At 41.6% G+C, this 251,056-nt stretch overlaps 5 protein-coding genes and 1 pseudogene across 9 annotated transcripts; 5 read left to right on the top strand and 1 right to left on the bottom strand.

Moving 5' to 3' along the window:
• Positions 1 to 14,063: 14,063 nt before the first annotated feature.
• Positions 14,064 to 22,401, top strand: LOC134626524 (SKI family transcriptional corepressor 1 homolog-B-like). Of its 5 annotated transcripts, none has more exons than XM_063472447.1 (9): positions 14,064 to 14,317; positions 15,301 to 17,074; positions 17,645 to 17,735; positions 17,821 to 17,892; positions 18,055 to 18,117; positions 18,968 to 19,042; positions 19,279 to 19,353; positions 20,040 to 20,105; positions 21,247 to 22,401. In XM_063472447.1, the coding sequence occupies exons 2-9, from the start codon at positions 15,311 to 15,313 to the stop codon at positions 21,339 to 21,341; spliced, it is 2,301 nt and encodes a 766-aa protein (XP_063328517.1). In that variant the 5' UTR covers positions 14,064 to 14,317; positions 15,301 to 15,310; the 3' UTR covers positions 21,342 to 22,401. The 5 variants fall into 5 exon arrangements, with proteins under 5 accessions (XP_063328517.1, XP_063328500.1, XP_063328536.1 ...); XM_063472430.1 differs by having other exon boundaries at positions 21,244 to 22,401; XM_063472438.1 differs by lacking the exon at positions 14,064 to 14,317 and adding an exon at positions 14,837 to 14,940 and having other exon boundaries at positions 21,244 to 22,401.
• Positions 22,402 to 35,792: 13,391 nt separating this feature from the next.
• LOC134637530 (uncharacterized) lies at positions 35,793 to 41,857 on the bottom strand (annotated as a pseudogene).
• A 524-nt stretch (positions 41,858 to 42,381) lies between these two features.
• Positions 42,382 to 100,724, top strand: LOC134626515 (E3 SUMO-protein ligase PIAS1-like). The gene is made up of 13 exons (XM_063472419.1): positions 42,382 to 42,420; positions 68,267 to 68,762; positions 86,344 to 86,428; positions 86,542 to 86,680; positions 86,765 to 86,899; positions 88,174 to 88,279; positions 88,601 to 88,674; positions 88,958 to 89,118; positions 90,038 to 90,174; positions 90,362 to 90,593; positions 91,178 to 91,317; positions 92,775 to 92,815; positions 95,328 to 100,724. The coding sequence occupies exons 1-13, from the start codon at positions 42,397 to 42,399 to the stop codon at positions 95,688 to 95,690; spliced, it is 2,133 nt and encodes a 710-aa protein (XP_063328489.1). The 5' UTR covers positions 42,382 to 42,396; the 3' UTR covers positions 95,691 to 100,724.
• Positions 100,725 to 102,343: 1,619 nt separating this feature from the next.
• On the top strand, positions 102,344 to 104,914 carry rxfp3.3a1 (relaxin family peptide receptor 3.3a1). The gene has a single exon (XM_063484106.1). It carries the CDS (start codon positions 102,629 to 102,631, stop codon positions 103,613 to 103,615), a length of 987 nt encoding a protein of 328 aa, XP_063340176.1. The 5' UTR covers positions 102,344 to 102,628; the 3' UTR covers positions 103,616 to 104,914.
• A 7,713-nt stretch (positions 104,915 to 112,627) lies between these two features.
• LOC134626509 (mortality factor 4-like protein 1) lies at positions 112,628 to 123,229 on the top strand. The gene is made up of 12 exons (XM_063472406.1): positions 112,628 to 112,815; positions 113,169 to 113,215; positions 113,310 to 113,377; positions 113,495 to 113,581; positions 114,967 to 115,047; positions 115,242 to 115,267; positions 115,485 to 115,573; positions 115,896 to 115,997; positions 116,442 to 116,530; positions 117,290 to 117,462; positions 120,120 to 120,204; positions 122,643 to 123,229. Exons 1-12 carry the CDS (start codon positions 112,776 to 112,778, stop codon positions 122,725 to 122,727), a joined length of 972 nt encoding a protein of 323 aa, XP_063328476.1. The 5' UTR covers positions 112,628 to 112,775; the 3' UTR covers positions 122,728 to 123,229.
• A 5,038-nt stretch (positions 123,230 to 128,267) lies between these two features.
• Positions 128,268 to 173,714, top strand: uacab (uveal autoantigen with coiled-coil domains and ankyrin repeats b). The gene is made up of 19 exons (XM_063472393.1): positions 128,268 to 128,450; positions 153,350 to 153,480; positions 157,261 to 157,349; positions 158,154 to 158,218; positions 159,436 to 159,493; positions 162,381 to 162,451; positions 162,712 to 162,818; positions 163,363 to 163,544; positions 164,091 to 164,128; positions 164,513 to 164,569; positions 164,745 to 164,852; positions 165,316 to 165,348; positions 166,216 to 166,308; positions 166,498 to 166,528; positions 166,644 to 166,690; positions 166,888 to 169,578; positions 169,850 to 170,002; positions 170,976 to 171,041; positions 171,212 to 173,714. Exons 1-19 carry the CDS (start codon positions 128,403 to 128,405, stop codon positions 171,281 to 171,283), a joined length of 4,140 nt encoding a protein of 1,379 aa, XP_063328463.1. The 5' UTR covers positions 128,268 to 128,402; the 3' UTR covers positions 171,284 to 173,714.
• Positions 173,715 to 251,056: the final 77,342 nt, after the last annotated feature.

Below are 251,056 nucleotides of genomic sequence, written 5' to 3'. Positions count from 1 at the left end.
CTATGAAATATGAAAGAACAAGCTGATCATAAAGTTAATTTGTGCAGCTAAAAAGCTACAGCGGTGGTCCATCTTCATGATGTGTGAAACATTAATTAAACTGAGTGTCTCTTGTTGAATTTAAGCAAACATCTCAACACATACCTTTACAAAGGCTGCAAGACTGTTTCATCATGCTACCGTCACCTGGTTGGACAACATGGCACAACGAAAATGAGTGCGACTGCATGCAATGAGCATCTCAGGGACTAGGCCTACAATCACTCGCAGTCTGTTGTTGTCTACAAAGCAGATTTGGTGCTTTGGTGCAGGATGCACAAAGTTCAGAAACCTTGCTTTTATATGAGAATAGAATCAGAAGAGACATGTAGCAGTTGTGCTTATTATTACAATTATTTGCAAATCTGTCCCAGAGTGACTGCAGTCACTCCGAGTTGGACCACAGCTGTTTGGAGACAGGTTGCCTCCCACCAGGCAAACTATGCAATGCAACTCCACCTCTGAGCAACCGGCCGTTCACCGCAACTACATGCAAGAAAAAAAAATTCAATGCAATGCAAAGACCCGGTCATCGCATTATTACTCTAGTGTGTTCAAGCCATTAGACAGCACTGGTTCTAGCCTGACGTCCCTAATAAACTGTCAACAGATGATAAAGCATAACCGGCCTGATTGTGTTTTTTATTCCAATTATAATACCTAGACATTAAAAGTCTTTAGGACGCGGCCCAAACTCTTCACGCGGTGTAAAGTATGTAAGAAAATGAGGCTTTCTTCATTAGGAGTTTGACATTTACACGTCTTGCCATAGAATGACCCAAACCTGAAAGCACCCATCTCTCCTAAGTTCATTTATAATTTGCATTTCATAATTAATCTCAGTCAACCTTTAATTAACATCTGCTTTATTCTTGGTTATTAATTTGTGCCATAGCCAGGGAAAAAAGGCTCAGCACGGACAAACGCAATCCCACAGAATGACTGTATTTAGATAACGTTTTATTTTTCCTCTTAAAGCATCAAGGACATCCTCGACTTTCCTTTTCCTCAACTTAAAAAACCCCACACATTCACGAAGGAGACCTTTGGATAACCCGGCACGCCTTCTGCTTCTGATGTTAAACTTCATTACCTCCAAAACAAAAAGTTCTTATCTCTGCTGTAAGCCCTTTGTAGTTTATTAGATAAGGAAAAGTAAAAACATGGATGTTTGCCGACAGAAGTCAAGACTTCCAACTGATCCTAGTGTTTTCCCCATGAGCTTCTGAATGTGATAGAACGATGTTATGAATTAATTCATAATGTTTTCATAAAGCACACCAGTAAAAACAAAAGTCGGGAAATTTCTATGGTACAGTGCATTCATAAATACATCGCTGCTGCCTTATAATGATACAAATGCTTAGATGTGAAGACTCTGGATCTGAAGGTTGTGGTCATGAAAGAATATCACAGAATTTAAAATATACTAATGCAACCCGGAGCTCAGATAAATGCAATGCCGGTGGCGTTAGTGTGTTTTATTTCTGTTGTATGTCGTCTTTATGTAGTGACTGAACGAAGAGCAGTCTTCACTTAGACAAAAACCTTTTATCACGTAAGAATTTGTATTTCCTTTTAACAGCCTGAAATATCTGAAAGTGAAACATCTCAGCAGCTATATTTACACATATTTATGTTTTCAGGTGGACAAACTCTTGGGCTTTTCTTCCAGTGCTACTGTAAAGTTGGCATGTGTTGTTTATAATGTGCAACCCCAATTCTAACAAAAGCTAGGGCGCTGTGTAAAATGTCAAAAACAGAATGCAATGATTTGAAAATCTCAATAAACTCATAGTCTAAGGAGCTTGGAAAGAAAAGCGTCTGGACTTCTTTAAGTTTTCTTTAAGATGTTTCACCTCTCATCCGAGAAGCTTCTTCAAATCTAAGCGCAAATGGTGGAGAGCCCCAGACTTTAAGCCCAATGGGAGTGTCCGCAAGAGGGACATGGACACCCTATTGGTCCTCTACCTAATCACACAAGCCAAGGTGTGAAAACGGGTGTAGGTCACAATCAGCCAAGGTTTCTGGTGGACCCATTGTGAAACCTTGCCCAACCCTATCATGTGATTTCCTGAGGTCAGATGGCCCAGGATGTAAGTGGGCTTTAAGGCGTCTGGGAAGGGATCTCAAAACTGGTTTATAGATGGCAGACAGTTGGTGTCGTAAACCATCGCCTCTGTTCAAAGACGGTCGTTCACAGTGGACATAGATGGCTTCTTTCACTCCTCTTTCAAACCATCTGTCTTCTCTTCCAAAATATGAACATTGTCATCCTCAAAAGAGTGACCTTTGTCCTTTAGATGCAGCTGGACAGCCGAGTCTTGTCCCGTGGAGGTGGCTCTTCTATGCTGTGCCATGCGTTTATGAAGTGGCTGTTTGGTCTCTCCAGTGTACTCAATAAACTCATATTTTATTCCCAATAAAAAAACGAAAATATCTCATTTAAATAATAATTGTCTCATGGTGAATTTCATGTAGCACAAGTCTCAAAAAAAAAAGGTTGGGACAGGGCCATGCTGACCACTGTGTAGCATCCCCCTTCTTTTAATAGCAGTCTGTATATGTCAGGGATGTCTAACCCTTAACATTTATGATGGCACAGTGCTGAGCCCATGCAGTCATCTAAATGCCTGTTTTTAATGCACTGCCGCCTGAAGGCCTGAAGATCACAGGTGTTCGATGCTGATTTTCAGCCTCGTCCTTTGCGCACAGAGATTTCTCCAGATTCTCTGAACCTTTTTGCCATATTATGCACTGCAGATAATGAATAATGCAAAGTTGAAGTTTCATTCCAACTTTTCTAAGACATGTAGCTCCAATCAAATACAAATTCAGTTAATATTTTTCATGATATATTAAAAAGTCTCAGTTTAAGCGTTTGTTATTTTGTGAATAAATCATTCAAAAGTCATTGCATTCCTTTCTTATTTACCTTTTACACAGGATCCCAACCTTTTTTTTTTCAATTGTGGTCGTAGCCTTCTGAAAACTATTAAAACTATCTAATTGTGTACACACATTTATTTTAGTTTCTAAGTGAATACAAAAAAACCTGTTAATTATCTGAGTGTCCATCTGGTGCCACGAAAGGTCAAAATCTGATTTGTTTTTCCTCCATCTTTGCTGACAGTTGAACTGTGCCAGACGAGATGTTTCCTCATTTCTATTGTGATGCAAAGTTAACTTAAAGCCTGTCAGGGTTTAAGTCAGTAACCCCCTCCCAGACCTCTGAGCTAAAGACGGGCGCCAAAATCTAATGGAAGATGAGACAACTCCTGTGATCACTGAAACAGTAGACAAGGTTGTCTCAATGAAGTGCTCAAATAAGAGTGCAAACAGTGTTATTATTCATGAAAGGTACAGTTTGAGATTACATTACTTTATCCAGAGCGTCAAATAAAAGAGACAATTTTGAGATTGGTGTATAATTACAGGGTGCAAATTAGGTGAATTTAGCAGTGGGTGAATAACCGCAAGAGAATTTATTTAAAATCTGCCGGGTTAAAGGTGGGAAATGCTTTGAGCAGGCCGGTGTGATGATGTCTTGGAAGCAGGAGGAGCAGTTCTTTGTTAGACTCCACTCTCACTGAAAATGTAATTGGATGAAACTGTTTAAACGAAGCAGAATTAACACGGGGAATAGAACTCCATGATCAGGCTGGATGCGGTAACTGTTTCTCCACCTCGTTTACAGAATTAGTGAGAAAGTTTTCAGATAGCTTTGCATTGAGGAAAAGAGGATGAGGGTCCACCAGTAACAGAATCAGTTACTTTAACAACTACTTTTTGATTGAGGTTAGAAAAGTAAACCAATCTTGTGTATTTAACATCAGTCTGATGAGTTTTGAACAGTAACTTGTGCTGTTTTTAACTCATTGCGCTTCATAATTTCTTCATTTAAAGGTTTAATTCTAGTCTTTCAGTCAGGGGAATTTATTGAATTTTTGTTTCTTTTGCAGTTTGGTTGAAGGTGGATGTGAACTGACTGTTAAACAGTGTATCTGAACTCAAGTGCAGTTTAAAGGATGGTAAATGAAACAAATCATAGCTTTTAAGTGCAAAATTAGTGTTATGAATGTGAGAACTAGATATATAAATACAAAAACAGGCAGAGATAAGCCTCAGTTAGAGGCTTAATGCACATAAAAATCTATTCTAAAAAGTCAAAGTCATTAAAAACAACAAAATTATTATTAATGAAGGACTTATTGACAAAATATCTTCCGTTTATTTGACCCTAGAGAAAAGAAAGAAGAAATGGTCTTACAAGGCTATCCTGCCTGTAGACTTGAGTTGGACTGACAGTATTGACAAAGGAAATGACTTTAAAACATGAAAACCGCCAATAAGACGTGAACTATATGCTCTGCAGGACAACTGAAGAAAAACAACCAAACAGAAGCCACCCTGACACTGTGTTTGCATCTTTTTGCCATGTTTAAAATCTTGCACATCTCCACAGTGGGAATTAACAAAACCACTGGAACAAAAGCCAGTGAAACAGCGAGTTTCTGAATCCAGAAGGGCTCAATTCATATGGAAATATACATTTTAAATCCACCAATAACTACTACTTGAAAACAGCTAATAACTCTGTAAAAAGTGATTAGCCCAGTGAGCAGTCAAGCTAGCACATAGGCAGTCCAGTGAGTTAATTCCAGATCCAGATGTCCAATGACTAAAATATTTTTCTCTATTTAAATATGTAATTGAAATGTGTATGTGTGTGTTTTCGCGACCCTGCCCTCTCCCTGATGCTATCCCTAAATTTAGCCCCCAACCAACTTTCCGCTAAGCTAGCAACCAATCAAACTGCCTCCTTCCTGCCCCAACTTTCAGCTAGCACCTTCCCACCTAATCCTGGCTTTAAAAGACAGCTGCCTTTTTAAATGTCCTTCAGAAGGAAGTGTGGCTTTTGGATAAATTGCACTTCTCGACAGCTTAGCAGTCTGTTCCTGAGTCAGGCAATGCCACACCTGTCCACAGGAGGCTACTTCCACCTCGTGCGGCTAACCTGTTGCCATGTACAGAGTTATCCAGTCATCCTGTTCCCATCCTGCCCTGCACTGCAGAACCCCCTCTGCCTCTGGATCTCTATGCACCCACCGCCAGCTTGCACACCTAACTTCCCCTGACTTACCTCTCTGCTGCTCTGCATTCAGTCTCTTCCTGCGCCTCCTGTTTGCTATCCCTTCTGGTTTTATAACATTTATAAGTAAAATTTTAATTTTTGCTTTACCTTGTGGACTTTTGCCGCATCGAGCTGAACTCTGACATTACAAGCATCAAGTGCTTATGATCTCAAGAAAAAGAGCTAATGTAAAGATCACAAAATCATTATTTTTGCTGTCACTGTTATATTAAATAAACTGTCTAATGATTATTCATATCCTCCCCGGCCTCCATACAGAGCTGTGGCCTTCACAGCTCTGTTGTGGCACTTAATCTAAGTCATACTTTGCTCCTCGGTCAGAGACCTTGTACGATGCTTTTCATTAAAGTTTCTGTTTCAAAGCAGCTCTACAACTATTGGCAGGCAGCTTAATTTAATAATTATGCAGCTGTGTGTAATGCAGCAGAGCTATGAAAGCATATCCTGACATAGGTCTAAGCAGCACGCTGTCAGTCAGTGCTGTGTTGTATTGAATGTATAACAGCTCTTTGAAAGAAGTCCCAGAAAGGAAAAGGACAGTGAGAATTTTAAAACCCGTCTATACTTTGGCATGATCTGATTATGCAGAAATTCTTTCCCAGCTTTATTTGGTCATTTAATGAAATCTGTCTTCAGCACAATGATTTTCTGATTGAGGTTACCCGATCCTCAGGAGGTGAGAGATACTTTACCTACAATGGTATCTTTAGAAAAAACAACCTTGGACACATTGCTATAAGATCAATGAGAGATTTGTCCTAAAATATGGGACGCATGGTGCCAATGAAGAGACTTCAGAGTTCCTTATAATGTAGCAGCAATAAAAAAAAAGGAAAACACTTTACAGCGCTGAATTTTATAAGCCCAGTGATAAGAAATAATTAAAAAAAACAACTATACAGACTAAATGCTACTAATACTTAATACTGTGTACTGTAGCTAGACTAGAAAATAGAACAAAGATTCTTGAAACAAAAGACGAGAAGACATGCATGTTTTATTAATAAATGGCATATTTTAAATGGGGAAAGGGTTTGACCTCCTTTCACGGCTCACACGGACAATTGAATTCAATTAGTCAGAATTAATGTGGCCAAAATAAAAATCACAAAGCGTCTGGTAACCAGTGACTAATGGAGATACGGCCTTGTCCTCTGGTATCAAGTCAAGGCTCTGCTAAAGGCATGAAATGCATTTTGGACTCAGTCGAATTTATAATTATAGTAAGTGTAACACATTACAATGATCATTAAGTTGAACGATGAGTGAACATAAGTGGAACGTGTTTTTCAAACAAAAGGTCAGTATCAAACAGCCGATATACAGGGTGGGCCATTTATATGGATACACCGTAATAAAATGGGAATGGTTGGTGATATTAAAGTCCTGTTTGTGGCACATTAGTATATGTGAGGGGGCAAACTCCTCAAGATGGGTGGTGACCATGGTGGCCATTTAGAAGTCGGCCATCTTGGATACAACTTTTGTTTTTTCAATAGGAAGAGGGCCATGTGACACATCAAACTTGGGTGGTCTCGTAGGGTGTCTTGCATTGAAATCTGCTGCAATGACCCGGTTACTGCGTTCACCAAATATCAACACAATTTCGATCCGCTCCTCACGTGTTAACCTCTTCGACATGTCAATGGCTGTGAACAAAGAGAAACTTGTAAATAACTCATGAAAGAATAAAGTTACGTTGAAACCAAGCACACCATTGTTTTTCTTGTGACATTACCAATAAGTTTGATGTGTCACATGGCCCTCTTCCTATTGAAAAAACAAAAGTTGTATCCAAGATGGCCGACTTCTAAATGGCCACCATGGTCACCTCCTATCTTGAGGAGTTTGCCCCCTCACATATACTAATGTGCCACAAACAGGACTTTAATATCACCAACCATTCCCATTTTATTATGGTGTATCCATATAAATGGCCCACCCTGTAGATTTTATAAATGATGGAAGTAGCTGAAAGGTGAAGCCAGTGTGCAAGTGCCTTGAACCTGCAATCTGTCTTATGTCCAGCAGGGGGCAAATCTTTTGTTTGCCTAAAGCAGTCAAATTGTATAAAAGTCAATGAAAAAAATAACCAACTTCTTTCTTAATTTGATACCTCAGTAAATGCTTTCCTGATGAAGTTATGGCCTCAGTCGTTAGTTTCAAGTCCTGTTAAACACAACATGGTGTCAAGTTCTGGAAACTATGGTCTTATTTAGAGTGAAACAGAAGATAAAGCATGTTGTGCTTAACTATCCGAGATTTCCCTACTGTAAAATAGCTCAGTCACACTGGAGTAAAAATAAAATGGCAGCTTCGGGGCAACTAGTAAGACTTGTAAGGTTGCCCAGTGATTCCAGTAAATTATTTTGTTGTTGGAGACCAATTGTAAGTAGTTTGGAAGACCAACTGGTTCCCTAAAGGTTGACTGTGTGACACCCTCAACTTTTAGGCAACTCTTTCGATCCCAAGGTGTTTGAGCGAATCGCCTGGTGGAGGCAACCTGTCACCAAACAGTTGCAGTCCGACTCAGACTGACTACAATCACTCTGAGACAAACTGGTGAAGGTTTGCAAATGATCTCATTTATAATCACAGACAGATTACCAGCATTTTCAACTAATCTCATTAAATCTGCGCTGATGGGTGCAGCTAGTCTGTGATGCATCTCTGCAATGGGGGAATCCACTCAACTGGTTGCCAACTAGTTGTGTTCCTAAAACCAGGTTGCCAAGCATCGATGTCATTGCAGTTAAATCCCCCTCCTGCAGCAACTACGTGACTATTTAAGGGGTAATTTTTGAAATTCTGCTTCTCATCTATGAAATTCTGCCTGGATATCTGAAGGTTAGTAATTATTGTGACTATATTGTATGTGTTTGGAGATAGGAATAGAATGTGATTTTCAACACTTTATCTCAGTTAGTTGCAGCTTTATCACAAATACCCTAAATGCCAACTTGACCCCATTCAGTCACAAAGTGATAGCAGACTGGTTCTGCCTTATTGCCATTTTTCACCATCTTGATGCACCAAAGCTGCTTTGAGGACAGAAACTAACTGCGAGGGATTGCAGACCTAGTCCCCGTTTTCAAAGAAACTATTTCAAATTTCAAAGGCAAATTCATTGCAAGTTCATTGATCGCAGTAACTTTGGTCATGCTGTGGACTCCAACCACTGTTTTCTCTACTGTGGCTCTAGCATAAGTGTGCTCCACCCTCAGTTTCTCATCACATCCTTGCTCATGACATCTGTTTTCAAAAAGGCCACAATAGCAACTGCCAAAATCCCGAACTCAAGGCTTTAAAATGGTAATCCAACAGCACTGTTGAAAACCAGCAGACACTTGTCTTTCATGCTCTTTGAAATTAAATAATAAGAAATGAGATTGATGGAAATCGCTGAAAAACACTTGCCAATGTCAGTCTTTCAGAGCACTTTAAAGTTCTGGTGTCATTTTTAACCTGTTTGCCATTTTACATTGTGGTGGGTTTGTACAGTGGTGCTGTGGTTAAGTTTTCCTGCCACCCAGCAAAAAGGTTCATGGTTCAAACTCCAGCTTGGTCTTTCTGAGTGGGATTTGTATGTTCTCCTTGTGCTTGTGTCAGTTCCCTCTGGGTACTCAAACACTGAGAAGAAGGTCGAAGCTCTAACGTACATAGAGCTGAAGTGAAACTGAGCGTTAAACAACAATGAAAAGCATCTACTGCAGCCACTCTCTGTGATCTTTTCCCATTCACCATGAACTCACTTGTTGCTCTCTTTCCTCCCGAGGCTCACTTTTTCAGCTCATCATCATCCAGCCTACACGTGGTGTCATTCATGATCGGACCCTCATCCAGCCAAAGCACTGAAAATCTTATCTCATGGCTAATCATCTGTCCCTCTGCAATTCACAAGAATCACTACTCCTCGGAGAATACTGGTCAGACTCTAGTGAAACTTTAAGCTTCTGTGATCTACTGCGTCAGAGATGTTCTGGTCTGGAGACCTGCACGCGAGCCCACCTGTGTAAGTTGCATACCCATAATGCTTAACTCTGCATAAGCAAATACCTACACAAAAGGACACGAGTGCAGTACCATGAATCCCAGCTGAGTGTCCTTGTTAGTTGTAAGCCATGTTAATGAGCCGTTCATTAAGTCTGGGGATTAGGTTTAGGGAAGGCTGTCTCGGACTGTTAGCTGGTCCCAACTTGAAATATGCAACAACATTTGGATGGACAGTCTAGAGAAGATGGCTGTGTAGACGCACACATCTTAAACACTCTGATGACTCCTACACTATTCTCCCAGCACAGCTATTCTTTAAAATGCTGTAAAATTTGGTGGAAACATCAGTGAACTGTTCAACACTTTGGTGAACTCTTGACTTTTTGTTTCAGATATGAGCACATAAATACTGTTCTGAGAGGTAAAAAGTTGTCACCCTAACCCACAAAGGGCCCCAAACCACTGTTTGCACCTGCATGGGCTCAACCCAGATGACGGAGGCCTAGCTGCGCTACTTCTTTTATTTACATCTGAATCTCCCTCATTGTCAGTTTTCAGTACACTAAATATTTTCTCAGTAGCTGCCTTAGTCTAATATAACCTATTTTGTCAATCGGGTAGTTATTTTGAGTTTTAACACTGTGCCAGAATGCAGTGCTTTATAGGTTTAGCCACATTTAAATCAATATTAAACGGCAATAATTGTTTTACCCAAGCTTTAAATTTGAATCACAGCAGCTCAGGCTTGATGTGACAGATTAATCCTGAACGGTTTTTAAGTGGTCAAATACTCCAACAAAGAAACACAAGCTTATTTTTCTGGATTTCGTCACAAATAAAGGGGAAACCCTCAGAATTTTGAAGGATTATATTTTTCCATGTCAACTGTAGTCGTGGCCATGAAAGATTTTTAAGAAAAAGGGTATTTGTTAATGGGTAATGCAACGATTAACTCCGGAGTATTTAAAACTGTGCTAGCCCCTTGATGTTACATGAACTTCTAACACACACGTGCTGTCACATCACTATTTCCGCAGTCTTCAGCCTGCAGGGAGCTCTGACGGTGATCAGTCCAGCAGTGTTGCAGCAGCTCTGCCTGTCACAGACGATTTCTGGCACATGTAAATTGTAGCATCAGATGATCTATGGCTGCTGCTTCGTGTGACCTATAGCGATAATATGTCTGGGATTAATATTTGGACGCTCCATGATCTCATCTGGCGAGCCTCTCTCCGGGATATTGACCGCGCTTTTGTTTGGAGATGCGTCTTCATTTCTGCCACTCCCGGACCTTCATATTCCCAAAATCCCACCGAGCTGCCTCTCCGCTTTTGTACCGGCCGGTGACCTTTTTTTTCCCAGAGCAGTCCGACTTGATTAGCACATCAGGCGGGACAATGAGTGGCCGCCATGTACACAGCCATTACCCAGATCCCTTTATCAATGTCCTGTAATTAAAATGTCACCGTTTAATTTTCGAGGCATCGCTTCCCCGCACTCTTTCCTCCAATAAAAAAGTGCGATCGAAATGCTCTTTTCACTGGAAACAAAAAAAAGGATGTGGAGAAAGTGTTTAAGTGAGCCGAGCAGGGAGGGATCAATAGGCCCTTTAGTCCGAGAGGAGGATTGATTGGTCTCTAAAATGGGATTTATAGGGGTCACGCTTTTATAGGGTGCTGATACAACTGTTAATTATAAAACATTTGGCCTCTTATTAAATCTGTCCTGATTGAGGTGGGCTTGATTTATCTCTTTCAATCACGTGACAGGATTCAAGCATAAAAGTATGAATATGCTTCAGCTTCAGTCCCACAAAGGCAGAAAAAAAACCCCGCAGTGTTTGAACACTGCAGTTTTTTCTAATACACTTTTTTTTCTTTTTAGACACATTTGTTTCCCCACAGTGGGTGTTTTTGACAAGAGTCAAAAACTCAGACATTTCTTTTTTTTTTTTTTTTTGCTTTTTTGCACTGGACATTGCAAAAAGTGGTAAAAAACAGACGATTAAATGGGAGGTTGTTAATAAGGCAATAAATCAATAAAATTAATCGAGCTTAAAAGAAAAAAAAAACAGACATAAATTGTGTCCCAGCTGAATATGATAGAAATCACTGTCACATTTCTTCAGCACAGAGTTTAAAGGAGGAGGATGAAGCGAGGTTTTTATCTGTGTAAATTATTTTTTATTTCAAAGTGCTCGACAGAACACAGAGAGACGCTTTTTAAGCGCCTAAATACAAAAAAATCATAATGAGCCAAAACAAAGAGGATGGAAACTCTCCCAGTGCAGAGTGGGAAAGGTTACATTCTTCGTCACCACTTTAAACTCTGAATAAACTGGAGCAGATAATAAGAGTGAGAAAGACAGAAGACAGTGAAGAGAAAAGGGAGAGAGCCGAGGACCAGGATTTGCCCACGTGGTGTGGTGTTTCGTGCCCCTGGACTTTTGCGCCAAAGTCTCCAGTGTTCCGGGTATAAATGAGCAAAAAGAAAAAGAAAAAAAAAGTAAAGAGTACAAAGTGAAAACCAAAAGATGATTAGACAGAACAATCAATAAATCAACCAGTCGATAAATAAATAAATAATAAAACGCTGTTGTGTTTAGGCCAAATAGTCCCAGCAGTTCACCTGTGGTGAGCTGAGGCGCATTAATATTTCAGGTTAAAGGTTTGTTTAAACAATTGGGCGCATATCAATGAGGCCCGCTAATTTGTAGGCCATCCAGCAGTAAGAGCTCGCCTAAAATTACCGCTGAAATGTCTAATTAAAAACCCCCCTCGCTGCTGAGCCAGCCACGTCAGCTCACGTTTCCCCCGGAATACGCGGCGACAATGGCTGCATTCAAGTCGGCGGTCTAAATAATTAAAAAGAGAGGAATAATTACAGTATAAAATTGTAATTATTGGCGGGGGGGCTGCTGGGGGTTGGGGGTGGTGGTGTGAGTGTGGAGGGGGGGCTCTTGATGGTGAAAGAGGAGAGGATGCGCTTAGGATCAGGTTCAGCATCAATATTGCAGGGAGGTAAAGCTGGGGAGCTCAGGCTGCACGCGGGCTGATGATACTTCATACACGCTCGTCACTCGCTCTGCACTCCAAGCCACACTTCATGCACTCTCCACGCGCAGGCACTCAGCTCGAGAGTGTGAAGCATGTCCCGGTTTTATTCGCCACGAGCTGCTCCGCTTCCTGCCTGCTGTCAGTGCGTGTTTGTGCAGCGGTCGGTGCGATGGCAGAGCCGGGCTTTGCTCACCCTCCACCCCGCAATAAGTGCCCAGTAAAGTTGTCATGCGCGGGGCACTCTGGGGATGTTCTGCTGCTGGTTTGTCTGTGAAATGAGCCAAAGCACCGGCTTCAGTCCGGCTTTTAACACGTCATCATTTTCAGAGGAAACATCTGAGCTGATCTGAAGAACAGGTCACGCAGGAGCTGTGAGACCTTTCTGTCTTTTTTCTGCGAATGTTCCTCAAACAGCATCAGAGAATTTATTTGTATCGAACGTAATGAGTCAAATCTGACTCCTCTCTGATTGTTGATTAGAAGTTAATGTTTCATCTTCCACAAGTGAACTTTTAGATGAACTTCTGTTTTTTAGACAGTGTAAATAATGGAGTCCTGATACTGATTAGTGAGAGCAATAAACATGAGAAATAGTGCATCAGCATGTCTCTCTCTGTGTGAGTGAAACTGGGACTAAAGGTGCATTGAGTGAGATGTTTTATGGCCGTGTAATATCGCGCTGTCAGGTAAGCGCAATGAAAAGGCCGTCTTTATGTGACATCACAGTGCTGGATGTAGGAGATGTGTTTTGTTTTGTTTTTTTACTTTAATTTAGCCTCTGAAAGGGTGTAGTCCTGAGACAAAGGTGTGGCTGATCATCAGTGTGATGATGTAGGAAAGCAAATCTGACTTTGTATCATTTACTTGATTTCCAAATATTGCTCTAAAACGGCATGGCATTATCTCAGTGACACTATTATCCATCGATCCGGTTATTACAGGACTAAATCAAGTATTCTGTGGATCCCTGTGTGTGTGTGTGTGTGTGTGTGTGTGTGTGTGTGTGTGTGTGTGTGTGTGTGTGTGTGTGTGTGTGACAGCCTGAGGCGTCATCATCATCATCATGAGCTCACTCCAGATTACACGCAAAGACTCTAAACAGTCACTTCCAGGTCCAAGCGTCTTTCACTGCTTTCTGTCTTTCATTTCCTCCTTTCTGACTTTCCCCCCCTTTCTGCTTCTTTTTTTAATCGCCAAAGCCTGGGATTGATTTGTGTGGCCGGCGTGGAAGCCGAACAGATGGCCGTGTAACTTGATAGATGAGCCCGGGCCTTTAGTCATTCCTGGTGCCCTCCACTGTGCCACTCCGGTTTGTCGGTGAGCTCCAACTTCGGTGGAAATAATACAAGATCTGCGTGATTAGATCGGAGCTTATCATTAATACACACCGAGCCTGATCTGTTAAGACCAGCGGTGATTACCTCCCCGACAACATTATGGGATCCGGGTGGAGGCCCCCTAGAGGGTCCTTGACTGGGTTCAGAAAAGGGTCACGACTGCGGCGTTATATTTTTCATTTATTTTTGGTGTCTTTGTGCAGATATCTCCGATGATGTCACGATGTCTCCTTCTTAATTTATATATAATAGCAAATAAATAAATATATAATCACGAGTTTGAGGGCCAAAATGATTTTCCATCTGGGGTCAGCAGGGGCCTAATTGATATTTTTGTTTCTGATCATGTTTGAGCTGCAGAGAGAGAGAGAGGGTGAGACTCAGAGAGAGAGAGAGAGAGAGATACAGAGAGAGAGAGCCATTACACACCAGCATGACAAGACACAGAGAGAGAGGGGGGGAGAGAGAGAGGTGCCATGTGTTTCCTGTCTGCACGCCAGTCACCTCCCCGTGCTCCGACAGGATGGAGGTCCCGCGTGCTGCTGCCTGCCCTGAAATGCACTGAAATAAAGGCTCCTCCTCAGCGCTTTCACTGCCAGTGCGCCTTCTTTTCTCCATCCTCTCTCCCTCTCTGGACTCTCTCAATTTTTATCTGTTTATTTTCATTTTATTTATTGTTAATATTGATTTCAAAGCCTGACTTCCCCTACGGTGTGTTGCTTTTACAGGAGAGAAAGGTATGTATCTGTTTTTGTTTTCCTTATCACCAAATTCATCCTAAAATTACAAAAACAATTTACAACAGCTAATTTAATTTAATTTCTCGCGATTTGACCGTAACTCGGCTGTATCAGTGGCTTCGTAATACTTCAAAATAGTAACAAAATAAAAGCAGGGTTTACGTGCGTTTTGGCACAAGAGACGCAGAAAGTTAAGTACGCGCAGGGGAACGTGAGATAGGCCCGCTTCAACCTAATTTCGAGCAGTCGTCTGCGGCTAATCTGCGCAGAAGCTTTAATTATATATGGGCCTGGTCTTTTATTAACAATGCAAAGACGCACGCTTGGACCTGTGTAATTAGCTCGCGGGAAAGCGGCTTATAGTTGTTCTTTTCCTCTCCGCTAAGCGCATTGGCGCAGCTCAGGCTGCATTTTCCTTCTGTCCTTATCCACCTATAAGATTCTTATGTGACCCTTAAGTAGTTCCCCCTTAACTGCTGAGCCGATTTCAGGATAAAGAGTAGCTGTAGAAGTAGATCCACCAACGCGCAGGAGCCTGTAGGACAGGAGAGGAGAGGAGGCAGAGAGCACGGAAATCATGCTGAAATAATAAATACGTCTAATTCATTTCACTTAAAAAAGTATTATTATTATTATTATTATTATTATTATTATTATTATTATTATTATTATTCAAACACTTAAAAGGCCCTCTGCTATTGCTTCATTTTAATTATGACACAATTGTAATAATTACTTTTATATATATAATTTTTGGTCAATGCCGATTATAATAATACGGAAATAATATATATTTAATATTTGCTTTTTAAATGGTTATTATTTAGGCGTTTTAAAGTATTTTTTATTCGTTTTCTGTCATGTGTTTTTCTCGCGGACTTGAGTCATGCGAAGATTCAGAACACGGTAAACGTATTGTGCTTACGTAAACAAACCCACGGGCCTCCGGTTCACTGTCTTGTGTTCTCTTTGACTCACAGGCTTCCAGGGATGGAGTCGATGCCCGGACAGCTTCGAGACGCGGGACGAGACGCTAGCTCTTCCCCGAGTTTAAAGCAGGACGCGCAGAGCTTTTCCAGCCCCGGCTCCCTCAAACCGAACCAAGTGAGTGAGACGTCCCTGTACGGGGTGCCCATCGTGTCTCTGGTCATTGACGGCAAGGAGAGACTGTGTCTGGCGCAGATTTCCAACACCTTGCTGAAAAACTACAGCTACAACGAGATACACAACCGCCGGGTGGCTCTGGGCATCACCTGTGTGCAGTGCACGCCGGTGCAGCTGGAGCTCCTGCGCCGGGCCGGGGCTATGCCCATTTCCTCCAGGCGCTGCGGCATGATCACCAAAAGGGAGGCCGAGAGGCTCTGCAAGTCCTTCCTGGGAGCGCACAGCCCGCCAAAGCTACCAGAAAATTTTGCATTTGACGTGTCTCACGAGTGCGCGTGGGGCTGCAGGGGCAGCTTTATACCCGCGAGATACAACAGCTCCAGAGCGAAGTGCATCAAGTGCAGCTTTTGCAACATGTATTTCTCTCCCAATAAATTCATTTTCCACTCCCACCGCACCCCAGAGTCCAAGTATCTGCAGCCGGACGCGGCCAACTTCAATTCGTGGAGACGCCACTTGAAACTGACGGAAAAAAAACCCAATGATGATATTTGCCACGCGTGGGAGGACGTGAAGGCCATGTTCAACGGGGGGAGCAGAAAGAGGACTCTGCCCATGAGCGGCTCGGGGATGTCCTCGCCCATGAAATCACAGGCCTCGTCCAGCCTGGTTCAAAGCAGCTCCCCGGAGATCCCCCACAAAACATTGCGCTGCGACGAGGATCAGGGGAGCAACAACCTGAGTCTGGCGAGGGGCGAACGGAGTTACCCGGTCATCCCGGTGCCCAGCAAGAGCTTTGGCATGCTCCAGAAAATCCCCCCACCTCTGTTCCCTCACCACCCCTACGGCTTCCCTAGTTATGGGCTGTGTCAGAAAAAGAGCGACGGGGTGCCTGACGCGAACAAAAACAACGTCCCCGGTGTGTTTTGGCCCGGCACAAAGGATCCGATCTACCCGGCCTTCCCCATGTTTTGGCCTGCAGCTGGAGGCCTACCGATGCCGCCCTACCCGGGCTCCCCACCCAAACCTCCTCCGGAGCTGCTAAGCGTCCGGCCGGCCGAACTCGACCTGTCGGACCAGAGCGAGAGGGGCGCAAACACACCAAAAGACACCAACCACCACCCTCACCACCAGCAGGACGGCGGAGAGCGCTGCCCCAGCTCCCAGTCCTCCTCCACCCGGAACGACGAGGACAAGTCTGGGGACGAGACCTCTCAGAGGAAAATCAGCTACATCTCCGCCTTTAGACCCGTCGTCAAAGACGCAGAGACCATTGCCAAACTGTACGGCAACCGAGACTCCTACGGGATACGCCCCGGCTACCTGTCCCCGGATTTTATCAGCGAGAGCTCCAGCTACAGATCGATATCACCGGACAGAGACAGCGTGGTGGACGACGACGACGACCTGGACGTGGACGTGGAGTCCAACCGGGGACAAGGTGAAGAGGAGCCGATCCGGATATCACCGGAAGGAGACCACCGCGACTCCCCTGTACCGGAGCGGGTGTGCTCGGGTGCTGAGGAGAGTCAGGAGCAGGCCGATGCAGCCTCAAGCCCCGGGGCGGTCGCAGCATCACCGGAGGACTCTGCTCACACTGGGTCATCGGATGAGGACAGACAGATGCGTAATGGCTCCCCTCTTCATGAAGTAAGATTAGATTAAATGAAACTTTAATGATCCCCTTGGGGCGAGTTGAATTGTCACAGTTGTAGAAAATAAGATTAGAGAATTGGAGAGTGCATTAACATATTAGCCTCATTCAGACTTTGAGAAAGGAAATTCCAGATGTAGATATGTGTTTATTATTTATTATAGATATTAGTAGTAAGAGTGTTAGTGGGGAGTGTTTGGACCACCTGCAGTGAAACTGCCTGAGCAAAGTGTCGAGGCCCACGATTTTCTCCCAAATTCAGTTACAGCAACATTTTTTAATACACACACACACACACACACACACACACACACACACACACACACACACACACACACACACACTGTTTTTTCCCGTTTTCAATGTTAATTAAACCACTGTATCCCAATTTGCACAGATCTGCAGAAATATTAATTCCAATCAAAATACTTTAATAACCCCGCTTCTTTCACCATCTTCACATCAAGCCACTCCTTTTATTTTCTTTAAAAAAAGAGCCTAAATTGCGTGCACCAAATGACCAATAATTGCTGTGCCGCTATTAAAGACGATTGTTCCTTTTACAGGTGTATGCTCATGAAAAGGACGGCCACGTGCTTCTGAACGAGCCTTCCACGTTTGGGTCCAAACAATCGAGCAGCCCCCGCAGATCCAACGGTAATTACCGATCCGGGTTATTAATGCGAGCGGGAGCGTCTCCTCGTCCTTTAACTGAAAATGTTTGTGGCTTGTTCGCTTCTAGGTGTTCACCACGTGTCTGAAATACAGACCCAGCGCACTGCAACGTCCTACCAGGAGCAGAAGGACAGACAAGGTCGTTAATCATTCTGTTATCTGCTGTTTTAAAAATCGTCTTTACTTTTTAATATCGCCACATCTGACCACTTTGGGCTGGTTTGATGCTTTTATTCAGCAGCTTTTTACAGTGTTACAGTTATTCAGGTTTTTATTGTTAGTCTTTTTTATTTGTGCGCAGCCGATGGAGCTTTACGCATCGACATCAGCGTGCACGAAAGAGACCTGCAGAACATGGCTAAAGGTAGGAGGCCCTTTTCAAGCCCAGATATGGATTAGAATTTAGAAGGAGGTGATATAAAGTGCCAGTAATTGTTACTCCATTTTTTTAAAAAAAATTTGAGTACACACAGGGTGTGTTAAAAGCTGTGCTGGTCACTGCATCTAATCAGGACTAAATTTGTGTTATTTTAAATATTAACGACTTTTCTTAAGCAGTTTGGATTGTATTAAATCTAACAAGACCGCAAACATTTTCAAATATAGTATTTTTTATTAAATGAACATTAAATATTGAGTTCCACCTCATTTTAAACAGAGCTAAATACCCCCAGCCTGTTAAAGATGGCGTGCCAGAATCCAAATGTGCATTTCCATTTTTATTTATTTAAATTTTTTAGGCCTAAAGTGTTTCCATAGTTGTTAACCACTTAATCACAAGATGTAGGAGTTTTGACTTATTATTATAAGAGGAAATCGTTTAGAGGCTATTAATATTTTAACGAACAGAGCCATAACCCCGAGGCACGGCAGCTAATTATTTTACAACGCTTGGAAAAACCCTGGGACTCCATTATTATCGTCTCCACCTCCAGGCAATGCATGGCAATTACTGTGGCAGCGAGAAAGGAAAACAGTGAAAATGGTTGTTATCGAGGCTGTGAACGCACCTGAGAGTGCGGTTCGCATAAATCTTTATGTGCTGAAAATTCAAGAATATATCATTGTAAGTGGAAGTGTGTGTGTGTGTGTGTGTGTGTGTGTGTGTGTGTGTGTGTGTGTGTGTGTGTGTGTGTGTGTGTGTGTGTGTGCTATTTCTTTAGGAAAAGCTGCTGATTTGTGGTGATTGGTGATGTTTTTTTGTTTTTGTGCAGAGGAATTGCAGAAGCAGCTCGTGGAACAAGTGGAGCTGAGGAAGAAGTTGGAGAGAGAATTCCAGCATTTAAAAGGTGGGAGCATCACGAGCGTGTTTTTGTGAGTTAAAGTGACACAGACAGAGAGAGAGAGACACGCATTTTACATCTCTGTCTGGATTTTTAAAAAACAGGCCGTGCTTTACAACCAAACTATTTGCAGGAGAGGGAGTTTTTATTCTTTTTTTCTCCTTTGAATCCTGGATTGTGTCTTTAAATGTATCCCCACAAAGTCAGAGTTTCCATCTGATGTGGCCTTCGGTACTCTTCAGATAATTTTCAGGATCAAATGAAGCGTGAGCTGTCCTACAGAGAGGAAATGGTCCAGCAGCTGCAGATTGTTCGAGGTTTGTCTCTCTCCTTCTCTCTCTCTCTATATATACACATATATTTACGCCTCCATAGACTCTGACTGTAAAGCAGATGTAGATCAATGCTCTTTAAGTTTATGAGGGGGAAAAATGGAGCCACAAAAACGTTTAAATATCATAAAGCATTGTAATCCATCTGAAAAAACAAACAAACTATGCACTGAACTAAAAAGGAAAAAAGAAAAAGAAAGGAAAAGTGACACTTGCATATTGAAATATTGGCAATTTGTGTCCAGGCTTTTTCCTGTAAATTTCATACTTTTTTTTTTTTTTTGGTCTCCAGCAGTTCAGTAAATTATTAGATATCAAAAGGTGAAACTGAAACCGCATTGTTTTGTTACCAAAGGTTATTTTCTCCTAAATCATGCTCTGGAAAATTGAATAGACAGACCATTATGTAGTGCTGTATCGGTTACATGCAGTAGACAGCAACTAATGCCACCCGTTAAAGGATTGGTTTAGTGTTACAGTAGTTTAAATACAGGGTTCAAGTACACAGAGGGGTCACTCTAAATACCACAGGGGCAAACAACATACATTACACTCCTCCACCTCACATCCTCCAACAGCAGTTTTTATAAATCCATTTTTTTTATTCCTATTTGACCACCTATTTTATTTATTTATTTATTTATTTTTATTCATTTCATTTTTTTCGATAGACACTTTGTGCAGCGAGTTGGACCAAGAGAGAAAGGCTCGTTATGCAATACAACAGAAGCTAAAAGGTAATTTTATCTGGTCCAAGAAGGAATAAGTGTAATCTTTGCCTTCAATTCTAAATATGCAAGTGTAACTTTTTATTAAACATCTCCTGTGATCAGTGATCAATAGACAATATTTAAATTACCAGCAACAACAACAAAAAAAACAATAAGGGTTAGGTTTATAATTTTCAAAACAGTCTCAAGGCAGTGCTCACATGCACACATTAAAACACTGAAAGCACCGCTGTGTTCCTCCTGGTGGCTCTTCAAGCGATTTCAGTGTAAGTGACCAAAAAGCCACAGCAGGCAGCACTCAAATAAAGTGCCCATCTTCCAAACTGGCACTTATTTACAGCTTATTTTCCCTCTTTTTGTTACTGGCCCTCCACCACAGCTCAGCACAGAAACATTGTGTTTTTACGACCTTTCCATCCACCTGATTGTCTGTATACTTAATCTGTGCAAACAAAAACAAACCCAGCTGCAAATGCATTTTGCATAATTTGTCCTAAATGGAAAATGCTTATTAATAAAGGTGAGATGGAAAGACCATTTGTAAGTCATATGACTTTAACACCCAGTGAAGATAATAAAAATTATGGCCCAATTTGCAAAAAGCAGTAAGGAGAATATGGCCAAATTCAAGCAAACCCAAAAAATGAGTGGAAATGCCCTTTATTTCCTGTCTTCTTTCTATTCCTTTTCACATCGTTGTCCAACGTTTTGAGGTTTTACTGCTGATTTTCTGGTTATGTCTTCTTGCTGCTTCCTCTTCTTCTGCAGTGGTTTAATGGCGGCGAACGGGGAGTTAGCTCCACCAACTGTTTCATTTAATTAACAGAAATGTTAATTAATTCTCTTCAAATTTGAACAACATTTGGTGGGAAAGATCAAATTCGTGGAAACAAAGAGTAAATAGGACTTGGGAGGCGGGGGCGAAGGGATTTTTGTCCCCTGTCACTTACACTGAAGTCATGTTAGGACACGAGGAACATTTACAACAAGTAGAAAGAAAATAAGGGTTGAATATGTGAGTATTGTTACTCTTTACAAGATCAGAGGAGGCATAGATCCAACTCACTCTTGATTATGTAATCGTGAGGTTGCACTGTCTGCATTTCCGCTGCATGTTCTCACTGATGGACTCGTTCCTCCCCAGAAGCTCACGACGCCCTTCACCATTTCTCCTGCAAGATGCTCACCCCCCGTCAGTGCACCGGAGCCTGCACCTTCAAACCCCCGCTGCTGCCTCCCTAGTGCCTGGCACGACACAGCACCTGACCCCAGCACAGCCCAAAAAAATTTAAAAAATAATAATAAAAAAAAGCAACACATATACACACACACACACACATAGACATGAACACACAGGCCCGCCTCAAGAGCTCTCACCTCCCACCAAGGAGCACCAACCTGCTGTACAGATGCACTGCTGATTTTAGCACCTGACTTGAGCAAACCCTTCGAGACTCAGAGGAGAGGGATATGACGCCTCCTCAAAATAATAAAAGAAAATGAATAAAACTGAACTCTTGTATTAGAGAGATCAGGGTTTGCTTACACACAGAGTTTATGTTGGGAATCACAGGATTGTAGACGTGAAGCTGCAAAGCTCAAACCAAGGAGTGTCCCCGAGTCAAAGCTGTCTGCTCTTTAGCTGTTCTGAAAAGAAGGAGAAGAAGAAAAAAACCCAACACTATATACATACAGTATATATATCATGTGACGATGTGCAATGTACATTTGTGATATTAAGTTCAAAATGTATCTCATTGTTTAGATTTTGTTGCTTGTTTGAATATGTTGGATTTTTACATATGTTTGTTATTTATCTGTACTCGATTTAACTTATTGTTTAGATGATTTGTAACACTGTACGTGGTTAAGCACTTTAAATGGGCACAAGTCATGAATTTGACCAAATTCTCTCATCAGAACTACGAGTATGTTTATGGTTTGAATAGAGCACATTATTATTGTTATTACGAGCACTTAACTCAGCAGCCCTTCAGGTTTCACATCAAACAATAAAAGACTTTTCTTTTACCGAGTGTCGCGTCACGCCAGCTCTGAAGTCTATTTTTTTTAATCTCATGTGCATTTTAGACACAAATCCATCACTTTCTCTGTGCCAGGGTTTTCCATGGTAACATTCATCTGTGAGACACAACCAAAAAATCCTTTCTTGTCCACGTGACTGTCTTTTTTATATGGAGAAGACACTGTGGGAAATAGAAACAAATGCCAGTTTCTGACTTGATTTACTCACAATTTACCAGTTTCTGTATGCACTCATGTCCATATGAATAAAATGTGAAGCCACTTTCTGCTCTGTAGCCTTTTACTCCATTGGTTTCTTTCACCGATGCGAGCCTGACACCTGCTGGCCTCCGCGCAGAATAGCTCCTCGTGAGGTGGCTCATATTTCGCCTTATTGTATTTGAGTTCAACATGATCTCTTTCATTAGGCAGCTACATCGGTGCATGACATGTCCAGTCAACTTATAATGTTTGACGTGGAGTCAGGGGAGCAGGCTGATCTAATAGTGAAATCTAATTCTTCTGATGGGAGGACTAATAGATATTGATTACACAGCTCTCGGTCCCTGGATGCTGAGAGAGATACTCATATAATGTCACTGAGACACAATGAATGTTAATTTTCTGTGAACGTAATTGCCCTGCGTGGCAAAGCTCATTCCCTCTGAATACTAACGAGGCCCGCAGAGCTGAGCACAACTACGGCGGAAACGATTGGCTGCTTTACTGTAGTATTATCCAGCCGCTGTAATATTAAGCAAAAGCTCATTGAGTCTGATATGAATGGATGGATTATGCGACAGCGGGAACCTGGGCACAAAATAACTACAAATGACACAGCAGCGTGTTTTCTCTTCTCCTCTCTGTTAACGTGCGGCATCTATTTAGCCACGTTTTGCTCCGTCTAGTTATTTTTCATGTCCTCGTGGTCATTTTGTAGCTCTTTGTTGAAGGTTTCTATTTCTTCTGTCTCTTTATTGTTATTTTGTATCGTTTTTTAAGGCATTTTACATCTCTTTGCCATGGATTTGCTCCTCTCGGCCATTATGTTACATCTGTTTTTTGGTCATTTTATGTCTCGTCATGGTCATTTTGTCTCATTGGGTGCTTTTCATCTTCTTGTGGTCTTTTTGCGCCTCTTTATTGTTGGTTTGTATCTCTGTGGAGTCCTTGTGCATCCCTTTGTGGTTATTTTGTGTCTCTTTGGGGAGTTTCTGCACCTCTTTTCTGCCATCGCGCTCTCTCCCTGACCTCTTGACCTCTCTGGGTTGTGCAGGGTGGTCGGATTCATCGGGACATCATCCATGATAACAGGTTGGGAAAATCCTACTAACATATCCTACTATCAAGGATATTTCTAAACTGTAAACTGCACTTGCTGTGATTGTGAAGACCGAGTTGTTGCAGAAATGATCAATTAGCAGTAACATTTATTGAAGAACTTCATTGTTTCTGATGCGTGTTATATTTGAAAATAAATCACATTCAAATAAAATGGGAAAAAAAACGGCACTTTCACACAGCTTAAATTATAAATCGTAGGCTAATACAGTAAATGATACAATAATATGACAAAGATTGAATCTGAGAGATTATTTCATGGAAAATTAACTAAAATAAAAAGGCAAACCAAAGGCATCCCTCCCGCTCACGCAATGCCAGCTAACAAGCAGGAGCCATGTGTGGCTGTAGTGACTGCTTATATGACTTTTGCATCAAAGTGATGAAGTATCTTTATTTGCTGTACATTTAATTAACTGCAATGGTCATCAGTGGAAGATAAACACATGCATAAAGCAGAAAATGAAAACTACTGGTATGTGAATGCACTTAAAATGTGAAAGGTGTGCGTGTTACATTATGTAATCAGCATTTCAGAGTTATAGCTACATCGGTCGGACAGTTTAATCTGTAACATTTTAACCTTTAGTCTGAAAGGTAAGTAATAACATTTAATGCAGGAGGGTGAACAGTATAATATGTATACATTTTTATCCACCCGATTTCTCTTAGAGAAGCACGTTGATTTTGGTGAGTGGAGAATGCTGATATGTTTCATACAGGATGTCACTGTCATGTGCCCACGAGGCTCCACTTTAGATCCATCCAGTCAAAGACTTTAAAAGGAGATTGACGGGTTATCCTCCTGTGGGACGGTTGTCTCGCAGTATTTGCAGTCTGGGCTGCTTATTAATCATTTGCCTGTATAAACATGTGTGGTCAGGGGACACCTGTCCCATCACCGGCTGGAAACAATGCAACAGATGGCAGCGATCCATAGTAATATAATGAAACCTCTGCTTATTCTCTTCTATATGAAACAAGCAGCGGAACTAGTTTGGTCAATAGATTCTTTGTATGTGGAAAAGAGCCATTTGTGATAATGGATTTGGGCTCAAACCTTAATGTGTTTGATGTAATACTGATTTTTTTTTTCTTGTTTTGTTCATGATGGAAATACAGAACCATTACAGCACACACAGGAGGGCCACAGAGGCGGGTTCACTATTTAGATCAGGTTGTTTCAGTTTCAGCTTCATTTCAAATGATAGGGCGCCACCTACTGGCTTTCTCATCAGTGATAAAAGGCTTGGTTGTTTCAGGGTATAAATATTAAAGTTCTTCAGATAAAGTTTAAATTATAATTTCTGCAACCAACCAGAAAGTAGAAAAAAGAATTTTAGTTTAAAAATGGTAAATTAAGATTTTTGGAGAAGTGTTTCTAGTATTTGGGGGCGGGGAGGGCTTTTTTTTTTTTTAACCAACTTGGCAAAAGGCTTTAAATGAAGGGTGTCAAACAAAAGGCCTGGGGGCCATAATTGGCCTGTCAAAGAACCCAATCTGGGCCTCTGGATGGCTTTTTAAGATGTGAAGGAGGACTTTTAACTCTGTTTCCATAGCATTTCCTGCTGATAAAGAAATCCACCAGTGCCATTCACACAAACGGTTAAGTCACCAAAAAGCTTCTATTCTATTAGCTATCAATAAAGAAGTGTTAAAAAAGGTGTGGGAAAAAAGGACATTTTCTGGGCAGTGAACTTCCTGATTTTTTTCTGTAATTTTACACGTTTATTTATTTGTACTGACAGATTTCTTGCATTTACTATAGCAGTGTTTCTTTATCATGTAGAAAAACTTTGATGTACTGTTGAAGTTGCACTTCTTCTACATTAAATGGGATATACGTGTAGTTAAACATCTTCAGGGGAGTTTTGCTAGATCGGCCCAATAAGATCAAAGTGTGACCCACAATGCAAAATGAGTTTGACACCCCTGCTTTAAATAAATACTTGCATATACAGCTTGATTTTCTCACTGGTAAATGTGGGTTAATGTGCGTTTTGCTGTCAGTTTCAGAAAGTTTAATGTCCACTTCAATAATGCACTTGCTAAAGTGTGTGAGAGGCTCAAGTTCAATTCACAGGGTAACACAAAAATGGGCTGAACTTGGCCTTAGTGAGAATAGCATGTGGAGAGAATGGCAGACCTGTTGTTTAAATCCTGCAGGGTCTCTGCGAGAGGATCAGTCTCAGACTGACAGAGAAGTGGTGTTGTGTCCAGATTGCTTATAATGGATGGCAGAAGTACAACCAAGACAAGGAAGTAGGAACCCTTAAGAACGTGAACTTGTATTTTTGCTCTTTCTGCTGTCCATGTGGTGCCTGATTTTTATGATACGACTGATTGTTTTTATCTGAGGAAGAGCAAAGAGGAAAAGTAGAGCAATGTCTGAGGGGAGTGGTGAGAAAGAAGGTAAGGGTGAAGGAAGAAAGAGGAACATGATATAGAGAGGGATGGGAGGGAATCGGGAGAGGGTGGGGGAGAAAGATGAAAGGCAGAGCAATATTACAGGGAGCAGAGTGAAGGGGGTGAGCGGAAAGGTGTAGCTGAGCACCCAGCAGCCGCCCCCACCATCATGTCACCGGCACACTTCCTATTCCACCGGCGCACCGAGCTACAGAAACTCTATTACTGTACTATTTTTTCTTCTCTTTTTTTCTCTTTTTGTCTCAAACAGCTTTCATCTTCCTTTGTTTCTTTTTCAGACAGAGCTCTTGAAACTTTGTTTTATTTTCTTTCCATATTTATTCCTTTACCTCATCAGAGTCCTTATTTTTCCCAGTTCTTTATACTTTTTCTCCCCTTCCTTTTCACTTTGTTTTTTTCATACCTCTCAATCATTTCTTTATACTTTTCCTCCATTTCTTTAGTTGAGTTTACTGTTTCCTCTTTGCAGTAGCAGTTTCTCTCTTTAAACCACGAATCCTCAGAGGCGCTGGTTCATGTAGTATGCTCAGTCTCTCAGGTATGGAAGCAGGAAGTAACGCACAGTTACTCCACACAACAACCACACAGAGTCTGAAAATCTCCAATCAGCTAAAACATGGTGATAAATAAACACACACAGTGCATCCTCCAAAAGTCTAACAAGAAGCATGGCATTCCTGAGTGTAACTTTGTGAGATGAGTTGTCTCTGTTGCACGGTGGCTGCATGCATCATTGGAAACACATTTGAGTTTATAGTAATTAATATTTATCATTTGGTACTTGTACTTTAGGTATTTTAAGTACAATATCTTATATATTTGTTACACAGAGTCAGTAAATAGAAACTAATCTCAGACTTTTGTCCTGTGCAACTTTCCTGATCCTCAAAAACCTGTACACATTTAGAAAAAATCTTGCCTTGGTATTGCAATTTTTTATCCACAGACCTCTTACATTTCTTACATTTCCAGAAAAACAGCACCCTTTGGGTATAACACGCTGTTTCCTTGGCTTCTTCCTGATCCTTGATCCTTGTTTTTTTCTCCATTGCTTTTACTAACATCCTTCCCTCAACTTACCTTCAAAATGCTGCTGCTCATATGATAGCACACTTCTCATAATACTGCAGATTTGTACATAAAAGTCTATAAATGGTAACATTTGACTGCCGTGAGTCATGTCCCTTGAACTCGACTATTTTGCACGGCAATTTTTAGACTCCATGGAGCAATCCAGTACTGTCTGATGTTTCTTCAAGAAAATTCCGGTCTGCTGAGAGTTTACGTTAAAAAAGGAGAACTCAGTTAAGGAGGAAGGTCTGTGACAGACACGAGCTGGAGCCATCTGTATTTGAAATGGTGACGAAATATTTGAAATCACAGTGAGTCTTTTTAACAAGGGCGTAGATTTGGCATGGACGGAAGGGACACGTCCCCACCAATATCCAGCGATTACTGAATTGTCCCCACCAATAATTTGATCTCTTCGAGTAAAGAAAAACAAACCCGATAGAAAGAAAAAAAAAACCCGATCTGTCAACGTCTCATTCACCCAGCGGTGCAGAAAGAGTTAAATTACGTTCTCTACCTCATGTCTGTTTAGTTTTAGCAGCGGTAAGCCTGCGCTGGACCTACAAGGAGGAGAGGAGGATGGCAGCAAAAAGGAAGAACCTCGATATACGAAAGTATTTTTCAAAGAAACCTGTAAGTCACTTAAAGTCAAGTTCACTCATAAAATGTGTCACAATAACGTTACAGGCTATGCTAGGCTTTGGCCCACATCAGTCTAAAATTGTATGTAACCATGAATAACGTGTTTTGGAAACTAACTGCACAACAGGCAGCACTATTAGTTATCTCAGTCTCAGAGCAGCATTTCTAATTTTGATTGAAACTGTCAGAGAAAACGGCAGCCTCGAGCAAGCCAGGATATTAGTTTACAGAGGCTGTTAAAATTATATGTTTAACGTTAAAATGTTGGTGACACAATAATTTCATCCTAATAGTGTTGACATATTCATAGGGTTCATTCTTGAGAAAAAATATCATGAGGTAGTCGTGATTTTGCAAATATTTCAACTTGTAGTGCAGTTTGCACAAATTGTTTTAAAAATGCACTCACCCTACAAACCTTACTGATGAGTCAAGATCTGCACAAATTGACAGGAACACTGAAGCAGCTACACATTTTATTCTTATTGTCATGTATGTCCTATTTGTCAGATGACAGAAGAACTAACACAAAGCTCAGAGAGTAACGGTGATACAAGATCACAGGTGGAATTGGATGATGACTTGTTGGTTCATGACTGTATTTGAAGCACATGTGTGACTGCATGTATGTGGAGTGTCTCACTGTTATTTATCAGGTGACAGAGGCAGCTCTGCCAAGTTGTAGCTCAGACAGAGGTGAAGAGGCGAGGTCACAGGTGACTGACTGATGTTTTGGTGCTATAGATTAACTAGTATTTATTATCATGACAATTGTTAGGCTGCTGATGTAAATTGATTCATTAGTGTATATTTGACAAAGAATGTGAATTGACATGTCTCACTTTTTATATGGCACGAATCAATGTGTTATTTTATCAGGTGGCAATATGTTCTAGTGCAGTCAGAGGGGAAGAGCCAGGGCCAAAGGTGAGGCACATCAAGCACAGAAAAGCACATAATTTTAATCTGAGGATAAAACGCATGTACTGAGGCTGAAAGAAGCTTCAGTGTCTCAGAAGACTAAAAACATGGCTAAGGTTAACAATGACTCAAATGAGATTAAACAATGCTGCTGTATGCCATGTCCACCAGGAGAGACTGGACAGTATAGATGTAAAACAAATATGCCAGCAGTTTATCTCAGTTAACAAGAGGAGAAGGCATGTGTTTGGCTCCTTCACATACTGGACATTGAGTTGTTGTGTGGGGCACCAGTAGTCCATGTCTGTTGCTGTAACAGTAGTTCATGTTTAGAATAAAAAATCCCAGCTCACTGATTTGATCGGGGCAATAGTGCCTAAACTGTTGCATGATTTTGCTGAGAGATCTTTTACTTTGTGGTAATCTTAGATGAGTAGTTTTATGGACAAAAACCACCAGGTCATTCAGTGTTCCCTTAGTGCTAATGTATCAGAGATGTTGGTGTACTATAACTGAAGTAATGTTGTTAAGTCCTTAAAGTCATATTCTTTTATTGTCATGACTGTATTTGAAGCTATTTTTATGTTTGTATGATACCTGATTTATATGGAATATAGCTGAAGCCTAAAATACTTAGTCATTTGTTTAATAGTAATTTAACATTATATAATTAACATATAAAACTATGAATTGTGATTTTTAAATGGTTTAAAAGCAAGTAGAATTGCATATGTAGGCAAGTATATTTCTCCTCTTTTTTATTAAGAAGCAAAAACAAAAAGGAAAAAAAAAAGAAACAGGGCAGGGTTCCGTGGTTGAATCATCCGTCCCCACCAATGCCAGAACCAAATCTACGCCCTTGCTTTTTAAACATGACATCACTGCAATAAATGCAGAATAAATTCATTTCAGGTTTATGAAACTGGCCTTTCTTCATTTTAGCCCTTCTCACAGGTCTTTGTTGCTGTGCAGTCTTCACCTAAAATTGGCTATAAATCACAGAGCTGATTGTGATGGAGGTGCGACCACCACAGTGAACATTAACTGAGGCTTTAATACCTGTTTCATTTCCATCTTGAGCTCTGACTCTTGTCATATTTGAGTTTTAGTTGCTGTTTAGTGTTTTATGGAGTACTCTCAGTGGTTTCATACTTCCTCCCTTGAGTTTTTTTTCTCATTTCCTGTTTTACTTTGAAAGTTAGTTGACTCTTGGGCCTTGCTGTGAGTTTTACGTACCCCCTCCTTGTCCTGGTGTGCATTTGGGTTTGTTCTTAAACTGAATCATATAAAACACAGGTCCCATTCAGGAACACTGTAATCCAAGTTATTTTGTAGCGTTGCATGCAGGTCATTGGAAGTTATGGAAGCAAAAGAAAAAGCTAGACAAAATATGGGATCACATGTCCACATGTGCTCAGACTGGATCCTGGACTTACTTAAGCTATGAAATTAGAGAAGAAAGGAACAAAAACTGTGAATAAGATATAATGCTCTTGGTAAACGTGATCGAATTAAGTAAGAATAGTCTAAATCGTGAATGTGTGTACACATTTTATTTTATATATTTCATATTATATATTACATTTATTACTACTGATGACTTAACTAAGCAAGCTATAAGCAGTGTTTTTATGTGGTGGCATACAGAAGAAGTGTGCACAAAAATTATATTTTTATGTTAAAAAAAAAGTTGCTGCCATAAAAGACACCTTTGTGATTTGTTATGTACATTTGTTAAAGATATTTGTAAAAATATTTCTATTAACTGTGATCTGCCTTTTTATTCTCCTCATAATCTTTGAGTACCTGTGTGGGTTTTTCATTACTTTACATGTGACACTAAAATGTTCACAGGAGGAAATTAAGAAGCAGCCTTATAAATAGTTTACCAGCGGCATATTTGTCCTGTGTCGTTCAAATGTTTGTGTGTGTGTCACTCAGTGAGACAAGCAAACTGCCCTATTATAACTTGTCTTCTGGTCGTCTGGTCTTCTTTTGTAGTTCATGTATTTAGATAATACGTCTTTCAGTGTGTTTTAAACTTGTTTTCAGTGTGTTAATGCGTCCATGCCGAAACCTCAGGTGACCCGGATGTTTCGGGTCACCTGAGGGATCGCGACCCCGGAACTGTTTCTGCGCTAGAGGCAGCTGCACCTGCCGCTCGTCATCCACAGCCAGCTACAACAGATTACGCTCGTCAAGGGAGCTGTATTTAAGACTGTGGCTGAGCTGAGGCCGACGCTGGATCCTTGAGTCAAAACTCGTCAGTACAGCCGTGGACTTTTGTGTAAACCCTCGTGAATGAAGATTTCCTGCTAACCTGAGTGTGTTTATGTGTTATCGGGGATCAGAGTGTGTTTTTGAAGTCACGGTGTGGGAACAGGAGTTTTTGGAGTCGCTACCTTTTTCACCTTTCACGGACATCTGCACTGTGTGGGATTCAGGGAGAATCGCCACGGGGCCACAGTGCCGGGATTTGTATATAGTTGTGTTTTTCCACCCTGTCAATAAATCCACTGTCCATTATAAAGAGTCCTGCATTTTGGGTCCTACTTTCACTGCTACTCCACGGTCTGCCGTCGCAGCCCGTGACAGATTTATTATAAGTCTTATAATACATCATATATTTATAAGACATATATATCATATATATATATCTTGTAATATAACACACTTTTTCGTAGAATTACAAAAGAGTGATTCCATTGTAGAGTTTCAGACTTATTCGAATCTCCCAGACAGTAATGATTTTAGATTACCAGGAAATTGATTACATGCTGGGTGGAATAATAGATTGAATTCATTTTTGGCAAGCAATCATTTAACCCACATAGCAGACCAGTTTGGACCAGATCTGTAATCAAGTTGCTTCTGCTGGAATTTAATCAGCGCTAGTTCACTGGCACTGATAGCACAGTTTTACAGATGGAAAACAAGATACAAGTTTCTACATATGAGATGAGATCTGATTGTTTGGACCACCTTTTCTAGCAAGAGATGACCTGTTTTGAGAACTAATGCTGACATTAAAACCCCAGTGGAAAACCCACGCTTTACCAGTAAAACAAAGCTTTTTCACTGCATGGAGTTTTATAGTTTTATACATGCAGCAAACTCACTTCTTCCTCATCACTGTACCATCTGAGCCTGTATGAATCAAAATTTTAAGAATTACCTTCCAAATGATGACACGGATGTAATTTCCTCAAATGAGCTGCCAGTAATGTGCAAAAAATATAAAAGATACTCTGGATGATTAGAAGCATGTTATTCCCAGAGAAGAATAACATGCTTTATTGAAATGCAGAATACATTTCAATAATGTACTCTGCAATGTGTGGTTCTATGTCATCTATATTTCTATCACGTTTTACAAGCTTTTAAAGTGTAAAATCTTTACATTTTTAATGTGACCAGTTTTGGGAATAAAACAATCTGATAAATCACAACCAGGGCACCCCTGATACAGAGAGGGGTGGGACCGGCTCTTTGTTTAAAAGTCAGAGTCTCTCATCCTATGAGCATTACGCAGTAGACAAACGGTGCTTGGGTGGAGCTGGGGAGGAGATTCACCCAGCTCTAACTGCTTTCTGGTCCTCATCCTCATCCTGCTCCCTCTGAAGTGTGTTTGCCAGGGTGGCCTTGTGGTTAAACATGAATCAGTCACACCCGTTATCAGCAGCTCACCTCTAAATTTGTGCCTTTAGTAACTAACTGGGTTAAAATTCATTCATTTTTAAGTCTAGAGTAACCTGGAAGAACCCTCTGGGTGATGTTATAATAATACACCGTTTTTTTACCTTTACTGTTTCACAAAGGGTCAAAAGGTGAATTTAGACTTTTCGAATGCAGGATATTTTATTAAAGCATTTTAGAGCAAAGCAAAAGCAAAAGCCAAATCAAATAATAATAATCACATAATCAAATCACTTGAATTATACTTATCTAATTAATGTACTCTGAACTAATGCTGGTTTCTAATCTTCCTCTTCTGATCTTGAGAAGAGAGAATTTAGAGGAGAGAATGGGCACATCCAGGCCTGAAGATGCACTTATGTCTGTTTCGTGTTGATGTACTCCCATAGAAAGGGAGCCTAATATTTGGAAGTTGTATTCCAACACAGCAGCAAAAAAGCCAAACATGAGAATTCCAGTGTTTGAGGGGTCGTTGCTCCTCTGGGGTTTCTTGCTGTATTTTCCAACTGTGAACTCCCAGGGCCGAATCTTTGGATGATGACCTCTTATGCAAAGATCTGGAGGAAGATCAACCCTGAGTGTTCATAGGAGCCACATTTTGAACTGATTTTCCCATATACACCCTCTACTCTCTCTCACCCCCTCCTTGATGTCCACGATCATAAGATTTTGACATCTACATCGCCCTATTTTAAATCACACCCTGTTGCCCCCCCCCCCCCCCCCCCCTCTCTCTCTCTCTCCTTTCACAAACATGATTTAAACCAAAGTTCAAACATTAAAATCACTTCATTACAGTGGTTACATATTTTTATTTTCTATGTTGTACTCAACATGATCTGTCATTAACTCCATTACATGAATATAGTTTCCTTTATGTCTGATTCAGTTTACATGTTGTTTTGCTTCAATTCATGATTTATCATTAGCCCAGTCTCAAATGAATATCATGACTCTTTTTGATTCAGACATAATTTCTTTTTAACTCAGTAACATAAGAATACTTTTTCTCACTTGTTCTCTTCATGACTCTGTTTGTCAATCACAATATATTCAATATCATTTTATTTTTTAAATTATAAACATCAAAGTCTGAGATTCTCTGAGATGAGCATCTCCCTAGTGTCTCACTCACTCCCCTCTCCCATCCTTCTTGCAAACAGCCGCTCAGAGTCCAAGGTCATCTTTAGCACAAGCAAGCCACTCCATACCTAATCTCAGTGAGAGGCCTGTTATTAGAATCACTTCATTACTCAGATCTTATTCTTTATATCGGTTAAACTTATACTTGGTTATATTCTGATTAGTAGAGTATGACATATGAGTCTGATTTATAACTATCGGCAAAATCACATGTAAATTATGATTCTGTGTTTATCAATTGCAACATGCATCATATGAATGATGGACTGGAGACACATTTCTTATCTTCCACATTCCTGCAGCCAGTCTCACACACACAGACGCTAATCTGCTAGGTCGAAGGTGACTCACACCAACGCACACAAATCCAGACATTAGGGTTATTCTCATTACTCAAGCTACATTTCTCATTCTTTATACTAATTTGATTTACACTTGATTTGACTTGAATACTAAGCACATATGGATAAACTCTGTTGAATTTAGGTTGAATTTAAAGTCAGTCTCTTTGACATTTGTTTCCAACACAGTCAGGATGCTGTGTAAAATTTAAGAAACAAACAAAAACAACAACAACAACAACAAAAAAAAACAGACTCTGGAAAACTATATCTTCATTTTGAATTTGACGCTGGCAGGATGTTTCAAAAACACTGGAACAGGAAAAAACACCAGTGCTGGTTCTGGTTCCAGGTGGAGCATCTACCTATTAACTGAATTAATTAGCAACACTGGTGTCACATGTCTTGATTCAAGCTCAATAATCCAGGTGAGGAAATCCCAGAAGGCTGATTCAGGTCATTCGGATGAAACATTTTGTGTAGGACAAACTTTTCATTACTCTTCCCCTCATTCATTGTTCAGTCAGATGAGGTCGCTTGAACGTTTCCCGACTGGAAATGTTGGTTCCAGATGAACTGAATCAACTGTCGTGGACTTTTTGAAGTAAAGGTGTAGAGGTCTCTGTAAAACTCTATATGAACAGATGTCGGTTTCAGAATAATTTAATCATCCATCCTATTTTCTCCTGCTTATATATTTTGGTATCATGGGGGAACTGGAGCCAATCCCAGCTGTCATAGGGGGAGATTCACATGCATTTTTTTTCGATTGTGGAAAGAAGAGGGAGTACCTGGAGAGAACCCACACAGACATGGGAGAGCACGCAGAAAGGAGCCAAAGCACCTTCTTGCTGTGAGGCGACAGTGCTGACATGCCTAAACATGACAAATTTGTGTTGTGCTGTGTAAAATTTGAGCAGGCGTCCCAGAATTTAAAATAGACACAAATGTCCGGTGGATATAATCTCATGAGTTTAGGAACACGTCTTAAAACCACTGTGCACTGCAGATGCAACAAGACAACCATCAAAAATGTTATGGCAACTGACCATTGTTCTCTCCTTGACCCTCCTGACCATTTTTCCCATATTTTTTTTTCTAGTGTCCATGTCAGTAGTGGTAGAAACAAGATAGTAAATGTAGCCCATTCAGGTCGCAAGAAATTGTTTCCATCTTAAAGGAAACAAGGAAAGAAAAGAGTGGGAAAGTGCATGCTGACTGTCTGCTCTGGATCCAAGATCATTTAAGCTGGAGTGTGGCCAGTGGTCTTGATAGCTTGAAAAGAAATAAACTGGTGGGGGCTGTGTTCTTTGCAGGTGGTCCTGAGGGTCATTAACCTGCTATTGACCAAGACAGGTGTCAAAAAAAAGGGTGTGGGTCATTCCAGTCACTGGGCTGACAGCTGAAACCTCTGTGAGACCTTGCCCCACCCCACATCACATGAGCTATTGAGGTCGCCTGAGGCGAGATGTGAGTGGTGGTTGAAGCACATGAGAATGGATCTCAAGACTGCACCGTCCTTGAAAGTGCATCCTTTCACTACAGGTCAACTGCTGAGTCTTGTCGTGTTGAGGTGTATTGACTGTGTTGTGCCATGAGTTTATGGAGTGGCTCTATGTAGACGTGCAAGCACTCCTCACTGCATTGCACAGCATGTTGTTTCGCTTGTGTTTGGAAGTTTTGTTCTCAAGATGAATTAGATTTTGTCTGAGTGACCTGGTTTTTCAAACTCTCTACATAATGAAAAACCTACACAGACAGTGAAAAACTGCCCTCTGATCTACCTAATCGAAAATCTGAGATTATTTGTAAAAATTGAGGCTAGAGAGGGTCCCCCTATATTATCACACTACATAATGGCCTCATCAGTTCTGAGGGTTGTAAAGAGATTAGGTGATGCTACCCAGTGGTAAACATGCCACTGCCTCAGCGTTTAAATTGATGATACACCATCTGGTGCCCCTGGACACATCATCAGTGATGTAACTTGGGGTCATTGGGGGATTCGGGTCTTTCAACAATCAGACCCCCTCTCCCAGGCGACCCAGCCAGGGTTAATCAAGCCCTAGCTTTTGTCCAGGCAGCGCTACCCTACATCCCATGCCTCTCCTTTTTTGATCCACAGCCACCTCGACGCTGCTTCTGCTGTGTTGGTGACCAACTTGATAGCTCTTCGCTGGTTAGTCCCTACGATGTCTAGGATTTTGTATGTCCTGCAAAGGTATTGGCCCGCGAATCCTCGACATCCCACCTCGATGGGTTGGCATCATACCTGCCAGCCATTACTCCGGCACTCCTCCACTAGCTCTGAATACTTTGCCCTCTTTCTCTGATGAGCTTCCTCCATACAGTCTTCCCAAGGCACAGTAAGCTCCAGAAGGATTACCTGCTTGGAGACAACTTGAAGACAACTGTCTTGGATACCACTTCAGGGAACTTTAACTGCTTTGCAAGTCAACTCTCAGCTCCCAGTCGTGCGCCGTTGCTAACAGGCCGGGGAGATGTTTCGGACTGGTGCTGCTGGTTTCTCCCCAGCTTTTATAAACATGACTGTGTTCTTAACTGGGCAGACGCTCTTATTATGATTGATCCCGCTGCAGATGGAATCCGCTACGGCCTTCAGGACTTGATCGTGTCACCAGCGATATCACCCTTCGCCCAGGGCTTTTGGGCAGCAGTTTAAAATGTGCTCCAGGGTTCCTCTCTTCTGACAGAGGAGACAACCTGGTGTCTTCACCTTCCCCCACGTGAAAAGATTCGATGGACTTTGTAGCACATCGTATATTGCCTGGATCAGGAATTTTATCCGATGGGGTTCAGCTTTCCACGGCATGTGACCATGTGACCTCGCGTCCTACAGGTTGCTCCCATCTTTTTTTTTGTTTCGCCTGTCCCGTTTGGTTCTTTTGCCATCAGAATTAATGTCTAAAGGCAAAGAAAGATGCCCAACGGATTTACTTTACCAAATGGACCATCCCAGCCTTGCCGTGTTGGTCTATTTGATTCACCTTTGCTTTTATTGTTTATTTTATTTTATTTTCACTTGCTAAACATGGGACAGACTTGACTGGGGAAAAGAAAAGGGAGAAAGAAAGAGGGAAAGAAAAACAACGGGGAAGAGGAATGGTGATAAAGGGCAAAAAACAAAAACCAACAAAACAAACAGACAAAAAATACATATATCGATCACCTGGATCACCTGTTGAGAAAGAAAAAAGAAAACAAGCAGAAGAAAACGAGAGCAATAGAATAAACAACATCACAATGATATATGGGAATATGAAAGTAAATACTAAATATTAAACATTATTGTGCAGCACGTAAGATTGACAGCGCACAGTGTGCTTTGAGGTAGGAGCCAAAAAGGGTGTAGTTTGTGTGTGTGAGCACCCGTGTGTACACCTGTGAGCATGGACGCGCTTGTATTTAAAAGGTTCCTTCATGTAATGATCTGCTAGAGCAGGGGTGTCGAACTCCAGGCCTCGAGGGCCAGTGTCCTGCAGGTTTTAGATCTCACCCTGGGTCAACACACCTGAATCAAATGATTAGTTCATTACCAGGCCTCTGGAGAACTTCAAGACATGTTGAGGAGGTAATTTAGCCTTTAAATCAGCTGTCTTGTATCAAGGTTACATCTAAAACCTGCAGGACACCGGCTCTTGAGGCCTGGAGTTCGACACCTGTGTGCTAGAGGGTGTGGGGAGCCATAGCCCCATCCTCCAGGGCATGAAGCAGGTATGGAGGAGATCCAGGCTCCAGACATCCAGTGGCCCTCAGTGCACAAGAGACCAAGGAAGACCAACGGAGGGGCAACCATGCCACTCTCCCGGAAAGAGCTGAGGAGAGCCCCAGATGAGGGGTCACTCAGCAGCCGCGGAGCAGAAGCCAGGGGGTGTTGCAGTGATGTGCCCGTGAGCTCCGCCGGCAGCCAGCTGTGCCAGAGTGACCGAGCCCCAGGCCGAGAGGCCGAGAGCACCCCACCCCCGAAGGGGCCCGAGCAAGCCCCAGGCTCCAGGCCAAGCAGCCACCAGGAGTAAGATGGTGGGTACCTGGACGCCCATCCCCGGACACAAAGAACCACCAATGCACCGATGTCTGAGGGTGTCTGTCACTGGCAGGGGGAGCGGTGGGGGGAGATAGGCCTCCAAACCTTGGAGGGCCTGAGATGTCCCTAGAGAGGTGGCGTCTGATATCCGACCTGACATAGAGACACAGACAAACAGGCACACACAGATACAAACATCCATCCCCACCCTCATGCTCTCATATGCAATTACTCAGCACTCACCCAACGTGGAGACAGACATAAATAGACACTGTACACACAATCACACTCCCCAAGCGTACTCTATACCCCAGGTCTAGGTACCCTTGCCCCTGGAGGGGGAAACTGCACCCAGACCCAGGTAGTGTTACCCTCTTCCCTGGGGTGGACAGAAGCAGACCGCCCCGACTCCGCAGCAGCAGGGAGGCCCCACATTCCAGACCCCAATCGGACGGCCAACTCCTCCTCCCAGCCCCCCGCCCCAACAGGCAACAGAAAACGGGGGTGTGTGAAGACTCCAAACCTCCCATCTTGTTCCCATCTTGTCCAAGCCCCCTGCTGCCTCAATTGCACCATTTGGCTGGCTCGCTTCTCCTCAACTCCTGCTCGCACCTCCTCAAGGATCAGCGACTGCCTCTCTTTCCCCTGTGCCTTGTCATAGTTAGGTGTTCTACTGCTACCCAAGCCTGCTCTTCCCTGGGTCACTGTACCTACCAGCACCCTTTGCTCTAGCCTTGACACTGCAATGCCTACAGCCTCACCAGCTCTCCACTTCCGTCCTGTCCTAACCTCTATTCCAGCGAGGGCAACCCGGGGGTCACTGGACTCCCGATATTGAAGCAGCTCCCTGGACCGACTCACCATGGACTTCTCGCTTAGGCTGCTAAAGGGGAGCTTCTGCTTGCTGTTATGACCATACAGAGCGATGCTGCTCAGGCTTTGTGGCAGTCCCAACCTGTGCAGAAACCTGCTGATCCTCATCTCAAAGCCTTCAACTGTTGAACTTTGTAGACTAAGAGGGGCCACAAAATCCAGGGCAGAATTACATGCTGATAAATCCAGGCCTTAAAGTTGCTGGGAAGGCCAGATTTATCCACTGCAGCGAGCCAGGTCTCCAGGTCTTCGTTGGTCACTTGTATGGAGGCTGCATCTTTCAGGCTACAGTTAAATACCTTACCTAGGCTCTTCACAGGCGCCTCAGTAAGTGATGGTATCTTGATGGTGCCTTGTGAAAACAAATATTTATCAGTTACCTTTTCTTTCTTCAGCACAAGAGACCTCGACTTGGAGGGCTTGAACCTCATGCGTGCCTCAAGACCCTTCAGTATCCACCTGCACCCTGGAACAGATGTAGTTGTCACTGTCAGGTTGTCCATGAAAGCTCTGATGGGTGGCTGTCTGACTCCAGACTAAGTGAGTGGCCCTCTACACTGGACTTCTGCAGATTTAACCAACATTTTTTTCTCCTCTTGGCTCTCGACGGAGGCGGTTGCACTTTCTCCTTCTCCCTCTCCCTTATCTTTCCTGCTTGGCATCTTGTGTCTTTTGTATAGTCTCGCTTGATCTATAACCTTAAGTCTCCCAGACTTGTTCTCTAAAAACCTAAAGAAGAATTATGGATTTGATCAACTGGTCCCTTAACGAAACTGACAACTCCTGGGCTTGGGAGAGACTGATTGTCCTGCGGAGATGTTTGCTGCTGGATACTCGATGGTCGGTTGCGTCGTGTGTCTGGCGACACTCTCGATGGAGGACATTAAACGAGATCTAACAATTCGGAACCATGATAACAGAGTTCTGGCTGATTGGAGCTGGCTCGAACCTGGCTTATCGATGAATAAGAAGCAGCTACAGCTGTTCAAAATCCCACAAGGCTGGCCGACATGATAGACGATGGGCAGAGCTGTGAGTACTCAGACTGTGTTTTTTGAACGCAATATGGATAAGGTCTTGGAGAAGCTCATGGCTCTGCTATATGGATAACATCTTGAAGAAGAACAACAGGAATTGAGAGACCTAGTGACCAGTGATGGACATTAGACCTACTGTAAAATTGGATGCAGTTTGTTCGCACTAACCAAAACAACTACCATCTTCATCTCATGCGGCCCCCCTGGCACCAGCTGGATACTCAAGGCAAAAGCTGATGGGAATAACAATTCTCCCTTAGATAACAAGACTGTGTTGTGACTTTCTCCCTCCTCATTCAAAGTCACCCACGTCGACTGAAAATTGTTGACTTTTGCCTAACCGGGTGAAGGGACACTTTCTCTTGGCTGAACATGGAACACACACTCACGCGCACACATACGCATGTACACTGACACAGACCTACACTCACCCCCCCACCCCCTCCAAACGCCTTCGAAGCTTATGTCTTCTATGTAGTGAGATGTGCTGATTCAAGTGCTATGTGCTGAGGTATTTTTTTTCGGTGCTCAAACTGATCTCCCTGTTGGAGCTCAGTCTGGGGGAGTTCTTTTTTCTCCTCATCTTTCCTCATGTTGTGCATTTTCCATTGTTATACCTCTCTGACCTGTCTTCCCCATGTGATGTTGTAATGTATGTATGGTCGGAAGGGTAAGATGGCGCTGGCAAAGGTCGGCAGCCTTAACCCAACAAATTTCCCACGCGTGGGACTAATAAAGGTTATCGTTATGTTCATGGCAAGAGCGAAAAGGATGGGCGAGATCGTACATCCAGTGATAATCCCCTTTTCAAGCTTATCCCAATCAGAAGTTGTTGTTCTGGAAGTCGGCTTAGTAGTCCAGGATAAGGTTCCTGAACTTTTCCGGGATGTAGTACCGGTTCAGTGCCTGTTCTACCAGCTTATGGGGTAGAGATCCGTAGGCATTTGCGAGGTCAAGCCATAGTACTGCCAGGTCCCCTCTGTTCTTCTCCCTGGCTTCCCTAATGAGCTGTGTGGCCATGCCTGTATGCTCCAGGCACCCTGGAACCTTCAGGATCCCTCCTTTCTGGACTGAGTTCTCGATGAAGGAGTTCTTCAGAAGATATTCTGTCAGTTGCTTAGCGACGATGCTAAAGAAAATCTTTCCTTAAACACTGAGCAACGAGATGGTTCAGAACTGATCAATGTTTTTGGACTTATCCTCCTTTGGGATCCTTGACAGGGACCAAGATTTTGCTCATATTTCCATTGCCAAGAGTCGTATTTCTTTGATCCATCTGGTAGGATTCTCTTCCACCCCCCGGTAGGTTGACTTGTAGCTTTAGTGGGATCTTCCTCTTGGAAGATGCAACTCAGGATGCCACCCCTTGCTGCCCCTGTGCCGTCTTTCCGAGCTGTCTGCTGTCTTTCCAACTGTCACCAATCTATAGTTGGTGGTCAACCAGGCTATTCCTGGTGGTCACTGGTAATTCCAGAAAACAGTTGATGAGACACCATCTGGTGCCCCTGGACAAATCATCAGTGATGTAACCTGGGGTCATTGGGGTTTCGGGTCTTTCAACAATCAGACCCCTTCTCCCAGGCAACCCCAGCTTTTATAAACAAATATCTTATATATCAAGATAATATATCTTGCTGGCATGAAATTATGTATTGCATATGAAATTAGTATATATTCAAAAAAAAGTAAGAAAGGAAATTTTAACATTTATATTTTAAAAAAGGTTCAAACTTTTTAAAAAAAAAGTTGAACATTTTAGAGCAGTGTTTTTTTGTTTTTACTTGACTGACATGAGCTGTCACACGCACAAAGGAGGTTTGCAGTGAGTTTTGTTGAAATCTTTAACTTAAAAAGATTAAAGCAGTTTTATTACTGATTTCAATGTTTTGAAAAAGACATCATTCTGCTCTGCTCTCTCATCTTCAACTTGAGCTTAACATACTCCAGTCTAAGGTCAGCTGATCAGTTGCTTCTGGTTGTTCCTAGAAGCAGACTAAAACACAGAGGAGACCAGGCCTTTGCGGTTACCTAAACTTTGAAACAGTCTGCCTTTTCACACTAGGACCTCTGCAACACTCAACATTTTTAACCTCCTAGGACCTGGCGTCCACATATGTGGACATCACATTTTGGGTTATTTAGACTAAAATACTCAATTTTGCTCTACAAGGGCCTGATATCCACTCACGAGGACATTATACCACTGCTCTTCTATCAAAATTTTAAACGAATATCCTCATATGTGGCTCTCATTTTTCTTAGAAACAAAAATCAGGTAAAAAAAAAATCTTGTAATTCTTTGTTTTTACATTCATCAGGTCCCAATATGCCCAAATATCAAAAATAAATTAAAAATGCATGCCATGGAAGAGTTCGGGTCTCAGGAGGTTAAAACCCATCTGAAAGCACATCTTACTCCCTAGCTTATGATTGAGTTATTTTTGATTTAGTGTCTTGTCTTATATATATATTATTTTTCTTTTCTTTTTTTCTCAGTTTGTATGGCACTTTGGTCAACCTGTGTTGTTTTTAAATTTGCCAACTTGATTTCTGCCCTATTCGATTCTTTTGTAGACTATTCTAGTCTATTCTATAGACTTTTCTTCATTTTGCTGCTGTTTTTCCTTTTTTTAAATTTGTGCACCTAAACGCACCGCTGTGCGCGCTCCTGCGGGTTCTCTGCGCGTCCCAGTCATGTGACAACACCTCACCACGCCTGCGCAAAGAAATACAAGATGGCGGAGAGTGCGGAACTGAAGGTAAGGCGCAGCCTGAAATCATTATAAATTTACTCGGTTGCGAAGCGATCGATTGTTGGGTCACACAGTTCTTCAGGGGTTTAAATCTCAGGGGGCAGAGATCCTGTCAGATTTGGTGTTTATTGGGCAAAAACTGCCGGAACTTTATTGAACCCGCGAGCGCCAAAGCTCGCACGAGCATGTTTATGTTGATATTGAGACGCGCTGGTTTGGCTGAACTGACCGTTTTCTTCGGCACACCAGCTGCTGGCAGGGCGGTATTCACTTCACAACCAGTCTCTGCCTCCTCTTTAACCCCGAAAGAGACGGTTCTTCTCCTCGCGGCAGGGGCAGTTGTCTCCGTGCCGCCTCTCGGCTTGTAAATTCGGAGAATATAACGTCGGTTTGCAGGCTTTGACGTGCCGACAGCCTCCAGACTGTCAGTGTGTGTGTGGACATGACAGCGGCTGCACGCCTGTTGGTTTACGTTTGAAATAAGTCCCCTCCGGATTAATGAGCACTTATTAATAATTAGAAACTGTCGTGCGTGGTGTCCGGGCAGAGGCCGAGTGTGGCCGCGGGCGGAGTAACACTATCCCGCCTGCTCAGTAATACCAGCGACTCCTCCGTACCTGTTGATACACGCACAATAAGACGCACCGCTTCGCCTAACGGTGCTCCGGCAGCTGGTTGCCCGTTATATCAGCACCAGGTGCGGCTTCCTCGCCAGGGCATCCGACGTGCACCTTATGCGCTGTATTGCCTTGGCAGCGTGGCAGAGCCCAGTTTGAACATATCTAACAGTTATTGATCAGAGTCTTGGGCTATTTTTAGATCCCTCCCCCCTCCGGTGTGTTTCCACTGCCTGTCCGGGATCTGTGGATCTATACATGCTCCTTTGTGCCAGCTGCTGCTCAGCTGCACTCACTAATGAACAGGTTTGTAGATACATCCTCTGCCTATATTGAAAACACACGTGTGGTCTTAATATAAAGCTTTGCAGTTCATATTTCAGATATGTATGAACGTGTGTGTGCAGTTCTTTTTTTGAGACACATGTTTTCTCCACATTTTTATTTTCTTAAGTGCTTGCAGTAGGGCAGCAGCTGCTGTTTATTTTCATTGTCATTTAATCAGCAAATAGTTTTCTAGATCTCCCAGTGGGAAAGAGTGCGAAAGCCTAATCTAAGAAATCACCTGCAGACTGTCTAAAACATAGAGACCCAGTCAGTGAACTGATGATCTGCTTTTTTCTTTAGATTTGCCTTTATGATTACCTGTCAGCCCATAAACATGGCTCTAGCCCTCCTTGTGGATTTTTTTTGGATTGTACTTCAAATAAAATTTGAGCTCTAGCACGATGTGATGAGCGTGTTTAGCATCATGTTTGGAATGGGATAACAGATTTGTGCAATGCTGATATGCACGAAAAGAATGGTGAGGATTTCTTGCATTGATCGCTGCTGACTGTTCAGTAATGATGAAATGCTGATGAAACTTCACACCGAGTATTTATAGATTTGCAGCATCATACAGGAGCCATAAAAGGTGCTTAGGAGGATCTGAGAAAGTGATTTATTGGTTACAGTTTCAGGTCTTTGAAAGTGTTAAACTTACGGTGGTCATACACTTCCGATTTCCCGTGGACAGCGTCAGATCAGTGACAACTCAGCTGATCTGTGGTATTCAGAAATTCCAATAAAATTGGAAAAAGGGTTTATGCAGCAATGGCGTTTAAAAAAACAAAAAAAAACCCACTTTTTTTTTTTTTTTTTTTTTTTTTGCCCCTTACTTCTTGAACTGTATGGTTGCTTTTTGTCCTAAGTAAGTGTGTGTTTCTAGAGCTCTGCTCAAACAAGTAAGGCAGTGAACTTGTTTGAAATGCTCGACCTGAGCTCAGTGTAACAGCCCAGTATGCTGTTACACTTGGTAAACCTAAAAAAAAAAAAAAGGGTACACTTCACCTGTTAAACGAGTAGTTGCTTGCCAAACCTCCTGTGTGAAGGGAAGCGTTTGATCACTTTGAGGGGCTTTAATTGCGTCTTTCTTAGAACATGCCGAGGTAAGAGTGAATCATTCTAGTGCAAATTTCAGAGTGCATTCCTTATGAAGCATTTTAATCAAATGGCTCGCGACCAAAGAGTTTTCCGAAAGATGCGCTTTCTTGCTGAGCAGCGCAGATTCTGCAGTTTTGGAATTTGCTATTAATCCAAAGTATGTCCAAAAAATGAAAAACAATTAAAAAAAAAAAGTGAAGCCCTAATATCACATCTCAGACCTGTGGCAAGTTTTTAACAGCTGCTTTAACGCTGTAAGATTTCAGCACCCATCAAAAATGAATGCAATTAGGCAGAAATTGGGCAAAGGGAAAACAAAAACAATAATAAAGCAGGCATCTCTGCTCCTGGAGCTCCCACACAGCTCTCTGCAGAGCGTGGGCATGCATCATAGACCTGTAATTGGCCAACAAAGCCCAGAGGAGGTGCAGGTTCAGCTCCTTTTCAGGAATTACAGTTTGCTGAAAGGTTACAGAGCCAAAATCATACCCTACCCCTGCCTTAAACAAGTGACATAGACACTGAAAAACACCTTATAAGATGGGTGTGAAAATAGAGTCAGCTCACAGTTGGGGATGATTCACAGTGCACCCATGATAATTTTAACACAGCTAAAAATAAAACCAAACTAATTTTATCTTTATTTATTTATTTGTTTATTTATTTTTCTGTTTAGGCCAAGCTGCAATTCAGATTTGATGACGTTTCAAATCTTTAATTGAAAAGTGGCAAAGCACAAAACGGCTGCTTTTCTAACAGACAGGCATCTATGTTTCATTTTATGGATTTGAAGTTTTTTTTTTAATTAAACTTATGCGCTTTTCAGCACTTTAAGGCTTCACTTAAACTCATTTTTGCAGGATGATGTGCTGTGATTTGTTTTATGTTTCACTGAGGGATTTTTAGTGTTTATGTCAGAAAGTTCCAGTCGCTCACGGGGATGTGAGCAGATCAGATGAGCTCCAGGACATCACCATTTTAATTCCAGCAGCTCCTTCACACCTGAGATTTTTTTTTTAAGTGTTATTTTAAGGAATGAGTGTCTCTTCTGTTCTTATACACCACGTTGTGGTTTTGTCACTTTGGGTGGCATCAGATAGCTGAGATGTTGTGCACTAGGTTGGCTGGTCCTACTTCTGAGCTTTTTGTGCAAGTGTGGAACTGTCACAGTGTGTGAAAGAAGCGAACGGCATTAATGAAAAGGAAAGCGTGTTAAAATCGGCACTCTGGCAATCTTTAAGCACAGCTCTCTGCTGTACGAGATGTACCGCTGCAGAAAATGGTTTTTCATCATTGCAGTCGAGCACCAAATGTGAACTTTCTGATGTTTAAAATAAGAATCTGGTTGATAGCCAGTGCTCTAACAGTGTTTGTGGCTATTTATTGTCTTTTATTTTTTATGCCGGGGAGACAAATATTCATTATTAATGAATAACTGTCACAGTGTCTTTGAATGAGGACAAATTGAGCTGGTTCACAAAAGAAGGGAAATAATCAGATTCTTTTATGAGGGAACTTGAAAAAGGAAGTAATTGGCTTTTTTCCTGTGGAAAAAAATGACCAAAAAAAGAGATTAAAAGTTTTTAATTTATTTCCAAATGAGTCGTTGGTTATTTTTGCTCCTTAATGAGGTAGTGGATCGAGCTGTAACGACAGCCACAGTTTGGACGTGTCTGCTGGATTGTTTTGAATGTCACAAAATAATGAAAAATATCTATTGCAGTGTTCCTAAATGTCAAGGTGACTTCTTCAGATGAAAACCCACTCCGATTCAGTGTGCTGAAGAAATGCATTTGTTTTGGGTTGCTCTAACCCCCCCCCAGAACTGTCATTTTTAGTTCTGCTACACACCCGTGAGCCACAGTATTACAGCCAATCTACAGATGAAGTGCATGTTATAGTTATCATGCACATGCAGTGAACATCTTCGAGTGGACGTGTTGTGTATGGGAGAAATGGGCAGGTGCAAAGACCTGAGGGCCAGCTCGTTATTGCCGTGCGATTGTTTTGGACCCGAAAGGATCCGCAGCTGACGTCTGAGTGCCAGATATCACAGCCACCTTCAGAGGTCTTGTCCAAGCCTTGGCAAAAGACCAACAGCATTAGAGGTGGGACATGCTGTTCTGGCATGTCACTGTATATTGGTTTGCAGTGCTGCGCGTTACCTTCAGGAGGCCTCAGGCTGTTTATTATCATACTTTGTGTGGCGAACTGCCGCACGAATCTGCAACGCATCCATCTCTCAGACACAATCCACACTTGTGAAAGCCTCTGATGTTGCCAGATTCTCTCCCCCCCCCCCCCCCCCCCCCCAAAAAAAAGGAAAAAAAAGAAACGTGTCCTGTTGCCTTGCATTTTGTTTCACAGGAGTCCCGATCTGCCTCGGCTTCTTTGAACTGTCTTCTCTCTTCTCAGGAGCTGCAGCAGCAGCAGCAGCAACCTGGCAATACAAATAACTGTCTGTGCGCTGGCGGCTTATAGGTGGAGACAGTCTATTTGTAGAGCCTGTGGCTAGGTTAATCCCTAATGATACAGGCACTCTTCTCTGCTCCCTTACATCCTTTCAGCACCTGCCTATTTCTCTCATTGTCACTGTCATTATCACTGCAGCTGATTTCCAGTTTAAAGAGGAGCAGACGTAAACGTGGAAGGGGCTAAGTGTGAATGATGACTGCTCTCGCGTGTTCGGGTATTCGCAGTTGCGTTCTTACGCCAGAAAACTTTTTATAGCATCATCCCAGACACAAAAATGTAAAAAAGAACAAAAGCTGTGATAGGTGAAGACGCACGACAGCTCAGAGCAGATGGCGTAAATCTCACAGTGTGAAACGTGAGCCAGATGTTGCACGTCTCATCTTTTACAGAGATGTCAGAGGTGCTTTGCAGTGAACCAGCAGGAACAGACGGCTGCAGAAGGACAATTATTTTATTTATTTATTTATTTTTTTGCTGCTTCTCTGAATTCGGTGAAGTTTAGGTGTTTTTACTCCCAGATAACAAGCGTACTTTGTCGTGAGGCGCGGACTGATCGCTCAGTCCAGTCAAACCTGCGTTTAAGCTCAATTATTGTGTGATATTTTGCCACCAATGAGAACACGCCGTCATGCGGTTATCTATTTTTTTTGTCCCTCGTTTTTTTTTCTTAATGTTTTTTATTTTTTGTGCTGCTCTGCCGAGACTGAGCTTTTCATTACTCCTGTGGTGATCTGTTACATAGTCCTGTTGCCGTGGAAACATGTCACATTTGAGATGGACATGGGTAGGCAGCAGTTTGGAGCTTGATTGTGTGTTTCCAACTGGAAGAGAGACAGAGGCAGATATCGCTCTCTTTTTTTTTTTTAAATATCTTTGAGTATTAGAGATGTTTTGGTGTGAATCAAGAGGATGAATGAATTTTGTCTCCAGCTAGAATTTATTTGTTATCCCGCTGCAGGCTTTTTGGAGTCATGTGTGCTTTTTAGACCCTCGCCTTGGAGTTAATAAATCTCTCCAGCCGCAGCTTTGTGCAACTTGTGCGCCGAGTTAGTTATACTGTCGCTTTGCAATTTGTGACTCATAATTCACCCATGATTTGCTGCAGTGTGGCATAAGTTTTTAATTCATCTGTGCCAGCGCTCAACATGGCTAGAGGCATAATGTTTGAGATTTGTTCTTGGTCTAAGGACACTGTGACCTTAAAAACAAGAAGTTTTTTGTTTAATTAATGCATGGTTTTTTTTTTGGTTGTTTTGTTTTTTTGGGGGCCTTTATTGCTGTCATACTTCAGATATTCCAGATATTCAGAATTGATAACATTAATCTGTGGTGCCTTCCTATTAAATCCTTTCATTGCCAGAGGCGCATAACCTCCAGGCGGTAATAATTCTGGGTTTTTATAATATTCATCAGGGTTAGCTGTCATTCTCCCAATCAATCATGAGTCTTGGTGCAGTTTGTTAGGCTCCAACACAGATTACACAAACAGTTATTGAAAGAAAAAAAACCTTCCTGAAAATTACTCCAAATGCAACACATGGGAATTCGTATTTGTAGTTGCTGTAAACGCACAATGTATGGAACCGTATTTCGATCAGTGCTTAATTACATATGACATCATGGGTGAGCATGGCTAGATACTATTCTGCTCATGTGGCTCATGGCAGAGTAACTAAAGAGTTGTTTAACGTTTTCTTTGCAATTGTATTTTGTCTACAATTGGCCAGATAATTAAGTTTTCATGCTATATACCTGTATGCACAAGTAAGTTTTAGAAAGAGAACATTTAATATAATTGTGTCATCAGCTAGAAAGAAATCCTGCATGTTTCCCTTCATGTATGTTTAGTGATATATAATGACACCTGTGTGATCACTGGGAGAATGAAACAGACTGCAGACGATGTCTCTGAGTCCTAAACAGTCGGTTGTAGCTCAAAGCAATAAAGATTAATAATAGAAGTTAGTGCAGGGTTTAGCCTCTTGAGTGACCTTCAACCTGATTGACGGCAGCTTATGACACAGATTCACCAAATATTCCTTATGGTTCTTTAGACAGTAGCCTGCTGCAAATGGGGAAAACATGCCCTTTTCCATTTTTTTTTTTTTTTTTTAATAAAAAGAGATTTGCATTCTTTGCTTGAAGGACCGAATCAGTGAACTTGCAGTGTAACCCAGTGGATCACCTCTTACCTCTAGAATGAGGGATTTCTGGGTTGGGATTACAGTTATTGCCCATAAAGGAATAGATTTCTGCAAATTCTCACATGCAGCACAACGATTTAATGATTTGGCCCAGTGCAGAACAGCTGTCTAGAAGCTCTGCACTGGAAGGTAAACATACACCCAACCTGGATAGCACCTGGTGCACTCCCTCCCCCTCTCTCTACATGACTTCAGGCTCCCTGTGCTGAGAAACTCCTGCTAGAATACACAAACGGCCCCTAATGTTGAAGTGAAGTTGTAACTCTATATCAGCTGGTGTAATACTCTTACACTCTTCTTCTTGTTTACTCTAACTCTGATGTTTAATGCTAGAGACGGAGAGACGGATGCAGTTGTTGGTCGAGAAAACTGGTTGGTACTTTGACGTTTTCCTTCGTTAGCATCTTTTCTGACTAGCTTCAGGGCAATGAGAGGATGCATGCTGAGTTGTGCATATACTAACTTTTCTGTCTCTGCTTCTCACTTTTCCATCTCACCTGAGTTGCCCAGCTGTCATTTCGAACTGCCAGGCCTATCTTAGCAGCTCACAGTGACATCTTGGAATCACCAACGCATTTGTGTGTCCACTAAAGACGGTGAGAACAAAAAGCATGGGAACGTACTGGACAAAAGATATGTTATCCTCTCGCACAGTTATTTTTAAAATGGCAAAGCGTGCACTTTATGCAAAATGGCCCGGGGGCAACAGAGAGGGATCTCACAGCTGACGAGTAGCTAGCTGCGAGTTTTACTCACGTCCATCGTGAAGGTGCAATGAACAGAGTGAAAGTTGATTTTCTTTTTTCTAGGTGATGCACTTAGACTTAGAATAAACACCCCTTCTCTTCTGTAAAGATTGAAAATGTGAGGATGTAGTGGCAGTTATTTTGGAAAGTTCCACAAGGGAGTTCCAGAGTACTTTATCATGCAGTCACCTAAAGGTAGAAAAATGGCACATACTCACGGGCACTCAATGTCCGGTGCTCCTTCAGTTGTCTCGTGTCGCAGTTCTGCATCATGATGGTAAAAGTGTGGCTCAGTATTACCTCAGAGGCAAAGTATTTACAGAAATTGCTTTTACAGTTTTCAGTGAGGCTGGCGGGACTGTTGCGAGCTCTGCAGCGGCTTCATTTGTCAAACAGGTTGTTACTCATGACACCACAGCCGTAATTTCAAAAACATGTTACTTAGGAATTGGGCTTTTGGGACGCGCCGCACTATCAAGTGTGAATAAGCAAATTAAATTAGACGACAGGCTGGAACAATAGGAGCGCGCGTGTAGGGATTAAAGCGAGCTCAGGTTTGATGTGTGTTGTCTTTCTCATTTTGAACTGACAGCTCGTTTAAAATCATCGGTGCGATGTATCTTTTGAGATGTAAGGCCTTGGAGAAATTGAATCGGGAGGCTTCATTCGGTGCAGACGTGGCCCTTGCACCCGTTAAAGCTGCGGGGTTTCTCTGAATGAATCTCGGGATTGCACTCCCAACACTGGAGAAGCCACCGCAATAAGAAAAAGACATCTGTGCTCTTTGCCAGCAACATGTTTTCTGCACAGCCTGCTGTCTCCTGCTACCGTTTCTACTATTCCCCTTCATCTCGATGCGCGCCGACTTCTGCCAACTCCACAGGATTAAAACGGTGAACTAGAGGGCCAGAGCAAACTCCTCGTAGCTCCGCTCTTCATTTTCTAACCAGAGCAACACATCGGGACTCTGTGCTGTCGTTCACAGCTTTACAGTGTTAGTTGCGTCCTTATTTCTTTAACACAGAAGTGAGGCCAGCAATAAATCCAACAGGCGTTTCCCTCCCGCTCAGCTGTTTGGATCGCTTTGCCGTCCCTCGTCTTTGTCAGTTTTTTCGTGCCAGCTGTCTGCGTCCACCTACAGCTACAGTTTAACTGTGTGCTTTGGTTGCTACCAGCACCATGTACCTGCAACGTTCTGGCAGCAGATCACAAACGGCCTCCCATTACAACTTGTGCCATTGAGCGTGGAAGGGGACTGGTATTTAGATCTGCTATCTGCCCATGGCATGCTGGGACTAGACCTCAGTAGCCTCAGGTATGGTGGCACGGCGTTTAATGCGCTAATGATTAGAAGAGAAGCATTTCTGAAGTCGGTCCAGCTGGGCGGCTTCATCTGATCCTGCTACGGGGGTAAAGGAATAGCCTCATCCATATTTTTGACCCAAATACCATCTTTTGTTTGATCCACATAGCACACAGTGGTTTTGATACTACAGAGGCAGGAGGGAGAGAAAACAAAGGGCGGAGGTATTTCAGAGTTAAAGCCTGAGTCAGAGAAGCTGGAAGGCTAAGAGGTGGGGGGATGGGAGGACAAAGAGGCGTGGAGGATGGGGAGGGAGCTGGCACTCAGTACAGAGCCCTCATGCCGAGAGTGGGAGCTTTATATAATGGCCAGGTAGTGTGCAAGTTGCCCCCCCCCAAATCCTTCGCTCCCCTCCCCACCCCACCACCACCACCAAATCCACCTACACAGCCTCCACACAACCACTCGCGAGCACACACATCCTGCAGAAACCTTTGCAGAAACTGCTTGGCACAACATTATTAGCCTCACCATCTCCCAGTCTCCAGGGACTCCAAAGAACTGCATTACTGTTCACCTCCTCAAAACCAAGTATATTGCAGTGAATTTTTTAGCTCCGCCAGCAAACACAGAGCTCAAAGGGAAACAATTTTGGCTGCTCAAGGCTTCTAACGCTGGTCTGGTGTCGTATAAAGGCTAGAGATGAAACAGCGTACAGTGATACACACACTGAAATCATTCTTACCAAGATCTGAATGAGAAAAGCTTAAAGTGGTCAGTTTGATCATTAGCAGCTTCGGCTTAATCTGGTGGTCTCTTTTATTTTGAAAGCCACATATGAATGCAGTCTGTGTTGTGGGTGATTATATGCTGCGATAGTGAAGAAGAAGCATCTAGTTTTGGCTGCCTCCTTATTCACATGGGGCAACCACAGCAGGTAGATCCACATGTTTGATCTGTCTTTGTTCTTTTAACACCAGATGCCCTTCTTGAAGCAACGCTATAGAGATTTTTGCATCTCCTCCTGAGATCGAACCAGGGATCTTTCACTTGAAAGGCAAATGTACAAACCACTGTACTGTGGACCTCATAAATCAGTGATTGATTGTCTGCATATTCTTTGTTTTTCTCGACATTTATCGAAATTCACGCACTTTTTCATTGATAATTAAGATTTGGATGTAAAAACAAGGCATTGACCCAAACTTAATATCCTTAATAGCCACTGCCCAAAAAACCCAAGAAAAAAACCCAATGTGACCTAACTGGAAAGACACAACAAAATGAGTCATCAATAAATAAATGACTCAGTTTGCTAACAGATCATGCAGATTTAGAGAAATTGACTTCAATGTTAAACAACAAAGTGACACAGTTTTTTTTTTTAAAGAAAAGAGAGAGTCAGTTCCTCTTATCATACCCAACATGCAATTAGAACAAATCAGACTGCCTATCACGAGTGGTACATACAACCCACCTTATGCACTTTGCTGTTTCACTGTACTGTTTCTGTTTGTTTCTATGTTCAATTTTCTTTAAATAAAAGCTGTTATCCCCAGTCAACCCTGCACGGAGAGGTTTAAGGCAGCATGAATGGGTCTGTGGCTGTCAGCTGACCTTTGGTCGTGACTCTGGGTTGAATTTTTGTCGGGCATCGCTCGTCTTCGGTGAACACGGCACCTTTGTTGGGGGATGGAAATTTCATTTGATCATATTGACATTTAAATGTTATTTAACCAAACGCACAGCAATGAGAGGGGAAGAGAGAAAGAAGGGGACGTGTGGGCGTTACAGTTTATTCTTCTCAATGATTTTATTTGGTGCGTTCATGGGGAACTCACCTGTGTGTAATGCAGAGCCTGAGGAAAATTATGAGTAGCACTTGGGATTTTTGCTGCTAATCAAAATGTGCAAGCTTGCATCAAATGTGTCTGATTTGAATATTAATTTGGCAGATTTAAGATTTACTCTTGTACATCAGCTCGTCTTCAGTTGGGACGCAGTTTTTCCGTAAAACATTTAATCTGAAGCTTCAAAGTGTGAAGTGATTAATGCCAATGCTGCAAGCTTCAACTTTAACTCAGTATCAAGGTGTGGTCTGGCGACTTGAGTCTCGGTGTCGTCATGCGGGAAGGAAAATATTTATGGTGTTCTGTGTCACCTCAGGCAATGGAAAAAAAGCGAGCCTAAATTTGTCCTCCTGTGCAGGCTAAATTTGTAGCAGGCTATTTCAATCTCCCACCCAATCTTTTCTTAAGCCCAAGTGGAGTTAATCAGCGGTATCACAAATCTCTGAGTCTTTGATCAGCTCCTGGGAAATGTTGGTTTTTGAGCCGGTTGTGGCTTTTCAGCTGCTCTGTAGGTTTGGTCTAGTACACATGAGCAAAGTGTCAGTGTGTGCATGTCATATGACGGTCATGCGGCTGAAGAGTGCATTTGAGGTTTGCATCAGCATGCTGTGCATAGCTCCTGATGTTGTGTATATGTGAGTGTGTGTTTGAGTTCCCATGCATTATTTCTCATCACATCACATGCTAACTCTTTGTGTGCCAGTTCTGCGGTGTGCTTTTCCCGTCTTTGTGGTTGCCCTTTGCATGTGTGCTCAATTGAAATGAAGTACTTTGCATGACAACTGAAATGAGTGTGTGTGTGTGTTTGTTTTCTAATTTCCTGTTTGCACCTGTTGTTACTTTCTCTTTTAGCATTGTGTGATTAAAATTAAGATAAAAGCACGCTGAGAAAAAAAAAGACAATTACACGTAGACGTTTCACAGGAGGAAAACCACAGCTGCAGGTGAAAATTTGAAGTTATGATGGCTGAATTACACTTTGTTGCCTCAGCTCGAGGGTTCTGGTGTTGCATATGTGTGCTCATTGTTACACTTTCATGACACCGGGGACATCTGAATAGGATGAAAATGTGTAACTGTACATTTAAATGCTGAGCTTTACTGTGATGCAATTTATACCTAATGGCAGCCATAAATATGAGTGCTAAAAATGTGTGTGGCAGTGCCGAATGATTGAAAAATTTGGGGAAAAGTTGACTTCAGCTAGTCCCAAAGCTGGTTCTGTTTGATTTAAATCCAAAAGAAGATTATTATAGTTCAAATAAAGGTGGAGAAACATTAATGAGCCTTAGGCTTTTAAGTGCCAAAAAGATATTAACATTGTTTTGGAAAAACAAAAATCCCTCACAGAACAAATGTTACACACTGGTCAAGACAAGCCTCGATGATGTCAACGCTTCCCGTAAGAATGGCGCGTCTCCTGAAAGCTTTTTTTAAAAAAAACCTCTTGCATAATCATATGGAGACATTACATTGTGGATTTTTGTCATTGTGTTCTATACTTTAGTGGGCAATGGTGATTTTATTGTACTGTTCTGTAAAATAAACCCATCGTCTCCACTTTGAAAAACAGCACTTCATTTAAAAAATTACTTTGATGCTTAGTTTGCATCCTTTTCAGGTCTAAATAATCCCAGATAGCTGGGCGAAATTAAAATTGCATCCTAGCTCAGGTCTCAGTAGGTGTACCTTTTTGTATAAAAGAAAACGGTGATTCTAATGAGTTTTGTGTCTTTATTCTGTTATATCTTTGTTTTAGGGAAAGTCTGACAGCCCTGCTTGCCCACTTTTTAGCAGTCTGAAGTAAGAGCGAATCTAGAAACAGTTGAATATATTGCTTCTTCAAAAATCTTATTTATTGATTGCCAGCACTCTACTTCACCATCATGCTTCCTTCAGTCTGTAGTTTTTGAGTAATCATTCTGACTCAGAACCTCTGCTTTGCTCTCACCTTGGGTAGAAAAATAAAAGTGCAGACGACAGAGCAAGACAAAAGGCAAGCGAGCTTTTATCAAGACGATGTGAAAACGCAGTTGACGTCAGTACTATCACCAAAATAGCAAATTCAAACATACGTGGAGCTGATAACTAGTACCGATTAGGAGTTTCTCAGTAACCAGAACTCACTGCCTGTCAAAGTCGGCAGTTTTCGAGGCCGGTGGCTCTCCTGACAGAACAGCCTATTTAGGGCAGCTCGGGCACTGACCATTTTCCAACACCTCATCAGACAGACCCCCGTACTGCCTGTTTCCTTTCATAATAGCTCTGCTGCATTTACTGCAGCTCAGCAGCACCAACAGGTGTGTGAGCAAAGCGTGTACCATGTATGCTGTATGCAGGCATTAGAATATGCTATTTTCAGTTTGGAGCTGTGTTTTTAAACTGATGCTGCAGTGGAGTTAAAAAGCAGGAGGTGTTATTTCAGGTGTCCTGGATGTTAAAGTCCTGGTGGTTTTAAGTGTAAGATGACTGGCATTTGGATCTGTTTCAAGGCTTGAAAGGCATGAAGTTTTCATAGTTGAATCATCACTTCATAACCTGAGTAACCTTGAGTATATCTGTGGGGAGCGCAGTGTGCACGTAAAGCTTGAGGGATGGTAACTACAACCTCCCAGGTGCATATTAGTGAAAAAAATGACTAAACTACTCCAAACCTGCAACAGTTAACAATGGTTACATGAAATGATTGAATAGTGCGAAGAGAAAAATCTTTTTTCAGTGTGAGTATTTGAACAAATTATTTCCATGATCATTGTAAAACCTCTTCTTTTTTTCTTTTTTTTACTCATTTTACTCATGTCTGCAAGATTTCAACAAATACTTTTGGAAGTCGTGAATCCAGTTGGTCATTTTTGTGAAGTGTGTTCTGGAGGCCATCTAGAGCAATTTTGCGTAGGTGTGGAGGAAATTTCTTTCCTGTGAAAAGGTTTTAAAATAACCTAATATGGCAGGAAGTTGCATGATGAGGCGCTTTGAACTTGGCTTAATTCGCTAAATTACTTGTTTTAGAAAATTAGGCGTATGGTTCATGAGTCATGTGCATGACCACACCTCCAACCTTGATCACCTAGAGTTCTTGAGGGACAGGCATGATGAAAAGAATCAGGAGGCAGTCTCCAGTCAGGGGCTCAATTTTAACATTTTTCACCGTAGAGGTTTAGGTGGATTGGCTCCAGAGGCAGAAGAAGATGATGATTAATGAGAAGAAATAAAATGAGTTTTATTTTACTTCTTGCACCCAAAGAATGTTACTATCCATACCAAAAGGTAGAAGCTGCATCCCGAAATCTGTTACAAATATTGCAAAATAAACCCATATTCTAAAAATCACAAAAAAACAACAGCATTTGAACATGTTTCCATGCCCCCAACAAAAGAGCTTAGCTGGGGTTTCAGCAGTGCAATATCAGCGTGGTGACCAGTAAATGTGAATCTGTTCAGCTAATGCGTCCATGTACCTCCAGCATTGCCACCCTCCTCCCTCCCGCCCCTCCCCGCTGTGTTTTTACTGGAGCTGTGGAGAATTTCATTCGGTTTGGAGGCTCAGCTGCTTTCTCTTCCCCATCCCCCATCATCCCTCTATCCATCATTCTCCACAGCTCTGGACACAGCAAATTATTACCCCCGCACAAACCGCTTTCCAGTCTGACAGGAATCTGCTGGGTGTCTGCAGGTATGAAAAGTCTAAAAAAGCTTTGAACGCAGTGTCCTCAGAAAGGCTTCTGATGGTATTAAAAAGTCTGCAATTAAATTAGCAAAAGTCGTGAGTATTTTCTCTCACAGGCATTGGCAGTAACGTTATTTGTAAAGTGTTTTTGTATGTGATTGCTGGCTGTCAGGAGACATTATATAAATTAAATGTGGGACTGTGCTGCAGGAGGCGGTTAAATCCTTTTTGCAGAGTATTAGTCTGCCCATTAGATCTTTTAGAAGTGTTGCTACTAAATCAAATAAGTTCATTGGCTCATAATGGATCAGTTTCATCAAAGTGAAACGAAGCATTTTTAATTTGTAAGAACATCCATTTCATGTTGCTTTAATTAAATTACGCAGAATTTGGGACTGCAGAATGGTAGAAAAATACTTAAATATGATATAATGATAAGTAATTGTTACATCGCAGCTAAGAAAGCAAAACCGGAATTAAATTTCATTGTGTGTAAACCCTGAAAAGGTCATGAAGTTTTGGTTCCCCCAACCCTGAAGACATATTGGGAGAGATGATATCAGTGTGTTCTCTTTTTTATGTTTTAAGTCAAGCTCAGAGTGAACACTAAAGAGGTGTCGGCAAAAACAAATCCTATTAAAAGCCATTTATCGGTGCCCAATTTGCACAGCTCATCATCCACACTGAAATGATGAAACAGTGGGATATGGCTGAATGCCATCTTGCTCCCCTTTGGTCAACAAAAACAGAACTGTACATCACAGGGAACATCAGCTCCGTTATTCTGCTGAGTCTCAGCTCATTAAACCTCCCTCCTATTCTCTGTGATCACTGGTACTGTCTCCAAAAACACAGAGACTCTCAATTTATTCTTATCTCTTTTCTTCGGTTGTTAGGTTATACGTTATATATTTTTTTCTATTTAATGCAGGAAGCCTGGCTAGTCTGATGATTGGCAATTGATTTGACTAGTCATCAGGATCCTGTCAGCCTTTTGCAATACTGGCCTCCATCTTTCAGGGCTCTCTGTATAGCCAGTGGATATCCTGGACAAACCTTACCGTGCTTTGCTTGTCGTTGGCTATGATTGTGGATATCTAAAAAAAAAAAAGCAACAACAAAAAAACCTTGATTGATTGGCCAAGAACAGTCAGATTGGAAGCAGACCACTGACAGAAGTCTATTTAAAATTTTGTCCTTGATTTGGCCTCGAATCCGCATGTTTATATACGTAGTTTATAGAGATTAGTTGGTCATTGGTGAGTCGGAAAGTATGCCTTCATCTGTGTGTTCTGCGATAAAAAAAAGTTGAAAGGAGGTGTAGATCTAATTGAACTCTTTGTCCAGTTGTTTTCTCAAGTCCTGGGAACAGATCTCACACTGGTCTGTGAGACCTGTTGCTCAGCACGTCTCTGTTCTGCACCTGAAAAATACATCTGCGAGCTGAACCTTGATGTTTCAGTGTTTGTTCTCTGCCAGTGGAGTTAAACAGGCAGATTAATTTTCGCGTGGTTCCATCTGTTCTTAAAATTCGTGGAATCTTCGACTGTGTTGACTTTTGGTGGAAAAGCAACATTTTTGAGGCTCCTTTGCTGACTGTGACGTTTCTTCTGTAGGTAAAACAATAGATAGACAGCTCTAATGAAGGCACAGAAGTGTGTGGAGACCAAGCAGTGAGGATCATGTTCACAATGTTTTCACTGGCAGAACCTCTTAACGTCCTCTGGAGCTGCAGACTTTGAATTTAAGTAAGGGACTCTATGGCACCGAGGTCAGGATTCTAAGACTTTAATCATAACAGATACTAGTGGCTGTACCTTAGGAGGTAGAGCAGGTCATCTACTGATCAGAAAGTTGGAGGTTCTGCAGTCTGCTTGGCTAAGTCTTCTTGGGCAGCATACTAAACCCCAAGTTGGTCTCCAGTGCCTTCATCAGAGTATGAACGTGTGAATGTTGGATAGCACTCAGCTGTGGAAAGAAGTGCTTGTATGAACAGGGTGAATGAAGTGAGTGCTTTGATTGGTCAAGTAGAGTAGAAAACCACTATGTAAGAATCAGTCGATTTACCATTTATGCTTTGGATCATTATCCATATAAAAGCTGCTCCATTATGTCTTGATAATAGCTCATTTAGAAACTGCTGTAATCATGCTAACTTAGAAATTCATTTTGTACATTTAAAGGTTTATAGCACTCGTGCACAATCGTAAGAGAAAGAGCCTGACTTTGTTTTCCTACCTTCATGCTTCACTTTTCCTCAGTCCACTTTGGTTTGATTTCTGCACATGAACCGACAGATCCATCAAGTTAGATGTATCCAAAAATAACACATCTCCAAAAGCTGCAAATTTAATCTTAGCTGCCTTCTGTGGGTTCTTCAGTGGTTTGCACCATGTCTCTATTGATTCTCTTTGAAAGATTATGAGTTGAATTGTACGAGTGATGGTCAGCGGTCTCTGAAAAGATTCTTAATGCTGTTTCTTGCTCACTCACCTGAAGGAATTTCATCATTCTAGGTTATTGTGAGATTCAGTTTTAACACCATGTTTTGAGCAGACAGTTTTAGAGGCTTTTCTGTTTGATTTTTGTTGTATTGTTTGTTTATATAAGCAAGAAGTTGTTGCAATAACAACACACCACAGTACGCTAAACCCGAGTTCATCTGCAAGATCCATCCGTAAATAGATGTTAAAATGCATAAAACCCAGCAACATCCACAATAAATACATAGACTAAAATCACAAGCAGTACAAGGTTGACTGGTTAACAACCTCCTGGCGACCTCCATGTGTTTCCCAACCATTTGGCAAGTGGTTGCATGAGGTTGCTGGCTATTGCTAACCAAAAGTCACAAAGAGGGGGGCTGGACCACAACCCTCTATGAGATTTGCTTCAGTCACCAGCAGACTGCCACAGTCGCCTGTGGCTTGCTTGGAAGATGTTGACTTCTTTGCAAACACTTGCTACATCTCACCGAGTAAAATCTGAAAAGGGCTTCACAAACCGGTGTTTGCCTTCAAAGTAAATCAGCATGTTTCAAAAGGCACATCTTTTTTTTGAAGGCAAGCTATATTCGTTTCCGCTCTGCGTCAGATTTCTTGCAGTTTCACTACCCTTCAGCCAGTATTTGCATTCATGTTGGTGTCTTCCGTGCAAACTACAGGCAACCCTGCCAGTCTGCTTGTGACCTGAGCAATCTCACAAAGGTTTTCAGTGCACCACCAATGCGGCCAATTTCCCCCACTAACTCACAGCTGGTTGCTAAATGGTCGAGGAAAACTGGGCTTGTGTTGCTGGAGCCTTAGACGACAAGCAGCAGACCATTCATGACTACACGGCATGGTTTACATTTAAAGGACCCCGATCAGGATCCAGTTCGAGCTCTGCAGGTAAAGATCATCTACATAGGTAAAATCTTGTTTTCCAAATTTAATAACTTAAGTATACACATCTTACAGCTCCCACTGGATGCTGCATGTTGTTGTTCAGTGCAAAGTGGAAACATGAGTTCACCGAGGACCCGGGGAGTCTGATTATGTAACCAATTATGAATGAGCTCAAGATTACCAAATTTAATAAAACAATTAAAATCTTCTTTCTTTACTTCAGTTCAAAACTGTGCACTTCACTTCCAGCATGCTTTGCTGAAAATGCCACAGACTGGTAAATGAAACGTCTCTGCTCTGGTCACCAGTGTGTGTGTGTGTTTTTGTGTGTGTAAGAACTCCCCTGTCACCACTAGCTACTCTCTTTGTGTTGTATCCTCTCTCCGTCTTTTGCTCTCCTTTCTTTGTTGCAGCTTCCTTTCGCACCTACATGTCAAGTTTTTTCACCGAAATAAGACAATGGAGCACATTCTCCCACAAACGAGCTTTGTTTAACCGGCGGCTTTTCGCCGCAGCCGAATCAGCGACGACGCACAGCTGAACGCTGCGTTTCAGACTTATTCTGACTAATAAAGTGAGAATGTTTTTCCGCTTTCATGTCGTCAGGAGAGCAGCAAGCAACATATGTCACACTGGTTGTTAATGTTGTGACACTAAATGTCAAAATACCTCTTTGATATCACTTTAAAGCAGTACATTGTTTTTCAGAGGCTTTGATCTGGGTCGTGAATAAAGCAGGCACAGGTTAGCTGTTTCGTCAGGCCACTGCTTCTCTGTGAAGTGTGTGTGTGTGTGCATGCATTAGAGTTTTTCACAAATTAACAGGCAAATAATGCTTTGTTTATAGCTGTCTGTAATATCCTAACAGGGTAGTCCTCGAAGGATTAATCTATTTTCATCCATCAGCTGTCGAATACAAACCTTATCTTCAACTATTTAAAGGCATTTTTCCAGCAAAAGCACCCAACATTTGACGATTCCACCCTTTGAAATATTTTAAAAGTCCAGTTCAGCACTATGAACCTATTCTAGGAGTATAGGTGGACAAATCGATCCAGATATATCACATTTAAACAACAGAAGTTGACCGAAACTTCTTTAGAGCAGCAGTCCCAAACCTTTTTTGCGCCACGGACTGGTTTAACCAATATTTTCACGGACCGGCCATCAAGGTGTCGTGGATAAATACAACAAAATAAAGTGATACGACCAAGAAAAAAACTGTGGTATTTTGTAAACATATTAATAAACGCAAATTCACTGTGTAATTGTGTAACTCTATTAGCAGCGTCCTCCTGAAATGCGCCAACAATGCTGAGAGTAACATCCTCCTCTCTGCCCTTTAATGCTCTCTGGTCGCTATGGTAACGCGTAAATATTTCTTTCAAAATAAGACACACAACTGCAACACGGGAAAAGACCCAGGGAAACCGAGTTAACGATAAAGACCCTGAAAACCATGAATTTCACACCCGAACCTCAACTGCGGCCCAGTACCAAACGACTCATGGACCGGTACCGGGCCATAGCTCAGGGGTTTGGGACCGCTGCTTTAGAGACAGGCACGTTTACATTCAACGTCTCTAAAACAAAGAAAATGTTTTAAAATACATGAAAAGCTGAACGGTGTGTTTTATCGTATTAACGAATTATTGTTGAAAATCTGAGTGATTTAGTGCTCATTAAATGTTAAAAGTATTGGTATCGGCAGTACTGGCCCTATATTTATTGGTATCAATTCAGCACCAAATTTTGCAGTATTGCACGGCACTATCTGTAAGATTCACAAAACTAGAGTTTCACCTGAAGAAAACACACAGACACGTATTTTTTGATGTTACTCTTTGAGCTGTTCTCCTTCTGCTTGGTTTAGCTTTGCTTGTGTGAGAAGAACACAAGGCTCCTTCAGGTTAGAGCCATAAGCTGGTGCAGTAGATTTAGTTTTTTTTTTTTTTTTTTAATTTAGTAGATTTGCAGGTAAAAAAGAAAAAAAATTGTCTTATAAATCACTCGCAAATGCCGATCAGCTGTTGTTGACCCAAAGAGATGGAGCCCGATGGAGGCCACCTGTCCTGGAAGAAGAGTGATTGACAGAGGGAAGAGAGTGAGAGCTGTGATCTGTTCATCTGTCGCTCCTCCAACACCTCCATAGCCAGTGTTTTCTCTCCTCTGTTCTCTTTCTCTCTGTCTCTCTCTCTTTCCCTCTCACTCTCTTTTGGGAGCTAGAGGAATGCTACACATCCGCAGTGTGGTGGAAGTTTGTGTGTGTGTGTGTCAGTTTATGTTAGGTGATGTTTGTTCTTGTCTGTATTTGCCTGTCTTTTGTGTGTGTTTGCTTTGAAGTGAGAGAGGGTGGAGGCGGGGCTTAGTGGCGGTAGGGGGCTTAGCATGTGTGTATGAAATAGTGGGCGGCCAGTGTCCTTTTTTTTCACCCCCCTCCCCCCACTTGTCGTGCACATGCATATTTCATTGAAGTTGTCGTTTGTGTCGCCAGCAGGAGAGCCACTGGATCGAACCAATAAACTGTGGGTCTCCCGATATCTGTCAGTCTCAGGATACTGAAAGAAATGATACTGGATTCAAATCCAAATTGTTGTTCTGGGATTTTTTTGTGTGTTTTTTTTGTTTTTTGTTTTTTTAAAGACATCTAGATTTTGAAAAATCCATCAAGAGGCAGCTGCTGGCTGTGTGCTGCACCTGTGATTGAGCTTTCTGCTGTAGTAGCCGTCTGTCTTTGACTGATGTGTTTTTATAACTGCAGTGCACTTCAGACCAGAGGCATCAGAATTACATTCACATATGGTCGTCTGCTTTCTGTTTTCTGCCTTGACTCTGTGCAGCAACAAAGGACAGATCTATATTCTGACTGGTAAAATTTGTTTGCATGCTTTATTTACACGGTGGGGACTCACCTTTTATTTTGGGGAACAAAAAGAAAGTCCCCGTAATGTAAATCATCCGATTTAGGGTGCAGACCTGCTGTGTGGTTAGCGTTAGGCAAGCAGTGGTTAGAGTTAAGGGAAGGAAGAAACGAATGTAAATCAGTGCTCGCGAAACACAAATGAACGCGGATGTGCATGGTTATGCATATGTGGCAGCTGTACACAAGATGCAGTGTTTGGTCTGTAAACAGCAGCCTGTGCTCTGTCACTTTGAGCGCTGTGAAGCTTGGTTGGAGCCCAGGTTGTGTAAAATGGTTTCCTTTTCCTGCAGGCACTAAACAACCCCCATAAACTGGGTCATCGCAAAACACTAACTTTTAAGAACCTCGTGACAGTCAACTTCCAGAAAATTCACTTGTAACAAAATTGATAATCAGTTTGTTGTTTCAGTAAATTCCTAATCAGGATTGGCTCAAAGTTCTAATTCAGTAGTTTTAAATCTAAATATTTGGTAACTTCTGGCACTACGTGAAATGCACTAACCAACCACTTCATTAAATACACCTTCCTTGTACCAGAATCAACAAGGTGCTGGAAACAGAGATTTTGCTGCATATTGAGATGACAGCATCACACAGTTTCTGCAGATTTGCCAGCTACACATCCCTCATGTGCATCTCCCGTTCCACCACATCCCACATGTCCTTCATTGGATTGAGAATTTGTGACTGTGGAGGCCACCGTCATGTTAAAGAAACCAGTTTGAGATGATTTGAACTTTGTAACATGGTGTGTTGTCCTGCTGGAAGCAGCCATCAGAAGATGCATACACTGCGGTCATGAAGTGATGGTTATGCTCAGGAACAATACTCAGGTAGGCTATGGTCTTAAAAAACATGCTCAGTTTTTACTGGTAGGCCCAAACCCCACCAGCAGCCTGAACCATTGACGCAAGGCAGGATGGCGTTTATGCCAAATTCTGACCCCACCACGAGTCTTGGACTCGTCAGACTAGGCAAGATTTTCTGTTGTACAATTTTAATGAGCCCACGTGAATTGTAGCCTCAGTTTCCTGTTCTGAGTTGCACCAAGTGTGGTCTTCTGCTGCTGTAGCCCATCTGCTTCAACATTTAATGTGCATGCGGAGGTGCTCTTCTGCATAACCTTTGATTCTGAGGAGTGGTTGTTTGAGTCACTGTTGCCTTCCTGTCAGTTTGAAGCAGTCTGGTCATTCTCCTCTTACTCTGTGTGCATTTCCACACAGAGAACTTCTGCTCACAGGATATTTTGTCTTTTTCACACCATTCTCTGTAAACCCTAGAGATGGCTGTGTGGGAATATCCCAGTAGATCAGCAGTTTCTGGAAAACTGACTGGACCCGTACATCTGATACCTTGTTCAAAGTCACTTAAATCACCTTTCTTCCCCCATTCTGATGCCCCGTTTGAAATTCAGCAAGGGGTCTTGCCCGTGTCTACATGCCTAAATGCACTGAGTTGCTTCCATGTGAGTCGCTGATTAGACATTGAGATTAAAGAGCAGTTGAGCAGGTATACCTAATAAAGTGGCTGGATATGTGTTTGTTTAAATTGCAAAACAACATTAAAAGACATTGCCATACTGGCAATATACTAACTGACATATTACAGGCCAATTACATTATCGAGCAGTATAAATACTGATGTAGTTGTTCATAGATATACGGCATAGTGCTTATTCAAAAAGTTCTGCACACCTGAAGGGGGAAAAAAAGCAAACCATATCCGATTTGTCATTAGTCTCTGCTCCACTTCTAGTTCTTTTGCTATTTTTAGATTTTTAGCTTCCTGGAAGTGCTGCTGCCCAGTTTCGTGGAAATCAACTTCAATTTTTACTTTCGAAAAGAGGACACAAGCAAAAAGCAAATCTGGCGAGCAGGGCAGATGGTGAGCAGAGATTGCATTGTTTTGGGCAACAGAACTGTGCCACCACTGAGATCATTTGCAGCAGATTCAATTCACTTTTATTCATATAGTGCCAGATGACAACAGCAGTCACCTCAAGTAGATGCTGTCCCTCAGACATCTATGGACGTTACAGCAGAACTGCAGCCTTGAATTCCTGACACTGAGGGACAAATTAACAAAGGACCTGAACTGATGTCTACCTTGAGGGCTTGGAGTTAGTGGGTCATAGGTTGAAGTCCAGCTCTCATTAGCTGCTGATCCTCAATGCGGGAAGACGATTTGACATTTTTTTATACTAGAAAGGATTCGATTTAGACGAAGATTTTGCACAACACAACCCCTGACTTGTTTTGCCTCTCATTTTATCAGAAAATGTTTGTTTGGTTTCAAATAGTGTCATCCTGCTGTTTGAAGTAGAAATTAGATTTGCTGCCTTTTGCAGGCTCTGAAACCTTCGTGTGCAATAGTGGAAGAAGATTTACTGTAAACTGTAACACTTCACGGGTTTCAGTTCCGTTCAAAACTCCCGTTAATATAGCGCGTCTGTTTTAATTACGCGCTACAGTCCTGTGGTCGAATGAGAGCGAGACGTGGCTTTCACACCTGGGCCACCCATGCTAAAAACGAAGTGAGATTAACATGTACATAATATTCAAGTGCAATCCGATTTCACTTCTTTCACCTTCAACATTCACGACACGACCTTGGCAGCGTTCTGGTCAAAGAAGTCGGGAGAGATTGCTCAGAGGAAGCGAAACAAAAAATGTTTGAGGTACGGGGCAGTTCCCCTCTTGATGATTGTGAAATGCGATTAGCAGATTTTATTAATGGCATTTACTTTGTTGTTGAAACATGTCTCCGAATCCTCCTGATGGACTACTGTGGAGGAGATAAATTCGATTGTGTGGGTTAGGTGGAGGGACAGAAAATCTATTTCCGCAGTACAAATTGAGGTTCGTTGTTTGTTTTTCATGTGTAAAAAGTCCACTCTGTGGTTAGGTTTTAAAAGTAGCCTAAAGCGATCATGTATGACGTTTTAAATGTCCATTAAATGTGGAACCATGGGGTAAGTTTGCATCGATATATATGCATCAGTATAAAAAGCTAATTTAAATCTTGTATATTGAAGTGTTAAAACCTTTGCAGACACATGCAGATTCTGTACATAAAACTAAAAATTACTGTGTGTGTGTGTGTGTGGATTACTTTAATCAAAGCCGACAGACTGGGCACCAGCAGATCTGTGTGCTTTGTCATTTAAGGGGTGTGTGTTTGTGCATTTTTAGCTCCTCTGTCATTAAAGGAGATGAAGGGAGGAAGTTTATCCAAGGCACTCTTAGTGTACCCTGTAGGTGTGCGTGTCTTTAAGGATTGTGCTACGATTTGCTATATGCTTTCCTCATGTATAATGGATGCTGCTTAATGAGCTGATGTTTCATTCAGACGTCTTCATCCGCCCACTCCTTATCTTTAGATTAAAGAGCACGCGCTCAGCTCTTTTGCCCCGATCATTGTTTGCTCTTAACAATCTGACAAAGTCTTGCTTTGTGTCTTCGAGTTTCGTGTGAAGTACCCGAAGCCTCAAACACACAAAGACCGAAGTGACTGAGGTTCCTCCAACCTCACTGGTTGTCACATCGAGGAAGTTGTTGCTAGTTGCAGATACTTAAGATGGATTGATCTCAGGTTCTGGATGTACTCGTTACACTCGCTGAGAGTTGAAGTTAAAGCCCGTGGATTTATAAGGCAGTGAGAATCTTATTCAGTATTTGTACAGTCGGTTTTGCTAGATGACGAACTGCTAGTGCTGCCACGCGTTGGACTGACTCTGAAGCTAAACTGAATGGCACTTTTTCCCCCATGCTTTCCTGCACCTACTCCATCTCACTACCCCCTGGGGGGTACAGCCTCAGTCTCACATTGTGAGCTAGTAAAATACTCCTTTGTTGGTTAATGCTTATATTTCTCTTTTATTAAAAAAATTGGACAGTACAGTGCACTGCTTCCCAGGGTGAGTGTTTTCTGCAGCGCTTGGACAGGTGCTGTTCTCATGCACAGGTTAGAAATTAAGCTGCTCTGACTTATTGTATGCACCTCAGTGCCAGGAGGGAAACTGTATGGTGTGTGTGTGTGTGTACGTGTGTGTGTGTGTTCTTTCTAAACATCTGTGAGGCAAAGTGTTAGCTGTGCTAAGCTACAGTACATCAGTGTGCAGACTCAGCTCAGTCGTTTTATTTTTATTTTGTTGTTGTTGATGGCAGCCCAGCATCTAATTGGTTAAAAACAGAATATTAATTGAAATCATCCAATCATGCATATAAATTTGAATCTGTATTTAAAAAAAAAAAAAAAAAAAAAAAAAAGTAAACACGTAGAAATATAAATCAGTCAGAAGTCTTCGTCCGCAGCAGCTTCCTCGTCCGCCTCTCTCCGTGGGCAGTCCCCGAGCGATCCAAGGCAAAATGAGAGTAACACTGCTCTCATGTTAAAAACAGTCCCGGGCCTCTCATAAATCTGTAGCTCTGTCAGGTGCGTTGCATCGAGCGTGTAATTTACACACTCTGCTCCAAGTGGATACTTGTCTTTCGACCAAACCACCGTTCAACACAAGGACCTTTGCAGTGATGTTTTTTGTTTGTTTTTTTAATCTTTGAAACAAAATGGCTTTTATTTTCTCTTATACAATAGTATATGCGTTGATAAACCTTTCTTGAACCAAAAAGTCGGCCAGACTGTGGCCCTGTTTCTCAGCTGGAAGCGATCCCCCGACTCCAGCACCGGACACAGTAACAACTCTGCTGCTGTGGGAATGGGTCAGTGTTAAACTGGCAGAGGGTTTATTTAGATATCCTCTTCTCTGTGGAGATTTTTTTGTTTTGTTTTTAAGTTAAGTAATCATGAGACAACAAACTGTGATCTAGGCAATTCAATTTAAGGTTGGGCTTCTCCCTTATTTCCCAAGGGGTCGCCTCAGCGGATAGATCCAGATATTTGATTTGGCAGTTGCCCTTCCCGACAGAATCCATCCATTTATCCTGGCTTGGGTCGAGCACAAGGATTAGACCGGCTTGTAACCCTCTGAGGCTGGGTTTGTGTCTCGTCACAGCCTCAAACCGGGATCTTTTGTATGTAAGGCAACCGTGTTAGCAAAAGTCCAGTCAGTTAAGCTGAATTCAAAGGGTCGATGGAGCGTTTGACGCTAAATGCTGCACAGCAGCTCAGTTTTTGTCACTTTTTGTAAAGCCACAGGCAAAAAATGACAACATGCTTTAACTACTTACTTTAGATATTTGGTATTGAAACTTGAAAGTTGATTGCTCATAGTCTTTCTCACCCCTTCCTCCACCACAGCAAATGGTGATGAGCCTGCGAGTGTCGGAGCTCCAGGTGCTGCTGGGCTACGCCGGGCGCAACAAGCACGGACGCAAGCACGAGCTGCTGACCAAGGCGCTGCATCTGCTGAAAGCCGGCTGCAGCCCCGCCGTGCACATGAAGATCAAAGAGCTCTACCGAAGACGTTTCCCGGCCAAAATGGTCTCTCACTCAGAGCTGGCCTTGCCTGGGCCGCACCACCCGGCCACAGCTGGAGTGGTCGGGGGAGGGGGCGCGGCGCTGCCTGCTGGCCTGACGCAGCTGGCTTACGAGGGTCACGCCGGTCATGGTGGAGCCCCATCGCCTGCTGCGTTACTGCCGCTCTCGCTACTCGGTCCTGGGAAACACGAGCTGACCGGGCTGACGCACCACCTGCCCTCCTCAGCGACACTGCATCCGGTGCATCCAGATGTTAAGCTCCAGAGGCTGCCCTTCTATGACATGCTGGACGAACTCATCAAGCCCACGAGTCTAGGTGAGGACATGTGTACGTGTGGTTTTTGTGTGACACGTGAATGCAACATGAACCAAATAATAAGTTTTGTATTAATTTTCTATATATTTTTATTTTTGTATCAGCTGACAATATGGAAGCAAACCTTTTAGAATCTACAGGAGCAGTTTAGCTTTCTGGCCCTCCGCTTTACTGTTTTGGCTCAAACACTCAGGCATCTGTTTTCAACAAACAAAGCCCTATAAATCCACTGTACACAGGCGGCTCAGCTCTAAATAACAGGCAAACCAAACTGGTAACTAGCTGGGGAGATGGTAAAGCATTCAGCAGCCCAGTGAACCAGTTACTACTCTCAGTAGCTGGTAGAGACCACAGAAAGCTTATGGAAGATGAACATAGCCACTATTTACGTCATTAGTTTATGGGGTCATGAGTTCAGCATTTTGGCTGAAATCATCCTTTGTGGGTGGATCCAGCTGACTAATCAAATGTGCTATACAAATAAAGTTGTATTGTAAATCACGGCCAAAGCACGGCCATACAATAGTGAAAATCATACCCTGCTTTATCAAATTTACAAAGTGAGCTTGAATTAAGCTGCTGCTAAATTAAGACTTAAAAACCAGCGACTGACGATGAACTCATCAGGCTCCAGAGTTCATACATGGTGTACAGCAAGATTTAGCAGTGTTAATTTCATTGATCAATAGTTTTTAATCATAGGTTTCATCGACAACTTTCTTTTTTGTGACAAAAACAAGATAACAACTAGATAAAACTAAGCACGAGGATAAAAAATACGATGAAATGTATTGATGCCTTTGTCAACAAAGAAAAACAACTTCTCCTCTGGGGGGAAGTTGTTTGGAAAGACGGGACCAGTTTAGAAATGATCCAATCACACTTGATGTCAAGGAAAATAAGACACTCTGTAAACCATGTGGAGCAAACAAAGAACACAGGTTTAATGCACTTCCTCACACTTTACCCTTTTAGACCTGGATGCCACACCCATCTTTGATATACAGTCCATAATAGAGACCACAAGTAAAGCACTTATTTGCTGAGAGGTTTGCCATGGAGTCTTAAATGTTGATGATACTATATGTGACTGGTGACTAACACGAGAAAAAAAGAAAAATAGATGCACACACATTCACTGGCCACCTGACCAGTACAGGGTTGGAGCTCCTTTTGCCTTCAGAACTGCCTCAATGCATAGAATTACTGCCATGTGTTCGGCTGGTGGGATATTTGAGTTAACAAGCATTTAAACCGGGTATACCTAATGATAAAATATGTGTTGAATGTGTGAGGCTGTACAAATGTCAGTCCATTTCTCTTTATTATTATTATATTGTCATATAGGCCACTCTGTTGGAATTTGCGTCAGGTGGCTCGAGCGACGCTGCCACATTATGAATTGCGCTTTTATTCATTTTGTACATTTATATTTCTAACTGTAGCACTAATGTGGATATAAATGAATCACCGCACGAAAAACAATCAATACCAACACCGCAGCGCTGTATGTCGGCCGCACTGTTTGCTCCGTCGCTCTGTTGCACTGCTGTGAAAACCGTCCTGCACACGGCGTGCTTCACACCGTCACATCTCGGGCTTCCTAACAAAACTCAGCTTGTTTGCCATGTGGCGACACGCAGCTCTCGTGAGCGCTGAAGATCCTTAACGTGAAAGAAAGCTTTGAATCAAATCTTTTTGTTCTTAGTTTGCATAGCAGCTAATTCTGTGCACAGAGGAGATCACAGTGGTGGAATAAGTATGCAAGCTTGGAAATGAATCATTCTGAAGGATTATTTACAGATGTAGCGGACAGCAACATCCCTATTCGGCTTCATCGGGCTGTGCTGGTGTGGCTTGATCACTTCTTTGTTGACACTGGCTGTGATAACAAACCCGCCAACTGTCAGAATTTGAATCAGATTTGGCTAAATTGTGATGTGTGTTTGTGCGTCTGTGTGACATTATAAGCTGCCTCTCTTAGATTAGTTAGTAAAGTACAAGTTCATTAGTCACTTATGTAAAATAATATTTATTTCAACTGTGACAGAAAACAAAACAGCTTTTTTAAACCCTTCAGGTTCAAATATCCAGAATGTTCTCTTGAAGGTCCAACATTCATAATGCCCAGTGTTATGTGCCCTGTCGTCCCTTTAATTCTCTACATACCCAACTTTTAATCTCGCCTTTATCTCGCTTAGATTTGTCGTTGCATTACATCTACATCCAGCACCCAGTCTGCACTTAGCATAATAAGACTCTTTGGGCTCTGGGATATATTGCAAATATATGGAAATGTCTAGATTTTCCTACATTAGCATTTTAATGGAGTAGAAGACCATCTCGTGATTAATTTGCCTGCAGATGCATGCACAAACAGCGAGCCTGCAGCTCTATCATCTCACTCGCCCTCTTCTTCCCTCTCGCTTCCTCACTCGATCCATTTCCTGCACACGCCTCATCCCTCTCCTCCCGCTCTGTGTCCCTCTCCGTCTTCTGTCGCCGCTGCCGTCCTCGGTCAAAATTTGCATGCAGAGTGATGAAATCGCACAGGCCTACACCTGTGCCACACACCCACCCTCCATTCGATTCCGAATCGTACGTTCACATCGCTCTCGCGCACAGACTGCTTTCGAAAGAACACAAACATCTTTTCCAATAAATAATAAATGCTCAGTCCCTCATTGTTCTGGGGGAAACGGAGCGAGCCAAAAGCCTGAGTGATAGGAGGAGAAACCCGGAGGAGGGTGTCTGGCATCGTTAGGTGAAGCTGAAGATTTGAATTTGCCTCCGAAAGTGAAGCTAAGCTGCAGCTTTGAGGTGACGACCCTCTTTCTTTGTAATAATCGGAGGCAGAAAGGAAAGCGATTGATTCATTTTAATTGCCCTCTCACTGGAGGATCTCTGATTCTTGCTGGGAGAATTTCTTTAATTTTTTTTTCCCCCTCGTGCCTTGAGACAGCCTTTCCCTCCTCACTCACTGATCACACTCTTCCACATAATCTCTCTCCTCTCCGCTTGTGTACTCCTCTCTGATCTGCTGATTACTGCTTGCTCCCTCGCTCCCTCTCTCCTTCCTATTGTTGCTGCGTCTCCTCTCGCCTCGCCTCCCGTTCCCCTCTCATTTTTTTCCTCCCTTCCCCCACTTGTTTGCTTGCTTCTTCTGCTTTGCCAGATTTTTTTTGGGCCATTTATGTGCTCAACCAGGATTCTGACAGTTTTTGTTTTTTTGTTTTTGTTTTTTACAAGAGCACATGTGCAGACAGACTTAAGACAGTAGAGTGAAAGGTAGGATTTTTACTCATTTGCTATGTACTTGTTTCTAAAGTTCGAATGAGTCTATTTTCATAGCCAGGGTTGAGGTTTTTAGGAAGTTCAGACACAGTTTATATATATATTTTTTTACCTGTACATAATAACCACGAGTGAAACCAAGATTAAATTGCACAAAATTGCAATAATGCACTAAAAAATACAGAAAATGATGAGCTAGTTCTTATGGGGAAACCGAACAGGCAAATAGAAGAGTAAACGGGGAAGGAAAAGCACAACAAATGTCTAAAAATAATACCAGAGATATGACCAATTGCTCATTTGAGTACCACCACAACCTCCTGTGTCCTAGCTGATGTGCTGGAAGCACCACAAATCATGTCCATGTACAAAAATAACCGATAAAAATATTGTCACTATTTATCAAAGTGCCTCGATAAATTTCCCCGATTATGTTTTTCTTCAAACTGCCTCCAGACCATGTGGCAGCTGTTTTTTTGTGTTAATATGCAGCAGACTGATTAAATAACTCGCAGATCTCGATTCTTTTTAAGCATTTCTTTAAAAAAAATTAATTTAAAAAATTGATGCTGCTCTTTCTCTGTCTCCATCTGCGACCGCTCCAATAAAGTCACCTCTTCCACTAGAATTAATTAAACTTGTTGGCTTCCCTTCATTTTTAACAACTTTTGGACGCTTTAAGGCAGCAATTTATTTTTGACTTTCCATGGGATGTGTGCTATTTTCAGATTTAAGTCTGTAAGTTGTAGCAGGCAGTGGGGTTCGTTTCGAATTCTTCTGGCTTTCTTTTGAAGTTTAAAACTGGATTTGAGGAATTATGCATTTGCAGCACTCATCACATCCTATATGGAAGTATATAACACCATAAACGTCATGTTTCTGATGAAGCTTGATTTCAGAAACAGTTTATATGCGTAGCGAGATGGAGACGGTGCTGCCTTACGCTCCATAACCAAATCTCTCTTTGAAAAATCAGTCCAAATGCTAAAAACTCTGCTGCAGTCGAATATGTATCCCTAATAAGATTAAAATATGACATCCGTGGTTCACACATACGGGAGAGAGACTGGTGAGGAATATGGCAGCCGATCAGCTGCATAACTACGTTCGTCTCTACAGTATCCGAGGAACTGCGGTGCGTGTCGACGTCTTCCTCGATTTCCGGCCTTAACCTGATTTCTTTCAGTAACCGGGTTTCTTGTGCGCATGTAAATGTAGTTATTATCACGCTCTCGCCATCCTCTCCCCTCCTTCGGCCTCACTCCTTATCATTTCACCCAGAGCCCCCACCCTCCCTCCTGTGCAGCCTTGTGCTCTCCGCTGACTCTTGTCAGCGTGGAGAATAAAGGTTGGTTGGCCCACAGTGTAGGCCTGAGAGCCTCCTGGTCAACACTGAGGCTTGCACCAGCATCTCCCATCTTACCCCACTGGTTGTGCTCCATCATTGACCGTGCTGCGCGGAGAACTATACATCACAGCTCATTTTGGATATCATAGTGTTGCACATGCATTATACATGATTTAATTACCATATCTTCGGGAAAAAAAAGGGATGCAAGCCTATTTCGCGTTTGATGAGGACTTTGTGCATAATGGTTTGTTACATGAGAAGATTGCTGTAGAGGAAAAGCATGTGGAAAAAAATATCTAATAAGGTTTTTGTTGGTCTTTTTTTTCTTTTGGATGGCTTCCTTTAGAAATGAGTCAGCCCATGATTATATCTTTGCATGCTGAATCCTAAAACCCCCTTTGGAAAACTTGTTTTATTGTTAAGATTATTTTTTATTATCTGTTAGGAGGTCACTGTCATACTTGCCTTCAGTACATTTTCTAAGGTCACGAGGGGAAGGGGGAAAAAAAGTCAACCTTCAGCATTGCACACAGTTCAGCAGGACTCCAGGTGCCAGGACATGAATCACGTCTGCATGGTGCCATCTGCCTGTCAATTAAAGTGGCAATAGACAACTCCCCAGAGCTCTCTCCTTCGAGTGAATGCCCGTCCAACATTCCCTCTTTTTCTCCTCCTCATCACCTTCTTTGCTTCCTCCAGCAACAGGACTTTTAATTTCGTTTTTCTTATAACTCTACTGCCGGATAGAGTTTCCAGAATCCACCATTTCAGCTACCTACAGAAAGCTACAAATTCTAAGGAAAATAAAATCACTGTTCTCTTTCTGGTTTGATTGTGCAATTGAGCCCCCATTTTCCAGCAAGATTTTTGTGCCCAGCGGCAGTCAGGGTTGCACAGTAAAGTGAAACTGATCATTATTCTACAGCCACTGCATTGTGCATTCAACATTTCCTTCAACCCATCACGCCTATCATCATACTGATGAGACCAATTTAAACCGTGGATAATGATGGATGATGAACTCTATACTTAAACAGTTACTTCTTTACCAAAAACGATTCAGCACGTTTTGAAGGATGGAAGGGTCTAATACATGTTTACGCAGTTTATTCATCTGCGTGTACAATGCTGTGCAAAAGTCTTGAGTCACCCCCTTTTGCTTCTAAGCAAACCAGACTTTCTTGTAATTTTTTAAGTGTTGTTGAGTGATAGCACTTCAGGCTTTCTAGAGGTTTTTCTTTGGACATTGGCTGCTTCTTCACTCATTTTTACTTGGTATATCTCAGCATGGTGTACAGTATGTAAGTATGCCAAATTGTCAAATTACACAAGAAGTGAACTGAAAATTGGTGGCAGTCGGTCTTATGAAGTGATGAATCCATCAGCCTACCCGACCTCTTCTATGCAAGGAAGAGGTCTGGAGAGAGGTACAACAGTGAGTGTCTATAGCAGGGGGTGTTCAACTCCAGGCCTGAAGGGCTAGCGCCCTCCAGGTTTTAGATGTGTGTTGATCCAACACAGCTGATTTAAATGGCTAAATTACCTCCTCAGCATGTCTTGAAGTTCTCCAGAGGCCTGGTAATGAACTAATCGTTTGATTCAGGTGTGTTGACTCAGGGTGATATCTAAAACCTGCATGACACCGGCCCTCGAGGCCTGGAGTTGGACACCCCTGGTCTATAGCCATCTGTAAAACATGGTGGAGGCTCTGTCCTGGTTTAGGGCTGTCTGTCAGATTTGAATCCACCATGCAGTACCATCTGGAAAGTGTTAGATTGGCAACTGCTTTTGCACAGTTCTGTAGTTTTCTTGGTTTTATCTGACTCATCCTGTAAAATGCCTTATCCTCTAACTTTCTGTTAGAGAGGAGCTTTTAGATGTAAAGATCACCTACAGTATGTATAGTGGAAATGGAAAAAACTGTTTATTTGCTTTAAAGTTGTTTATCAGTATCTTCTTTAGTAATGGTAATGGCATTTAGATAACTAGCTTTGCTGAGTATGTCATGTTTATGGTGATAGTTGATGTTATGCAGCTTTGGAGGCTTTTTAAAAGTCACAAAATGATTGAATGAAGTGACTGCGCATGTTTACAGAGTTTTTAAACATTTCCTACATTCCAGTACCTACATTCATTTTGTTCCTTCTTCTGTATTTAGATTATCATAATCTTCACATATAACGCAAAGTAGTGTGGCATAAATACAGCCACAGAAAAGTTGATTTGTTCCTGCATTCAGGTTGCAGTGCGCAAGTAAGGGCTGCTCATTGTTTTATTGCTTTTTTCCCCTTTATATTGAGTCTCAGTTTGTCAGTAAATGGACTGTGATGTATATGAGAATGTATTTGTATAAAATAAGAGAAAGGAATTTTATATAGTGGAGGTTTTTAAGCATATGGATAGGTATGTCATAGCAGCATTGCTGGTATTTCTAGACTTACTCGCAATGCCGCATTCCTCCAAACCTCTGGGACTGCAGTCATACCTTTTACCTTAGGTAGTAGCAACAATATTTGAGCAATCCCTGCAACAATCACCCAGTAATGCACAGCACATTGTTCACACAGTGCTTGTTTCTTTAGAAACGTCTACTGTAATGTTGAATTTCTGCTTTTTTGTGATAAGATTCTACCAAAAATATTTCTGTGTTAACCTGACACATTAAGTGTTTTTTCCTTGTTTTTCTTAATGCAAGTATGTTTAGTGTGCTGTTAAGCAGTATATAGCACTACATTGTGACTGTAGCCTTGAGCCACTTCTATTTTTCCAGTGCTAAGGTCCTTTTAGTCCTTTCCTTTTTTTCCCAATGCCATATGTGTTCCAAGTATATGGATCCATCTGCTTTGGCGACCCCTTGCGAATAAAGCAGTTCTGTGAAATCCCAGTTTTAATTTTGATAAGAGCCGGTGGGAAGCCCCAAGGGAAGACAAGTACTCTATCACAGCGGCTGTTTGATGTGTGGTATTTTATAATTTAGTCACTGACCAAAAAATGAAAAGAAAACAGCTGGGTAGTGTACGTCATTAGAGACTCAAATGTCACAACATTTATTTTCATCCACAGATGCATGAATTTTTCACCAAGATCTTGTGTTGTTGTAGTGCTGCGTAAAGCCTTCTCCCGCACGTCCCAAAGGTTCTGAGTGATGTTAAGGTTTGGACTCTATCCATGTGTGAAAATGATGTCATGCTTCCTGAACAACACTTTCGCAATTTGATCCTGATGAATCCTGGCATTGTCATCTTGAAATCCGTCTGTGCCATTAACATTTACTGATGGAAAGAACCTGGTCATTCAGTATATTCAGGTAGTCAGCTGACCTCATTTTTGGACACATAACTTTGCTGAAGCTAGACGTGACCATTGGAAGCAACCCCAGACCTTAACATTGCCCTCACAGGCTTGTATAGTAGGCACTAGGCATGATGGGTGCATCACTTCATTCGCTTGTCTCTTCTTACCCTGATGCATCCATCACTCTGCAACAGGGGAAGTCTGTGCTCGTCAGACCACGTGACCTTTTTCCTTGCACTAGAGTCCAAGCTTTCTGCTCCCTTGCAAACTGAATCTTTTTTTTCTGATTAGCTTCACTGATAAGTGGATTTCCTAAGACGTCACCGCTGTTTACTCCCAGTCCCTTGAGTTCTCTTTGCGTTGTGCATGAGAAAATGCTCTTACTTTCAATATTAACCACGGCTGTGACTTATACTGTTTATTATTGTTAATATTAATCTGGGCATCTTTTCCACAATGTGTTTTTTTTTTTTTGTCCTGTCTTCCTCCCCTCAACACCAACCGGTTGTTGCAAATGACCGCCTCTCCATGAGCCTTGTTCTGGGGGAGGTTGCTTCCTGTTAAAAGGGAGGGTTTCTTTTTCCCACTGTCGCCTAGTGCTTGCTCACAGGGGGTCTTCTGATATGATGTGACTTCACCAAATGTTTAAGTGATCGCTGATTACGATCATTCTCTCACACATTTCTTCTTGAAGATAATGGTTCACCACTATCCTTATGGATTTTAATAATCCGTTAACCTTAATCCAGTTTTAGTACTATCAGCAGTCTCCTGAGTTGATTTCTTTGCTTGATGCTGGTCAATAATTTGTCCCTTCAGAAGGGAATGACATCTTTTCCAAAACCATAGGATGTTTCTTCTAACACAGTTCAAGAAATGAAAAGCTGCTCACTGCATCAGTTCTGGTGAAATAACCTGTAGCCAGGTCAAACATATTATTCTCTGCAGTGATTGTCCAATAGAAGGCTCTTGCTAGCTTGTTGGCTTCATGTTATTGTGTTTCACACAGGACTTGTATGTTCCTTGATTGGCTCCTTTTTAATGTCTTAATTAACTGACGGTACTGTTTTAAAGTGAAAAACTTCCTTTAAATCAGATGTGTTCATGTCTGTTAAAAGATTTAATTTTGAAACATCTGTAGAAAGTGCTGAGTTTAGTCCCTACGAAAGAAAGCTTGAAAGCACAAAGAGTTATACAACTTGAATTTAATAAAATCTGAATGAAACACTTGATGTCTGCAAATCATAAAAGTCATGTTTCAAAGACTCCCAGCAGCAGGATGTCAGAAATTGCACATCGGGTCATCACATCAAAAAATGGACCTGCGTTCAGGTTCTTGTCACAGTTATCCGCCCTACTGGAGTGTCCTCGAGCAAGCACATTTAATCGCCACAAATCAAATGTTCCGTACGTCTTGTTTCTGCTAAGCAAATCAAGAACTCTAAGAATCAATAAAGATACTGTATCACACACACTATCAGCTATACGTGGAAGAATATGGCGGCAATGTTCCAAAACATCCAACAAGCAGGAGCCGACCTCGTCGCCCAGCATCAAAACACAACCTGAGATTTGCCAGCTCGTACTCTGACCTCCGTGTGATCCCGTGCGAAATCTTTATCTCTCTGTAAACAACTCAGACTTCTCACAGCGAACGAACATCAACAAAAGGAGCCTTGGCTGCGCTCGGCTATAAACACGCAGCAGAAAATGGCTTCCATCTCTCAGAGCCTATTAAAGCAGCATTATTTTCCTCTTCTGTCTGAGTTGGTGCATCATCATCTCGACAAACTGCCTGATTAGACAGACCCAACTCATAAGAAACCTAAACATCTGTAGCTTTGCTCTTGTCCTCTTCTTCTTTTTTTTAAGCTGGTCTCAGAGAGGAGGAACAGTGTCGTATCATTGGGTGTCTTTGATTCTATACTAACATGGGCGTGGTGCGTGATGGCAAGAGGCCAAGCTCTGAAAACACAGCAACACGCGTGCTCCAGTGTGCACGCTGACAAGGATCGCAGGACCAGAAAAAAACTTTAATGCCAGCCTGAGCAGTGCTGTGTGCACACTGGAATGCTTAAATGAGCCCTGTCAGTATGTAACTTTACAACATGTGGATAATAAAAGGTAATAACTGCGGGTGGGGGGGAGAGAGAAACACTTCTGGAAAGTTGTCATTGTGCGTGAATGTGAGTGTGACATTTAGAGCCGACCTTTTTGTCGCCGATCATTCTGGCGTTGTAGTTTGAGTGACGCTGGAAGGATTTTTGTCTTTGTTCTGTCTGTGAACGCTGCTGCATGTTGTGTTTGTGCGCGCACATGTGGCACTGCCTTTGATTCTGTGTGTGCGCGCGTGCATGCGGTGCACCAGAGAAAAAGTAGCAAGGCCACTAACAAGTTAATAAACTCCAGCTGGGCTTTGTTGTGCTGAAGAGCGGCTATGAAGCTCGAGCACATTCTCTGATGTTTAGCTCACATTTCTTCTTTTCAAAGCAGAGCCGAACCCAGATTTGAAGTTTTCTAGGTTTTCTTGCTGTAAAGAGCCTGGTAATAGTTACACCCCTATTTTCAATGTGAAATATAATTTTTTTTAATTCACTCTATTTTATCAGCTGCCAATTTTAACACCTTTTTAGACGTTGATTTCAGTTGTTATGAGCCTGCTGAATGGCAGTTATCTCTTGGTATCAATCCCAAGTAGGTGGCCTCCGCTTTCAACTAGTGGGTAGTTATCACCTCATTCTGCCCTTCTGAGTGGAAGTAATAGACAGTGTTTTCACAGGTTAAAACAGCATTAAAAGTGGCTGACGCATAATCGAGTCAGCTCTCAACCACAACAGATGAATTTGCCACCAAAAGCGAGCAAAATCTTGTTTTTACTCAGCCTTTAGCTTTGTTTTGGAACAAAAGGTTAGACGTCGGCACTTCCTTTGTTTAACCCACTTTTTACCATGTAAAGAGTGTACATTTGCTAGCTTAGCACAGCACTTACGAGCAGAGATTATACACGGACAGCAGACGCCTGTGTTGCTCTCTGTTTATCTCTCATTACAATGGATGGTAGAGGCTTACCGAGCCAGCTCGAAGGTAGAGGGGAGTGCGCCTACTGGCAATATGTGTTGTACTGATAACAACTGATAACAGCCATTAAATGGGCTGATAACAGCTAAATCGCATGGTTTAAAACAGATGTGGTCACACTGGAACATAAATTTAGTTCAAACATAAATATGTCAGCCGCAAAACTTTTTTTCTTTCTTCACAGTTGTGTGCTTGTCGAAAGGTTTACAGTCGTTTCCTTTTTGGGAAGGCTGGCTCGTTGGCGTGTGGGAATCCCAACCCAGTCACATCCCTTTTTCACCTCCTTTTAGAGCTCATTAATCAGATAACCTATGTATTTTTAGAGATCAGTGTGTATGTGCATATTCATTGTTGTGGGCACTGTGCACACTCCCACAGTGGCTAAGTAGTTGTTAGTTATTTTGGATCTTCTTTAACCCTTACTGTTTTTGTCCACCACATTTATATTAATAAGTGCACAACAAGATATTAGAGCAAATTCTTAATATAGACGCTGCAGTTCAGGCTCAGTAGAAACTAGGTCTACAGCTAGGTTAGTGTCATTTCAGCCTCTTCTGTTATTAGGCATGCATGGGGAAAAAATAGAAATACATCTTTGAGTGATTCTATATACTCAGAAAAACTGCAGCTGACTGTATATTTTGGTTCCCGCTCGGTTTATTTCCTCTGTACTGTAAACATCAACCTATTGGAGGTCATTCTCCCATCTGTCACTCCTCCCACCATCTGCCTTAGATACAGTTTACAGTTTAGAAACAGTTTAAAATGCAGCGCAGTGCCAGGTACAGCGAGGGTCTCAAACCGCGTACCATGAAGGACAGAGAGTCTGCAGGTTTTTCTACCAAGTTTTGATTTTGATTTCAAAAGCTTGACATTAAGCACACAGTCCATCACAAACTGCAAAAAATCCTTTAGCCTGTGCTATCTGTAATACCCTAGTTAGACCTTTAGAAATTTCACCTCAGCTGTCCTCCTCTCTTCTTCTGCATTTAGTCAGAATAATCTCCCGGTACTCTGAGACACATGGTTGGAGATTTGTATTAATAGAAGCTTTTATTTATTTATTGTGATTATGCTTGCGCCTCAAAATTAATGTCCCGGTGATTTATTTATGTTTATTAAGCACCATTAGTCAGAAATAAGATTTCATGCAATGCCGGGAACTGTAATTCCAGCTCTTGATCATTGCTCTCTGTTGCTTCTTTCAGTGAGAATAAGTGAAGCTCAGTTTATAGAAATTCTACTGCATATGATGTAGTCAATTTTATGAGCTTATAACTTTTGCTAAACAGCAGCCTCTGTCGCTTTAAGGGGTAATTAGAGGATGCTGTTGCATTTAATTCTGTTAGGCTCTGAGTCCGCTCTGCAAACAAATATAAAATCTCCTTTTAAATATAAACCAGCAGTTGTACTGTCCACCCATGTCAAGCCAGCATACACCTAATATTGCTATCAAAAGCAAAAGCATCTGAACCAACAGGAGCTGGCTGACTGGCAATAAAGTAAGAGTCTTCGCTCTGCTGAAGTGGAAAATCTCACTCAGTCTAGCATTATTGCATGTAACTTTGACCTGCTGAGTTACAAATAAAGGTTGAGGGTTTTGATTAACCACCAGGTTACATATTGACAGACCCACCATGCCAGCGACTTGCAGTCATGTGAAAAGGAGAGTTTTCACTGCAGTCCTTTGAAAACCCAAGTCCACCCTTACTCACTCCATCGGAATTAAGAGGGTCAGTAACTGATCATCAGCAAGTGTGAGCACCTCTATGAAAGCAGATATTTTGGCATTTTACAGTTTATTAGGAGTGTACATCCCAGGAATTTCATCTCAAGGTCAGACAGTAAATCCCAAGAGTTGAATTTCAGACTCTACAGGCCCCAGTTAGCATTTTCAGTGTTAAAGTTAATGACAGCCCAATTAGAAAGTCTGGCTTGTTTTCTAAGGAGCTTGGAAAGAAAAGCGTCGACTTTTTTCTCTAAAAAGAACATCAACAGGAACAGCTTAAGACTTCTGGAACACTGTCCTTTGGACAGACGAGACCAGAGTGGAGATGTTTGGCACTGAGCAGTACGTCAGAAACAACTGCCAAGCATGGTAGTGGAGGGGTGATGGTTTGGGTTCATTTTAAAGCTACAGGACCACCTGGGTAACTTGTAGTCATTGAGTCAAGTCCTCTGTATGCCAAACTGTTTGTCCACAGTCCCAGCTGTCACAGGGGACTCCGTCACATGGCTAACACATTAAGACAACCATTCACACCTACGGCCCATTTAGAATCACCAGTTAACATTGCCCATTGCTTGTCTTTGGACTGTGGGAGGAAGTCATAACCCATAGAAACACAGCAGAAAATGCAGACTCTGCACAAAATGCAAACTCAGGACCTTGCTTGCAAAAGCGCTAACCACAGAACACTGTGCCACTCTAGTATTCTAGTCAAATCTGAAGCCATCTGTTTGACAGCTAAAGCTTGGCTGAAATTGGGTCATGCAACAGGCCAGTGTTCTCAAGTACAGCAGAGAACAGAATGGCTGAAAAAGAAAAGAATCAAGGTGTCCAAGTCCAGATCCCCAACCTAGTGCTGAAATGTCGAGGTGGCACCGAAAGCTGTGCATAAACAAATGTTTACATACCTCACTGAACTGAATAGTAAGCCAAAATTCCTCCCCAGTGATGTTAGAGACTGATAAAGTCACACAGAAAAGAATTTCTTTGAAATATTGCTGCTAAAGCTGGTTTTGCAAGCTATTGAATCATTGGTTATATTTAGTTTGTCCCAAGTACTAAACAGACTTCTGTGAAAAGATTTTTCCCACTTACATGTATATTATTAGAATATCTGCCAATAACTGGGCTGCAATCAGAAGTAAAAATATGATTTAAAAAAAGATTGATTTATTTATATCTTTTGCCTTCCTTACATGAGTGATCGCAACAGCAGATACCAGTGGACCAAACTGCTGCATCTCTGAGTTTGTTTTAAGCTGCTGTTTCGCTTCTTATTCTTGTTCTTCTGTAAACAATGAAGCAAAGTCTGCATAGTTTAGTGGGATTTAGCACCTCCTGGAGGTAGCGTTTTGTACTTTTGGTGAAACTCAGGCTAACTGTTTCCCCCGTTTCCAGTGTTTCCAGTGAGATATTAGATTTTCCTTTATTTTTTGTTAATAAATCAATTGTATTTGTTCTGTGTAACATCCATAGATGTGTTGCTTTTGATTTTCAGTAAAAACAAAGTAAAGAAACCCGGTTGTGGCTAGCGCTAGGCTAGGCTTATCAGAGCCCTTGAGTAAATCAGAGTCCTATCAGCGGGAGTTTGGAATAGTTCTGACAAGTGCTTAGTGGGCAGTTGGATTGTGTGCTGATAACATTACAGACTTGTTTTTTTTTTTTTAAACTTATTACCTTGTAAAAATTCCGCGCTGTGCTATATCTCTATGGCGCAGCTAGCATATGTTGCTAAAGATCTGCATTATCAGGATCATTGGAGTGAACGGAGATGACGCGACTCCTCCATTCATCGGCTCTGGGCTCCATGTGCTGTGTTAATGGTAGTTGCTAGGTTACCAAGGAAACAGGAGAGTGATGAGATATGGCACAACACGTGTCTTGGCAGCAGTGCCCGCTATAATACCAAAAGTTGACCGTTGTAGATTTAAATGAGAAATATGATCTGTGGCAAGAAGACTAAGTTTAGTTTCAAACTGCTACTTTTAATTTTGTGTATAAGCAGGGCAGAAATCCCAAGGAAGACTAATGGTAAAGGGCTAATGAGGAGCTTGTATCTGGTTTCAGGTATACACATATATATATATTTTTGCTAATTTAGACCAGTTTGTGAGAAAGACAAAGAAAAATATGTTAAAGTTGATGTCAAACACTGTGCTTGGGTAAAAATACAGCCTTGTGTTAGTGAGAGTGAGGAAGACATCAATCAAAGGCCATTTCAACCTCTTTCATATCTCTCCCAACCACTCACTTTGAAACACCAGAAACAAATCCAGCACCAGGGAGAGAGAGAGAGGGAGTTATAGAGTGATAGGAGATAGGCAGAGCAAGAGTGAGGGAGTGAGAGAGCTTTTTCTATTTATAACCTGTGTGCCCGGAGAGGAGGGAGATGGTTGTTCGAAAGCACACTCGCGCATGATTTTGTTCCGCAGTGCACAGGCTGCTGCTTAAAACACACAGGAACATACAGCAAACACTGCACATGTCAAACAAATTATATACCACGCTGGTGATGAGACGGGTCATTACTGGGAAATTTAATGGCTGTTTGGTATGCCGAGAGGAGGTACATGATTGGTCCAGTAATCATCCATAGGAACTGTACTGCCCCCCCCCCGTCACACACACACACACACACGCCGTATATGGAAAGCATTTTTGTGTTCTTAAAGCTGGTGTGTGTACAGAGACTCATTTTAACTCACACACTCACAGTTCAGCATTATTTTATGTAGCTAAAGCAACAACTCCTCCTCGCTCCTCACTTACACAACCTGCAGACCAAAACATTCCCACTGAGATTTATCTGTTTCACAACATTCACGTAAAGGGAGTAAAACATCACAGTGTTTTAACACTGATTATAGTGGTCTGCGTAAGGAAAACTTGTAATGAAGATTTTTTTTTAAGAAAATCTTTTTCAGTGGAGATTTTAGTTGCTTTCATTTTTCAGTTTCATTCGAACTAAGAAGTTCATCACCTGTTCTACATCTCAGCTGGAATTTTTTTTTTTAATATGTTTTTTTTTTTTTTTTTACCTTTTTGTTCAACTCAACCCAATTTAAAGTGTAGTTTGATTTCATGTGTGTACAGAACACATGAATACAGGTGTAGTAGGTTCAGTGATTTATTGAAACATGCAGGCGTGACACGGGAATGCAACATATAGATAAAAACTGACTTTGCACAGTGAGTCAGGGGGCGACCATGGTTCAGGGGGTTAGGAAGCTCATCTTGTAACCGGAAGGTTGCCGGTTCGATCCTCTGTCTTGGTCGTTGTGTCCTTGGACAAGACACTTCACCTACCGCCTACTGGTGATGGCCAGAGGGGCTTCTGTCAGTCTACCCCAGGGCAGCTGTGGCTACAACTGTAGCTTGCCTCCACCAGTGTGTGAATGTGAGAGTGAATGAATAGTGGAATTGTAAAGCGCTTTGAGGGTCTCAAAAAGTGCTATATAAAATGCAGTCCATTATTATTCTAACTTTATTGTTCAACACAGCCTTAGGAAGCTGTCTTGTAGTCTTCAGGAATAGTTCTCCAGGCTTCTTGAAGGACATTCAAAGCTCTTCTTTGGATGTTGGCTGCCTTTTTTTCCTGTTCTCTGTTAAGATGATCTTCAATAAAGTCGAGGTCCGGACTCTGGGGAGGCCAATCCATGATCATTCTTTAAACCAAGTGTGTGTATCCCACAGGTCCTGTGTCAGGTCTTTGCTGAATGTTTGTATTTCTTAACAACAACATGACTTTCAGATCAGTTTTCTCAAATATATAGAACGCACTGCACACCATACTGAGAAATGCCATCCTCAGAAGCACAACATAAAGAAACAAGACTTTTGCACAGTACTGAATATAATACTTACATGTCTGTAACTCCCATACCACATTTTGCATGACCCATGGGGCTTTTATCTTGCCAAACGAAAGACTTGAAAGTAGTGTCAAAGGTGAGCTCACAAAGATGTGAGAGTATAAATATTAGTACAAACAGAAAGACCTGAGAAACTGTCATGTTTGGAGTTTCACTACGACCTCCGTGGCTGCTATTTTTTGTATAGTTGCAGTTTAAAACGTAATAACCCTAAAATGATAATTTGCTATTTTTACATTTCCATCTGAAATCATCAAACGAACATGTTCAAACATATTAATGAATTTTTCACAGGGATGATAGAATATATAAACTTTTTTTTAAACCCCTGAACTGCCTCTGGTTCGATGGGACACCGATCCGTGCCAAGAGAAACTAACTGTGACGGTGTCTGTCTTTCACTTTATGACAGAAGATATTTAAGCAAGTTTCCTGAGAAGCTGAAACATCCTTAAAGTCCAAATGCAAAACAGGGCTCGGTTTGAACCCTCGTGACTCGTAGTTTCATGTTGACCTCCTACACAAATCCAACTCAAACTTTTCTCGAGCTCGCTGCCTCCTTGGTGGAGGCTGGGTTAGTAGCACCAGTTATTTCCAGCACCTGTGGGTGGGCCTATAAATAGCATGCACACATTTTCTCCTTCGTTTTCACCTTAGTGTGAGGTCTGGTTTTGGCGTCCAGGTGTTTCTCAGTTAGTCATTTCATGCGTGCGAGCCCTGCCTGATAATGCAGATGTTTACGAAGGAGAGCCCCTCTGCTACACAGCTGTGCACATATTTCCTCACCTGCTTCATGTATGGGGCGTGTTATTTGTGCACACATTGTTTTTTATTATAATAATGTCTGAGGGTTAAAAAGTAGATGCATGTAATGTGAGAAAGCAGGCACGATTAATTCAGGTTTATATGTAATGTCCTCAACTATTAAACGTGTCCTCTCCCGCTTTCTCTCTCTCTCTGCAGCGTCAGACAACAGCCAGCGGTTTCAGGAGACATGTTTCGCCTTCGCTTTAACGCCGCAGCAAGTTCAGCAGATCAGCAGCTCAATGTAAAATTTAACGCCGCTCCGTCAACGCAGGATGCTGAATTGTTCATGAATAATTCAGAAATGTACAGGGTTTGCGCGGCTGCGCATTGATAAATGTGTTTCTGCTCTCAAAGGGACATCTCGGGGACCAAATGTGACTTCTCAGTTCAGGTTCAGTTGCGGTTTTGCCTGTCGGAGACCAGCTGTCCTCAGGAAGACCATTTCCCCCCCAATCTGTGTGTGAAAGTAAACGGGAAGCCGTGCAACCTGCCGGTGAGAAGCGCTCAGCCGTTTAATGAAGAATGTTATAATGCCACCTGGAAAACGACATTAATGATATTCGCTTCTCATTTCTAGGGTTATCTTCCTCCAACCAAAAACGGTGTCGAGCCCAAGCGGCCCAGCCGCCCAATCAACATTACCTCACTGGTCAGATTGTCCACCACAGTCCCCAATACCATCGTGGTGTCGTGGACCGCTGAGATCGGAAGGGTAGGAGCCAAAGCCTTCTGCAGTGTGTGTGAATAACTGACACTTTAGATGCTTAATGAATGAATTTAAACATTTGCTGGTTACAGCTGCTCGAATACGAAGGCTTACTTTTTGCTTTTCTCAGCTTTGGTGTCGTTCTGAAGTTGAAAGCAGATATCTGACTTCCTGCAGCTCCCCCACCCTCGTCTAAGCCTCTTCCATCAGACAAACACGTAAACAAGCTTAATACAAATAAGACGAAGCTAATTCTGGCTTTACAAAGAAATGACATAGAAATATTTTGTGTGAATGTCTTGTGTTCAACTCATTGCACTCTTGCTCCTTTACTTCCTCTGCAGACCTTTTCACTCCTTATACTTCCAAGCACTTGAATCACAATATAGACTTTTTTTTTATTCTTAGTAACACAACATAAGGGACTAGAGACAAGTTAAGGTTTGACTTTTTTTTTAATGGCATCATGATCATTAAAAAAATGAAATTCTATTGTGTTCTCTATCCAGATACAACACGGTTAATTAATCTGGTGTTTGAGCTGATCTGCGGGTGTTATTAATGTGAATTGTCTGTCTTAAATAGAGGTCCTGAAAATCTGCATTAATCTTGATTAATGTATGTCCCCATTTATGCAACGAGGTGCTGCCGCATGCCTCAGTGTATGATCACATCACACGGTGTTCTTAACTTACTGTGTTCACATAGATGACAGACCAAAAAAAAAGAAGCAGAGAACAGCCTATTTAAAAAAAGACTTAAAGAATACTTTGATTATATAAAGAGGCTTTCAAATTGGTGCGAAGCCCAGGAAGGGGCACAGTGTTCCCTTTTTACAGCCAAACGTTGTAAAAGAAAACCAAAATTGGATAAAAACTACAACTTCAGGGGAAGTTTAAAATACATGTTTAAAATACATGGAAATTTCCCCTTGTGGGACTAATAAAGGTATCTTATTATTATTGATTGGATTCAGAGGCGTTTGATGAAGGATTTCAGGATAAACGCGTCATAAATGTGATTAAGAAAATTCTGTCTTTATATTTGATGGCTTTTATCGAGGTGGGTGGAGCTCGACGTTCCGCAGACGAACAGTAGAGGGCGGTAAAGGAAAGGACTGAGAACAGAAGAGCTTGCTGACTGTTGCACAACTTACATTAGTGTCACAGCAGATGGATCGATTTCACTGAGACTGTGGAGGCAAACATTGAAAGTTATACTGAGTAACATGTTCAAGGACGTGCTGTCACTCTCTGTCGTGTCTTCCCGTGTGTCCACAGAGTTACTCGATGGCGGTGTACTTGGTGAAGCAGCAGTCGTCCACAGTGTTGTTACAGAGACTGCGAGCTAAAGGCATCAGAAACCCAGACCACTCCAGAGCACTCAGTAAGGACCCCTTTTTAAGAGAAGCACCCATCCAGTGTATTAGCTAATGCTGTTCTTCTGTTTCCACTGTAATTTAATGTATCAAAGGCTGAATTTATGGTGTGGGACAGGGCAAAAAGCTTTAAGACTGAACTCTTATTTTGAAATGTTTTCATCCAGTCAGATGGGAGCTGTCTATATATTTCTTGCATGCCGTTTTGCAAGTTGCATAAAAAGATTTAGGTGCAGTCAGGCAGTGATTTAGGAGGCTCATCTCTTAGGAGAAGTCAGGACTTTGGTTCTGACACTCACACGTGTTTGTCCTTCTCCTCTACCCTGCAGTAAAAGAGAAGCTAACAGCCGACCCAGACAGCGAAATAGCCACAACCAGCCTTCGAGTGTCGCTCCTCTGCCCGGTAAACATGCTCCCTGCTCCTCATGAATTTAAGGCCTTTTTTCGAGGTTCAGTCATGCCCAAACACGTTGCTCCATTCTTTACTTTTCTTTTTCCTCTCATTTTACTTTGTATGTGACTCAACATGCCCTTGTACATAACTTATGTATGTGAACATGAACCACCTGTCTTATTGTCTTCTCGGCCCCTATCCTGTTTTGCTATATGGGTTTGTTGTGTTTGTGACATTTGTGTGTCACTTATACTTCCTTCGTGGCCTGACTACGTATGTGCTCACTGCGCAGCTGGGGAAGATGCGGCTGATGATCCCGTGCCGGGCGCTGACATGTTCCCACCTGCAGTGCTTCGACGCCACACTTTACATCCAGATGAATGAGAAGAAGCCCACCTGGGTGTGTCCCGTCTGCGACAAGAAGGCGCCGTACGAGCATCTCATCATTGACGGGTAGGTCGCTGTGGCCTGCCTGTGACCTTTGATCAAATAGTGCCAAGAGTGGTCCTCTTCTAAATACCTCGGTTGTAACAAGTGCTTATTTCAGTTATTGTTGCCTTTCTATCAGCTCAAAGCAGCCCGGCCGTTCTCCTCTGACCGCTGACATCAATGGGTTGTTTTTGCAGAGAGAACTGGATATTGGATTTTTTCTCTCTTTGTTTTTTTCAGGCAATTTTCTGTAAACTTTAGAGATGATTATAGAGGAAAATCCCAGCAGACCAGCAGTTTGTGAAACGCTCAGACCAGCCTGTCTGACACTAACAGCAATGCCACGTTCAAAATCACTTAAATCACTTTTCTTCCTCATTCTGATGCGTCACTTTGAAATTCAGCAGGTCGTCTTGTCCCTGTCTACATTCCTAAAATCCACTGAGTTGGTCCCATGTGATTGGCCGATTAGATATGTGTATTAACAATCAGTTGAACAGGTGTCCCTAACAAAGTGGCTGGTTAGTGTACGTGCCATACTACATTTTTTGCAGCAAAAAACAGCCTTTATGTTTAAAGTCCCAGAACACTGTAACAATTTACCTCCTCTCTCCTTTTCTTGTTATTGTTTGTTTGTTGTTGCTCTGTGGAGCGTTGTATTGTTTTCTTTATTTACTCTGTTACTCAACGCTTGCTACGTGGTTGTTCTTCATATATATATATGATGGGATACAAATAAAATGATACAGCATAAGGGATTTACTCTAATAAATGTAGTGGGGGGGTTTATCTTCCAAACACTTGCTCAATATAAAAGAGCCTTTTGTGGAATGATTTTTAGAGAGAAACTGTTTTGTTGTCGTCTTTGCTTTTTTGTGTAATGTAAAGTGGATGTGAAGTCTTTTTCTCTTGGTTGCTGTATGACATGTATGTTTGTTCTCAGGCTTTTTGTGGAGATCCTCAATAGCTGCACGGACTGTGATGAGATCCAGTTCAAGGAGGATGGCAGCTGGGCCCCCATGAGGTCTAAGAAGGAAGTGCAGGAGGTGTCCTCTGCTTCCTATAACAATGGGCTGGATGGTAAGATGAGGCATAAACAAGGAGGGAGGGAAGGGGAATGCTAGCCTGAAAGCCTGCCTTTAGTGATCCCAGCTTTAATTAGGCGAGGCATCTGTTGGGAGAAGTTGTGTTTTTTTTAACTGTTCAGTCTCTGAAAATCAAAAACATTTGCACAAACACAAACTGATACATCACCTCCACTCTACAGGCTCATGCCGGACCGCCGCAGGCTCAGATCAGCGGAGCTCCTCGGCGTCCAGCCACGGAGGCAGCGACAGCAGCAACGGCAAGAAAGTGGAAGTGATCGACTTGACACTGGACAGCTCCTCAGACGACGAAGGACCGGATTCGCCTCCGCCGCCGCCCCCAACGCTGCCTCCTCCTATCAAAAGAGCGTGCCCTTCGATGTCCCCGACCTCGCCACCTGTCATCAACAAAGGGTGAGTCGAGCACACACCCTAGATGCTGATTTAATCTCCGCAGGCAGGTTGAATTTGATTAAATGTGAAATTGATGCTCGTTTTAGCCGCTCGCGTGGGCAGTTTTGTCTCTCTGCTTAAATGATTCATGAGCACAGCATCTTCTTGACATTTCACGTCGGCGCTCGCAGTCGGTGCCCGAGCGTGTCGACGAAACATTTGCGTCTGATGACCCGAGTGACTTTCCATAACTCGCCTCGCTCGCCTTTTTTGCAAACAGGAATCAAAGTTCAGCCAATCACAGTTTGTCGTAAAATTTCAAAACAGCCGACAAACAGACCCGACGGAAGTCTCGAATCCAGCTTTAGTATGGCTATGAAATTTAAACAGCTGCCTTTTCTACCAATCCAAAATTCATTAGGTGCATCTGCTGCTCCCATTTCTCTTTAATGAATCCTGTGAGTGTTACTTTTCTAATTGAAGGAGACAGGACGGCCCTGTGGTTTATCCCAGTACACGTGACACATCATAAAAGCCTTATTAGAAGTTATGTGGCTTCTTTAGTTCTTCATCTCTTCGTCTTCTTCCTCTGTGTTTGCCTTTAGCGTGTTGAACCTGCACCATCAGGCCTCTCCTGTGAGCCGTACCCCTAGCATGCCCGGGATAGACACCAGCTACATCCCTCCTGTCCCCCCTCTCATCCAGGACTACAGGCCCTACTACCACACCCCCAATGACCTTTCAGGTAATGACACACATACAGGATGCTTTGCAAGTATTCATGAATACATGTGCATTAGTAAAGATACTGTTGTGTACAGTGCATTTATGTAAACCTAACTATATCCTATATCATTCACAGTGTGTAGCCAAATTTTGTTCAAATTGTCCTAACTTTATTTAAAATTCTGCCAAAGAGCCACACTGTTCTAACATAACAAAAGTATTGTGCAAAAGTCTTGAGTCACCTCTCATTTCTTCCTGTTTATCTTCCAGTGAGCCATACTTTGTTGTCATTTTTCAAAGTGCTCTTGAGCAACAGTTCTCCAGGCTTTCTGAAGGTCTTTGGCTCATCGTGGCTCATTCAGTAGAAGTAATAATTAATAATAAATGCTCCTAACTCAAGAGAAGAAGCAGTGTTGTGTTTACACATAACAGACAATTTAGTAACGCATTTTAAATTCTATCTTTAGCACTTTGTTAGTAGTAGCCTGACACAAAAGTTTGCCATTTTCATACTTTCTTTAGTTGAATCAGCTGAAAAAATGCAAGAGCTAACACAGTTTGACACAGTTTGACAGATATAAAATAGTATTTTTGCATTAGTTAACTGATCTCAGTGTAGTGTGCAGTGTGTCCTTAAAAACACTGAAGAAACTGGATAAGTGGAGGACAAAAGAAGAAGTGATAAGACAAAAAAAAATGGCAGGCTTAAAAAAGCAAATAAACTGAAGCCTCACTTTGATTAATGCAGAAAAGCTCAGTCAGACATTGATTCATTATAACATCATTCATCATATCATCATATAATAACATGTGGAAAGCGTCTCATTTACAACAACTTCATGCTGAAAATGATCCCAAACACTACAAATGCATTAAAAGGAGACACTTTCATACTGCAATGAATGTTCGGAGAGCAACTTGGGTCAACCTGTCTTGCCCAGTGATATTTGGCATGCAGACTGGAGCAGCCAGGGATCAAACCACCAACAGAATAGTAGATAACCTGCTCTACTTCCTGAGCTACAGCCACCCCAAAGCTTACAGCAGCTGGTTTTCCCAGACGGTCTTCCATCCAAGTGCTCACTGTTCCCTACCCTGCTTAGCTTCTGACTTCAGCCGAGACTGGGCATGCTCAGGGTGCTATGGTCGTAACCTCTAACAATAACAGCACTGTATTTCCATGTATGATTGCAGGTGTTTCAATATATTGTTGTGCCTATTTCCCATTTTTCTGACAAGGAGGTGGCTCAAGACTTTTGCACACTAAATTCTGAAAGAAAACACAATGGAAAAGGCAAAAAGCTTAAAATTGCAACTGAACTTTACTCTTTAACTTTTAATGAATCGACCTTGCCTATTTCACAGATTTGTGCCCCTCTGTGCTTCTGACTTCTCTTAACTTAAAAAAAAAAAACATACAATATTTATTTGCATTTGTGATATTCATCACTGACTCTTCCTCTACTTTATTTCCAGAGCTGAATTTTTTCTCTTTTCTTCAAGGGGACAATCATCCGGTACGTACAGCAGTGTTTGATATTGTGTAAACGTGGCTGAATTTAGCAGCTGAAACACTTTGTTGTTTTCAGTAAAATCCTGGAAGCCTGTGAGAACAAAATGTTCAAAATGTGCTTATGGAAAAAAAGAAAGCACAAGCTTTGTTTTTAGCCCTCCTCAGAAACAAGCTGCCCTCTTTTTTATAAGCAGAAAAGTGAACAATCTTCATGCAGAGTTAACCACGTAGAAATATTTAAAGAAATGTATCTGAAACCTGAGATTTTGTGTTATTTCCCATAAATGTGGCTGTTACCGAGTGTTCTTATTTCTTCTGCCTCTGGGCTGTAGTCTGTACTGGTTATTTAAGGAGAGATGAAGGTTTGCCAAATGAGAGTGTCTTGCATAGCTTCAGTAGTGCGATATCCAGCTGTTATCTGCATCTGGGATTTCTTCTGCCAGTGAGGATGAATGGGATGCCATATGTGTCTAAAATAGTATTAAAATTCAACAGCAACTCCACATCAAGAGTCACAAACTTCATGAATCCACAGACTTCACTGTGAGGAGTTTTTGTTGGAGAGCATTTTTTCTTCACCAGCACAAACGTTGCTTCCTTAAAGTTTTAAATACACCTGGACACCACGGCAGGTTGTTCAGTGTTCACATATTTTTGTGATTAAGGGAAACACACCTTTTAAATAAACTACTGAACTCTCCTTATTCTGTTGTTTGATGCTGTCATTTAATTAGAACACTTTGAAACCAGGAAGTACAGAGTTGTGACCAACTTGTCGGGCGATAGTTGATTCTTTTAGTTTATCTGGATTTTTTTTCCGGCTTCATCACACTGTTAACGCTCTGAGGTCTCGTGCCTTGATTATACTCTTTTGCAGACATGGACACAGACAGCTGGCAGCACCACGGATGAGTAGGCATTTGTGTTGTTACTTATTTGAAGTCCGCCGCCTGGGGGCAACATTTTTCTTGTCCCCATAAACGCAGGGTTAGGCTAGGCTTCTCTGCTCGAGTGGTCACCTGTAATGACTTGCAGGCGTAGGTCAGTTTTACACATTCCTCACAACTTCACGTATTCATACCTGTGACAGCGACCGTACATGCAGTAAAATACGTGAGATTTGAGTTTTAGAGTTTTTGGAGAGCTCGCCCCCCGCTGTTCTGGGTCATTGTAGAAAACATGACCGAAGCTTATGGGTATGAAGAATGAGTTCCCTAAACCTGCATTCTCTTCGAAGACCACCAGATGGCGATATCTGTTTTTCCAGACTTTGGGTCATGTAGAAGTCTGAAGGGAAACTTCTTTCTGTCTTCTTGACTCTCTCTTGCTGAGTTTATGGGCTCAGTCACTCATTTTGGGTCATATTCAGTCTATTTATCTGCCTATCAGCACTTTGGTCAATGGTTGCTGTTTTTAAAGTGCTTTATAAATAAAGTTGGCTTGGCTATTTTTTGATTCTTGGTCATAATGTGTTCTATAATGGAACAAGTCATGACTTCAGAAACAGTAGATGACTATTTCCACCTTTCACACTCTCTATGGTTCAGGTAAGGGTGGCTTCCTGTTTAATGGGAGTTCTGTTTCCCCACTCTCGCTAAACCATCGTTTATATGGGATATCTCTGTCCCATATGAACAAATCTTACCATACCTAGGTATTACCTTACCTTGCAAAGAACCTTGAGCTAGATGACTGTTGTTGTGAAGTGAAACTAACAGGATCACACCTATACACACTTTAGTAAAATGGAACGCCATCCATCTATTGTCTTCTGCTGATCCGGGGCTGGGTCACGGAGCCAGCAGCCTCCCTCTAAACCTCCTCCAGCTTATCTGAGGAAACAGCAAGGCCAGCGCAGGCCTGCCAAGAGATGGAATCTCTCTGACGTGTCTTGGGGCAACCCTGAGGCCTCCTCCCACTGGGACATGCCTGGAACACCACGCCCAGGAGGCATCCTTGTCAGACGCCTGAGCCACCTCAGGTGGCTGCTTTTGATGTGGAGGAACAGTGGCTCTACTATGAGCCCCGCCCAAATGGCTAAACTCCTCGCCCTATCTCTAAGGGAGGTCTTCTGAGAAATCTCTTTTCCACCGCTTGTATCCATGATCTCACTCTTTCGGTTGCTACCCAGAGCTTGTGACCATATTTGAGCGTAGGGACAGCTTTGCTTTAACACTCACCTCTCTCTTCACCATGACAGAGCACTACAGCGTCTGTTATGAAACTGTATCTTATGCAGAACAGCTCACCTGCCTGAAATGCACAATGATTGTCTGTTAGAGTCCTGTCCGTTTGTCTGGGATAGTTTAGTAATCTCTTATGTTTCTCTTATGTTTCTCTTATGTTCTCGCTGTTTGAATGTGTTGTTAGTAAATGAGAAACATAAAAGCAGGATATGCAGATGGGTGAATGATATTTGAACTACTCTCAGACTTAAACTGACCCACATCTGGGTCTTTCAGGACTTTGTGCCTCACTAACACCCCCTCCCTGCTTCTGTTTCTGCCTCCTTTCAGCATTACAACATGGTTATGGCAGCAGCGGCGGCTGCCTCGGCCTCAGAAGACCACGAGCTGCTTCTCAACCGCTTCATGCCCTACACCACCTCCTCCTCCGCTTCCCACCTGTTCCTCGACCAATCGGCAGCCTCCTCTGCGCCTTCGCTGACAGCGCCGACCAACGGGGCGAGCAATTCGGGCAGCACCAGCAGCCTGGTCTCGTCCAGCAGCCTCCGTGACACTCATTCGACACACTCGTCCTCACATTCGAGCTCACACTCCTCACACACGCATCCCGGGGTGGTGGCCAGCCGGAGCAGCGCTGAAGCAGCGGTGGCGGCTATTTACGGCGGGATACCCGATGTTATATCGTTGGACTGACCCTGGATGAGTGGAGACGACGGCGCGGGCACAGCTGGAATCCAGTAACAAAACCCGATCACAAACTCAACCGCGAGGGGTGACTTTTAAGAAACTAGACTGGGCCCCCACCCCAACCCCACCCTCCCCCCGAGTCATCAAACTCTGAACGTTCGAGGAGCCGTGACGACGAGTCGGTCTCAAAAAGAGCACTAATAATATGAGCGGACAACTGACCCGAGTCCAGTCCCGAGTCATCGCTTAAAGGTGTGGACATTGTGTTGGTGTGCTGACTTCAGATCAGAAACCTGTCCAGCATGTGAACCCACGTTACTGCTATACTGGTACCAACCCGGCACAACGAGCAAAGATGCTACCTGAGCAAAAACACAAAGGAGGGGGGGTAAAAAAGCTCTTTTCTCTTTTTTTTTTTTAAATAAAAACAAAGGAGCGGCACCGTGTACAGAGAACAGAATCTATTTTCCTCTTTTACTTTTGTATGTTAAATCGGGACAATTTCAGTCTAGAGAGCTGCTTCAGTCGCTGTTTGTAAGTGGAGGACTGAGTCGGATTTTATTTTTTTGCGTGTGTTCTCACACAAACACGAGCTCATTCATATGCCTGTTGCCATGTGGTTTGCTCTCTTTTAGCTATATGCCGTTTCCAGATGTCGGATTTGCATTTCTCCGATCTAAACTTCACTTCTCTCTGCGTGCTGTTCTCTTTTTCTCACGTTCAAATTCACGGCATTTTGTGTCTCTCTCCGACGACGGGAGCTTTTCAGACACTGAATATACAGTTTATTCATGTGCTAATAATTTTATTATGCTTTTAAGTTATGTATGATATTTAAGCCTTTAGAAATATAAATATATAGATATATATATATATATATGAATATATATGCATTCCCTTTGACCTTCAGGTTGATGCTGTGGGGAGTGTCGAATTAGCCATTTCCATTTTATTTTAATGTTTTTCATTTCCTCTCCTCAATTCCCGCCTCCTTTTAGAGACTCTACCTGCAGACAGCATTTAGAAGTGAGACTATTTACACCTGCCAGTTTAGAGGTTTTCGATGGAACAGTTTCAGTTGTTTATCTCATTTGCACAATGCCCCCCCAAAAAAACAACAAAAAAAACCACACACACGGTACCTGAATATGATCAAAATAATCAAGAGGGTAGTTTGATCTGTGCGTCACAGTCTTTTCAGTCTGCTGTCTTCATTTTCAGCCACTTAATCCTCTGCCCCCTCGTGTCTCGTCTTCTCTGTTGATGATGAAGGTCAAATTGGTGTTGTAGCAGCGCTGGGCCTTTTTAAAGATACAGGCGTCCATAGCACGTGACCAAGCTTAAAGTTGTGCCTGTTTTTTTGTTTTTGGGGGGTTTTTGTTCTTGTTTTTTGCTCAGATTAATGTCTTAAAAGCTTACCCACAACCCCTGGCCCACTTTCCTTTTAAAGCATCTTCTGAAGATCGGACCTGTGACCGATATCATCTCAGGAGTTTTCTTTGGGAAAAGCAGATAATAGTGGGACACGGTTGAAGAAGGCAATCTCAGCTTGTCCCTTTTTAGACCGGGCACCGAGCCAGATGGTTTAAAAATACATTGCCTGTCTGCTTCTTTAAAGAAAAAAACCTCTGCGATGTTCAGAGCGTGATGTGGAAGTGTCAGAGCAGCGCAGCGGTTTTAGGACGTCGTTAACGTTCAGCTTAAAAAAGTGAAAGGTTTGCAGTTTTAAGACTGGACACGCTTGCGCGCTCTGCTCCCCTCAGGTTATTAACAGATCCATGTTGCAGAGATCCTCTGTAATCTGGTCACATTACTGGTGACACCGTTAATCCCGGTGCCCCTGCAGCACACCCCACCTCCCCCTTTCTCTGTGTCCTTGAAACTTTCCCAGAGTCCCCTGTTATCCGTCTCTCTTAGACGCTCTTCTTCCAGAGGTCGGACACGGGCAGCTCCCGTCAGAGCCTAATTATCCCCGCCACCGTGAGATAATCGCTTCTGACAGCAAAACCCATCACATCAGATCCTCTGCCCCGTCCCTCCACTCTCGACAAACCAGATACACCCCACACCCCGCCTTCCCTGTCTCGCCCTCTGTGGCTCTCTCTTGGCATTTGTAAATCTTTTCCCAGGTCTTCTCATGGGAACCTGCCCCCCACCTCTCAGACTGACTCAGTCATTTGCCGGAACAAGTCTTGTCTGCGTCGTGTGTATGTCGTGCAGTATTTTATTTATTTTGTATTCGTATTTCTGTACATTATATTTTTACATAATGTTTGAATTCCATGACTGAGAGTGTGTGAGTCTCTGGGAACTGATGTTATATGACTTTATTTAATGTGCATTTTACTTCTTTGTTTTCCCTGCCAGCAGCACAACTTCTCAGAAAGGTGTTGTGTAGTCACTCATAAATGGAAATGACGTGTGTGTGCGTGTGTGTTTTCTCTGGAGCTGACTTGGGTAATATTTACGATAAGGGCACAAAACACATGCGTTATTATTACGCGCTTGATTTAATGCACTTCGGGTTCCTGCTGCTTACCGTTAAGAAATGACCGAGTCGGTGTGAGTGAGCACCCGATGGGTTGTCAGTAAACAGTTTAATGAAGAGTTGCTGTAGATATTTGTTGAAATATTGCTTGATTCTGTCAGGAATTTAAAAGTTTTTCTATTCAAGTGGCAGTCACGTGCAGGTTTGGGCATTTTTGCTGCTTTGGCCAGGCGGAAGCAAAACCTTTCAGAGCCTTTAGTGTCAAAAGATTTAAAGCCTTTCGCCATGTTCCCACAGCTGCCGTTAAGCTTTAGCTCATCTCGGTGAAACATTAATCCCCCTTCAATAACAACAAGAAGCTATAATTTAAAAAAAGAAAAAGGTTCAGATAGACCACAGAGTCAAGATCACCCCAACCCCAGCAGATCAGCTGATCTCAAAGCCAGGCCCAGTCACCTGAAGCATCTGCAAGCCGCTTTGCAACCCACCTTAATCTCAGCTCCATCTTTAACACAGTGCCTGACGTAATCTCACATCTCCAGCTCTCCATCTATGTGTAAGCAAGGAAGGTCTCAACACAGAGCCACAGCAGCAAAGATAAATGATTGCAGGAATAAAAATTCAAATTAATATTTTGGATTTAGTGATCCTCGCTTGAATAACTGTTTAAGTTTAACCACTTTGTATTCTGTCAGAGTTGCTAATCTTGTTTCAGAAAATTAAAGTGTGTACACGTTTTCTCTGTTCAAAGAAAACGTGTATTCAAATGGGATTATTTCCAATTCTCCTTGTGTTTTTAATGAGTATAAATTAAAAAACTAAAACACCTCCTCCATCTTTAAACTGTTTGGGTGGGGGTCTGCGCAGTGTTTTGCTCCAAGTGCTAATTTAATCCTTTGATGCGTGGGATCTTTCTCAGGCAGTTTGTCAGAGAAGATGGATTTTCTAAATGTTCCAATCGATGCACTTCTCTGATACCTGGAACCAGCCTAAAAACACCTGGTCACGCGCATACAGGCCTGTCATTAAACCAGATTTCCACTTCACGATTGACGGCGATTTTATTGTTATATTCGCAGAAAATCAGGTGAAAAGCTACTGCCGATCAGATTAATCTGTGGATCTGTTTGTGTGTTTTGTGGCAGGATCTTCAGATAGCAGAGAGTCTCCAACCATAACTGTAGGCAAAGAGGAACCACATTATTTATGATATTATTACCATTATGTCAATATTTAACTTTGTTGGGTTTTTTTGTTTCGTTCTTTTGATGGTTGTCACCCATGAGAACCATGTCACGTAGGCAGGAAGCTGCATGCGAGAGCATTCGTTGTGGAAATCGTGTGGATTTCACTCCCAAAGTGAACTGTTGCTGTTCGCTTGCGGCTCAGACTCGGTGAGTTGATCGTTTCTGGGCAGCAGGAACTACGTGAGCCTGTGCGTTTGTGCCTTTATCTCAGCTCCCCCTGGCTTGCTTTGCTGGTGAAACCTTCGGTCCTTCACTTTCTCTCACGTCAGTTTTATAACTAAGCAGCAGTGTTTGGATACTTGATGAGGTGGTCACAGTAACTGAATGAATCCCATCACCGTCTTAATTTATTGAAACGTCTGTCGTGGCGCTCGTTGGGCAGCAGGTCACGATGGCAACATGAAGTGGGAGAAGAGACTGTGTTGAATGTGTTTGTGTTGAAGGCGGGGAAAGGTCCGATCCTCCTCCACCTCCTTCAGGTGTCCGCTGCTCCCTCCTCCTGTGGTTTCATTCGCGGCAAATGTTTAGGGCGAAGCAGTCTTTATTGAGCTGGGTTTATTTCACTCTAACAAACAGGATGGATAAGCACAAGGTCGCGGCTTTCTCAGTCCCTCCTCAGCAACACACACACACACACACACACAGAACATATGGAATAAGGCCACTTTTGTTTTTTTAAAGCAGTAGTTACTCCTAAGTGTGTTTTCAAAAGAACTCCACAGTCAGCCTCGACAAGCAGCTCAACTCTTTGGTTGTCATGACCTTAAACAAAAGGGAAAAATCAGCGACGTGTATATTATGTTCGTGTGGAACCCTGAAAACTGAAAGATTCAGATCCAGACGTGGGTGTTTGATGTCCGTTTGTATGCTTTTGTGCGTCGATTCAGAGCGAGAGAATAAAATAATTTATATATTTTTTAGAAAATGGAAGCTGTACTATTATTTAAAAAACAAAAACAAACCAAAAAAAACAGGGAAAAGAAAAGAAAAAAAATACGACCGTGGCCAATAACGAGTTCCACGCTATGAAAACGATATCAAAGTCAGACTTGAGACGACATCTGCACTCACTGCCTTAAAACATTCACAGGTTCTGTTTCGTGGCTCCAATCTGGAAAACAAACCTGAAAGGAGGGAAAGGAGAAGACGGTGTACAGTTAGACCCGTGTCAGTTTGTACAAATATACCAAGTGGGGAAAAAAAAAATATTTATTACCTGCATTGGACGAAATTGTTTACTTATTGAATGTTACTTGTTTATGTAGAAAAGTTTAGATGTAATAAAATGCATTCTGCTATTTCTCTCGGTGTGTTTCGTCTTTCTTCTTTTAATCCTTTTAGTTCTCCCCCCGAACGGAGGGCATATGTAATCGCTACTGTCTGTTTGTTTGGAAGCAGTCTAGGCGGTAGACTGATGACGGTAGATACCAGTAAAAGCTCAAGATCACACCAAATAATAAGTTAAAAGATTTGGATTACTCACAGTTTGATCATCTTCAAACTGTACAATAATATACTAGGCCTGGGGTACATGAATACCTAAGTTAGCTTAGTGTTTGACCATGACCTTCACTGTTAGCACCTGAGGTCAAAGTTCATCTTAAAAAAAATTTCAACAAATCATATTGAGTAATATATGAAAGGGCACGGAGAGAGCTGTGCAACACTTTTTTTTCAATATTATGTTTTACAAAATCACACGCTGCATGAATATATCTGAAAGTCGTATGTTTTTACAGCTTATAGAAGACAAAGATTTCAGTCAGTTCTGCTCCAGTCATATGGCAAAGATAATAAAACAATTTAAGGTCAAAGGTCAGGGTCACACAATTAGGAAAAAGCTTTAGATCCATTGGATGATCTGAAACTTTAAAGCAGTATAGTAGTCACTGGGAGACATAAACACTGTCTTTGGCTCATTTTTTTTTAAAATACAGCATTATATGACATGACCATTTCCGTATTAACACTGCTGACGTCAGCATAAAACATCAAAGTTGTAGTATGTCTTCTGCCCTATCGGTGGGGTGGAGGATTAGGTGCCACATTTATTTATATATATATATATATATATATATATATATATATATATATATATATATATATATATATATATATATATATATATATATATATTGATCATTTCACTAAAAAATCATTTCACGAAAAAAAAAGTCGAAATATGGAGATTACAGTTGTTTCAAGACAAGCTGCCACGGTTACTGTATCGTGTGAGTTCGTGAATCGATTCTGAAATCACACTTCAGAATCGGTGTAGTAACAAGGAAGGAAATGATTTCTCTTTTAGCTAATAAACACATTGTGGTGATCAGTAAGGACGCGGAAAAGAAGGAAAAAACACAAACTTGGAAGAGTTGGCCGAATTTGTACAAAATGAAATGCTCTGTCATGGACAGATGCGAGTTTATTGATGGTTCCACCCTCGTGTAATAAAGAGCATGTATGTTGTATCGCAAGACGGCTGATCAACTTGTTTCACAAACTCGTGTACACAAAGCATTTTGTAAAGTATAAACTGTATGTAAAGTAGAGCAGCCGTGACAGATTGTCTTGAAACAGCAACTGTAATCTGCACATTTCGACTTTATTCAAAAATGATCAATAATATATATATATATATATTTCTTAATGTGGCCCTAATACTCCGCACGGAGGGAGCTCTTGTTTTCTCTGCTGGATCATGGTGCATTATTTTATCTGAACACTGGGTGGCGGTAGAGAGTCGTCTTCAACAACTTTTCACTTGCTTGTAAATGACAGTCAGAGCTTGGACAGACTCGCTCGGTTCCGCCGGTGACAAAAGCTCAACCTGACAGGAACATTTGAATAATTAACATAATTATGAAATGATTACTGCACGTGCCTTCCGGGGTTTGATGAAGGAGCGCGCTCTGATGATCGAACCTTGAGCTCGCCAAACACTTCAACTCCACCTTCCGGCCGAGAGGCGGAGGGTGGAGAGGGGTGGGGTGAGTGGTCCTGTGGCGCTGAGGAGAGCGGAGATGCGGGATGATGATGCACCTTGGAGAAAGGAGAGAGCGAGGGGAGGTGATAGAGACAGATGAGTTTGTGGCACTCTTGAGATGCAGCCGTGTTTGGATCTAGCTTAAGAAAAAAAGACTTAAGAAAAAAAGTGCACACTTGCATCTAGTTCATCCCGAAGTGTCTGTGAGCTGCTGGCTGGCATTATGAGTGAAGAAAATGAAAGCTTTTATTTGAACAAGTCAGTGACCGAGATGGAGCTCTTCCAAAACCTCGTGGACATAGACGTGACCGCAGACCGGACCCCGCTTCTGAGATTCTTCATTTGTCTGGTGTATTCGGTTGTTTGCGCTGCGGGTCTGATCGGCAACCTGCTGGTCCTCTTCTTCATCAGGGTCAAACAAGAAAGGAAGAAGTCCAGAGTGAACTTTTTCGTGTTCAATTTGGCCGTTACGGACCTGCAGTTTGTTCTCACCCTGCCCTTCTGGGCCGTGGACACCGCGCTGGACTTCAGCTGGCCTTTTGGATACGCAATGTGCAAAATCATCCTGTCCGTCACCGTGATGAACATGTACGCCAGCGTGTTTTTCCTCACCGCCATGAGCGTGACCCGCTACTGGTCGGTCGCTTCTGCCTTGAAGAACAGAACCGTGCGGAGGTCGTGCTCCGTCAAATGGGTCTGCGCAATTATTTGGACACTGGCGACTCTGGCGACTGCGCCCACGTCGATTTTCTCAACTGTAACCAGCGTAACTGGAGAAAAACTGTGTCTGCTGAGGTTTCCAGGTGGACAGTACTGGTTAGCACTCTACCACATACAGAAAATCGTCGTAGGCTTTGTTTTGCCTATGTCAATCGTGTCCATCAGCTACATCATGCTGCTGCGCTTCATCCGTAAACGGAGTATGAAAACCAGCAACCCCAAACGCAGATCCCAAGTTACAAAATCTATCACCATCGTCGTGCTGTGCTTCTTTCTTTGCTGGATGCCAAATCATGCCATGACCTTGTGGAGCGTACTGGTCAAACTGAACGCTGCAAACTGGGACAATGCGTATTACACGGTTCATACGTATGTGTTCCCACTGACCGTGTGTCTGGCGCACACCAACAGCTGCCTCAACCCAATCATTTACTGCCTAATGAGAAAGGAGTTTAGGACCAAACTGAGAGGTCTGATACACAGAGGATAGTGGGTGTTTTGTCGAGTTCTGCCGATGATTTTACGCAGCGCGAAAGGTGTTGGCAGACAATGACGCGCTTAATGCGCACGCAGAAAACGAGCTAAAACACCCAGAATGAGCAATCAGGCCGAGCAACATCGTGTCAAGACTCAGTTCAGCTCATGAAAAAGAAAGAAAGAAAGAAACTTTTAATTTTGATGAGTGTTTCTTGATTTTAAAGTCTACTACTACATCTACTATTTTAAAGCGTAATGTGGCTGAATCATTTAGCTTGTAGGGCTGGGCTCTATAGAATCACCTATTTTGTGTAAAAAACTAGTCCAAATATGAACATTGTGGCACAACAGCTGTTCACCAAAATGATCTATGATGTTTGTGAGTGTCTCTAGTTCAAAGTCCGCGCGTAATTGCGCATGACAATACGCTTAGGTGTGCTGGTGCTGTTACTGCACAGTGAGTGGCTAAACGCCTTTTACATCCTTCGGTGAATGTCTTGGCAAATACTGTTAACAGCGTACACACAACCGCACTTAAAGGCTTCACCGGCTTAAAGCAAAGAGGTGAAAGTTGCAGGTCACGTGTTTTCTTTTCTTTTTTTTAGACATCAATCATTTACAGGGGCAAAGAGACACAAAAGACAAACTGAAATATGATTGTTGTAAATACCGAGAAAAAAATGTATCTACTCTTTGTGTGTGTGATAATAAAACTGTTCTTCAGTTGTCACGTGGGTCAGTTGTCCTCACAACTAATGAAACGGGTGATCTGATTAGCAGGTGTTTACCGGTTTGACTCATGAGCAGCTGATGTGACGGTGAACAGAACATGAAAACAGAACTGCCGCCCGTCTCCTCACCACTTAATGACATACAGACGGAAGCCGGTGATCGCAAATTAAGCGACTTTGTAATGGCTTTCCGTCCTCACTTACTCATCAGATGAAAAGAGTAGGTGTCAGGTAAATTCAAGTTACACATTCATATCAGAGATTATGGTCCATTTTTGGATGAACACTGGACAGCTGTTGACTGAACTGAATTAAATGTAAAATGTCGAATTAAAAAGAGGGAGACAAGTTTTTCTGTAATTTACTAATGCGTGTATACTTTTTTTAAACAGTAGCTAAGCTTTCCAAGATATTTCTGTTCTATTAAAAAGCCAGAAATGCAACACGTGATCCTCTAAACAGAAATATTTGTCACTCACTGTGCTTTTAAGAAAGCGAGCTCGTTACTGTATGCATCATTCATCCTTTAAAGTGCAGAAATGGTTTTTTAAGTAATATATGCATATATACATACAAATGAAACTACGGTAACAATTAGAAACTGTTCATTTCTTTGTAAGTGAGAAAACTTCAACAAAATCAGGACGAGATCAAATAAATAATTGTTTTAATAAACAACCCAAATCCCAACAGCACATGTTTCTTTCTGGGTTTTGTTTTTTGTTTTTGTTTTTTGGAGGGGGGGGGGGGGGCGCTGTACCGCTTGCCCTTTACTGTTTCAAGAACTGGAATTATCTACATTACTGCTTATATAAAATAGCTACAGGTACAAAGATAAAATTTTGAAAGAGCCCTTTTTCTGCATTTGGTGACGTTTGCTTTTATGAGCAAAGATCTTTGACTACGCATAAATCCAATAAACTTCAACAAAGTATTTTTAAAAAGACAAAATAACTCATTTAGATTTATCACAATGATGTAAATGGCAAAAAGTTTAAATGTATCAATCAAAGCATCTTTTTCCTAAAGTTTAAACAGGAAGTTCTACATGTTTTCCTTACTCCCCCCACTCCACCACCATTACAGGTACACTGATATCATACAAACAGGTAACAGATGTGTCTTGGTTGGCATTACTCATATTGTGAGGACATATCATAAATATGTCACCATGATTTAAGTTTTAGTAAGTAATTTTAGTAAGTAAAGTCAGCAGAAAATGAATGTAAATTCGATGTCGTTCAGGAGCTGACACCTGAGCTGGCATACAGATGCACTTCTCATGTACACATGTAGTTTGCATGGTGGTGAACTTGGAGTCACCACAACATATGCTCAGTGGGAATTTAATGGTCATAAATAACTGAGTTTCCCACCACCTGTTACAAAGTGTGGCAGCATGGAGAGCAGCGGCATTGTTAGTCAAATGAATGACTGCTGGGCGACTAAAAAATGTCTTTCTTGTACTCTGAATTATATCAGGAAGTCGGAGGCAGGGTTGGAAACATCAGGCAAGCAGAGCTGTGAAAAACCTGAGATTACTGTGAAAAAAAAACTTTTACTGGACGTTCAAATGAGTAAGGTTTCTAACCATTGTGTTTAGCTTATGATAAGATGATTGATGATGATCAATACGCTGTCACCAAATATCACTATTATATTAAAACAATCATTCCCTCTACACAGAATCACCCAGCCAGTTTGATTTGCCAATACTTGATGACTCCTCCACTAGAAGATTGTGTCAAATGAGTGAAGAGGGTAAAGTGCATAACCCAACTGAATAATGAACAGTGTTTCTTTAGAAAGTCTGAACATCCATCCATTCTCTTTAGCGTGTCCTTATCAGGGTTGCAGGGGGTAGTCTTAAAGTCTGAACACCTCAAGGTAATTATGCAGAGACTGAAAAGAAAGCTCTTTCTTTCATTTCTTTCTCTCTTTCTTTCATTCGTCCATCAAGCCTTGGAACGAGAAATCTTTTCACTTTTTCACTAAAGTGCCATCAGTCTTTGTCGGTACTTTAATCATGAAGAGGTTCTGCAGGTCTTGCAAAGGTCATCTCCTACCACTTGGAGGGCTTTTCACAGCACTGACATTTGGGAGGAAAACACAGTTATTTATAGCGCTAATCAGTGCCCAGGTCGCAGAAACTGTCTTCTGTGTACCTGAGAGAATGAAAGTGAGAAAAATTTCCAGGGCTGCTAATAAATCTCAACCATTTCTCAGAGTTTCACACATATAAAGAGATGTGTAAATGTTTCTTGCCATTATGTCTTCTTGCTGAATAATAATGTCCCTGCCATAATGGGCCTTAACCAGGGAAACAGATGAGGACCAAGGTAGAGTGAAAAAAGGTAGCCATAACAACGGTATTAAAATTCCTTCCACCAGTTTCTTTGTGAATTTTAGACAGTGAATATGTCACCTTAGTTTTGCTCTCGTCTTGTTCTCTTCTCTTTTATTTGACATGCTGTAAGGACACAGATAATAATTCCTTCTGTTCAAAGTGCTGTTAGTCGGTTGATAACAATTAGAGCTGAAATATGCAGTACTGTGTAAAAGTCTTATTGAAACATGTGCAAGCGTACATGGAAATACAGTATATAAGTATATGGATATATAAATATGAGAACGTAAAACAGAGTATGCATGATTGTAATGAACTTGAAGGTCAATATTTGGTATGACCACCTTTATTCTTCAACACAGCCTGAACTCACTTGTTCAGCTTCCTTCTAATTTCTTGAAGTTGTCTTCAGGAATAGTTCTCCAGCCTCCCGAAGGACATTCAAAGCTCTTCTTTGGATGTTGGCTGCCTTTTGTTCTGTTTTATGTCAAGATGATCCCACATTGTTTCAGTAATGTTGAGGTCCGGGCTCTGGGGAGACCAATCCACAACTGGCAGTGTTACATTATGTGGTTTTCTATCTATTTATGCTTTTACTCCATTTTCACTGTGATCTCCAACACCACTGGCTGACATTCAGCCTCAGTCCATGACAGAGCCTCCACCGTGTTTTACAGATGGCTGTACTCACTGATGTCCCCTCCTGACCTCCTCTCTTCTATCTTCCACTTGTCCATTTTTTTCCAAATTGCACACCATGCTAAGATATGCCAAGTATTCAGCTAACTGCTCTTTTGGAATCATGGTGTTGGTAAAATAATTCTACTTTATGCTTGTCAAACTGTGTCATCTTTAACATTTTTCATAGATTCATTTAAAGAAATTGGAACAAATTACATATTGTTTCTGTCATGACTGTGAGCAGGCAAGCAGGAATGGTGAACACAAGAGCAGGACTCGCAGAGGCAAAAGTGAACTTAAACAACTCAGCTTTATTGCTGGACAGCGGGCAAAACAGGGAAAGTAACTAAACTAAACTAAACTAAACAGGCAGACGGAACACACAGTGGGGAATGAGGGACGGCACGACGATGAGCAGGGGAAGACGCAGACACTAAATACAGGAGGTGAACAGGACTAAGGGGAAACAGCTGGGCGACACGGCTGACACTGATTACACAGATGAGACAGGGAGAGCACAAAACTGAACGCACTGACATAAGACACAGACCTTCAAAGTAAAACAGGAAGTACACGACAGACACAGAGATCCAGACTAGACACTGAACTTAACAGATACACATGAGCAGACATTATAACATCGGGGACAGACAGAGGGAACACAGAGAAGTGGGACCAGGGCAGGCGCAGAACAGAAGCCTAACAAATGGCAAATCTTAATGAAAGACATAACCAGAATAAACAAGAACATAAAATATTATAAAAAAACAAAACACTGAGTCGTCAGACTCAGGACCATGACAGTTGCAACAACTTGCTAGTAATAAATTGCCTAAACATATAATTTAAAATTGGTTGAGTCATAGGTCACTGTTCAGTGGCTTAACAAAGAAAAACATTCATCCATAAATGGCCAGGTAACAGGACTGGACTGAAAACAGTGTTGGGAAGGTTACTTTTAAAATGTATTCCATTACAGAATACTGAATGCATGCCCCAAAATGTATTCTGTAACGTATTCCGTTACGTTACTCAATGAGAGTAACGTATTCTGAATACTTTGGATTACTTAATATATTATCATGCTTTTTACAACTACGTGAATGTACTATTGCTGTGATTTATTACTGTTACTGAAGGTCCGCGGCTCCGAACCGTAGTAAAGGGACCTCTGGCTAATACGTCGGGTGTCGGGCTCGTAGCTGAAAACTAGCTTTACTTTGTTGTGTGGGTCAACTTTTCTTGCGAGAGACAGAGAGAGACGTTGAAAGGCTGCTCCAACGGAACTTATTGTTTCGGAGGAAAACAGGAACACAGTGTACAGTCGAGTCTTAATAGCTTACTCGTCAGGCACTCTTTTTGGCTGCAGTGGTTATTATTATATTTACATGCTTCCAGCTCTCGTTTCTGCTCGATGACAGCTCGGACTTTTGCACTCTCCTTTTTCTCCCTCCCTCGCTCACAGACACATAACGTGTATGGCAGTCCATTCTCCCTGCAGCACGGACTACACTGCCCATGAGGCTACATTCTTTAGAGCTATGCCTGTAGCATTCTGCCTATTAGCTTAGCACAACAACAACAACAAAAAGGTGCTCTCTCACCCAGGAAACACGCAGAGAGAGAGAGCGTCACCCTGTAACCATGGCAACCGTAACGCTGCCGCCTGGAACAACAGAGCGTAGCTGTCAAACAAACCCAAACAGTCCTGACCCGCGACAATATGAAACAGGAAAGTACCGCCGTGTAATCCATTTATTTCAACAAAGTAACTGTATTCTAAATACCACCTTTATAAACGGTAACTGTAACGGAATACAGTTACTCATATTTTGTATTTTAAATACGTAACGGCGGTACATGTATTCCGTTACTCCCCAACACTGACTGAAAATGAGTGATAAAACAGCTGATGTCCAAAGAAACACTCAGAAAGACCTTCAGAAAACCTGGAGAGCTTTTTCTTAGGAACACTTTAAAACATTACAAATAATTCTGGCTCCTTGGAAACAAAATATAACAACATGAGATGTAGCAAAAGAGATATGCACAGTATTTTAGTATAATATGGTGCACTGAAAAAGTATTTGCCCTCCTCCTGATTTGTTTTTTTAATTTTTTGTTTTTGCATTTTTGTCCCACACGTTTCAGATCATCAAGCAAATTCAGATATTCAGACATAGATTCTGATATAGACAAAGATAACCTGAGTAAATACAAAATGCAGCCTTTATTAAATGATGAATTCATTTATTCAGGTAAAAGTAGTTACACAATCCTACCTGGCCCTGTTTAAAAAACGTAACTGCCCACTAAACCTAATAACTGGGCGTGCCACCCTTGGTCTCGAGAACTGCAGTTAAGTATTTGAGATAACTGGCAATTAGTCTTTTGGAGGAATTTAAACCACTCATCTTTGCAGAATTATTTTAATTCATCCACACTGGAGTGTTTTTGATCATGAATGGCCTGTTTTGGGGCTTTTTTAGCCATTCGGAGGTGGACTTGCTGTTTGTGGATCATTGTCGTGCAGACAGCAGAATTCATGGTTTCATCAACAAAAGCAAGCAGCCCCAGACCATCACACAACACCGCCATGTTTGACTTGGTGCAAACTGCAAATAAAAGACCCCTCAAGAATTGATTGTTGCTGTTCATCAGTGCTTACCAGTTCACCAACGTGTACAATCAAACAGCAAACTGAGGGGTAGAAGGAACTGTTTGAATGCAGTCCAGTTGAGGCTTTTTTTCTTTTTGATTTTGTTAGATTTTTAATGCTGCTATTAACAGATTTCACTTATCTGCAGCTTAGACTCAGAAATGCCATTACTGTCAAATTAGACCTTTATAATAGCTTTTCACACTGGAAGCACTTTAACATAAAGGTGAAGGCCAGTCCTTTGGTAATTTATGTGGGCTTTGCTGCATTTATGCCTGCTCTTGGTGAATTTGATGCAATGGACTGAAATTTATGACTTTTTTAGTCTTTATTTGTTTGTTAGGTTGCTTTTTAAAGACTTTTAAGAGGCAGAGAATGAGTAATTAATGCAGTAAGATTTAGCTCCAAGATTTTGCTTTAAAAATATATAAGTGATCAGAAAAGGCTTATAGGTTTAAACATTTAAAAAAAATCTTCTGTCTTCTTTGAGTCTTCTTTAACACTGTGTTATAATTTTCTGTTGTTTCTCTCAAGTATAAATATTTACATATGAACTCACTTTACCACCACACCAATGGATAAACACCATTCAAAGTTTGCAAAGATATTTATTGGTCTTGGAAGGGTAAGTTTATACTGTAATGTTTCTTCTGTTCCTTTGCAGGATGTTGGTGAACAGTTGCAGCTGGTAGGGTCTGTGTCTTTAACACAAACTGCATTAGTCTACAGTGCTGTGCAAAAGTCTGGAGCCACTCCTCTTTTCTTTTTTTCCTCCTGAGAACCGAGGAAACAAGTATCCTTCACTTTAACTTGTTTTGTGATGTCCTGCCTCTTTGAAACTAAAAGAGGCCACCCAAACACACAAGATATCATTGGAAAGGCCAGAATGTCCTCTACTGAGCACAACAGGACTTATTAGGGTAGCTCAAATAAGTCAAAAAAATATAGACCATTAAAGAGGATAGGCTGGTTCTCAGGAAGAAACTTTGCTTCCAGGAGCCAGAGCGGTTTGTTATTTTTAAAGTGTTCTTGGGCAACAGCCTCCCAGGATTTCTGAAGGTCTTTCAAAGTTTTTCTTTGGACATTGGCTGTTTTTCACTCATTTTCAGTCCAGTCCTTGAACTGGACTATTTTCAGAGGAATGTTTTGTTTGTTAAGCTACTTGCAACTGGAAAGTCAGTAGCAACAGGTATTATGGAGTGCTGAATCCAGATTTGAAACTTTTCTCATAATCAATATGTACAGAGGAGTTCTGGAGAGAGGTACAACAGTGAGTGTCTACAGCCATCTGCAAAGCACGGTGGAGGCTGTGTCGTGGTTTAGGCCTACATTTCAACCAGCGGTGTTTAGGAAGCTTGCCAAAATTATGGAATAATGAACACAGAAAAGTACCATGAGATTTCCATCTACTACTTGGAGATGGTGTGATTGGCAACAGCTTCATTGTTCAGCATGATAATGATCCCCAAAACACTGCCAGTGCAGTCAAAGCATACCTGGATAGGTATGTCAATCCAGTTCAGTCATGGATTGGCCTCCCCAGAGCTCGGACCTCAACATTATTGAAGCAGTGTGGGCTGATCTTAAATCATCAGAGAACAGAACAAAAGGCAGCTAGCACTGATAGAAGAAACTATTTAAAGAAACTTCAATGTAGCTTGATTAAGAAAGTTCAGGATTTAATAAAGAATACAGGTGGTCTTAACAAATATTGACTTTACTATATTTACATGTATCTTTGTCCATGTTTCAAAAAAAAATAGCACCTATTTGATATTTTACTAGTACACTGAAATGAAAGTGACTCAAGACTTTGGCGCAGTATTGTATTGTATGAACTTCCCTGACCTGCAAATGAAAACACTTAGAATTTGGCGCATTTTATCCTTGCAATTAAAAATACATATATCTCAAATGATGTTGTGATTACAGTGTGACAACTCAGAGTTCATGAGAAATATGTGGCCCAAAAATTGTTTGCCAGCCAGAAAAGGCTAAAAACTCCTGGTGCGCTGAGGCCACAAAAATTTCATCCTTCTTCTGTCTGTTGCTTGACAGGAATATAACTACATTTACTATGTTTAGAATCTGTTGGTTTGTGGCTATATAAGACCAAAAAAAATTAAAACGTGAAAACCTACAGCTGGTTGAAGCCAGCATGTGACTGGGTGAGCACTGCCCCTGATGATGCTTTGTGCTCGTTTGAGGCAGCCTGAGGTGGCAATGTCCTCCAGGGATAGCAACTGGCAGCCAGTAATCTTTTCCTCTTTTTTTACCACTCCTTACATGGCATACAGTCTGGATACCACACTGGTAAGCATTAGAAATGATTCAGCTGCAGCACCATAGAAAGAAATGAGCAGTCTCCCCTAATAACACCTTGAGAAATTTAAATACTACTGATACTGAAGGGGCTGGGTTTTTCCTGCAGCCAAAATCGACTCTTGGGTCTTAGTGATGTTTAAAACTATATATATATTTATGTGTGTGTGTGGTAGATATTTGCATATTTATGTAAAATCTTGAGTCTGCCTGAAAGTCAGAGAAATCATTGTCTGTACGAGTTTGACGAGGAGCATTTGAACGCAGCACGCCCCCGGGGGTTTCACGGTGGTCAGGTGACCCGCAGCAGGCAGGCCATTCTCGGCTTCCCCTGGCTTTGGCTCCAATGTCGGAGGTGTTTGTGCCTGGAAGAAATGGACTCTGGCAATGCAAGAATTTAATCATTCAGAGGTCCGAACAGTTGACTCCGTGAATGGCGCCAAAACAGGACCCTAAACCTAAATTTCAAGAAGGTCGGTAGGGGGGAAAAAACACCGATGGTGCCCAGTTAGCGGCTGGAAGGGGGCGGGTTTGTTGTTGTTGTTGTTGCAGCTGTAGCTCGACGATAGTGATCCCTAGGGAAGGAGAAAGAGGCTTTATACAGCCCAGATATCAATGAAAACATAGCTTACGTTGACGTAACATCGCAATGAAGCGCATACAGTAAAGCTAGCTCAAGCTGGAGTCTTTACAGACGCTAACGGAAGGCTAACTGTTAGCTAGCTTTGCTGTTCGTGCTCTGTATTAGCGGCTCGTTTGATTGCATTAGTTGTGGGTGTATTGAACATCATAACGTGCTTTTGACATTAGTTTTCCCTCCTCGTAGGTGAAAGAGTCCTGTGCTTTCACGGGCCATTGCTCTATGAAGCAAAGGTTTGTCCCGATACTTTATGAGGGTCTTATTACTCATTTATTCCCAGTTAAAAATAAACTGATCCAAGGCCTGTGTGTTTTCTCGCTTTTACAGTGTGTCAAGATCAACGTAAAGGATAAGCAGATTAAATACTTCATTCATTACAGCGGATGGAACAAAAAGTGAGCAGCTTGAGTTGAATATAGGATGACATTTCTCTCTGTGCGTCTATTTGGATAGGAATTATATCACTGTGATGAAGTTTCAGAATCTGTGATGGGTTTTTTCTTCCTTTGCAGCTGGGATGAATGGGTTCCTGAAAGCAGAGTTCTCAAATATGTGGACAGCAACCTTGCCAAACAAAAAGAGCTTCAAAAGGCCAATCAGTGAGTTAACCTCTTTGCACATAGACATGACCAAGAAGTGTTTTTGTGAGTTTTCGGTTCTTCCTAATGTCCAGTCAGCTTTTTAGAGTTTTTCTCAAAGAAAAGCAGCAATAAGAAAAGTTGGGCGCCGTTTGTGTTCGGTTTTGGGCCTGACTGGATAAATTTAGAATTTGCAGCTTTTAGAGTTGACATTACACAATATGGTCCGCCCAATCACATCCAATTACAGACTCTTGGGAAGTAAAATAAATAAATAAATGCTATATCAATATATTGATCAGTATTTTTTGTGTGGATACATACGTATATAATCAGATTTTCACTATACTGTTTTTGTGATATCTCAATGTCAAAATCAGCTTTATTGTGAATTCCGTAGTATTTACAGGGCATTTTTGTTTTCCCGTGAACAAGAATTAATCACAAATAAGATAAAATGGAGAGCTATAAGAATATGAGATGCATATGTGGGCGATCGTGGCTCAAGAGTTGGCAGTTTGTCTTGTAATTGGAAGGTTGCCAGTTCGAGCCCCGGCTCGGACAGTCTCGGTCGTTGTGTCCTTGGGCAAGACACTTCACCTACTGCCTACTGGTGATGGCCAGAGGGGCGATGGCGCGATATGGCATCCTCGCTTCTGTCAGTCTGCCCCAGGGCAGCTGTGGCTACAACTGTAGCTTGCCTCCACCAGTGTGTGAGAGTGAATGAATAGTGGAATTGTAAAGTGCTTTGAGGGTCTCGAAAAGCGCTATATAAATGCAATCCATCATTATTATATGTGAAAATAAGTATGAAGTATCAAAGTATAAATATGAATTACACAAGCTATATTAAAGCCTACATACAGTTGTTCAGTTGTTACTGAATGTGTAGGTAGCACCAGTATTGTGCTCTGTACACAAGAGCAGCAGAAAAGTCCTTTAAGTAAAGGCTGAACGTTCTTTATTCTGTTTTTCAGATATTTTCAGAAATCTCAGATATCATTAGATATGTGTTTTGTGATTAACATGAATTTTACTGTCAGTTCTGCCATATGATATACATGATACATAATATTAGACATATTTAACACATAAAGTTATGTTGATAGGGGAAAATGGCGGGGTGATTTTTACTTTTCCAGAAGAGATTTTACAGCTTATCGAGCAACGTGCCACGAGAACACTGTGTTTTGTAAACAGGCTACACAGCAGATAGCTACGCATGTTAGCAGTTTTTGTTTGTTTGGGGTTTTTTTTCAATGCCAGATGCCAGATTGATTTGTGTCTCCTCCCAGAATCGACCCAGTGATCTTTAACTTGTGTGTAAACCAACTCAACTGTGGTCAGTAAAAGTAATTTAGATACATTTCTATAATTGTGCTCTCTCTCTTGATTTTTTTCTGCAGGGATCATTATGTTGAGGGAAAGATGAGGGGTTTAGCACCAAGCAAGAAGATTGCTGCTGTGCAGCAGAAAAATGTTGATCTGTGAGTGTCCAGCTTCTTTTCCCTCCTCTAATAAGTCATTTAATAACTCAGTTCTTGTGATGCAACCTTGATGATATTATTTATTAAAGTGCTATATGCTCACATGTAATGAAAGCAATGACTTGCATTAAGACAACTTGAGGTATATGTGTTACATCATAAGAACAATCATGATGTCCTTTTTTGCATTGTAGGAAAGTGAAAAAGGCAAAACAGAAGAGTAAGTCAAATATTTGTGCAAAATATGTTTATTGAATTTTGTAACTTTCTTCCAGAATATTTTTTGTTCTTATAGTAAAGATCTTTGGTGTTGTGGCCTTGTGAGGTTCAAGTACTGTCGTATTTACGGAGTCTGATACCATCTGAGACTTATTAATAAACATATTCACCTTTTATTTCTGTGTGTTATTTAAGCTGTGATGGCTGTCGTTTTTTAGCCCCAGGGCCAGGTGAAGGTACCAGCAGCGGCGAGATGCCCCAGGGGCCACGAAAGAAGAGGGCTCGGGTTGATCCCACAGTGGAGAGTGTATGTATCATCATGTATTGGAACTGGACTTTTTATAAGAATAACAGCTGAACTTCTTTCTTGAGGTGTGAGCAGAATGAGGAAAATACTGAGATGTTGGGGAGGGGGAGGGGGGGGGGGAAGGTCCACAGTCCAAGGCAGTACAAAACACTCTGGTTCTGTATTATTTCTTCAATAAGCTTGTGAAATTGTTCAAAGAGTCAGTTATTCCTGCATGAGTGAACCAGTCTGCCCCGTGGGCGTAAAACCCACACTTGCTATCACAAATACACAAAAACTTTTAAAAGCAGTAAGGTCATATAGTGTGTGTGTGTGTATCCAGGAGGAGATGTTCACCAACCGTGTGGAAGTGAAGGTGAAGATCCCCGAGGAGTTGAAACCCTGGCTGGTGGATGACTGGGACCTCATTACCCGACAGAAACAGGTGAAAATAAAATCACAGCAGGTTTCACTTGTTTCCTTCATATTTATCCATATATTTATGGAAATGCGATGGCTAGAAATGTCAGGTTCTGGACCACTTGTGCTCGTTTGTCTCTGATTTCACAATGGATCCCAAAATCTTGGGTCAAACTGACCCACCCAATACGTCATATAGTGAAGCAACACTGCTAATGACAGCTGGACCACTGGCTACCACTCACATCCTAAATGGCACTTTCTAATGGACAAGTCTGAAGAGAGCGCTTCAGCCAGAATCACTATCTGGAGCATGCTCATTTGTTCTTCTCATTTCAAAGTCAGAACACGTACAGGATACTCTGCAAAGTAGGACTAAAAGTAAATGTTACTGTTGAGTTTGAAATGAGTTGATGTCTGGATGTTTTTATTGATGGAAATGCTTGTGTAACATTTCTGTTGCTTACAGTTATTTCATCTGCCAGCTAAGAAGAATGTAGAGACCATCTTGGAGGACTATGCAAACTACAAGAAATCAAAAGGAAACTCAGACAATAAGTAAGAGTAAACATCCTGACGTTCTCAGAATAATGGAGGCGTAAGGAAGCACTGATATCCTGTGATGAAAATGTTCAGCGGCACAGCATCTGTCAACCACATAAGACTTAAATTGCTTCCACTTTACAAATTTGCTTTTAATGGAGATACTTGCAAACACTTACTAACACATATACCATTAGCTGAACTATATTTTTAAGGGCACAACACCACTGATCTCACTAAAACTGTAAGTCGTGTATTTTGTGCATTATAGCCTTCACAGTAAGTCAAACAGTGCTTTTAAACCACAGGAATTTTTTTAATTATTTTGGATACACGACTCAATTTTCTCCCTCTCTCAGAATTGTAGAAACTGGGAGCTAACTCATTTTTTAGGGTCTTTTTTTAAAGCTTTTTTCAGGCATCCTTTATCTGAGTACTTCTTTAAATATCACAGCATGCTGCCTTTTTGCATCAAAATAAAAATACACCAGAATAAGTAAGTTTTTGTAGTCTTTTTTTCTTTTTTTAATAGTCTGTAGCCAGTTATTGGAGTGACAGTTGCTGTTACCAGTCTTCTTATAATAGTACTTGTGTGCTTTCTCACATTTGCTGCATCACAGCACAACAAAAACAACTTTGAGAAGAAGTAAGCCCAGTGATTTCTCTCATGCAACTGTTCAGATCTGAACTATTGACTGTTCTATAGAGGGGTGACCTCTGCTGTCTCCAGTAATCTCTCCAAATATGTGACTTTTCTCTTCTCTGTTCGCTTAGGGAATACGCTGTGAGTGAAGTGGTGGCAGGGATCCGGGAGTACTTCAACGTCATGCTGGGCACTCAGCTGCTTTACAAGTTTGAGAGGCCGCAGTACGCCGAGATCCTGGCTGAACACGCGGATGTGCCGATGTCTCAGGTGTATGGAGCACCGCACCTGCTGCGTCTGTTTGGTAGGAACACGTGAAACATATACAGTGTATCCGGAAAGTATTCACAGCACATCAATTGTTCCACATTTTGTGATGTTAAAACCTTTTTCCTAAATGGATTAAATTCATTTTCACCTCACAGTTCTACACATAGTATCCCATATTGACAAAGTGAAAACAGTTTGCTTTAAAATTCTTGCAAATTTATTGAAAATATAACATTTACACACGTTTTTACGTATTTGCTCAATACTTTTTTGAAGCACCTTTGGCAGCAATTGTAGCCTCAAGCCTTTTGAGTATATTGCTAAAAACTTGAGCAGCTTCTCCCATTTTTCTTTGCTGAACCTCTCAAGCTCCATCAGGTTGGATGGGGAGCATCACTCCACAGCCATTTTCAGATCTCTAGGGGTGTTCAACGGTGTGAAAGTCTGGGCTCTGGCTGGGCCATTCAAGGAAATCCAAGAATAAAGCCACTCTTTTGATATCTTGGCGGTGTGCTTATAGTCCTTGTCCTGTTGGGAGATGAATGTTAGCCCCAGTCTGAGATCAAAAGCTCTCTGTAGCAGGTTATCATCAAGTACATTGCTGCATTCATCTTTTCTTCAACTTTTGACTAGTCTCCAACTTCCTGCTGCCCATACAGGCTTGATTAAAGGCTTGAACCAGGTGGTCCACCAAAGAGCAATGCTGGAGCTGTGTCAGAATAACCACTGGGTTCTCAGTCACCTCAATGACTAAGGCTCTTCTTTCCCAATTGCTCAGGTTAGTCAGTTCTAGAGATGAGGGAGGCCAATGTGCTCAGTGGAAGTTTCAGTGCTGCTTCAATTTTTCTGTACCCTTCCCCAGTCCTGTGCCTCATTGCAATCCTGTCGCCAAGGTCACCAAGACACTTACTTGGACTCCATGGCTTAGTTTGTGCTCTGACATGACCTGCAACTATGAGACCTTATATCGACAGCTATGTTTTTTTCCAAATCATGTCCAGTGAACTGAATTTACCACAGGTGGACATTCAAGCTGTAGAAACATCTGAACAGATGATCAGTGGAAACAGGATGCGCCTGAGCTCAGTTTTGAATGTCATGCAAGTTTGCAGACTGTTTTTTAACTTTGTCATTATTCAGTATTGAAAAAAAAATGTAATCCATTTTGGAACAAGGTTGTAAAATGACAACGTGCGGAACAAGTGAAGGACTGTGAATACTTTCTGGATGCACTGTAAACTATATGAAGCGTAATCAAGTTCTCACTTCGCGTGGTTAAAAGAAAAAAACAGAAAAAAAATCTTATATAAATTTGGTCGCTGTTCCCCTCACAGATGCTTGTTTGGGCATCTCAGACTGTTTGTGTTCAAAAGTCCTGCTCGATGATGAAATGATAACTCTTCATTTTCATTTTAGAAAAAGGAGACAAAGTCACAGAGGGCCTAATAAATATGCTAGGTAGAGTGAGAGCAAGATTGTGTTGCTGTAACAAGGCACGTGCCACTATTAATTTCATTTATACTGAAAACCACAGGATGACACGGTTAAACTCCTCATTGACTTTTAACCTGGGAGGACAAAAACCTGGGGACACGGTGCACAACTCCATAAATGCTGAGCTAAAGGGAGAGAAAAAAGTGGTCTCACTCTGTTGAAGACCTCTGTTTGGTCTCAGTGTCCTAGCTGGAGACCCAGATCTCATTAGCAGTGATGCTCCTCCGCATAAACGTTGCTTCAAAGAAGTTGATTTTGCTCTCACTGCAAGTTTAAATTGCAGTTGCCAGTCAGATCAGAACTTCCAAAGACAAATAGAAAAATAGAAGGAGTGCAGTACAAAGTGGCAAAATTTGAAGCTGGAATGATTTTTTGCTTTTCACGGGCACAGGCATAGAAGGTTTAATTTCGCCTTGTATAAATATTAAATACTGCTAGATGCATGCAAAATGTTTTAATTTTTAGTTTTCTAGGCCCATTAAAAGTATTAGTGTTTCTAATCATCATGCTTCTTTTTACATGTCGCAGTAGAGCTTATATCTGCTCCTTTCAGTTCAGTTAATTCAATATTTCCGGTTCACCTTTTAAGCAGTTTTGTAAATTCATGGATGAAAGTGCTAAATAGGCTTACTCTCTAAGAGAAGTCCCAATGTAAAAGGATTGAAGTGTTAGTTATTGTACACAAAATAGCTTTATGGCTACTTCAACTAAGATGACTCATCTGGATTGTTAGACATGACTGAAATTAGCTGAAATTTCATTGCAGCAACTCTACTTTTTCCTAACAGTCTGGAAAAATGTCAGAGGCCTCCACCTGTAAAACCTTTTCTGTTTTGGGGGTTGTCTCATTGTTGCCCCTCTAGCTCACATGTTGATAATTTCATTCACACCAAAGCACCAGACAACCCCCTCTGCTACTGAACTAACCAGATCAAAATCCCACGTTTAACTGACTTTATGCTATACTCTCATTACAACGTGGTCGTTATTCCCTGATTTTCTTTTAAGCAGTTTATTTAAAGTATTATTTATTTATTTAGATGTTTGTAACACCAGTCAGTTTATTTGAAAAGTAGGCTTCTCCCCTCTTTATGTCACATTTTTCGATTGTGGTGATGTTATAGAAATCTTACCTCAATCTCCAAACTTACCATATGCATTGCTGCTCATACGCTGTATGTTTTCCTCCACCAACAGTTCGTATTGGAGCCATGCTGGCCTACACTCCCCTGGATGAGAAGAGTCTGGCTCTGTTGCTTAGTTACCTCCAAGATTTCCTCAAGTAAGCTTTTAACTCCCAGCACAACACCAGTCACTCCATGTCATGTTTGGCCGATTCTCAAATGTCATGTTGTATTCACATTCACATTAGTGCAGCCAGGCTTGTTGCAGTTCCTCAAAACATAAGCCATGAAATCTATTTTCTGCTCTGGAAAGTATTTTTCTTGACACTAACCGTACACGTTGCGGCGCGTTATGACAGACTGAAGTACCGTGCTGTTCTTTGGGACTGAATCCAAATTTAAAATGGTCTCTTAGATCACTCGTGCGTGATGTTTAGTTGTTTTGATGTGTGAACAGCACTGCGGACACATCTACACTGACTGATACAGTGGTGACATAACATGACGTGCAGGTATGGTACGGTCTATATGGTTGGCCTCGGACTGTGTGAGAGACATGATTGAAAGAGAAAGTAATTCTGATCAAATCCCCTCTTGAACAAAAAAAGACCTGCAGCGCGGAGACACTCCTTTTTTTATATATAGAAGTCAGCTGAAGAACCAGAAGTGTGACAGGATAAAGCACCCATGCACACCTAACCTGTAGGGCCGTGACTTCATACCAAGGCGTGTTTCAGAATGGTGCTCTGAGTGAAGTACAGCCAGGCAGGGGAAGAACACATTTGCAAACCGCTGTTGTGGTGCAGCAACATCCACTCTCTGGGCCTGTGTGGGATGGTTGTCACAATGGAGGGAAGCAAGAATGGTGAAATTTGGCAACTCCAGCCAAAGCTCATCTGAAAATTGGGTGCAAATCCACCCAGCCAATAAAATCGGGCCATTATTCGCTCCAGAGTTTTGTCATATCCCAAATGCCCTGCCATGGGGTTATAATGAGCCGCCTGGAAAATCGTTTCTCGGCAGCTTTTTGGCACCAGCACCTGGTTGTGTTCCTCCTCTCTGCGACTCACTCGATAATCCTTATACTTAGTCAATACAAAGTGTGTGTAGGTCAGCGCTGTGTCAGGGCGCACCATGTGACCATCAGTTCTTATCACTTGGTCAATGGATAGCTTAGGGTGTCATCAACACACTGCTCTGATGGGAAATCATCAGAGCAGTGAAATCATCATCAGGCCTGAAAGAGCTCCATTAATCAGAATCAGACACTTTATTTATCCCCAAGGAGCAATTAAGATACAACAGAGCAGCATGGCGTTGAAGATAAGGACAGGGCATAAACAGGCAATAAGAGTGAGATAATAAATACACAGAATATACAGTATATACACAGTTTTAAAATTAAAGTGACTGAGGGGTCATTTCCCTCCTCCAGTGCAATGGAGGGACACCACTGGGGTCAGTGGGAGCGGTGGTGAACCAGCCGAAACCCCACACTGACACCACACCCTGAGCCCACTGCTCCACCCCTCCCCTGCTGCTGAGCCACAAATCTCACCCCTTCACAAGTACATATAGAGGTTTTAATTTCTTAAATGCACCATCTTACTGCAGCTTCTTATCCTGACTGTTTTGCACAGAGAAGACGAAGGGAAGACAAAAATGCAGACTTCTTGAAGTAAAACACTGATGATTTAGCTTTGAGCCTTCATCATTGATCCAAAGCGTAGTCATTTCCTTGATGCTTGGAAAGGTTTTTTTTCTTTATGAGAACAAGAAAACATAAACACTCAGTTATCATTGATTTCTCAGTATGACTTTCCCATAGAGGTTTTTTTTTCCTGCCAGTTTGTTTACATACATATATACATATAAAATCAAACTAAACACGACTTTTTTCAGAGTTGTAATCTGGCAGCGAAGCATCTGCCACAATCTAATCTTACTGTAACAGTCTGTCATGGATCGCTGTGTGGCTGGCAGGAGTTGGACCCAAAATGCAGGACTCAGACACAAGGGATGAACTCAAAACCACAGCTTTAATGGCTGGCATGGAAAACGAGTATTCAACGCAAACTAAACTAAACTGGGAAATAATAACTGAGACACAGGGAGATCCACACAGCATGAGGGACGACATGACACTGACTCAGAGAAACACAGGGTTTAAATACACTGGGAAGTAACGAGGGGAATGAGACACAGAAGGAGGGCACAGCTGGGAGAAATCAGGATTGATGAGACAAGCAAAGCAGGACACATTCACATAAGACACGGACCTTCAAAGTAAAACCGGAAACACACAGACTGTTTTACAACACAAAACGCAGGGACCCAAACAGAGAGACAAACAGAGGGGAGACACAGGTAGGGATAATAAACACGACAACCAAACCCAAAGAATTAATACAAAATCAGAATAAACACCGAACACAAGATGAAACCAAAATGAAACACAAAACACTGGGTCAACGACCCAGGACCATGACACAGTCATTTTGTTAATGCATGAGCGTGACAACTGCTGAACGACACACTCTGCACCAGGCGTTCCTGCTTCCCTCTTCACTGACAATCAGTTGTTTATTTCCTTCAGGTACCTGGTAAAGAATTCATCGACCCTTTTCAGTGCCAGCGACTATGAGGTCGCACCCCCAGAGTACCACCGCAAAGCTGTGTGAGAGCTCTCAGCAAACATCTCTCCTATTGAGACACCTCATCCCACTCTCCCAGACCACAACCGAATTATCCGTGACTACCCTTTGGATTGCAGTCTTTGGCGATATTTTTCACTTGAACTGATTTGCTTCCCCCGCCAGGGTCTCAGGAGCTCGTCACGGTTAAGAAGAAAAAAAATTGTGAAACCTTTTTAACTGAGTCACTTTTCTTTTTTCCCCTTTTCCTTTTCATGTCCCCTTTTTTTTTTTTTTGGAAAGGTCATATAAAAGCGTGGTTCTTCATCGTCCGTTACCACAGAGCAGCTCTTCTGTGTTTTTGTGCATTCCAGCTGATAGATATTTGTTGCATGTGGGTATTTATTGGTGTTTCTTCGGCCAAATGAGGTGCAGTTTAATGCTGGTCCTCTGTCAGCGTTTAGCAGTTAATGTTTTTGTATCAGTATCTTGTGTATTTGTATCAGTTTGTAAAAAGAAAAAAATATATATGTTTATACACAGTGTCCAACTTGTTTACTGTGCGTTCTTTTTCACATCAAGTAAGTTATTTGGTTTTATCGCTCTCCTTTCAAGACATATCTTGCTGCAAATGTCACTAATAATTAAAAGCAGCAGCAGGAAATGAAATTGAAAACAGAGAGCCATCCTCCTGCTAAGTTTTGGTTTAGTATTCACCTGACGAGACACAGGGTCAAATTATAAATCTTTCAATTACACGTGTTGACTGTTAAAGTACAAATCAGTTTTCAGTGTTAATCCTGCAAATGTAAAACATTTAAAATGCCTCCAACCAGATTTTGACACCACGTGACAGACTACAAAATACATAGTTAACAGAAGACTATATATGTTGGTGTGTGTTTGTAATTTGAAATGATTTTTACCAGTGAGTAAATGGAGTTCTGTGGACTAAAGAATGTGCCCTGAAAAATGTTGTATGAGAGTTAGAGAAATATACATATCATAAACAGTGCTGTGCAAATGTCTTGAGCCCCCCCCCACACACACATTTCTTTATATTTTGTTTTGTTTTTTAATTTTTTGGAGTGCCTTTGAACAATAGCTCTTCAGGGTTCTTGGAGGTCTTTTTTTATGGAGTGGCTGCTTTTTTACTCATTTTCAGTTCAGTCCTTGTACCTGGCCATTCTAAGAGATATGTTTGTTTCTTTAAGCATAGAGTCACTCAATGTCAGGGGTGAACCAGTGTTGTCTACAGACAAAGAACCTGTTTTAAAGTATCTTTAGATACTTTATGTTGCACACTTGGGTGGACAAAAAAAAACTTCAAGATATGAGTTTATAAGTTGCTTTTACTTGTCTGCAAACACAGAAACACAAGCACTTCAGGTCAGCGGGGCTGCGCTCTGCAGGCTGTCAGTGCACTAAACGAAACAGGGCCTCTGACCAACTCTAAGGACCCCCAAGCTGCCCCAACCCTTCCCTGTGCGAGCTTCACTCATGGGAATCATACTTCACCTACTAAAACATATGTCCAAAATAATGAAGATGTAAATAAACGTTAACAATAAGTAACCCAATAAAATAAAATGATGACCAGTATCTATGAAAATACATTCTTCTGTGTCCCACCATTCAATGAGTCCCACATTTACTAGCAGTCTGTCTCAAAAACACATCGTTTTGTCCCATTTATTTTGTTGATTTTATGAAATAGTCCAAAAAATGCACAGTTTGACAGACACAAAATTGGATTTTTGCACCAACAAGGTGATTCCCAAAGAGCTATCAGCCCAACACTTGGCATTCTGTGCATGCTGTGCAGTGTGTCTTTAAAACATTTGCTGAACCCTCATCAGAAATGGTCTCAGTGGAAGGGTGGCTGTCAAGAAGTCATTCTTAAATAAGAGAAATTACACGAGAACTGTACTAAACATCAGTTTAGCACAGGTCTTATGTAGTTATGAATCCAAATTTGAGATTTTTGGTTGTCATAAACATGCGCTGAGGGAGTCGAGAGAAACAACAGTAAATGTCTACAGCCATCTGTAAAACATGATGGGGGCTCTGTCATGGTTTCCAGCTGCATTTTAGTCAGTGGTGAAAACTGATGAAACAATGAATGCAGAAAAGTGCAATAAGTAACATCAACTTCTGGGCCATCTGATTTATTTATTGTTTTATTAATCCTTTATTTATACAGGTAAAAGTTTCATTGAGATTCAAATCTAATTTCCAAGGGAGACCTGGCATCATGGCAGCAGAAGTTAAAATGCATAACAACATAACAATTAAAAACAAATACAGTATTCCAGAACAATCAATTGCGTGATGTATGACAATGAAAGATTTATAGATAAAAACCAACCAATGGGAAAGTCTGTGGATATACTGTACAGAGATGGCCATTTAGCAGCAGCATACAGAGAACAGTGATGTACACGATTTCCACAGTCAGCAATAAAAGATAAAGGGTACTAGGCAGGTGCATTCATAGAAACCAGATCACCGTAACCCAATAAAGGTAAAAAAAAAAAAAAGGTGCATAAATCAAATACTTTCTCACTTTGAGAGAGAAACAAGATTGATTTCTAAAAAAGTAAGTTTTAGTTTCAACTTGGACACAAGCCTTTGAATGTGAGTTTTAAATGACAAATTCTGATCTATAATGATACCTAGATACTTGTAAGATGTAACCATTTCAATTTCAGTTCCTTGAATGGTTTAATCTTAGGAAATGCAGATAACAACTCTTTGCCATGTGAGAATAACATGAACCTGGATTTCTCTCCATTTAACACAAACTTAAGTTGAGTTAAATGGGATGGAATGACATCAAAGGCAGACTGGAGAAATTTAAGGGTTTGTGCTGCTGAAGGAGATGAACAATAGATAATTTCATGATCTGTATAAAGATAGAATGCAGCATTTTGTAAATTATCACAAAGGGGTTTTTGAAGAGAAAAAAACAGTGGTCCTAGTATGGAGCCCTAAAGAACTCCGTTGGATACTGGGAGAAAATAGGACGAAGACCCAGTAATGTGGACACACTGTGTTCTAGCTGACAAGTAATTTAATAACCAGCTTACAGCATTTACAGAAAGACAAATATTGTTTAGTCTGTTTACTAACATTGTGTGGTCAACTGTGTCAAAAGCCTTTAACAAGTCAAGATAAAGAGCAGCACAGTAATTTTTGTGAGTCCATTACAGCAATAATGTCATTAACCACTTCAACAGCAGCAGTTATTGTGCTGTGTTGTTTTCTGAATACTGACTGATGTTGGGAAAAAACTGAATTTTTGTCCAAAAAGTCTTTCAGTTGTTCACTAATAAGCTTTTCTAGAACTTTTGCTAAAACACAATTTAGATATGGTCTGTAGTTTGCTCACTGCCGGTGCAGTAAAAACATACCTGGATAGAAAAAACACACAGTGGAGCACTATTAGTCATGGATTGGCCTCCCCAGAGCCCAGACATTATTGAAGCAATGTGGGATCATCTTGACAGAGAACAGAACAAAAGGCAGCCAGCATCCTTTGAATGTTTTTCAAGAACCCTGGAGAAATATTCCTGAAGACTTGTCAAAAAATGATGGGTGGCTCAAGACTTTCGCATCTTTTTTTCAGTTTAAAAAAAAATCCTGACTTTCAAAATTGAACGAAATTACTTCGTCCTAAATAATATGCACAGTTATTAATAAAATGTTCCTAAAGTGACCCATGCTATCTATAGCTGCTATATTAAAAGTAGTGGAGTGAAGAAGCACAATAATTCCCTCAGAAATTACAAATTGGTGCATAAAATAAGAATAGTGGGTAAAAAAAATCCTCAGAATTGTACACTTCGGTCCTGAAGCACTGTTTTTGTCTGTACTACGTTTAAAAGTTGCATCTGTATAAATTTTTGTGTTTAATTATAGTTGCACACAGCACATCTGGAGTCAGGATGGAACCAGAGGAGCAGCGTGTTAGGGACACACTACTTCCACTCCAAGGACTCTTGCAGGTTAATCCAACTATGATACTGATGACAAATACCGCATATAAATATGGATTAAACACTACCATTCTCTATCTGCGCATGAGCTGTGAATGCGGGGCACATTGTGGGTGTGGCACGTAAAAAATTCCTGACAGCGAGTAAATGTTGACACCATGACACCCGCCTCAGTCTGTGATTTACAGTCAAACGTTTAATGCCAGGCCACTGCGTGCGGGTGCGCACACACCCAAATGTGTGGATGAGAGATGCTCTCCAAGGAAACGTGGCCGTGGTAAGGGTGTTGCCATGGGGACGTAGACAAAGGAAGAGACACGCAGCATCGAAGTCTCGGTCTTATAAAGTCTTGGTAGCTTTAAGGCCAGTGAAAAATACAACATGAGAGGAACACCAGGAAATCCTCATCTTAGGAATAATTCATGAGACCTGTTAGCAGATGTTTACTGTTATTGAGTAGTATTGTAACAGTAAGCCTATATACCAGCTGTTATGTGAGTCTGCCTGTTTATTTACTGGTACTTATTAAACCCCAGAGCAGGGTGATTAAACCCTGCTCTGGGTGACCACAAGAGGGCAGCCTTTTCCCTTTCCCCAATTTGCTATTGTTTTTCCTTCTTTGTAGATTTTACAGTTGAATGCACTTGATATATTTTTTTATGAGGCGAAATAAAGGGAGAGAGAAAAGAAGCATAAAACAGACTGTAAACTGAAGACAGCAGGGAGCAGTCTGCTAACTGAACACGTTATACTGACATTATATTTGGATACATCCCTCACTGTTTAATAATTTAATAATTAATCAGTCAACCACTGTAAACTTTGGCCTAAGAAAGTCATTTTCTTGTGACAAACATTTGATATTATATTAACTCAGTCGTGTATCTAAAAAAACCTTTAACATAAAAGAGTCTTTTAAAGACTCTTAGGAGCATTCCAATTCCAAACATTCCTATTCCAAATAATGGCAAAATAACAGCTTTTAGAGGAAAATCGATTTCATCACTGGTGTTGCACTTGTAAAAAAAACAAAACAAAAAACCTCTTACAGATGCTTTATGCTTTTGTTGTTGCTGTTTTCCTTTTTTCTTTGTAAGGTATAAAGTTACCAACCCTTCAAATAGACTCATACTCGGGTAAACTGGTGAAATCTGTGAGGTGTTCAAGTGCACATTTCGATACAATACGTTGGACTTTGACACGAGGGTAATGACAGGTAAACGCACAGTTATTATTAAAATATGTTTCAGGCCAGTCTGGGGAGGAGGGGGAATTAGAGGATATTGTGATGTTTAAACAGCAGATAGTTGGTTTTTTTTGTTTTGTTTGTTTTTTAAATTCAGTTTACATCGACGTTTACAGGTAACTGTTTGTAGGTGTGTCATTCTTCAGGTAATCCTGACGTCACGCCGGGTTCTGTCCCAGGACTACTCCAACTATTCCCAGCGGCCACTCTCCAAGGAAGTCCCGCCCTCCGCAACTGCCCATTGGATTAAAGGTGAACAGAACCCGGTTGGTTTGGTTTGATTGGCTCATAGGTTGTCAGTCGCAGTGCGACGGGAGTTTCGGGAGTTTGAGGTTAGGCGTCAGGTGAAACCTGCTCTGTGAGGAAAACGGCGCAGATTAAACGTACTTTGCGGCTACCTTGAGCGTTGCTTTTGCACTTTTTAATGAACTTATCCAGTGCGGGAAAAGTTTAACACCGGAGACCAACAACTTTAAAAGATGAAGAGCCTCAAGTATCGATTAAAAAAGCACGAAGTTACCATCACAGTAAGTTGATCGTTTGTTTTCTCGGTTTTGCTCATTTTCCCCGCTTCCCACCGCTGGAGCGGTCAGCTGTGAGTTCATGAACGGCGCTGGGACCCGACGCTGTGTTGTACCTCCGCGGGTTGCTGTCTGTAACCCTCGCCTCCCTGTCTTAGCGACCACGCTAACCGCGGTCATGTTCCCACGGTAGCTGCCCGCGCGCTCCCCTGGAAAATAGACACCCCGCCAGCACGTTCAAGCACCTGCACACACACGCACGCGCAAGCGGAGGTCGTGGCCTGCTCGACACAGATTATTATACTGCAGATTTAGGCCAGGTTCAGATTTTTATGACCTGGCCTAAATCTGCTGGAGCTGTGCTCTTGTTGTTGTTGTTGTTGTTGTTGACAAAGCGCGCTCTGGAAGAAAGCACCACAAATCAATACCACAAACGGCCTGTTCTGCTGTTTTTTATCACAGGGGACATTTGTGGTCCGTAAAAAAAAACCGCTGTCGTGCACTTTGACCCACCTTTCATTTGTGTCTTGTGAACACACTGAGAGCTTTTAAATGATGTTTGGTTTTTGGTTGTCTAAATGGACCAGTGTGTTCTCTTTACCAGCCTACAGCTACAACCATGTCCGTGAAACTTTTCTGTAGATCTGTTTAAGAAAAAGTCTGTAATCGTCTTCATGATCGCGCTTGAACAAGGATTTAGTGTGCTGGTGAACTGCTTGTGTTTCTAATATTTTGTCCATGGTATTTGGATCAACATGAATGGCAGACATATTTGGAGATTGGAGCTTGGTGTTCCCCATTCAATGCTAACATAATGTAAAAGCAGGAAAAACAATGGTGCCTGTTTTGTGTTTATTTTGTTTAACAAAAGCAGTGCATTATTATTTTTATTAATACACGATTAATTATTGAAGAGCAGCAGACCTTCAAACTTGAGGATCTGAGGTGGGCCTGAGTTGTTTACCGTGAAGTATGGCGTGACATAGATGACAAAGTTGAACATTAAACTTTACAATAGTCCGAGTTAATCCTTTGTTTTGTTCATCTGCATTGATTAACAACTAAAATGGAGACAATGCATTTAAAGTCTAACTGTGCAACTCCACTGTATTTGTCACAATTAGCCATCAGTGCTCCATGCCTTCAAAAGTCTATATAAGTTTGTTACAATCTGCATGACCACACAGCCGGAAATATCCATCACTTCTAGGCTTTTCCCATAATTTGAATACCCTCATCTTTGACCATAGGGTGGAATTGATTCTTCACAATCCAGCGATGACGTATGAACTTTGCTGAATAGACAGCCATTACAATTCTGCACAGTTCAGCATGCAGTGGGTGTTTGGCACTGCACTCTGTTTTCGGCTCCCAGCAATTACCATGAGAAAGGCACAAAGCCAGAGGAGCTGTGTGTGGTAAACTATCCGTCCCCCGTTTAAATAAAAGGAGAGAGGGAGCGAAGAGAAGAGAAGAGAAGCCTTTCGAGATTGAAATGGTATTGTATGTGTATTGACTGCTGTCTCACCCCTTCTGACAGAAGCAGAGACACCCTTTTTTGTTTGTTTGTTTAAAGAAGCATAAAAACCAAAAAAGCTCGCAGACTTTCTGTTCCATTTGTTTCAAAGCACCCTGAGGAAAAGCTCATTGTGGGCTGTGTTGAGGAAACAGATGTGACATTTACACTGGGCTAACATTCCCGTTGCATTCCTCTATGAAGGCAGAAGAGGAAATATTAGCACACCTACAGATAAAAGGTGTGTTTAAAAAAAAAAACAAAACAAAAAAAAACATGGGTAATAATTTAAAATGTTTAACAAACCTGTTCTGCTTCAGGTAAGATCTTTGTGCTTGCACTGGTAAACAAACACATAGAAGAAGTATGTCATCACCACCTGTTGCACTTTGAAATTTGTGAAACGCAAATCAACCAGTCAATCACTCACCGAGGCATTAAGGTGAACGGCATTAAGTGCTAAACGTTTTAGATGCGTGCCTCGCTCACTGGTGCACAATGAGGTGAACTTGCTTGCTCTTTCTGGGTGGCGTGACTAATCATTAAGAAATACATGCACATTTTTCAAGTGGGAGAGGCAATCATGGGGGTGGGGGGTATTGAAACTGTAACTCAATCCTGGCCAAAGAAAACAAATCCATGGAGGAAACTCCATCTTTCCCCACTCCTTTTGTAAATGTATCAGTTGTGTCCCCTGTTGTTGAAATTCAGAGAAAAAAGGTTTTGTTTTTTAACAAAAAAGCCATAAGTATCATATTTAGTGTCATTACCGTTGTCTTCCACAGTTACCTGCTTATTGGCTAATCAGGTTTTCCTGTCACGCATTACCAAGAACTTATTTCAGCTGAGGAATGCTGACTATGTTACCAAACAAAGCTGAAAACTTAGTATCCAGGTTTCAAAATGCCATGGCATTCCCTTAATACCAGCTGTAGATTAAAGACAGGATGAAGTCTGTTGGTTTGGCTCACGGTTGCAAAAGGCAAGCCTCCAGTTTCAGTTATTCTTTTGTGTAGAGGCCTATTCTTCTGTGGAGAAGCGTGATTAACTACAAGGCTTCGTACGACAAGCATTGTCATGTTTAAATGCCATGATCATGTGATGGAAAGAAGCGACACAAGATTGTTTTTTCTGTCTGACAGTATGGGGCTGTACCTGTTCCACCCTCAGTTTATCTGCTGATATTTTCTGAATGTTGAAGTTCACGTGTAATCATTGTCCGTTCCTGAAAGACATTCCTTTGTGGAAAATAATATTGGGTTATGAAAAGCAGATCCCTATCAACATAAAAATAAATATAAAGCAAAAAGAAAATGTGCCTAGGAATGTCCTCAGCAAGATTCCGATCAGCATTCCTCAAACATTTTAGATAACCACATACTCGGATTGCAAAAAAAAAAGTGATATCTGTTTGTTTCAGGAGATATTGATGTGCTTTCAGAGCCGAGGCTACAGAGGTACGAGCAGAAAGTTATAACTCCAGCAGGGTAACCAGAGAAAAATGATTTCCTGGTTAGATTTGAGATTTGGCTGCACTGTCGCAGTATCTGCTTGTTGTCACAGTAAACATCCATCGTGTCAGCTGGATTTTATGCGTTCAGTACAGCCCGTGAAACTGAAACCACTGAGATGCACAAATGATTTGGTTATCAGAGAAGGAGACACTAAACCTGTCAGACATCAGTTTGAGTGCCTTGATGATAGAAAGGCTTTCTAATGCAGATTCATCCATGAGAGCCTTGTAAGACCAGAATGAGCATAGCAAAACTGAGTTTTGGATTTTCTTTTTCTCGAGATATGGCTGTTAGAACCAGCTAAAATGACACCCCTCCTGGTCAGTTCTTTAAAAAGGCTTCTTTTCATTGGCCTCTGTTAAATCCACAATCAAATTTAAAGACCTTCTCCTCACAAGGTTTTGAATAATTAGGCCCCATCTTATCTAAAAGATTTCGTAGTACCATATCACCTGAATAGAGCGCGTCACTCTCAGAGTGCAGGCTTACTTGAAGTTCCTAGGGTATTTAAAGGTAGGATTGAAGGCAGAGCCTTCAGCTTTCAGGCCCCTCTTCTGTGGAACCAGCTCCCAGCTTGGATTAAGGAGACAGACTCTACTTTTCAGATCAGGCTTAAAACTTTTCTTTCTTAAAGCATAAATTTACAGCTGGATCAGGTGACCCTGAAACCTCCCGTAGTTACGCTGCAATGATACACTGAGTATTCCTTACTCACCTTTTTCACTCTCTCTGTTTATACATTACTCTGCATGTAATTAGGGATGGGTATCGTTTAGGTTTTATCCGATACCAGTACCAAACCGGTACTTTTGAAACGGTGCCGGTGCTTAAACGGTGCTCAAACCGGTGCTTAAAGAATGGAGAACACAAAATTGGTCCAAAAACCTCTCATGTTCAGCTGTTTTTTTGTAAAAAGATAACAATGTTAGCCTTTTCTGCAGCTATAAGGCATATATGGTATCACTCTTGGCTGGAAGCAGTACTTAAACAATAGAAAAAACACAAACTTTGTCCAAAAACCTCTCATGTTTAACTGTTTTCCAATTTTTCTTTGGTCATGTTAGCCTTTTTGGCCAGGGTGAAGGGAGTATCTGCCATCAAACAAGAAGACAGCCGCATGTAACTACGACGGTGTTTGCTAATTCACCTTACATGCATTAATGTAATAACGTGGTTAGCGTACTCAACGTAAATTACACACGAACAACATTAAGCTACTCACGCAGAGAAGAACGGCTGCTGCCGCCATCATCATCCGTCACCATTTCTGCTACACTGGCAGGGCTAGGGGCCAGGACTCTCCTCTTCGGGTTTTTGGGGGATGTTGCTAACTCCAGGTCTGATAACAGGCACCACACCCGCAGTAGATGTGCTCGGTGTGAGGTCTCTGCAGCAGGCTGTCAAATACAGTGCATTTCTCAGCTTTTAAAAAAATGCTATGCATCGCCAGGTGTTTCATCAGATTCGAGGCGTTACCTCCTTTGCACAGTATCACAGTATCAGCTTAAAGCACTTGTTGCAGGCTGCTGGGTTTGCATCTTTTGCTGTGAAGTACAGCCAGACTTTTGACCGCTTCGCCTTGGGCATTTTTAATCTGTAGCTCTGCTCTAAAAGAACGTACGAACCTGGGCCCGCCTACTATCCTTGGAAACGTAAAATGATTGGCTAGAATCTAAAGTGTATCACATCTCAGGAAAAAAAGCACCGAAATAAAGCACCGAAATGTGCGCTGCTTTTCGGTCTGGTTACTACCGTTTATGTCAGAAACCGGTACCCACCCCTACATGTAATCATTAGTTATTGTTAATCTCTTACACACTTCCTGCTTCACTGAGGCCTAAAGCCAGATCTGTACCTCTGTCAGATCTCCTGTGGATGGTGGCATGTTGGGGCACCTACCTGTAACCAGCAGATATACAGGATACAAGGCTGTGGTATATGAGAGGCTAAAAATCACTGCAAAATAGAGTTTCCAGGAGAAAATACAGTGTGTAATAATAAAAAAAACAGCTTCAGTTAGTTTTCCTTGTGATATGTAGTGAAATGTGGCTGCCCTACTGTATTGGGTAGGTATGGCATTGTTTTGCAATGTCAAACAAATCAAATCAAATAAAACATGTCTGCTACTGTTGGATGATTGTCGGTTATGCTACCACTGAGCGATGACATCAGTGCTTAAAGATGCTCATCTACGTTGTCCTAAGCCGTCATTATACACCTGCACCTACATCATGTGTCCATGATTAGAATATCATTAAAAGTCTGCTGAGCCCATCGTAACATTTAGTGTAAGGATAAAGAGAAGGAAAGGTCAGGAAATGAAATAGTCCAAGGCCTATATGTAACATAGTAACACAACATGTAGACGTTGTAATAGATTATAAGAAGTGTGAGTGGGCTGACGTCCAGGTGAAGGACTGCGTCTTTTTCTCTAGCTTTCATTTCACTCGTAGGAAGTAAAGTATTTTGCTTGATGTTAAGAAAAGTTAGACAAGTTGCGGATGTCTGTATCTGTATCTTGTTCAAATTCAGTCTGTTCCCTGACAGTACAATTTTTCAACACATGAAATTTTATAACTGTGTTTTGTTCTGCTCTGTCGTCCATCTGTCTTTTATGACTGCGCAGTATTTTCTACATGACGTTCGCTTGAATTGTAACTTAATTGTAGCTGTCACTGTGCCTCTATTGAGGCGGCAATTTAGAGTGGCCAGACTGACACTATAATTATCGCTGAAATCAGAGGAACAGTAAAACTCAAATTATTGTCTAAAAGTTACAAAGTTCAGCTAGGCAGACTTTAAGTTCTAGCATATAATATATTATGTGGTTATGTTTTTGCTTTTGCACTTGTTTTTCATCATTATAATATCACCTATAGGTCTGGGTGATTACTAGAGTTTTAATTTAATTTGTGAGTTTTGGCTTTCATTATGCAAACAAGCTAGAACAATTCATTCTTGCATTCATGTTAGCTATGAAGTAAATAAAAAAAGAAAATGCTACATTAACTGATATTACAAATATGTATTAGCTGCATCAACATTTAAGATCTATAAACATAAAATACTGGTTCAGGTTCATGCGACCCATTATGCTCATTTCAAACTCTGTGTTTTTGTTGTTGCACCTTGAGTTGATTTGCATGGCGTAAAGATGAAAATAATGCTTCTTTATTTTATACTGAGCTGTTAAGCAGCCTCTGAGTTCATCCATGATTTGAAACGAGCGCTATTAGCTGCTCTCCTTTAAAGCCAGCCATGAGACAACTTTCTTCCGATAGGCTGCCCCTCACAAACAGAAGGTTTGAACAGCAGGTGGGTGGGGCATTGGTCACAGGCAGACTGTGAGCAATGAAGGTGTTTAAAAAAATCAAAAACTGAATGTTTTTGGCTCACATGGATTACACAGCTCGCCACTTTACTGAGTTACACCATTTTAATAGTGTGTGTATGTATGTGTGTATATATATATATATATATATATATATATATATATATATATATATATATATATATATATATATATATATATATATATATATATATATATATTAGGGCTGCCACGATTACGTCGACTAGTCACGATTACGTCGACTATCAAAATCGTCGACGACTGATTTAATAGTCGACGCGTCGTTTGAAGCTTTGTAAGATCACAAAAGACACAGGAATAAGTAGTAGGATTTAAGAGTGTAATAACGGACTGAAACAGAAGATGGCAGCACTGCATGTACAAGGATGCCAGCTGCCGTTAAACCCCGAAGAAGAAGAAGTAGCTCTGTCCCAGAATTCATAGCGCAGCCCAGCTCAGTTTCCAACAATGGCGGCAGCTAGTTAGTTTTAATATTACTCTTATTATTCTTTCTGGGTCACAAAATAAACGTTTAACATATTTTCAGGCGAGAATGTAACTGTGTAAACCTCAAATATCTGCTCAGTTTATCAAGACACCACATATTTTCAAAAGCGCTCCGACGTTTTCGGAGACGTCTGTTAACCACTAGCTCGATAGCTAGCCGGGGGAAAGGCTCACTAGAGCCCGTGAGAACACCGGACTCCCGGCACATGGTTTTCAAACCCACCGCCGTCTTTCGCTACTCAGGTTAAACATACATAAGTCACTTAGATAACTTAAAAATGTTATTGTTTGGCTTTTTTTTTAGTATTTTATTTGTTCCTGAGTAAATCGGTTTGCCTGAGATTAAAGTTATAGTTTTTACACAGCTGAATAAACGTCAAGCAGACAACTGGTTATCAGAAGTGTGAGATGCTCGAGAATATACTCCGGTGTCCCGTTATATTTTAGATAGCAAGGAGTTTATTAAACTGCACCGAAACAATCTGCAAATTTCATTAAAATTTAATAAACTATCATCTTGTCTTTATTTTTAGTTAGCACATACTTTAAACACTTAAAGCTGTAAGCTAATGATAGTTATATAAGAGCAGATGCATGCTGGTGCAATAAGCTGTACATTTTACGTCCAATGGATGCATGATCTGATTAGTCGACTAATCGCAAAAATAATCGGTGACTAGTCGACTATCAAAATAATCGTTTGTGGCAGCCCTAATATATATATATATATATATATATATATATATATATATATATATATATATATATATATATATATATATATATAACTAAAGATATAGGGGAAAAACTAGGGGTGGGCGGTATAAACGGTATACAGTAGAAACGATATAAATCTGGCCAATGGTAGAGATTTTGACTATACTGCTCTACCGCGATAGCGCATGTTGATGGCGTCATCAAGGTGCGCCTGTTTTGGTCGAAAGCATGGCAGCGGCTGCAAGCAATATCATCTGCAAATGATGCCGGGCAACAGTAATAGCAAAGAGACGAAATACTTTTGGAATATGGGGAAAGCCAAAAACTGCGCTTCCTCCGGTTCCGTACCATTGATTCATTAATGCTGAATTCTCTCACAGCTGCTCTATTCCCATGTTGTTGCAGTATATTAATAACTAATCTCGTATTGTGGATAGATCATCTCAGTTGTTCTCCTGGCTGAAGATTGGTCTGTTTATAGCATCCTGCCATGAGATTGCATTTGTCTCTAACCATCAGCCCCTCACATTAACTTTTATCGAGTGGAAAAAAGTTAGCGTTTGTCCTCCAGCTTCACTGTTTATATTATTCTAACATAGCTGTGTAGCTAGCGATCACGTAGCACATTATATACCATCTAGTCCAACTTCAGTAACCTTACAAAAGTCACTGCTGTTTAGTTTTCTGTCTTCATTTATGTTGGAAGTGATAGCAGAGCTGTACGTTTTAACTTTTTCAGAAATCTCTCAGTCAGAACATGCTATATCATGTTTAGGTGGAAACTAGCAAGCTAACTTCCTGCTTCCTGCTAACTTCTAACTGAATTTAATAAATTCTGTTTTCATGGATGCCTGGATGTTAAACTTAATTGTTACACCTGGTAAAGCAGCAACGCTGATCATTTTATTAAAGATGAAAGAATTTAGACCGTTTTTAACTCTCAGTGATGCTGCAGTGTTCCTTTGACTTTGGGACCTGAAGCGGATGGAGTTTTGGACCCAGATCACTCTGCAAGGCTCCTGACTACGGTAGCCATAATGCTCCAACAATCCATCAAGCTGTGCGGCTTTGTAGCTTACCAAAGTTGTACTAAAACATTTTTGACAGATTTCTGCGCCCCGTGTACCACATAAAATCGGTTCGAGGTCAGTAAGCACAACCAGAATTCATGCATAAGGCACACTGTCGATTTTTGAGAAAATTAAAGGATTTTGCGCCTTGTAGTGTGGAAAATATGTTATACAGAAGAATAGAATATATCGCGATATATATCGTTACCGCACATGCTTCAAGTTATACCTCGATATGGATTTTAGGCCATATCGCCCAGCCCTAGGAAAAACATAGATCCAGTTTATGACCTGGTAATGGCCCGATAAGTATGTGTTTAGATTATTGTCTCATTGCTTCACTTGTGGTTTTTGGCACGTAGCTAGAGGCTGTATGTTTTGTGAGTTACAGGACTCGCGTTGAATTCTTATGACATGACTGCAACTGTAAAAATGCCTCTGGTTAGTTAGCACTAAAGGTATTTTTATCACCAATAAATTTTATGGTGGTGAGTGGCAGTCACTCTGCAGCTCGCTGTAGGTCAGTGTTCATGGTCACTGTAGTTTTTTTCTTCTTCTTTTTTTCTGGCAGTTTTGTTTTTGGATGGTTTTTGCATTGTGTATGAGCCATATTTAAAACATGAAGAGGGAAGCTCAGACCTGTCAGTTTAATGACTGATCATGAAGACCCCCATTAGCCTCCTGACAGGTTGAACACTAATGAGAAACTTCCTTTAGGCAAATTTGTAGCAGCACACTGTAATGAAAGGGTATTTGCTGCTTTTCTAGTATAACCAGCTTTGTTCTTGGGCTTTGATTATGTTAAGGATTTCAGCAGCAAGTGTGACTGAACGCGTAAAGCTTATTTATTAAATCTGTGTCTGACTTTAACATTAATCTTGATGTTTAAAGGTATTTTTTCATTCACAGTGATATAAATTTGTGTCCCAACTTTTTATTGTTGTATTCATAAATCCCTCTTTTAAAAAAAAAAAAAAAAAAATCTATCAACTTTTATATTCTCAGAGTTCAGGTTTTTGAGCTTGGGAATGAATTTAATTGTTAAGAGAAATTAGTAGTAACATAGTACTCCATATTTCCTGGCTTCAGCACAGTCCTGATCACACCCAGATTTTTTTTTCTCTCTTCCCAGAGCTTGCATGTGCAATAATGGTGAAATGTAGGATCCTCCCTTACCCTTTAAGTAGTGTTATTTTACAAAATAGAGAGCGGGGTTGGGAGGTGTTGTCGATGGCAAAGTACTGTGGGACAGAGGAGGCACATGCAGCAGGAATGTTTTGTTGGGAAGTTGAAACGACTCTGGTTTCAAAGTTGTTTTTAACAAAAGGAGGGTGCGGATGGGAGAAGGGAACGTGATGGCTCCAAGCCTTTAGGCAGTGATCACTATCAGCTTCTTTAGATGTTTCTTTGCTCAGGGATAAAAATGGTGATTGTGATAAATTCTCCCAATGAGCTCGGTGCAGATTTGACTTTCCTGCTTCTTTGTTTCGAGGCTTTGTTTGAAATTTCTTTTTCTTTTTTTTTGGAAGGTCAGTTAGGTGATAACAAAGGTTTTGTATATTTTATCGTGTAGTTAAAGAAATCAGTGTTACGTGCTTGCTCTGCTGGACTGCAACACTGTCTATCTCACTGAGTGACAAAGGCCTTAAATACATTAAGAAAACTACAAATTTGGCTAACAAAAATAAAAATAACAATAAAATAAATTGAGAGTACGCTTTTTTTTAACTTTTTTTTTTTTTTTTTTTTACAGCCACGCACTTTTCGTGCAGCTCAAGCCAGGGTGACTAAAGGAAAGCCTTGAGTCAACATGATCTATCAAAGAGCTGTCTTAGTAAAACCCTCGTGGTTTCAAAGATGCTGTGGAAGGATTATTTGTTACCCGCGGCTGCTTTTAAGTCTAGGCACTTATCTTGGTATCTTGGTACTGACCTTTTCAGAAATGGTACCGGCTAATTACTCATTAGAATTGAGCCTGTGTGAAACCAAATTTGCTCTTTTTTCCCACCTGCCTGGTGTCACATGCTGAGGTTTGTCAAGCCTGCGGTTACTGTCACTCCTTGGCGATCTCTGTAAAGGTCTGCTGCTGTGTTTTTACCCTCTGCAGAGTGCATTGCGAGGCATTGCAGGGAAGTGAAGTATATTCTGTCTGCAAGTGCGTGTTTTGTCTGGCTGTGCCTCGGTCTGCAAGGCAGGACAAATAAACAGAGAATTTATAACATGCCTGTCACTAAGCCAGGTCCAGCTTTTTAGTACATATTAGACTTTGTTCACATAGAGACAAAATGCTTGCTGAAACAGAACCCTGCTTTTCTAAACGGCTGTGTTAGAGGAAGATGAGACGTCTGTTTATTTGTACTGATAAACTATTGCCTTTGTGGGGAGCTTGCATGTTTTACAGCCTCCTAAACACCTAGGAATTTCTTTCTACCCACTGAGCGTTCTTAAACTACCTACTTATGTAGCTCCTTTAGCAAGTTTAGGCTGCAACTTGGAGACACCCAGCAGGCGTTCTTAACCTCTGCTGGAGGGGGGCGAGATTTGATTAAAATCCTCTTTTCCACCCTGCTTAATTTTCACAGTGTGTGTGGTGTTTACTTTTTGGGGTTCAGTTCGGATGGACTGAGTGTTTCATTTGAGCTAATCCTTGGTCAGACTGTAAGGCTGTTTAAATCTCATGACGAGCGCCTGTCTGACTAAATGCCGTGTATGCTTGCCTGTTAGATAGCAGGCTTTGCTTCATTATGAAGCTCTCATACCAGTAATCAGGACCTAGTGTTTTGTTGTTTTTAATTTTCCATTTCCCTATAACTGTGTGCGGTTGGAATAGTGCTGTGCTGGGTAATTTATTCAGACATGCTGCCTCTTAGTATTATTTTATGAGGAATATTTATGTACCAGTGCACAAGACAATAAAGCCCCGTCTTATTCCCCCATTAACAGTAATAGTAATTGACTGCGTTGACCAAAGGAGACAAACTGTCAAACAGACTCAGCGCATGTTTGCTTTAGGCTGGATGTTGTATCGGCTGTATAGTTAGTGGCAACACAGTGATCTGTTGTTTCAGGATTAACGTCTGGCTCCATAAGAGCGGCCGTGAGGTCATCCCAGCAGTGTTACCCGTCTGCGTTCCCATGCTGTGCTCCCTCCCACTGCTTGCATGGAGCAGAGCGCTCATCCTGTATTGCATCAACCAGGGAACATAAATTTGTTTCTGGTGGTTAAGTGCATGTGTCTTTTTGTTGTTGTTGTTGTACCATGTTTGTCATGTGTGAGCTTTGCATTCAGTTTGTTTATGTGTAACATGAACTGTGAGTGTGTGTCAGGGCAGTGATGGGGAGGTTGGCATGTGAGAAGGGGCTTAGTTTATTGACTGACTTTGGGTGGGCTTCAGCTGACGTCAGATTGTACGTACACACACACAGTCAGTCAATCAGTCATGCTGAGCAACAGAGGGACAAAGATTCTGCTGATGAAGGACAAACTGCTGTTCAGCAGCAGGGACTAAGCCCTATCAAGCTGTGCTCTCTCTGTTTGTATGTTTCTGTCTGTCTGCAGATTAGACACGTGCCTCTGCCGTATGAAAAATGTGGAGTCACCAACATAGTTGGACGGTTTTGTTACTTTTTCAAAAAATCACTGTTCCCTTTGTCGTCACGAACAAACAAGATAGTGAGAGAAACAAAGCGGTGCAGCCAATCAGTGCCTTTCGCTTCAACACCACTGCTGGGTTCAGCTACAGGTGGTCACTGGAGATCTAGACAAGTCTGCTTTTTATGACATTATACAGTCATTTTATTATTTTTAAAATGAAACAAATGCCTTGTTAAGATGTGTGAAGTTCATTCACCAAGCAGTATGTATTATTTGTGCAATAGCCACTAAAAGGTTATAGACTAGATGGAATACCTGCTAGGACTGGGCGATGTATCGAGTTTTTTAAAAATATCAATATATTTTTATACGAGATATAAGATGTGACAATATCGTTTATATCGATATAGTATATGTTACGTTATAATTATACTTGTGGAGCTGCAAGTTTGCCTCTCTTTCGTCCACTTTTGTCTCTATGCAACGTTACTGGGCCTCGCCTCTCCTTCACTGAATACAACTCCCCCTCCCCCATAGTTTCACCTGCAGGCAACGACAAGATGGACACGGCAAATCTCCGCTAACGAGTTACCGCGGATCGCCCCGTGCGTGGGGCTGGACGGCGTCAACGTGTTAGCGAGCTAACCGCGCTAATGAGCTAACCGCGCTAACGACATGCAGCCCACAGGGGCTGACTTTGGGTGGGCTTACTCAATTTATTTTTGAGCAATTTCTTCATGTACATCTACGCTGTATGTTAATAAAAGTGCCTGTGTGACATCTGGGACACAGCTTTGACTAAGAACTCTCTTTTTGTTCTTACCTTATGGCTTTAAAAAAAAAATATCGAGATATATATCGTATATCGCCATCCAGCTAAAAAATATCGAGATATGAATTTTGGGTCATATCGCCCAGTCCTAATACCTGCCACACAGAGCATGCTGTCTTTTGCTGTATATCTCTTTATGGTGGCTGCCAGTGTCTCTGTTTAGTGCGTGTTGATGGAAACCTGGTGCAGCAGAGTTAACTGATGCTCTATTTGTGGCGTGAATGTGCATCTGCTGTGTTTTGAGATGTGGAAATAGACTTTTCTTGGAAGAAGGTGGTCATAGGAAAGAATATGTGTGCATTGGACAATGTCAGAGGGGCAAGCCAGTGCCTGCTTTGTAACAGGCATGAGTCAGGTGTTCTCCAGAATTGCATTTTTTCTGATAGTTTTAGTCAGTGTAGTAATTGTTAAATTATTGTTTATTGGATATTATGTTGTTACATACATTTATGTTACTGTTTTTGTTTGTCAGAGGTCTTTAGGTGTAAGACTAGGGAGATTTTATGAAGTATGTTTACTGATGTTTTGGTGTGTTGCATGATAATAATATATATGGAAAATTAGTAAGCTCGTATTTACAGTAAATACACCACATGTAAGTGCATTTCAGTTGTAGTATTTCAAGTTTTACACCAAAGTTTGTGTGTGTGTGTTCATGTGAGAGTGAGTGACTGAGGGAGTGAGAGAGACAGTGAGAGAGAACCGACCAAACAAGTGTCAACATAGTATTTCTGCCCAAGTACCAGCATGCCCAAAGCGTTTCTTGCTTAACCACATACCGCCATTAGAGACCAAAGAATCCTGTGGTTTTTACTCTGCTATTCTACACATACAGTTACACAAAGGATGGTGTGGAGTGAGATCGCGTTAACAGTCCATTAAAATTTTGGATTAAATCCACCAAAGTCAACTTAATGAGTTTAAGTGGGATTTATATTATTAGCATATAGGTAGTACAGTGTAAAGATTTCAAATATGACACATTTGACCTCTGACCTCTCAGGTCATTAGATTGATCTGAAGGTGATAATAAAGTGTTAATAATGATGTATAGAGCGATTTAAAGCAATGTTTCTTACTGCCATTGTTGCGCTTTTGCCATACAGGGAATTGTATATGGGGATTTTAAATATCAGATATTTGAGATATTATTTTATTATGACTTTGTTATGTACATTAGAGTAGCAAATTATTACAATTTAAATACATAAAAATTTGAATATCATAACATTTTTATTGACCCATGTACTAAAGTCATATAAATATAAAAGAATAAAAAAATAATTGTACTTAAATCATTTCAAGTATATCAGAATGGGTTTAAAAAGGGCAAATAACAAAAGCCTGCTCTTTGTACATGTTTTTACTGAACTGCAAATGTTTTAAAGTACATTTAAAAATACCAAATAACAAAAAAAATGAGTATGTACAAAATCTCTTAAAATTAAATACTACCCAGAGAATGAGCTTCCTTGTGGAGGTTTGTGCTCTTGGGGTGCTGCTTGTTCATAATGCTTCCTTCAGCAAAATAACACTAAAGTGCTGCTGTCCCACAGATCCTCCTGTGTGTTTTCCTTCAGGGGCTGAAAATGTAAATTTTAGGAACATTTTCAAAATATACTACCTCTCTAAGGAAGACAATACTTTTTTAATTTGCTGTAGTGTTTCTGCATTAGTGACCCAAGTATTCCCTCACTAGCAGCCCACCTCACTGGTACTGCAGTGAGGTGGGCTTCCTTCCTTTTTCTTGCGTGGAGCTGGAGCTGCAGAGTTGTGGTGGCATGTTGTCAGTGGCAAGTACTGCTGAACAACAACTTCAGTGACTTTCTTATAGAACGTGGCTTACTGGTTTGTCATTAGACTGCCTTTCCAGGTGAGTTGGCAGGGGCAAGGGCCACTGGGTTTAGGGAATGAGGAAGGTGATCTCGGGCCTGGCAGCAGGTCACGGAAGTTGAGGGAAAATAGCTGGGAAAAGTTTTGCCCTCTGGGTCAAGTGTCATCTAAAATGGTTTGACCTAATAATTGGGTTGGCTAGTCTCCATTTTGGGCAGCACAAGTAAGAATATCTTTGGAGGATCACCAGGAAACTCCCAGAAAGCCACTTTACCATATGGGCTTTATTTTAGTTCCCACAGGGTTAGGCTTTACGTAAGTGTCTTAAACCTTCACACTTTATGCAGATTAACAACTCACCTTACTGCACGCTAACAGATATTCAGAGCTTCACACATTTTTGTATCCTGATCTGTTTCAGCAGTCACTGCAGAGTTGGCACCATGTTTCATTTTTTGTGTGTCATAGTGCAAAGGCTGCATTCTTATGCAGTTGGTAAATTTGTGCTTAATCTAAGTCAGTATTTCCTTTTACTTTCTGTTGTTTCTTGAGCACTGAATGCTCAATAGATTCACAGCTGCTGAGAACAATAACACCTGACAGTGGTCTTATATAAGCACCTGGCACTGACTGCGTGATGGAAGTTTGTACTAATGATTGCTAGAATTTTCTCATACATACTTGTATCTGTAATACATTTTCTGTTATTTGCAGAAATACTTGTAAGATACAATTGCTTTCGATTCTCTTTAGCTTACCATTGTGTTATTAATGCTTTTGATGCTAACCACCTATCCTCTCGGTCAGAGCATGCAGATATACATTGACTTGTTATTTTTCTGCTGACCACCAGAGGGCGTTTCTGTCTGTTCTTATGCATCCAGACCTGGAAGAATGACTCTGTTCTTAGCAGCTATCCAGACATGCTTCATATACATTCCGACAACCAGTGCCTCGTTTTCTCCAGACACCTGGCTTGAACCATCAGCGTCGGCCCAAATGCGCGAGGGGCTTTTACTGTGAAGCATCAGCTTACCTGTTCCAAAATGACAGATTGACTGCAAGCATGCTGCATCTTGTCACTTTCACACCTCCACCCCACTCCTGTCCTTGTGTGTTTGGCTCACATACTCCCAGTCTTTCTCTCCTGCACCCTTTCTGTCTCTGGCCCTCAGGGGTTTCAGTTACACCCTACATGCTCAGACAGTTGCACAGCTCACCGCGTTACGCACAGGTCTGTGGTCACAGATTAAAGGGATGTGTGCGATGGTATGGGCGCTGGTGTAAAAACACTCCCGCCTCAAACTGCAATGCTAGAAAAGGTATGCCGGAGAGCTGCATATATTCATCAGTAACAGAGAAGATTATTATAAAGTGTCCCACTGAGTTTAAAAATTACAAACAGGATTTCCCATCTTTCCTTCATGGTCACCTGACCGTTCATGAAAACTGCTCCGTGTTCCTGCATTGTTTGTTTATGTGCCACTTCGAGAGATTTCTGTGGCACAGTTTCTGATATTTAAGCTCTTGAGGGTCTCGTTTACACTGACCCAGCTAGAGTTTTGGCTTTTTAACTGCCACAGCATATCGCACCAATAAATCAAATTGTCATTGAGATATTCACAAAGCATGCAGCTATTTTAATGCCACAAACAGGTATCTCTAGGGATAAATGATAAAAATAGTAGCAGAAGATTGGTGTCCTGTTTGGACATGTTGCTAAACCAAAAGTACAGATTTTATGTTAGTCATGCAATATATTGGTCATCATCTTCAGGAAGCTCTAGTTTGTTTGAACACGTGTCATTTAGTTACTGTAACATGTGTGTTTATCTTAAATACCAAGGAAATGCAGCAGTGCATCATTTTCTCAGTTTTGCTATGTAAAGCAAAATTCAAAGCATGCTCTAGTGGTTGTTGTCCGATTGCCTATGTTATTCTTACTTGTTTATTCTCTTTGAGGTTGCAGGGGCTTCTAAGGTCCTCTTAAGGTTTCAAACAAAAATGCACAGCTCACACACAGCTCTGCAAATATACTGCCAATTGCCGGTGGATGTTGTTGAACTGATGGTGGCTGGTTAAAAACTTAAAGTGTGTCAAGAAAATATCCCCCACTCCACCATCACCAACTGTTTATACAAAGCTGGATGGATTTGCGCTTTTGTGTCATTTACTCCAAGTTCTGACTGTACCATCCAAATGCTGTGGCAGACATCGAGGCTCATCAGACCATGCAACAGTTTTCCAGTCTGCTTTTGCCCAATTATTAGTGAGTTTGTGCAGATTGTAGCCTCAGTTCTTGTTCTTAGCTGACAAGTAACCCAGTGTGGTCTTCTGCTGCTGTAGACTATCTGCTTCAATGTTTGGTGTGTATTAGGGGTGAGCGGTATAATCTTATAATTATATCACGATATATCAAGAAAATCTGTGAACACAATATTTCTGATGATAAAGGGAAAAAACCAAGAACATTTTATTGATGTTTGCAGGCAGCAACATTCGGAAGTGTACATTAATGAACAGGATTTTTCAACTGAGCTACTGTCACTGATGATATACTTCCTAGATTGAAATGTGACTCTATTGAAACAAGGTTCCAGCAGTACAGCAGCAGAGCAAGAATAAGTCAAATATAAGCACAAAAGTAGCCTATGTAGTGTTTTCCTTGGAAATTGTATGTGAAAATAATTCCCAACACTTCAGTTTAACAAGACCTAAAGTAACACAACCTTGTACCTCATCAGGATATGCTCAAGAATGTCATATAGTAAAGCTAAAAAACTACCTGGGATGTTTTATCTTGCTCAGTGGAGTCATTTGGGCTGCACATCTACGGCTGCTAGCACCTCCTCATTCACAGACTGTTTGCACTCAGCGGTGTGTCTTTTCCACCTTTAGCTGGAGCTGTTTTCTTGTATATTTTGCAAAAGTTGCACTTTGTTGGAGGTTCTATAAGAAACTTCCTATATAGGTACTAGATCATCACTGGAGGTTGACACGCAGCTCTTATGCTCTGACATGCCTGGGCTAGTCTCACTGTTACACACAGTAGGGAACATAAATGAATGATATCACAACTTGACATTTTTATATCACATAAAAATGCATACAGTATTGTCACAGAGGGTATGGTACAGCGCAGTCTGTTCAGAGATGCTCTTCTGCATGCCTCGGTGGTTATTTGAGTTACTGTTGCCTTTCTATTAACTTGAAGGAGTCTGGCCTTTCTCCTCTGACCTCTGGCATCAGCAAGGCATTTTCCTGCAGAAAACTGTGGCTCGCTGAATATTTTCTCTTCTTCAGACCATTCTCTGTAAACCCTAGAGATGGCCGTGTGGGAAAATCCCAGTAGATCAGCAATTTCTGAAATACTCAGACTAACTCCTCTGGCAAAAACAACCATGCCATGTTCAGAGTCACTTAAACCATCTGCTCTATTCTGATGCTCTTTTTGACCTTAAGTTAGTCATCTTGACCATCTCTGTATGCCTAAATGCACCGAGTTTGATTGGCTGATTTAGATATTTGCATTAATGCCGAGTTGAACAGGTTTATGTAACAAAGCAGCCAGTGAGTGTATATGTCTCTAAACTCTTACTCGTGTCCTGTTTAACGTCAAGCTACATTTCGACTGCATTATTATATCTTATTCTGAAGCCTCAGTTTAGCTTCAGATGAATTTTGGAACATTTCTCCATTTGAGCTCACATGAACCCCTGAGTGACCTTTGTGAGGAAGATCAATGCATCCATTGAGTTCACCCATGTGCTGCATTACACGTCTGACTTCTGAAGACTTCTGAAAATCTGAAGCTTGAGATAAAGCTCTAAATGGGGAAAAAGGTTCTGCCTGTATTTACAGAGACACATTTCCTATAAATTGTCAAAGGGTTATATTTCATGGCTTAATGTCTGTGTCTTCGCAGATGACTTTTATAATCAAGAGGATCCCGTAGTGGATATCATAAAACTAGATCTGTAACTGCAGTTTGACGTTGGACACAACTATCACTTACCATATTGGCGTAAAGCTTTATGTTGTGATCCTGACTTCAGTCTCTTATCAGATGTCCGCTTAGATATTTCTTGCTGGTGATTTCATCTGTGAGGATATTGGAGACCTATTAGTCTCGCCAGCGGCTGAGAGAGGCAGGAAACTGAGGTGTTGGAGAAGTGACGGAACATCTGAGCTGAAGATGGCGAGAGTCTCTAAGTGACATATTACCATGCAGCCAGAATAATTTGTGCAGACAGGTAGAAAGGCCTAACCTGTCTGATCCAGTGTCAGGTGACGTCTTGTCCTCTAGGTCACTGTGTTAAAATAGAAGCTTTAGCAGAATATTGAGTCAGTAACGCCTTGTATGCAGGTTTAATACAGACACTGTAAAGCTGGCTGCTCCATGCCTGTTAAGGTTTTCTGTTTTGGACTAATTAAAAAAATTACAGAGATTTTTGTTTTTAACTTCTGTGTACATCTCTTGAAGTCTCACTGTGGCTCCAGTTACAGCAATGCTAATGAGCCCTGCCTTTGTGGAGATTACAGTATCACAAGTGTTCAAGTCATGTGTGTGGATGGGCTTTTTAATGGTGTAGATATTCAGCCCAGAGGATAAACATGACCACTTTTTTCACTAAATGACATGGCTTTGGGTACCAATTAGGAATACATTTATCCAATATTTGGATAAATGGGATATTGGAATATTGGTCCGATCCAAAATGATCCAAAGCTGGACCTTTTTAGAGTCAGCCTATCCGCAGCCAATTCATATTCAAGATATCCGTATCAGATCAGAACTGGAAAGTAATTGCTCAATCCATGCCTAGTGCTTCACTTATGATACATTATTATCACAATTTTTAATATGTTGCAATATTCTGACTATTGCACATATATTGTGGTGTATCACCTTTTTTTTCCGACTGCTAATTATGTTCCAAAATTAAAATTTGTCAGTATCCGTTTTATCCAGTAAGGAAATGTTATCTCACTTCGGTTATTTATTTATTTTTTTATACTTCAAAATGAGATTGACTCTGTTTAAACATTTATGGTTTTACAGTCTGCTATCACTCAGTTGAATGGGGTCTAGTTGGCAGTTGCATCCAATCTGTTTCCTATAATACAGGAGTTAACTGTGATAAATGAGCATATCTGTTAATGTCTGCATAGACAGAAATTCAGATTTAACAGAACCAGCTGGCAGCCAGTTGAGTCTCTTCGAGTTGTGCTCACTGACGTAGACTGATGGCAATGTGTTGGCATGTCTGCATTTATAAATTCGACAGCAGTAGTTTGCAAACATGTACCCCCCTCGCATGAGCCAAGGTGTGAAAAAGGTTGTGGGTCATTATCAGCCGAGGTTTCAGGTGAAACAATAAGACAAGGTCTCACCCTGTGTTAAGGCCCCTGGGATGGGATCTCAAGCTCAAAGAATCTATAGATAAACGTCAATCTGCTGCTTTATGTAGTAGATTCAAAGAACCACTACTGTCAGGATTTACAAAAGAGGTGCGGGGAAAATGTAATCATGTAAAGCAGCGGTCCCCAACCCCCGGGCCGCGAGAGTTGAGGCTGTGAAATTTATGGTTTTCAGGGTTTTTGTTATTTTTTTTATCGTTTTTATCGTTAACTCTGTTTCCCTGGGTCTTTTCCAGTGTGTTATTAATAAAGCTTCTTTTTTTGGTATCGGTACTGGTTTTATTTTGTTGTATTTAGAGCAGGGCGATATGACCAAAAATATTTATCACGATATACATTTGAAAATTTGCGATAACGATATAACTGATGATATAATTGACACTAGACAAAATACTTTACAACTCCACAACTTTATTATTGCAAAAAACCCCATCAATGTATTTTCACTTAAACAAGCAGCTGTTTTTTATCTGGATTAAAGTTATATAAAAACGTAACAGTGCAAATGCAAATTCCTTGCTGACAGTTTAACCAAAAGGCATTTCCAGTGGAAATTGGCCAACATATCCTCAGCATAACCATGTATAATAGCCACAAAACTTAAAAAGAGGTTATATACACACAATACCTGTGTTATATGTTGAAGCACAGTACGTATCACTCCGCCAGGCTCCTGCCTACGATAGCCGTAATGCTCCGACAATCCATCAAGCGGTGCGGGTTCGTAGCTTAGCAAAGTCGTACTAAAACATTTGACAGATTTTCGAGCGCCGTGTACCACATAAAATCGTTTCGAGGTCAGTAAACACAACCAGAATTCATACATAAGGCACACGGGATTATAAGGGGCACTGTCGATTTTCAGAAAAATCAAAGGATTGATTTTAAGTGTGCCGTATTTTCCAAACAACACGGTAATAACGACGGCCCGCTAGCATGCTCTACCAAAAATAGTGCTTTGTTGTGTATCTGACGGACGAAAGCTAAACCAGTTCCACACCACTGAAGTTGCAGCATTTTTACAAACCAATTCGGGTTCATCCGTTTCATTTAACGATCCACTTTCGCTCTTCTCATTCTGCGTTGTCGCCATGTGCGTATGTAAACATAGGCACTGCGCATGCGCGTTTTACCCATATTCTATCGCGATATTTCATTTTCCTATCGTTGCCCAAAATTACACCGGTATTACCGTGAACGGTATGATATAGCCCAGCCCTAGTTGTATTTATCCGCGACACCTTAAAGGCCGGTCCGTGAAAATATTGTTGGACATAAATCGGTCCGTGGCGCAAAAAAGGTTGGGGACCGCTGATGTAAAGCCATGGACTCAGTTATTTCTGCAGCTGGTCTTTCTGCATATTTATTTGTAGGAGTTTCCCCTTCAAAACTTCAAATTTTAGGGAGGAGAGTATTTAAAGGATACAACTGTTTATTATTTAGTACTGAAGAAAAAGGTCCTAACTCTTTTCCACACAACTGTGATTAAGCAATTTGAAATGAATCACAGATGTCATTCAAGCTGCTCCTCTGATGTCAGATTAGTCATGCGGTCATCCAAACAGCTTGTTTGCAACCCGTTAATTTCAATAAATGTCAAGTAAATGCCAGGTCATTTAAAAGATGACCTAGCATTCAGGCCAGGTCCAGTGTCATGGAAAAGCAGAGGTGTTTCCAGAACACGCAGTTCTTTGTGGGTAGATTGTTTTATCTCACTGGCAAAAGCAATGGATTAGTCCTGGAGGGAAACTCCCATGTGAAGCTTTTATCCTCAAGAAAATAACTGGTGATTTTCTGACTATCGGTAATTTAGTTGGATGACTCTGCTGCATTTACTTCAAACAGTGCTCAGACTGCTATAAACAAAAGTGCGATATCTCTAAATTAGCCAAAACATTACTTTTTTTGTTCTGTTAAAGTATAGGGAGTATTTCCCCTGATCCTGGTAAATATGTGTCAGCAATGTTCAGTTTGAGATATGAAAGTAAAACAGGAAGATACATTGACATCATGTTGGCGTCATTACATGTAACTAGATATTGTCATCTGTTGCAATCATCATCCTTCCAGCTTGTAAAGGAAACTCATTCATGTTTAAAACCTTTGACTGCTCAAGAAAGTGGGAATCATATCTGGAAAACTTTTCTTAGTTTGCTGTTTGCTGTTCTGTTCAGTTTGCAGATAGTTTAAGTCACATATGTTACAACAACAAGCACAGATGATCTATTTCTCTTCACAACATCAAGTTATTATATGTCGATCAGCTCCCCTTGAAAGACAGGGACTACTGCGGTGGCACCTCTTGCTTGCTAACAGCCCTAATATTAACTAGTACATAAACAGATTCCCAAACAAATACACACAGCAGCAAAGCAGTGTGAGATATTTACGTGACCGACGTATGTGGTGGCTAGGTGCCATTTTGGCGGCTTTGTCTCTATGCGAGGGCGAGCAGCTTTCGTAAGTTGACACCTACTTCTTATGATACGACATGTCATGCGGAGGAGGTCTTTCTGCATGTTTGTGGATATCAGTGTTGCTCTGTTAACGCCAGTCTGGCAGCGGGCAGTAACATGAGGAGCTGATGTAGTGTGTAAATTAAACGGGTCTCCTTGTATCCTGTCTTCCTCACCATAGATTGATGTCTGTGTGTCCCCCTTTTTTTTTAAACTTCTGTTTTTCCGTGATGTTTTACCCAGTAAGTTAAAGTTGTGATTTTAAAGTGTATCAGTGAAAGCGAGGAGGCAATATAGATGCAGGTTTTGGAGGGGTTGCAGTCACAGACGGTTGTAAAAAGGCTGTCGTCTAACCCTGCTGCCGCACTGCAAGGATCACGGGGCTTTGGAGCCACACCACCCCGTTTAGATGGATGGGTTAACAGCAGCTTTTGGCCCCGTAGTATCCTTTGAGGGTCAGTGCCAAGACCACTTCAAAATGTGCAAACCATAATCCCCCTCTGACATTAATATTTTCAGATGGGAGGCAAGCAGAGAGCACGGTGTGTGTGTGTGGGGGGGTGGCGATGTAAGCACGGTCTTTTTGGCTGGCCTTGTCGCATGCTGGCAGTGCTGATGGACATTAAAGCCATTACTCATGCTGGAGGCATGTCCAGAATGTATTCTTAGCCACTGTCTTCCTATCAGTCACTACAGAAAGGTTGGAGGGTCAAAAAATAAAGAGGTAACCAGTCTGCAGGGCTGTCTGCACCGCTGCTGTTTACCAGGGAGGGGGTGATATTTTAAACCTGTGAGAGTTCACATATTTACCTCACTGAGCCTGACTGACCTTGCCATTTGGTGGGGTGAAGAAGCTGGAGACCACTGATAGAGAAGAGAAGAGGCAGCGAGAGAAACCCTTCATTACTACTCGACAAGAAAGAGCGTTGAGTTTGTTTTTTCAGACAGAAAACAGCAGGAAGAGTACCAGAAGAAAGGGAGACTGAGTTGAGGAAAAGAGGCGACGGCACTTGAGGGAGGTGAACGGTAGCCAGGCTGAGCTGACTTCCCCCACCAGAGGAGGAGTTGCAGTTGCCGGCCAGGGCAGGTCCCAGGGCTGGCAGGGCTGGCCCTACTGCTTCTCCACCTCTGTTCTTTTCTCCTCAATCACTCCTCCTTCTCCTCCCTTTAACGATCAACTAAACTGCTGTGCAGTGATGAACTTGCCGGAAGCGCTCATGAGCAACAGAGGAATGCTTAGAAAAATCTTGCGAAATGGACTTTTTTGCCGCAAGTGAGAAAGATTCCTGAGGTTAAACCTCCCATAAGAGGACCTCCTCTGCGTTACAGACTCTCACCCTTCTGTCTTCTCATCCTTTCTTTTTTGTTGTTGCACTCACTGGTGGAGTGCACTGAGAGACTGAGGGGGATTTTTGTACTGTTTTTCTCTAGTTTTGCTTTTGTAAACCAGAAAAGTGGCAACTTTTTCAGTAGCACGGTGCAAGGACCAGCTCCACTCACCCAAGATGAGCCGCTGGCTGAAATGCACCTCCATGCACTTTGTAGGTATTCATTGCCAATAATTTTACCTTGTCACCACCGTTATTGGAGCTCTGATTTCATGAACAGTGTGAATGTAGCCGAAAGCTGTGCTTTACAGAAGCAGCAGTGCAGTGGCAGAACTCTTCTGAGGCGTTAGATCAGCTCTCTGTGTACACATCGCCTGTTTTGAATCTTGGTTATGATTAAAATTTGCGCTTGCTTGTTTTTGCTTTGTCTTTATTTTGACTTTCAGTGTAAAGAGCCACATTCTTATCAGGAGGTTTAAGAGTACTCTGTTTCCTTGCTTTGCAGCAACAACTCATGAAGCGTTTCAAATTCCTGGCACATTAAGGTCTATTCTTGTCTGTTATTATAGCAGAAAAGGAAAAATGACTCAGAAATGGACTTTGTTCTATGTGTGTTTGTGCCCGGGTTGCGTTTGCTAGTCAGCTAAAACTCCTCGGGACCAAATTATAGCTATTACTCTCAGCTGTTAAAGTAAGTACAGCCTTGGTGAAATGTATAACTGTTTGGATAGAAATGTCTGATAGTTTGCTATCATCATTGACAGAACACAGACTGGAACAAGTATGATGATCGGCTGATGAAGGCAGTGGAGCGTGGCGAGGTGGACAAGGTGTCTGCTGTTCTCAACAAGAAGGGCATCATCCCCACTAAGCTTGACGTGGAAGGACGCTCTGCGTAAGTAAACACAGGCGCATGCATCTGTATGCAGACACACATGCATCCATGTGCAGTATGTTGACATGTATAGTCAGAGCTTTGAGCTTCAGCAGCACACACGCGTACCACACGAAGTGTAGTACAGTGAGATGACAGTGTACAGATTAGAAATCACTGAAACGTTTGTGTTTGAGTCCAGCATGGATTGTCAAAGATTTGTAAATCTAAAACCAGCAACAGCAATTCCAAACATTGTGGTGATCTCCCCACCGCGTGACATGCCTGACCTTTTTTTCCAGATAAGATTCCTTCAGAATTAGGTCACTCTTGCTCCAGAATGTCTTAAATAAGCACCGCGTACCCCTGCATGAACCTCCACAAATATAAACACAACAAAATGAAACTGAGTGCAGTACATGATTCTGTCTCCATTTTTTATATCCAGAAATTTCCCTTTTAGTTTCCCTTTGACCGGAGGTCAGTGTGGGAGCTGGTGTAAAGAATGTCTGTGGACACGAGGCTTGACCACATTGGCCGGAGGCAGTTTATGTAGTCCCTACAGGAAATGACTCCCTGCAAATTAAGATTAGATCCTCTGTGATGCTTGCAACACCAAGTATACATTTAGGCCCTGCTGCAGGCCATTACCACGATTTCTTGACATCTTGGAGGAGCATGTTTTAAGTGAGAACCTGAGGTATTCAGAGGTTGTTGTTGTTTGTTTGGTTTTTTCCAAATAACTCGATATGCACCCTGCAGTGTTAACAGGGCAGTAAGTAATAGAAGGAAAATAGGTCAGTCTGAAACGTGTATGAGGAATTCTCTGATGTTGCCTCTCAGCCATCCAAAACCACAGATATGAACACATCTCCCAGACAGACCTTTAATGTAGTGCTATTAATAAAAATGGTTCAGCCTTGAAAAACAATACATTGACCTGTTTTTAAAAAAATGAGGTGCTCTGTTTTCTTCCTAAATTTAAACAGATTCTGACACCAGCATTTCGGGCGGGCAGGCGCCCTCGGTTTAATCCTAGATATATGAATGAGTCACTCGTCTCTGGCCCGTGCTGCACGTTTATTTTGACAAAGCCTTTGTTAAACCATAAAACTCTGGAGCTCCAGATCCCAGACTGCAAAGGTGCAGAGTATTTTCAGCAGTGTGTGAAATTCTCTTGTGGCACCACCGCATAGACCGATGTGCACATGCATGCGAATAAACACAATTATACACACATCCTGATAAATGCCTGGTCTCATAATAAGGTGCTAGAATTTGTCAGAACTAAATCCAGAACCACAGCCTGCAGAGGTTGTTGTTTCCAAACACAGTCATGCTTATCATTCGCTGTTCCCCTGTGGATCAGAACCGGTTAACTGTAAAATGAATGAATATTCGAGGGGGGGCCGGAAGAGGTCATGCTTTTGCCACGTCTAACCAAAACAAAAGTGAACCGCACCTCAGCGAGGCCACTTATAGTTCACTGGGCCACACACACACAGACACACGCAACATGTGCATATGGTATTCTGGCCTTTGCAAAAGCCCACAAAGGAATGTCGAATGGTGATTCCTTATAATCATGGACCTCTGAGGGGAAACTAATTACAAGCTGTTACCCCCAATATATCATTTGGTGTGCCCTGGATTAGCCTCGTTGTGTAGAGCTAATGAATTCAGCCCTAAGTGTTTCTATCGCACCTTCCAGCTGAGTAAACAGTTTGCATCTCTGCTGTGGCTTTAGCTGGATCTCAGCGCGGTAAGCCCACCCATCACTAATGCTCATTCTGTGCAGACAAGGGCCTAGCAGCAAAAGTAGTTCTCATGACAGCATGAGCATACCACTAAAGACAGTCAGTCAGCTAAACCTTCAGCACAATCCGGGCACTGAGTGAATAGCTAATTTTGTGCTCAAGTGCTTTTGGGGTGTGCTTTTTTTGTTTTGATCTAACTATTGTAAGATCTGAGTTTCGTGTGTGTGTGTGTGTGTGTGTGTGTGTGTGATCTTGAGGCCAACTTGATGATAGATTTACAGGAAGCAACACTAAGCAGTCGCTGCCATTCTCTTTGTTATATATCAAATGTATTGCAATGTTCTCCTTGTCTGGCTACCAGGCAACAATGTTGACCTTCTCATTTTGATATGATGGATGTTGTGACTTACCACTGGCATTAGAGGACTTTCTTAAAACTAAGCGCAGCAGTGATTGACAGAGCTTTACAGAAACGAGTAGAGCAGCATGTTTTTGTGCACACATACCAAATATTCACTTTCCGATAAGAGGGAGCTAAATGTAAGATATGAACATAGACTGTTGTATCCTCAGAGACGCACTTTGTCACACATGGTTCAGCTAGCGTCATACTAGGGTTTGATAGAAACCAGAAACAAGTGTACTCTTTTAAAAATAGCAGCCATATCCAGTAGACTGACAACCTGAAAGCTCCCCAAGGAGCAGATGTGAAAATGTAATGTGCTCTGTTAAAGCCAGAGCCATTAGTCTCCCCAAAAAATCTTGTCTAACCATTTCACTGAGGTCTCCATGTATTTATAGCATCAGTTCTTTGTGTTTGGTGAAAATCAGACTTTATTTAAGATGGATTTTTGGTATTTTTGCCTTTATTTTATTATTGTAGAGACAAGAAATGCCAGATTTTCAGGCTTGAGCATTTTGGCTTTGAGTTGTATTTGCTGTCAAGACAGTCATCGCTCTCTGTTCTTCAAAGTCATGGGGAAATGCACTCAATTAATTGCACTTATGTACCTTTAACTTTATTCCAAAGCATTCTTTGAGTTCCCTTATGGAAAGTGATGTAGGTTATGAACTTAGTGAGAGGTATCACCTGTATACCCCCACTTAGATAGCTTTACTCTGCTTCCCATCTGCTGTTTGGCCTGGAGAGCCCAGGACGCCACTGCTCCACAGAAGATCAGCATCTTCTGGTCATCAACACTGCTTTTAATACCCACGCCAGCGTTGAGGTGACAGCCGAGCTGTCTCCTTGGCAGATAACTTGGGGTTAGTGTATGAACGGGCTCATGTGTCCGGGTGGGTGTCAGACAGAGATTAGCTTACACACAAGTGCTCTGCAGTCTTGCATGGAGACTAGCAGCAGTGCTGCTGTGGGTTACATTGGACAAGCGCAGCTGGAACGTTTCCAGTTGAAGGTGATGATTAAATACATGTTGGAAAACACGTGCAGTGGGAAACGGCTTAACTAAGTAGGCAATTAACAAGGGAATACGTGCACTGTGTAGCAATCGTGCATTAAACACTTTCGCTTCAACTTGCACTGAGTATGTACAGTCGAGTCACATGGTTCTCATTGGTCGATAGATTTGATAATTTGGCTTGGATATCCCAGTCACAACACTTGATTGATGCTGTAGATATCAATAAGTTTACTATTCATGTCTATTAACTATTAGCTATTACCATGCATTCAACATTTTTTGTCGGTAGACAGTTTTTTTTCTGCAAAACAAGCAAGTTTGTGTCGCTCCTAGTTGTCACTGAGACCTCACAAACCCTGAGGGCTCTCGTTATATGTTTTGAGAATGCTGATCCTGCTGATAGCTTGGAGCCAGGCATCAGTTTGCAGCCCCTCTCTTGTCTCTCAGTTTTACCCTCTCCCCTGTCTCTTTACACCCTATCACATTTTCACTTGCCCTTCTCAACTCTGTGCTCTCTGCTCTCTTCTATATACCTCTCACCCATGCCCTGTCAGTCTTTTCTGGCTTTTTTATTTCTTATTTATTAATTTTTAATTAATCTCCATCTCTCTCTTGTTTTCCAGGTTTCATTTGGCTGCAACACGAGGACACGTAGAAGTCCTCAATCTCATCCTGGGACACAATGTTGATGTGACTGCGAGTGACGCCGCTGGTAAGTTTGTTGCACCAAAAACCTCGTGCGTGATTGCTTTGATTGCTAGCAGATTGTAGCAGTCACTCAGAGTTTGGATAGAAGACACTGACTTGTCTGCAAACGCTCTGTGAAATGTAAAAAAGCGCTATGGAAACTGGAAAAAGAGCATGATCACCTTCATAGCTCAGAACCATTTAGCATGCACACTCACAGACCCTTAAAGGCGCAATATATTTCTGCAGCTGTGAGTATACGTTGCTTGGACCTGAGCAGACCCTCATAAATTTTATCCACTGGTGACAGCAGTTCTCACTGCAGAGCGACTAAGGCAAAGAGTATGCAACCTTCAAAAGTGTGGTTACATTTAGCTAAAGGTAATGCTAAATACTTTGAATAACAAATGACATCATGCTGTTACTTTCCACAGACTGAAGAAAACGGCAATCCCATCCCTATAAAGGGCGTAACAAAGATTTTAATACTAAAATTACAACTGCTATTATAGCATCAATGAAATTACTTCATAATCTAGTTTGACTGAAAAAAAATCTGTATGCTGTATTTACAGAAATATTGCATTGCTATTTAATATAATGAATTAATCTAACATCATTTGAAGTCCTCTAAACAGATTAAACGACACAAGTACTTCTTTGTGGGTACAGTGACATGTACTGTAAACACTTGTAGTATGTGCATCAGAGGGGTAATTGCATGTTGTGGCGTGTTTCTCTAAATATGCATACATGCAAATCGTGGGTTGTAAATGAACTTTTTTTGTTGTTGTTATTGTTGTTTTAAATCTGCTTTTGTCTCTTTCAGGTAAAAGTGCTCTTCATCTAGCTTCGAGAAATGGACACTCTCTGTGTGTGCAGAAACTCCTGCAGGTAAAGCGCAGCTGTCATTGTTAGAAAACATGCCAAAATGAAATGACATATTACCTTTTTATTTGGTACAGTTTCACAGTCACTGGTCAGTCAAAGGAGATTCCCTCTCAGCCCCATTAAATTATTATTGCCAAACAGCTGTGGCTGCTGAGGCCACTACATATCGGTCAACAGTAGGGCTTGTTGAGTCACCGTGGCCCTCTGGAGGATTTATGTGTTTACAATAAGGCGGCTGTCTCTCTGCAACATTGTGCTCTCAGTCTTGCGTCCCTTCCCCCTCATGCCCCCCTCATATCTGGCATGGCAATGATCTAATGGATGTTGTGGCTGTTGGCAGGGGGTTGTCAGAGCTGTTGACAAGCCTACCCTCCTGCAAACCTGCCATCCATTCTTAGTGCCGTCATCACACCAGACATAGCAGCTGGATGCCCACCACAGCTACTGTCTCCCTCCGTCAGCCCAAACCATCACGGTATAGGATATCCCACCTCCAATGCGCTACCTTCAGCTCCCATTGCTGTTCTACGCCCCCTCTTCACTATGTCATTTGAGCATGCTGCTAATTTTTGGCCCTTGTTGCTAGAGAGAGTGGAGTTTTTATAGTGGGGGACAGATCGTACTGTCAAGCTTACCCAGCAACATCAGGCTCCTGTTAGCATAGAGTCCTGCAGCCCTCATCACCACAGCACTACAATCACTGGAGCCCAGTCAGCTGACTGGCTGTGTGTAGATGTCACAAGCATTTGAGCACAGCACCACTTATCCTAATATGACCTCGCTTCTGCTGCCTTTTAGTTTCCACTGCCAGCTACTGGAAATACATGATATTTAGGATGCTCCTGTTTTACACACCTGCAACAAGGAAACCTAATTAAACCACTGCTGGCCAAGTAGACTGGCATAAGAGAACCTGAGTGTCTGTACTCCACTGAAAACACTTTGTGTCCCTACATAGTTACAGTGCATGTTAGTAATGACCAAACAGAATTGTTAAGGGGTAATTTCTTTGTTATTTGAATCAGATTACAGCTTCTGCCTGGCTCTGTGTCATTATACTATAATACACTGAAACTGGTCTGTGCTAACGAACCTGTAATGTAAAGTGTGAGTTTATCTTTTTCGTATTGACAATAAGTCATATTCTTTATTTGTTTTGATACACGCTGTGTAACCGTTTTTGCATTTTCTTTATCTAAGTTTATCTTTGTTTTTAACAGCACAACTGTCCAGTTGGAAATGTGGACCTGCAAGGAAGAACGGCTCTACATGATGCTGGTAAGACTATTCTACGGCAAGGCAGGGAAAAGTTATTTCACACAGCAATTCATTAACATGTGTAGTTCAAAGGACTTTACAAATAGAGTGTAAATTTCAAGAAAACGATGAAATAACAGACTAAAAAGTAATGCACTATAAAACCAAAAGAAGAACACAAAGAATAATAAAAAGTGGCGTGAAAGAAGTTACAGCAGATATATATATGAGATCCGAGGGGAGTCGATTTCAGCAATCGGGTACTACAAACATTAAAAGCCAGTTTGGCATTTTGAGTTTGAACTCTGGACACCACCCGCTGTCCAATCCCTGCAGACTTGAGAGGCCTATCAGACTTGTAGAGCAACATACAGTGCTGACCGCCTGTCATGAAAAGAAGGAAGCACAAATAATTTAGAAATCTCTAAAAATTAAAGAATTCAGTGAACTGAATTTTTATATCCAAATTTGAGCCAGCACACTGGACTTCTCTTTCAACGTTCAACCACTAAAACCAAGTTTTCTGTTCAGGAATGATTGCTTAATTTAAAAAAAATAATGCACTTTACTATTTTTTTCTTATTTTTTCTAAAACCATAAATTTTAAAGTTATATAACAACGATAATTATATTTTAAGAATTTGCACATAGTGATGTATTAACACTTCTAGGAACATTAAAAAAGTTATTTTGGCATTTACAAGTACTGTTAATTTATGGCAGCTGTGGTATAAACCATCCATGGGCGGTGGCCGTATCTGTTAAGCACTGTACACTATATGGACAGATGTATTGGCCCACACCTTTCAATGTTTGAATTCAGGTAAAATTTGGCCTTTGCATACATTTGTGATAGTATGAGTAATTCTAAAGAGCTCACTGAATTCGAGCCTGGTGCTGTAATAGGATGCCACTATTGTATCCCATGAAATGTCTTCCCTCCTAGATATGCCACTATCATAAGTAAGTAGCATTATTGCAAAGTGCAAGTGTTTGGGAAACACAGCATCTCAGCCATGTCTGTGTCCGACCACTGAGTACTGATGCACACTGACATTCTGCTGAGTTTCATTAACAGCAGCAAAAAAAACAAAAACAAAACTGTGTGCCAGGAGCTTCTGGCATTGGCTCCCATACCTGAACAGCTCCTGTAGGTGTCCTGTGTTGGTGGCCCAGTACTTTTGTCCATATAGTGTATCTAAGAAAAAAAAAGACTCAGTTCAAAGCTTTAGATGAGAGAGCATATTACTTAATGTTGAGGTGACATCACTCTGTTCTAGCTCTGATTCCACTGCAATAAAGTGCTCAGTGTATTTTAAAACTCTATTCTAGTCCACTGTAGTCCTGATTCTATTATAATCTGCTAGTACTGACAGCAGCAGTAGAAGATTATAGTAAACAACTATCCTGCTGCTACTAAATTATAGGTGTACTACGGTAAAGTAGAGCTGGTACCCTGTGCAGTAGTACAATAGTGACTGCTGTAGCATCAGCCCAATTTAGTTCTATTCAAGTATAGTGCTGGGCGATATGACGATATATATCGTGTGGACGATAGAAAAGTGTCTATCGTGCCATTTGTCTTCTATCGTTTCTAACCCGAATTTTACAAATTATTACATAAAATATATCATTAACCCTTTACAACCGGTCAGAGCAGGCACACTCCGTTTTCCCTAACTATTTTTAAATCCCTGTAGAACTGTAACCACGTAAGGTAGCGCAATAATGGTTTTTTTTTTGCATATGAAACCGTAGGGGTTGTACTTACATCTTATTCCATTAGCTTGTCCTAAGTCACGGTTTTCTTCCACATATAGCTTTGCAAAAATTGCATAAAAAGCACTTCCAGCAACAAAAACATAATATTCCAGACTTGCAGCAACAAAAACATAATATTCCAGAAACACGCTTTGCCGATCCGATCAGCTGTTCATAACACTTCCTAGTTGGAATATAAGTCAGCGCAACTATCGCATGTCCACCATTACCTGTCCGAAACCGGAAGTGACGTCACTTTCGCGGAAAATGTAGTTTTTTAAGCTTCAAAGTCTGTTGGTGTTTTTAAAAGTCATGTTTGACTTTATGCTCTTCTGTATCGTTTCTGGGATGCTTAGAAGTCAAATTACACTGTTGGAAATAGTTTATTTTGATGCACATGCTGTTTTTTTGCAAATTTGCATTTATTTATTTTCATTTATATATAAAAATTTGTGTATCTCAAAAATAAAACTATGAAGACACTCAAAATAAATAAATGTAAAGATAAGCTCTGGCGGACTTGGTTCTATGGTAGGTCTTAAAGGGTTAAATAGCCTGTGCAAATATATTAGTGTTGTCTTCTCACTATACATACTCTGAACTTTATGCAAGAGAAAATAAAGTATAAAAAAATGATATTTTTCGCAAAGAAACTGTCTTGTGGTTTTGCAACATGGTGCTGCTTTACATGCACCCGGATTTGCGACATACTTTACAGTAACTCAAAACAAAGACTGCACCCTCTCCACTCGCTGTTTACAGACTGCATACTTTCCAGATGACCACAGGTCAGGTGGTATATCGTGATATATATCGTTATCGTGATATAAAATAATTCATATCGTGATAAATATTTTTTCCATATCGCCCAGCACTATTCAAGTACTCACTCTACTCTGTATGTGTGTACTGGAGTAAACTCTACTCTTTTCTCTCTTTGACTGTTTTCCATAATCAAAGCCTACGCATGCTTACATATGGATGTTGATGTTTGAGACATTATAGAAAATAAAATTCAGCAGTTTGTTTAAAGACGGTTTGCGTTTAGCTTTGATGGTACTATTTTCAACATCAACAGTGTCTGTGCTTGTTTTTCCGTGGTAAATGAGATGAAATGATTGCAGCGCTCTGTTCTTTTTCTCCACAGTCATGGCGGGCTGTGCCTCCAGCGTCAAACTTCTCTGTGACAGCGGGGCGGCTGTGAATGCCACCGATTTTGTGAGAATTGCTTTTGCTCTTTGTTTTGCAGTATTTTTCTGAAAAAGCCCAAGCCATTTTGTCCTTGTGTTTAGTCGACTGTGTAGAGAAGCAGTTCTGTCTGCTTACTGTCGCATGGCTGTTGCCTTGTGTGGAGGTCTTAAACTACATTTAAAGTCATGTTAACCTAGTTTACATAAATGCTCTTTTTGGATCAGATCATGAAGGAGTGTAGTCACATCTGTAGAGGAATGTGAATGTTTTTTATTTTCTTTCTTCAGGATGGGAGGACACCTCTGATTCTGGCAACCCAGATGTGTCATCCCCGTATTTGTCAGCTGTTGCTGGAGCGAGGAGCTGACATTACTGTCCGGGACAAACAAAACAAGTAAGATACACTCCAATTTGCCGAGCGGGCCTGTTAAAGCAGTTTTAATTGAAGTTGAAAGCAAGATTTGGACAGATTATATAGTTTGAAAAGTTAAAACAAGTCTCATTTCTTCTGGTGTTTTTGTGACATTAACATGAAACCATTTTAGATTAAACAGGCAATAAAAGTTTTGTTTTTAAAAGGGAAGCAAACAGAATCCAACACTGAAAAATACAGCAGTAGTAAGAGCTCATGAAGGCACCACCAGCCTGAACCCGTTACAAGGCAGGATGGATCCATGCGTTCATGTTGTTTACACCAAATTCTGAACCTGCCCTCTGAATGTTACAGAATTTAAGATAATTTGATTTGACAGGAGTCACACACAATGTGGTCTTCTGCTGCTGTAGCCCATCTGCATCAGGGTTTGAGCTGTAGTGTGTTCAGAAATGCTCTTCTGCACACCTTGGCTGCAGTCAGGTTACTGGTACATCCCCATCAGTTTGAAGCACTCTGATGATTCAGCTTTGCCTTCATTATAAACCGTCTCTGACGCCTTCAGGACCGCGCTGATCCTCGGCTGTGAGTTCGGCTGTAAGGATGCAGTGGAGGTGCTGCTGAAGAGCGGCGCCGATGTGAAGACGGTGGACGGCTTGGGTCACGACGCACATCACTACGCTCGCTTCAACAAGGACCAGGAGCTCATTACGATGGTCAAAAGTTACATCGACAAAGCCAACAGAGGTCAGAGAGCAGGACATGAAACAGCTATTTCTAAATTTGCTTTAAAAATAAAAAAATAACACTTTCCAGACCTACCTAAAGATAAAGGAAAGGTCTAAACCTTATGTGTCACACTATTTATTTATTTCTTTTCTTACTTGGATGCTTAGTGGCATAGAACACATCAGTGTGACGGCTCACCAGATTATTTATGTACAAAGTGAAAGGTGATTTTTGTAAAGACTAACAAAAGTGTAGACTTTAGGCTACATGACAGTACTATTATTACATATGTTATCAATAATGACAAGATGCTATTTAACTTTAAGTATCTGCTGGTTTCGAATCATAAGTATACAAAGTTATACATTTCAAATCCTGTGTTTTGTTTTTTTGTTCTACATGTCTTACAACACTGTCATTACCATCAGGTATAGTCTTAACTTTCACAGCTGCTTCCGTTTGCCTTCCTTGGTTGCGTTCTCTCTGAACGTGTTTTTGTCTTATCCTGATAACAAACAGCGGAGGAATGAAATGTCGCCTTTCGCTTTTCTGGTTGTGTTGCAGATAAAGAAGCCGCAAAGATAGAACAGTGGAAGCGACAGGTAACGCTGAAACATGCATAAATCACATCATCTTTAAGTCTCTTTAATATAATAATAAAGAGCATTTGTTATTCTCCACATTTCACTCATTGTGGAGTATGTCTTGGTGACAGCCTTATGGAAATGGTGCTGAGGCTCTATATTTGTTAAAGATAACGGTGGTCAGAGTTGCTTACGTCCCGAACATCATTTCCATCACTGTAACCTCACCCTCTCCTGCTGCTCCCTCCACATCTCTAAACATCTTTTTTGGTGTTGTTCAGCGTTCAGGCTACATAGATCTGCTCAGTTGTGCAACGCTGCCATCTAGTGCCTATAAGTGAGAATTGTTCTGTGATTTCATGACTGTGGTAATGTTAAAATAAGATCCTATCTTATCCTCAGCATTCAGTGGAGAGAACAGAGGCAGCTGAGATTAACAGAAGGGACCAGATCATACATGTAAGTGCTGTGTAACGTCACCGTACTCATTACACACAAACATGCAAAGCATCCTACAAAGAGCTTACACAGAAATACAACTCATAATCAAAATGAATCATTCTTTTCTTTTCTCTTTTTGATTCAGCATTTTAATTATTTGTTTAAAGTCTTTTTTTTGCTGTTTGTTATTCAGGATCTGGAAAGGCAGAATGAGACTCTGCAGGAAGGCCTCAGGAAGTACCACCAGGAGCAGAAAGCTCTCTTAGATAAAGTCAACATGCTCCAGCAACAGCTCACCCAGGTAAATCCAGGTTAATGTATTCCCACAGTGACAGAGCCCCTGTGCACAACGGTACAGTAAAGCCTTCCAGGTGTCTGGCTCACTTTGTTCACTGCACCTGCCGGATGGTTCTGCAGTCCTTCTTAGGACTGAAATGATGAATTAAAGTAAAATGTAATAACAAAAGCTAAGCTGAGTCACGCTGCTTTGGCATAATATCTTAGTCTCCTTTTCCTCTAACATAAGGAGTGTAATTTAGGAAATGTGTGATAATTTTCTAACCCTAGGTGTTGAGGAGGCAGAGCTGGCTTATAATTATAATAGAAAAAATGAGACTTTCTTAAGTGAGCATGATAGCTGCCTGCTATTAGCTGCCAGAACAATTTACAATACGCAGAAGGGCAAGGAAATTCAATTAAATGAAATCAGCTGTCATTTATTAATCTCTCATGTGAGTTGACTTGTGATCCTTTTTCATCTGCAGGAAAAAATGGCCGCAGAAGGCTCTCAAAAAGAGGTATGATAGAAAAATAACCACGTGGTTCATCCTCAATGTTCGCTTTTATCCTTCATTATAAACTGCATGCAGACATAACTTAAACAGCAAGGAAACACTTTGTATGACAGTGCTGGTGTCTGGTTAATGATTTTGGCTTGCTCTTTGTGAAATTGTGTCCTGTGCACAGTGAGCTCTTTTTTTCGAAGAGCTCTTCCCTTTTTTTTAGGTTATCAGCATTTAATAAATAAGGAATAAATAACAGTCACTTCAAAGTAAAAGGAAATTGTTAAACTAGTCTATAAATAAGCGCGACTTTAGCTGTTGAAATGGTGAGATACTTTGCCTTCTTTCTGCTCTTTCTGCTTTAAGAAGCTGCTCGCCCTTTAAAGCCATGGATGTCGAGGTGTTTTGTGGATTTATTTTACCGTGCGCGGATCAGTGTTTGCCTGCAGCTTAGTATCTTGGGCGCAGGAGCAGTTTTGTCTCGTAAAGATGTGCCAACCTGCAGACCACATGTCTTCTCTTCGGGATTTCAGGCCTCACCTCCCTCCCTTCGACTTCTGCTGCCTTTAGAAGCATTTGTTTTTCACTCTGCCTGCAGCACATCCAAACGTCTTCACTAAGCCCCTTTAATATCTGATGCTGTTAAAACTTTTTGAATTTGAAACATCAGTGGGGATAACACAAACTGTAGCACACATAGGGAGAAGATGCATTTAGACATATGGTTAGTAGGTACATTATCTAATACCTGTGTTTTTCATGTTACGAACTGTTTCAGAGTAAGTGGTTTGATTGGTTTGGCCTTTTCTGAGCATTTCATTTAAATTGTTGAAGTGTGAGTTCTTACCCTCACTGCTTTTAACATTCTTCTTCTTCTATTAGAAGGAACAGTTGAAGATGTTACTCAGCACCAAAGAAAAAGATGAAGGCGCTCGAGGGCAGGAGACTGTCAAGGTCCAGCTCCGGAGTACTTTGGTTAGTGAATTCATGCATGTGTGTGGTCTCTGCTTCGAGGTAATCCTTATGAAAGTAAAATGTTTTCGGATTCAAGTTTAACAGGCATGTGCAGCCTTCTGATTACAGCAGTCTTATTTTATTTGTATTTTTAGGTATTCTGTCTAATCGGTCAGTTTGTAATCGATTTGTCCATCTGTGTTTTCACAGGGGGAGTACTCTGGTCAGTCGGTTATCAAAGGTTAGCTTCCTGCTTATTTTGGACCATAAAGAACATTTTAAGACCATAATTTCAAAATTTAGCAGCAGAGTTTGTGTTTGCTTTAGTTTTACGTTTGTGTGCTGTTGTGTTGCAGGTAAAGAAAATGTTTTTGTCAAAGGTCACAGCCTGGATTCTGATCAGGTATTTCCCCCCCCCCCCGTGAACAGTTTTATATGTGCTGCATGTGTCTGGTGTCTATGCACGTCTTTCTTTCATAGTTTACATCTAAAAGGTTTGAATGTACAGTGGTGGGTGGGGCAAAGCTGTGAATGACTTTATTGTGCAGTATAAACATATACTATACTAATTCAGCATCTTTTTCCTATCTCTCTCTAAAGATGCTCAGAAATCCTCCCCTCTCACGTTCACTGTCCCGACCGCTGGAGAAGGGTCTTCCTGGTGAGCTGGATGCACTCCGAAATGAACTCGAGGCAGTCAAGAAAAGACAGCAGGCAGCTGAGGAGGAGACGACACGGCTTCAGTCTGCACTGAGCCGTAAAACCAGAGAGTGCCAGGAGCTGCTTCAGAGCCGAGACACCATCCAGAAACAGGCTGACCAGCAGATTCAAGAGCTCGAGGACGCCTTGGGAGACGTCCAGAAACGGATGCTGGACTCTGAGTGCAAGGTCAAACAGCTGCAAGCCCACGTAGTTGCTGTCAAAGAACATTTAGGAGGCCAAGCGACAGAAGAACTGCGCACTCAGCTCCAGGACGTCAAGGCCAAGTATGAAGGTGCTTCGGCCGAAGTGGGCCGCGTTCGCAACCGCCTCAAACAGAGTGAGAAGGCCTTGGAGGAGTACAAGAGCAGCGAGAGCCAATTAGCAGCTGAGACAGAGAGGCTGAACCATGATGTCCAAAATCTGACTGCAGAGCGAGACGAACTGAGAGAAACCCTTTTAGAAATGGAAACCCAGCTGAAAGAGGCCCAGACTAAACATGGCAACACCGTACCGGCTGAGAAGTTCGACAACATGAAAAACCTGCTCACTAATGCAGTTGACGAGAAGGAACGGCAGCTCGCCGAGCTGAGGGAAGACTACGATCGGGTGCTGGAGGAGGTGGCGGAGCTCCATCGAAAGCTAGACAGCCCCTCCTCACAGGGAGGCTCGAGGCCGTTGTCTCCTGAGGAGCAGCAGGTCTGGGCAGCACTGGAAGATGAGAACGCTACCCTGAAAAAGACATTGGTGGAGGTGACTGCAAAAAGCCAGGCTCTGATTCATGAGGTTGAGAAGAGTGAGGATGAAAAAGATATGCTACAAGAGCAGCTGGATGAGCTTAACAGCAGGATTGAGGTGGACTTTATACCGATACGGAACCACGAGGAAGTTCGGAGGAACATGGTAACGGCTCTGGAGGATCTCGAGGACAAACTGGTGGAAGCCGGCGAACGTTGCGGAAGAGCAGAGGCACAAGTCCAACAGCTTCAGACCGAGAGGGCCGCGTTGCAGAAGAATATCAGCAGCCTCAGCAGCACGAGTGAGAAACAACAAAGTGAGATGGACACTATGAAGTGTCAGAATGCCGACCTGATAAAGAAAGTTGAGCTTTTGCAGAAGAGATGTGAAGACAGAGATAAAGAGTGTGTGCAGCTGACCACACAGAGTCAGACTCTCAAAGAGAGCTTGGAGGGACAGTATGTTCCCAGACAGCAGCACGAGCAAGTGAAAATGGAGTTAAGTTCCACCTTAGAGAGCGTTAAAGCTGAGATGTTAAAGTTGGAGACCAGGGAAAAAGAAAGTGGGGAAGAGTTGAAGAATGTGAAAGAAGGAAACGAAAAGTTAAAAGAAAAGTTAGAAAAAGTTCTGCTGGAGGTGAAAAACGACTATATCAGTGTAAAAGACCACAGAGCTATCACAGACAAGCTGAATGCTGCTGTGGTCGAGGCAGAGAATAGAGCGAATGAGGCGTCTGCAATGCATGCGTTGGCTCAGGATGAAACAGTTAAGCTTACTCACGAACTGGAGGCTCAGAAGAAAGAGCTTGATACCATACAGGAGGCTATTCAGTCTAAGTTTGTGCCTCTGACAACAGCTGAGGAGAAGGAAACCTCTTACAGCACCCAGGTTAAAGAGTTGACAGCAAAACTGTTGGAAATGGAAGAGAAGTATGACAAAGAAAAGACTGCGAGAGAGGGCAACAGACAGGAGGAAAAGAAACTGAAAGTTGAGGTGGAATCTGTTCAGAGGAGACTAAACGTCGCTCTGGTTTCCAGTGAAAAGCACAAAGAAAATGAGGAGGAGTTCAAGGCTAAATGTGAAGAACTGACCCAGAAGTTGGTCAACTTAGAGCAGCAGCTCGACGAGGTAACACTTCAGAAAGCTGAACTTCAAGAGCAGAATGCCCTGTGCAACGCTCAAATTCAAAACCTACAGGAGCGTCTGAAGTCAGAGCTGACACGCATATCGACATACGACACCGAGCTCAAAGCCCTCAATGATGCCTTACAGCAAGCGCAGGCTGATTGCAAGAAAGCAAGAGAGGCGCAGCAGGCGGAGGCCCAGAAGGCGTGTGCCTTTCAGAAAGAAGTGCAGGAACTCCACCGGGAGCAGGAGTCTCTGCTGCAGCAGCATGCCGAGGCTAAGGAAGCCCTGGAGGCTGAAGTGGCTAAGCTACACCTGGCTCTCCGCGAAGAGGAGGAAAACAACGCCCAGAGGGCGGAAGATGTATCTGCCCTGCAGTCAGAGCTCCTTCAGGCTACTCAGGCTCTCGAAGAGATCCGCTGTAAGGAAGACCAAATGAACGAGCTGAAGAAGGAGAAACAGCAGCTGGAGGAGGAGGCTGCCAGCCTGAATAACAAGCTGCTGAGCTTGGTAGAAGAGCGTGAAAAGGTCCATCAGGAGGCAACAAAAGCAAGAGAGGGCGAGAGCAGGGCGAGGACGGAGATGGAGGCAGTCCAGGAGAAGGGGCGCGCCATCGAAAGGGAGATCAGAGAGCTCAAAGAGAGATACGATGAGTCCCTCACCACCATCTGTGACCTGCAGAAGAGGATTCAAACATCAGCTGAGCAGACCGAAGCCAAAGACAAGAAGGTACAAAACAATTCACACTATAGTCTTAATTGTTCCCAGTTTCATTTGAGATACTTTGATAAATTTTACGTGTGTTTCACATAAACTCTAAATGCCACTGTAACAATGAAAAGCATGATAATGACCACTGAGACGTGTTTGTCATTTATTTTGATGAATAGAGGAAAAAGATTTTTCTGACATTTTTCTACATTTCTACTGTGGAAATCCTTGATCGACGTTAAATGATCTTTAACGTCGATATTTGTCCTGCTCTTTGTCTGTGTGACAGATCACAGAGTTGCTTACAGACGTTGAGCGATTAAAGCAGGCGCTGAATGGTCTGTCCCAGCTGGCATACACAAGCAACACACCCAATAAGAGGCAGACGCAGCACATCGACACACTCCAAGCTCAGATCAAGAGCCTACAGCAGCAGCTGGCTGTAAGTGGACACACATCACATGCTAAAACGTGTTCTAGACAAACTATATAAATATAGACTGCCAAAAGTATTCGCTCACCCATTTAAATAATTGAAGTCAGGTGTTTCAGTCACTTCCACGGCCACATGTGTATAAAATCAAGCACCTGTGCACGCAGACTGCTTCTACACACCTTTGTGAAAGAATGGGTCACTCTCAGGAGCTCAGTGAGTTCCAGCATGGTACCGTGATAGGATACCACCGAGCAATAAGTCCACTCATGAAATTTCCTTGCTACTAAATATTCCACAGTCACTGTTAGTGGTATTATAACAAAGCATACAAAGCTATTTTGCACAATTTCATGCTCCCAACTTTGTGGGAACAGTTTGGGATGGTCCCTTCCTGTTCCAACATGATTGCACACCAATGCACAAAGCAACATCCATAAAGACATGGATAAGTTTGGTGTGGAAGAACTTGACTGGCTGACTTCAACCCGACAGAACACCTGTGGGGTGAAATGGAGCGCAGACTGTGAGCCGTGTCTGACCTCACGAATGTGCTTATGGAAGAATGGTCAAAAATTTCCATAAACACTCCTGAACCTTCCCCAGAGGAGTTGAAGCTGTAATAGCAGCAAAGGGTGGGCCAACATCATATTAAACCCTATGGACTAAGAATGGGGCATCACTCTAGTTCATACATGTTTGAGGGCAGATAAGTGAATACTTTTGGTAATATAGTGTATTTAGTTATTATTATTACATATTTATTTTGGATAACTGAATTGATAACATAATGAAAAGCTGAAAAAAAAGAAGACGTGAACAACTTTAGAGCAAGTTGGATGCTGCTTTTCTAACATCATAACATACAGTAAGCTGGAAGCTGGAATACAGTCAACATCAATTACACTGTCTAGCTGTTAAAGACGTGAAACAAAGCACAGTGTCACTCTCACGTCTTCCTCCTTTCTTTCTGCTTCACAAGGATGCTGAGAGGCAACACAGAGAGGTGGTTTCAATTTATCGAACACATCTGCTCAGCGCAGCCCAGGTAAGTCTTACTCATTAATCTGCGGAGATTACTGTGCAGTGAGATTTGTCTGGTTTGTCTATGAAAGAAAGTTTGCAGCAGGGTTACTACAGAATATCAGATGATGATAGTCTAATGTTAATATCTGATGTTAGATATGTACCGAAGCCCTTCTCCTGTTTCTCCCACAGGGCCACATGGATGAGGACGTCCAGGCCGCCTTGCTGCAGATCATCCGCATGAGACAGGAGTTTGTGTGTTAAAGCTTCAAAACCCTGCTGCTACCTGCTGACTCAGATTCACTGTTTTCATATCCCCTGCTGTAAAGTGTTCCTGCTGTGGCCCCTGTGGGCGCCCAGTGTGTGTCTGCTGACAAATCTCTGCTGAAAGGCTGTTAGAAAACACATTTTGCTGCATTTAAAGTCTAAGAAGTCTCCAGGCTGTAGATACAGACGAACACCAGCAGCGTTTTTTTTTAGATACACAGAAAACAAAAACTCAGCAGTTAAAGCCAAATGTAATCAACTACCTGTATGCAGAAACACTTTGCAGTTGCTGGTACACAGTATGTAAAGACAACAAACTGTTTCATACATTATTTTTCGCATCTTTTCTAATGATGGTGAAGATCTGTGGATTTTATGCAACTTTAACACATTATATTCAGTGATGTGAAGGTTATTTGAAAATGTGCATCCCTTTCTTGGATTACTCCTGAAACACTCAGCTAACTGTAAACTGGACAAACAGACCACTTTTCACATTCCCGCCTGACTGTCAGCGCTCGTGCAGAATGCTTCCATGTTTAACACCGACGTTTGCTGGAGTTTTAAAGGGAGGGGTTCACAGTTTCCAGCTCAGAAGCCCAGAGTTACTGGCTGCTGTAATCATTGTTTTCTTTGATACATTTTCAGCTGCTGATTTACACACACACATGCAAATGAAGCAAAAACACAATAGCAACAGTAGCAATATCAGAAAGGCACTCACGAGTCGCCTATCTGTACCCAGCCAGTGTACAGAGTGGCAAATCGTGCATGTGTGTTATCAGCCTGTCCTAAAACTAAATGACTATTTCTTGTAGTGTGCTAGCTCCTGTAGGCAGACCTTTTTGTTTTACATAGAGGGAGTCTGAAAACTCTTTCATGGTTTGCTTCAGCTTGCAGGTGACAACGCAGATGTTGAGATGAGCCATCAGCTTTTTTTCTTGTTCTTGCTAAGTACTGAATAGTTGTGATAAAAGTGATAATACTTTTAGTACTTGGTGTTAAGTTTAACAAATGCAGTATGAGATCCAGCTGAATGATTAGTATTTACTTTGGGGCAAAGGCTCCCTTTGCCTGCCTGTTTCCTTGCAGAGCTGCTGGGAGTGCACGGTGACATGGTGAAATCACAGTAAATTTAACTGTGGGGAATGAAGCCTCTTAATATTTGCATTAGTTTTTGACTCAAAAAATGATTACAGCTCCCAGTAAATTAGTCAGTGTACAGACGGGCTGAAAATCAGATGAAACTACGTGAACCTGTCCTTTAACTTTCACCCGCTTTCTTTTAAGTCAGACTCATTTTGTGGCACACTTTTTTCCTTCTCATCTGGAGGTCCAAACTAATCGGATGCCAAAGACCTGAAGTGGATCCAAATCTAAAGCCCTCTTGCCGCGCTTGTAGACAGTTGTATGAGGTATATTTGGGTGAGTGCTCAGTTATCTCAGAGTCCAGTTACACGAATCTGTGCACTGGTCACGCAGGATTCGAATCACGGGGGTGTGAAGCGGCGATTTCTTGCTGTGTCCTACAGTTTGCAGTGGCACGTCGTCTTTTTCTTTAAACCAGAGTGTCCTCTAGTGGTGAAACTTGGCAGGCCAAGTTGGTAGAAAATGTAATAATCACTGCAGACCAGGGGTAGGCAGTTGCTGCTTTTGGAAGCTGTTACAGCTGCATGCCTTTACTGAACACTAGTGGCATTTATTAGAAATCTGAGAAATGCTAAAAATGTGCATAAGAAACTAAAGTGATAAAGCTTCATCTGCTAATATCTGCTGCTGTGCGTTACTGCTTTTTAAACCAAACCTCTTTTTAAAAACCGTTAAAACTCGACTTTATAGAGCAGCTGATTCACGCAGCTATCCCAGAGCAGCAGTCGCGTACCCCTGAGCCGGCTCTTTGTGGCTCCTGATGGTGTAGTGTGGTGGTGTTGTGATTGTTGAGCGAGTCTCTTGTGCCTTTACACTGATATATTTTTCATAGCTTTGTACTTCTTTAATTACTTTACTACAGTGTGACATTATTCAGCAGGTCTGGAAGTAGAACGGCACAAAACACGTTCAGGTTTTACTGTAGGATACTAATTTGATAAGAACAACCCCTGAACGATTACTCATCTGAAACACTCCTCTTTAACCTTCCAGCTAATACGCTTTGTTTTTATATTTAGGACACACACAAAAAAAGCTGTTTACACCCATCAAACCTTTCCTCTGTTTTGTTCTGCAGATTTTTATTTTTTTTTTAATGGTTAACACAAACTTTTTGGATATTTCTTTTTCTTTTCCCTCTACCATTTAAAGGCTAAAGTATGAATCCATTTGAATCTTTAAATGTTACTGTTTAACCAGTCTGTTTAACTGGGCGAAGGCTCTTGGCAAGAATAGTTGTATTTGTGAATCAGTCATACAAAATCAATAAAAGTGCCTAACATAGAAAACTATGTTGTGTTGTGTGTGTCTTTTGTCATCACAAGGAGCTTCTGCAACATTAGCAGTGCTGGTACTGTAGTACGGCTGAAATACCTCAGTGGCTACAGGATGAGGATGTGGTGAAGACATTCGTGTTCTTCACCGGATCTTTTTGGTGATTTCCTGACTTTGTCTGGCACCATCAGCAAGTCAGATTTTGAACTCATGCCACGTGTTAATCTCATCACCTGTGTGTGTGTTGTCATCTAGTATTACAAGCCCATGAGTTGTTTTTCAGTAATATGGTTTATGACCAGCTGTACTTTGGGGGGAAAAAGCTGGGTTTTTCACTCATGGAACAAACTTAAAAAAAGAAAGAGTTGGTCATACATGTGCTTAAGAGGATTAGTGTATGTCCAAAACAGGAAAGCACTATATTACTCACTGTGTTAGCTGGGGGTTTACTTTTCAGACATTTATGAGTTATTGCTTATTTCTTACTGGCTGCAAGCAAAATCCTTGATGACGATGATTTTATTTATATAGAACATTTTATTATAAGAAAACTCAATGTGCTGAAGACAGAAGACAAAAAAACTGTAGGTTAACAATGCCTTAAGGCAGTGAAAGCAGCAAAACAAAAACACCTGTTAATTGTTGGACTGTGTGAGTTAAAGGTTCTTGAGCCTGTTTTTGAATGTACGCACAATAAGTAACAAAGATTTCTTTATTTTATTTATTTAAGAAATGACTAATAAATATTTATCTTTGACAAGTAAACTGCTCAGGATGTTACACATATGAGTCGTGCAAAAAGAAAAGTAATTTTCAAGTCTGTGTTGCCCTTGTTACCTCCCAGTGAGGCGAAATGATCGACTCCAGAATACATATATACACAGTATAGGGTAGCGAGACCAGCTGTTCGCTGCACTTCTGCCAACAAAAACCAATCGTCGTTTCACCCGTCTGCACATATTTTAATTTAGGGGTTCTAAAATATCTTAATAGGTTTTTCCAGCAGAATTTCTCTCCAGGCACCTGAGCTGGTGGACGTGCTGCATCAGACACTTATTCTGCCAGTCCTCCTCTGCAATCGAAGCCCCAGACTCTTTCTCCCATTTAACTGTGCTTGTTTTTGTGCTAATTAACATGTTAGCGTGACAAAGTGCTAAATGGTGAACAAATTAAACACTCCATTAACATGATAGCTGAAAAATCTGGTGATATTTCTAGTATGGAAAGGAATTGTCTTTAAACTCCTTTCTTTTGAAAGGCCATCAGGGGGCGACGTCTGTGGTTACAATAAGATTTCCAGTTGTATAGTCTATGGCAAAAACAACCCTAGCCATATCCAGAGTTTCTCAGCCACATCCATCCCACAGTCATCACATGAAAATACCAGTGATGAAAATTTTGTACTAATCAATAGGTGGCGCTACGACGGTCATCTTTTCTGTACATTCTGTTGGAAAGGACGATACTATGATTCTGGCCATGTGAGAGGGAACCACCCTCCACCCTCTGAACTTTACAGAGGGCCTTTCAGACCGAACCAGGTAGTATAGAGTAACTTGACTCTGCAGTTTCTGGAGAAATTGCAGTGGGATTGTTGCTACTGTATAGGTTGTATAGAGGCTACCTCAAAGTCAGCTTTATTGTCAAAAACCATATGCACAGATCATACACAGGAATTTGAAATTGCAGTGCTCCCACAGCCGTCGCTGTTACACTAAAGATGGGCAGATGGGCAACTACTTTAACAGGCCACAGGTGTACCATACATGAGATAGCAGCTGCTCTGTACCTTATGGAATTGCTTAGAGTTTCTGCAATCAGAGTGTTGGGGGACATTTACCTTGGTGTAGTAAAGCTGTCTCTCTGCAGTAAAGAATCATTTTGTACACAGATCTGAAAAGTATGTGGATGTTTAATACACAGTATAATGAAATCATGAAAAGTGTCCAGTGCTGTAATTGAACTCCTAACCTTCAACATAGGTAAGTGAGCAGTAACTATACCAAGCCACTGAAGGGGATGTGAGATGGGGCTGAATTTCCACTCAGAGTGACTAGAACTTTATCAGCAGAAAAAGTGGAATATTTCAGAAACGGTGCACAATTGAGCTGATGAGGTATGAATGGAAGTATTTTACTTTACTGCAAATTATGGTAAATACAGGGCAGTACTGCCAGCACCGATACTGATACCGATATTTTTATTTTTTAATCTTTTTAAAACTTGGAATGTAAATGTGTCTGTCTTAAAACAATTCACTGGGTTACATGCTCAGCAGTCATGCTTAGATCCCATCAAATCCCAGGGATAGCTCAGTAGGTAGAGTGGCCCTATGATTAGAAGGTCAGGGGTTCGAATCCACTGAACGGCTACCCTGAGGTACCCCTGAGCAAGGTAACGTCCCTACACACTGCTCCCCGGGTACTAGACTGGTAGTTACCCACTGCTTCATTGAGTGAATGGGTTAAGTGCAGAGAAGAATTTCCCCACCTGGAGCAATAAAGTAAACATTATTATTACTGAGAGCTCCTGTAGCGCTAGCATCAATCCAATCTGATACCAATACCAGCATTGGTATCGATATCTGGATTTATTCCCCCACATCTAATGAACGCTGGAGAGGAAGAGGGAAAATGGCCTACGAGAGTAACATATGCTGCATAATAACTGCATACCTTTGGGTTGGAGGCGCTTAGATAAGGGGGGGTGAATTAATGAACTGTCCATTTATTTCAGCTTCTGATTTTAGATTTCTGCTGCATGAGCTTCAATGCCACAAACTACACTATCATGTTCCCAGCATTAAATCTGTTAAATCTGTTTTTTAATATGGAGAGCCTGATAAACCCTTAGGTCGGAAGAGCTGTGATTATTTTACATGTCCGATTTGTGCTTTTGTTTATTTTATTATGCTGGACTCAAAATGTTCACAATGCGCCAGCCAAGATCACAGCTGTGTGCGCGTGTCAATCCAACCCGATCAAACCACACCCACTCAATCTGATGAAGCATTTTGTGGCTCAACTTTAATGCCGCTCATTTAGCCACAAACAGTTAATGTAACAGAGAAGGACCACGTTTTTTTTCCCCTTTTTTTAGGTGCTGAAGTCTGTGTACTTTTAGCTCCACACACTCTTACTTCCTCTGTGGGAGCAGCCCACTTCATGTGGTTTCACTTTAAGCACAATCAACCCAGGAATGAGAGAGCGAGTACAGCTCTTTGGCGCACAGCGCTCGCTTTTATCTTTCAGCCTGTGCCTCTATTGATTTGTCTGTTGCTCTTTTTCTCTTCACAAGATTTATTTTTCATTAGAGCTCTTTTCAGCGGGATGCTGGGAACCGAGGGTCAGGGCCGTATCAGTTATTTCGTTTTAGATATATTCATGCGCAGGGGGGATTTAATGTGGTGGAATAGAGGGGCCTGCCTTTAAAAATAATCAAGATTACTAATAATGAAAAAAATACTACCTTAAAGCAGAGCTCTGAGTTTATGACTGAGGGCTAATCCATATGTTATCCTACCCCCCCACCCACCCTTTTTTAACACAAACACGCACACACCGTCTAATTGATACAAGACTTGTCCTGTGTTTGATTTCTTTGAGCAAAGCTTGCTGGTTTCAAGTGGCAGTCTCCCTCCTCCTCCTCCTTCTTCTCCTTCCTCGGTTTTATGGCTCTCTTTTTTGCGGTCTGCACTGAATAAGCTGTTCTCAGCAATTATGGCAAATACAGTTCAATCTGTTGGTAGAGCTCTCTTTAATCTCATTTCCAGAGTCCTAATCAGTCCCATACATACACTTGTGGCGTTCGGTTAACCATTGTAACCCCCTTTTCCTCACCGCAAAAGGATCCCATCTTTATAAAATTCGTCATCCCCAGGAGGATCAGAGGCATTATTTATGTTGGACTGAGCCCCGGCCGTCCACTGCATGCCTCATGAGTGCTGATCCGACCGAGGAGCCAGGCGGGTGGTTATATACACATCAAATGCACGCCCACATCTTTGCCTGCAGTCTCCCTGGGTTGTCGTGAACGTTTGTTATCTCACGCAGTAGTCTTCCACCTCAGCGGATGCTCCTTTCTCCTCCCGACACTTGTTCCCCAGAGAAGCCGCTGCGCTCTGTCAGCCACGCAGCACCTCAGAGGCCTCTCCTCCCCGTCTTGGTGGAATTGTGATAACTTTTGTTGTGACTACTAAATGCACTCGCTTTGATCGTGTGGTTATTGCTTCTTGTCTTGCACACAGATTAAATTATTTACTTGGTCTGTAAGGGCAACATGGTGGTGCAGTGGTTAGCACTGTTGCCTCACAGCAAGAAGGTCCTGGGTTCAACACCACTGGGTGGGGGCTTGGAACGCAGGGAGAACATGCAAGCTCCCTGCGTGGAGCGTCCATGTTCTCTCTACGGGAAGCTTACATGCTCCCTCTGTGCTTCTGTGGGCGCTTCATCCCGCTGTCCAAAAGCAAATGTGCAAGGTTTACTAGTGCTTCTAAACTGACAATAGATGAAAATGATCGTCTGTCCAGGCAAGTTTTAGTATCTATCTGATACAAAGTAAATACAGGGCCAGTATCACGATCAATCAATCTGCACACCTCTACCAGGGTGTGTCTTTCACCCTGTGACACAGTGGGCCAACTTCCTTTGCCCTGTGATAAGCAAAAGAAGATGGATGGACTCAAGTTTACAAATGCATGTTATTTACCCTCAAGGAAAGACAAGTAACGGGCCTCAGATCCCTGATAACATCACTTCTTAAAGACTAAAGATCCCTGCTTTGTTTTTTCTTACATTTTCTTACTTGTAGTTTTCATTACTTGTTGGCTGCTCACTAGATTTTCTTTAGCTCTCTCTGGAGCCACAAAAAGTTTCATATACAGTGATGCTTTCCAAGACTTTGAGGCGTAAAATCAGTGGAGTTCCCCTTGAAGTACAATACAGATGGCACACTTTATTGGCTGTTTTTTTCAAGTTTGCGAGAAAAAAAAAGGCAACTTGTAATCTCTCACTGGAAAACTACCAGCCACGATGTTTCTCATTGAATTTTTCTTTTTTTGGTGCTTTATATGTGAAAATGCACCGTGAGAGCATAAAAAAGGAAACCACAAGAGGACCCACAGGGGCTGCCATTACTCATCATTCGTGGTGCAAACACTTTACCGTCCACGAAAGTCCACGTCATGCCACCAGCACTGTCCTAACCACAGTATGTTGTAATGTCTGGTGTCTTGTCTAAGGAGCACATTTCACCTCTCATCCTGTGACAACTGGGACAGGCTACAGGCCCACCACAGTTGGTGGTTAAGAAAATGGATATATAGATGGACACTGCCATCAGGGTTTCAATTTTCAGATTCTGCAGCGATGTCAGGGCTGCAAACACCCTACACGCTTTGCAACTAATGAAATTATGTTAAAACATGTTGGGCTCCTGGTGTTTCCCCGGGGCAGTTGCTCCCTTTCCCAGTCATCCAGCTCTCCTTTCCTATTTACTCCTCATTTTTCCTCCCTCTCCCCCCTTCCTTCCTGCTGTTTTACCTTTTGTCTCCCATCCTTCCTTTCTGGTTAATTCCACGGGTCAGGTCAGTCAAGAGGTCTGTGCCGTATTTGTCTTCCTGGTGTAATTGCTAACTATTTCTCTGTCACTAATAGGCCATTACTCAGGCAGCTTGCGAGGCTACACCGAGGGCAGCGAACACGAGGCCAGGGGCCCCGCTTTTTTTTTTTTTTTTTTCATTAGTCCCTCGAGGAGCCGGACTCCTCTTGGCTCCAGGCTGAGACAGGCGAGGCCCCTTTAATGTTTTTGCAGAGCTCCAAAGCACTTTGTTGCCTCAATAAAGTTCATTTATGGGATAATAAGGCTCTGGAGGACACATGGTGCTGATTTGAGCCGAATGGTTTCAGCATGGCTCACATTCCCCAAACCAGCTCTCCCGTCTCTCTGCCTGCTCTCCATCTCGTTCTTTGATTTCGTCTTGTTTTTTTCCCCTGCCTCTCACCTTACTCTCGCTCCTCACCTCACATCCGTCCATGCGCTTTATCCGTCGTCATTTGTTATTCTTCTTTATAACACTTTGGCAGCGTATCGGTCTGATCCTAAAATGACCTGGGACTTGCACACCTGGGAATGAGTAGCAGCGAGAGGGCAGGAGGCCCTCTCATTTCCCAGGATTTATTCCAGAGCTTTGAGGAAGAAGGTTGTGAGGGTAGATGAGGGCAGAGAGGCGATCAGTGGAATGAAAAGCCACAAACCCCAAACCCTGGCAGACAGATCGGGTCTTACATGCCAAGGCTACACCAGAGCCAACCACCGTGGACCTCTGCTGTATCAAAGGTGTGGGATGCATGCGATAAAACAGAATCCTGCGCTCGGTGAATGGGTTAAAAATATCGTGCACAGATACATTAGAAACAGGCCCCAGCCTCCTCTTCTATTTATCCCTTTGGTTATTACACACAGGGCTTACGTGAGTGTTGGCCATCTTTCCCTGAAACCCAGTAAGGACACTGTACACCCCTGCCTGCTAAACGGTTTCATCTGAGTTCAGTGTTTTTCTTTTTCCCTCATTAGTAGTTGGTTAACCACTAATGCTTGGTGTATCTGCTCAGCTTTTCTTCCTCCCTTCATTGAGTTAGCAAGAAACAGATGGGGCCCAAATCGCCACATTCCCCTCCCCAACACTCTCCCCTTCTGACTGTCATCCTTCCCACCACTTCTTTTACAATAATCTCTCCCTCTCAAACGGAAAATCGCCCCAGTTTTGCATGTCTGCTCGTGGTGCAACGCATGAGACGACGTATGCGGGTTGCTTGGTGCTTGGAAACATAGCTGAGGCCACCCCTGGCTGCTTCAGTCATCTTAGAAACATTAGCTTATGAGCCTGAGGGTGTTAGCGCGAGCTTGTTAGTGTGGTTAGGAGTGGCCGTGTTTGACTCAATGATGAGGACTGGATGAAAAGCTGCGAGCCTGGAAGACTGGCACTGATTTGATGTTGGCATTTGGGAGCTGCTCCATTTTTCACTTGCGGTATCTTGGGATGGCACGCTGGTTGGGTAGCTAGTTCAGCCGAAACAGACCACTGACATGAAGGCTTACTGCGTGTCATAAGTATTATATATATTTCTCAGGTATAAGAGTTAGCGATAGAGAATTGAGTCTAGGCTTTGACTTCTTTGGACAAAGAGCCTTTTGGCACCGTAAACACCAGGAGGAGCCTGTTTTTGGACGACGGATGTAGGTTTAAGCTCTGAAAAGCCACGAAAATGCCACAACCCTGCAATCTTAGCAAAACAGCTCTTATTGTATATAATTTTACGAGATAATGAACCTTCTTCTCACTTGATTGATTACCTCAAAAAACATTTTCCAGTTGCTAGTTTCAAGTCACACTTAATACAACATGATGTTCATTAGGGCACAGTTTAGACAAAAATAGACAGTATGACAAGGGATGCTTTTGACTGACAAACCACTACTTTATGAGCAAGCAGCCTTCTCATTTTCACTGTAACATCCACCCATAGACTCTACAGAAGCAGAGATGGCATAACCCAGAAGTGTCAAACATAAGGCCTGGGGGCCAGAATGGTTCCAGCAAAGACTCAAATCCGACCTACTAGACTGCTTTAGAATATGTGAAAGATGGTATAGATTTTGGACTTTTAATTGAATTTTCATACATTTAACAGCTTTTCTGATTGATTAAGACCTCCCCATTGTCATTTATACGACACCAAAGCTGATAGCAATTAAATGACAGAATAGTTCCTGTTTTTCCACTACCCACATGGGTCTAAAATAAAAAAGACATTTTCTGTGAATTAACAAAAAACAGTTATTTGTTCGCGCTGATAGATTTATTTCATTTACTAAAGCAAAATTTCGTTGTAATGTAGAAAAACTGAGAAATTGCACTTCTTTTTCTTATATTAACTGGGATTTAATGTGTAGTTAAAGGGCTTTAGTCTGGCAGAAAAGGGAGTTTTGCAAGTTCGACCCACTAAAGATCAAAGTAGGCTGTGTGTTGGCATCATTGTAAGTTTGACACCACTGACATGTCCAGTGGTTAGTGAAGCCTTAAGCTGAGCAGTATGGTTGTCACCATTTCATTGTTTAGCTACCAAATAACAAGCACTACAGGTGGATCGGACTGTGAAACCAAGGGACTCATAAGGTAGATCACATCAGGGGACTTAAAGCCACTGAGATCCTAAATGAATCAGGGAGGTGTTTGCTGAGGTCATCGATGAGCAGACTTATGGTACTTCCACACAGCGTTTCGGACCTGAAAGCCATGTCCATCCTTTGCATACAGTCTTTGATCTATCTGGCACATGATGTCTGCGTTTTCTGTTCTTCTTAAAAAAGGATGGCTAGCGTTCAACTTGAGAGAATCCACAAACATGAAAGACCAACCGCTTGCAACAAAACTGAGTGAAAATAAGTGTCATTTGCTGTGAAACCATATTTCTGTTTATTAAATTAAACTAATGAGGAGTTACATATTAATTAGGGACCTTTCTAGGCACTAGTTTCTGCTTCTACATTTGCTAAGCTAAGCTAATCACGTTTTTCATCTGTTTTAACAGACACTAAAGGTGTATTTATTTTCTGATCAAATCAAATTCTGGGCAACAGATAAAATAAATAATCATGTCACATCTGCTTATGTAGGATAAATATGAAGCTACGACAGCAGCAGCATGTCAGGCCACCGTAGCATACAGGCTAGAAGCAGCTAGCTCAGCTCTCCCCCAAACAAACCTGTTAACTAATACAACACGTTTTAGCTTATTTGATGAAAACTGACTAAAAGTTTCATGAGGCTTATAGGTGGGATTACTTCAAGATTAACTGTCCTTGGAGAACAAATATACAACATATAAAAATCCCCCTGTTCTCAAAGTGACCGACCAGCAGCCTCTGTTTTCATTTTAAAGACCACAATGAGACTAATTTAGAGCATCCAGCTCTTGATGATGATATAGTGGCTCAGAGGGTTCATTTCCTCAACAGAGCTTGGATTCAGTAGCCAGGAGATCAAAAGGTCAAGCACTCAAAACCTCTTTCCTGCTCGAGCAGCGGTTTCAGTTGCTGAGTTATTGTCATGCTGGATCGTAGATATTAACCGAGTCGGGTTTCAAATCAGCTTTATAGGACGGAGCTGGCGGTCAAGAGCTGAACAACTTATACAAGGCTATATTGTCACACTATCTAATTAGACACTTAAAAGGAAACCCTTTTCTTGGGGCAGGGGTTCACAAGATGTAAACAGGCTGTAAAACAGAGACATCTGCATTCGTTTTTCCTTTTCCTCCACATTTGGTAGTCTTTAGTCTATGCAGCTCAGAATAAAACAAAAAAAAAAAAGAAGAACTATTCAGGGCAAATTCTGAAAAGCAAATGTTTTGGTTTTTAAACTTTAGCAGAGTTGATTGGGGTTGTGACAAATATGCAAATGTGTTAACAATTGCTGTGCAGCGCTGGAAAGTGCATAACCAACCGCAGAGACTTAGACTACCTGTGATCTCACACCAACCATATAACAATCTCATAAACTATGCTGCACTGTCATACAGTAAGCTGACAGTTATATATAAAGTAGCTCCAACTCACTTTCTCACTGCAACAAATGGCTTTATTAATATGTAATAATAGATAGCACATCACGTATATGCACATTATTTTTAAAGGGCCTTCCTTTATCTTGAATATATTAATCGTGACATTTTAAATGCACTTTGCTGATTCCAGCTCTCAGTCATACACAGCTTGAAACAGAAAGATTTTTGTTGTTCTTCCCATTCGACATGCGCTTTGATCGCACAATTCGGAGCTCAAGGTTGTTTTTTGGTGTTGTCTTTTAATTACTGCGAGGTGTTCTTATTCAGTTTCTCCCCTTTTTTCTCATAGACGAGTTCAGTGTCTTGAAATGTGTATTAAGAGCGTTCTGTCATTGCCGTGTTTGCATTTCGTCCGATGTTGACTGCCTCTCTGTGTCTTTGAGCTCAGATGAAAATGCACTGAGATTGGAGGTTTCCACTTTGCAGTCTAGTGGGAAGAGCTCTCATTCGCCTGATCAGGGTTATTTAGTTTTGACGATCTACAGAGAGAGGTATGTGTGACAGAGAAGAGAGCATTTCACTGCAGACTTGTGTGTGTGTGTGCACGCGTGTTTGTTTAAGCATGCAGGCAGCTCACAGCCCTGACTTTCATGGCCTCACTTCAGAGAGAGCTTTCCCTTGGCAAGATACCTCGCCCTTGGTGAGACCAAAGGGAAATATTTATAAATCATCCGCACAACAAATATTGAAGCCAACCTGCGAGGGCAAAGCCATTCAACAGACACCCTCGCCAGAAATGCGCAAATACACCTCCAAGTCGCCCTCCTGACCCACCGGAGTGTTTCTGGAACCACATCTATGACCCACTTGTATATCACACACACACACACACACACACACACACACACACACACACACACACACACACACACACACACACACACACACACACACACACACCATTCTGACCTATTAATACCAGCACACTCCCTCTGGGATTGTGAACTGCCACTTCCTTCAAGATCAAATGTAAACATCTGGTACTTCTGTGACTTCCAGCATCCAGCAGCCTTTCTCCACCACGCTGTGTCTGCTCGCCGTTGTTTCTCTCGCTGCTGTTAAACCCATTTTACTTTCAGCTTAATGTAAGTTCTGCTTTCTATTAAATGGCTTTTAGCATGCCTGTGCTTTACATCCCCCTTAGAAACCACTGCCTTATGACAGCTGAAAAAATACCGCTTGCACTTGTGTGCTTGCAGTTTCACCGTGAACCTCAGAAACTTATGAGAAGTATTTCTGAGGTGATGAGAGGGGGGGATTTTCCTCCCTGTAACTTTGTCCTCTTCCCCAAATACAAGTGAAGTTTAAAGGTCGTCGTTTTGATGCACCAAAGATGATCCTACACAGACTGCATATGCACAAATCAGGGAGAGCAGGAGCCCTCAAAGGTCTGCAGAAAAGAGAACACTTTAAAGGGGACTGGAGCCAAAAGTTGAATCAAATATGATCTGCGATTGAGTTGTGGAGTTTTATGATCGCAACTGATATACATTAGATAGAGAAGAGGTGACAGACAGAAATGGATTTAATAATACAGTTTGAGTGATTTTGTCTGTTACACACGAAGCCATTTTTGGAGTGTGAGCTAAAGAGACAAGAGATCTTTGTGTTTTGGAAAGTATGAGCGACATAAATACAAAATTTATTTCCTTGTGTCATGAAATTGTCACGTACAAAATATGCAAATAAAACATAAATAATGATACAATGTTCTTCAAAAAGGATTATAATACTACATTTTATGTCCAGTGCGGTTTTGCAAGTACTAAATATCATAATGATTATTGTATTCCTGATATATGATATATAACCAGCAGTAATTACCACACTTGCTGCTATTCATCTTAATCCAAGGCAATCATACAGTCATTATGCTGGTAGTTTTATAGGACCAGTGCCTTGTTTATGTGCAGCTGCTGGGCATTTTAGGGAGGAACAAGGCACGTTCTTGTGGATGTTTGCGGGCTCTAAACTTGTTTATTGGTACTTTTAAGCATTCAGTGCAACAATATTTAAACAGTGGTAAGTCCTTTCTCGTTACACTCGTGCATTTACTACTTAGGTCATCAAAGAGAGCATAATGAGACCTTCTAACCAACACAAGGTCAAATAAAAGGACCAATAGCCTACATGAGGTATAACAAACTGTGCTATTTATGTCCATCCATTCAAAGATCCATATTTTTGTCACACATAAACTAGCTTGTAAGGTGCTAAACAGCATATTTTAAGCCTTGTCCAGCAAAAAAATTACATTCTAATATGTCAGTTTGTTCATATGACTTGTTTAAAAAGTGTTGGGAAACAGAAAATTAATTTCAACTCTAACTGTTCAAACCCAAATTTAAAGAAAAGTCCCAACAGTTGAAGTTCGAGCTAATCTCTGTCGTCCTTAGGAGGAGAAATTTGTCCACACGTATGGATAGCAGTTGAGTTTAATCAGATTTGAATGTTACAGTCAAAGAGTTAAATGTTTGTTCTTAATCCTTCTTGGTGTATTTGTGTGCTTGTAAGGTTGCAAACTTTTTCAGTTTTATTACAACTGCAACATCAGTCCTGACCAGCAGGGGGCAGCATATTACCATCTCTCTAGTTCTGATCTCAGTGGCTGAGATCTCTTTGCAAAAGCAACAAAAACAAGTGCACTTTGCAATCAGAGCCACTCCCCTCCCAGAAGGTTGTGTTTTTATGTATGTGGAAACTACTACCCATTGATATAAAAGCCTGTTATTAATCTCTCTGTTTTTTTTCACCGCCGTCATCATTTCTGTGCAGCGTAACCTGCTTCTTGCATGAATTCTGTTTCAAAATATGGGACTGATTGGGTCATTTCAGCATTCTTTCTCATGCCTGTCTGTTTTTGAGCTCATCCATTTAAGACCGCTTGTTCTGCGCATGTAATGATACATCTGTGGAAGCTGTAAGTAATGAGGCCTTCTTAGAAACAAAATGAATATTAATCATTTCTGGATAGAGGATAGAGGAAGAGCAATGCAGGGATTGTGGGTAGAAGTTAAAAAAACAAAACAAGAAAAAAACAGCTGAACACAGAAAATGAGAAGAGACTTCTCGTTTCCAGCACTCTTGTTATTGCAGCCTGTTCTGGCTGTTGGAGGACCTGACTGAACCCTGACCTCTCTGCTTGCAGCATGAGGAAGTGGTTAGGCAGGCTCACAACAAGACGTGGCGCAGCTGAGTTTTTCTTTTGTTTTTTTGGCACAGCACCTCACACCAAAACCGCGGTGCTGTGCCTCGCAGACTCTCTCTCAGGCTGCTTACCGACGATCGGGCCTCATGTGTGAGTTTCTGTCTCTAAAAAAATCGCATCTCCTCTTCCTCAAAGAGCAAGTGACCTCGTTGTGTGTCCGAGCACCACTCTCTCATGAGGAGAATGGCCCCCAGTCCCATTAATCTGGCCACTCTCCACTGACCATGTGGCTGAAGTGCGGATGCATAAACCAGGCTGCTGCTCCACTGCACTCGGGCAGCTTCATGCTCATAAACACAGTCAGGGCTCAGTGAAAGCACACTCATCGTTGAACTCCCGCCCTTCCAATCCCTCTTCCTCTGTATGTGTGTTCATTCACACACATACATATACACAACCTCAACAGTCTTGAGGGGACATGCCAGATGTCAGTGCTCCGTCTTGGAGCAATTAAACCGGTTGTTATGATGAAAGAATTTACTTGCCATTTGTTTCTCCTGCTTGGATCTAATTGAGTGATTGAGATCTTAATTAGATTAGCTCCTTTTTTTCACCTCCATTGTTTCTCAGCCTCTTTAATCCTTCATTTGTGCTTTAATCCTAACCGTTGAAGTTCTAACTGGCTGCTCTGTGAGGAGCTGGAAAGCAGCTAATTGCATGTAAACACGTACTGGACTGTGTGTGTGTTTTGTTTATGCTTAAATACGCTTCCATCGTTTAAGCTTCCTCCGCAGTTTTACTTTTTTCTTTCTTTCTTTTTCTTCCTTTTTTTTTATGACAAATTACACATTGCAGTCACTTGCAGTGACAAACCCACAATGAATTACAACCAGACTTCCTCTCGATGCTGCGAAGCATCTCAGCATCTCTCGCCTCACAGCTTTTTGGTTTTGCGAGTTGCAACTTCACTTTTTAGGTTTAGTTTCACTGCTCTAAACCCGTTCTACGATAAAACCACTGCAGGCGGGCCTGAACCTACATCAGAATTCCCTTTTATTTCAGCCTGGCGTAGTTCCCATTAATGTGGCTGTTGCGGCTCTCGCAGTCGTGCTAACTGTGCACTCTTCACCTCTTGTTGCAGAGCTTTAGGGAAACTGTCTGAAAGTTAATAAGAATAGATTAGCTGCCTGGCTCCAACGCTTTCAGGATCAGTTTGTTTAAAAACTGCAAGAAAGAAACTCACACTTTTAAGCCCAACATTAACTGCTTCATGCAGTCTTTACATCAGAGTGCAAAGTTAGCATGATCCATAACACGCCCCGCTGAAATAACCTCGAGTTATTGCTCGCTTTACACAGTTTTCAGTCCACCCACAAGTCCACAAGTTCACGTGGTGTAAAGTATGGAGTCCACTGCCTAGCAATGCAATGGCAACATCATGTTAAAGTCAAAGCACGAAACGTTTCTCCAACTGAAAAAACTACGTCCAGATAAACAGAATCAACTTTTCAGGAGACCAAAAAAGAGTTTAAAGCAGAGTGATTGATGGCTTCGATTAATCAAACCACCTTAAATGATTGCTAGTGATCCTCCACATCTGATCAAGAACAGGAAACTGTAAGCAAACAGCTTCACCATATCAGCCTCAAAGGAGCGATTGGTGTTGAGTGTGCGGGTTCCTTACACTAACCCGACCACAGGTGTAGTACCAGCGCCGATCCCAAGCCCAGAAAAATGGGGGGAATCAAAAATAATAAGATTTCTATCTGCTGTGGCAGGAACTGTAGCAGCTGAAGGAGGAAGTGGTGGAGCTTGTTTACGCTGATCCTAACAGAAAAAACAAAGAGAATGTGATTGAACTTAAGGTATTTACATAGTCTATTTCACATATTGCGAGTGAGACACTTGCACTGGTGAAATATTAAATAAGCAGAGCATGATTGTTTTTACTGAGGTCAAGGAGCAGAACGTGACAGTCCACATGTGTGATCACTGTTGTGGCGAAAATGAAACACAGTGCATACAAATCCGGATAAACCTGCTCTCCACTTATTGATGTCAGCTGTATTTCAAGAAGTTAATGATCTTGAAACAGTAACCCATGCCAAAGATGATTTTTCTTCACCACCTGTGAAAAGGCACTGGACTATAAACATTAAAGGCAACGGTCTGTTAAACATCTGTCAAAAACAGGTCACAGGACAGGGAAGGGGTTCAAAGGTTGTTAGCGGGGGTGGGGTTGGGAAGGGGGGTGTCACTGAGATACAAAAGATAATATTAAGGAACCACCTGCAATTACCTCTGCCAATGAGGTTGTGCTTTTGGTAGTGTTTGCAAGTTTGAGTGTCATTATGTCTTTAAAAAGTTTGTCGGGGTGTAAAGTGGGGTCACTTTCAATAAAATTTGTCGTAAATCCAGCAAAGTCTTTGAGATCAACTTCTTGATTTATTGGTCGAAAATGGACAAAAAGCCTTATAACTTTCAAGTGTGGTGTGTGCTGTCAACATACAGAATGTACAGTCGCATCTGATTTCCAGTGTTGGGAAGGTTACTTTTAAAATGTATTCCATTACAGATTACAGAATACATGCCCCAAAATGTATTTTGTAACGTATTCCGTTACGTTACTCAATGAGAGTAACGTATTCTGAATACTTTGGATTACTTAATATATTATCATGCTTTTTACAACTACGTGAATGTACTATTGCTGTGTGATTTATTACTATTACTGAAGGTCCGCGGCTCCGAACTGTAGTAAAGGGACCTCTGGCTAATACATCGGGTTCGTGTCGGGCTCATAGCGGAAAACTAGCTTTACTTTGTTATCTGGGTCAAGTTTGCTAGCGAGAGACAGAGAGAGGCGTTGAAAGGCTGCTCCAACGGAACTTATTGTTTCGGAGGAAAACACGAACACAGTGTACAGTCGAGTCTTAATAGCTTACTTACAACTGGGCTCGTCAGGCACTCTTCTTGGCTGCAGTGGTTATTATTATATTTACATGCTTCCAGCTCCCGTTTCTGCTCGATGACAGCTCGGACTTTTCCACTCTCCTTTTTTCTCCCTCCTCGCGCTGACAGACACATAACGGGTATGGCAGTCCATTCTCCCTGCAGCACGGGCTACACTGCCCATGAGGCTACATTCTTTAGGGCTATGCCTGTAGCATTCTGCCTATTAGCTTAGCACAACAACAACAACAACAAAAAGGCGCTCTCTCACCCGGGAAACACACAGTCGCAGAGAGAGAGAGCGTCGCCCTGTAACCATGGCAACCGTAACGCTGCCGCCTGGAACAGCAGAACATAGCTGTCAAACAAAACCCAAACAGTCCTGACCCGCCACAATATGAAACAGGAAAGTTTCCATTTATTTCAACAAAGTAACTGTATTCTAAATACCACCTTTTTAAACAGTAACTGTAACGGAATACAGTTACTCATATTTTGTATTTTAAATACGTAACGGCGGTACATGTATTCCGTTACTCCTCAACACTGTTGATTTCTGACCTCTCCTTCAAGGTCATTAGATTGATCTGAAGGTCAAAGTGAAAACAATGCTATATAGGCCTATTTACGACTATGTTCCTTACTAGGGATGGGTACCGGTATCCGGACATAAACGGTAGTAAACAGACCGAAAAGCAGCGCACATTTCGGTGCTTTATTTCGGTGCTTTTTTTTCCTGAGATGTCATACACTTTGGATTCTAGCCAATCATTTTACCTTTCCAAGGATAGTAGGCGGGCTCAGGTACGTACGCTCTTTTAGAGCAGAGCTACAGATTAAAAATGCCCAAGGCAAAACAGTCAAAAGTCTTGCTGTACTTCACAGCAAAAGATGCAAACTCAGCAGCCTGCAACAAGTGCTTTAAGGAGATACTGTGCAAAGGAGGTAACACCTCGAATCTGATGAAACACCTGGCGACGCATAGCGTTTTTTTAAAAGCCGAGAAATGCACCGTATTTGATAGCTTGGTGCAAGACCTCACACCGAGCACATCTACTGCGGGTGTGGTGCCTGTTATCGGACCCGGAGTTAGCAACATCCCCCAAGAACCCGAAGAGGAGAGTCCTGACCCCTAGCCCTGCCAGTGTAGCAGAAATGATGACGATGATGATGGCAGCAGCAGCCGTTCTTCTCTGGGTGAGTAGCTTAATGTTGTTCGTGTGTAATTTACGTTGAGTACGCTAACCACATTATTACATTAATGCACGTAAGGTGAACTAGCAAACACCGTAGTAGTTACATGCGACTGTCTTCTTGTTTGATGGCAGATACTCCCTTCACCCTGGCCAAAAGGCTAAAATGAAGAAAAAGTGGAAAACAGTTAAACATGAGAGGGTTTTGGACAAAGTTTGTGTTCTCCATTCTTTGAGCACCGATTCGAGCACCGGCACCGTTTCAAAAGTACCGGTTTGGCACCAGTATCGGATAACACCTAAACGATACCCATCCCTATTCCTTACTGCCATTGTTTGTATTAATACTATACGGGCATGTGGCGAATCATATATGATGATTCAAAATATCTCGTTATCAGTGTTGGAAGGTTACTTTTCCACTACAGATTACAGAATATACGCCACAAAATGTAGTTTGTAACGTATTCCGTTAAGTTACTTAATGTGAGTAACGTATTCTAAATACTTTGGATTACTTAATATATTGTCATGCTCTTTATAACTACATGAATGTACTGTTGCTGTGTGATTTATTACTATTACTTAAGACTACTCGCCACCGAGCTAACATTGTTAGCAGGCATTAGCTGAGGTTAGTTCATACACTGCAGAGTGTTAGACTTGATGGATAGCATTAACAACCTGCTAGCTGCAACTAACCTTAGCTAACGCCAGCTAACAATGTTAGCTTGGTGGCGAGTAGCCTTCAGTAATAGTAATAAATCACACAGCAATAGTACATCGAAGATATTGAAGTGGCACATAACCCAGGTAGCTACCACAACTATAATAAGGATAATGTTAGTTTTTAAAAAATAACTTAGTTCCAGATGTTTCTTTAGGTTGGAGGTGGAGTCTTTTGAAGCTGAGAGCAGCTTAGTTGCTGGCAAACAGAGTTTGGATTGCACGGTCAGATTTCGCCCATCCCTTTCTTTTTTAAATGTGGTGTCGGAATTTCCAAGTAAGAGCTGCATTCCTGCCCGAGCACGGCTGGCTCTGTTGTGCTGGCTCTGGGTCCATTGTGTAACTGACGCCACCAACATTAACAGGACGCATTAGAGCCTCCTTTTTCATGTCTTGTTTGGGGTTTTGTATTTTAAATATGTAACACATATATGTATTCTGTATTCTGTTACTCGCCAACACTGCACGTTACTTTGGACCTGTTATTTGACCTTCAAGTAGAGGTCAAACTTTAATAAAATCTCTTTTATTCAGAAAACTACACTTACAACTTTACTGCCTTTGCTTGTATTGGGAATATTTCTGAAATGATCCTGCTCTACGGGGGTTCTAAATATCAGTTTGCATCGAAATATCATGTCACATTTGACCTCTGACCTCACTTTTACATTTTATGCCTGTCTTTCAAGTTGGCCCCAAAATGTGTTACATCGATAAAGAAAGTATTGTCAAGACGAAGAGAATGAGCTGCCTCGTTAGTTAGAAATATGGTGTAGTATGATATTATATAATAAGTTTAAGTTATTCATGTCCAGTTATTTACAAATCAACACCTGCCATTCATTACCTACTCCTACATAATATTTATATCACCAGAGTAAACGTCTGTCACGCTACCCTTATGACCCTAACTCCACATCGTTGTTTATAGTTTAAGAAAATATGAAATATTTGCAGAGCCGAGCGTCTCATACTAATCACTGCGTTGGGTGTTAGCTGACTGATGATTCATCAACACAGCACCGCATCAGTCTTGGCCAAAGGAGGGAGACTTGTTCCTGAAATCATCCCTCAATGCCTCAGTTTCCTGTCCCACAACATCTGCTCAAATGGTTGTGAAAAATACTCAGCACAGCGCCACGGGGATTGGAGCATCCATATGTCGGCCGAGATGGAAGTAAACACTGTGACATGATGCTGCCCTTGGAGATGGCCGCGAGGAAGACTTTTCAGCACAGGATTTGAGAAATTGCTGTAATGATTCGCTGTGTTTCGCTCACCATGGCACATTATTAGATGCTTAAAATTGTCTCTGTGCTCTTACAAATTTGTTTTCCTTCTCCCAAAGTTTGTAAACAGCTCTCTGCTCCCGAGCCCTGCAGAACCCAGCCGAGTTGTTTTCCATTCTTGTTCATAGCCAGGCAGCAGTTGGGTAAAAGCTATAAATTATTTATCCGCTGGTTGTTAGCAGAGATACTCTGGATGCTAATAAACTCCTGCGATGTTTGATCTCCTCCGTACTTTGTTCTGAAAATAGTTGATTGTGACTGAGCTGTATTTCAAATGAGCTCCTTCATTTGCTGTCTGTTTATTGATGTAATAGGCAACTGGTGTGTGTTTGCTTTGTTTTTTACAGTTAATCAAACCTTCTGATAGCAACAGCAATGATTGAGTAAAGCTTTGTAATGTTATACAGGAGATAAAAAGCTTTGACAACGTGCGTGCATTTGTTGATGCCGAGTAGCTGTTAGGTTTTGTAAAATGGTACCTAACCAGTGATTATTACCTAATTATGTAATGCAAAACAGAGAGAGGTGTCAGTGTTTATCTGCTGAAAACCTGAAAACTCCTTATTGCACTTTATGACTCACATCATGTTGGCTGTACAGTATATGGGTTTATTTCTGCATGGTTTTCAGGAGGGGACGGATTTTACAAAATTTCTTGTGTTTAATATGTGTGGTGTAAACATTTCGTTAATGCTGTATTCATTTTTCTGTGTATTGTAATTGCAGTTCTGATGTGCATTAGCTCGTCCTTTACAAAAAGCAGAGGTGTCAGAATAAAAATAATAATATAATAAATAATTTAATAAAGAAATATGAGCCTGTTTTGCCACAAAAAACAAAAACACATGAATAAATGAAATATAATAAAATATTGAATAATTAAATAACTGTCCTGTTATCTTCTCAGTAGCGGAAACGAGCTTCCATGAAATAGTATAACAAACGCATTAAAAAATGCTTTTTGTTGTGTATATGTGTGTGTGTGTAATTTACTTCACTGCAGTTTTCACACTTGGCATAGCCAGAGGACTGAGGTACACCGGGGTTTGACGTTCCTATTCTTAAATTAAATAACTAATTGTTAAAAAAAAAAAAAACATATTTAAAAAAACTGAGTTAGTCGTGCATCAGGCGAGCTGTCCAAGGATAAGTAATAACATTTGTTTAATTCATTTGACGCATAACAACGTTTTTGGCATTTCTATTGTGAACAGGGGAAACAGCGCCCCCTTTAAATGTAATGTCTCTCCATTTCAATCTGTGTGGTGAAAAGAGGTACTGCGCTACCACACTGGTCCTAAAGGTAGAAGACGTTCTGTAAAAGTTCGGGTAGTCGTTATATGTAAAAACTTGTATTATATTTATCATAAACGTCAAATATTGCCATATTAATAATGGCAATAATAATAATAATATTTATTTATTTATTTATTTACAAAGTTTGGAAAATTACTCAGAGGAGACAGGTGCAGCACCTTAGCTACACAGAAAGGAACTAGGACTGTTAGCTAACCGGCTGCTGTGAAACCTGCAGTGTTGTTTGCAACACGGTAGTCCAAGAAACAAGTGACTTGTCAAGTCGGCATCTAAAGCATGACATGATTCGTTTTCCATCATTTCCCTCTGATTCCTCTCAGATACTCAGGTAAGTGTTTACAAGGACATTATTACACTTCTGTTTTTTTTTTGTTTTTTTTTTACCTGTGCATGTCCTGAGGCATTTTAAATGTATTTAATTAGACATAAGAGTAAGCTGTATCATCACAGTGTGGGCCTGTATGAGATCTGTGATTGATTTTCTTTAATCACTGCTTGTTGCTGTTTTTCATCCTTGCTTGCTTTGATGCTGCGCTGTATAATGAGGAGGTTCATTAGATTTACAAAGTGGTGTGAAGAGACGAGTGTTATCATACATGCAGGGATACTTAAAGAATGTGCATAATTTGGCAGGTTGTGCTTCGACTCAGTAGGCTAGAACCGTTGTTGCATATGATAAATATAAAATGGAGCTGTTATATACAGTCATTAAAATGTTTTCACAGGACACACTGTTAGTGCTTTCATAGGAACATGGCAGGTAAAAACCCAGGTCCTGTGTGAGCACCTCTATAAAATCCATAAAAGCAGAGGTTTTGGCAGTGTTCTGGAGCATTCAAGTGTATGTTAACACAACACCACAATCTTCCCAGAGGTGGACACCCCAGCAAATTCCCCTCAAGGTTGGACCGTGCAAAGAGGTACACCTTTTAGTCACAGAATGGGTTATTTGGAAGAGTTGGCAGGAGAAAGACTCATCTCTTTAAAAAGAACATGGCAGCATGACTTAGGTTCACAAAGACAAGTCTGAACAAACCACAAGACATAAAGAACAATATTCTTTAGACAGACAGGACCAAGGTGAAGATGTTTGACCATAATGAAGAGCTGAAATCAACAACAGCATATCTGCACAAACATCTCATACCAACTGTCAAGCACCGTGGTGGAGGAGTGATGATTTGGGCTTTTTTGGAGCCTCAGGACCTGGGCACATTGGAAAAGTATAAAGTATTCCACAGTATTCTACGGTAAATGTCTGGCATCAAAAGTTAGGTGAAAGCTGGGTCATGGAAGAGCATGAGAGCAAATCTACAACATAATAACTAATAACAGATCTCAACCTAATTGAAATGCTGCAGAGAGAGTTGAATTAACAAATTTCTTTTTCATATGACTGTATTATATTATTGATGTTTTCAACCACTTTGGAAAACACCTGAATGTTACCAAAATACGCAGCGGTCCCAAATACTGTCAATGTGTTTGTTGCAAGTGCTTTGTTTTCTTTTTACAAAATGATCATTCCTTTTTTTACTTAGCACTATTGAAAACAATGTTACGAAGGCCGTAACAGACAAAGGACCCATTTAAAACAACATAAAATAACCAATTAAACGGACATAAAAGCAAAAGAAAACCAAAAAACAAAGCTCTGAAAAGAAGACAAACAAAAACAGCTAAAAACTCTCTTTGAAATATGTTTTCATGAAGTGGTTTAGAAAGAGGTCATGGGCATTGTATAACTTTGATCCTCAGATGAGTATTGAAAAAGAAGGGTTTGAGCCCAGGACAGCTGAGCATGGACACACTGTCACTGAAGAATTGCTCGATATCATCCTGGGCTGTGTACGTCTGAACATGGACGCATATGATGGCTGATGTTTAAGCACTTCATAGCAGTGCTGAAAAAAGGCTGAGGTTCCTTTAGCTTTCTAAGCCTGTCACGCCCATCAGCCAAAGAAACGCCTGTACAATTGACATGCCAAGTGAACCATAGTCAGAATGGCTTATTGTCTAACAATTTGCATTTTGGCGGGCTATTTTGGTGATATAATAGAAAGTTTGCAAATTAGCTGCCGTGCCGGTTCCAGTTTCAAGGCCCGAAGGAGAAAGCCCAGCCGAGGCTCTCATCCAGTCAGGTGCAGCTTTGGCATTTGCGCGGTCGTCTGAGGCTATAGGGGAGGGAGAGCACCTGTCAGTCAGTTGTCGTCACTGTCTAGTGGCTCGCCCATCAAGCCTCCAGTGGTGGGAAGTGAGGTGATCCCATGCGTGCAAAAATGCCTGCGTGGACACGTGCCACCAAGTGTCTGCTTGCTGCTTCATATTGGCAGCTTCCATTAAAATGAATGCATAGGGAGACGGTTTTGACCACGTTTTTGTCACGTTTGTTAGTGTAAATTGCACATTAGTGCTCAGCAATTTTGGTGTCAGTTCAATGCCAAGTTAATACAGAGTTAAGTGCTCTAAACACAGTAAATAGAGAATAGAAACAAAGTATCAGTCCTATCTTGCTATTATTGATTCGATACCAGTATCAGCACTGGTATCGATGCTATCGATACTGGAATCAATCTGCCCACTTCTCTTGCACGTAATGTTGTCAGAATTTATAATGATCATTTCTCAGTTGCTGTTGTGCTGAGGGTTGTGTTAGTTTGTGGTCAGTCTAAATAACAAATAAAATAAAAATATTTATATAGCACCTTTCTAGACAGAGTCACAAAGTGCTGCACATAAGATAACAAATAATAAAAAGGTAAAACAGACAATATAAAACAGGCAAAAATTAACCAAAAACAGTTTTAAAAAGGTGAGTTTTGAGTTGTTTTTTAAAAACAACTACCGAGTCCACGGTTCTTAATTTATGAGGGAGAGAGTTCCACAGTCTCGGGGCCACAGTGGCAAAAGCTCTGTCACCCTTAGTTCTCATCTTAGTCTGTTTTATAGCAAGTAAGCCCTGATCAGATGACCTCAGGGACCTGCTAGGGACATAGGGCTGTAGCAGATCAGAGATGTAGGGTGGTGCCAGTCCATGCAAGACTCTGAATGTCAAGACCAGGATCTTAAAATGTACTCTAAATTCAACAGGAAGCCGGTGTAGCGGAAATAGCAATGGTGTCACATGTGAATACTTGGAGGATTTTGTCAACAGCCTAGCTGCAGCATTTTGCACAACCTGCAGACGATCCAGAGAACCTTTGCTTAGACACATAAACAATGAGTTACAATAGTCCAAACGTGAGGAAATAAATGCATGTATAGCAATCTCCAGTTCAGGGCGAGATAAAATAGGACTTAACTTAGCCAAAATAGAGCTTAACTTAGACGTATTCTGCATTTACGGAGTAATGTTTTCCACGTGAACTGGCTGAAAACCATATTTCCATACTTCAGAGGTGTTTTTCTAAGTTTGCGATAGCATCATGGCACACCCTCCTCCAGTGATTTCCTTCTATGCTCGCCAGCCCCGTCACTCAAAACCCAGGGAATACTGCCGCAGGACCTTGTAATGGACAATCAAACCTTTCACGCTGTGTGAACTTTGATGTTAGTGTTACAAGGTTAATGTCACAGAGGGCCAGAATTCAAAAATAGCAATTCGCTGCAGGCTGCGAATGGATTCGTCAGTAGAAACCACATGCTTAGTGAAGCAGGTCTGCATAATTGCCTGCTGACACACAGCCTGTTGGTGAACTCTGCTGCTTTCTGCAAGAATTTTAATGGGAACAGTGGAAAAAAACAAAACAACAACACCCACAAAAAGTGTACTAAAAGTGTTTAACTCAGTCGCTCAGCCCTCGATCACCTATTGGGGGGAAAAAAAAACAGTATCAGATTTGAGGGGGGGGGGGCTAAGTATTGTCAGCATCTGGTCAATTGTTATTGTAATCATGTCAACACATTAACACCCCCTCTACCCTTCTACACATGTGCTCCCACCAGCTGCATCCTCCACCGTCCCCTCAAAGTCTCACTAACACTCATTTTCTGCCCAGTCACACTGGCTTAATACTTCTACCATCTCCAGGGGGAAATTACTTGCAAGCTTTTTCTCTTCAGCTGGGTATTGGCAGGCCTCCACGAGCAGTGTTTTTCCCATAAAGGTGCATTACTTATGAATCAGCGGGTTAAAAAAGGGGGGATTACTGTCATTAGAAAGAGCGAAAGTTGTTAGAAGGAGTAAAAGTGAAACATTTCTGCTGTGAACGGGTGCTAGGAGACGTATAAAATCATTCAGCTTTTTTTTTTCACCAAGTTCAGAGGTTTTTCACAGCAGAAGTCGGACAGTAGCACAGGCTCTGCCACCTCCACTTGGCTACTATGCTTTAACACCTCTGTAAACACATGACAGAGCACAGTAAAGAAAAAAACCTCATTGTGGGGTCTGTCATGTGTCAGAGTTTCATGAGGTGTGGCAGGGTTCTGCTTCCTGGTGTAATAACTATCCAGAGGCACTGAAGGGCCTCTGAGGCCGCCAAGAACGTTACTGCAAACATTGAGAACCACACTGCTGTAAAGAAGCAGTAATTTTTGAAAAGTATAAAACTAGTGCTGCTAAAAAAAACATTTCTGACTTTATGTGATTGAAACCATTCTCCAGATTTTTCCACTTAAAAAACATTCTGCAGTAATTAATATGAAACTTCCAACGTGGCAAAATTTACCTTCACTGAGCATGACTGAGTTTTAGTGAGCAGTGGGACAGTGTTAGGAATTTTTATGTTTCTACTTGTGCCCGGTGCACTATGGAACACTATGACCATACTGGAAAAGTTATCAAAGGGAACCTACTGTGCTCATTTCCCACTTCATGTTGTTATTCTTGGACTCCAGAATAGCGTTGGATGATTCACAGTTTAAGAAAGTCCCTTCTTGTCTTACACTGCCAGTGTCTGCCCCTCTCAACGAGCAGGCTTGCCCAGCATGTAGTTGGAGCTGCTGCACTCACATCCAGAGCTGTATGCCTGAGATGACCATATTAGAGATACCTGTTCTTATACCTGATGCTACACAGATCCAAGAGGAGAAAACACTGTTAGAAACCAAGTGCTTAGAACAGTCTAAAGTCTCACAGGGACTGCTGGTACATACACTGATCTCATTATGTGGAACTGTAATGAGCATACGCCATTGTAATCCTGTGTGTATATATATATATATATATATATATATATATATATATATATATATATGTATATGTATATATATATATATATATATATATATATATATATATATATATATATATATATATATATATAGTAAAAGCCTAGCAAGTACCTATAAAACAATCCACATTTAAAAAAAAAATCTCACTTATGCATGGAATTGCTAAGTTGCTAAAAAATTCATTATAAGAGGCACAAATATATTTGTTCTAAAGCTTCTTTGCACAGTTGAAATGAAGGTGGTTTAGTTTTGAAGGCAATGACTGTGAGTTGGATGTGAAATTTTTGGTCAGATCTTCCTATATCTATGATAATGCCATTGATTTGTAATTGGGGTGTCTTTGGATGCAAAAATCATACTTTAACTATGCCAAGTTTTGGAGTTTGGTTTGTTTTTGTTACAGCAGACAAAACTGGAGAAATTAATAAATCTCCATTTTTGTAGTTTATTTCAAAAGAAATAAAAATGTTAGTGTTGTGGCAGTGTTCACTGTATTCTTATCACCCCCAACTGGTCACGGCAGATGGTTGCCAGGTTTCTTCCTGTTAACCCTTTAAGACCTACCATAGAACCAAGTCCGCCAGAGCTTATATTTTTATATGCTGTAGTGCCATTTTTGGGAGCATTTCAAGTTGCTATACATCAATACAACCGTTATAGCCCAAATTTTAGTAATATGTGTGCATTAAGTCCATAGAAACTACATAAATTGCAAAAAAAAGTGCAATAAACTACAAAAAAATTGAAAATCGTTTTTGTTTTGTTTTTTTACATATATTTCTAGTTAGAGAAATTTAAGAGGTTTATTGCTCAAAACTGTAAATACAAAAAAGTTGCACAAAATAGTTTCCAACCACAGGAAATTTATTTTGAGTGTCTTCATAGTTTCATTTTTGAGATACACCAATTTTTATATACTGCAGGAAAAATGAAAATAAATATTATAATGCAAATTTGCAAAAAAAACCAAACAGCATGTGCATCAAAATAAACTATTTCCAGCAGTGCAGTTTGAGTTCTAAGCATCCCAGAAACTATACAGAAAAGCATAAAGCCAAATATGACTTTTAAAAACACCGGTATAGGCTTATAAGGCCCTGAAGGTAAGGGAAAGGCGAAAATGACGTCACTTCCGGTTTCGGCCAGGTAATGGCTGACATACGCTAGTTCGCGCTGACGTCTATTCCAACCTAGGAAGTGTTGCGAACAGCTGATCGGATGAGCAAAGCGTGTTTCTGGAATATAATGTAATATATAATGTTTTTGTTGCTGCAAGCACTTTTTATGCAATTTTTGCAAAGTTTTATGTGGAAGGAAACCATGACCTAGGACAAGCTAATGGCATAACATGTAAGTACAACTCCTCCGGTTTCATATGCAAAAAAAATGATTGCGCTACCTGACGTGGTTCCAGTTCTACAGAGATTTAAAAATAGTTACGCAAAACGGAGCGTGCCCGCTCCGACCGGTTTTAAAGGGTTAAAAAGGGGTTTTTCCTTCCCACTGTCACCAAGTGCTTGCTGGTAGTGGGTCACTTCATTGTTGTGTTTCTCTCTCTTGTTGTAGGGTCTTTACAATATAAAACACCTTGAGACGACTGTTGTTGTAAATTGTCTCTGTACAAATAAAATTGAATTGAATTGAATTAAATTCCTGAAATCAGACATCGTGATTGAGGGTAGATTTGACCAAGACATGCTCAATATTTATATAGTAGCGACCTTTCAATCACACCACCAATATAGCATGCTCTGTGGACACTGATGAGGATTTACAAAATGAACATTGCTGTATATGATGACTTGTAGGGCAGCCAAATAGTCAGTTTCCTATTGTCCTTCATACAAAGTCTTACTGCCCATTAGAAAGAATGTACATTAATGGCAGTCTGGTCATCTTTTATATACAGTCTGTGGGCAGCACTGGCTGACTGTCAAGGCTAACCTCAATGAACAACAGCTGCTGTACTGATGAGGAAGCTGGTGTCTTCCTCCGTGAGAAGGTTTTCTGTGTTTCACCAGTGTAGCATTCTCTACAGCTGCCACGTGGGATGTCATACATCACTACATCATGTCATACATGTCAAACGTCTTCACTAGATCTTGTAGCAGTGCAGCCGTGTGACCAAGATGGATGCTAAGGTGCCTCCTCTTATCCTCGCTGAGCTGACTGAGTCTGCCTCGGTATCGAGTTGGATTGACTGTCTTTACCTCTTTATTCCTGTGGTTACACAGCATCACCCATGTGTGGACTTAAGCAGAACGGGGAAAAATGAGTTAAAAAAAATGTGTGAGACAACATCTACTGGTGGCTTTTTTTGGACACATATTTACTTTAATATTGAACGCCTCTCCCTCTGTCTGTATTTGTTGTGAATTTTCATGCTAAGTAAAGCTTTCTTTTTTGGCAAAAAACTAAAACTACTGGATAAAATATGAGACCCTCAGTGATGAAGGGAAAGTAATGTGGTCGTTTTAAAGTTTTATTACACTGACACATTGTGGAGGTTAGAACAGTGCTCAGATACTATCTGGATATTTTCTAATTAGCTTATTGCAGACTTTGGTCTCTTGGGGATATTATGTATATTGCCTTCATGGATTATAAACATTGCATTTACCTTCTACACCATCTATTTATGAATTTATTAATATCTAACTGTGGCTTGTTGCATTTTACTGTTTGCAACCAATATAAACATCGCAGCAGGGTGATTATTGCATCATCTTTCATCACGTCAGATGTTACAGCAACAAAGTCTGCATTAGGTATGGGCAATAGTGTCAGCAACCTGTGATTTCACCATTAAACTGTTAGAGGTAGAGGAGGAGGAAACCCGTAAACCTTTTAAAGTTAAAGGTGCAGAGAGGCTCAAGAAATAGAAGATTTGAGCGTGTTTCGGTTAATGCGCTGTTTGAACTGCTGTTTAAATTCAGTGCAAATGGCCGATTTGGCATTCAGCTATACAGGAAGTCGGCCTCCTGAGTATGATCTGATAATGAAAAAATACAGCCTTAAGTGATTTTATCTACCTGTCAACTCTTTGTTTGATTAAAAGACTGAAGTTTGATTAAACTCGGGGAAAAAAACCCGAGCCGGCTGAGTTATTGGTGTCTGAGCTGCAGGCATCTGGAGACTGCGCTTCATGTTTGTGCTCTGGATTTGTATAAACTCTTATATGCTTCTCGGCTATTACCGCAGGGGGCCATTTTGTTTATGGGCCAAGCTGAGCAGACCACCGCGCCTGTGTTCGCAAGCTCCTTTCACCAGGAGAGTTGTAATAGCCCAGAGCTGCTCCAGAGAAGTTTCTGTTTTGTGTTGAGCCCCAGACAGGAAACGGCACTCCGGGGAACCACAGGCATCCATAAATATTCAAACCCAGAGAAGTTTGTAGAGTATGTCGTTAAGGATTTATGGCAGGCTGCAGAAGTGGTCATGGTAGAGGGAGGGGTTGCGTGAAGTGGTGTATGAACCTTGTTGTAGACAAACTTGCACGCCAGACTCCTCGGAGGGCAGGTGCTATGGTTGAGAAACGGAAATAAGTGCGAAGATTCAAACTTTGAGAATGTGAAAGCGCTTTAGCCCCGTGTCATTCGAAGGGTTTAATATTCTTGTCAAGCGTGTTGGCCGATTTCCCTGTCCTGCATTGCTCTCCCTGTTGTGAGGAAAACGGTGCTGCGGATCCACCATCTGTTTAGCGTTTTAAAGGGTTTTGAGGAAAACCCCAGGACAATGGGTTGCCGCGTGTATCCAGCGATAAACAACATTTTATTGATGCATTTGCGGCATAATTTGACATGTTCTCACTTTGGACGATTTAAGGGCTAATATCACCTAGCTTCAGGAGTGCACACGCCACTCCAAAGATGTGAAATAATAAACAGAAGCACCGGCGGCAGCACGTTCACATTTTTGTGACATTAAAAAAAACAAAAAAAAGAGGAACATTACACGCACGAGTCAGTCAAACTTGAGTTTTCGCCTCTTGCTTCTGTATGTTTTTCTTGTAAGAACCCGAAACCGCTCTTGACATTTGCAGAACATCGTGGCTTCGGGTCAGCACATTTGTGTTTCACAACCTGCTTTCCACTCGGCTGGATGCATGCCCTTGTGTACTCACCACAACCACATGATGCTTCAATTAATACCCAGCATAATGACTACTTCATCTTACATTTCACACCTAATTTTTTTCTCATCTTCCTACTTCCCCTTTTTCATTTCTCTTTTTGACGCCTTCAACTTTTTCCTCACATCGGCCCAGCTATGAGCCACTGTCTCTCTCTTTTCTCACTCCATAATTTCTCTCATGGCGAACTTTCGGTTGTTTTCAGAGGCCTCTTCACAGCCTCAGCTTCTCTTTTTTTTCTTCTCCTCCTTTTTTCCCACAAGCCCGCTCCTGTCAGTTAGAGCGTCTCTAGGCCGCATTGTTACACCATTTCCCTTTAAAATCTGTGAGTCATCGGTGTCTCCGCACAACACCAAGATAAGAAGAATTTTGAAGTAAAGGTCCCAGAGAAGCAATGCTAGGAGTGGGCGATACAACCTCAAAATTAGATTCCAAGGAAATTTGCTGTAATTATATTTCTGTTGAAATATATAAAAAAAAACCCACAGAAGAATGTTTAATCTGGCATTTATTAACAAAACAAACAAAAAGAAAGGCATTTTCTATCTTTTTCCCATGAGCTACTCACACTGATGAGAGACTACACTGCTCAAAGTATGAATCTATTGAAACGAGGTGCGGGCAGCAGCACCATCATATCCAGTGATATGGCAAAAATCAAATGTAAGCACACACAAGGTGTTTTCCATGAAGGTAAAAGTATGAAAGACCAGCTTAATTAAATGCTTTAATTTAACAAGAACTAAAGTACCTTAACTGACTGACTTGCAATAAGCTGCATAATATTTTTAAATAATAAAACTGACAAATATGTTCTACCTGGTGCGTTGCATCTTGGGTTGACCTTTTGAACCAGCTGCTCAAAGCCCTGCTTTGCCACCATGTAACCGCATCAGTAATTTCCATCCACCGTTTGCTCTTCCTGTCATATGGAGTCCAACTAGCGAGCACCAGCACTCAGTGGAATAATTTGTTTACGTTTGGTCGCACATCACCAGCTGCTCGTATCTCCTCCTTGCATGCCATTATAACCTGGGTGCCCTTAACAGCGTGAGTTTTTAGCCTCAAGTGGTGAAACACGTTTCTTGTTTCCACAGGAAAAAGTTTTTTTCTTGTGCATTATGGAAAGTACTTTGCTTTCTTGGGGTTTTTTAAAGTAGCTCTCTTTTTACTAAATAGTCAGGTGTAGACCGGGCTCTTGCTGTCAGGTCCTGTCTCACTGTGTGGACTAGGGAGTGTAACTACATGGCAGTGCTGCAGCAAAGATAGAATCACAGCATCAGTGTCACAATGAGCGGTATGAGAGGCATCACTATTAGTGAACTCCTTTTGGTTTGTCAGCCTTTTTCTTAGGAGAAAAGACCAGTCTAAGGTGATAGTGACTGTTTGGGAGTGTGCTATTGTTCAGTTGTTGTATGGCTTCATCATATATATCAACTGAATTTTGTTTATGTAGCTTCAAATCATATTATGAGTCACCTCAGGACACATAGGGGTGAGCATATTGTTGACCAGCAGTGATGGGTAGGTGGGTTGCTTTACTTTTTGTGTTAAGTTCTTGGTCATAGTTGTGATATACCTGTGATTAGCTAGCATTAGCTGCCACCATTGTTGAGAGCTTTCGTCTTTGGCATTAAATCTTTCTCCTATTGTGGAGGAGCATTGCATTGTGCCACACACATCATCAGTCTGCTGACTCAGTCATATTTTTGTTGCTTATGTCTGTTGCTTAATGTTGGTTGGCACACAACTTATATGTGGTTTATCAAGCTAGCGGTACTAGTATGAAAACAAGGGAGAATATATATTTTAGAAAGTGTTTAATAATTTGTCTCATATGAAAATCATGATCATTAGTGTAAGTAAGTTTAATAATAACCTTATAATAAACTAAAAATAACTCAACAATCTGGCCCAGAACCAGGTCAGTTGGGGCAAGCACAAAGCAAAGAGCAAGAAAAGAGAAACATCACGCCTTGAGTATACTCTGCTGTGGATATGGTCAGCTGGAGACATGACGGCCGAGTAGTCATTCCTGTCATACTTCTTTGAAGTCCGCCGCCTGAGGCGCATGTGTGTTTTGTACATTGTAATGTAAATTCTCCGCAGACAAGTCCACGCAGGTACAAAAATTGGCAAGCACGCTGACATCCACTCAGACCCTCGCTTTCACCGTCTGATGACGAAATTGACATCACTCAGTCCCGAGCAGACGCACAAGGTATAATCAAGGCTTCAGGCATTAAACATTGAGTGGATTCCTCAGGCCAATAAACAAGCACCGAGAGGTTCCTCCAGAACGGTGCTGGGAGAGTGTCATCGCAAATCACAGAGATCCTCTGTTTACAAAACAAGAGAAAAAAGAAGCAAATCTACAGATTTGAAATTCACATCCAAACTATTTAATTTTGTATTTTATGGCAGGCGATGTTGTATCATTTAAAGATAATATGAATGTAATATGCATTAGGTAAATTTAGCTTCACATTATTCAAATACAGGCGGCCCTCATGTTCACATACGGTATGTCTGAGGCAGCCATCTGATGAACTCGTGCGGGTTCGCGTTGCCCTTCTGCAAACCACACATCCCCTGCAGTGTCATGTGATCCCACCAGCGACCCAATAAAAAGCAGGAAGTTTCATTTCCTATCCTGCCAACAAATTCCTCATCCATTCTCCCTTATCTTCACAAACACTCAGACTTAAATGAAAGAAGACACCGAACAAGGCTGATGTTACACGAGAGTAAACAAGGATGTCATGTGAGGAATCCACCAGCATTTTGGCAACGTATGAAAGGGGAATTGTTGATGTCTACTCCTGTGACAGATAGGGTTCCAGTAAAAGCAGGGCCAAAGGTGAAGGGCTCGTTTGATATAAGCAAAGGTGAACTTATGCATTTAAATGTGGATGCTGTGGTTTATAACAAGATGATGCCTCAATTGTTATTAGACCAAAAAACCCACAAAAAAACGTGCACATGGTATCAGTGTGTGTTTTCTTCTTGGAGCTGCCGTGTTAAGGGGAACTGTGTGTGTAGCGTTGATCTGGCGCTCATTAGTTCTTGTCTTGATGCTTGTGCAAAGCAAGCGTGCACATGTGTGGGCGCCAGTTTGTTTGTGTTTGTGCTCGTGCTTGCGAGCGTTCATGCGTTGAATCGAGTAATCCACTTGAGTTTGTGGTCGAATGGGTTTGCTAACTGCCAATTTGGTAAGAGGGAGCATCGGTCTTAAATAATCTAGTGTTTATTACACGAGAGAGCGAAGCAGTGCTGATTAAGGGCAGCAGTAGCCCCTTAATGGGTTAGCTTTATGCAGAGCAAAATGGCCCTTAGCAACCTGAGCTAAAGGGATCTCAGGCTGCTGTGTGAAAGGTCTCAGAGTTTATTATTAATAAAGCTAATGGGACTAACTAGAGGGCTGCTTTCTCATGTGTGTCATTAGTTCCTCTTACACAGGAGTACTGAAAATAAGCCTTTTTGGCTTTTCATTATTTATTTTTGTCTGGCAGCCCACAAGTGAAAATAAGATATTTAATGTTGTTTTGCCGTCTGCGCGTCTGTCTTTCCTTCACCCACTCTGCCGTATCTCATTCACGCACATCTACAAATGTGCACCCACACACGCCTCCTATCTGAAAGACACACACACACACACATATACACGATCATAGAGGGGAAAATCAGGCAAACCGCCCTCATGAATTCTTATTAAAGTGAGATTATTGAAATGGCAGTCCTTGCTTTTCGATGTCAATCACTGCACATTATGCCGACGGCGATAAAAGCATTTATTTTCCATCTGGCTCGAGGTCCAATTACTCCTGCAGTTTACTGTGCACACAGCGGTAAAATTCAGGTTCTCGGAGCAATCTGGTCAACAGCATGTCGCACTGTCTGTCAGGATTTAATATGAGATGTCAATTAGGACTTGCAGGAGTTTGACGGGATATTTCAGACTGACAACGCCGCTGCTTTCTGGATACCCTGTGCATTTCTCCAGAGATGCCCCTACTTATTCATGCTTACATTTGTTTGTTTGGCCAGGAAAAACAACAAAACCAAAAAGAAAACTTCGCTGACCCCAAAGTATTTAGAGGACTTGATTAAAAGCAAAAAAAAGGGGGCATTTATTAAAGTTTATTTGCATGTTGAAATGTGAATGTCAGGTTATCAGCTAGCCTGAAGATGTGGCTGACAGGCGGTAATACAAACCCTCTATCCAGCCATCTGTTTTCTTAACTACTTGAGCCTATTGTGAGCTGACAAAGAGAGGTTTATCCAGAACAGGTCACCAGTCCATCACAAGGCCAACACAAAGAGAGCCAGACAATTCTCACTCACACCTACAGACAGCCAAATTAGAACCACCAGTTAACCTAACTTTTAGGTGGAGTGGTTAATCCACCTCACAGCAAGATGGCCCTGAGTTCAAACAGTGTTGGCTGGGTGGGGCTGCGGGACCCACAGTCCAGACACAGTCCAATAATTTGTGGTTGTGTAGTCCTAACTTAGAGGAAGAAGTTCTCAAAGCTTTAAAAAGAGGGAGATTTGTTGGTTCCTGCTGTTATATAAATGTAAAATCTCACAAGATAACTGATCGTTGTGGAGCTAGTCATCAGTTACTATTAAATTTGAAAGATTTAGAAAGATTTACATGTAAATTTTCCATATAATTTGTTCTCATAAGTGCAATGTAAAAGGACATTTTAATGTATTTGATTGGTATACACTCAGTTTATATTGAGCACATGTTCCTTTGATTAAATACAGTTTCTGAATAATTTAATCTGTCATTTTTATATATTTCAGTCTCATTACTCTAAATTATTGCTTCATGTTATTTGAGGGTGAAGAATCTCTTTTTGATTTTGCGTGGACTCATTATTTTTACTTTTGCTTTGTAGGTCAGTTGTGCAGGGGAAAAACCGTAGAAAAAAAAGACTTTCAATTATACATCTTCCTTTTTTTTTCAGCGCAGATAGGATGAGTCATTGCTCGGCGTAGTTGTGTGGCCACTTGAACCTCTGATTGTGAGTGTGTTACATTAAATTTTATTACTCCTGACAAGCTTAACTCCAAACTGACATTTAAGACTCTAGGTTGATCTCATGAAGAGTCTTTCAAGTTTGAAAATAGAGAAAAAGAACCAGCCTGTGTATACCTTCTTTCTGTGTAATAGCTCTCAGTCTGTCAGACTCTGTCTGCACATCCATCAATAAGTCAACATTACATCTCTGTGTTAGTCGGTCTCTGCTGATATATTTATAGGGATTTCCTGAGGCTTTCTTTCTGCATGTTGGACGTTTCTTTCTGGTGCTGGGCTGTCAGGCCCCGCCTAAGTGTTACTGGGTGGCATCTGGCCGAGCTGAACGTTATATCTGAGTTATCTGTTGTGACTGTGCACTGTCTGATGACATTTGTCAGTATTTACTCTTCTAGGTGAACAAAGGCTTCTTTTCTCTTCCTGCCTGTGACTCAGGATTGACAAGGTTGCAGAAAGTTCATCTTCTGTTTGTTGGGAGCATGACCAGGGCCCAGACAGACATGTATAGGCTGTGACAGGTTGTCTTTGTTTAGGCTGGACTGATACAGACATTTCCCTGTGCATGTCAAAGGGCAACTTCAGGTGAAGTGCAATTCTGTTTTGTAGCCCTACTTTGTCTTATTTTCTCCTCTTCAGCTTCTTTTTTCTGCTTCTGTACTCTTTGTTACATTTAATGACAGCTTAGAGACGTAATGACGCTTCTCTAGATGACAATCAGGGAGCAAAACCTGACTCTAAATGCTTTCTTGTCAGTCTTATGAAAAGCCAAAAAGTCACAAGAACTGAACACTAAGACTTCGCTCAGAGGACCCTAAGCTTCTGAAGTTCCTGTAATTTGACTCGGATGTACCGCAGCTCAACTTGCTCAACCGGAAAATGGCAAAAAACAGAGAGGAAGTGGAAACAAGAGATGTTAAAATGCTTTAGCTGAGATTACGCTCAGTATCACATAGTAGTGATAGTAGTACTCATTCAATAAAACTTCCAGGACTCTTGAGCAAATTAAGCCCATTTCAGACACCCAGGTGACTTTAACTAGATCTGACCCAGTAACAACTATTCATCAGTTTCAGCACAGCAGCAGTGTGAACGCAGCATGAAGCATTCAGTCACATTACCAGATAAGATTACTTGCAGACGTTTGTCCTGCATCTTGATCTGATTAGCTCGCTAAAAACACCAAAAAGCTTTCACGTATGTTTCGTTTTCTCTTTTTCAGTGCGATCAGCAGTTTCACTCCAAGCTGAAATGTTTCTAAAATGTCATTTTCTGGTCACAGAGTAGGTGACAGGTCAGGTTAACAAAATAGTCAAGAGTTTGGCGTTTCTTAAACCGCAGCGTGGCGACAGGGGTTCTCGTTCTGCTCTGCAGGCTCGGTGAGCTCAGTGTGGCAGCGCGTGGAGCAGTTTTCCACCTGCTGCAGATTTTGAGTCCCCTCGGCTTGCAGCAGATCTCTATAGCAGAAGGACTGCAGCCAGCCGGTGGAGTGGGAGTTTGTCGGACCGTGAGATGAGACACTGTCTTGAGATTCAGCTGATGACACTGTGGATCACATCATCAGCGATTTGGTCAACCTGCTGGTAGAGAAACAGGAGTCTGGAAGCTTGCTGTTTAGCAGTGATAAAATAAAAATCGCAAAATATACTTGGGTGGCACACCCAGTAGTCGTTCTCTCTCTCTCTCTTGGAAACACTGCTGTCTGGCAGTAACGCAAAAATAAAAGATCCACCGTATGATGTTCGTGGTTTCAAAAAAGGCCCTACATCAGTGATGAAAGACAAGCAAGGACTTTTTAACAGTACCAGCAATAAGAAAATCTCTTTGGCTTTCTTGCTGCACATCAGCTCCGTTTCTGACTATCCACTTGTAGGCAGAGGTCACTTTCACCCCCTCCCCAACTGCACCAGGTTCCCTGCGAAGTCTCATTATCCTTTTATCTCAACATTTATCTGACAAGAGACCGGGGAGGGAGGATCCAGGCCATCTTTAAAGATTAATAAAAGGCAGTGAAAAGACAGAGTATGGCTCCAAAAAAAAGAGAAAGAAGGGCGCTTCAAACTAGCAATTCTGTTTAATGTCTGCATGTGATAGGGTTGACAGAATTATTAATCAGGAACTAAAGAAAATTCAGACCTTTGCTCTCAGCTGCCTCACTTAGAGTCTTTAGTTACCACCATTACATAGCAACTGAAGGTCGGGAGGTCTGCCACTAATTGGTTCTACAGGGTTTTGAATAACAATGAGAAGAGCCCAATTATAAAATCACTATGAGACACCACAGAGGAGTAAGAGAGAGTGTGCGAGAAACAGAGGGAGGGAGCATGAAAGAGTGAGAGGGAGTGACGAGGGACCCGCTGGACCAGCGATGGGAGAGAGGGACTAGAGAGAAGAAAGACAGAAGTGAAGCTGTTTCATCACTTTTGCTTCCCTTTCCTCAGCAGCACGCTATTAATAAAATTTATAAATCAGCAGTGGCATAAATTTTAATAGAGGGCTGTGGAAAAACAGTCAAGGTCTCTGAAGATAGCTCCACCTCATTTGAAATTCCATTTGCATAAAAGATTCACGTAACACAGGCAGATTTGGAGGGACTCTTTTCTTTTTTATTGTGTGTTCATTTATTAGTAATAGGACCCTTTTTACATGGCGGGATCTGACACGAGCACTTTGGAATATAAATCAGTGTCTTTTTAGAACAAGTGTCTCCTACTTTTTTCTTTTTTTTTGTCTCTCCATGTGTGGCGTGCATGTGTATGTTTTTGTCTGTGCATGCATATGCACTAGTTCTTTTTCTGCTATGGCAAAAGCATTATTGGGGTATGTGCGTGCAGACGTCTAATGCGTCCACGCTGTGTTGCGTTTTGTGTGACGAGACATCAGCGGGCAGGTCCAGCAGCCGCCTGGTGGCTCTGCTCCTCTGAGAGACAAAAGAACAACTGCTCCCTGTATTAGCGCTTTGTTAGGTGGGTGGAGAAGCTGTGTCAGGTGCGGAACCCCCCCCCACACACACACACACACTCTGTTTGACTGACTTTCACACACACCGCTGGGTATAAACTGGCACGCTACCATCTGCTGTGTTTTGTGGTGTGTGAGATTTAAGGTTATATGGCTTCATAGCAATAATGGAAATTGTGTTTCTGCAGAAAAAAACACAAAAGAAAACCCACTGGACATTCGGCAGAATAGCATCTGCTACCGCTGTCTTTGATCATGAGTCTGTTGATGGCTGTGGAGTGGAGTGGGCACCTGATAAAAGTAGTAATGATTCACTTGTGTTTGTCCGCGGAGACTCTGAGTCTGACCGGGATTATAGTCAACCTTTAATCAACTTGGAGCAGAGGCCACGTCCTGCTAGCTCACCTCAAACTCTCTGCCCCTGATTGTATAAGCAGTATTGACTCAGATTATCAAACAGAGGGTCTCTGCATACACCTGGGCCATTACATTATTTGATTTCAGTTAGACTTCCAAGCACGAAGTCAGATTTAAGCAATGAATTGACTTTAAACCAAAGAAGCCACCCTGCTTTGGATTTTTCCCTTTAATTTGGGCTCAGTGGTCAACAAATGCAAAATTGTTTTTTTATTCTTATTTATAATCGGAACCTTTGGGACCTTCGAGTTAAAGAAATGTGTGATTTCACTTATTTTCACCTTTTGATGTGTTTTCCATAGAAGAAAACAAGGATTTTCTTAGTTTTCTTTTTGTATTGTCAATGTAATGCTTATAGCAATTCACAGACCACTGTTCTTTAACATAGACTAAATAGTCATTTATCAGACAAACTGATAATGATCCATGGTTATTACAATAGATAATGTGTACTTCTTTGCTGTTTTAAAGCAGAATATAATTCAATAAATATATTAAGATCCATGAAGCCATAATGTGAATTTTCAAATGCACCTGTTGTGCCTCTTTAAAATGTATAAACCAGCCAAAATGTAGTGGCAGCTCCCTTGTTGTCAACTTCCCCATTTGTTTTGTCACCTAATTAAGCAATTAATGTCTGCCATTTTGATTGTTTGCTGTTTGCCTTAGTGCTGCCATAATAGCATCGCATTTGTCTGTTTGCAGGCAGAAAGGATTGTGCTGAATAATGCATGGCACATCACCGCGACAGACAGTGTTGCCATTTGAATTATGAACACATCGGGGTGAGACACTAACTCGCTCTGACTAGCCTGAGGTGAAAAGAGAGAAGAAAGGCGGAAAAAAAACCCACGAGTCTCATCCTTAGCTTTTGCTGCTTCACCTTTATTGGATGTGATGGATGAGAGGAACAGTGGACATCTTGGATACTTTCATGAGCCTTGTTAAAACACTGTGAAACCTGAAGGCTGGCAGCGCTGCCTGAGGAACGTGCTGCTGTCACCTCGCCTCATAAAGCACGTAAATGTTTCTGATTTGCAGTCGAATTGGACTTTTTCTCTTTTGATAGTTTGTGGAAGTGTGTGTGCTTGTACATGCGTGAAAGTGCAAATGATGGGTATAAGGCTTCCAGTGTTCCTGCCTCTTTTTGGCACTTCCTTTTTTTTTGTTTTTTTCTTATATAGAGTTAGGCTCCATCAAAAACCCAGCATTAGCTGCCTGGAAATGTATTAATACAAAATGAAAGAACAGTCCCTCAGCTCAGTTCTACTTATACACTTCGACTATAAGTTACAGTATATCATACAATTCGATAATGAAAACCTGAAATGCCCATATCACGATAAGTTATTGCAGTGTAAGCTCAGTTTAATTATTCAGTTAAGAGTAGTTTAGTGCTTCTGCAGCAATCGTGGTAAGCGGCATGAATGAGGAGGGCACTGAGAGGATGGGACTATGCAGGTTAGACTTTGGAAAGTACCCCTCATGTCTTAGTGTGTGGTGAGTTCACTGATCCACTTCTTTACCTGGAAAAAGGTCTCTCCTGTTAGTCTCCTGCAATCTAACACAGATATTTTTGCACTTTTATAACTGTAACTACATTTCTCTGAGAGTGTACTATGCGTGTATGGTTGTAATTATTCATAGCGTCTGTGAGTGCAGGCTTTTTTTTCTTTTTTTTTGCAATAGTAAAGTGACTTGAGCCGAATGCCACCCTGCCATAGTTCATATGGTTTGCTGCCGACTCTGGAAAAAGTCACTTTCTAAATTTACTCCACGATATAGCAGAGAGAGATTCACAAACCTTCAAGTATAAATGGCATTAACCAAAAAATGGAACATCACAGGGAACTTTCTAAAATGCTCTAAAATCTAAAGTGCTACCTTAATGATAATAGATGGCTAGTGTGGCTATTGGGTAATTGCTAATAATTAAACGGCTAATGGTAACATGTGCTCCAGCCATGCTAACATTTCTTATAATTGTTTAATACTTAACTGTTGTTGAAGCTGGAACTTTACTGACCTCTGAAATTCCTCACAAAGTGTTGTTGAGTGTTGCAAACAAATACTGTTCATGTGTTCAGCTGCTAGTGAAGGGAGGGGCTGTGTGAAGTTGTGTACCAGCTGGAGGAGGCGAAAACACCACTGGTGGCATTATAAACCTACTGTGGATTGACACCTGACCGGCAAAAATGTCTTTTAGATAAGAGGAATGATTTGTGTGCAGTCGTGAGTTATTCATTAAAGGGTCTTTAGTCTTTAGTGTAAAGCTCCTTGAGGGGGCAGTTGTTGGGATTTGGTGCTATACAAAATAAAATGGAACTGAATTGAATATTTAAAAAACAACTACATTTCAGAATGGAAAATGGCAAGCTCTGTGCAAGCATGATAGCGGTGTCCCCTTCACTCTTTTGGTGGGTTGGTTGCCTCATTAATTTGATCCAGAGGTCTCAACAAGCATTGGATGAGTTATTTTCGATATTTATTGTGGCAACTCTTTATGAAGAGTTCATTTCCTCAGATGCATTCATGCTTTGAATTTGTCAGCATTCTTTGTTTTTAAAGTACAAGAAATCCTAACAATATTAATGAAAAAATAGAAATAATAGAACTGAAATAACTGAGGCTCAGCCCAGTACTTTGCCTGTGGTGATCATTTTCAATCTAGGATGCTGCCGATATCATACATATGCATAAACTCAGCACATTTAGTTAATCCAACAAAAGGTTTTAGCTCAAGTAAACATTCACCTAAGAAAAAAAAGTGTTCTCTGGCAAATCCACTAATAGTACACAGTTGCATTTGCATCTACAAGCGATTTATACAATCCCCTCTGGCAGGTCATCCAGATCTTTCTCTTGTACTCATTCCTAGCTATTCTTTGATAAAGTTTATAGGGATAGGATGGTGTTTGATCTGCGTGTGCTTTGTACTGAGGAAAGTGTTAGTAAGACACTGGGGTGCGCTTTAGGGGCGAATTGGGTTAAAGCGCGGCATACCATCTGTCACCTTGAAGAGAGGCAGGATGTGCAGTTCAAATCTGCAGGGAGCAGATCTGTCACGAGAAAAGCCTGGGCATTTTTCCCCTGGGTGACAGAGGAGGGAGACAAGAGGGGCTGTGGATGAGAGACAAAATGAGACTGTGAGAGAGAGGGTAGTGAAAAAAAGAGTGCTGCTAGAGGAATAATGAGAAATTGTGTGCATGTGCTTGTGCCAAAATCCAGAACTGCCTCTGACAACTTATTAGCACATTAAAGTAAAAAAAAAAGGAAAAAAAAGAGGGGGGACAAAACTAAAACAAAAACTTACTGAAGCTGATGCAGCTTTTAAGGACATTTTGGCCCTTTTTCTGCAGTGATGCATATCCTAAGCAATGCAAATGAGCCTCACTATTTGCCTAGCTTGAAAAAGCAACGCTATTATTATTAACAGCAAAAGAAAAAAGTCTGACTGGGGGATATTTTACCTCTCCCAGCGGGGAGCCTGCAAATTAACAAAAAGAAAATTGAAAGCAACATTTGCTGCCTCTGTTATTTCTGTATTTTCCATCTCCTTCCCCACATGAGAATGCAGCAGCCTCTAAATTAATTAGCTCTGAATATGTCTTAATGATATTTATACGTTTTAGTGTAATTGTCTAATTGTGCTTTTCTAAAGAAACATATACAGTATGTTTTAGAAGACAAGCTCTTTGCAGCTGAAAATAGGGAGAGAATTTCCCAGCTTATTAAGGATTTTTTTTTTTTTTTTTTTTTTGATGTTCAGCACATCATTAAGTCCGCTCCCATTGTGATTGTGCCTAACCAGCCTCCTCTCTCCTCCACGCTGCTGTTTCTCTGGGGATAGATTCTGTACCAGGCTGTTGGTCAATTAGTCAGTGTGTGTAATTCAAAGGCTGGGAGATTATGTGTTTTCTGCTCCGTGTATGTGTTTGTTTCAGTGAGGCTGGTAGCGTTGGTCATAAAGGGCAGGAAGAAAAAAGACTAGGACTTAATAGGTGTTAGGCCCTCGAGGTAAAATATCTGGCCTCTTCAAATATGGGTAATCTCTGGCTGTCATATAGTAACATGTTTGTACAGAACAAATATACATGAATGCACAATGTAACTACATAATCAGTGTCATCCAATTTGTATTTGTATTTATTCTTATTATATTGACTTTTAAACATAGAAAACTAATACAAAGACCTGATTTCCACATAATAAAATGTATGAACATGAAGTAAACACATTAATTAAACAGAATGAAATTAAAAACTCATTTTTTAAATTACTTTTTGTGCTTTTGTTTTAGTTGGATTTGTTTAATATAGTGTATTTAACCACTGTGTAGATGAATTTACAGCCATGTGGTTCTTCTTCATCAGTGTGTATGTGTGTCCAGACAGGAAGCAGTCCATAGCGACGTGGCTGTATGACTCACTGTCATTGGACAGTCTGTAGTGAACCACGTGCAAAAACATGAACATCTTACTATAATGATCACATCATATATACATATCAATACCCTTCCTCCTCCTGAATGAGTGAGCCAATCTCGGTGAAACTTTGCATGAACTTTGTCATGCATACAGTGATTATCAACATCTGTATGTTTTTCAAGAATATTTATTATAAGTCCAAATTCTTTTTATTTTTGTATTTATTATTTCATGTGTCAGGTAAATTGTATGTCACTAAAATTTGACATGAACACCAAATATGGAAAGAAAAAATACAAAATACAGCTGTTTACCAGCACTGCTGGTAACATTAATATAAACAGGCCAGTTCAATAAAGATTCATCCCACAAACAGCCAGCCTCAAGTGGCCATTGATTGAACTGCAATCTTTTTGCTACTTGGGTGTTTGCCTGTTTTCTCACTTATTACCTTTCTTCTTTTTAAATGAATTCTTTGCATTCATTCAACCACTCAGCTCTCTGGTGTTTGGTTAAACTTCCTACTTTTTTAGAGATATGTGGATGGTTTAGCACAAGTGCTTGGCCTATGTACTGTAAAGTCTGGATTATAAAAATGTTTCATCAAACTTCAAGTCTGAGAGAAAGGCTAATGAACATTTCTGTAGTTGGATTAGGGATCTCTGTCACTGACAAGTTGCGGGCTGATCCAATCACACTACTGTTGGTCACCTGTTGCTTTCGAAGTGTCAAGTAGCTAGGGACATCAGGTATGTAGTAGTGTCTGGGAAATTACATTTAGGGATTAGTTTGCATCTCTTTTTGTTTTTCTTTGTGGCTTTGGTGAGCAGTTAAAGACCCCTGTTTGTTCTGATCCTGGGTGTTACGTGCTGTACCTCCGGCCTGCATGGGGGATTTGCAGGAGCAGGCATATGCAAGTCAAGAAAAGTTTGGTCTTGGTTCAAAGATGGCAGCTCTTTCAATAACGTGCCCTGCATTCACTCTCGACCAAAGGAAATCCTGCCTTCACTTGCAGTGCTCACCTGCTCTTTTCATCTGTGCACCACAGATCAATATTGCAAAGCCTATAGCTGCTACCTTCATCCTCTCCCCTCTTTCTCTTGTTATCTGTGCATCCCATCACCCCAAAACACATTCACTTCTTCACCTCCCCCACTGCCTTCTCTATCCCCTCCTCTGCGCTTGTGGATATTGCTTTTCTTCTCTCCATCACTCTTGTTTTCTCCACCGCTCCATCTCAATCAAGAATGCAGCAAGTTTTATGAATTCATCAAAAATGATCATGGACAATCCGGGGAGGCATGCAGGGAGGCAACAAGGCGAGACGATGGCAGTCTGAACAGACGGAGGAAAGAGAAAAAGACAGAGGGAGGGGAAAGAGGAGCAAAGTGAGGGGGGTGGTGGTGGGGGTGGGTGTTGCTGTACTGCTGAATTTTAATGAGTACCAGGGGGAATTTCTTCTTCACATTTTTTTTCCTTTTCTCCCTTTCCATTTTTTTCTCCCTAGGATGCACCCATCTACAACACAGCTCTATATCACTGTCTCACAAATGAGCTTTAACACGGCTTCGCTTTGGCCTGGAAAGAGCGTGTCACTGAGTGAGGCTGTCAGCTACGCACCGAGAAAACAGCGAACCAAAAGTTCTAATTGAACTGCCAATTTGTCATGTTTATCTTTGCTGTCTTCCACCAGACACCAAACCGCACATGCGGCAGCCGCCACATCCCCTTCCTGGAAACCGGCACAGATGTAAGCAGTGTTTCTTTCCATGACAGATCTGCTGCTCATTAGTGAATTATGCATTCTTTTCATTAGAGTCTAACAGATAGCATCACAAGCGTCCAGACTTTGTATTTCTATTCTTTGTGCCGTTGTCTTGCTGAATTTTTTGGGGGTGGTTTTTTTTTTTTTTGCCCCAATTTTTTTCCCTTCTTCCACCACTATGTCCTCGGGGCCTATGGCTCCTCTGCACTATCTATGCCTTGTCTCTTTCTCCGTCTCTGCTCTCTCACTCTCTCCTGGGAAGACTTTATTATGCTTTGCTCTGACAGCAAAGTACACAGATAAAAGATAATTGCCTGGCTTGACTCCTCCATTGATATGAAAATAGGATTTAAATTATTCACAGTGGTTTAAAGGTTAGTTGAAGGTTATTACTGGGAGATAGAAGTAGAAAAGAACAAGGTAAGAATAAAATAAATAAAAGAGGGGAAAAAAAAATCTCGTGCGTTGCAAGCTGTGGCCGGAAGGTGAGGTGCTTTTCTGAAAGACTCATTTGCAATGCATGCAGTGGAGACATCTTGCGAACAAACCACAAAAGCCTCTCAGGGGGATTTGAACATGGTGGTGGAAGTCAGCTATTAAGCAGCAAATTAAGGGTGGCTTCTCCACAGCAAAACATTGTCAGTTGTAAATAAGGCTGTATCCGATCCTTGCCCACGCTCTAATCCTTTTCATTCGTCTCCTGTCTAGCCTTGCATAGCGTTTCATTTTTCATGCAAAGCCATCGGTGCACGTTAGGTAATACACCGCTCCTTTCTTGTGAAGACAGAAAAGGTTGAAGTGTTGGGTTTAAATCGGGGCCAGTTCTGTTGGGAGACTGGCTTGTTTTGCGCTGGACATGATAGACTCAGGAGGGGGTGAGGCAGAATTACCTGCTCTGTTGTTGTTGCCAGCCTCCCCGAGGACACGTTCGCTGATCAAAGCAGGGGTTTGTGGGATAAATAGAAGAGGGGAGAGGTTATGAGGAGTCCTTTTTCCGCGCCCATTGTATTACCTCTTCAGTGGCTTGTGTGTCTGAAGGGCTTTGTGATGCCTGCAGACAGGATTCAGACATTTCTTACACGGGAAGGCTGCGGTAGGTGGTCTGTAAACAAAACAACACTGCTGTCATCCACAGATTTGGCTGCCAGTAGCTGTCTGCTTCCATCTTCCATCTATTAGACTCCATATTGGATTTGATGGTTGAAGAAAAGAATATCAAATATATATATATTTTTTTTTCAGTGTAAACACTACAATTACATTGTTGGTATTATACACAGATTTCTTAAAAACAAGAATGACTCACACTAAATGTATATGAGTGCAGCATTTGTTATCTTTTAGCTTCGCTTTCGTTCGCCACCAGCTCCAAAGCTGCTAAATGTTCCACTGTGTTCACTAGAGTACTCACTAACTTTGTCATCTTGTGATGGAGAAGTAATGTGCACCGAGTTTATCTGAGGAACTTATTTGTCTCTGTGGCTGATCAGAACAGGGTGAGCTCACAGATAACAGCTGCAGACTGGGAAACAAACAACACAAAGAACAAAACTGACTAAACTGAGCTAAAGAGAACCATTGGGTAAATGTTAACTGGTGGTTTGCTGCCATGACTTACAACTTTTACAATAGACTCAGCCATGTGATCCCTCAGCAAAGCTTTAAGTTGTTTTTTTTTACATATCAGCTGTTGGCATCAAAGATAGGCAGTTAGCTTAATTTTAATCTTCTAATCTTGTTACAGTAAATTTCTTATATGACAAATGTTAGTTAATGTTATAAATTGTTACTAAGATGAATATGCATTAATATGCTGGCATAGGAGGAGAGGAAGTCAAGGCTGGAAGCAAAGAAATCTGAGGTTTATCCACAAAGTCTCATTTTTTGCAGCATCTCCCTCTGCATAATCTGTGCATCACCAAGCTCCTGTACTGAAATATCATTAAAACAATGGTAATTTTATTTATGAGCCATCATGTCATCCACTGCAAGCAAGGTTGTGCTTGCCTGCTTTCTATACTGAAGGAGTTCTGCTGAAAAAAAAAAACAGTTGCTGACAGAACAAACTGATATGTTTCTTTGTAATTATTGTTCCAGCAAAACTAAAATGTAACTCTTAAGTGAAAAAAAATAAGACAGCTGGAGACACTGGAAGTGCTGATGGTACAATGCAAAGCAGATATGACAAAGAATAACAAAATAGATAAGACAAAAACAGATAAAGTGCTCAGCTGTGCATGGAACCATGTGACAATTACCTGAACTGCTCATGAGGTCGGTGAATACTTGAACCTATTGTGCCTGATCTCCAGAATTCTTGTCCAATTGCTAAAAATAGAAATAGAGTAGTCTTGGATTTGGTTTTTTTGTATATTTGTCCACTAAGACTTGAGAGTGAAATGTGTCTTTGTTTTTCTGGTGATCTTTGTGTTGTTGGTTAGCTGTAGCTTCATTTATAATCAAGATATCCCAGGGAGAGCATTTTACATGGCAGTTTTTATAAAGAAGACCTGACCAACACATGGCTCCATCCCTCTGGTCATTTTAGATTTCATATATATATATATTTTTTTTTTTCTGTTTCACTCTCCTCTGCGAGCCAAATTTATTTTAAGTCAAAATTCAAAAAGTGAAAATCCCTCCTTGTGACTCCCACACCCCGGGGAGCCTATTGATTACCTGAAGCCAATCACTTGATAGCAGCCTGTCCCCAGAGAGCAGCCAAGCACCATTTTCCCTCTTATACTTTAATTAGCGATACAACCCGTGAGCGCTAATCTATGCGTCCCCCCTCTCTGATATTTCTCAGATGTGCACCGCTTTGATTTCTCTGACCCAACAAGGAGCATTGAGATTGGAGTGCGCTGCAGGAATGCTAATATGTTCTTGGAAAGGGAGATGCTGTCAGCCTGTTGGCAGACAAGAAAAGATCAAGCAAGACTTTCTTCTCTCCATATTCACACCTGTACACATCATCCCTTTCAAATAAATTCCAATTTATTGCCAATGCTGGAAAAAAGCTTGGTTTAATACCCAAATGTTGGCAGGTGAAGAGTATGCAAAGAGGCAGTAATACAGAAGCAGATCTGAAGAGGGTCCTGGAAAGTCATCCTGCACTATCTTAACAGGATGAGGGGGAGAAAAAGTGAGGCATAACCATCAGTCTGCATGAACTTGGATATAGTGCTGCATGTTTTTTTCATGCTGCGTTATGTACTGGTATTTCCTGGAATGTTTTCCAGTTAAATAAAAAAAGAAATTAGAGACAAGCTCACTGTGGATGGATTTTTACCTTGCTTAAAACACTTTGGCAGCTCACTGATGGATGGGTGTTTCTCACTCTGTTTCCTTCCTTCCTGTCCCCTGCCACTGCCTTGCAGCTTCATTCGGGAACTCTCAGTAATCAGCTGTAGAGTAGAGCTCCTGAATAAATCAATCAGTGATGTATGACTAAAGCGAAGGTAAGACTGCCTGGGCATCCCTTTGATGAGGCCAGATTTGTGTATCAGTCATAAGCCAGTGCCACTACCTAGCACACTTCAAACAGGCTTAGTGCTAAGCCAATTAGCATGACTTTCCATGGTGTTGATCTGCCTGTGACATGGAGCAGGCTGGGCTTAATTGCGTTTTGCCACTAATGCTAATTTATAATAGCCTCTAGGAAAGCTGAGCCCTGAGGTAAACAAAGCAACAGGGCTAATATGTTGTTAGTGCCGTCTCTGCACCGGCTGAACTACTGCTTATCTGCTTATAGCGAGCAGCGCCGAGTGACACAGCTTCAAGCTATGCTCTGGTTTTTCTTTGCCCAAAATAAATGTACATCTGTCACCGTTACTGTACGGCTACAGTATCTTGTTTAATATTTATTACCGCCTTGCGATTAATCTCTCACGTGGATCCAGTGATGACAACTGGAAAATTACTTGCATGACGTTCAAGAATGTCATCTCGCTCAGCAGGGTCGGCTTCAGTCATTGTGAAGCCGTTACCATTTAACACCTCTGGTAGAGGAAGGCTGTCGTCACCTGCTGTAAGGAAACAGTATCGTCTTACATATAACTTTGTACAGCAGTGTTGTGCTGGTAGGAGCCATATCAGTGGACATATTCAGTCAATAGCTTTGTCCCATACCACTCCTATATCTGCCAGAGTTTTCAGTGTGGGTGGTGGTGGCTTACGTGGCAGAGTGAGTTGTCTACAAGTCTGAATGTCGGAGCACTGATTCTTCTGTCTTTGTGTCTGTAATGGGAACAACAGACCCAACCACGTAGTTCGCACTTTTACACTTTTTAATCCGGTTGATGTTTCCTCCAAACTTCGGCTGCAGCTTTCCAGCTACAGCCACTCCGGTGTGTCTCAACCTCCCATGAAGCCGTGCCCAAGCCACACCCCGCCATAATGTCAGTGTCCCAAGACGAGATACTGAGCCCTGAGTTACCCCAGTGTGTGTGACTGGGAGAATTAGACTTGTACTGGGAAGTGCTTTGAGTGCTCAAACTCAGTAGAAAGCAGCACTCCATTTACCTTATGTTATAGTTTATGTTTTCAAAAAGTCTTCACCGTGAAGATTTTGTCAGGAAAATGAGAAATTGGTGCAGTGATTTATTGAAATATGTGCAAAGATGGAAATATATGAAATACATGGAATGCAGTATGTAAGGCAAACACACAGTTCTAACAATCTAGCGATCAATCCATGACTGATAGTGGTCCACTGTGTGTGTTTGGGATCATTGTCATGCTGAAAAATTAAAGCCAATCAGATGGGATTACATGGTGGATTAAAACCTGATCAAGATTTTTTTTAACTTCATAATTCCATTAATTTTGACAAGATCTCTGTTATGTGTAGCCACAGCCGTATCCTTGACTCCTTCATGGGTTGGCGTTAAGTGGTTTAACAAACAAAAATGTGAGAGAAATGACCAACATTCACAGAAAAATTGGAGAATTATTGCTCAGAACTGCTTTAAAAATGAAAGCTTGTCTCCTGTGAAGCAAAATTGAAGAAATGAGGGATGGTGCAAGACTTTTGCATACTATGATGCATACATAAAATATTTAACAAAAAAACCCCCAAAATTGCATTTAATGTTATTTATTAACTAAAGTAAAGCAAACCAGAACTAGCTATGACATTTACATTTTATGTAATTAAAATGAAAAATAAAAACATGAGAACTAACTTAAAACTCATAAAATGAACAAAATGTAAATAAATTTGCTATTTTGTTATTATTACCTGCCTGTTAAGTGCAAATGCTCGTTTAGATATGATTAGTAGTCAGACACCTTCAGTTTGTGTTGCAATAGCGATGCCAAAATGAAATTTTTTCCCTTACGAATACCCTGCGCATAAGGATCATTAAGAAAACTAAAAGTAACACTGAAACTGAGAAAAACTCAAAGAAAACTGCAGGTGTACCACTGCAGCCAATAAAATATTAACGTTTGTTGCTCTCTGGTAGCAAATGAGTCGGTAACCACAGAATATGTGCTGATACTGAAACATCCAGAGATGAAGTTATTGGTAAACAACAACACACACAAGATGCACACTAATGAGCGCTCCTCTGATCTGCACTGATAGGTCAGCAGTGGAAGTAAAGGATAAAAGTGTGTTTGCACTGCGCTATGTGTGTGTGTGTGTGTGTGTATGAATGAGTATGCGGGGTGCAGTGAGGGCAGCCGAGTCTCAGATCTGAGGAGGCCTGCAGGAATGTTCCCTGCCTTTGAAGAGTCTGCTGTCTGTGCTCAACAAATATCAGGCCCAGAATGAAGGGAATGTGGCTTCACAAGGCTCCATCCAGCCCTGTTTTATTAAGGGATCCCGCTCGTTTTTTTCATCCTCCTGCCTCTGTTGTTGTTGGGGATGAAGAGGGCACATACATACTGATGAGGTGAGCTGGACTCCAGGCTGCAGCTCAAAGAGACATTCGGGCCGACCGAGTCCAGGATGAGGGGATCACAGTGAAACTGAGGTTTGTGGGTGGAATGCTAGTTTTTTTTTAAGGGAAGGTTTTCTTAAGCAGCAGGTCTATACATCTAAAAGAAATATGTGAGGGAGTAAGATATAAACAGCCCTGAGGAATGCTGATATAAGTTCAATACCTTGTAGTGAAAGTCCAGGTTAGGATTTAGATGAAGCCAGAAAGACAGCATTAGTTATTCATTTACAGGTTTTAAACAACATATATTTGTGTAATCTGACAAGCAACACTTTTTAACAAGTCTTTTCTCAGTAGCAAATGAGGAAGAAGTTTATATGCAGTAATAAAAGAGGAGTGACTCAACACAGTAACCTAACCTGGTTTGCACTGAGAGCTCTGATGAACTTGTGAGCTCCTGTGGTCGCCTTTTTAACAGTCGCAACCACAGCAGTGGCTGTAGTTACATTATTATAACTTTAAATAAATGTAAATAAATGTCACATATCCTTTCTTCGAAGCTGATGGAAAATGGTTTATTGTGTGAGTAACTCCTTGGGGCTAGGCTCAAAGGAGCGCCAAGCTGCCGCTCACAGAAAATGAACTAGCTTACAGTGTTTTCTTGGGTGGGCTGCCCACGTATATTAACGCAACTCACTTTCCCTACAGCGTGCTCGCCAGCGGCTGTCTTATCTCTGCAGGGTGGATACTCTCCTGCGGTTGGACCAACTCCAGCTCCGCCTCATTTGACTGCAGGAGTCGTTGTTCTGCTCTGGAGAGCCGCTGTTGACCGGAGGGCCTCTCTAACTAGAACCTGCAGCAGGTGGAGAGCTGGTTCTTGTGCAGATGTGCCAAGCTCACTGAGGCTGCAGAGCAGAACAGAGACTACCATCACTTACTGCTTTCCAAGTCAGAGGAGTTGACTCGCTGGAGAATCATTATTGCTTTTTTGTGTCTGTCACAACATGGGCCTACTTACAATATTTATTCACTCTTTTAAGGATGGCATGCACATACTACACACATCTAAAACTTGCTCAAACTCCACTGATGTTGCTGAGAACATATATATTCATATAAAATGAAGACATATATGTATGTAGACCTAAGAATGCAGACTACATTAGAACTAATCAGATCTTTTTTTACTTCAAAACTAAACTTAGACATCTTAGGGGATTACACCCTAGCTAGAGATGAGTGAAATTAATTCTAGGTGAATTTCAGAAGGTTTTTTTTGTCTTTGTGAAGAGAAGAGATTGCCGTTGAGATAGGGCTGTTCGATACAACGATATATATCGGATAACGATATAAAAACATCTATCGTTTCCTATTACGCTATCGTTTGTTTCGTGGTGTCGTAAAATAAACTGTTTACAGCAATATTTTTTCATCGTTTTGATGGTCACTGTAGTGGTTATATTAATTTCTTAAAGTTCTCTCTTTCTCTTATATTTAATATAACCACACTACTGACGGACAAGCGCCTGTTTTTAGGTGTTGTCGTTAGCAACAATGACGGTAAAACCATCGCGTGGCTCCGCTGTCCGCTTGTTTGTTTTCCACGTAAACCTTTCACAGTAAAGCTCAAGATCCTGTTGAGACTTTTCAAAATAAACTGAATCACGTGAAAGAGTATGCAGCGAGTTTACGGATGAGAAGAAAAAAAAGAGCCGTCATGTGCTAAAAAATAAACCTTAGACTCAAACTGTGAAAGAAAATGGCGGCCGTTACAACTTATGTCTAAAAATGTTTAGTTTCATGCATCGGTTAAAACACCCGAATCCAGGTAAAGGATGCCAAGCTGGAAAAACTTCACGCAAGTCGAGTTGCCCGAGATTCACAGAATTTACAGAAATTATTACATTTTTGTGATTTATATCGTTGTCAGGACGATAAATGTCTTATATCGGGATCCCATCGTCATATCGCACAGCCCTACGTTGAGATGAGGTTAATTGGCACGGGATGAACACCTCTTTAATATATTGTAATATTTTAATTATTTTGAAACACTTTAATTCAAAGCAGTCCCAGGTGAATAGTTGCTGACACAACAACAACTGCATTGCTATAAGCGAGTAAGTGCCTCATTTAATGACAAATACATGTAATCCTCTGCACTTAGCACTGAGAGAGAGACTTCCTGTACGACTTCCTGCTGCCATGTTACTGGAGCATCAGTTGGCCTGAACATATCTAACTAGAAAAAAGCTGAAAACATTAGTCATCATTTCCATGCAGGAAACTGATGTGAGTCTGGGTGAATTAATTAAAAAGCACTGAAATCTGGAGTGCCGTAACCTGAAAAGTTTCCTGACCTTCAGGATGGATGGCGCTTGCTTACACTGTTTATCCCTTCACCCCTTGTCTCCTCCTTCCCTCCACCTCTGCCTACAGCGCTGCATTACTTACTCCTGACTCCTGACTCAGCGTCTCACCAGCCCAGACACCAATATTGAGTGCTTTTTATCGTAGCTGCACTTTTTCCTCGTTTGAAACAATATAGCCTGACTGTTGCTATTGATTTTAGTGGATTGTGCTCTGGTAAGCACTCCTTCAAGCCCCGGCTGCTATATTAAGCAATCGTTTCCCACAATAGATGACACTCTTTCTCTGCCTCCTGCAGCAATTTGGTCAGCTCTAATGGGCCTGGCATTACTCAAACTCTGCATTGATTGCATGGTAGAGGATTTTAAAAGGAGTGGTCGAAGTTTTCGTCAATGTGGCTCTCGCAAATGAGCCTGTTTTTAGATATCTGGGGAATTTTTTTTCCTGTGGACTGGTTCAGCCTGACAGTTCAAGGTACTCGTGCCATCAAATGATATTCAAACATGCTGTGATGTAAGTTTGAGAGCTGTGCAAAATGAAACTCAATAGGCTACTATGAAGGCTCTTGGATTCAAAATGAAACCTTGAAACAGTGATGTGCCTGGGATGATTCCACTGGCCCAGCATTTATTTGCATGTCTTTGGGTCTAATGTGATGTGACTACATTTCCCTGGCAGGCACCGAAGCCCTCTGAAGTATGTCTCTTTAAATCACTGGGGCCTTGGGAGTGCAACTGCAAATGATTTCAGACGCTAGGCTGCTTTTCACATCAGTTGTGGTGCATTGGAGTCCCGCTACGCTATCTGCTATCTCCTCCCCATGTCACTGAGCGTCAATAAATCAGTCGAGTCTACAGGCAGACCAGGGAACATGTGGGGAGAATAACATGCCCTGTAGTCACGCATATTTAAATATACGAGGGCTCCGTGTTGCTGATGATTGGGCCACACATCACAGCCTGACGCACCCGAGACAGTGGAAAAAATGGCTGCCGTTTGGGAACACTTAAGTGGTGAAGCCATCTAGCATGTGACTCACTGATGTAATCTAATTGGCTTTGGAGAGCAGTTTGTGTGATAGTGTGTGTGTGTGTCTCTGCGTCCTTTTCTTTCACAGAGCAGTGTGTGTCAAATTTTAGGGATGAAAGAATTTCACACTGTGTGTTTTCAGCATTTTTGTGGAGCAGTTTTGAATATAATACCGCCAGTGTGGCCTATTTTATTCACATGTAACAACTAAAAATAACTTCATCCATCAAAGAGAGATGACTGTTTTCTTAATTTACTGATTACAAGCTACAGATGATATGTTTAAATGCCTTGTTTGCTAATCCAAGTGTTGAAAAACCATATTCTGCTCACTATTATATTTAAGACAAGCAAAAGCTATAAATATTAAAAGTTGAAAAGTTCAGGCTGTGTAATGCTTAGAAGTGACCTAAGCAACAGATTCAAACAAACAGGAAAAGAAAATGCTGGTGGATTTTCTTATTATATTGACCTCTGATAGCATTTTTGCACAATAAAAGAGAATGTTTAAAGAATACTGCACTATTATTTTATTTCAAATTACTTAAATACGCACAAAAAATGCCTTTAGACATCAGGCATATCTGTCTTTGCATCTGTCCTGTTCAACCAGCAGGAGCAGCAGAGTTTTTAGGACTGCGTTGGAGATGTGAATGAGCTGCTCACGTTTACCGCCTTTCTCTCCGAATGGTCATTTTAAATCTAGCACCACTGGCGTCACTATGTGAGGATTTTGTCAGAAGTTGTCATGAGTTACAAGCTCAGGATTTTAGCAGGGCAAAGCAGCAGCTTTGAAAATAGCTTCTAAGTGACTGCTGGTGAACAATATAGTCTAAATGGGCTCTGGCAGAGTCAGTATTTCATACTAGCCCCATTGTCTGACAACAAGAAAGAGGAAAAATATGTAAATGAGAGCAGCTTTACTGGAATTTTTGCCTTGTTAAAATATCGGCTTAGGAAGGAACGAAGCAAGTGGATCTAAATGGTTGACACTTACTGGCATTAGGCAGGATGCACATATGATGCAACCACGTCATAGATATGTTAATTAGTGCATGGTGTCATTCAAGCTTTTTTGTTTTTTTTCACTGAAAGTTGGCAGCACTTCTGCAGCACGGAGGGAGGCGGCACATTTCCAAACACGGAGGGAGATCTAATCTGTGCATTTTATTGACATCGCAGTCGGTTTTTGTCAAAGTGATTGTGTCATCTCAAATGTGGCCTTAGGTTCCTGTATAAAAAAATTACAACGTATATGTATCGTGCATTGTTACTGAGACAAAAAATACAGATATATGATTTGTTGTGTATAACAACAGTCGAGTTTCTTATATTGCATATGTAACACTTCAATACAGAGAATATTTTGGGCTTCACACAGTACAAACTGCAGATTTCAGCGTGGCATTCATCCACGTTCCTTTTGTTTTTAAGGTGCCGAGTTAACAGTCTCCTGATGAATTTGTGTTGCACAGAAAGAAAACTGACATCAGGTTGGGGGTGGGTGGTGTGAATGTAACAGTTAGGACTATGTGGCGTGCATCCACGTAAAAGGCTATGGTTGCCCACCCAGCTGTCTGTCAACATCTCTGAGGGGACAACTGTCAGATTAAGAGCCCTAGCTTAATGTCAATAGATCACAATCTGCCTCCTGGCCTCAATTATATTGCCTCTCGTCCTCCAACCTCCCCCTGGTGTGGAGAGAAGTATTAGTTGTGAGCCTCATCATGTATTCAGAGCTGTAATGGCTTCTCCGTGCCTGCACTGCATAGATTAGCACCAAGGGCCGAAGGGAAGCTACATGTTGGCACAGGCTTTATGAACATTGCCATGATGGATGTCGGGCCCGAGTGTCATTAGTGCTGTTGTGCTGTGAATTCAGCAGTAGATTGCCAGAAAATCCTCTCAGCATGGCTTGATATCCTGTTAGTGTGGCCATGGCATGGGACACGTGCACATGTGCAGTGAAGACTAATTAGCTAATGGAAAATGCAGCGTATTTGTGTGAGAAGCCGCAGTTTAGTGTTTTTGTGTGTGTGTTTTTGGGGGGGGGGGGTTTGTTGCTGTTTTTGTCCTTTTTTCCCAATAACTACTTTGGATATAATATATGCTGGTGTTGTATTAAGCAGTAGGCTTATTCAGTGTGGAGAGGACTGGACACACATACACAGTCACTATTTTTTTTTTTTTTACCATATATTGCTTTTACTCCCCCACTCTTTCACACATGGCCAGTCCCTCTGGGCCCACCTCTGCTAGCCAAGGTTTATTATCTATTTGACAGAAGGGCTGGCGGAAGGCATTTGAACACCCCATAAATTGTCATGCAGGCTGCAGTGTGATGCCTACCACTTTCATTCCCTCAGCAACCTGGCATATAACCTCCGTGCCAGCCCATCACGCTGCCATTTGCAGATCCAAGTTGAAACACTGTGGCGCAATTAACAGCATAGATCATTTACATAGTGGCAGAGCTCATTTTCATAATGTTTCCTTTATTATCTGAGGAAGAAATTAACCCAGGAATATATTTACATACCAGCCGCCAATGGTAACAGCTTGCTAATTGCCTGTTAGATGATTAATAAGCTTACAGCAGATGCTAATGAATCGAGCACTCATTGTTTCAAAGGTGCTCATGTGGCAGTGCTTGTGTTGTTTTGGTTTTTTTTGCAGCTTAATTACAGCCATAATTATGCACTTGTTGCATCTGTGTGGAAGTAAATACAATCAAATAATGAAAATGATATATATCTGAGTGAATGGATGGTTAATTGTGCTGGAGAGCTGTCATTTGGCAGAGCAGTAAACCAGAGTTACATTCCCTGACATTGCTTTAATTGATGATACTTTCTGGAGACCTGGGATATTAACTCAGATTGACACAATATTGTTTTTATTCACGATGCGGCAAGAGCTCGACACTTTCTTAATAGGCCGGTGTCACCGCTAATTGTATTAGTGCTTGTGTATCAATGGGTCATTCAATTGTTTTGTGCCACACTAGCAGCACACCTTTGTCTTCCTTTGACTTTTTACCTTTATCATAAGTATTATACACCTGGTATTTCATCACACAACTAAAAAAGACTGCACAGGAAGTGGGTTAGGAGGAAATAAACATGTGCATTTCCATGACAACTGTTTTATGTCGCGTAGTGTGTGCCATAAGGGACAAAAAACGATTCTCCTTCTGGGATGCTTTTTAACATGCCAACTGAGAGGCTAGCTTGTTCAGTTTTGGTTTTCACATGTAGCATGATGGTTCTGTCATCTTTGCGAGGTTGACCAATAAGAGCGCAGAGCATTCACTCACTCCAGCAGACACTGAGTTTGGTTAAGTCGCTCAGTTGTGTTCCGTTCTAAGATTATGTGAAAGAAGACAGTGGGCAGAGACTGTGGCACAACCAGCCATGTCCAAACGACTTTCTGATCTTGTTGCCTTTGAAATGGTTCTTTTGACAGGAACCAGATCTGCAACTACTCACAGTCAGCTGCCATCTTTAAAGTGAATGGAGTAAAGTTGGAAATTACACACACTCTGAGCTAATGTGGCAATTAACTGTTATACATCTGGCAAAACTCACAAATCTCTTGTCGTTTGTTGCAAATCTGTTGCTGTCTGGATACAAAAAAATTTTGCATATACAGAAGTACAGATTAACTACTTCAGCCAGAACATTGTGGATTTGAAATTTAGAATTCAAGAAATTCCTCCACAAATAGTGACATGGTTGCTGCAGGATGGCGATTTTACTGCAAATGACATACCAGCTCTGCAACCTTGCTTGAATTTATAAAAAACACAACTAGTTGCATCGAGTCCCCTATTGTACAAAGATGCATCACGCATGAGTTACACTTATTGCTGTTTCAGATTGGTTGCAGTTTGTTGGCAGTGTCTGCATTTATAAACTAGGCTGTGATAAAGAGTGATTGCAGTCAGTGTGAGTTGGATTGTTTGAAAGCAGGTTACCTCCCAACTGATGACCCGTGTAGTCACCTTGGAATCGAAAAGTGACTTCTGGGTGACTAGTTGGAAATAATTGCAAATTGTCGTGACTTGCAGTCAGTCTTTGACAGCAAAAAAACAGTTCAGTGCAGTGACTGGGCAACGGCTGATTTTTCTCCTAGTTGTGAGGAGGTTGCTGTTCTATGACTGAGCTGTTAACTTTGAAATCGAGTAACAACAGACAGCGAACTTCACTTACCATTGTGTGTTTGCAGTGTTTTCACTTGCTAGCACCTCCTTCATATCTGACTTTGCTTGTTATAAAAAATGGCAATCAAGTTTGATTAGAGAGGAATATTTTTCTAGACGAGCTTTTATGACAGTAATTGCCTGATCTGTGACCACTGACACAGACAAAAATATTAGCTCGTTTTTGCACAAAGTACGAAGCAGCTATTAAACTGTACTTTCTGCTTTGGTGCAAATGACGCAAGCTATCAGCACAGGTTTAACGCCAGCCTACATGCCACTGTCCACGTTCGCTCCAACTCGTTGCACAAACAGTGCTCTAACAGTGCATGCATCCTCCAGTTGAACTAGGAAATAGGAACAACTGTTTGCCCATGGAGTCCTCCACTGTACGCATGCATGTTCCCACCCTTGCACTGAAACCTTCCTGGTTCCTAGACCTGTCTTCACCAAGTGACTGCCCATCCAAAGTTTACTCTTCGCCTTTGTTTCCTCTTTAAACAAGGGACTCTTTTCTTTTGCCAGGTTTTGCCATTTCAACTAGCTGGAAAAACAAAAGTGATATCACCTTCCAGTTTTTCATGCGTAATTGTCTCAACTTTCCCAGAAGATATTGTTTCCAGTAGCATTTTGAACTGCATTGTGAACCAGTCTAACCACAGATGGTGCCAGTGTTCTGTAGCCACAAAGCACATTGCACATTGTGCAGTCGTCATTTACACCATTATGCCATTTTGGTATATTTAAAAATGCTTATTACCTGCAAATTAAATGATAACCTCTTTATCTCCTCTGTAATAAAGTAGTATGTATTGAACTCAATTATTTTTAGTAGATTGCCTTTTTATTAGCATTAATCTAGTTTGAATCAAATAAACAAAAAAAGGGAAATTATTCTGTTTTTTGTTACTTTTAACCTAACGTCACTTGTCACTTTTAACCTGTCACTTTTAAGCTAACGTTTAACATATCTTAGTGTTTTAAGGATACAGCTGACATCTTCTTTACATACACTTAGCGTGGTTTCAGGAGTAGGGTGCGTGGGTGATATAAACTCAAAATTATATCACAATATTCCAAGGTAATACTTCAATAACATTTCTCACAAAATGAAAAATTTTTAACATTTTATTAATAAATAACACATCAGGAGCTGCACAGTATTATCACATGATAGCAAAAAAATATTTTCTACCTTGAATGTTGTGACTCTGGTCAAGATTTAGCTAGCTGCTGAAAGTCCTGCTTTTCCATCATGTAACCGCATCAGTAATTTCCATCCATTGTTTGCTTTTCCTTACATATGACGTGCAGCTCGCACAGCTCTTGAGAATGGCTGGTCTTAGTGTTGTGCGCAGTAGGGAACATAAAAGGTGTCGCTAAAGCAGAGAGCGATTACTCTAGTCTGCCGAGGTCAATGTAAAAGGCTCACTGTCCATGTCGAGCTGCTTTGCAGTGATTCAGTGATGAACTCTGCTCAGTAAACCCAGTTAATGTTCTCATTTCTGAACACAATCTCTCTGCTCAGTCGGCTCACATAGCATTAGCTTTAGCATTACCATAGAGCAGCATCAGCTTATTTCCTTTCCTGGCTCATCTTGATTAGTTTGGTTTGTTGACACTTTATCTAACTGTACAACAATGATGTAGATGAGGCTTTAAAAGAAATGCTGTCATTAATCCCAACACAAAGGGTATCCAAATGAAAGTAACGTTAATAATTGCCAGTGCATTGATGAAGTTTTCTAAATGTCAGCTACAGACTGAATGTTCTAAGTTTGCCTGATCTGTTTTTGCTGCTTTTTCTCTTCTTGTGAGTTTAAAACAGTAATTTTTCGTGTTTGGAAGTAAAGATTTTTTCTAATATTTTTTTACTGGCACACAAGCTCCTAAGTCCATTTTACAGTTTGCTCACATCTGTTCTATTTTCAGTCACAAATGCCGGTGAAAGGCTCCCACTGTCAATGCGGCGGTATGGCTGCAGAGAAGCGCGCAAACATGACATGCCCACATAAATGTTTGCGCTTGAATTCAGCCTCTTTTCAATCCCATTGTCTGGTACAATATTATCATACCCATCCTAAGAGACAGATAAGCTTTGGTTTATGGAATAAAGGCTGACTCACCGGTTGTGATGCAGAACCGAATAAATCTCTTTTCAAATCCGCTGTTTTGCATCAGTTATTATTTCAAATATCCCCTGTGCTGTTTTAAAGTCTCGAGCTTGAGAAGCAACCCCATCGCACACATACACACCTACACAATCTGCCATCTCCCCCCCCCCCCCCCCCCCCCCCTTTTTTTTTTTTTACGCTGAAGCATGCTCGGTGCCCATGTTACACATTTAGAAGGAAAATATATCCCTAATCCCTATCTCTTTTTCTTCCCAGGCTTTAGTTTACAGTGTAATAAATGGCTGTGATTTAATTGTATCACAGCGCACTGCTCTCAGTGCAGCGAGTGATTAGCACGACACTGTCTCCTAAAACCCTGCGCTGCTGTTTATTTAATTGTCCCTATGATGCTGTGGCTATGCTCTATTTATTCTGCTGCTTAACTAAAACAAAAGGCAGGGTTCAACTTTAGTGGAGGCTCATGCAATATTGAGCAGAGTGGAAGGCTGCACCGCACTCTAGAGATGTGTCTCCCAAACACGGCGCACAAAGCCAGCAAGTGCGTACTGTGTGTGTGTGTGTGTGCTCAGTCGTGTTCGTTCAGTGTTTTTGCCAAGCCTGCGAATAACACAACTTTCAGACTATGAATAATTTCCTGTGTTTATGCTTTCTTTGCCCCCTGAGTTGCTATTTCTTTTTCCTCTCCTCTGGCTTTTTTCTTTCCATTTCGAATGCAGATTTCTTTCCTCCATCTCCCACATTTGTCTCCCTTTTACCTCGATGATCACTCGCACTCGTTATGGAGACATTTGAATATTTTTTTTCCAAAATACGTCTTGCTGTTTGCCATAACAACATTATCGAGTCAGTCACGTAGTTTAAAAGCTGAGTAACTTTTCCATGTGTTGGAAGTAAAAACAAGAAAGGCTGAAGAGCCGAGGAACATTTGACTGCATTTAGCTGATTATTTGAGCTCCAGACTGCCTTAAATAATGTGAGCAATATGTAGGTCTGTGCACGGCTTGTGTTTTACTACTGATGACTGCGGGTATTTTAAGTAACTCACCTCTGAACTTTGTAACCCTTGAACACCAATTTGTTTGTCACTCACCTACTCCTCACTACTTTCTTTTCCTGTTAAAAAAGGGGCTTTATCAGTTGTAGGAGGACCGTGTAAGCATATCAGGGTTTAACAGCACATGCTCAGTTTCATCTAAATGGGGGTGGCACTGCTAAAAATGAGTTGAACAAGTCAACAGTCAAAAGTTGTGTTATGATAAGCTAGTTGGTTTTTTTTGTTGTAAAGTGAAGTCTAGCCAGATTAACACCCACTTTATTCTGAGGTATAACTCAAAAGCGAGTGTGGGCACCGTTCCACTAATGACGTGCAGGGAAAGTGTGAGCTTGCACAGCTACGGTAAGTACAGTAGGTTAGTGTATAACCAGGAAAGCAGGGTGTAAACAGTGGATGTTTACAGCCGGGCGCTCGGGTTGTAATTCTGCTGTTCTGCTTGGGTTTCTCTTTCAGATGAGTCTGATTAACTTGAGGTTGTGTTTACACCGTGCTCGATCGTCTGAACTTGTTTCCCCTGGACCTGTTGCTAGATGTTTTCAGTTACTTTGGAAAGTATACTGCACGAAAAGAAAAAACAAGCACATACCTAGCTTTCTTTGTGTTTCTGTTCTGCTGTAAAAGACTGGCTGAATTCTTTTCTCGCCCTCAATCAAGTTAGGTTCATGTCTGAATTTCATACCATTTTGGTTCTTAAGGCTATTTGTTTATCTTCATCGACAGAAAATAAACAGAGTCTGTGGCGGAAAAGGAAACTCCTTATACCATCTAGAAATAATTATCACTGGTCGGAGGCCCTCTCTGCATGACGCGTGTTTCATCTGAGGTCTTCAGGAAATTGATAATTGCCTCATGATGTTTGTAATTTTAGAAGTAGCTCTGAATGACTTTATTGTTACCAGAAGTGCCCCGAGGCGAGCTCACCACTTGCCCGACAACAGCTCCCCGCGATGACAGACTCACCTTCACCTTTTGATTATCACAAATTATTGATCAAAGAAGCTTGAAATGGTCATGAAGATGTGAATACCTTGGAAGAACAGGTCGCCTCACGCTGAAAGTCTTTGCAGAAAAATATAATAACGTCTTAAATTCTAAACTGCTATTGATCACTGCGAAGTGTTGAAAAGCACTGGATTGGTGCCTTGGACTGAGATAGAAAAACTCACCATGGAGCCCGACCATAATAATTGAAGACATTTGTCTGTTTTAGCTTTGATTTTTATGTGAAGGTTAGGGAAAATCCTGGTATGCACCTTTTGCACAACATCAACCTTCCACAGTTATATTAATGCTCTAATGTAAGAAGAAAAATCACCTCTGGTGTGTTTCTTTTAATCTGTTTTAAAGTTTAATGAATGAGTGATCTACTCCTCAAAGATTAAACTGGAGTCTCGTCTCCATACGGCTGCCTGTTTCCCTTCTTCAAGCCAGTGAAGCTGGTCTTTTCCACCGTAGAAGTTTTGAAAGAGGGCAAGCTGTGCATACGTGATATTAATCCCCGATTTCTGTCACCAGGGGAGCGTGAACTTGGCTTTCATTGATCTTGTATCTGACTTTAAATCTTTTTTGCAGTTAAGAGAACATCTCAGGGAGTTTATTTTAAGGCTGCTTGGAAAGAGAAAATATGAAAAGAAAAATAAGTGAACCAGATGCACACATGGGTCATATGCACCCACCCAAACTATACACACACACACACAAAACACAGGTCATTCTTGTGATACACACCGCATTAGCTGTGAATGTTGGCAGGGGATCTTGTGCATCCCCAGCTCATTAATTTCCAAAAGTTGGCAAGAGTCTGCAAAATCTCGCTCATAAAATATTAATATCAACAAATCTTCAAGGGATCTGTAAGAAAATATCATAGAGGGACCAATTAGGCAGAGCGCCTGAAGATTTTTACAGTCCTGTTGCGTGGAAGTGTGCACTGAGCTTTGTATATACTTACATGGTTAACACTTAGAGAGGAAATCGTGCTTTGTGGATCAACACATTTTACCGAAGACATGCCCTCTATTTGAAATGTAAATTCCTTATTAAATTTAATGTCTCTAGTTAGTCATATAATATTAACACGCACATATGCACACACACGGGGCCTCACGCTGAGCCGACGCTCAGCCTGTATGAGCACATACGTTATGTACTTGTCTCTCTGTGTGCCTTTTAAACTCTTGTATTATTCATCCATTTACTCAAACAGCTACTTACTCACAGCTACACGGCTTTCGCCATTAAAGGGAAGTGTGCAGTTATTTAAACAAAAATAAAAACTTAAGTAGGCTTACTGTTTTACTGAGCATATTTCCGTGTAATTTAGGACATTTGTATTGCTTAAAGGGCATTTCAGGAAAGTGGTGCTAGATTAGTAAAGTGCACACCCTCTTTTTGCGTAATTTTGTGTGTAAGCTTCAGCCTGTAATATTGTGGCCCTGTTTAAACTCAACTTATGTTTTAGCCCTCAGCCACACAGGCCTTGAGAACTGTCGGTGACCACATGGCAACTTCTGATCACTGGGGAAAAATCTGTGTTACCTGTTTGGTGCCGGATGTTGCTGGTGCGGCTACAGAAACCACCTTGTGATTGCTTTGATTGCTAGCGGATTGCCCGTAGTTTGCACAAAAGACGCTTTTTGTCTTTTGTGTCTGCAAAGACTTGTCAACTACTTGCTAAGTGTTGGTGAAGCTGGAAAGTGTGTGGCATAAACAGGAAACAGAGCACGTTTGCCTTACCCCGAAATCGTTTTTTAAAGGTGTTGCTTTTACTTTGAAGACGAACAACCCTCGCGTCACCTTGCTCACAGTCTCACTATCACTTGGCAAGTGTTTGCAAACAAGTTTGAATCTTCCATTCAAACTTGGGGCAACTGCGGCAGTCTCAAGGTTTTTGGTGCTTCACTGTGTACTCCTTTTCGACCTGTTTCACCTAGCAGCAGTAAGCAACCAACGTAACCAACCAGTCAGGGAAATAATAATAATAATAATAATAATACATTTTATTTATAGGCGCCTTTAAGACCCTAAAGGTCACCTTACAATAGCACAAGAATAATAGTAACAAAAAGAAAAAGAAAAAAAAGCATAAAAGTATAAAAGCTGAGCAACGTAAAAATGGACTAAGACAGAATCAGGTGTATGCAATTTTGAATAGATGGGTTTTGAGACGTGATTTAAAAGTGGTGAGAGAGTTTGTGGTCCGGAGATCTGGTGGAAGTGCATTCCAACGTCTTGGGGCAGAACAACTAAAGGCTCTGAGTCCCGTGGTAGTCAGGCGAGCAGGTGGAACAGACAGAAGGGAAGCTGAAGAAGAGGGAAGTGTACGAGGGGGTGAGTATGTATGGAGAAGATCAGATAAATATGGAGGAATATGGAGGTTATGAAGCGCTTCTAAAGTAAGAAGCGGGATCTTGAAATTGACACGGAGATGAACTGGAAGCCAGTGGAGCTGTTTAAGAACAGGTGTTATATGTTCAGTGGATCTAGTTCTGGAAATAATACGAGCAGCTGTATTTTGAACTGTAATTTAAGGAGAGATTTATGAGGTAGACCATAGAGAAGAGAATTACAGTAAGAATTAAGTAATCTAAACGAGATGTGACAAGAGCATTGACAAGTATGGCGTTATTGTTTCATCAAATCACAGCAACCTAGTGACCAGTGGCTACCACTGGTCACTAGGTTGCTGAAAATTGCAGTGTCATTGACCAGATTTTAGCAATTAATTTCACAGCAACCAGCAACCTATACCTATATACATATATATATAAACTGTTGCCGATATGTTTATTACTGGCCAATCTGCTGTAATTACTCTTCTTGGCCTTGTATCCTGATGTAAAAACTGCTGTATTATGATCTAGTCTTCGGCTATAAACAAAAGTAAGGAAGTAAGGAAGACCACCAGTGACGGCCTTTAGTCTGGTAGATAAATCCCTTTTCCAAAAGACCTCCCAAGCAATGCTATTTATTGTCAAACAACAGATCTATCTGCCTGTTTGAGAATAACAAGAACAATCAGAATCATAAGATTGCAGCATTTCTTTGGACAGTGTTCGTTCTTTCATTAATAGCTGTTATAATCACAGTCAAATTACAGTGTGTGTGGGTATTTTTAGTTTCGGTGTGCTAATGTGGGTTTGTATTCACAGCAGAAAGTGTAGAGCTCCCACAGAGCTGTTTAGAGTTAGGTTGATTACACTTCTGCTCAGACTCAAGTTGGTATATTTATGCTGGGATGTAAATGATTCACTGGACTCTGTGTACTAATGTTTTTCATGTTTGACTTGTCGTTGCAAGACAAGCACAGATGATACAAGACAAGCACAGATCATCACCATTAATGATGACTCAGCTGCATAATGGCTCGGTCACCCCAGATTTAAAAAAAAGCAAAAACAAAATAACAGGACAACATCCTCTCTGCAACTAAGAAATCTGCAGTTGTTTAGTGATTGTGTTGATTTATTTATTTATTTATTTTTTTGGCTGTGCAGAGGTTGAGCGTGCAACATCGTAATCATCTGCACAGCCACTTTCAATTGCAAGGTGATTGTACAGTTCACGAGGTTGAAAGCAACATGTCTGCAAACACATGCAGTCTCAGATGTACTGGTAAAGGTTTGCAAATAATTAAATTGCTTATTTAGAAATGCAGACAGATTGCCAACACGATGCATTCACCCTGAGTCGGTCTGTACACAACTCGTCTGCTATGCATCTCTGTACAATAGGAGACAACTCAGATAGTTGTGTAATGAAGCCAAGATGGCGCCGAGTATGGCAGCCTCGTCGCGAGCTCCCCCAAGCAACAGCTGTTTTTTGTGTTTAATTTTACTTTTTCTTTATTTTTTCACGAGTAGCACATGTCTCCTTGTGTACGACCGACAAACCTTACTGGACATAAAAGATGGACTTTCTCATCACTTTCCGGAGTTCAAGTTTTGCAACACGGACCCTCCGTTTGCAGACCCCCCATTCATCTCACCTGAGACGCCTTTGTTCTGGGCCCGTGGAGGCCGCAAACGCCGACGCAGAGGGAGAAGATCTGGCGTTCTGGTTCGACTGAGACGGCGCACTAACAGACCACCGTTACCCAGTTTATTACTGGCTAATGTGCAGTCTCTGGAGAACAAGCTGTGCGAGCTTCGGGCACGGATCTCATTCCAGCGAGAGATGCGGGACTGCTGCGTGATCTGCCTCACAGAAACCTGGCTATCGGACAAGGTACCGGACTCCGCAATACAACTACCGGGGTTCTCTGTGCACCGCGCGGACAGGTCACAGGAGCTTACTGGGAAAAGCAGAGGCGGTGGTGTATGTTTCATGATCAACAACAGCTGGTGTGATTATGCGAACGTGCACCCGGTCAAATCTTTCTGCTCACCGGACCTGGAGTACCTGATGATTAAGTGCCGGCCATTCTGGCTACCGAGGGAATTCACAGCAGTGATTATTACGGCGGTTTACATTCCCCCACAAGCCGACACTGACCGAGCACTCAGGGAACTGTACAGCGCGATCAGCAGTGAGGAAACCGCACACCCAGAGGCGGCGTTTATCACGACCGGGGACTTTAATAAGGGTAACCTGAAGAAAGTCTCACAAAAACTCCACCAACACATCCATTTCAGCACTCGTGGAGACCGGCTTCTTGACCACTGCTACACCTCTTTCCGGGATGCATACAAAGCCCTCCCCCGCGCCCCATTCGGCCAATCAGATCACCGCTCCATCCTGCTCCTGCCCGCCTACAGGCAGAAGCTGAAACAGGAAGCTCCAACCCTGAGGGCGGTGCACCGTTGGTCGGACCAATCGGAGTCTACGCTGCGGGACTGTTTTGATCACGCGGACTGGGAAATGTTTCACGTGGCTGCTAAAGACATTGATGAGTACACAGACTCAGTCTGCGGATTCATCAGAAAATGCGTGGAAGATGTCGTCCCATCCAGAACAGTTAAATCCTTCCCAAATCAAAAACCCTGGATTAACAGAGATGTTCGCACAGCACTGGCGGCACGGAGCACCGCTTTTGCCTCCGCGAACACATCGGACTACAAACACGCACATTACCAACTCCGGAAGACGATCAAAGCAGCCAAACGTGAGTACAGGGACAAGGTGGAGCAACAGTTTGACAACCCTCGGAGTATGTGGCAGGGACTAAACACGATCACAGACTTTAGAGGGAAAACCAGCACACCGCAGACCACGGCCTCTCTGTGTGAGGATCTAAACGTTTTCTACGCTAGATTCGACACAGCGAACACCACGAGACCGGACAGTGTGCGCACCGCGGATGACGTCAGTGCGCACACTGTGTCTGAGGAGGATGTGCGGAAGTGCTTCAGGAGGGTGAACGCACGCAAAGCTACTGGTCCGGACGGGATCCCCGGCCGCGTCCTCAAGTCATGCGCGGCTCAGCTGGCTGGAGTGTTTACACACATCTTCAACCTTTCCCTCTCTCTGTCTGTAGTCCCAGCCTGCTTCAAAATGGCCACCATCGTCCCTGTACCCAAATCCTCCACCATCTCCTCATTGAACGACTGGCGACCCGTAGCCCTGACCCCCATCGTGAGCAAATGCTTCGAGAAGCTGGTCAGGGACTTCATCTGCTCTGCACTACCCGACTCACTGGACCCTCTACAGTTCGCATACCGCCACAACAGGTCCACTGATGATGCCATAGCCCTGACACTCCATGCTGCCCTGTCACACCTGGAGAAGAGAGACACGTATGTGAGAATGCTGTTTGTAGATTACAGCTCAGCATTCAACACCATCGTTCCCTCGAAGCTGGACAGGAAACTGCAGGATCTAGGACTGAGCAGCTCCCTCTGCAGCTGGATCCTTAACTTCCTGTCTGACAGACGCCAAGTGGTCAGGCTGGGCAGCACCACCTCATCCCCCATCACACTGAACACTGGTGCTCCACAGGGGTGTGTACTGAGCCCTCTCCTGTACTCACTCTACACCTACAACTGCACGGCCACTAGAAACTCCAACATCATTGTGAAGTTTGCGGACGACACTACAGTGGTGGGTCTTATTACCAACGGTGATGAGACGGCCTACAGGGAGGAGGTCAGCGCCCTGACCCACTGGTGTCAAGACAACCATCTCACCCTCAACGTCGCAAAGACAAAGGAGTTGATAGTGGACTTCCGGAGGTGCAGAGGAGTACACACCCCCATCACCATCAACGGCGCTGCTGTGGAGAGAGTGAGCAGCTTCCGCTTCCTTGGTGTACATCTGGCTGAGGATCTTACGTGGTCAGTACACATAAACAAAACAGTGAAGAAGGCGCAGCAGCGCCTCTTCTTTCTCAGGAGACTGAAGAGATTCGGCATGAGCCCCCGCATCCTCAGGACCTTCTATCGCTGTGCCATTGAGAGCATCCTCACTGGATGCATCACCACCTGGTACGGCAACAGCACCGCTCACAACCGCAAAGCTCTCCAGAGAGTAGTGCGGTGCTCTGAACGGATAATTGGAGGTGAGCTTCCCTCCCTCCAAGACATCTACAGGAAGCGGTGCCTGAGGAAAGCGGAGAGGATCATCAAGGACTCCAGTCACCCCAGCCATAAACTGTTCAGACTACTTCCATCAGGAAGGAGGTTCTGCAGCATCCGGTCCCGTACCAGCAGACTGAGAGACAGCTTTTTCCATCAGGCCATCAGACTGCTGAACACGTCATAGACACCTCACCCTCACTACTGGAACTTCAACATTATGCACTCCATACTGTATATAAATACCACTGTTTTGCACATACCAACCTCTGTATATTTTATATATCTTATTTTATTGTTTACTTTATTTCATTTGTAAAACATGTATATACATACTATATACACACTCAAACACACACACGTAGAAAAACATATTTAGTACACACATTCAGTAATGTATATACCTTTACATATTGTACATATATTTATTACTTTTTAGATTAGCCATTTTTATATTTTGCTTGTTTTACGTTATTGTATTTTGCACAACTCTGTTGCTTGTGAAGCTCGCACACAAGAATTTCACTCACATGTACTGTACCAGTGTACCTGCACATGTGATGTGACAATAAAAGTGATTTGATTTGATTTGATTTGGTTGTATTCCTATATAAAAGCAAGGTTACTGAAAGCCTTTGTCAATTTGCAGTTAAATCACCCTGCAGCAACTATATCACTATTTGTAGATCTGTGAGGTCTATGAGGTTTTGGCTGGACTCTGATTATAAGGCATGAATTTCTGTATGTGTAAATTTCTCTGTATGTGGATGGCAACAGATGTATCACTGCCTAAATATCATAAAAGTATTGCATGTAATTGCCAACTGACCCTGTTCAATTGCAAACTAACTCTGTGTTTTTGTTATCTTGACACTACAAACTTGCTTTTCTTTTTTAGTTAAACGTTTTTGGGCTTTTTCTGACAGAATAGTGGAGCTTAGCCAGGAAAGGGAAGGTGAAAGAGAGGAAAGACACATAGCAAAGGGCCCTGGATTGATTTAAAACCAAGGCTGCTGCATTGAACCTTGCAGCTTAAAGTCACCTGCTCAACCAGGTAAGCTAAACTGGCATGTACCAAACACACATAAGGTGTTTGGTACATGATGTCTAACACTGTCTTAAAAAGACTAAGATGTCGCGAACCCGGTCCCCATCTTTGAACTAACCATTTTAAATGCAAGTTTATTGCATAATGTCACAATAATTTTAGTTGTGCCAGGGTCTGCAACAACTCCAGTGAGACAGCTCCAACAATAGAAAGCCCATTATCCTGCTGTAACACTACAGAGTGCCATGAAAACCGTCTATAAACCTTTTTTTTTTTTGGACATTTCACCATTGAGAAAGCACAGGTGTAATTAAAGATGAAGGTCCATAAAGTGTTGCATGACAGTGCAGAACCTCGAGGAGTGAAACTCTGCTGCTTTTTCCCACTGCAGCATTCTGTGAAGTCTGAACTTTTTCTGCAAAAAACATGCAGTTTAGCCAGTTGGCTAGATAAGAAGTGTTAGCAATTATTCACGTGTCCCCCAAAATGATGCTCATCTGGACGTAGAGTTTTCAGTGGGAGAAACGTTTTGTCTGTCATCTTCTTCAGTCTCAGCTGACTGCAGGTTTCCCCAACCTTAGAAACAGTACCTTTGCACAATGACTGAAACCAGCCCACTGAAGGAACAATGGGCTGGGAGGTCAGTTTCTTGATAATGTAAATTGTCATGACCACTGGTCAAAAACCACTGGTCAGTGACAGTTGATCAATGGCCAAGAGTAGCATTCACAGAGAGTTGGGGAAAGGCTGCAATCACAACATTGTAAGATGTTGAAAGATGTACCCTTAGGCCCCCTCCTCGATTCAGAGATGGTCTTTCCCTTTTCATGTAAATGGCCTACTTGACTCCCCGCTCAAACCAGTGTTTCTCCCAGGATGTGTACATACTCATCACTGAAAGCCCCACTGGGTTTTCACTTAGGCAGGAGTTGATCTCTTTCTCCACTGGATGAAAACCCTTAGAGATCCAGTATGTTTCAGGAGTATTGAAACAGCTGAGACACATTTTCACTAATCACTGCATCTCTGTGGCTTTCAAACCCTAAAACACGCTGCGCCAAAGATTGGTCCAACCCAAGGATCGGGTCCTCTCGACACAAACAGAGTAATATAGCGTACGCTGTTAAGTGCCAGGAGGATTGCTGTGATTTATACATCGGGGAAACCAAACAACCTCTGGCAAAGCGCAAGGCAAAACACAAAAGAGCTAACTCATCAGGCCAGGACTCTGCAGTTTATTTACACTTACAGGCCAGTGGACACTCTTTCAATGATGAGGATGTACACGTATGGACAGGGAGGAACGCTGGTTTGAGTCAAGGAGGTAATTTACGTGAAAAGAGAAAGATCGTCTCTGAATTAAGGAGGGGGCCTAAGGGTACCTCTTTCACCATCTTCATATGCTGTGATTGCAGCCATTCCCCAGTTCTTTGTGAACGGCACTCATGGCCATTGATCAGCCTTACCTGGATGATTGAGCATGCATCAAGACAATTATTCAAGTGATTACTTTTTTTGTTTTCTTGCTAAAATGTGAAACTAGAATAGTAAAGTCAGCCCCTCCTGTGAAACACAGCAAGATAGGAGACATTTAAGTAGAGCCCTGTTCAGCCAAGTATAAACACCTGTGTAAGTGGACCGTAAGGCAAACAAACTCCAACATTAATTACATTATAGTCTTTGGAAAATAGCTTCAACTTTTTGAATATTTTTGCTTAACACTACCATTTAATACCAGGAGTCAGTTTTTGACATTTATGACAGTTGAAGTTTGAGAAGAAAGAAAGTTAATTGTTTGAGAACAATGTCTTTTTAACGTTGGTTGTCCACACCTAATATCTTGGTTTATGACTGCTAATGTTTGCATAATATGGCGTTCCAAATAAATTTGCCTCCTAATCACAAACATCTGCCAGTGGTATATGCTAAGTGATACTAAATGGCTAAATCTGTAAAACAAACAAAAGTGGCTGACAAACCTATTTTGTCAGCGCAGTAAAACCCACTCAGCTTGAAAGCCATAACGTCCTCAGCTGTGCACTTGGCCCGCTCCTCAATCAAACCTCTGACACAGTGATCTGTCTGCCTCAGTCTTAATTGCTTACGGGAAGGAGCCAAGCACAGGGTTCATTCTCCACCGGCTCTATGTCCTAATTATAGATATTGCTTTGGCATCATCGCCTGATCATTCAGCCGATGGGCGCCGGTGCCATGAAACGCTAATGGGAGGTTTGTGTGTGCTTACAGGTATTGTAACGAGGCCTATTGCCTTGATTGTGTGTGTAGGAGGTCAAACAGTATGGCATCTTTCCAAGAAGTTAGATGTCTTCATTTGCTTGACTTTGGGATAAAATATTAGAGCAAAAAAAGCATGATAAGCAAGACTTTTTCACAGGTAGACATACTTTTATTCATACTCTTACGAATATTCACCATGAAAAACCTCTCCCTAATGTTTGGTCACTGACTGTCTCTCACTTTGGACCCTTGTAGTACAACATGCACACTACACACATATGTGCTTCCTGAATTTTGAGTGGTGATGGCTAAACTTGAGCATAGTGAGTCGTGGGAAAAGATGATTGGAATATTTCACAGCTTTTTTCATGGTAGCTGCTGCATTTCTTATAAATTTACTGTATATTTAGGATGATAATTTAACACGCAGTGATAGTAATGAAATGTACTTTTGTTACCTGGCTAGGAAGTATTAGAACGTTTTTGTGGCCCCTCCTGATAAATGCAATCCTGTGAAAAACTATGTGCAACCTGACCAATTTCATAAGACTTAAGTAGCAGCCAGGAGCTGTTAATCAAATGCAATGCTTAACTGATCTTTGACATGTGTGAGCACCTCTATAAAAGCACAAGTTTTGCCAGTTTTCTCATCTGCAGCATTTAGGTGTCTGTTAACACATTGCCACAATATCCCATCAGGCCGTGCAACGATTAAAGAAACTAAACCCAAAAGATAAATCTCACACTCTATAGGCCTCAGTTAGTATGTAAAATATTAAACGTTCATGACAGCACAATTAGATTACACGACATATCATTACAATCGCCTGCTTCATAGCAGCTGTCAAGCACGGTGGTGGAGGGGTAATGTTCTGGGCTTGTTTTGCTGCCAAAGGACTGGGCACGTTGCAATCACTGAGTCAACTCCTTTCTAAGTATTGCACAATCAAATGTGAGGCCATCTGTCCGACAGCTAAAGCTTGGTCCAAATTGGGGACAAGGATGTCAAAGCTCACTGGCATATCGACAAAAGAATTGCTGAAAAAGAAAAGAAACAAGGTGTGTTACAATGGCCCAGTCAAAGTCCAAACCTCAACCCGATTGAAACGCTGTGGTGGGACCTTAAGAGAGTTGTTCATAAACAACTGCCCACAAACCTCATTGAACTGAACCGATGTTGTAAAGAATAGTGGGCCAAAATCCCCCACAACAGTGTGATAGACCGATAAAGACATACAGAAAACTGTTATTTCAAGTTAATGCTGCGAAAGGTGGTTTTACAACCTACTGAATCACAGGGTATATTTAGTTTTCCACAGGACTTTGTGCAGTGCTGTGGAAACAGTTTCTTTTTCACATGACCATAGCCAAGGTGGTGGCCATTAAGGGTGAGACGTTTACAGCACTTCTTTAACTGTTACGAGTACATCATAGTGCATTATGTGTTGCTGTACCTGTCAGCGGGGAGAGAGTAAGTAATTTAAGCCACAGAGACCATGGTAGCGCTGATCTGTCTGTCAGTGAGTTTATATCTCACCAACTTTTGCTCCAGTCCTCCCTCCAGTGCCACAAAGAGGTTAAAGTTTTTCATCTAGAACAAAGTGTTTTTAATGCTTTTGAATGGATTCCCAAGAGTTTTGTTGATACATTCATGCTCCCTAATTCAGAATGCATTCTGGCTTCATGAAACAAAGCTAATGCCATGCAGATACTCACTAAGCTAATTACCATCGCTCTCATTTTTACAGACTTGACGAAATCCCCGTAGGCTATGTACAATTTAAAAGTGGGCTGGATGTTGTGTGTGGTTTAACTCAAAGTTGAGCACTAAGGAAATCTGAGAATTTAACTTTCATTGGTTGATTGCCAGGTTTATAAAATGATTCACCGTCCTGATGTTTCCTCTTCTTGGCGTGGTGCCGTCTATTACTGTTATTCTTTGGACTTTTGATAGTTTAATGTTGGTTTGTTCTTAAGTATCCGCTGCGGATGAGCTGACATCACCAAGGTTACGCTGACAAGTGGGAAATAAACCCTTTCCACATGCTCCCATTTTGACCTTGGCTCTCCTGACCCCCGTGTGTCTGACAGCCAAGAAAGTGTGCGTGTGTGTGTATAACCTATTTGTCTAGCAGTTCGCGTGAGTCGCTTCAGTCGGAGCCATGTTTTTATGAACTCTGTCACTGGCAGCCATGATGGAGACACTTGATGAGATCTCTCCTGCTGTCACATTTAACTTGGAACATTCTGGTTTAAACAAACACATGTCATCCTCTCTGTTCCCTCTTTTCGGGATCTTGTAGATCTTGGACACTCTTGCTCTTTCACATTTCGACATCTGTAATTGATTATACCAATTTATAAAGTCCACAACTTTGTCCAATGCAGACCTGTCTTACTGATGTCTTCCAGGCTTTTAACCCACGCTTCACAAATGCAAGCTTTTTTGGTCTTGCTCCATAAATTTAGACATCTCATTGATGTTATTGGACACAGTGCAATCATCTGTAAGCTACTGTTCAATTGGCTATGAATTTGGAAACTTCCAACACTCTTGAGGCCTGTGGAGTCGTAAACACTGTCATGTCACTTAGGGAATTGGGGCACTTACGCGGATGTCAGATGTGCACACTGTCTCCATTAAGCAGCAGAGGGGGGGACAATTATGTCAGCTATCCAGCGGAGGACACGGGCTCCAGCTGTACACCCATTACTTTGATTTGCTCGTGTCTGTGGGAAGAGGAAGTGAGTAGGAGAGGAGAGATAAAAGAGCAGAGGGAGGTTGCATTAGATGCCTATCAGAGAGTCAAAATGGCAGATGCCAACTTCTGGCTCTTCTGCAAATGTCTCTCTGTGTGTATTAGTAAGTGCAGCTGGCATTTCTCCAGGCCCATCTGCCCTTGGCTGATGACAAATCCAAGGCAGGGGGTAGATAATAGCTTTGCAGCACCTGCTTATTCGTCCAAAATCCTTCACTTAAAGGACGAAGGAGATTAAGTCCCGCTCAGGTGTCCCACTTCCCCTAAACCTGCTGACCTTTGCTGATTGACTCGTCAATACTGAGCCAAGTCGCTGCTTTCGAAGTCAAACTACCCTGCACAGCAGAACAGAGTGGCTCACCTCTGACAAATGAAGACAAATGCATTTTGGAAGGCAGCCAATTTAGGAAATGTTTTTTTTTTTTTTTGCTCTCCCTCTCTCTTTCCTTCCTGTTAATCACTCTGAACAACAAGGATTTCACTGTCTCTCTGTGAATGTTGAGTGCTAAGTGGGAGCAAATGTGCTGTGGCAACAGCTTTTTTTGGAAAGTGAAATGCAGCAAATATCTCTGATGTGAGGCGTTCTGCTAAATGTGTGAAAGTCGCTCATTGGGGGTTCTGGTTGTTGGCTTTTTGCCACAGCTCATTGGTGCTGACATTTTGGGATGATTGACTGTGTGTCCAGCAGGATGCTTGTATTGGCAGTAGAATAAACAAAGGCGGAGAAGCAAAGAACCAGGTGCTGAGAAGCTTAGTTAACTGTAAGTGAACTGAAACAGATGTTTTTTTCTTTTATTTATTCCTTAATTGTGTTTTTGTTACATGTTGTGTGTCAGATTTGTCTTTTTCCTGCTTCAGTGAAAAACATTTCCATTCCAAAATGTTTATTAGGAAACAGAGTTGCTGTGTCTTATATGCACACACATATACACACATCTCTTTGAGTGTGATAATATCATCTTGTCCTTGGAAGCCCCTGACTACAGCGAACAATGTTGGGCTTGCGCTCTCTCTAGCATCCTCTGCAGTCCCTGGGCAGCTGCTGAACCAAACAAGCTGTCTGTAAGGCTGCGAATGAAAGAGACATCCTCATTGCAAAGTCTGGGCACAAGCAAACAAGGAAATAGCTTGGCGGTGGTCGAACCTGAAAATAATGGAAAAACGCACTTTCAATTTAGCCATTCCTGAGTTGTTGTTGTTTTTTTTTGTTTGGGTTTTTTTCTTTCTTTTTTTTCATTTTGGGAGAAGGGGGTGGTTTTGCAGAGGGAGTGCTATATATGGCCTGAGGCAGTGCAAGGTAGATAGCTTGGAAGTCAACTGACAAAATATCACGGAAAAATGGAAGCAAGCTATAAATAAACAAGCAGCAATATCCTGTGTTATGAATATATAATTTCTGTCTTTAATAACTATTGAGGCCTGAGGGATAGTCTACAAACGGCTCAGTGAGCACCGATATTGTGATTGCGAATAAAACTTGTGTTGAATTATTAAGGCACCTGCAGACGGGTACCCCTTTAGTCAGGTCATCTCAGCTCGGGTGTCCACTGACACCTGTTTCGGAGCCCGGAGTTATATTTAAATCCTATAGTGTGCTCTGTTGAGGGAAATGTAGAGCAACACGGTCCATCTATTAAAAAATCAAAGTAATTTAATTTTGAGTAGCAGAGCTAGAATGGAAAAAGCAACGGTTCTGGTTCCTTTTTAAGACAGTGTTAAAAAAAAAATCTTAATATTCGCCAGTACCAGGTTCTCATATGTCTCCATCTTTCTTTAACTATTTTCCAACACCTCAATGACTAAATTTAATCTAGCAGTGAGAGAAGAAAATAACCTTAAGTTGCAGCCATAGTCACCTGTGTACTCTTGGCCTAATCGGAAACTGCAGCAGGGTGATACTGCTGCTCTGGTGCATCTAATTCAATAATTGTGCGCAACATATTAAACATATGCATCTGAAAGGAATGCCAGTCGTGGCAATGTGTGTGTTTGAGGTCCTGCCCAAAATCGATCAGTTCATTTTTAAAGTTCCTCTCCAAGCATTGATTAAAACCCCAAAACGTCATCTGTGCTCATCTAGAAGTTTTGGGGGTTTTTTCTCATAATGTTTCCTTAATGACTTAGATGTACACTTTTGCTTTTTTTGATATGTACATATATCTGCTTATTTGCAGCTCACGGTGCACATGGAGTAAAAGACACTTCACGTGGTGCAACATGTATGAGTATACATGGGCAGCATGAAGCCGCCTTTTTTTTTAATGAGCTATCAAACAGCTCATAATGTGTTGCTATACCTTTTCTTATATGCTGGTATATTACCTCCACCTTTCATGATTGATTATTTTGTTTTTTATTTATATCTAAAACCCTTGATGTATTAATCTGTATATAAAAAACTGTCACCAAGGTGAAAATGTTCCACTTGCCTTCTAGTGGTATTAACACTTTAAAGTCTAACTTTTTGCTGTATAATAATTGAAATTACAGCTGGTTGTATTTTGCACAGTGTTTGTGGCTTCATAGTGTAGTGGTTTACACATTTGCCTAACAAACATAAGATCCCTGGTTTGAGGAGGGGGAACACATCACATTAAGGTTTGCATCTGGTGTAAAATCAAACACGCGAAACCTTGTGAATAAGTGATCAGCTGAAAGTGGCGTTTTATATTTCGGGAAGTTTTGCATAGTTTGCAAATCCTTTATCAGCCTTATCTTTACTCCGAAATGTCAGTAATGTACAAAATTTTGTTTTTGTTGAAAGCAGATGGACTTCCTCTGCTTTCCACAGCAATTGACTGACGCAGCATGTGCCTCTGGTTCACCTCTCACTGAGTCATCTATATTGTTTTATCAGTGTCAAATCATTGTGAACAATTTCAGTAGTTTGTGACTGCCAATGCAATCTTAAAAATTTCCGAATGATCCGTTTGGTGTTACTAGCTGT

The sequence above is a fragment of the Pelmatolapia mariae genome, linkage group LG1 (genome assembly GCF_036321145.2).
Source record: "Pelmatolapia mariae isolate MD_Pm_ZW linkage group LG1, Pm_UMD_F_2, whole genome shotgun sequence".
In the NCBI taxonomy this organism is placed as follows: Eukaryota; Metazoa; Chordata; class Actinopteri; order Cichliformes; family Cichlidae; genus Pelmatolapia; species Pelmatolapia mariae.
This window is presented reverse-complemented; position numbering and strand designations above follow the sequence as displayed.

Bases quoted from the DNA above. Each gene is read 5' to 3' on its own strand.
- LOC134626515 (XM_063472419.1), top strand. From the start codon at position 42,397: ATGGCGGAGAGTGCGGAACTGAAG. The intron at 89,119-90,037 runs GTAGGTCGCTGT...GTTTGTTCTCAG, and splicing joins GAGCATCTCATCATTGACGG to GCTTTTTGTGGAGATCCTCA. The intron at 92,816-95,327 runs GTACGTACAGCA...GCCTCCTTTCAG, and splicing joins TTCAAGGGGACAATCATCCG to CATTACAACATGGTTATGGC.
- LOC134626509 (XM_063472406.1), top strand. From the start codon at position 112,776: ATGGCGCCAAAACAGGACCCTAAACCTAAATTTCAAGAAG. The intron at 112,816-113,168 runs GTCGGTAGGGGG...CCCTCCTCGTAG, and splicing joins TAAACCTAAATTTCAAGAAG to GTGAAAGAGTCCTGTGCTTT. The intron at 115,998-116,441 runs GTGAAAATAAAA...TGTTGCTTACAG, and splicing joins TCATTACCCGACAGAAACAG to TTATTTCATCTGCCAGCTAA.
- rxfp3.3a1 (XM_063484106.1), top strand. From the start codon at position 102,629: ATGAGTGAAGAAAATGAAAGCTTTTATTTGAACAAGTCAGTGACCGAG.
- uacab (XM_063472393.1), top strand. From the start codon at position 128,403: ATGAAGAGCCTCAAGTATCGATTAAAAAAGCACGAAGTTACCATCACA. The intron at 157,350-158,153 runs GTAAGTTTGTTG...TGTCTCTTTCAG, and splicing joins GACTGCGAGTGACGCCGCTG to GTAAAAGTGCTCTTCATCTA. The intron at 171,042-171,211 runs GTAAGTCTTACT...TTTCTCCCACAG, and splicing joins ATCTGCTCAGCGCAGCCCAG to GGCCACATGGATGAGGACGT.
- LOC134626524 (XM_063472430.1), top strand. From the start codon at position 15,311: ATGGAGTCGATGCCCGGACAGCTTCGAGACGCGGGACGAGACGCTAGC. The intron at 17,075-17,644 runs GTAAGATTAGAT...TTCCTTTTACAG, and splicing joins ATGGCTCCCCTCTTCATGAA to GTGTATGCTCATGAAAAGGA. The intron at 20,106-21,243 runs GTAATTTTATCT...GTTCCTCCCCAG, and splicing joins AATACAACAGAAGCTAAAAG to AAGCTCACGACGCCCTTCAC.